Genomic DNA, 243,793 nt, shown 5'->3' on the forward strand with positions numbered 1-243,793 from the left:
AACATGTTTATTTCTGCTGAAAAACACGTTTTGACACTTTCTGCACACTGGGGTTAAGAGCTGAGTGTGTGGGCTCTTTTGAGCCTTGCAGTTACATAGGGATTCAGTTGTCTGAAAAAACGCGTTTATTTTGGGCTGAAAAACACGTTTTCAAAAGTGTGCTGTTACTGTCCCATAACTTACATGGGGTTGACCAAACTTGCAGAAACATGTTTATTTCTGCTGAAAAACACGTTTTGACACTTTCTGCACACTGGGGTTAAGAGCTGAGTGTGTTGGCTCTTCTGAGTCTTGCAGTTACATAGGGATTCAGTTGTCTGAAAAAACGCGTTTATTTCGGGCTGAAAAACACGTTTTCAAAAGTGTGCTGTTACTGCCCCATAACTTACATGGGGGTGACCAAACTTGCAGAAACATGTTTATTTCTGCTGAAAATCACGTTTTGACACTTTCTGGACACTGGGGTTAAGAGCTGAGTGTGTGGGCTCTTCTGAGCCTTGCAGTTACATAGGGATTCAGTTGTCTGAAAAAACGCGTTTATTTCGGGCTGAAAAACACGTTTTCAAAAGTGTGCTGTTACTGCCCCATAACTTACATGGGGGTGACCAAACTTGCAGAAACATGTTTATTTCTGCTGAAAAACACGTTTTGACACTTTCTGCACACTGGGGTTAAGAGCTGAGTGTGTGGGCTCTTTTGAGCCTTGCAGTTACATAGGGATTCAGTTGTCTGAAAAAACGCGTTATTTCGGGCTGAAAAACACGTTTTCAAAAGTGTGCTGTTACTGCCCCATAACTTACATGGGGGTGACCAAACTTTCAGAAACATGTTTATTTCTGCTGAAAAACACGTTTTGACACTTTCTGCACACTGGGGTTAAGAGCTGAGTGTGTGGGCTCTTTTGAGCCTTGCAGTTACATAGGGATTCAGTTGTCTGAAAAAACGCGTTTATTTCGGGCTGAAAAACACGTTTTCAAAAGTGTGCTGTTACTGCCCCATAACTTACATGGGGGTGACCAAACTTGCAGAAACATGTTTATTTCTGCTGAAAATCACGTTTTGACACTTTCTGCACACTGGGGTTAAGAGCTGAGTGTGTGGGCTCTTCTGAGCCTTGCAGTTACATAGGGATTCAGTTGTCTGAAAAAACGCGTTTATTTCGGGCTGAAAAACACGTTTTCAAAAGTGTGCTGTTACTGCCCCATAACTTACATGGGGGTGACCAAACTTGCAGAAACATGTTTATTTCTGCTGAAAAACACGTTTTGACACTTTCTGCACACTGGGGTTAAGAGCTGAGTGTGTGGGCTCTTTTGAGCCTTGCAGATACATAGGGATTCAGTTGTCTGAAAAAACGCGTTTATTTCGGGCTGAAAAACACGTTTTCAAAAGTGTGCTGTTACTGCCCCATAACTTACATGGGGGTGACCAAACTTGCAGAAACATGTTTATTTCTGCTGAAAAACACGTTTTGACACTTTCTGCACACTGGGGTTAAGAGCTGAGTGTGTGGGCTCTTCTGAGTCTTGCAGTTACATAGGGATTCAGTTGTCTGAAAAAACGCGTTTATTTTGGGCTGAAAAACACGTTTTCAAAAGTGTGCTGTTACTGTCCCATAACTTACATGGGGTTGACCAAACTTGCAGAAACATGTTTATTTCTGCTGAAAAACACGTTTTGACACTTTCTGCACACTGGGGTTAAGAGCTGAGTGTGTTGGCTCTTCTGAGTCTTGCAGTTACATAGGGATTCAGTTGTCTGAAAAAACGCGTTTATTTCGGGCTGAAAAACACGTTTTCAAAAGTGTGCTGTTACTGCCCCATAACTTACATGGGGGTGACCAAACTTGCAGAAACATGTTTATTTCTGCTGAAAAACACGTTTTGACACTTTCTGCACACTGGGGTTAAGAGCTGAGTGTGTGGGCTCTTCTGAGCCTTGCAGTTACATAGGGATTCAGTTGTCTGAAAAAACGCGTTATTTCGGGCTGAAAAACACGTTTTCAAAAGTGTGCTGTTACTGCCCCATAACTTACATGGGGGTGACCAAACTTGCAGAAACATGTTTATTTCTGCTGAAAAACACGTTTTGACACTTTCTGCACACTGGGGTTAAGAGCTGAGTGTGTGGGCTCTTCTGAGCCTTGCAGTTACATAGGGATTCAGTTGTCTGAAAAAACGCGTTTATTTCGGGCTGAAAAACACGTTTTCAAAAGTGTGCTGTTACTGCCCCATAACTTACATGGGGGTGACCAAACTTGCAGAAACATGTTTATTTCTGCTGAAAAACACGTTTTGACACATTCTGCACACTGGGGTTAAGAGCTGAGTGTGTGGGCTCTTTTGAGCCTTGCAGTTACAAAGGGATTCAGTTGTCTGAAAAAACGCGTTTATTTCGGGCTGAAAAACAGGTTTTCAAAAGTGTGCTGTTACTGCCCCATAATTTACATGGGGGTGACCAAACTTGCAGAAACATGTTTATTTCTGCTGAAAAACACGTTTTGACACTTTCTGCACACTGGGGTTAAGAGCTGAGTGTGTGGGCTCTTTTGAGCCTTGCAGTTACATAGGGATTCAGTTGTCTGAAAAAACGCGTTTATTTTGGGCTGAAAAACACGTTTTCAAAAGTGTGCTGTTACTGTCCCATAACTTACATGGGGTTGACCAAACTTGCAGAAACATGTTTATTTCTGCTGAAAAACACGTTTTGACACTTTCTGCACACTGGGGTTAAGAGCTGAGTGTGTTGGCTCTTCTGAGTCTTGCAGTTACATAGGGATTCAGTTGTCTGAAAAAACGCGTTTATTTCGGGCTGAAAAACACGTTTTCAAAAGTGTGCTGTTACTGCCCCATAACTTACATGGGGGTGACCAAACTTGCAGAAACATGTTTATTTCTGCTGAAAATCACGTTTTGACACTTTCTGGACACTGGGGTTAAGAGCTGAGTGTGTGGGCTCTTTTGAGCCTTGCAGTTACATAGGGATTCAGTTGTCTGAAAAAACGCGTTTATTTCGGGCTGAAAAACACGTTTTCAAAAGTGTGCTGTTACTGCCCCATAACTTACATGGGGGTGACCAAACTTGCAGAAACATGTTTATTTCTGCTGAAAAACACGTTTTGACACTTTCTGCACACTGGGGTTAAGAGCTGAGTGTGTGGGCTCTTCTAAGCCTTGCAGTTACATAGCGATTCAGTTGTCTGAAAAAACGCGTTTATTTCGGGCTGAAAAACACGTTTTCAAAAGTGTGCTGTTACTGCCCCATAACTTACATGGGGGTGACCAAACTTGCAGAAACATGTTTATTTCTGCTGAAAAACACGTTTTGACACTTTCTGCACACTGGAATTAAGAGCTGAGTGTGTGGGCTCTTTTGAGCCTTGCAGTTACATAGGGATTCAGTTGTCTGAAAAAACGCATTTATTTCGGGCTGAAAAACACGTTTTCAAAAGTGTGCTGTTACTGCCCCATAACTTACATGGGGGTGACCAAACTTGCAGAAACATGTTTATTTCTGCTGAAAAACACGTTTTGACACTTTCTGCACACTGGGGTTAAGAGCTGAGTGTGTGGGCTCTTCTGAGCCTTGCAGTTACATAGGGATTCAGTTGTCTGAAAAAACGCGTTTATTTCGGGCTGAAAAACACGTTTTCAAAAGAGTGCTGTTACTACCCCATAACTTACATGGGGGTGACCAAACTTGCAGAAACATGTTTATTTCTGCTGAAAAACACGTTTTGACATTTTCTGCACACTGGGGTTAAGAGCTGAGTGTGTGGGCTCTTCTGAGCCTTGCAGTTACATAGGGATTCAGTTGTCTGAAAAAACGCGTTTATTTCGGGCTGAAAAACACGTTTTCAAAAGTGTGCTGTTACTGCCCCATAACTTACATGGGGTAGACCAAACTTGCAGAAACATGTTTATTTCTGCTGAAAAACACATTTTGACACTTTCTGCACACTGGGTTAAGAGCTGAGTGTGTGGGCTCTTTTGAGCCTTGCAGTTACATAGGGATTCAGTTGTCTGAAAAAACGCGTTTATTTCGGGCTGAAAAACACGTTTTCAAAAGTGTGCTGTTACTGCCCCATAAGTTACATGGGGTTGACCAAACTTGCAGAAACATGTTTATTTCTGCTGAAAAACACGTTTTGACACTTTCTGCACACTGGGGTTAAGAGCTGAGTGTGTGGGCTCTTCTGAGCCTTGCAGTTACATAGGGATTCAGTTGTCTGAAAAAACGCGTTTATTTCGGGCTGAAAAACACGTTTTCAAAAGTGTGCTGTTACTGCCCCATAACTTACATGGGGTAGACCAAACTTGCAGAAACATGTTTATTTCTGCTGAAAAACACGTTTTGACACTTTCTGCACACTGGGGTTAAGAGCTGAGTGTGTGGGCTCTTTTGAGCCTTGCAGTTACATAGGGATTCAGTTGTCTGAAAAAACGCGTTTATTTCGGGCTGAAAAACACGTTTTCAAAAGTGTGCTGTTACTGCCCCATAACTTACATGGGGGTGACCAAACTTGCAGAAACATGTTTATTTCTGCTGAAAATCACGTTTTGACACTTTCTGCACACTGGGGTTAAGAGCTGAGTGTGTGGGCTCTTCTGAGTCTTGCAGTTACATAGGGATTCAGTTGTCTGAAAAAACGCGTTTATTTCGGGCTGAAAAACACGTTTTCAAAAGTGTGCTGTTACTGCCCCATAACTTACATGGGGGTGACCAAACTTGCAGAAACATGTTTATTTCTGCTGAAAAACACGTTTTGACACTTTCTGCACACTGGGGTTAAGAGCTGAGTGTGTGGGCTCTTTTGAGCCTTGCAGTTACATAGGGATTCAGTTGTCTGAAAAAACGCGTTTATTTCGGGCTGAAAAACACGTTTTCAAAAGTGTGCTGTTACTGCCCCATAACTTACATGGGGGTGACCAAACTTGCAGAAACATGTTTATTTCTGCTGAAAATCACGTTTTGACACTTTCTGCACACTGGGGTTAAGAGCTGAGTGTGTGGGCTCTTCTGAGCCTTGCAGTTACATAGGGATTCAGTTGTCTGAAAAAACGCGTTTATTTCGGGCTGAAAAACACGTTTTCAAAAGTGTGCTGTTACTGCCCCATAACTTACATGGGGGTGACCAAACTTGCAGAAACATGTTTATTTCTGCTGAAAAACACGTTTTGACACTTTCTGCACACTGGGGTTAAGAGCTGAGTGTGTGGGCTCTTTTGAGCCTTGCAGTTACAAAGGGATTCAGTTGTCTGAAAAAACGCGTTTATTTCGGGCTGAAAAACACGTTTTCAAAAGTGTGCTGTTACTGCCCCATAATTTACATGGGGGTGACCAAACTTGCAGAAACATGTTTATTTCTGCTGAAAAACACGTTTTGACACTTTCTGCACACTGGGGTTAAGAGCTGAGTGTGTGGGCTCTTTTGAGCCTTGCAGTTACATAGGGATTCAGTTGTCTGAAAAAACGCGTTTATTTTGGGCTGAAAAACACGTTTTCAAAAGTGTGCTGTTACTGTCCCATAACTTACATGGGGTTGACCAAACTTGCAGAAACATGTTTATTTCTGCTGAAAAACACGTTTTGACACTTTCTGCACACTGGGGTTAAGAGCTGAGTGTGTTGGCTCTTCTGAGTCTTGCAGTTACATAGGGATTCAGTTGTCTGAAAAAACGCGTTTATTTCGGGCTGAAAAACACGTTTTCAAAAGTGTGCTGTTACTGCCCCATAACTTACATGGGGGTGACCAAACTTGCAGAAACATGTTTATTTCTGCTGAAAATCACGTTTTGACACTTTCTGGACACTGGGGTTAAGAGCTGAGTGTGTGGGCTCTTCTGAGCCTTGCAGTTACATAGGGATTCAGTTGTCTGAAAAAACGCGTTTATTTCGGGCTGAAAAACACGTTTTCAAAAGTGTGCTGTTACTACCCCATAACTTACATGGGGGTGACCAAACTTGCAGAAACATGTTTATTTCTGCTGAAAAACACGTTTTGACATTTTCTGCACACTGGGGTTAAGAGCTGAGTGTGTGGGCTCTTCTGAGCCTTGCAGTTACATAGGGATTCAGTTGTCTGAAAAAACGCGTTTATTTCGGGCTGAAAAACACGTTTTCAAAAGTGTGCTGTTACTGCCCCATAACTTACATGGGGTAGACCAAACTTGCAGAAACATGTTTATTTCTGCTGAAAAACACATTTTGACACTTTCTGCACACTGGGTTAAGAGCTGAGTGTGTGGGCTCTTTTGAGCCTTGCAGTTACATAGGGATTCAGTTGTCTGAAAAAACGCGTTTATTTCGGGCTGAAAAACACGTTTTCAAAAGTGTGCTGTTACTGCCCCATAACTTACATGGGGTAGACCAAACTTGCAGAAACATGTTTATTTCTGCTGAAAAACACGTTTTGACACTTTCTGCACACTGGGTTTAAGAGCTGAGTGTGTGGGCTCTTTTGAGCCTTGCAGTTACATAGGGATTCAGTTGTCTGAAAAAACGCGTTTATTTCGGGCTGAAAAACACGTTTTCAAAAGTGTGCTGTTACTGCCCCATAACTTACATGGGGGTGACCAAACTTGCAGAAACATGTTTATTTCTGCTGAAAAACACGTTTTGACACTTTCTGCACACTGGGGTTAAGAGCTGAGTGTGTGGGCTCTTCTGAGCCTTGCAGTTACATAGGGATTCAGTTGTCTGAAAAAACGCGTTTATTTCGGGCTGAAAAACACGTTTTCAAAAGTGTGCTGTTACTGCCCCATAACTTACATGGGGGTGACCAAACTTGCAGAAACATGTTTATTTCTGCTGAAAATCACGTTTTGACACTTTCTGCACACTGGGGTTAAGAGCTGAGTGTGTGGGCTCTTCTGAGTCTTGCAGTTACATAGGGATTCAGTTGTCTGAAAAAACGCGTTTATTTCGGGCTGAAAAACACGTTTTCAAAAGTGTGCTGTTACTGCCCCATAACTTACATGGGGGTGACCAAACTTGCAGAAACATGTTTATTTCTGCTGAAAAACACGTTTTGACACTTTCTGCACACTGGGGTTAAGAGCTGAGTGTGTGGGCTCTTTTGAGCCTTGCAGTTACATAGGGATTCAGTTGTCTGAAAAAACGCATTTATTTCGGGCTGCAAAACACGTTTTCAAAAGTGTGCTGTTACTGCCCCATAACTTACATGGGGGTGACCAAACTTGCAGAAACATGTTTATTTCTGCTGAAAATCACGTTTTGACACTTTCTGCACACTGGGGTTAAGAGCTGAGTGTGTGGGCTCTTCTGAGCCTTGCAGTTACATAGGGATTCAGTTGTCTGAAAAAACGCGTTTATTTCGGGCTGAAAAACACGTTTTCAAAAGTGTGCTGTTACTGCCCCATAACTTACATGGGGGTGACCAAACTTGCAGAAACATGTTTATTTCTGCTGAAAAACACGTTTTGACACTTTCTGCACACTGGGGTTAAGAGCTGAGTGTGTGGGCTCTTTTGAGCCTTGCAGTTACATAGGGATTCAGTTGTCTGAAAAAACGCGTTTATTTCGGGCTGAAAAACACGTTTTCAAAAGTGTGCTGTTACTGCCCCATAACTTACATGGGGGTGACCAAACTTGCAGAAACATGTTTATTTCTGCTGAAAAACACGTTTTGACACTTTCTGCACACTGGGGTTAAGAGCTGAGTGTGTGGGCTCTTCTAAGCCTTGCAGTTACATAGCGATTCAGTTGTCTGAAAAAACGCGTTTATTTCGGGCTGAAAAACACGTTTTCAAAAGTGTGCTGTTACTGCCCCATAACTTACATGGGGGTGACCAAACTTGCAGAAACATGTTTATTTCTGCTGAAAAACACGTTTTGACACTTTCTGCACACTGGGGTTAAGAGCTGAGTGTGTGGGCTCTTTTGAGCCTTGCAGTTACATAGGGATTCAGTTGTCTGAAAAAACGCGTTTATTTCGGGCTGAAAAACACGTTTTCAAAAGTGTGCTGTTACTGCCCCATAACTTACATGGGGGTGACCAAACTTGCAGAAACATGTTTATTTCTGCTGAAAAACACGTTTTGACACTTTCTGCACACTGGGGTTAAGAGCTGAGTGTGTGGGCTCTTCTGAGCCTTGCAGTTACATAGGGATTCAGTTGTCTGAAAAAACGCGTTTATTTTGGGCTGAAAAACACGTTTTCAAAAGTGTGCTGTTACTGTCCCATAACTTACATGGGGTTGACCAAACTTGCAGAAACATGTTTATTTCTGCTGAAAAACACGTTTTGACACTTTCTGCACACTGGGGTTAAGAGCTGAGTGTGTTGGCTCTTCTGAGTCTTGCAGTTACATAGGGATTCAGTTGTCTGAAAAAACGCGTTTATTTCGGGCTGAAAAACACGTTTTCAAAAGTGTGCTGTTACTGCCCCATAACTTACATGGGGGTGACCAAACTTGCAGAAACATGTTTATTTCTGCTGAAAATCACGTTTTGACACTTTCTGGACACTGGGGTTAAGAGCTGAGTGTGTGGGCTCTTTTGAGCCTTGCAGTTACATAGGGATTCAGTTGTCTGAAAAAACGCGTTTATTTCGGGCTGAAAAACACGTTTTCAAAAGTGTGCTGTTACTGCCCCATAACTTACATGGGGGTGACCAAACTTGCAGAAACATGTTTATTTCTGCTGAAAAACACGTTTTGACACTTTCTGCACACTGGGGTTAAGAGCTGAGTGTGTGGGCTCTTCTAAGCCTTGCAGTTACATAGCGATTCAGTTGTCTGAAAAAACGCGTTTATTTCGGGCTGAAAAACACGTTTTCAAAAGTGTGCTGTTACTGCCCCATAACTTACATGGGGGTGACCAAACTTGCAGAAACATGTTTATTTCTGCTGAAAAACACGTTTTGACACTTTCTGCACACTGGGGTTAAGAGCTGAGTGTGTGGGCTCTTTTGAGCCTTGCAGTTACATAGGGATTCAGTTGTCTGAAAAAACGCGTTTATTTCGGGCTGAAAAACACGTTTTCAAAAGTGTGCTGTTACTGCCCCATAACTTACATGGGGTAGACCAAACTTGCAGAAACATGTTTATTTCTGCTGAAAAACACGTTTTGACACTTTCTGCACACTGGGGTTAAGAGCTGAGTGTGTGGGCTCTTTTGAGCCTTGCAGTTACATAGGGATTCAGTTGTCTGAAAAAACGCGTTTATTTCGGGCTGAAAAACACGTTTTCAAAAGTGTGCTGTTACTGCCCCATAACTTACATGGGGGTGACCAAACTTGCAGAAACATGTTTATTTCTGCTGAAAAACACGTTTTGACACTTTCTGCACACTGGGGTTAAGAGCTGAGTGTGTGGGCTCTTCTGAGCCTTGCAGTTACATAGGGATTCAGTTGTCTGAAAAAACGCGTTTATTTCGGGCTGAAAAACACGTTTTCAAAAGTGTGCTGTTACTGCCCCATAACTTACATGGGGGTGACCAAACTTGCAGAAACATGTTTATTTCTGCTGAAAATCACGTTTTGACACTTTCTGCACACTGGGGTTAAGAGCTGAGTGTGTGGGCTCTTCTGAGTCTTGCAGTTACATAGGGATTCAGTTGTCTGAAAAAACGCGTTTATTTCGGGCTGAAAAACACGTTTTCAAAAGTGTGCTGTTACTGCCCCATAACTTACATGGGGGTGACCAAACTTGCAGAAACATGTTTATTTCTGCTGAAAAACACGTTTTGACACTTTCTGCACACTGGGGTTAAGAGCTGAGTGTGTGGGCTCTTTTGAGCCTTGCAGTTACATAGGGATTCAGTTGTCTGAAAAAACGCGTTTATTTCGGGCTGAAAAACACGTTTTCAAAAGTGTGCTGTTACTGCCCCATAACTTACATGGGGGTGACCAAACTTGCAGAAACATGTTTATTTCTGCTGAAAATCACGTTTTGACACTTTCTGCACACTGGGGTTAAGAGCTGAGTGTGTGGGCTCTTCTGAGCCTTGCAGTTACATAGGGATTCAGTTGTCTGAAAAAACGCGTTCATTTCGGGCTGAAAAACACGTTTTCAAAAGTGTGCTGTTACTGCCCCATAACTTACATGGGGGTGACCAAACTTGCAGAAACATGTTTATTTCTGCTGAAAAACACGTTTTGACACTTTCTGCACACTGGGGTTAAGAGCTGAGTGTGTGGGCTCTTTTGAGCCTTGCAGTTACAAAGGGATTCAGTTGTCTGAAAAAACGCGTTTATTTCGGGCTGAAAAACACGTTTTCAAAAGTGTGCTGTTACTGCCCCATAATTTACATGGGGGTGACCAAACTTGCAGAAACATGTTTATTTCTGCTGAAAAACACGTTTTGACACTTTCTGCACACTGGGGTTAAGAGCTGAGTGTGTGGGCTCTTTTGAGCCTTGCAGTTACATAGGGATTCAGTTGTCTGAAAAAACGCGTTTATTTTGGGCTGAAAAACACGTTTTCAAAAGTGTGCTGTTACTGTCCCATAACTTACATGGGGTTGACCAAACTTGCAGAAACATGTTTATTTCTGCTGAAAAACACGTTTTGACACTTTCTGCACACTGGGGTTAAGAGCTGAGTGTGTTGGCTCTTCTGAGTCTTGCAGTTACATAGGGATTCAGTTGTCTGAAAAAACGCGTTTATTTCGGGCTGAAAAACACGTTTTCAAAAGTGTGCTGTTACTGCCCCATAACTTACATGGGGGTGACCAAACTTGCAGAAACATGTTTATTTCTGCTGAAAATCACGTTTTGACACTTTCTGGACACTGGGGTTAAGAGCTGAGTGTGTGGGCTCTTCTGAGCCTTGCAGTTACATAGGGATTCAGTTGTCTGAAAAAACGCGTTTATTTCGGGCTGAAAAACACGTTTTCAAAAGTGTGCTGTTACTACCCCATAACTTACATGGGGGTGACCAAACTTGCAGAAACATGTTTATTTCTGCTGAAAAACACGTTTTGACATTTTCTGCACACTGGGGTTAAGAGCTGAGTGTGTGGGCTCTTCTGAGCCTTGCAGTTACATAGGGATTCAGTTGTCTGAAAAAACGCGTTTATTTCGGGCTGAAAAACACGTTTTCAAAAGTGTGCTGTTACTGCCCCATAACTTACATGGGGTAGACCAAACTTGCAGAAACATGTTTATTTCTGCTGAAAAACACATTTTGACACTTTCTGCACACTGGGTTAAGAGCTGAGTGTGTGGGCTCTTTTGAGCCTTGCAGTTACATAGGGATTCAGTTGTCTGAAAAAACGCGTTTATTTCGGGCTGAAAAACACGTTTTCAAAAGTGTGCTGTTACTGCCCCATAACTTACATGGGGTAGACCAAACTTGCAGAAACATGTTTATTTCTGCTGAAAAACACGTTTTGACACTTTCTGCACACTGGGGTTAAGAGCTGAGTGTGTGGGCTCTTTTGAGCCTTGCAGTTACATAGGGATTCAGTTGTCTGAAAAAACGCGTTTATTTCGGGCTGAAAAACACGTTTTCAAAAGTGTGCTGTTACTGCCCCATAACTTACATGGGGGTGACCAAACTTGCAGAAACATGTTTATTTCTGCTGAAAAACACGTTTTGACACTTTCTGCACACTGGGGTTAAGAGCTGAGTGTGTGGGCTCTTCTGAGCCTTGCAGTTACATAGGGATTCAGTTGTCTGAAAAAACGCGTTTATTTCGGGCTGAAAAACACGTTTTCAAAAGTGTGCTGTTACTGCCCCATAACTTACATGGGGGTGACCAAACTTGCAGAAACATGTTTATTTCTGCTGAAAATCACGTTTTGACACTTTCTGCACACTGGGGTTAAGAGCTGAGTGTGTGGGCTCTTCTGAGTCTTGCAGTTACATAGGGATTCAGTTGTCTGAAAAAACGCGTTTATTTCGGGCTGAAAAACTCGTTTTCAAAAGTGTGCTGTTACTGCCCCATAACTTACATGGGGGTGACCAAACTTGCAGAAACATGTTTATTTCTGCTGAAAAACACGTTTTGACACTTTCTGCACACTGGGGTTAAGAGCTGAGTGTGTGGGCTCTTTTGAGCCTTGCAGTTACATAGGGATTCAGTTGTCTGAAAAAACGCATTTATTTCGGGCTGCAAAACACGTTTTCAAAAGTGTGCTGTTACTGCCCCATAACTTACATGGGGGTGACCAAACTTGCAGAAACATGTTTATTTCTGCTGAAAATCACGTTTTGACACTTTCTGCACACTGGGGTTAAGAGCTGAGTGTGTGGGCTCTTCTGAGCCTTGCAGTTACATAGGGATTCAGTTGTCTGAAAAAACGCGTTTATTTCGGGCTGAAAAACACGTTTTCAAAAGTGTGCTGTTACTGCCCCATAACTTACATGGGGGTGACCAAACTTGCAGAAACATGTTTATTTCTGCTGAAAAACACGTTTTGACACTTTCTGCACACTGGGGTTAAGAGCTGAGTGTGTGGGCTCTTTTGAGCCTTGCAGTTACATAGGGATTCAGTTGTCTGAAAAAACGCGTTTATTTCGGGCTGAAAAACACGTTTTCAAAAGTGTGCTGTTACTGCCCCATAACTTACATGGGGGTGACCAAACTTGCAGAAACAAGTTTATTTCTGCTGAAAAACACGTTTTGACACTTTCTGCACACTGGGGTTAAGAGCTGAGTGTGTGGGCTCTTCTAAGCCTTGCAGTTACATAGGGATTCAGTTGTCTGAAAAAACGCGTTTATTTTGGGCTGAAAAACACGTTTTCAAAAGTGTGCTGTTACTGTCCCATAACTTACATGGGGTTGACCAAACTTGCAGAAACATGTTTATTTCTGCTGAAAAACACGTTTTGACACTTTCTGCACACTGGGGTTAAGAGCTGAGTGTGTTGGCTCTTCTGAGTCTTGCAGTTACATAGGGATTCAGTTGTCTGAAAAAACGCGTTTATTTCGGGCTGAAAAACACGTTTTCAAAAGTGTGCTGTTACTGCCCCATAACTTACATGGGGGTGACCAAACTTGCAGAAACATGTTTATTTCTGCTGAAAATCACGTTTTGACACTTTCTGGACACTGGGGTTAAGAGCTGAGTGTGTGGGCTCTTTTGAGCCTTGCAGTTACATAGGGATTCAGTTGTCTGAAAAAACGCGTTTATTTCGGGCTGAAAAACACGTTTTCAAAAGTGTGCTGTTACTGCCCCATAACTTACATGGGGGTGACCAAACTTGCAGAAACATGTTTATTTCTGCTGAAAAACACGTTTTGACACTTTCTGCACACTGGGGTTAAGAGCTGAGTGTGTGGGCTCTTCTAAGCCTTGCAGTTACATAGCGATTCAGTTGTCTGAAAAAACGCGTTTATTTCGGGCTGAAAAACACGTTTTCAAAAGTGTGCTGTTACTGCCCCATAACTTACATGGGGGTGACCAAACTTGCAGAAACATGTTTATTTCTGCTGAAAAACACGTTTTGACACTTTCTGCACACTGGGGTTAAGAGCTGAGTGTGTGGGCTCTTTTGAGCCTTGCAGTTACATAGGGATTCAGTTGTCTGAAAAAACGCATTTATTTCGGGCTGAAAAACACGTTTTCAAAAGTGTGCTGTTACTGCCCCATAACTTACATGGGGGTGACCAAACTTGCAGAAACATGTTTATTTCTGCTGAAAAACACGTTTTGACACTTTCTGCACACTGGGGTTAAGAGCTGAGTGTGTGGGCTCTTCTGAGCCTTGCAGTTACATAGGGATTCAGTTGTCTGAAAAAACGCGTTTATTTCGGGCTGAAAAACACGTTTTCAAAAGTGTGCTGTTACTACCCCATAACTTACATGGGGGTGACCAAACTTGCAGAAACATGTTTATTTCTGCTGAAAAACACGTTTTGACATTTTCTGCACACTGGGGTTAAGAGCTGAGTGTGTGGGCTCTTCTGAGCCTTGCAGTTACATAGGGATTCAGTTGTCTGAAAAAACGCGTTTATTTCGGGCTGAAAAACACGTTTTCAAAAGTGTGCTGTTACTGCCCCATAACTTACATGGGGTAGACCAAACTTGCAGAAACATGTTTATTTCTGCTGAAAAACACGTTTTGACACTTTCTGCACACTGGGGTTAAGAGCTGAGTGTGTGGGCTCTTTTGAGCCTTGCAGTTACATAGGGATTCAGTTGTCTGAAAAAACGCGTTTATTTCGGGCTGAAAAACACGTTTTCAAAAGTGTGCTGTTACTGCCCCATAACTTACATGGGGGTGACCAAACTTGCAGAAACATGTTTATTTCTGCTGAAAAACACGTTTTGACACTTTCTGCACACTGGGGTTAAGAGCTGAGTGTGTGGGCTCTTCTAAGCCTTGCAGTTACATAGCGATTCAGTTGTCTGAAAAAACGCGTTTATTTCGGGCTGAAAAACACGTTTTCAAAAGTGTGCTGTTACTGCCCCATAACTTACATGGGGGTGACCAAACTTGCAGAAACATGTTTATTTCTGCTGAAAAACACGTTTTGACACTTTCTGCACACTGGGGTTAAGAGCTGAGTGTGTGGGCTCTTCTGAGCCTTGCAGTTACATAGGGATTCAGTTGTCTGAAAAAACGCGTTTATTTTGGGCTGAAAAACACGTTTTCAAAAGTGTGCTGTTACTGTCCCATAACTTACATGGGGTTGACCAAACTTGCAGAAACATGTTTATTTCTGCTGAAAAACACGTTTTGACACTTTCTGCACACTGGGGTTAAGAGCTGAGTGTGTTGGCTCTTCTGAGTCTTGCAGTTACATAGGGATTCAGTTGTCTGAAAAAACGCGTTTATTTCGGGCTGAAAAACACGTTTTCAAAAGTGTGCTGTTACTGCCCCATAACTTACATGGGGGTGACCAAACTTGCAGAAACATGTTTATTTCTGCTGAAAATCACGTTTTGACACTTTCTGGACACTGGGGTTAAGAGCTGAGTGTGTGGGCTCTTTTGAGCCTTGCAGTTACATAGGGATTCAGTTGTCTGAAAAAACGCGTTTATTTCGGGCTGAAAAACACGTTTTCAAAAGTGTGCTGTTACTGCCCCATAACTTACATGGGGGTGACCAAACTTGCAGAAACATGTTTATTTCTGCTGAAAAACACGTTTTGACACTTTCTGCACACTGGGGTTAAGAGCTGAGTGTGTGGGCTCTTCTAAGCCTTGCAGTTACATAGCGATTCAGTTGTCTGAAAAAACGCGTTTATTTCGGGCTGAAAAACACGTTTTCAAAAGTGTGCTGTTACTGCCCCATAACTTACATGGGGGTGACCAAACTTGCAGAAACATGTTTATTTCTGCTGAAAAACACGTTTTGACACTTTCTGCACACTGGGGTTAAGAGCTGAGTGTGTGGGCTCTTTTGAGCCTTGCAGTTACATAGGGATTCAGTTGTCTGAAAAAACGCGTTTATTTCGGGCTGAAAAACACGTTTTCAAAAGTGTGCTGTTACTGCCCCATAACTTACATGGGGTAGACCAAACTTGCAGAAACATGTTTATTTCTGCTGAAAAACACGTTTTGACACTTTCTGCACACTGGGGTTAAGAGCTGAGTGTGTGGGCTCTTTTGAGCCTTGCAGTTACATAGGGATTCAGTTGTCTGAAAAAACGCGTTTATTTCGGGCTGAAAAACACGTTTCAAAAGTGTGCTGTTACTGCCCCATAACTTACATGGGGGTGACCAAACTTGCAGAAACATGTTTATTTCTGCTGAAAAACACGTTTTGACACTTTCTGCACACTGGGGTTAAGAGCTGAGTGTGTGGGCTCTTCTGAGCCTTGCAGTTACATAGGGATTCAGTTGTCTGAAAAAACGCGTTTATTTCGGGCTGAAAAACACGTTTTCAAAAGTGTGCTGTTACTGCCCCATAACTTACATGGGGGTGACCAAACTTGCAGAAACATGTTTATTTCTGCTGAAAATCACGTTTTGACACTTTCTGCACACTGGGGTTAAGAGCTGAGTGTGTGGGCTCTTCTGAGTCTTGCAGTTACATAGGGATTCAGTTGTCTGAAAAAACGCGTTTATTTCGGGCTGAAAAACACGTTTTCAAAAGTGTGCTGTTACTGCCCCATAACTTACATGGGGGTGACCAAACTTGCAGAAACATGTTTATTTCTGCTGAAAAACACGTTTTGACACTTTCTGCACACTGGGGTTAAGAGCTGAGTGTGTGGGCTCTTTTGAGCCTTGCAGTTACATAGGGATTCAGTTGTCTGAAAAAACGCGTTTATTTCGGGCTGAAAAACACGTTTTCAAAAGTGTGCTGTTACTGCCCCATAACTTACATGGGGGTGACCAAACTTGCAGAAACATGTTTATTTCTGCTGAAAATCACGTTTTGACACTTTCTGCACACTGGGGTTAAGAGCTGAGTGTGTGGGCTCTTCTGAGCCTTGCAGTTACATAGGGATTCAGTTGTCTGAAAAAACGCGTTCATTTCGGGCTGAAAAACACGTTTTCAAAAGTGTGCTGTTACTGCCCCATAACTTACATGGGGGTGACCAAACTTGCAGAAACATGTTTATTTCTGCTGAAAAACACGTTTTGACACTTTCTGCACACTGGGGTTAAGAGCTGAGTGTGTGGGCTCTTTTGAGCCTTGCAGTTACAAAGGGATTCAGTTGTCTGAAAAAACGCGTTTATTTCGGGCTGAAAAACACGTTTTCAAAAGTGTGCTGTTACTGCCCCATAATTTACATGGGGGTGACCAAACTTGCAGAAACATGTTTATTTCTGCTGAAAAACACGTTTTGACACTTTCTGCACACTGGGGTTAAGAGCTGAGTGTGTGGGCTCTTTTGAGCCTTGCAGTTACATAGGGATTCAGTTGTCTGAAAAAACGCGTTTATTTTGGGCTGAAAAACACGTTTTCAAAAGTGTGCTGTTACTGTCCCATAACTTACATGGGGTTGACCAAACTTGCAGAAACATGTTTATTTCTGCTGAAAAACACGTTTTGACACTTTCTGCACACTGGGGTTAAGAGCTGAGTGTGTTGGCTCTTCTGAGTCTTGCAGTTACATAGGGATTCAGTTGTCTGAAAAAACGCGTTTATTTCGGGCTGAAAAACACGTTTTCAAAAGTGTGCTGTTACTGCCCCATAACTTACATGGGGGTGACCAAACTTGCAGAAACATGTTTATTTCTGCTGAAAATCACGTTTTGACACTTTCTGGACACTGGGGTTAAGAGCTGAGTGTGTGGGCTCTTCTGAGCCTTGCAGTTACATAGGGATTCAGTTGTCTGAAAAAACGCGTTTATTTCGGGCTGAAAAACACGTTTTCAAAAGTGTGCTGTTACTACCCCATAACTTACATGGGGGTGACCAAACTTGCAGAAACATGTTTATTTCTGCTGAAAAACACGTTTTGACATTTTCTGCACACTGGGGTTAAGAGCTGAGTGTGTGGGCTCTTCTGAGCCTTGCAGTTACATAGGGATTCAGTTGTCTGAAAAAACGCGTTTATTTCGGGCTGAAAAACACGTTTTCAAAAGTGTGCTGTTACTGCCCCATAACTTACATGGGGTAGACCAAACTTGCAGAAACATGTTTATTTCTGCTGAAAAACACATTTTGACACTTTCTGCACACTGGGTTAAGAGCTGAGTGTGTGGGCTCTTTTGAGCCTTGCAGTTACATAGGGATTCAGTTGTCTGAAAAAACGCGTTTATTTCGGGCTGAAAAACACGTTTTCAAAAGTGTGCTGTTACTGCCCCATAACTTACATGGGGTAGACCAAACTTGCAGAAACATGTTTATTTCTGCTGAAAAACACGTTTTGACACTTTCTGCACACTGGGGTTAAGAGCTGAGTGTGTGGGCTCTTTTGAGCCTTGCAGTTACATAGGGATTCAGTTGTCTGAAAAAACGCGTTTATTTCGGGCTGAAAAACACGTTTTCAAAAGTGTGCTGTTACTGCCCCATAACTTACATGGGGGTGACCAAACTTGCAGAAACATGTTTATTTCTGCTGAAAAACACGTTTTGACACTTTCTGCACACTGGGGTTAAGAGCTGAGTGTGTGGGCTCTTCTGAGCCTTGCAGTTACATAGGGATTCAGTTGTCTGAAAAAACGCGTTTATTTCGGGCTGAAAAACACGTTTTCAAAAGTGTGCTGTTACTGCCCCATAACTTACATGGGGGTGACCAAACTTGCAGAAACATGTTTATTTCTGCTGAAAATCACGTTTTGACACTTTCTGCACACTGGGGTTAAGAGCTGAGTGTGTGGGCTCTTCTGAGTCTTGCAGTTACATAGGGATTCAGTTGTCTGAAAAAACGCGTTTATTTCGGGCTGAAAAACTCGTTTTCAAAAGTGTGCTGTTACTGCCCCATAACTTACATGGGGGTGACCAAACTTGCAGAAACATGTTTATTTCTGCTGAAAAACACGTTTTGACACTTTCTGCACACTGGGGTTAAGAGCTGAGTGTGTGGGCTCTTTTGAGCCTTGCAGTTACATAGGGATTCAGTTGTCTGAAAAAACGCATTTATTTCGGGCTGCAAAACACGTTTTCAAAAGTGTGCTGTTACTGCCCCATAACTTACATGGGGGTGACCAAACTTGCAGAAACATGTTTATTTCTGCTGAAAATCACGTTTTGACACTTTCTGCACACTGGGGTTAAGAGCTGAGTGTGTGGGCTCTTCTGAGCCTTGCAGTTACATAGGGATTCAGTTGTCTGAAAAAACGCGTTTATTTCGGGCTGAAAAACACGTTTTCAAAAGTGTGCTGTTACTGCCCCATAACTTACATGGGGGTGACCAAACTTGCAGAAACATGTTTATTTCTGCTGAAAAACACGTTTTGACACTTTCTGCACACTGGGGTTAAGAGCTGAGTGTGTGGGCTCTTTTGAGCCTTGCAGTTACATAGGGATTCAGTTGTCTGAAAAAACGCGTTTATTTCGGGCTGAAAAACACGTTTTCAAAAGTGTGCTGTTACTGCCCCATAACTTACATGGGGGTGACCAAACTTGCAGAAACAAGTTTATTTCTGCTGAAAAACACGTTTTGACACTTTCTGCACACTGGGGTTAAGAGCTGAGTGTGTGGGCTCTTCTAAGCCTTGCAGTTACATAGGGATTCAGTTGTCTGAAAAAACGCGTTTATTTTGGGCTGAAAAACACGTTTTCAAAAGTGTGCTGTTACTGTCCCATAACTTACATGGGGTTGACCAAACTTGCAGAAACATGTTTATTTCTGCTGAAAAACACGTTTTGACACTTTCTGCACACTGGGGTTAAGAGCTGAGTGTGTTGGCTCTTCTGAGTCTTGCAGTTACATAGGGATTCAGTTGTCTGAAAAAACGCGTTTATTTCGGGCTGAAAAACACGTTTTCAAAAGTGTGCTGTTACTGCCCCATAACTTACATGGGGGTGACCAAACTTGCAGAAACATGTTTATTTCTGCTGAAAATCACGTTTTGACACTTTCTGGACACTGGGGTTAAGAGCTGAGTGTGTGGGCTCTTTTGAGCCTTGCAGTTACATAGGGATTCAGTTGTCTGAAAAAACGCGTTTATTTCGGGCTGAAAAACACGTTTTCAAAAGTGTGCTGTTACTGCCCCATAACTTACATGGGGGTGACCAAACTTGCAGAAACATGTTTATTTCTGCTGAAAAACACGTTTTGACACTTTCTGCACACTGGGGTTAAGAGCTGAGTGTGTGGGCTCTTCTAAGCCTTGCAGTTACATAGCGATTCAGTTGTCTGAAAAAACGCGTTTATTTCGGGCTGAAAAACACGTTTTCAAAAGTGTGCTGTTACTGCCCCATAACTTACATGGGGGTGACCAAACTTGCAGAAACATGTTTATTTCTGCTGAAAAACACGTTTTGACACTTTCTGCACACTGGGGTTAAGAGCTGAGTGTGTGGGCTCTTTTGAGCCTTGCAGTTACATAGGGATTCAGTTGTCTGAAAAAACGCATTTATTTCGGGCTGAAAAACACGTTTTCAAAAGTGTGCTGTTACTGCCCCATAACTTACATGGGGGTGACCAAACTTGCAGAAACATGTTTATTTCTGCTGAAAAACACGTTTTGACACTTTCTGCACACTGGGGTTAAGAGCTGAGTGTGTGGGCTCTTCTGAGCCTTGCAGTTACATAGGGATTCAGTTGTCTGAAAAAACGCGTTTATTTCGGGCTGAAAAACACGTTTTCAAAAGTGTGCTGTTACTACCCCATAACTTACATGGGGGTGACCAAACTTGCAGAAACATGTTTATTTCTGCTGAAAAACACGTTTTGACATTTTCTGCACACTGGGGTTAAGAGCTGAGTGTGTGGGCTCTTCTGAGCCTTGCAGTTACATAGGGATTCAGTTGTCTGAAAAAACGCGTTTATTTCGGGCTGAAAAACACGTTTTCAAAAGTGTGCTGTTACTGCCCCATAACTTACATGGGGTAGACCAAACTTGCAGAAACATGTTTATTTCTGCTGAAAAACACGTTTTGACACTTTCTGCACACTGGGGTTAAGAGCTGAGTGTGTGGGCTCTTTTGAGCCTTGCAGTTACATAGGGATTCAGTTGTCTGAAAAAACGCGTTTATTTCGGGCTGAAAAACACGTTTTCAAAAGTGTGCTGTTACTGCCCCATAACTTACATGGGGGTGACCAAACTTGCAGAAACATGTTTATTTCTGCTGAAAAACACGTTTTGACACTTTCTGCACACTGGGGTTAAGAGCTGAGTGTGTGGGCTCTTCTGAGCCTTGCAGTTACATAGGGATTCAGTTGTCTGAAAAAACGCGTTTATTTCGGGCTGAAAAACACGTTTTCAAAAGTGTGCTGTTACTGCCCCATAACTTACATGGGGGTGACCAAACTTGCAGAAACATGTTTATTTCTGCTGAAAATCACGTTTTGACACTTTCTGCACACTGGGGTTAAGAGCTGAGTGTGTGGGCTCTTCTGAGTCTTGCAGTTACATAGGGATTCAGTTGTCTGAAAAAACGCGTTTATTTCGGGCTGAAAAACTCGTTTTCAAAAGTGTGCTGTTACTGCCCCATAACTTACATGGGGGTGACCAAACTTGCAGAAACATGTTTATTTCTGCTGAAAAACACGTTTTGACACTTTCTGCACACTGGGGTTAAGAGCTGAGTGTGTGGGCTCTTTTGAGCCTTGCAGTTACATAGGGATTCAGTTGTCTGAAAAAACGCATTTATTTCGGGCTGCAAAACACGTTTTCAAAAGTGTGCTGTTACTGCCCCATAACTTACATGGGGGTGACCAAACTTGCAGAAACATGTTTATTTCTGCTGAAAATCACGTTTTGACACTTTCTGCACACTGGGGTTAAGAGCTGAGTGTGTGGGCTCTTCTGAGCCTTGCAGTTACATAGGGATTCAGTTGTCTGAAAAAACGCGTTTATTTCGGGCTGAAAAACACGTTTTCAAAAGTGTGCTGTTACTGCCCCATAACTTACATGGGGGTGACCAAACTTGCAGAAACATGTTTATTTCTGCTGAAAAACACGTTTTGACACTTTCTGCACACTGGGGTTAAGAGCTGAGTGTGTGGGCTCTTTTGAGCCTTGCAGTTACATAGGGATTCAGTTGTCTGAAAAAACGCGTTTATTTCGGGCTGAAAAACACGTTTTCAAAAGTGTGCTGTTACTGCCCCATAACTTACATGGGGGTGACCAAACTTGCAGAAACAAGTTTATTTCTGCTGAAAAACACGTTTTGACACTTTCTGCACACTGGGGTTAAGAGCTGAGTGTGTGGGCTCTTCTAAGCCTTGCAGTTACATAGGGATTCAGTTGTCTGAAAAAACGCGTTTATTTTGGGCTGAAAAACACGTTTTCAAAAGTGTGCTGTTACTGTCCCATAACTTACATGGGGTTGACCAAACTTGCAGAAACATGTTTATTTCTGCTGAAAAACACGTTTTGACACTTTCTGCACACTGGGGTTAAGAGCTGAGTGTGTTGGCTCTTCTGAGTCTTGCAGTTACATAGGGATTCAGTTGTCTGAAAAAACGCGTTTATTTCGGGCTGAAAAACACGTTTTCAAAAGTGTGCTGTTACTGCCCCATAACTTACATGGGGGTGACCAAACTTGCAGAAACATGTTTATTTCTGCTGAAAATCACGTTTTGACACTTTCTGGACACTGGGGTTAAGAGCTGAGTGTGTGGGCTCTTTTGAGCCTTGCAGTTACATAGGGATTCAGTTGTCTGAAAAAACGCGTTTATTTCGGGCTGAAAAACACGTTTTCAAAAGTGTGCTGTTACTGCCCCATAACTTACATGGGGGTGACCAAACTTGCAGAAACATGTTTATTTCTGCTGAAAAACACGTTTTGACACTTTCTGCACACTGGGGTTAAGAGCTGAGTGTGTGGGCTCTTCTAAGCCTTGCAGTTACATAGCGATTCAGTTGTCTGAAAAAACGCGTTTATTTCGGGCTGAAAAACACGTTTTCAAAAGTGTGCTGTTACTGCCCCATAACTTACATGGGGGTGACCAAACTTGCAGAAACATGTTTATTTCTGCTGAAAAACACGTTTTGACACTTTCTGCACACTGGGGTTAAGAGCTGAGTGTGTGGGCTCTTTTGAGCCTTGCAGTTACATAGGGATTCAGTTGTCTGAAAAAACGCATTTATTTCGGGCTGAAAAACACGTTTTCAAAAGTGTGCTGTTACTGCCCCATAACTTACATGGGGGTGACCAAACTTGCAGAAACATGTTTATTTCTGCTGAAAAACACGTTTTGACACTTTCTGCACACTGGGGTTAAGAGCTGAGTGTGTGGGCTCTTCTGAGCCTTGCAGTTACATAGGGATTCAGTTGTCTGAAAAAACGCGTTTATTTCGGGCTGAAAAACACGTTTTCAAAAGTGTGCTGTTACTACCCCATAACTTACATGGGGGTGACCAAACTTGCAGAAACATGTTTATTTCTGCTGAAAAACACGTTTTGACATTTTCTGCACACTGGGGTTAAGAGCTGAGTGTGTGGGCTCTTCTGAGCCTTGCAGTTACATAGGGATTCAGTTGTCTGAAAAAACGCGTTTATTTCGGGCTGAAAAACACGTTTTCAAAAGTGTGCTGTTACTGCCCCATAACTTACATGGGGTAGACCAAACTTGCAGAAACATGTTTATTTCTGCTGAAAAACACGTTTTGACACTTTCTGCACACTGGGGTTAAGAGCTGAGTGAGTGGGCTCTTTTGAGCCTTGCAGTTACATAGGGATTCAGTTGTCTGAAAAAACGCGTTTATTTCGGGCTGAAAAACACGTTTTCAAAAGTGTGCTGTTACTGCCCCATAAGTTACATGGGGTTGACCAAACTTGCAGAAACATGTTTATTTCTGCTGAAAAACACGTTTTGACACTTTCTGCACACTGGGGTTAAGAGCTGAGTGTGTGGGCTCTTCTGAGCCTTGCAGTTACATAGGGATTCAGTTGTCTGAAAAAACGCGTTTATTTCGGGCTGAGAAACACGTTTTCAAAAGTGTGCTGTTACTGCCCCATAACTTACATGGGGTAGACCAAACTTGCAGAAACATGTTTATTTCTGCTGAAAAACACGTTTTGACACTTTCTGCACACTGGGGTTAAGAGCTGAGTGTGTGGGCTCTTTTGAGCCTTGCAGTTACATAGGGATTCAGTTGTCTGAAAAAACGCGTTTATTTCGGGCTGAAAAACACGTTTTCAAAAGTGTGCTGTTACTGCCCCATAACTTACATGGGGGTGACCAAACTTGCAGAAACATGTTTATTTCTGCTGAAAAACACGTTTTGACACTTTCTGCACACTGGGGTTAAGAGCTGAGTGTGTGGGCTCTTCTGAGCCTTGCAGTTACATAGGGATTCAGTTGTCTGAAAAAACGCGTTTATTTCGGGCTGAAAAACACGTTTTCAAAAGTGTGCTGTTACTGCCCCATAACTTACATGGGGGTGACCAAACTTGCAGAAACATGTTTATTTCTGCTGAAAATCACGTTTTGACACTTTCTGCACACTGGGGTTAAGAGCTGAGTGTGTGGGCTCTTTTGAGCCTTGCAGTTACATAGGGATTCAGTTGTCTGAAAAAACGCGTTTATTTCGGGCTGAAAAACACGTTTTCAAAAGTGTGCTGTTACTGCCCCATAACTTACATGGGGGTGACCAAACTTGCAGAAACATGTTTATTTCTGCTGAAAAACACGTTTTGACACTTTCTGCACACTGGGGTTAAGAGCTGAGTGTGTGGGCTCTTGTAAGCCTTGCAGTTACATAGCGATTCAGTTGTCTGAAAAAACGCGTTTATTTCGGGCTGAAAAACACGTTTTCAAAAGTGTGCTGTTACTGCCCCATAACTTACATGGGGGTGACCAAACTTGCAGAAACATGTTTATTTCTGCTGAAAAACACGTTTTGACACTTTCTGCACACTGGGGTTAAGAGCTGAGTGTGTGGGCTCTTTTGAGCCTTGCAGTTACATAGGGATTCAGTTGTCTGAAAAAACGCATTTATTTCGGGCTGAAAAACACGTTTTCAAAAGTGTGCTGTTACTGCCCCATAACTTACATGGGGGTGACCAAACTTGCAGAAACATGTTTATTTCTGCTGAAAAACACGTTTTGACACTTTCTGCACACTGGGGTTAAGAGCTGAGTGTGTGGGCTCTTCTGAGCCTTGCAGTTACATAGGGATTCAGTTGTCTGAAAAAACGCGTTTATTTCGGGCTGAAAAACACGTTTTCAAAAGTGTGCTGTTACTACCCCATAACTTACATGGGGGTGACCAAACTTGCAGAAACATGTTTATTTCTGCTGAAAAACACGTTTTGACATTTTCTGCACACTGGGGTTAAGAGCTGAGTGTGTGGGCTCTTCTGAGCCTTGCAGTTACATAGGGATTCAGTTGTCTGAAAAAACGCGTTTATTTCGGGCTGAAAAACACGTTTTCAAAAGTGTGCTGTTACTGCCCCATAAGTTACATGTGGTTGACCAAACTTGCAGAAACATGTTTATTTCTGCTGAAAAACATGTTTTGACACTTTCTGCACACTGGGGTTAAGAGCTGAGTGTGTGGGCTCTTCTGAGCCTTGCAGTTCCATAGGGATTCAGTTGTCTGAAAAAACGCGTTTATTTCGGGCTGAAAAACACGTTTTCAAAAGTGTGCTGTTACTGCCCCATAACTTACATGGGGTAGACCAAACTTGCAGAAACATGTTTATTTCTGCTGAAAAACACGTTTTGACACTTTCTGCACACTGGGGTTAAGAGCTGAGTGTGTGGGCTCTTTTGAGCCTTGCAGTTACATAGGGATTCAGTTGTCTGAAAAAACGCGTTTATTTATTCGGGCTGAAAAACACGTTTTCAAAAGTGTGCTGTTACTACCCCATAACTTACATGGGGGTGACCAAACTTGCAGAAACATGTTTATTTCTGCTGAAAAACACGTTTTGACATTTTCTGCACACTGGGGTTAAGAGCTGAGTGTGTGGGCTCTTCTGAGCCTTGCAGTTACATAGGGATTCAGTTGTCTGAAAAAACGCGTTTATTTCGGGCTGAAAAACACGTTTTCAAAAGTGTGCTGTTACTGCCCCATAAGTTACATGTGGTTGACCAAACTTGCAGAAACATGTTTATTTCTGCTGAAAAACATGTTTTGACACTTTCTGCACACTGGGGTTAAGAGCTGAGTGTGTGGGATCTTCTGAGCCTTGCAGTTCCATAGGGATTCAGTTGTCTGAAAAAACGCGTTTATTTCGGGCTGAAAAACACGTTTTCAAAAGTGTGCTGTTACTGCCCCATAACTTACATGGGGTAGACCAAACTTGCAGAAACATGTTTATTTCTGCTGAAAAACACGTTTTGACACTTTCTGCACACTGGGGTTAAGAGCTGAGTGTGTGGGCTCTTTTGAGCCTTGCAGTTACATAGGGATTCAGTTGTCTGAAAAAACGCGTTTATTTCGGGCTGAAAAACACGTTTTCAAAAGTGTGCTGTTACTGCCCCATAAGTTACATGGGGTTGACCAAACTTGCAGAAACATGTTTATTTCTGCTGAAAAACACGTTTTGACACTTTCTGCTCACTGGGGTTAAGAGCTGAGTGTGTGGGCTCTTCTGAGCCTTGCAGTTACATAGGGATTCAGTTGTCTGAAAAAACGCGTTTATTTCGGGCTGAAAAACACGTTTTCAAAAGTGTGCTGTTACTGCCCCATAACTTACATGGGGTAGACCAAACTTGCAGAAACGTTTATTTCTGCTGAAAAACACGTTTTGACACTTTCTGCACACTGGGGTTAAGAGCTGAGTGTGTGGGCTCTTTTGAGCCTTGCAGTTACATAGGGATTCAGTTGTCTGAAAAAACGCGTTTATTTCGGGCTGAAAAACACGTTTTCAAAAGTGTGCTGTTACTGCCCCATAACTTACATGGGGGTGACCAAACTTGCAGAAACATGTTTATTTCTGCTGAAAAACACGTTTTGACACTTTCTGCACACTGGGGTTAAGAGCTGAGTGTGTGGGCTCTTCTGAGCCTTGCAGTTACATAGGGATTCAGTTGTCTGAAAAAACGCGTTTATTTCGGGCTGAAAAACACGTTTTCAAAAGTGTGCTGTTACTGCCCCATAACTTACATGGGGTAGACCAAACTTGCAGAAACATGTTTATTTCTGCTGAAAAACACATTTTGACACTTTCTGCACACTGGGTTAAGAGCTGAGTGTGTGGGCTCTTTTGAGCCTTGCAGTTACATAGGGATTCAGTTGTCTGAAAAAACGCGTTTATTTCGGGCTGAAAAACACGTTTTCAAAAGTGTGCTGTTACTGCCCCATAACTTACATGGGGTAGACCAAACTTGCAGAAACATGTTTATTTCTGCTGAAAAACACGTTTTGACACTTTCTGCACACTGGGGTTAAGAGCTGAGTGTGTGGGCTCTTCTGAGCCTTGCAGTTACATAGGGATTCAGTTGTCTGAAAAAACGCGTTTATTTCGGGCTGAAAAACACGTTTTCAAAAGTGTGCTGTTACTGCCCCATAACTTACATGGGGGTGACCAAACTTGCAGAAACATGTTTATTTCTGCTGAAAATCACGTTTTGACACTTTCTGCACACTGGGGTTAAGAGCTGAGTGTGTGGGCTCTTCTGAGTCTTGCAGTTACATAGGGATTCAGTTGTCTGAAAAAACGCGTTTATTTCGGGCTGAAAAACACGTTTTCAAAAGTGTGCTGTTACTGCCCCATAACTTACATGGGGGTGACCAAACTTGCAGAAACATGTTTATTTCTGCTGAAAAACACGTTTTGACACTTTCTGCACACTGGGGTTAAGAGCTGAGTGTGTGGGCTCTTTTGAGCCTTGCAGTTACATAGGGATTCAGTTGTCTGAAAAAACGCATTTATTTCGGGCTGCAAAACACGTTTTCAAAAGTGTGCTGTTACTGCCCCATAACTTACATGGGGGTGACCAAACTTGCAGAAACATGTTTATTTCTGCTGAAAATCACGTTTTGACACTTTCTGCACACTGGGGTTAAGAGCTGAGTGTGTGGGCTCTTCTGAGCCTTGCAGTTACATAGGGATTCAGTTGTCTGAAAAAACGCGTTTATTTCGGGCTGAAAAACACGTTTTCAAAAGTGTGCTGTTACTGCCCCATAACTTACATGGGGGTGACCAAACTTGCAGAAACATGTTTATTTCTGCTGAAAAACACGTTTTGACACTTTCTGCACACTGGGGTTAAGAGCTGAGTGTGTGGGCTCTTTTGAGCCTTGCAGTTACATAGGGATTCAGTTGTCTGAAAAAACGCGTTTATTTCGGGCTGAAAAACACGTTTTCAAAAGTGTGCTGTTACTGCCCCATAACTTACATGGGGGTGACCAAACTTGCAGAAACAAGTTTATTTCTGCTGAAAAACACGTTTTGACACTTTCTGCACACTGGGGTTAAGAGCTGAGTGTGTGGGCTCTTCTAAGCCTTGCAGTTACATAGGGATTCAGTTGTCTGAAAAAACGCGTTTATTTTGGGCTGAAAAACACGTTTTCAAAAGTGTGCTGTTACTGTCCCATAACTTACATGGGGTTGACCAAACTTGCAGAAACATGTTTATTTCTGCTGAAAAACACGTTTTGACACTTTCTGCACACTGGGGTTAAGAGCTGAGTGTGTTGGCTCTTCTGAGTCTTGCAGTTACATAGGGATTCAGTTGTCTGAAAAAACGCGTTTATTTCGGGCTGAAAAACACGTTTTCAAAAGTGTGCTGTTACTGCCCCATAACTTACATGGGGGTGACCAAACTTGCAGAAACATGTTTATTTCTGCTGAAAAACACGTTTTGACACTTTCTGCACACTGGGGTTAAGAGCTGAGTGTGTGGGCTCTTCTGAGCCTTGCAGTTACATAGGGATTCAGTTGTCTGAAAAAACGCGTTTATTTCGGGCTGAAAAACACGTTTTCAAAAGTGTGCTGTTACTACCCCATAACTTACATGGGGGTGACCAAACTTGCAGAAACATGTTTATTTCTGCTGAAAAACACGTTTTGACATTTTCTGCACACTGGGGTTAAGAGCTGAGTGTGTGGGCTCTTCTGAGCCTTGCAGTTACATAGGGATTCAGTTGTCTGAAAAAACGCGTTTATTTCGGGCTGAAAAACACGTTTTCAAAAGTGTGCTGTTACTGCCCCATAACTTACATGGGGTAGACCAAACTTGCAGAAACATGTTTATTTCTGCTGAAAAACACGTTTTGACACTTTCTGCACACTGGGGTTAAGAGCTGAGTGTGTGGGCTCTTTTGAGCCTTGCAGTTACATAGGGATTCAGTTGTCTGAAAAAACGCGTTTATTTCGGGCTGAAAAACACGTTTTCAAAAGTGTGCTGTTACTGCCCCATAAGTTACATGGGGTTGACCAAACTTGCAGAAACATGTTTATTTCTGCTGAAAAACACGTTTTGACACTTTCTGCACACTGGGGTTAAGAGCTGAGTGTGTGGGCTCTTCTGAGCCTTGCAGTTACATAGGGATTCAGTTGTCTGAAAAAACGCGTTTATTTCGGGCTGAGAAACACGTTTTCAAAAGTGTGCTGTTACTGCCCCATAACTTACATGGGGTAGACCAAACTTGCAGAAACATGTTTATTTCTGCTGAAAAACACGTTTTGACACTTTCTGCACACTGGGGTTAAGAGCTGAGTGTGTGGGCTCTTTTGAGCCTTGCAGTTACATAGGGATTCAGTTGTCTGAAAAAACGCGTTTATTTCGGGCTGAAAAACACGTTTTCAAAAGTGTGCTGTTACTGCCCCATAACTTACATGGGGGTGACCAAACTTGCAGAAACATGTTTATTTCTGCTGAAAAACACGTTTTGACACTTTCTGCACACTGGGGTTAAGAGCTGAGTGTGTGGGCTCTTCTGAGCCTTGCAGTTACATAGGGATTCAGTTGTCTGAAAAAACGCGTTTATTTCGGGCTGAAAAACACGTTTTCAAAAGTGTGCTGTTACTGCCCCATAACTTACATGGGGGTGACCAAACTTGCAGAAACATGTTTATTTCTGCTGAAAATCACGTTTTGACACTTTCTGCACACTGGGGTTAAGAGCTGAGTGTGTGGGCTCTTCTGAGTCTTGCAGTTACATAGGGATTCAGTTGTCTGAAAAAACGCGTTTATTTCGGGCTGAAAAACACGTTTTCAAAAGTGTGCTGTTACTGCCCCATAACTTACATGGGGGTGACCAAACTTGCAGAAACATGTTTATTTCTGCTGAAAAACACGTTTTGACACTTTCTGCACACTGGGGTTAAGAGCTGAGTGTGTGGGCTCTTTTGAGCCTTGCAGTTACATAGGGATTCAGTTGTCTGAAAAAACGCGTTTATTTCGGGCTGCAAAACACGTTTTCAAAAGTGTGCTGTTACTGCCCCATAACTTACATGGGGGTGACCAAACTTGCAGAAACATGTTTATTTCTGCTGAAAATCACGTTTTGACACTTTCTGCACACTGGGGTTAAGAGCTGAGTGTGTGGGCTCTTCTGAGCCTTGCAGTTACATAGGGATTCAGTTGTCTGAAAAAACGCGTTTATTTCGGGCTGAAAAACACGTTTTCAAAAGTGTGCTGTTACTGCCCCATAACTTACATGGGGGTGACCAAACTTGCAGAAACATGTTTATTTCTGCTGAAAAACACGTTTTGACACTTTCTGCACACTGGGGTTAAGAGCTGAGTGTGTGGGCTCTTTTGAGCCTTGCAGTTACATAGGGATTCAGTTGTCTGAAAAAACGCGTTTATTTCGGGCTGAAAAACACGTTTTCAAAAGTGTGCTGTTACTGCCCCATAACTTACATGGGGGTGACCAAACTTGCAGAAACATGTTTATTTCTGCTGAAAAACACGTTTTGACACTTTCTGCACACTGGGGTTAAGAGCTGAGTGTGTGGGCTCTTGTAAGCCTTGCAGTTACATAGCGATTCAGTTGTCTGAAAAAACGCGTTTATTTCGGGCTGAAAAACACGTTTTCAAAAGTGTGCTGTTACTGCCCCATAACTTACATGGGGGTGACCAAACTTGCAGAAACATGTTTATTTCTGCTGAAAAACACGTTTTGACACTTTCTGCACACTGGGGTTAAGAGCTGAGTGTGTGGGCTCTTTTGAGCCTTGCAGTTACATAGGGATTCAGTTGTCTGAAAAAACGCATTTATTTCGGGCTGAAAAACACGTTTTCAAAAGTGTGCTGTTACTGCCCCATAACTTACATGGGGGTGACCAAACTTGCAGAAACATGTTTATTTCTGCTGAAAAACACGTTTTGACACTTTCTGCACACTGGGGTTAAGAGCTGAGTGTGTGGGCTCTTCTGAGCCTTGCAGTTACATAGGGATTCAGTTGTCTGAAAAAACGCGTTTATTTCGGGCTGAAAAACACGTTTTCAAAAGTGTGCTGTTACTACCCCATAACTTACATGGGGGTGACCAAACTTGCAGAAACATGTTTATTTCTGCTGAAAAACACGTTTTGACATTTTCTGCACACTGGGGTTAAGAGCTGAGTGTGTGGGCTCTTCTGAGCCTTGCAGTTACATAGGGATTCAGTTGTCTGAAAAAACGCGTTTATTTTGGGCTGAAAAACACGTTTTCAAAAGTGTGCTGTTACTGCCCCATAAGTTACATGTGGTTGACCAAACTTGCAGAAACATGTTTATTTCTGCTGAAAAACATGTTTTGACACTTTCTGCACACTGGGGTTAAGAGCTGAGTGTGTGGGCTCTTCTGAGCCTTGCAGTTCCATAGGGATTCAGTTGTCTGAAAAAACGCGTTTATTTATTCGGGCTGAAAAACACGTTTTCAAAAGTGTGCTGTTACTACCCCATAACTTACATGGGGGTGACCAAACTTGCAGAAACATGTTTATTTCTGCTGAAAAACACGTTTTGACATTTTCTGCACACTGGGGTTAAGAGCTGAGTGTGTGGGCTCTTCTGAGCCTTGCAGTTACATAGGGATTCAGTTGTCTGAAAAAACGCGTTTATTTCGGGCTGAAAAACACGTTTTCAAAAGTGTGCTGTTACTGCCCCATAAGTTACATGTGGTTGACCAAACTTGCAGAAACATGTTTATTTCTGCTGAAAAACATGTTTTGACACTTTCTGCACACTGGGGTTAAGAGCTGAGTGTGTGGGATCTTCTGAGCCTTGCAGTTCCATAGGGATTCAGTTGTCTGAAAAAACGCGTTTATTTCGGGCTGAAAAACACGTTTTCAAAAGTGTGCTGTTACTGCCCCATAACTTACATGGGGTAGACCAAACTTGCAGAAACATGTTTATTTCTGCTGAAAAACACGTTTTGACACTTTCTGCACACTGGGGTTAAGAGCTGAGTGTGTGGGCTCTTTTGAGCCTTGCAGTTACATAGGGATTCAGTTGTCTGAAAAAACGCGTTTATTTCGGGCTGAAAAACACGTTTTCAAAAGTGTGCTGTTACTGCCCCATAAGTTACATGGGGTTGACCAAACTTGCAGAAACATGTTTATTTCTGCTGAAAAACACGTTTTGACACTTTCTGCTCACTGGGGTTAAGAGCTGAGTGTGTGGGCTCTTCTGAGCCTTGCAGTTACATAGGGATTCAGTTGTCTGAAAAAACGCGTTTATTTCGGGCTGAAAAACACGTTTTCAAAAGTGTGCTGTTACTGCCCCATAACTTACATGGGGTAGACCAAACTTGCAGAAACGTTTATTTCTGCTGAAAAACACGTTTTGACACTTTCTGCACACTGGGGTTAAGAGCTGAGTGTGTGGGCTCTTTTGAGCCTTGCAGTTACATAGGGATTCAGTTGTCTGAAAAAACGCGTTTATTTCGGGCTGAAAAACACGTTTTCAAAAGTGTGCTGTTACTGCCCCATAACTTACATGGGGGTGACCAAACTTGCAGAAACATGTTTATTTCTGCTGAAAAACACGTTTTGACACTTTCTGCACACTGGGGTTAAGAGCTGAGTGTGTGGGCTCTTCTGAGCCTTGCAGTTACATAGGGATTCAGTTGTCTGAAAAAACGCGTTTATTTCGGGCTGAAAAACACGTTTTCAAAAGTGTGCTGTTACTGCCCCATAACTTACATGGGGGTGACCAAACTTGCAGAAACATGTTTATTTCTGCTGAAAATCACGTTTTGACACTTTCTGCACACTGGGGTTAAGAGCTGAGTGTGTGGGCTCTTCTGAGTCTTGCAGTTACATAGGGATTCAGTTGTCTGAAAAAACGCGTTTATTTCGGGCTGAAAAACACGTTTTCAAAAGTGTGCTGTTACTGCCCCATAACTTACATGGGGGTGACCAAACTTGCAGAAACATGTTTATTTCTGCTGAAAAACACGTTTTGACACTTTCTGCACACTGGGGTTAAGAGCTGAGTGTGTGGGCTCTTTTGAGCCTTGCAGTTACATAGGGATTCAGTTGTCTGAAAAAACGCGTTTATTTCGGGCTGCAAAACACGTTTTCAAAAGTGTGCTGTTACTGCCCCATAACTTACATGGGGGTGACCAAACTTGCAGAAACGTTTATTTCTGCTGAAAATCACGTTTTGACACTTTCTGCACACTGGGGTTAAGAGCTGAGTGTGTGGGCTCTTCTGAGCCTTGCAGTTACATAGGGATTCAGTTGTCTGAAAAAACGCGTTTATTTCGGGCTGAAAAACACGTTTTCAAAAGTGTGCTGTTACTGCCCCATAACTTACATGGGGGTGACCAAACTTGCAGAAACATGTTTATTTCTGCTGAAAAACACGTTTTGACACTTTCTGCACACTGGGGTTAAGAGCTGAGTGTGTGGGCTCTTTTGAGCCTTGCAGTTACATAGGGATTCAGTTGTCTGAAAAAACGCGTTTATTTCGGGCTGAAAAACACGTTTTCAAAAGTGTGCTGTTACTGCCCCATAAGTTACATGTGGTTGACCAAACTTGCAGAAATATGTTTATTTCTGCTGAAAAACATGTTTTGACACTTTCTGCACACTGGGGTTAAGAGCTGAGTGTGTGGGCTCTTCTGAGCCTTGCAGTTCCATAGGGATTCAGTTGTCTGAAAAAACGCGTTTATTTCGGGCTGAAAAACACGTTTTCAAAAGTGTGCTGTTACTGCCCCATAACTTACATGGGGTAGACCAAACTTGCAGAAACATGTTTATTTCTGCTGAAAAACACGTTTTGACACTTTCTGCACACTGGGGTTAAGAGCTGAGTGTGTGGGCTCTTCTGAGTCTTGCAGTTACATAGGGATTCAGTTGTCTGAAAAAACGCGTTTATTTCGGGCTGAAAAACACGTTTTCAAAAGTGTGCTGTTACTGCCCCATAACTTACATGGGGGTGACCAAACTTGCAGAAACATGTTTATTTCTGCTGAAAAACACGTTTTGACACTTTCTGCACACTGGGGTTAAGAGCTGAGTGTGTGGGCTCTTTTGAGCCTTGCAGTTACATAGGGATTCAGTTGTCTGAAAAAACGCGTTTATTTCGGGCTGCAAAACACGTTTTCAAAAGTGTGCTGTTACTGCCCCATAACTTACATGGGGGTGACCAAACTTGCAGAAACGTTTATTTCTGCTGAAAATCACGTTTTGACACTTTCTGCACACTGGGGTTAAGAGCTGAGTGTGTGGGCTCTTCTGAGCCTTGCAGTTACATAGGGATTCAGTTGTCTGAAAAAACGCGTTTATTTCGGGCTGAAAAACACGTTTTCAAAAGTGTGCTGTTACTGCCCCATAACTTACATGGGGGTGACCAAACTTGCAGAAACATGTTTATTTCTGCTGAAAAACACGTTTTGACACTTTCTGCACACTGGGGTTAAGAGCTGAGTGTGTGGGCTCTTTTGAGCCTTGCAGTTACATAGGGATTCAGTTGTCTGAAAAAACGCGTTTATTTCGGGCTGAAAAACACGTTTTCAAAAGTGTGCTGTTACTGCCCCATAAGTTACATGTGGTTGACCAAACTTGCAGAAACATGTTTATTTCTGCTGAAAAACATGTTTTGACACTTTCTGCACACTGGGGTTAAGAGCTGAGTGTGTGGGCTCTTCTGAGCCTTGCAGTTCCATAGGGATTCAGTTGTCTGAAAAAACGCGTTTATTTCGGGCTGAAAAACACGTTTTCAAAAGTGTGCTGTTACTGCCCCATAACTTACATGGGGTAGACCAAACTTGCAGAAACATGTTTATTTCTGCTGAAAAACACGTTTTGACACTTTCTGCACACTGGGGTTAAGAGCTGAGTGTGTGGGCTCTTCTGAGTCTTGCAGTTACATAGGGATTCAGTTGTCTGAAAAAACGCGTTTATTTCGGGCTGAAAAACACGTTTTCAAAAGTGTGCTGTTACTGCTCCATAACTTACATGGGGGTGAATAAACTTGCAGAAACATGTTTATTTCTGCTGAAAAACACGTTTTGACACTTTCTGCACACTGGGGTTAAGAGCTGAGTGTGTGGGCTCTTTTGAGCCTTGCAGTTACATAGGGATTCAGTTGTCTGAAAAAACGCGTTTATTTCGGGCTGCAAAACACGTTTTCAAAAGTGTGCTGTTACTGCCCCATAACTTACATGGGGGTGACCAAACTTGCAGAAACGTTTATTTCTGCTGAAAATCACGTTTTGACACTTTCTGCACACTGGGGTTAAGAGCTGAGTGTGTGGGCTCTTCTGAGCCTTGCAGTTACATAGGGATTCAGTTGTCTGAAAAAACGCGTTTATTTCGGGCTGAAAAACACGTTTTCAAAAGTGTGCTGTTACTGCCCCATAACTTACATGGGGGTGACCAAACTTGCAGAAACATGTTTATTTCTGCTGAAAAACACGTTTTGACACTTTCTGCACACTGGGGTTAAGAGCTGAGTGTGTGGGCTCTTTTGAGCCTTGCAGTTACATAGGGATTCAGTTGTCTGAAAAAACGCGTTTATTTCGGGCTGAAAAACACGTTTTCAAAAGTGTGCTGTTACTGCCCCATAAGTTACATGTGGTTGACCAAACTTGCAGAAACATGTTTATTTCTGCTGAAAAACATGTTTTGACACTTTCTGCACACTGGGGTTAAGAGCTGAGTGTGTGGGCTCTTCTGAGCCTTGCAGTTCCATAGGGATTCAGTTGTCTGAAAAAACGCGTTTATTTCGGGCTGAAAAACACGTTTTCAAAAGTGTGCTGTTACTGCCCCATAACTTACATGGGGTAGACCAAACTTGCAGAAACATGTTTATTTCTGCTGAAAAACACGTTTTGACACTTTCTGCACACTGGGGTTAAGAGCTGAGTGTGTGGGCTCTTCTGAGCCTTGCAGTTACTTTGGGATTCAGCAGTCTGAAAAAACGCGTTTATTTCGGGCTGAAAAACACGTTCTGAAAAGTGTGGTGTTACTGCCCCATAACTTACATGGGGGTAATCAAACTTGCAGAAACATCTTTATTTCTGCTGAAAAACACGTTTTGACACTTTCTGCACACTGAGATTAAGAGCTGAATGTGTGGGTTCTTCTGAGCCTTGCAGTTACAGTGGGATTCAGCAGTCTAAAAAAACGCGTTTATTTCGGGCTGAAAGACAGGTTTTTAAAAGTGTGCTGTTACTGCCCCATAAGTTACATGGGGGTGACCAAACTTGCAGAAACATGTTTACTTCTGCTGAAAAACATGTTTTGACACTTTCTGCACACTGGGGTTAAGAGCTGAGTGTGTGGGCTCTTCTGAGCCTAGCAGTTACTTTGGGATTCAGCAGTCTGAAAAAACTTGTTTATTTCGGGCTGAAAAACACGTATTGACCAGTGTGCTGTTACTGCCCCATAAGTTACATGGGGGTGACCAAACTTGCAGAAACATGTTTATTTCTGCTGAAAAACCCGTTTTGACACTTTCTGCACACTGGGGTTAAGAGCTGAGTGTGTGGGCTCTTCTGAGCCTTGCAGTTACATTGGGATTCAGCAGTCTGAAAAAACGCGTTTATTTCGGGCTGAAAAACACGTTTTCAAAAGTGTGCTGTTATTGCCCCATAAGTTACATGGGGGTGACCAAACTTGCAGAAACATGTTTATTTCTGCTGAAAAACACGTTTTGACACTTTCTGCACACTGGGGTTAAGAGCTGAGTGTGTGGGCTCTTCTGAGCCTAGCAGTTACATTGGTTTGCAGCAGTCTGAAAAAACGCGTTTATTTCGGGCTGAAAAACACGTTTTGAAAAGTGTGCTGTTACTGCCCCATAAGTTGCATGGGGGTGACCAAACTTGCAGAAACATGTTTATTTCTGCTGAAAAACATGTTTTGACACTTTCTGCACACTGGGGTTAAGAGCTGAGTGTGTGGGCTCTTCTGAGCCTTGCAGTTGCATTGGGATTCAGCAGTCTGAAAAACGCGTTTATTTCGGGCTGAAAAACACGTTTTGACACTTTCTGCACACTGGGGTTAAGAGCTGAGTGTGTGGGCTCTTCTGAGCCTAGCAGTTACATTGTGATGCAGCAGTCTGAAAAAACGCGTTTATTTCTGGCTTAAAAACACGTTTTGAAAAGTGTGCTGATACTGCCATATAAGTTACATGGGGGGGACCAAACTTGCAGAAACATGTTTATTTCTCCTGAAAAACATGTTTTGACACTTTCTGCACACTGGGGTTAAGAGCTGAGGTGCTGTCTGGTGCTGGTGCTTTCTGGGATACAGATTCCAGTTAGGGTGTTTCTCATTTCTCTTGTCTTCTCTGCTCTCTTCAGATCCTTTGTGGCATGGGGATCGGAGGAAAGTCATCTATTTCCAGATATGCTCTGGCTCTCATGGATGTCTGTTTTCCCACTGTCTCCTCACTGGGTCTGGACGGTGTTCTGCCTGGGTTACGTATGTCTCTTCTGAGCCATTTACCTCTTCCCTGGTTAGTGTATCGAGTATTTGGAATCTGTTTGGAGACGTGGGGATAGTGGATTCCTTGTTGCTAATAGTAGCAGTAATCATAGCTTGTGTATGGTCCAACGTGTATTTCTGTATTTTCCTCCCATACTTTTTCTTTGCCCAGTTGGAGGCATACCGCGAAAGCTTGTTCCCAGCGGGGAAGGTCCAGGTCCTCCATTCATCTGGACAGATGTGTGGGAGTTTCCTCGTAGTGCTCTTCGAGGATCTGCAATGTGGTGTGGAGCCAGTTTTTGGCATTGCTTACTAGCTTTAAACATGTGAGTTCGGTTGGGTTGGCCGGTCTTATGAGGTGCTTGAGTTCCTCTGTCTTCCATTGTAGGCTGGCGAGTGCCTTGTTCTCCCCTCCGGAAACTGCTGTGTTTTTTAGGTGGTGGACTGTTTGGATCATTTTGTAAATGATCCTTGTTCCTTGTTGAAAGGTATCCTGTCTGTTTGACATGTTTGATGTTGTGTGGCTTGGTGTGTAGGCGGTGTGGGCGGCAGTGTGGAGGGTGACCGTACGGTAGCGTGCGTTGTCAACTCTGGGTTGACGCATACCATAACGATCCATACTTATCAGTAAAATGCCTAAAGTTTCGTTGGCAACGTTAGGTTTCCACTGTTAGGCAGTTTTACCTCTGTAGAATCTGTGGCTCTGTGGGAAGGCAATCTTGCTTTTCTCTGTGTCGCGACGTTTCGACCTGCCTGTGTCTTCTTCAGGCGTTGTTATGGGGCACTGTGTCCCTGTTGGCCTGTTTTTATCTTGTTTTCAAAGGGGCAGTGAGTTGTAATTTCTCCCAGGGGGTTGGTTTGTATACTTTTGTCTGTATTCCTTTTGTTTCTGTGTTAGTAGGTGCAGTTTCAGTGGGTGAATGGGTTTCTGCTTTCCCTGCTGGGGATTATGCATGGGCCGTTATCCTCTCAATAGGCCATTAGGGTCTTTTGTTTTCCTTCCTGGTAGGCGTCCGGTATTTTGGAAATGTTTTTACATTTTCCTTTTGACTATATTAAGTTTATATATATTAAGTTATAATATTTTAACCTTTTCTGTGAATATGCTCGTTATCGGAGTAAACAAAAGCATACTTTTAGAATTTCATTTATAGGGAATATAATATGGAAATAAATTAATAACAATATAATTATATTCATGTACTGTAGCTCAAATTATTACAGTAGTTCTCTTTCTTTGGATATGTCTGCTTTAGTTTCACTCATTTCCACCTGATTATGTCTGTGGCGTGATGGCTTAAATGTGTTCCTTATATGCCTGGGGTCGGAGGATCAAGCTCAGCTATTATCATGAGTTTTCTTTTAACAAATAAACATTAAAAAAAAAGCAAATATTATGGACACTATATTGACATTTTTTATATTTCTAAGTATCACAACATGTTCGAAGCTAAGTCATTTATTAATCACAACGAACAATTTGAAGCTGCTACTACCGTCATTACTGATAATAAGTATTATCAACACTATATTGAATTTTTTGGTATTTCTAAATATCACAAAATGATCAAAGTTAAGTGATTACTATTTTCCATGAAAATTTTTGCTCGATATCACAGTAAAAGAAATTCATACTTTCCAGAATTTAATTATTAGGGAATATATTATGGAATCACGTATCTAAAGAAATTGATAACTATATTAATTTAAGGATCTAAATATATGTATTTATATAGCTTTATATTTCTATAGTATTACTGTATTCCACTTTCTTTGTAAACATGTTTTATTAACATTTGCAGCGGGTGAGAAAGAGAAAGAAAAAAGTGAATCCTGTTTTTTATGGTCTGTAGCTCAAATCCTGCTTAACTAAAAACTAGACAGAAGAATAGTATTATTGGACAATGCTGTGAGCCTAAAGAAATTAATAACGATATTAATCTAAGGATCTAAATATATTGTAACAAATACAGCCGACATTAAAGGTTGTGCGAGCCTCTGTCACTAATTAAACCACTAGATAAAGACATAAATATAGAAACCCTTACATTACAAACTCCAAGTGTTTCATTTTGTTTATTGGTACAATATTGACCGCAGTGTAGTTACAAGAAACATGTCAACATGTCATGTATCCTGTTTAGACTTTTAAGCATTTTAAACTGTATTACGGCATTTAACACATTAAACATGAAAAAGTCTGTATATTTTATAAAAGCAAGATTGCTCAGTTGCACAGTATAAACAGTATAAAGCAAGTATGTTTTTTAATGTTTGTAATCTCTATTCTTGCAAGTACTAGCACAACATAAACTGGAATGCTACAGAACCCTAAACAGACAATACACACCAGCCAAATATAACTGTGTAAGTCTTCTGTGTAAAAAAGTCATGGACATCATGGTTTTAACATCATGGGTGCTGTTTTTAAAAAGCTGTTGAGTAAAGAATGGGAATTTTCCTGCTGAATGAAAACAGGAAATAAAGAAAGGGTTTCAGAAATCAAATGAAGCTTTATTCCCGTGCTTACAGTCTGGGTAATTGCAGACTGCGCTGTTCTGCTTCCTATGGTTCCTATCACACAAAGCTGTATTGAGCAGTACAGATGCAGCCATTTAAAGTGCGCGGTACAGACACCGCAGTACAGATACCGCAGGTATGATGACACGCGATACCGCGGTACGTGATTGGTTGACCGACAGGGGCACTCGTGGTCCGTTGGTCTGTCGTAGAAAGACTTACTGTAAACGTCTTTACTGTGCCCGTTGTAGATATTGAATTTTACCACTGAAGGGAAATCTTAGTAGCTGAGCATAAAAAGAATAGGAGCATACTGTAACGCGTGTGAAGGCCATAAACGATATTAATTTTGGAACGTAAACATACAGTATATGGCTGGTCTTGGTACTTTAAAGAAAAAAATACACACCAGTATTCCATTTCTCCCTAAACATTGTAAGCTTCGAAGTCTTTAACTAACGTGATACCGGAGTCAACAAGCATACTTTTAGAATTTGATTAAAAGGGAATATAATATGGAATCGCGTATCTAAAGAATTTAATAACGGTATGATTATATCCGTGTACTGCGGCAGGACTGTGTAAGGCTGTTTCGCCTACCTGATCATGCGAGCTGTCTTGTAGCCTAGGTCTAGGTGCGTGACTACCAGCTGGCAGGTTGTGTGTTCGAATCCAGCTGGTGTTGGACTTTTCATTTTTATTTATTTATTTTTTAATCGCGTAACATAAACATATTAGCGTATGCAAACTGTACTGTATACAGTATGTATATGTATATTTGATGTCTTAACTGTGCCCGTTTAATTGAATTAAAAAAAAATTATTTAACACGAACATTAAGCTGTTTACATCTTCCGCCTGAGAATAGTCACCCGTTGCTACCCAACGCAGAATGGTGATTGGCTGACACTATCTGACACCCCTCTGATTGGAGAAAAAAGACGTCCTGGTGTGCTATACACACTACCAGGAAGAGGATTTCTTTCTATTCAAAACGTGTATTTTAAAAGTTAAAGAAGTAAAAACCTTACAGCGTACACAGATTTCTAAACTGATCAGGATCGTTATCTTTGTCTTATGCATAATAATGTTCACCGCTCTGTCCAGCAAATTAATAATAAACTTTATTTTATATAGCGTTTTAAACGAATAAGTAATTAGATTGCTCATAAACCTAATCACTTGCTTTTTCTTTTTATTTAGGCTCAGATTTCAACTATAGATCGTATTATTAATAACCATAATAACAACCAACCAACAAAAACAACCATATAAACATAATGGTGGTGCTGGACCTTCCAGTTTTATTTATTTATTTTTTAATCGCGTAACATAAACATATTACCGTATGCAAACTGTACTGTATACAATATGTATATGTATATTTAATGTCTTAACTGTGCCCGTTTAAGTATTGAATATTCATATCTAATTTTACCACTGAAGGGAAATCTTAACATAAACATACAGTATATGGCTGGTCTCGGTACTTTAAAGAAAAAAATACACACCGGTATTCCATTTCTCCCTAAACATTGTAAGCTTCGAAGTCTTTAACTAACGTGATACCGGAGTCAACAAGCATACTTTTAGAATTTGATTAAAAGGGAATATAATATGGAATCGCGATTCTCAAGAAATTAATAACGATATAATTATATTCATGTTGCAAAAGAACTGCAACGGACATAAAAACTCCCTTGCATGGTTTCATTACGACCAGAATCGGTCTTGAGATATTTTTAACTTGATTTACAGTATTTGAGAGGTATGTCTTAACACCGATACTACAGTGCTTAAGTACTGCTCACGTATATGTTTCTAGGTTTATATTATGCATTTCATACGGTCAAATTACTTTTGAGCAATAAGAAGCGAGAAACGGTATGCGTTTTACTTTCGTTTTGTGCTGGGACCCGTGGATTGATTAGAGATATCAAGTACATACAAGTCATTTTTTAAATGTTGTAGTTCGTCTTGAAAAAATGTTACGAGTACATCATCTATCAACAATTACACAGGTTCTGTTTCCATATTGCGGATTTTGGTTACGTAATATTATTTTCTAGATTTCACGTTGTGAATATGATGGGATGTCTGATGGGATGTTTCTAAAAATCCATCCTCTGGAAAACGTCTTCTCTAGTTGTCCTGCAGATGTATTCGCTAATGAAGCTGTGTGTTCTGAGCCTGGATCTCTACATTTCTGTATGAACCAGCTTAGAGGGCTAAAGACAGCTTGTGTTTAAATTGAGTGTAAGGCAATTTATGCTTCTAAAGTCATGGTCAGCATTTATCTTTGTACTGTGCTGTAAACTTGTTCTGTGCCAAGTCACATTATTTTATAGCGTTTTTAAAGCGTTATCAAATACGGTGTTACTGTAGTTTACTGAGTCCCATGTCACATGGTCTGTGATTGAAACCTGTAAAACCGGTTTAATTCGTCACAGCCAGCACTCTTCAGGTGGGAGGGTCTTCTGCTCAGAATGAAACGCTAAAATGTTTGTGTATATTCTAATGGTAGTGGGGGCGGGGTGTGTGGGAACAGGTTTGGTTGAAACATTTTCTCTGAAAGCATTTTCTTCGCAGTTTAACCGATCTTGTTACAGCATGTTACAGTTTACTATTATTAACCATATTAATTTTAAGTGCTTAATGTAAAATCTTGTAAAAATATATTTTCATTGTTCAAATATACATTAAGTCTGACTATCATATTATAAGTTAAATACAAAACTAAAGAAAAAATAGGGTTAAATATAATTCAAAATATTTTGCTAACAATGTTAACTGTTTATGAATAATAAAATGTATTAACTAAGGAGTAGGATGGCACAGTTGTTAGTATGTTTTTTGTTTTTTTTTAACCCAATCTCCGGGAAACCATTAGTACGATGGTGAATCTGAGATTCTCAACCCTTGCTGCGTACGACTGGAAAAGAATTCGTGATCGGATCAACGAAATGCTTCGTAGGAGGAGGCGGTCTTTTCCTCTTGTCTAACAGTCTGTCCACAAACAAAACATTCCTGTTAGACAAGAGGAATTGAAAAAAAAACAATGTTGTCAATGAAAACCGGTGTGTGTGTCTCTCCCTGCTGGATGTCCCTCTCACAAACTGCTGAATGAATAAAATAATTTTATTGAAAACGAGTTTGCGATTGTCTGGTCTTTAAATTCTGGAGATACGCGATTCCATATTATATTCCCTTTTAATCAAATTCTAAAAGTATGCTTGTTGACTCCGGTATCGCGTTAGTTAAAGACTTCGATGCTTAAAATGTTTAGGGAGAAATGGAATACTGGTGTGTATGTTTTCTTTAAAGTACCGAGACCAGCCATATACTGTATGTTTAAGTTCCAAAATTAATATCGTTTATGGGCTTCACACGCGTTGCAGTATACTCAGGCACTAAGTAAAAGGAGATGCTTCGTATTGCTTGACTAATTTTAAAAACTAAGTTATAAATATAAAAATTGCAGGCGCTGCTCTGGTGCGTCGGCTCCTACACAGTGCCTGTCTGCCGTAAGCGTTACAATATACATACAGTACCCAACACTGCTTGTACCCATCTGTCATGCAAATAAAACACCTTGAATTGAATTGAATTGAGGGGAGAAGGGGGGGATACTAAAGCCAATACTGGCTCAATGGGCTTTGACGTGCTAATGCGTTGGTTTAACGGTCCGGGTGTGGCAGGCTTCCAATGTCAACTCAACTCGATTAGAAGACAATGAACGTATTTTAGCCCTAAATGAATTAATAGCAAACATGGTTTACATAAAATCCATTTTTCCAAGAAAGTTTATAATAATACGATCTATAGTTGAAATCTGAGCCTACTTTAAAAATAAAGGAAAAGCATTTTCAGAGAGCAATCACGCTGTGTTTATGTAGAAAAAGTGATTAGGTTTATGAGCAATCTAATTACCTATTCGCTTAAAACGCTATATAAAATAAAGTTTATTTAGAGATGAATGATCAGTGTCGCAGTTTAAATAATGTGAGTCAGGAAACTAACACAGCGCCACCGGATTTAATAACGCAATAAAAACGCTATAAAATAATGTGACACAGTACAGCACAGTACAACAATACTGACCATGACTTTAGAAGCATAAATTATCTTACACTCAATTTAAACACAAGCTGTGTTTCTGTATGAACCTCTAAGCTGGTTCATACAGAAAATGTAGAAATGCATTAGCCTGATCATGATTAAAAAACACATAATTAAACACGCGTTTGCGATTTAAATCAGAACACGATTTAAATCAATATAAATGTTTAAATTGTAACGCATACTGTCCAGCCTCCATTTCTCTATAAAAATTTACTGTTGCACACACACACACAATAGAAGCAGGAACCGCTGTCAGAAGGGAAGATATGTTCAAAATATCGCAAATATCGATCATGTTGCGATATTTTGAAATATAAAAGTCAATTGATTGTCCATAATATCGCTTACCTATTTTTTCGAAGAAATGTTTGTTAAAATAAAAGTCCAGCACCAGCTGGATTCGAACACACAACCTACCAGTTGGTAGTCACGCACCTAGACCAGTAGGCTACAAGACAGCTCACATGATCAGGTAGGCGAAACAGCCCTACACAGTCCTGCCAGTACACGGATATAATCATACCGTTATTAAATTCTTTAGATACGCGATTCCATATTATATTCCCTTTTAATCAAATTCTAAAAGTATGCTTGTTGACTCCGGTATCACGTTAGTTAAAGACTTCGAAGCTTACAATGTTTAGGGAGAAATGGAATACCGGTGTGTATTTTTCCTTGTGATATTTTAAGCTCTAGTTGAATGATAGGTGTCGCATTTTAAATCATTTTCATAGCTAGAAATTATGAAACGCCCTGTTAAAAGCAAGGAAGTTTTTATGCCCCGTTGAAGTAAAACAAAATGCCTGACAAAGTATGGCTTGGACAGATTCCAAGTGCTTGTACAAATGTGCTAAAGAAATTATACTTTGAGTATACAGCTTTTCCAAAGTCATCCATTATTAATACTATTAGTAATATCTTCAGTAAAGGCTTTGATGCATAAAAATTTCTGATAAAGGTAGGTTGTGTACTTTTGTCCAACTGAGCAATCTTGCTTTCATAAAATATACCAACATTTTAATGACTGATGATTAACATGCTGTAATACACAGTTCAAAATTAAAGGCTCAAATGCTGTACATGAGAGGTTAAGCTCCCCCTGGCGGTTTTACAAGGCGACGCCAGATAGTTAGTCACGTGACACACGTGAAACCGCGTGATACCGCGTGATACTGTGACACGCCCACCGGGGTATGCCGCGAAATACCTCACCCATTTTGAATGGCTGCATCTGTATTTCTCGTGTTGTGAACGTGTATACACAGCGGTCCCTCAACGTTCCAGTTAGTGGGTAATTACGCATCGATGATAAATGTAACGGTGAGGCTTATTAATAAGGCAGAATTAAGTGTTTCTGAGCTTTCCCAAATTAGGCCTCATTTCTCTGTTCATCTCTGTGGTGCAGCCACAGAGAAAGAATTCATGCAAGCTGATTTAAGATGTTTTCTTGTGATAAGAAACCAGCTCCCAAAGGGGGATGCACTTAGCTAAGCCTGGCTATCATGATCAATGGTCATCCATTGGCGCCTATCTGTCTAGGGAGTGCCAGTTGGACATCTGGACTGCATTACTAAGTGTCAGGAGTAAGTGACTCATATCTCACCTTGAGTAACCCACGTGGGACTCTGATGCCCATGGAACTTTCAGCCAATCAATGAGCTGAAGTTCCTCCAGGTAAAAACAGGCAACACAGAGATTCAGAGAGATTCAGTAAGATTCTGGAGAGGATTCTGTGGACTGTTCTAAAGGGAATTCAAAGGAGAATTCCAGGGCAGGACGGCCCAGGAGCAGAAGGCTCCCAAGGGCAGGACATCCTCGCAGCGCGCCTCCTGACCATCCTGAGACTCAGCCCGGACAACCACGGAACGGCCAGTGTGTCCGAGTGCCAGAACTTTCCTTTGTTCTAAGAGTCTAGAGTGGAGGTTGCCAGAGAGTAACCAGCAGCAGGCCTCGTGAACAGGTCGGAACTGTGGACAGCTGAATCACTATTCAGAACTAGCTCTTCATTCCTGACTTGCTGGGACCCACAGTCATCTTTTCTCCTGTGCACAAACTTTGCTAGTTAAAGCCAACACTAACTAGCTGGTCAGTGAGCATCAGCAGCGCACCGTCGCAAGCCGCACAGCACAGCCTGGCACTGAGCCAGAGAGCGCGGATTGGTCAGCAACAGCCTGCAACTGTTTCTTTGTGCCCGCAGGAGATCTGAATCCCCAAACATTGGATGAGTATTCAACTTCAATGCATTACAGCTCAAGAATTCAATTGTTATCCCAACCAGTTGATATCAATTTAATTCCTAAGAGTTATGTACTTGTTTCAAGTATCTAATGTAGAAGTTATAACCAAGTTCATTTATGAAACGGTCTTAATGAATGATATACTGAACGTATGTCCTCTTGATATATGTAACACTTTGTAACTGATTGAATATATATCTTTTGTATTCTGATAACCCTCTCGATAAGATCTGTTAGGTTTACATGCATATTCTATGTATTAATAAATGTATCCTCGTGTATTAGTACCTGTGCGTGTGCGTTGTTTGAGTTATGTCGCATGGTTGGATTCTAAAGCCATCAAAAGAATCAACTTTGTGATTTACTGCTACAATTAATAATTGTCTCAGTAAATGCCCAAACCCTACAGAACTGGTGCCTTCAGAGAGCCACTATGATTACATATTTGGCGTCCCTGAACCGGTTTTCTTACATATTTGGCGTCCCTGAACGGCTATGAATCACTACATATTTGGCGTCCCTGGGTGGGCGTGGCAAGACTGAAATGAGTCAACCAAGCGGAATAATTCAATATAAAACGCCGCGGGTTTCATACACGACAATACAGTGTGCTGAAAGCCGAAAGAAAAAAAGTTCCCCTTGCTCTTTAAGCAGTGCTTGATTGTTTTGTGATCTTTTGCAATCTACCGGGTTGATTGCATACTTGATCTTGTGGTTTTCTGTGGTAAAACTGTGATTTCGTACTTAAAAGTAATACTCTTTAAGTTTAACGATGGTTGCTAAAAGGTCTGAATTCGAGTCGCTATTAAGCACTCTCTCTAGCAGCGACAGGTCTGACCACGATCTCTTCCATATCTCCGTCAGCGGAGAAGCTAGAAGGATAAATCTCCATTCTCTGAGAGAGCTAGCGAAGGACATAGAGAGATTTGACCCCGCAGTGTCAGAGAATAATATCCAGAGTTATATTCAAGACCTCAGGTATAACCTGCAGTACCTGCCAAACGCCACAGAACAGGAGAAAGTGTTTCTGGTCAGGAAAACTACCAGCAGAGCTGTACAAGAGTGGATGGCTAGGCAGATGAAAGAAGTCTGTAATGACTTTGAGCAGCTTTGTCATGCACTTATCGAAGAATACAGTGCATTTATTGACCCGACTGCTGCGATAGCCGCCGCTCTTAACATTAAGCACGAGAGAGCAGAGTCCCCTCGCGAATATTACGAGAGACTTAGACGAACTTATTTTGCAGGACGAAATGATGAGGGTTGCGAAGAGAACATACATTTCAAGGGTTTATTCATTGCGAATCTCCACCCGTCAGTCAGAAAGATGATCTTAATGCATACAGATGCACAGACCATGAAAATGACTGATATTAAGAGATTCGTGCAGAAAGCCTGGGAGTATGATGTCCAAAGTCGCTCTGAGCAAAAAGCTGTTAAAGCGACTGTGTTCGCCGTCAGAGCCAGCAGGGTTAATTCCCTCCTGCTCGAAGGAGCACAGGCTCCTGAGCTGGCTAAGCCCCGTTCCAAAGCACTCACACAGGACCGCACCCAGCGTCCTAAGTGCCATGAGAACACCAGGGGAGGGAAAGGGCTAGATAAAGCTGAACAAAAGGATTCAGTAGCCGCCCGCCTGGCCAGGCTTGAACAAGCTTTATTAGGACAGGGACAACCACTCCCCACGGCTGCCGGAAGCGTGAATGAGCTGATACTCTCCACTGGAGGAGGCGGAGACCCGCCCCCTCTCCCTCCCTCAGTCTATCTGATTGAGCGGAAGGGTTCCTGCCTGGATGAATTCAGCCACTCCCAAGTGAGTGCTGACTCCACCCCTGAAGTCACAGAGCAGGCAGTAAAACAGAGAGGAAAAGCAGGAAGCTTTTACCTCAAGGCTGCCATGGGAGATGTCTTACCCAGTGAGACACTGATTGACACTGAGGTTGAAAGGTGTTTGATGTCACACAGCAAGCTCAAACGGGTTGAAAAGGAAAAGGGCATGCGACTTAGAGTGGAACCTTTGGTGGATCGCCAGAAAGGCAAAGTGTGGAAACAGGTCAAGGCTCCTAAAGCTTCTGTACAGAAGGAAAGGGGGGCCAAGAGGCAGACTGTGCTCACACAGTGCCCACCGAACACAGAAGCCTATGTGGAGATTCCTTCTGTTCCCTCTGGACAAGAAATAAAAATATTTTCTTGTTCCCCGGATATACAGGGAAGTCGTGTCCCAGCTGAAGTCCCAACAGCCTCCATGCCGCAGGAGCGGTGCTCCAAGCAGCCGCCTGATCCACCAGGTAAAGCACACACCTTTTATATCCCTAAAGAGGAGCAGATCTCCCCACCTGGCGATGAAAAGGAGCTTTCCCTGTGCACCCTGGCACCAAGAGGGGTCAGGACCACCACCCTGCAGTGGTGGAAGGGATCCAGATGGCAGGAGAGCAGATTGGTGATGTAGCCCTCACCCTTAGCCCTGACAGGTCCTCTATTAGTGAGGATCTGCTTGAGCAGCTGTCACGGGGCCACCACCAGGTGCCCCTGGTGCAACATTCACAGGTTAGACAGGAGGTCCAGCTGGACGCTGAGACTACTGCGCTGTGGACACACCTGATCCCAGATGCCGATTCCCTCTGCTTTGACCCAGGGAACCTGCAGTCAGGTAACATTATTTCTCACAACTACCAGGTAGTGAGTGAGACTAACCTGATTGTTCCTGCCTCAACGGCAGGGTTGCCAACACACCCAGTCCCCAGGAAGGGACAGGGAATGAAAGCCGAGCCGGTTTTCTTACAGACACCAGCTCAGTCTGTCAGTCTGAGTCTGACCAACAGTGGTTCAGCCAGACTGGAGCTGGATGGTCAAGTCACCCGCCTGCCAGCGCAGGACATCGCAAAGAGGGGTGTCAGAACCCCAGCCCGCACTGACATGGGCCTGGTGAGTGATAGTAAGTTCAAAGACAGTGAACTAGCTATCCCACTGCTGGGGCAGCTCCCTGAACCCCTAGCGAGGGAAGGGGGGAGCGAGCAGGTGTCCTACACCTACCCCCAGCGAACGACTGTAAACATGCCGATAGAGGGATTCCTCAATCAGGAGGTGTGCAGGGTGGACCGGAATAGTGAGAATGGGGTAACAATCCCAGATCAGTCAGGTGCTCCAGATGACCACTCAGCCGAGGGTCAGGCATGGTCCACCGCTGCACCACCCCTGCAGGGTTCCTAGAGCGCAGGCATGAACAAATCGAAAAAGCAGATGCCCTGGAAAAGGAGGAGCAGCATGAGCAGCTGTGTCAGATCTCCCCAGATTTCCAGGATGTTGGTGCCCAAGATGCCACATGGCATACTGAGAAAGACACCATGTACATGCTGCGCCAGCTTAGAAAGGCAACAGTCACTCAGAAGGAGATGACTGGGATCAGCCACCCGAAAAGACTTTTGGGAGGACTGATTGCTGCCACCACTGTTGTGCATTTGCTATTTCTGGTAGGTTTGTGTGCTACTGGCACTCTCACCCTGACTGCCCCAAGAAGGCAGGGGTCAGAGATGCCAGAGGGTAGTGACAGACTGTATCAACAGCAGCAAAAGTTGGAAAGCTTAGGGAAAACCCTAAAGGCAACTTCCTATGCAACAGGGTTAAACCTTATTCCCCAACCAGTGGACATGATTGTTGGTGTTATACAGTGGGTTTATGCTTGTGTGCAACAGGCCAGAATGTTGACACAAGACCTGTTAAGGGAGCTTAGTGCCACTGTAGCCAGTCTAGCCATGGCACAATTCCCAACCCACTTGATTCCACTCTTCTCAGTAGAGGAGTATGTGACATTAACCCCATCGCTCATAGCTCACCCAGAAGGCAATCCAAGATTGAATTCGGTTCCAAATCTTGAGATGGGTATGGCTACCAAAGCTATCCATTGGCTGTGTCTAAACGATTCACCAATGAAGGGTGTAAAGCTACTAATGAGCAGAGGGAGGTTAATGAACCCCATGAAGAGCAGGTGGGAAGTAAATGGCTGGTCAGTACACCACATTTAACAGACACTGTGACTTGTGACAGGTATGATACAGCTACCACAATGCAGCTACCTAATCAAACAGTTTTCCTGCAAGTTCCCGAGGGGGCCATAGTACAGCTTGAACTTAACACTGTACTGTCTAGAACCAGACAATATAAGACCAAACTTGAGGTCTTGGATGCCTTCAGGTGCCACACTATTGAATTGGATAGAAATCCAAGAAACAGTAAGCCCTGAAGAGGTACAGGTAGTTAGTTTGCTTTAATGGAACAAACCTCCAAACCACCCTAGCAGATACCCAACACAGGTGTTGTGGTTTATCGGGGGGCTGGGAACAGGAACTGGTGTTATTGTAACACTGCTGCCGGGTAGCTGGATCATGACTGACAGTGTACTCTGAATGCTGTACTCTCGCATCAAGATGTACTCTGGGTAGCATGAATGAGTCAAAGGTAGCATGTCAAAAGAAAGGAAGTGACTTCTCCCCAAATATCTACTACAGAGGTATCAGATATTGACAGTGAACTTCCTGATGTGTAATTCCTAGACTTAGATAATGTCTCCTACCGTGTTTATACATACTCCAGATGTTATTCATCCTGTTTGTATCCAATGCTGGTTCCGGTATGAATTCTCGAGGAGTAATGTAGACATTTAAGATTAATGTTCTAATGGCAAGGGACATCACTTAACTCTGTTTTGTTTTGAAGGCAACAATGCCTCGGGACCTCGTGGCCTTCAAAAAGGGGGGATATGTAGCGGTGAGGCTTATTAATAAGGCAGAATTAAGTGTTTCTGAGCTTTCCCAAATTAGGCCTCATTTCTCTGTTCATCTCTGTGGTGCAGCCACAGAGAAAGAATTCATGCAAGCTGATTTAAGATGTTTTCTTGTGATAAGAAACCAGCTCCCAAAGGGGGATGCACATAGCTAAGCCTGGCTATCATGATCAATGGTCATCCATTGGCGCCTATCTGTCTAGGGAGTGCCAGTTGGACATCTGGACTGCATTACTAAGTGTCAGGAGTAAGTGACTCATATCTCACCTTGAGTAACCCACGTGGGACTCTGATGCCCATGGAACTTTCAGCCAATCAATGAGCTGAAGTTCCTCCAGGTAAAAACAGGCAACACAGAGATTCAGAGAGATTCAGTAAGATTCTGGAAAGGATTCTGTGGACTGTTCTAAAGGGAATTCAAAGGAGAATTCCAGGGCAGGACGGCCCAGGAGCAGAAGGCTCCCAAGGGCAGGACATCCTCGCAGCGCGCCTCCTGACCATCCTGAGACTCAGCCCGGACAACCACGGAACGGCCAGTGTGTCTGAGTGCCAGAACTTTCCTTTGTTCTAAGAGTCTAGAGTGGAGGTTGCCAGAGAGTAACCAGCAGCAGGCCTCGTGAACAGGTCGGAACTGTGGACAGCTGAATCACTATTCAGAACTAGCTCTTCATTAGGAACGAACCGGTCCTCTTCCTGACTTGCTGGGACCCACAGTCATCTTTTCTCCTGTGCACAAACTTTGCTAGTTAAAGCCAACACTAACTAGCCGGTCAGTGAGCATCAGCAGCGCACCGTCGCAAGCCGCACAGCACAGCCTGGCACCGAGCCAGAGAGCGCGGATTGGTCAGCAACAGCCTGCAACTGTTTCTTTGTGCCCGCAGGAGATCTGAATCCCCAAAGATTGGATGAGTATTCAACTTCAATGCATTACAGCTCAAGAATTCAATTGTTATCCCAACCAGTTGATATCAATTTAATTCCTAAGAGTTATGTACTTGTTTCAAGTATCTAATGTAGAAGTTATAACCAAGTTCATTTATGAAACGGTCTTAATGAATGATATACTGAACGTATGTCCTCTTGATATATGTAACACTTTGTAACTGATTGAATATATATCTTTTGTATTCTGATAACCCTCTCGATAAGATCTGTTAGGTTTACATGCATATTCTATGTATTAATAAATGTATCCTCGTGTATTAGTACCTGTGCGTGTGCGTTGTTTGAGTTATGTCGCATGGTTGGATTCTAAAGCCATCAAAAGAATCAACTTTGTGATTTACTGCTACAATTAATAATTGTCTCAGTAAATGCCCAAACCCTACAGAACTGGTGCCTTCAGAGAGCCACTATGATTACATATTTGGCGTCCCTGAACCGGTTTTCTTACATATTTGGCGTCCCTGAACGGCTATGAATCACTACATAAACCTGAGGTTTACAAAAAGAGAATTATCTCACTGATAGTTTTATGTAGAGGCTGTGAAAATTTTCACAAGACAATGTCTTTAAAATGCTTTTGTGATATTAAGAAATACCAACAAATTCAATATATTAATAATACTGATAATATCAGTAATAATATCAGTAGCAGTTTGAAATTATCCGTTGCTATTAATAAATGACTTAGCTTCGAACATGTTGTGATATTTAGAAATATAAAAAAATGTCAATATAGTGTCCATAATATCTGCTACTTTAGTTTTTCAAAAAAATGTTTTTGTTGAAAGAAAACTCATGGCAATAGCTGGGCTTGGTCCTCCGACCCCAGGCATATAAGGCACATGTTTAAGCCATCACCCCACAGATGTAATCATGTGGAAGGGAGTGAAACTGAAGCAGACATATCCAAAGAAAATATACTACTGTGATAATTTGAGCTACAGTACATGAATATAATTATATCGTTATTAATTTATTTTGATACGCGAATTCATATTATATTCCCTATTAATCCAATTAATACGCCTACTTGGTAGGCACCTACTTGGCGTCTCGAGGAGGTCATAGGCATGATCATTTGGAGAGATGATATAGGGGATTTTAATATGACAAACTTTGGGGGTTGCCATAACACAACTTTAACCTGCGCAACATTACAATATCTACAGGAGCGAGGCTTAGAGCCCACGAGTTTCACAGGCTCTTACGCTCCTAAATATAACAGAAGCCATACACCACCATACTCTAAATCAGGAACATGAGGGAAACATATGTTTTCAGCACACTAATGGCCTGCACTTGGTGGGATGGAGTAGTTGCAACCTTACCATCACTGTAGATATATCCACCTCTACCTTTCAAATTCCAGAATGGGATCGGCACACCCCACAAATAAGCTTCTTATTTTCAGAGGCATGGGGAGTGCCAAATTAACATACTTCATTTGTGGAATACGAGCCTACCCATGGTTGTCAGCCCAGTGGTCTGGCTCATGTTATTTAGGATATCTGGTTCCTCATATCCGTGTTCAAACCCACAGCCCCTTCAGACCTAACCACAGACCACAAAGGAAACTGGCTGATTGGGAGTATTATTTAGGTATAATATTTCCACAAGCCGGCATGAACTTTCTAAGTCAAGAATTAATTCAAATGGCTTCGACTTTAGAGGAATTAGCAAATTCTACCTCATCTAGTCTGAAGGCTGTTAATGATGAGATGGTAGCCCTCAGAACAGTGGCCATGCAGAACCGACTAACCTTAGATTATGTATTGGCGGCCCAAGGAGGAACTTGTGCAGTAATTGGCACTGACTGCTGCACATATATTCCTGATAATTCTGAGCACATCTCAGATATGGCCCAACAGGGACAGAAATACCAGGACTATTACACTGAAAATTGGGGAATTGGGTCTTGGTTAAAGTCTGTGTCTGGGGCCTGAGGTGGAACTTTATTACAGTGTTTATTTGTAGGAATAGTATTGCTCATATGAATAATTGTAACCATCACGTGCACAAAAACATGTATCACATCTTGCCATAACCGTGGAACGTACAATGTCATGGCAATGCATACCTGTTCACCTAGAAAGGAAAGATCTGCCCTGACACTGTATGTGTAAAAAATACACTGCACTGATGTATGCCATATTTTATAAGGGGGGAATGAAGAAAGATGTGAAGACGGGGGTTTAAATTAAATCCTTTCTGTATGAGGTTTAGACTTCTAAATCACAAGCCGGAGTTTATGGCAGGAAAGGGATAAGGATTCCAGATGCAAGCCAGGAACCCCCCTGGGTGTAATCTTAAACTGACCATTTGGCCAGGATCTCTTAACTGGTCAAATACCATGACCCCCAGTGTTGCTGTTTTATCATTTGATTAGAATATGTCATAGTAACTCTTTGTGTTTTAAGGTATAAAGGACCATCTTCAGCTATTTATTTTTTAAGTCTGGCGGTTGGAAGCCAGACTTCCATATGCATATGAATAAAGGGACTTCTGCTTCACAGACACTTGAACTTTGTCATTTGTTTGACACTACAGCACTGATCAAGAGAGAAGGATACAAAAAGAAAAAAACACTGAGCAATGAGTTAAGAAATAAGTAAAAAGAATTTGCAATAAAACATAAATGATCAAGCATACGTGATAGAATATTTTTTTACCAGATGACACATAAATCATGTGGTTTAAATGCAAAAACCAAATACTACATCGGGGGGTTGGATGGCAAACAGCAAAGAACCCAGTTAGCACCATTCTCAGAAGCTTGCCAGAGAAAAACCTCTGTGTCCACAATTATTCTAGAACAAAGCTGAAAATCATAAAACTAAAAGCACAAGATCAAAGTCACACTGAAGTGTTTTGACAAAAATGTTAATCCATGTTAATCCGGTTAGTATTGAATATTTATATGGAATTTTACGACTAAAGGGAAATTTAAGTAGCTGAGCATAAAAAGAAGAAGAGTATAACCTGTCTGATGGTCATAAACTATATTAATCTAGGAACATAAACATATTATGTACACTGTATATGGCTGATATTGGTAGTTTAAAGAAAAAATACACACCAATATTTCACTTTCTTCCTAAACATTTTAATCAAAGTCTTACATGTGGTTATTTTGGAAATTTTTTTATGTGCTCCTGACTATATTAAGTTTATATAATTTATAAAAACACCACCACCAGCCCAACCAAGATACCGACCACACCGACATGACAAGACCACGAGAAAGCTAACGGACTGTAAGCTGGAAACCCACAAACGCTGGCTCTGCATAGGGGACTCCAATTTATCAAGAATACCCCACTATGAACATTCAGATCTACAGATAGAAAGCTACCCAGGAGCAACATTTTACAATGCAGCAAACCTCCTACAACACACCCCCTGGAACACAGGAGTGGAGAAAATCATTCTATCCTTTGAAATCAATAACAAGGCACAAAAAACAAAGGAAACAGCTATCAAACAACTACAACAGATGCTACGGGAAGCTAAGGGAACCTTCCCAGCTGCAGAAATATACATCCCACTGATTAATTACTCCAGAGACCTGTAACCAGAATTCAGGAAAAATCTGGACACAATAAACAATCACATACAGCTGTAGTGTGCTCTCACGAGGCACCAGTTCTGTAGGATTTGGGTATTTACGGGGACAATTATTAATTGTAGCCATAAATCACAAAATGATTCTTTTGATGGCTTTAGAATCCAACCATGCGATATAACTCAAACAGACGCACACACACAGATACTAATACACGAGGATACATTTATTAATACATAGAATATGTATGAACCTAACAGATCTTATCGAGAGGGTTATCAAAATACAAAAGGTATCTATTCAGTCAGTTACAAAGAGTTACATATATCAAGAGGACATAAGTTCACCGTTTCGTAAATGAACTTGGTTATAACTTCTACATTAGATACTCAAAACAAGTACATAACTCTTAGGAATTAAATTGATATCAACTGGTTGGGATAACAATTGAGCAGTAATGCATTGAAGTTGAATACTCATCCAATCTCTGGTGATTCAGATCTCCTGCGGGCTCAAAGAAGCAGTTGCAGGCTTGTTGCTGTCCAATCCGCGCTCTCTGGCTCGGTGCCAGGCTGTGCTGTGCGGCTTGCGACGGTGCGCTGCTGATGCTCACTGACCGGCTAGTTAGTGTTGGCTTTAACTAGCAAAGTTTGTGCACAGGAGAAAAGATGACTGTGGGTCCCAGCAGGTCAGGAAGAGGACCGGTTCATTCCTGATGAAGAGCTAGTTCTGAATAGTGATTCAGCTGTCCACAGTTCTGACCTGTTCACGAGGCCTGCTGCTGATGCTAACCTCGGATGGATCCTCTGGTTACTCTCTGGCAACCTCCGCTCTAGACTCTTAGAACAGAGGAAAGTTCTGGCACTCGGACACACTGGCCGTTCCGTGGTTGTCCGGGCTGAGTCTCAGGATGGTCAGGAGGCGCGCTGCGAGAATGTCCTGCCCTTGGGAGCCTTCTGCTCCTGGGCCGTCCTGCCCTGGAATTCTCCTTTGAATTCCCTTTAGAAAAGTCCACAGATTTCTACCACAGGCTCTCTGTGTTGCCTGTTTTTACCTGGAGGAACTTCAGCTCATTCATTGGCTGGAAGTTCAATGGGCATCAGAGTCCCACGTGGGTTACTCGGCCCTACCAGTCCCTGATTGGTTGATCAAGGTGAGATATGAGTCACTTACTCCTGACACCTAGGAATGCAGTCCAGATGTCCATCTGGCACTCCCTAGACAGATAGGCGCCAATGGATGACCATTGATCATGATAGCCAGGCTTAGCTAAGTGCATCCCCATTTGAGAGCTGTCCCTTATCAAAAGAAAACATCTTTAAATCAGCCTGCATGAATAGTTTCTCTGTGGCTGCACCACAGAGATGAAGAGAGAGATGGGGCCTCATTTGGGAAAGCATAGCAACACTTAATTCTGTCTCATTAACAAGCATTGCCGCTACACAGCAAAACATGCCATACCTCCCCAAACTGGAAGAAGCCCTTTCCAAGACAGAAAGAGATGGAATTCACTGGACCACCGCAACAGCTCAAAAAATGCTAGACCACTGGTCACAACATTTAAACTGGTAAGCCCCAAAGCTGCAGAACCAGATGGGGACAAGAACAACAGAAATATTGTAAATCTTAGCAACAACTTCCACCCCACAACTGAACAAATAAACCTCCTCAATAAGGGCTTATCATTTGTCCTCACAGTAGGGACAAAGAAGGTCAGAAAACCAGACTGAAAAGCAAAATCCAACAATACCACCATCGCCTTAAACTGACCACCTTCTTCGAGGATAAAGACACCGACACAGAAAGGGTTCCCTTCCTGCCTAAATCCAGCTGGGAACCAGGGGAAAACCAACTGCTACCAGAAATCCAGGAAATAATTCAAGAGGACAACAGAATTCTACAAAAACTCTGACCATACAGGGACTCACACAACATAACAAAGGAGGAAACCATAGCCTTAAAACATTTAAAAGAAAACAAACATATAGTCATAAAACCAGCAGACAAAGGGAGTGCAATACTTATTATGGATAGAGAACAATACATTGCAGAAGCACACAGACAATTAAACAATCAGGAACACTATACTACTTTAGAAGAACCGCTATACAAACAAACAGCACTAGAAATAGGGCAAATCCTACAAACTCTGTTAGAACGAAAACACCTAACCAAAAAACAGGCATTCTACCTAAGAGGAGAGGAATCGCCACGACCGAGGATTTTCTACCTCCTCCCAAAAATTCATAAAGCCCCAGAAACATGGCCACTCCCCTACGAAATTCCACCTGGGAGGCCCATAGTGTCCGACTGCAACAGTGAATCCTACAGAATAGCAGAATATCTAGACCATTTCCTCAACCCCATTTCTAAACACCACCCAAGTTACATCAAAGACACCTATGACTTTGTAGCCAAAGTAAAAAATGCTACAATACAACAGGAAGCCTTCCTGTTCACCATTGACATTGACAGTTTATACACCAACATTGAAACTACGGAGGGACTGAAAGCTGTCCGGAAGTGCTTTCTCAAATACCCTGACCGCAAAAGACCAGAAACACAAATTCTGAAGCTATTGGAAATTAGCCTCAACAAAAAACGATTTTGAATTTGAAGAGCAATACTACTTACAAATAAAAGGAACTGCTATGAGGAAACGCTTTGCTCCGGCCTATGCTGACATCTATGTTGCCCATTGGGAAGCCACAGTATTCCCAAAATGTACACACAAACCTACACACTACTTCAGGTACCTTGACGACATCTGGGGAACCTGGACACATGGCCCACAGGCCTTTCAAGAATTCATTGACACCCTCAATGCACACCACAGGCCCATTAAACTCAAATACACCCAGAATGAAAACCATATAGACTTCCTAGACACCACCACATACAAGGGTTCCTCCTTCAACAACACAGGCAAACTGGACATCAAGGTATAGTTCAAAGACACGGACACACAAAGCTTACTGCACAAAGACAACTTCCACCCAAAACATACTTTCAAAGGACTGGTAAAATCACAACTCCTACGCTTCCACAAAATCTGCACACAACAACAAGACTTTGAGGAAGCCAAACACACACTCTTCCAAGCTCTACGCCCAAGAGGATACACACGAAGTTTCCTCAGAAATGTGGCACAAACATTTCTAAACAGAAAAACACCTGATGACAGCAAAATAATACCCCTCATCACAACATACTCCCAACTAAGCGTGATAATTGAAGTCTACATTCACCACGATATTAGAAAACACAAACCAACTGAGGGAACACAAAATCATATCTGCATATAGAAAAAACAAAACCCTACAGGATTATTTAGTCCAAAGCAAACTAAAACCTGTACAAAACAGATCAAATACACCAAAAGCCAAACACTTCAAACAGAAAACAACGATCCAAAGAAAAAACCAAAGAAATCTTCCAGTTGCAAAGGGCGCTCTCAGAAAACACCAATAACTCTTTCTATGGCATCCAGTGCAAAACGTGCAGAGTGACCTATGTGGGGGAAACAGGTAACTCCATTCGAACCCGACTGGCACAACACAGGTACAACATCCGGAACCAGCAGGAAAGGAGGACTCACCTGGTGGCACACTTCCTACAGCACAGGCTGGAAGCGTTGGAGGCCACAGGACTGGAGAGCAACCCCAACTGGACAGAGATGGAAAGAAAGAAAAAGGAAACGTAGTGGATCAAAAGAATTCATACTACCTTTCCACAAGGCCTGAACATCAGAAAATAAACTGGGAGGGTTTCAGTCCTTGAAAGGAGAGTGCAACACTCCTTGTCCCAGATGGTCCCTTCTTAGAGAACATCTGGGAGAAAGAGCTTTGTTCCCCTATCCTAACCCTAACCCTAACCCTATCTATTGATATGTGTATGGCTGTTTCACCACTTCTCATATGACCATGTTAGTGGCATGATGGTTTAAGTGTTTGACTTATAAGTGAGAGGTTGGCTGTTCAAATCCAGCTAGCACCATGAATTTTCTTTTAACAAACATTTCTTTGAAAAACTAAAATAGAAATATTATGGACAATTAATTGACATTTTTATATTTCTAAGTATCACAACATGTTCGAATCTAAGTCATTTTTTAATAACAATGAATAGTCACCGTCTTTCCCTCTGATTCGCTCCAGTAGCAGGAACCTGTATCGTTGGATCCCTTTAGATCTCCCTTCAGATTTAAAAGGTTATTAATAATATCTTCGGTGTTGCATCTTCCCAGTTTAGCTGATCTTTTGCTTCCTACGCATGCTTACACAGCTCCCTGGGTATACTATCATATTTGACTGAAAAAGCTTTAGAGAACTTAACATTTTTATTATCAACAAATTGTAAATACAATGTTTACATTGGCGTTTTTAATCTTTCACTTGAGTGTATTGGGGAGTGTCAGCTGTCAATGAGAGCAGACCCCCCTCTTAGGCTGGGCAAATTATTTTTTTAATTTTTAGAAAAGAAATTAAAAAATAGATATAATGAGATAAACATTTACTACAATACAATACTGCAACGTTTTGGCTGTGTATCCTTGGAGTTTCTAATGTAGGGCGCTCTGGATGGGTTAAACTTTAATGCAGGATAAATGTATTTCCCAGAAGCTACAGTATACTTATTCTTATGGAAGCCCATTTCTGCCAGGGAGTAAAAAAAAACGTACACACTTTTACATTGACAAAAAGTAACGCCACACTCTCTTGTTTGAAGCACCACGTCTCTTCCCGTTAAAAGGAGACACTTTACACTTTAACTCTTCAGTTCACAGAGAAATTTCACCAGAGCCTCTTCTCTTCTTGTGTCTAATTATTAGTTTAGCAGGATTCAAGCAGGATTTTAGATGAAAGGCAGTGACCTCAATCAAGCCCAAATCATAGTTGAACCCATTCAGAGCCTACATTACATTTTAGTGTTTCATTTTGAGCAGAAGACCCTCACACCTAAAGAAGACTTCACAGCCGAAACGTTGCGTTTTCTCTCCTGTCTTTAAGCATGTGTACGATGCTGTAATACAGTTTAAAATAATTAAAAGTCTAAACAGTATCAACTTGAATTCTTATCTCTATTAATATAACTATCAAGTGGTATTAAATAAATACAACTTTTTAGTATAGATTACACTTTTAAAAAAAATTATTTAAAAAATAAAAACAACTTCAATCTAATCTTTCCACGTGTGATCCCAAGAGGAGTCACAATATGCTCCTGCTTTGTTTAGTGATGGTATGAAAAATTAATCTAAATGGAGAGAAAGCTATGCTGAAAGTTGATTAAGATACTTAGAAGACAAAGATTTACGTTGCATTATCAGATTGTCAAACAATAAAGGCATTTAATTAAACACGCGTTTATGTTTTAATTTAAAATGGGGCTAATGGGGACTATCTTATTATTTTTCTGTTCTCTCTCTTATTGTCAAAACTCATTCAGTTGTGGTTCTATTGGTTTCCGGTTGCTTTCTATTGCAGATGTGCTCCTGCGGAGACTTTTTTTCGTCATAGCACTTTACACTTAGTTTAAACTACTGAGTGAAATAGGTTTAATACGGGTGGGTAGCCATGTACAGCATGTATAGTCTGCAAAGGAACAAGTAAATAGGTTTATTTCATGCTGAAAATAGAAGAAAGACAACACAATGTTTCGTCCGTTTCAGGCTGCGCTATTCTGCTTCCTATAGTGATATACAGGTTTTTTGCACAAAGTCGTATTTCTTGCGTTGTGAACTTGTGTACGCAGTGGTCCCCCCAGGTTCTAGTTAGTGCATAATTACGCATCGATGAAAAACCAGAGGTTTAAAAAAGAGAATTATCTCACTGATAGTTTTATTTGGAGGCTGTGAAGATTTTCACAAGTTGTGGTCTTTAAAATGCATTTGGTTTAAGGCTTTCTGTGTTTCCCATCCAAAGATATGGACGGAAGAATATTCAGCGTGATAAAAAAATGGCTTAAAAACGACACAGTGAAGGCTGTGAAAACAGCTACATGTATTTTGTACACACACCAAGTGTTTTCGTAACTCTAGGAGTTATCGTGAAAAAGCTACAGTCGTGCCAATTGTAATTGTTTTTATTTTTAAATACATTTTAGAAAAGTGTCATCTATACAAAAAAGTTGCATTTAATACCACTCGATATTAATATATTTACAGAGATAAGCTCTCTATTAAAGCTCAGATCAAAGATCAAGCACAAATACAACAACAAGATCTCACACACTGGGTGAGATCTGTTATCTGTGATGTGGTAGATTGTGAATTCTGGTGCTCTAGCTGTGCTAAAAAAAAACGGTTGAACAACTCTTAAGCATACTGTAGTTTTTGTTAACACACGTATATCAGTGAAAAGACCACGGGCATTTTTCCTCCCCCCTTCATTCTCAGAGTAGAATAGAATTTATTATTAGCACAATTTATTACAGTGCCAAATTTAATATTATTGATTACTAATAGTTTATGCTAACACCTAACTTTCTTAACGCGAGAAATACTGCTCAATACGGCTTTGTGCGAAAAACCTGTATATCACTAGGCTGGGCAAACGATTTTTAAATTTTAATAAAAATAAATAAATAATGAGATATAATGATGTGTTCCTGCTTGACTTAGACATTGCACGACTTTAAAACATATAAAAACAGGTTTCGAGAGTTAAAAACCACTTTTTATGCGCGAAAAATGGGTGATTTTTCTTCCTCGTGATCAGCTCAGAATCTTTGTGTACGCTGTAAGGTTTTTACTTCTTAATTAAACGTTTAAAATACACGAATTTCATAAAGACAACACACGTTTCGAAGAGAAAAAATCCCATTCTTTTCTCTTCCTGGTGTGTGAAACTGATCAGCAGGTCTTTTTTTCCCAATCAGAGGCTCTGAAAATAGCGTACCGCCCACTGCGCTCCGTCAGACAGGGGCGCGGCACCGAGAGAGGGAGGAGGCGCGGAGCTCAGCAGTACAGAACGAACGTTCTACTGCCTGGAGCGCTTATGGCAGCGATCGCGTCTGCATTTATAACTTAGTTTTTAAAATTAATCAAGCAATATGAACCATCTCTTTTTACTTTTAAGTCACTTAATTATCATTAAGCACAGCTTTCTCACCACTTAGACTACTTTTTGATACCATCCTTAGACAAAGCAGAAACTTCTTGTTCTGTCTAATGACATTACAAGTGGAAAGATTACAGATTTTAATCCTCTTTAATTTTGTTACGTTATACATTTTAGAAACGTTTCATCCATACAAACACCACAAAACTATTCTCGATTGTATTTCTGAATGGTATGTTACACTTAGTTCACTGTTTTAAATACATCTAATTAAGAAAGTTAGGTGTTAACATAAACTATTAGCAATCAATATTAAATTTAGCACTAATCAATATTTGTTGCACTTTCCCCCGCATCTTGTAAAAATATATTTTCATTGTTCAAATATACATTAAATCTGACTATCATATAATAAGTTAAATACAAAACTAAAGAAAAAATAGGGTTAAATATAATTCAAAATATTTTGCTAACAATGTTAACTGTTTATAAATAATAAATTGTATTAACTAAAGAGTAGGATGGCACAGTTGTTAGTATGCTTTTTGTTTTGTTTCTTTTTCATAAATACAACAGTAGTACCTGATGTCTCAGTGGCTTTCAAAATTAAATTTTGCATGCAAACCTGTGAACTAGAAAGATAACTAAGATATCCATCCATTTATAATGGTGGCAAAGTGGTTAGCATTGCTATCTTGGAGCACTGGGGTCCTAGGTTCAATTCCTGCCATCCTGTGTGTGTGGGGTTTGCATGTTCTCTCTGGGTTACATGGTTTTTCTCCATATGTGTGATATGACTCCCTCTCGCACTCCAAAACATACTGGTAAGTTGATTGGTTTATGGGAAAACTGGCCCTGGTGTGTGTGTGTGTGTGTTTGTGTCTGTCTGTCCTGTGATGGACTGGCGCTATGTCCAGGGTGTATTCTGCCTTGTGTCCGTTGCTTACTGGGATAGGCTCCAAATCCTCTGTACTGGATAAAGAGATTAGAAATGGATGGAACTATACACAGTGTTAGAAACCCACTATGAAATGGCAGCATCTCACTGAGAATAAAATATTTTATAGTGCTGGCTTAAGTAAACAGCCTTTCCACCTCTCTTGCACATCAGTATCCATACCTAGTTATTTAAACAAATTGCCTCTAATTATAAACATCTTAATATGCTGGCTCTGTGGATCCGCATCAGCGATGTTTGCCCATTCCTTCAATTCATGTGCATCCAACACATTTCAATGCTAGCAACTACACAAAATCTAAAATACAATCCTAATTTCAGTATCTATGTAAACATACAGTCTGTTAACTTCATCATCTTCATCAAAAGTATGCCTTACCCCATTAGGAAGTGTTCTTGTTATCAGTGTATTCCTCAGCTATCCCAAAATTATCTTCTTACCAACATCTCTAGTTTTTTATCCTGCAATAACTCAGCCAACACTTAAATCTCGAAAAGCTGCTTGTGTTAATTTCTTGAAATCACAAATATCATGTGTAAATACTGTCCATGTAATACTCTGCATTGTGGAATAATAGTTTAATTTAAAGGGAACTAGAGAAACTAAGAACTAGAGAAATCAAGAAAGGCTTTTTTTTCTAGAATTAATAAATGCACATCCTGTTCACTGGGGAAATTAAATCCACACTGAGCAATCTTCAATATGTTCAGAATATGACAGCGAGAATCCTATCAGGGATGCATTACACCTGTTTTCAAGTCCTTGCATTGGTTACCTATCAGGTTTCGAGTCAACTTCAAAATCCTCATCCTCATTCAGTACCTACAGTATATGGCTTATTATCTGTCTACTCCCCACCTTTGTCTGTCTGACTCTGGTCTTCTAGCTGTCCTCAAGAACATCTACATTCTGTGGGTGACAGGGTCTTCTCTAGCTGCACCCCAGAGCTCTCAATTTGTATTCCCAGTGATATCAGTCACGTACCCTGAGTGCATTTAAATCTAACCTCAGAACCTTTCTTTTCAGAAGACTTAATGTCTGTATCTGCTTCATTTTCTAATTTTGGTAGCACCTCTAACTGCTTGTCTTTCTTATATGTATTTACTTTGTAATCTGTGGTCCTTTTATCTGTTTTTATATCTACTGTATTGCTTTGAGATGCCACTTTTAAAGGTGATATATAAAATAAAGTTTTTTATTATTGTTATAGAGAAACATGATCAGTTTTCCCTGGTCCAGATAAAAAGATCTAAAACATACTAGTTTGTCACTCTTCTCATTCCCTTTGCTAAATAACTTTTCATACTAATCTGATCAATCTAACTGCCTGTTTTCTGTGCTTTCTCTATCCTGTTAGATTTGCAATTATTCTGAACATTTTCTTCTTGAAATAACTCATTTCTAAATACCTTTTCTCTCTGTTAACATCTTGCAGCAACGCTGCGACAAAATATACACTTAGCACAGTTCATCCTGCTACCAACATTGAATAAAAAAATCTTAAGATTTCTATATTTATGTCTTTATTTAGTGGTTTCATTAGTGACAAAGGCTAAACTTTCTTGGAAAAATGTATTTTATGTGTTGCAGAAAAAACTGACTTGCTTTAACAAAGTATGTTTACAAATCCTTTCACCTGGCAATCTACCTGAATGCCCAACTATCTGAGAAGCCCTCCATGAAACCATGGTTGCTATTAATTCATTTAGGGCTTATTGACAGAATTGCTGTTTTTTATGCATGCTAATTTTCTGATTCCTCACTCTGTTTCATGTTTATAGATAAGACTTTATTGATCGTGAAGGGAAATTGATGTACATGATGAACATGTTTGCATGTTCTTTTGTAACATACACCTTTTTGTGATTTTTTTTGTATATCTAAGCAAGTGTTCCTCCATCCCTCTTCTGCACTTTAGTCATGGCTTTTTTTCTGTTTGCTTATTTCAAAGCAACACCTGCTCCATTTCTAAAACTTTTTACTCATGTGCATTTTTGTATTTTTTACACCTCTAGCACTTTAACATCCTGAATTTTCATTTGCCTTAATTTGTAGAATGAACTTGAGTTTTAGCCTAAAGAAGTTTTCATTATCTTTTGTTTCTTGTCCTACAACTGTTATTATTGATCACCGAATTATTGTTATTGACATGACTTCATTCAGCCTTTCCTGAACGTCTATGACAGGCAGAGAGAGTGCTGTTTCTGGTGCGATCTTTTGCAGCTGACATTTCACTGTTTTAAACGAACAAGAAATTAGATTGCTCATAGATCACTTATCCTATATAAACACAGCGTAATTGCCCTCCGAAAATCCTCTTTTTCTTGTTCGTTTTAGAGACCTTGATCGAAACTGATTTTAGATGTCAGAAAGGATTTCTTTTCTCTGTATTTCCTACATTGCTTTGTCGAGATTTTAACTTTATATCTAACTTTATATCTAGGCTCAGATTTCAACTATAAATCGTACAGTAATTAATAGCAGTAAATACTGATGTTTTGCGCCCTCTTACCACAAAAATATATATGTTTTGTAGCTGGGATGAACTTTATTTCGTACGCGTAGCTACTGCGATTCGGACACGGACGGTTAAACATGGCGGCAAATCAGACACCCAGAGAGGGGGGGGGGCGTCTTCTCGCCTCCATAACTAAAATGCCAAATAGGAGTGGCTTAAGCGACATACACAGTCGTGTAACTGACAGTTTGAGGTAGCCTATCGTGTAAATTTCGCTTTGTTGCTGATAGGTTAAGCTTTCGAAACTCTGCCCCAAAGTCATGTGACTGATTTTTCGCCCTGTTTCGTTGGTTAAACGCAATGATCACAAGCACCACCATGGTAACTGGGATGTGTAGTTTTTAATTCCGTTTGAATTATAACTGTACGTACTGTCTTCGTATTTGGCCAGGGCTTTAAAGAGAGGGCGCGCCAAAAATTTTCGGTGCCGTCGTCTCCGCTTTAAAGGTACCCCCGTCGCGGAAGAATTCGATCTCGGGACGTTTGCCCAGCGTAATATCACCATAGGAAGCATAACAGCATAGCCTCCAATTACCCAGATCACAAAACAAAGGAATAGTAAGCAGGATTTCAGATGAAAGGCAGTGACCCCAATCAAGCCCAAACCATAGTTAAACCCGTTCAGAGCCTACATTACATTTTAGTGTTTCATTTTGAGCAGAAGACCCTCACACCTGAAGAAGACTTCACAGCCGAAACGTTGCGTTTTCTCTCTTCTCTTTTAAGCATGTGTACGATGCTTTGATACAGTTTCAAATAATTAAGTATAAACAGTACCCCCTTGAATTCTTATCTCTATTAATGTAACTATCAAGTGGTATAAAGTGGTATTAAATAAATGCCCCCCAACCCCCCTCAACAATCCTAGGAAGAACACGAAACAGCCTGTTAATAAACTTTTTGCATAATGTATTGTTAGGAAGTGTCTTTAATCTACAATGGGTAACATCTGGCTATGTCAACTTTTCCCATTCTTGGGAGCTTCAAAACAAGGGGATGTTTGCTGAGATGTAGAGGTTTGAGATTCAGTGCTTAAAGCAATTGTAAAATGTACAATAATTTGCCTTAAATAAATTCTGGTTAAATTATTTAAGTTCAGTTCAGTTAAATGATCAAAGCTCAGTAACAGAGCATAAAACAGGCAGACAGAAGGGAGAAAGAACTGAGGAAGAGAGAGGAAAACAGGAGAAGATAGAAAGAAGGCAAGAACTCTTTGTCCTTATATTCCACAAAGAACTGATTGAAGTATCTGAACCTTGTAAAGAGAGCCTGCTATTCTGTCATAATTAGGAACTTTAATTCTGTGTAAATAATCCCTCAGTTAAAAGTAGCCTCTCCTGCTTAGTGGGTTCCCCTAAGGGAGAAAGGTTCCCATTGATTTTGTAGCATTGGGCTTTACAGAGAAAGACATTTAACTGGAGGTCATATTCTGTTTGATTTACAGTACATATAGAAAGTCTACACCCCCTTGGACTTTTTCACATTTTATTGTGTTACAGCATGGAACCATGATGTATTTACAGTGCCTTGCGAAAGTATTCGGCCCCCTTGAACTTTTCAACCTTTTGCCACATTTCAGGCTTCAAACATAAAGATATAAATTTTTTATTTTATGTGAAGAATCACCAACAAGTGGGACACAATTGTGAAGTGGAACGAAATCTATTGGATTTTTGAAACTTTTTTAACGAATAAAAAAATGAAAAGTGGGGCGTGCAAAATTATTCGGCCCCCTTGCGTTAATACCTTGTAGAGCCACCTTTTGCTGCGATTACAGCTGCAAGTCGCTTGGGGTATGTCTCTATCAGTTTTGCACATCGAGAGACTGAAATTCTTGCCCATTCTTCCTTGCAAAACAGCTCGAGCTCAGTGAGGTTGGATGGAGAGCGTTTGTGAACAGCAGTTTTCAGCTCTTTCCACAGATTCTCGATTGGATTCAGGTCTGGACTTTGACTTGGCCATTCAAACACCTGGATACGTTTATTTGTGAACCATTCCTTTGTAGATTTTGCTGTATGTTTGGGATCATTGTCTTGTTGGAAGATAAATCTCCGTCCCAGTTTCAGGTCTTTTGCAGACTCCAACAGGTTTTCATCCAGAATGGTCCTGTATTTGGCTGCATCCATCTTCCCCTCAATTTTAACCATCTTCCCTGTCCCTGCTGAAGAAAAGCAGGCCCAAACCATGATGCTGCCACCACCATGTTTGACAGTGGGGATGGTGTGTTGAGGGTGATGAGCTGTGTTGCTTTTACGCCAAACATATCGTTTTGCATTGTGGCCAAAAAGTTCGATTTTGGTTTCATCTGACCAGAGCACCTTCTTCCACATGTTTGGGGTGTCTCCCAGGTGGCTAGTGGCAAACTTTAGACGAGACTTTTTATGGATATCTTTGAGAAATGGCTTTCTTCTTGCCACTCTTCCATAAAGGCCAGATTTGTGCAGTGTAAGACTGATTGTTGTCCTATGGACAGACTCTCCCACCTCAGCTGTAGTTCTCTGCAGTTCATCCAGAGTGATCATGGGCCTCTTGGCTGCATCTCTGATCAGTCTTCTCCTTGTCTGAGCTGAAAGTTTAGAGGGACGGCCAGGTCTTGGTAGATTTGCAGTGGTCTGATACTCCTTCCATTTCAAGATGATCGCTTGCACAGTGCTCCTTGGGATGTTTGAAGCTTGGGAAATCTTTTTGTATCCAAATCCGGCTTTAAACTTCTCCACAACAGTATTACGGACCTGCCTGGTGTGTTCCTTGGTCTTCATGATGCTCTCTGCGCTTTCAACAGAACCTTGAGACTATCACAGAGCAGGTGCATTTATACAGAGACTTGATTACACACAGGTGGATTCTATTTATCACCATCAGTCATTTAGGACAACATTGGATCATTCAGAGATCCTCGCTGAACTTCTGGAGTGAGTTTGCTGCACTGAAAGTAAAGGGGCCGAATAATTTTGCACGCCCCACTTTTCATTTTTTTATTAGTTAAAAAAGTTTCAAAAATCCAATAGATTTCGTTCCACTTCACAATTGTGTCCCACTTGTTGGTGATTCTTCACATAAAATAAAAAAATTATATCTTTATGTTTGAAGCCTGAAATGTGGCAAAAGGTTGAAAAGTTCAAGGGGGCCGAATACTTTAGCAAGGCACTGTAACTGAGAATTTTTGCAACTCATCAACAAAGTATTCACCCCCTTGCTTTGACACACCTAAATTACCTCTGAAGGAACCAACTCTCTTCTCCAAGTCACATACTTACTTGACTGTAGTCTACCCTGTGTGCAGTTGAGGTGTTGACATGATTTCAGAATAAATAAACCTGTGTCTGGGAGCTTCCCTACTTAGTGCATTTCCAAGGAAACACTACACCATGAAGACCAAGGAACATTCCAAGCAGATCCGAGACAATCAGGGCAAAGATATTAGAAGCTTAATAAACAGAATAGAATAGAATAGAATAAAATGCAGGCAAACAGAATGAATGTACGTGTAATGGTTCAGCCTAAACATGGAAAAAGATATCTTACACAGTAGTAAAAACTATCCACTTTCCTTTGTTGAGGTACAAAAATTAAATTTAAAATGGCAAGATATCTATAGTGCAGTTACTGTACATATTTGGTGTTACACTGTTAACATTTGAGTTCCATTCTGTTAGTATTCCATTTGTATATTCATACTGCATGTAAAGCAGCATTTTGCTACACAGAAACGTACCACCTTGTACACAATTAAAGATGGAAATAATCTACTGGGTTATGCCCCTTTATTACTCCATGGTACTTCAGGAATCTGAAGGAAAGGAATCTGACCTATCCAAAAATATTAAATATTATCACCTTGTCAATGCAATGATGGTGGTATTGTTTCTGATTTGTACAAAACACAGCAGTATACCAGGGGCTTCGTTTTAACCAAATTAAAATAAACAGAACTTTACTTATTTGTGAATAATTCTTAGTCAAACAATACAGGGGTTCCCGCTTAATATCCTGCTTTTATGCCTTGGGCGTTTCGTGACCTTTGGACATAAAAATTATCTGACTTTATTTATAAAGGATATAAACTCCACCCTTAAAATACAGAGCGTAAACAAATGTGGCAAATTTGTAAATTAGCTTATATAAAAATATTATAGATATATTATTACTGTTTTATAACTGTTTATTTTTAAGATGTTTGTCATTTTTATCTTTTCTATGCTCCAAATGCACAGGATCCTAACAAGTTCAGAGAAATGTTGAAAAGTGTGGACTACATTGCTAGATTAGTTAAAATATAATTGTACTCTGTACATTATATTTCTCTATCATATAATAAATACATACCACATATATGTACAGTATTTAATGTATCTTTGCATATAATATAATACTAAAAATAATAAATTTACACTGTACATTGCACTTCTTGTGCATTGCACTAAACTATGCATTACAATTAAATTTTTAAGTTTAATGTTTAAGTAAGTGTAATGTTTAAAAATGTTGTTCATTACTCACACTCTAAGCTTTCATTCATTGCTGATTTTTATTTCAGTTTCTAGAATGTTACAGACAAGGTTTATGCATTACATTGGAATGATTAATAGGAAAGTAATCATTCTGTTTATATACAAATATGTGGATATTCTGCTTATAGACAGAAAACATTAATGTACAATATCGTTTACTTACGTTGTCATGTCCTGGTCCCTATTACAGTTGAAATGTGTTGATTCTTATGGAGAAATATGTTGCATTTAAAGTCCTTCAGGGAATACTTATACCCTTCTGTTTCCTTTCCACCAATTATTTATAATGGGAAATAATTATTTGCTTAACATCCATGTTTTAAGTACTGTAGTTCAGGCGGGTAGCTGTATAAGCATGTGTAAGCTTCAAAGGAACAAGCAATAGGTTTATTCCATGCTGAAAAGAGAAGAACGAAAACACAACATTTCGGCTGTGGAGCCTTCTTCAGGTGTGATGTATCCATGTTTTAAAGTCCCTATTAAGGATGTTAAACAAGAACCCCTGTATATTGTTATATTTAAGATACAAATAAACCATTCCTTTTCATCAAAAGTCAAGGAACAATTAAACTCATGAAACTCATGCCTTTTCTGAGATATGGAAAAATCTACTGGATATAGAATCACAGTGTACTCTAGTGCACCTCTATTACAATAGGATAATAACAATTGGAATTATAAATGGTATTTATCAAAAAGCAAAAAATAGGGGAATTTTAGTTTTTACAAACATATTTTAAATGGATGAAACATAACATCTGATTTCTTTTAGATAAAATGTCTACTTATTTGTAATTGCATAATCACCATTGATCACTGAACCAATTCAACCATGCACAGAAATGGAAGGAGGTTTGTGAACCTTCAGCAAATTATATTACTGTGAAAAAAATATCTACTTATCAAAAATATCTACTTTTTCAAGATATTTATATATCCATGAAGATACAAGCCTTATTTTAAGATTAAAGTAAATCCAGAATTTCCCATTTTGAAAAAAACAAAACTCATGTGATTAAAAAGGATGCATTAACTTTTAAGCATTTTTTTTAAATGAGTGGTTTCACCACTGAACCAGCAAGGCCTTTCACAACATAACAAAACCACAGGACTGAGTGTAAAAAATAAAAATAAAACTGAAACCTTTTTCTGAAATCTTCACGTAAATCAAATCCAGGAAATCAAGATCATATACTGATGATTATTAAAATGAATATGGGCAAATAAAAACAAAAACAATAATTTAAACACAGAAGTTAAATGATATAACTACTATACCTTTTACTACCTACCAGTTGAGATACTTTAAAGTATAGAATTGTAATACCCAATTCATTGAAGGTCTACAAATAATCACATCTCTTCTGTTCAGATTTTTCTTCAAAATAAGGTACATCCTGAGAAGTATCTCCAGTCTTATGTCTACATGCACTTCCTAAAAATAATTAAATCAGTTATAATGTACTTACAGTACTTACAGACAAGGGAAACTACAGATGCAGCCATTCAAAGCGAGCGAGGTATGCTGCGGTACAATGCGTGTCACATCCAAATGCGTCATATCACGTCAAACCGCATTATACCACATGCAAATTGATTATGTTAGTAGTATCCAGAATCACCTTGTAAAACCGCCAGGTGGAACTAATAAAGGTTAACCTCTCAGCATTTGAGCGGTCATCAGAAAATACCAGGTTTTGAATCCCTATCACTGCTGAGGGACAATCTTTATTAAGAATTTAAGTTGTATACACTTTAGACTTTTAATTTTAAACTGTGTATTTAAGCATGTTAATCATTAAACATTAAAAAGTTGGTATATTTTATAAAAGCAAGATTGCTCAGTTGGACAAAAGTACACAACCTACCACCTTTATCATAAATATTTGAATTATGCAGTAATATGTTACTCCAGCGTCACTCAACAGGGATGCAGCCAGTCAAGCTACAGTAAGATCTGCCCTCAACACCAACGGACCAGGTCCCTCCTATTCATATGAAAGGCAGTGACGTCACCGCGCTGGTAAGCCCTCCTTCACCTGACTAGCGGATGCACTGCATCAGAGAGAGTCAGTATAGTTTCTGGGAAATACATTTTTCCTGCATCAAAGTTGAACTCGTTCAGAGCGCCCTGCATTACAAACTCCAAGCCTTTCATTTTGAGCTGAAGACCCTCACACCTGAAGTAGTGTCACGAAACAGTTCTTTCTGGACCCTATGCAGATGACAATCTGGGGATGAGTGAGAAAACAAGGGGGGAAAAGTCATGCAGGAGACGGGAATGAAGACAGGGGGCATGTCCTTGGTGCGCTGGTGTACGGGGAAGGTGTGGCCAAGGCAAACAATCCAAAAAATAAGTCCATAGGTGAATGCAAAATACGGGCAAAAGTCCAAGGCCAGGTGATCCATCCAAGACAAAAGATTAAAACAGGAACCGGGTCGGAACTGGCAAGGGGAACAGGAACAGACATAGAAACCTAAAAACATAACGGAGCCAGGTGCAACCAGGTCCCAGGCTCGCATGATATGGAAACCAATGCAGAGCCTCGAGTGAAGTGAGCGTTTGGCTTTTAAGGGTGAACTGAAACGGGGTAGGAACAAGGAACAGGTGCGGGGAATGAGGTAAACGAGGGGTTTGCAATCGTGACAGAAGGCTTCACAGCTGAAACATTGCATTTTCTCTCTTCTCTTTTCAGCATTGAATAAACATCTTACTCGTTCTTTTGCAGACTACGCAGGCTTGATGTGGCTACCCACCTAAGTAAATGTATTGCAAGGCGCTCTGTTTTATTAACAGTCTGACTCCAGTGTTGTACAGTGATAATAGACGTGGGTAATGTCATCCCCATCAAACAATGTACTTATCGCTCAAATCCTGCAAAACAAAAAATTAAACACAAGAGGACAATGTTGTGAGTGTCTGGTGGAATTTCTCTGTAAACTGAAGAGTTATAGAGGAGACACATATCACCTCTTTTTACACTTGTAAATGAGAAGATTCCACTCAGTGGGCGATGCATTGTTATCTCAATCACCTGCTAATTTGTTTTACACCACAGAAAGACAGGAGAATGTGACTGTACTGTATCTGTACAGAATGTGTGTTGCGTTTACAAAATTAAAGTGTTTAAAGTGTATATTTAAAAAGTTTTAAAATACTAAAGCTTACACAAAGATTTTAAGATGATCACGAGGAAGGGTATTGCATGTCTAATGGTCTAACCCCATTACCTCCATTTTGATTAAAATCGTAAACACGTGTTTAATTAAATGCCTTTATTGATTCACAATCTGACAATGCAAACCAGGGTAAAGTTAGCTTGAAGTTCGAAAACGATTTTGGCATGCCTGTAGCATTTTCATGAAACCTCCCAGAATTGTGAGAACACTTGATTTGTGTATAAAGTACATTGTGAATGTTTTCACAACCTTCACTTTGTCATATTTATGCCATTTTTTTGACCATGCACGAATATTCTTATGTCCATATCTTCGCAAGGGAAACACAGAAAGCTTCAAACCAAATGCATTTTAAAGAACACGAGTTGTGAAACTTTTCACAACCCCTGCATAAACGTATCAGTGAGCTAATTATTTTTTTTGGACACTCGGGGAAATTCTGGGTTTTGATTGATGCACAATTATGCACCATCTGGAACACACTGGGGTAAAGTTAGCTTGAAAATGATTTTGGCACACCTGTAGTATTTTCACGAAGCCTCCTAGAGTTACGAAAACACTTGCTGTGTGTACAAAGTACATTGTGAATGTTTTCACAGTCTTCCTAATGGGATTTTACATTTCTACATTTATACGTTGTTACACAAATATTCTTATGTCCATATCTTCGCAAGGGAAACAGTGCAAATTTTAATACTAATTAAATGATCGCGAGCACTTTCCACCCCCTCTACATTCTCATAGTAGAATAGGCTAACCTTCTAATGAAAGACAGTCCACCCCCCCCACCCCCCCCAACAGGAAAAGTGCCCGCAGGCACTTAAACTTAATATGGTCAGTAACAGTAAACAGTAACATGGTCAGAAGGAGCATGTAAAAACGTTTCCGAAATAACCACATGTAAGACTTTGATGTTTAAAATGTTTAGGGAGAAAGTGGAATACTGGTGTATATTATTTCTTTAAAATACCAATACCAGTCATATACAGTTTACATAATATGTTTATGTTCCTAAATTCATATTGTTTATGACTATTAGATGCGTTATGCTACTCTTTTCACTAACGACCAATACACCACGAGTGCCCCTGTCGGTCATTTTGGCCAACCAACCACATACCACGGTATGCCGCGGTGGCTTGTGGGTAGTTGTGTTAGGGATTTGTACTGTGCAGTTTGAATGGTTGCATCTGTAGCTGAATGTTATGCACAGTATTGAGTAATATTGCAAGCTTTGAAACAATTAATATAAAAACTACATATCTAAAATACATTAATGACAACCAAGCATTGTGTCAGCACAACCTTTTAACAATAAACACTTTATCAGAGAATCAACAGAATGAACAAGGTTGAAATTTTAAGTTTTTCTTTTCAATTAAAAAATACAGATTTGTTTCAAAGTACAAAGGAGACAGTTAAAATTCAATGAGCGAGGTATGCTGTGTTGCAACGCGGTGGATGTGGCACAATATACCGCATCATACCGCATTTTTTTTTAAATAGAATAATAGCATCCGGAAGCACCTTGTAAAACTGCTAGGTTTCAAAGCATTCCAAAAAAGCCTAAAAAGGCATTATTATACTTGGGAGGTCTACAAACCATAACAAGGATATGGGTGGGGAACACAGACATTTAAAACAAGGTACTGAAATGAAGAAGGCAGAGGTACAGTAACAGGACTCATGCAGAAAAGCCAGAAGGGTGAGATTGCTCAAATAAACCGTAATAAGTTTTTTTTTTATTGTTGATGAAGTTGATTAGTATGACTGCCTTGTTTATTGTTTATAGACTGGGTGTTGCTGGAAGGCAGCATAGACTGGTTAAGTCAGCAGCATTGTGAGACATTCTAGCAGCCTGGCACTGAAAGACAGGCTAGAAGAGGTGACATCTGGAAAAATTAACTACTAAGCTTGGCACGTGTCACTCAACAAATACAGGACCTATAATCAAATTTAAAAACAGGTAGGTCTAAGCTTTACCGTCAACAATCAAGACAGAACATAAAATGGCATTCGAACTTAAAATATTGTATCGACCGCGGGTTTCGGTATGGAATGGAGCAGGCGTGGGACTCAGGGAATGGGGTTGAACAACACATTTATTAACTCGAATCAGGAAAGGTACACACACAGGGACAGGGGTTACAGTGCTGCACCTACACTAACAGACACACACAAAGGGAAGAGACTGTATCCCAAGGTGCTGTTCTCAGCCCGCCCTGTGTGGTGCTACATTGTAATACATGTTACATGTTTCACGTTCTTTATGGAATTTAAATACAATTTAAACCCCACCCCAAAAGGACTAAAAGAGGGAGTATAATTAAAACATTTGACTTATGAATATGAAATTTACCCAAGATGAGTAATAAATTCATTACTGTATAAATAAATGTTATTTTTTCGAATTTTCCTCTTACATAGTACAACAAAATATCAAAATCCTTAATATAAAATTTGAGTATTCTATATTTCCAGAGAATTCCCATGACGTGAATTGAATGTGCTCTTTCTGGCGATCTCTGTCATTAAGGTTGGCGAAGAGGTAGCCAGTTTAAGAAGCACTTAGTGATTAACAAGTGGGTCGGGGAGCATGTAGATTACAAAGGATTTAACATTCTACTTTAGTTACGATAGGTTTTGGGAAACACTCGTAAATTAACGATCGACCTTAAGAGCAAGTTTACAATGTTCTTAGCGCTACGATGCTTTCGGGAAACTCACCCCAGACTAGTTAAGAGAACGTTGGAAGTTTGTGGAGTGTAGCGGCCAAACTTAATTCCTGTACTTTAATAAGCCTGGCCGCTACATATCCCCCCTTTTTGAAGGTCATGAGGTCCGGAGACGTTGTTGTCTTCAAACCAAAACAGGGTTAAGTGATGTCCCTTGTTTCATTAGAACATTAACCTTAAATGTCCACATTACTCGAGAATTCATACAGGAACCAGCATTGGATACAAGCATGATGAATAACATCTGGAGTATGTATAAACAAGGTAGGAGACATCATCTCTGTCTAAGCATTACACATCAGGAAGTTCACTGTCAATATCTGATACCTCTGTAGCAGGCAGATATTTGGAAAGAAGTCACTTCCTTTCTTTGACATGCTACCTTTGACTCATTCATGCTACCCAGAGTACATCTTCATGTAAGAGTACAGCATCCAGAGTACCCCGCCAGTCATGATCCAGCTACCCAGCAGAAGTGTTAGAATAACCACAGTTCCTGTTCCCAGCCCCCTGATGAACCACAACACTGTATTTGGTACCTACCAGGGTGGTTTGGAGGTTTGTTCCATTAAAAGCAAACTACCTGTATCTCTTCAAGGCTACTGTTTCTTGGATTTCTATCCAATTCAATAGGGTGGCACCTGAAGGCATCCACAACCTCAAGTTTGGTCTTATTTCTCTGGTTCCAGACCGTAGAGTGTTAAGTTACCAAGCTGCACTGTGGCCTCCTCGGGAACTTACAGGAAAATTGTTTGATTAGGCAACTGCATTGTGGTAGCTGTATCATGCCTGTCATAAGTCATAGTGACAGTTAAATGTGGTGTGCTGACTAGCCATTTACTTCCCACCTGCTCTCCATGGGGTTCATTAACCTACCTCTGTTAGTACCTTTACACCCTTCATTGGTTGATCAGTTAGACACAGCCAATGGATAGCTTTGGTAGCCATACCCATCTCAATATTTGGAACTGATTTCAATCTTGGATCGCCTTCTGGGTGAGCTACGAGAGAGGAGGTGGTTAACGTCACATGCTCCTCTACTGAGAAGAGTGGAATCAAGTGGGTTGGGAATTGTGCCATGGCTAGACTGACTACAGTGGCACTAAGCTCCCTTAACAAGTCTTGTGTCAACATTCTGGACTGTTGCACACAAGCGTAAACCCACTGTATAACACCGACAATCATCTCCACTGGGTGGGGGATAAGATTCAACCCTGTTGCATAGAAAGTTGCCTGTAGGGTTTTCCCTAGGCTTTCCAGCTTTTGCTGCTGTTGTTACAGCCTGTCACTACCCTCTGGCATCTCTGACACCTGCCTTCTTGGGGCAGTCAGGGTCAGAGTGCCAGTAGCAAACAAACCTACCAAAAATAGCAAACGCACAACAGTGGCGGCAGCAGTCCTCTTTCTATGCAACAGGGTTGAATCTTATCCCCCACCCAATGGACATGATTGTCGGTGTTATACAGTGGGTTTACGCTTGTGTGCAACAGGCCACCAGGAGCATCAGTCCTCCCAAAAATCTTTAAGGGTGGCTGATCCCAGTCATCTCCTTCTGAGTGACTGTCACCTTTCTAAGCTGGCGCAGCGTGTACATGGTGTCTTTCTCAGTATGCCATGTGGCATCCTGGGCAACAACATCCTGGAAATCTGGGGAGATCTGACGCAGCTGCTGATGCTGCTCCTCCATTTCCAGGGCATCTGCTTTTCAGATCTGTTCATGCCTGTGCTCTAGGAACCCCGCTGGGGGTGGTGCAGCGGTGGAGCATGCCTGACCCTCGGCTGAGTGGTCATCTGGAGCACCTGAGTGATCTGGGATTGTTACCCCATTCTCACTGTTCTGGTCCACCCTGCACACCTCCTGGTTGAGGAATCCCTCTATCGGTATGTTTGTAATCGTTCGCTGGGCGTAGGTGTAGGACACCTGCTCGCTCCCCCCTTCCCTCGCTAGGGGTTCAGGGAGCTGCCCCAGCACTGGGATAGCTAGTTCACAGTCTTTGAACTCGCTATCACCCATCAGGCCCATGTCAGCGCGGGGATTCTGACACTCCCCTTTGCAATGTTCTGCACTGGTAGGCGGGTGGCTTGACCATCCAGCTCCAGTCTGGGTGAACCATTGTTGGTCACTCTCAGACTGACAAACTGAGATGGTGGCTGAAAGAAAACCTGCTTGGCTTTCATTCTCTGTCCCTTCATAGGGACTGGGTGTATTGGAAACCATGCCATCGAGGCAGGAACAATCAGGTCAATCTCATTCACTACCTGGTAGTTCTGAGAAATAATGTTACCTGACTGCAGGTTCCCTGGGTCACAGCAGAGGGAATCGAAATCTGGGATCAGGTGTGTCCACAGCGCAGTAGTCCCAGCATCCAGCTGGGCTCTCTGTCTAATCTGTGAATGTTGCACCAGGGGCACCTGGCGGTGGCCCTGTGGCAGCTGCTCAAGCAGATCCTCACTAATAGAGGACCTCAGAGCTAAGGGTGAGGGTTACATCACCAATCTGCTCTCCTGCCATCTGGATCCCTTCCACCACTGCGGGGTGGTGGTCCTGACCCCTCTTGGGTGCCAGGGTGCACAGGGAAAGCTCCTTTTCATCACCAGGTGGGGAGATCCGCTCCTCTTTAGGGATGTAAAAGGGGTGTGGTTTACCTGGTGGATCAGGCGGCTGCCTGGAGCGCTGCTCCTGTGGCAGGGAGGCTGTTGGGATCTTGGCCGGGGCCGGACGTCCCTGTATATCCGGGGAACAAGAAAATATTTTTATTTCTTGTCCAGAGGGAACAGAAGTTATCTCCGCATGGGCTTCTGTGTTCGGTGGGCACCGTGTGAGCACAGTATGTCTCTTGGCCCCGCTTTCCTTCTGTACAGAAGACTTAGGAGCCTTGACTTGATCCCACAATTTACCTTGCTGGTGATCCACCAAAGGTTCCACTCTGTGTCGCATGCCCTTTTCTTTTTCTCCCCATTTGAGCTTGCCGTATGACATCAAACACCTTTCTACCTCAGTGTCAATCAGTGTCTCACTGGGTAAGACATCTCCCATGGCAACCTTGAGGTAAAAGCTTCCTGGTTTTCATCTTTGTTTTAAGTTCTCCAGAAGTCTGGAGACTGCCTGCTCTCTTGACTTCAGGGGTGGAGTCAGCACTCACTTGGGAGTGGCTGACCTCATCCAGGCAGGTCCCTTCCGCTCAATCAGATAGACTGGGGGGGCGGGTCTCCGCCTCCTCCAGTGGAGAGGGGCGTGGCCTGCTCTCCTGAGGTGAAGAGTTCTAGCTCATTCACGTTTCCAGCAGCCTTGGGGAGTGTTTGTCCCTGTCCTAATAAAGCCTGTTCAAGCCTGGCCAGGCGGGTGGCTATTGAATCTTTTTGCTTAGCCTTTTCGCTAGCTTTCTCTAGCCCAGTGGTTCTCAAACTGTGGTACGCGTACCTGTAGTGGTACGTGGCGTGCTGCCAGGTGGTACGCCAAATGACCCTGGAAGTGTGTTGTGTGCGCTGAAAACATCGGGACGGGTTTTCATATTTTGTATTTTTATACGTGTCGAATACGCAGCCTACGCACTACGATACAGTGCGCGCTAATACTTCAGTGGACACAAGAGATACTCTGTAATTCTATACCACTCTTTAGGAATGCGTGCTACGGACGCAAGTGACCAATTTTATTTTAAAAAATCTACTGTATCTCCAGCAAATAGGGAGAAAGGAGAATGTGCATGATTTTGGAACAATGCCAACGTTGTAAACACAGGAATGCATAGAAATGCGTGCTATGAACGCTGGTAATCTTGTGAGCACAGGAAAGCATGAAAAATAACAGAAAAATATTTAAGAACTCTTCTAAGTTAATTTGAGAAAAATACATCGAGCGTCTCTGTGTTTCTCTCCCATGCGCATGAAATAAATACTTAAAATAAACACTGAAATAAAAACGGAAACGTGGAAAAATGCAAGCTTGCGGATTGCTAAAGCAGGTAAGCCCCACACTATTATGTGTGGAGAAAAAGCTGATGAACAGCTCGACCTGCTGCCCCCCCTGAAAGACACAGTCATTCATAGAATTATTGAAATTAAGGATTATATCAAAAGTACGCTGACACAGCACGTTAAGATGAGCAGATGTTTTTCACTGCAATTAGATGAGTCTGTAGTCGATTTGGCCAATTTGCTCGTTTACGTTAGATACGAGTTTGAGGGTACGTCCCGTGAGGACTTTCTGTTCTGTAAGCCGCTACCAACAGGAACTACAGGAGAGCACGTATTTCAGCTTCTGAATGAATTTATCGAAGAGAATGGCATCGACTGGATAAAATGTGTCGGAGTTTGTACAGACGGTGCTAGAGCAATGTCAAGCCGACACAGCTGTGTAGTTGCACGAATTAGAGAGGTTGCTCCAGAAATTAATGGTTTCATTGCAACATCCACCGCGAGACTGTTGTGAATTGTATCAAGGCTCGAAAAATTAATTCACATCTGCTTTGCTCGACTAAACAGGCTCACCCCTCTCACTGAAATGGTGCTTTTTTATTTTTATTTGTTGTTGTTTTTTTTCTGTAAAACACTTTGAGAAGCCACATTTTAATATATCAAACAAAGTTTATTATTATAATATTTATTATATGTATGTATGAGTGTGTGTGCACATGCGCTCATGTTGGTCATTGAGACTTTCTGGGGTTCCTATGAGAAGATGACTTGTAGGTGGTACTTGGATGCTTTGGTTGGATTAGGGGTGGTTCTTGGTCCAAAAAGTTTGAGAACCACTGCTCTAGCCCTTTCCCTCCCCCAGTGTTCTCACGGCATTTAGGACGCTGGGTGCGGTGCTCCAGGCCTTCTTTGGACCGGTGCTAAGCCAGCTCAGGAGCTTCTGCTCCTTTGAGCAGGAGGGAATTAACCCTGCTGGCTCTGATGGCAAACACAGTCGCTTTACCAGCTTTTTGCTCGGAGCAACTTTGGACATCATACTCCCAGGCTTTCTGCGCTAATCTCCTAATATCAGTCATTTTCATGGTCTGTGCATCTGTATGCATAAGATCATCTTTCTGACTGTCAAGTGGAGATTGGCAATGAATAAACCCTTGAAATTTGTGTTCTCTTCGCAACCCTCATCATTTTGCCCTGAAAAATAAGTTTGTCTAAGTCTCTCGTAATATTCGCAAGGGGACTTGGCTCTCTCGTGCTTGATGTTAAGTGTAGCGGCTACGTCAGCTGTCGGGTCAATAAACGTACTGTATTCTTGGATAAGTGCTTGACACAGCTCCTCAAATTCATTAAAGACTTCTTTCATCTGCCTAGCCATCCACTCATGTACAGCTCTGCTGGTAGTTTTTCTGACCAGAAACACTTTCTCCTGTTCTGTGGCGTCTGGCATTACCTGCAGTGTGTCTCTGAGGTCCTGAATATAACTCTCGACATTATTCTCTGACACTGCGGGGTCAAATCTCACTATGTCCTTCGCTAGCTGTCTCCGAGAATGGAGGTTTATTTTTCTAACTTCTCCGCTGACGGAGAGATGGCGGAGATCGTGGTATGGGGGAACACGCCTTAATTGACTCAGCTCTCTACCCCGCAATGACCCAGTTACAGATCCCAGCCAGGAGAGCTCTCGCTCAGGTGGAACCTTTTTCTCCCGGCTAACTGAGCGCTCCGGAGTGCTTGGCGGTGAGGAACACCTGCGTTGCAGCTGCTGTCTAAGCAAGTTTTTATCCTCACTGACACGGCAACAAGCCCTTGCGCATTTTATGGTTAAGTTCGTATAAACTCTCCAATTCCCTTTCTTTTTCATGCAGGCTAGCTTCTACCCTTCTCTGAGTTCTCTCAACGGTATGTCAGTAGTCAGACTTTTTAACTATCATCGTTAAACTTAAAGAGTATTACTTTTAAGTACAAAATCACAGTTCTACCACAGAAAACCACAAGATCAAATATGCAATCAACACGTTAGATCACAAAAATTAAGCACAGTAGCTTAAAGAGCAAGGGGAACTTTTTTTTCTTTCGGCTTTAAGCACACTCCGTTTGTCGTGCATGGAAACCCGCGGCGTTTTCTTTTTGAATTATTCCGCTTGGTCGACTCATTTCATTCTAAGCCATCTCCTCACATGGGGTACCAATAAATGAAGGCATCCTCTCACGAGGCACCAGTAAATGTAGGGGTTTCTGCATTTACTGTGACAATTATTAATTGTAGCAGTAAGTCACAAAATGATTCTTTTGATGGCTATTAGAATCAACCTTGCGGGATAACTCAAACAACGCACACACACGGATACTAATACACGAGAATACATTTATTAATACATAAAATGTGCATATAAACATAAAAGATCTTATCGTGAGGGTTAGCAGAATACAAAAGGCATATATTCAGTCACAAAGAGTTACAAATACCAAGAGGGACATACATTCAGTATATAATTCATTTAGACTGTTTCGTAAATGAACTTGGATTACAACTTCTACACTAGATACTCAAAAGTAAGTACATCACTCATAGGAATTAAATTGATATCAACTCAGGTTGAGGAAACAATTGAATTCTCCAGCTGTAATGCAGAATGTTGAATATTCATCCAACCTGTGTGGATTCAGTTCTCCTGCAGACACAAAGAAGCAGTGGCAGACTTGTTGCTTTCCAATCGGCGCTCTCTGGCTCGGTGCCAGGCAGTGCTGTTGTGGCTTGAGACGTGGTGGGAGAGATTTCTGCTGCGATGTGCCGCTGATGCTTTCTGAAGACCAGCTAGTTAGTATTGGCTAAAACTAGCAGAGTTTGTGCACAGGAGAAAAAGTGACTGCGGGTCCGAGCAGGTCACGCTTTTAAGGCAGGAAGAAAACCGGTTCGTTCCCGATGAAGCGCTAGTTCTGAATACTTATATTCAGCTGTCCACAGTTCCGACCGTAATTCACTTGTTGATCAGGTGAGCTTTCGCGGTGGGTTCACGAGGCTTTGCTGCTGGCTAACCTCGGGTGGATCCTTTGGTTATGCGCTGGCAACCTCCATTCTCGACTCTTAGAACAAAGTAACGTCCTGGCACTCGGACACACTGGCCGTTAAGTGGTTGTCCGGGCTGAGTCTGAGGATGTTCAGGAGGAGCTCTGAGGCTGAGAAAGTCCGGAGGCGCATTGAGTCTGAGAAACTCTGTCTTGCCTGTTTTACCTGGAGGGACTACGATCGTTCATTAGTTGAAAGTTTCATGGGCAGAGACCCACGTGGGTACCAGTTCCTGATTGGCTGATGATGAGTAACAATGCACTCTGACCTTAGAGTTGTGAACAACTTTGGATGAGTCTCCCAGAATCTCCCAGACTTTGAGGTGCCAGAGATGACCATTTGTTAGGGTGGTTGATGTGTCTCAGCCATGGGAGTTGTTCCTTATCAGGACACTCTATCAGCTAGAAAAACACCTTAATTGTGAACCAAATGGAATGGCCTCTCTGTATCAAGCACCACTGAGATGAAGGAGAGAGGGAATGGCAAGGGAGCAGCAAACTTAATTCCTGTACTTTAATAAGCCTGGCCGCTACAGGAGTATGCTGGAATGACTTGCTGTATCTATGCCTCAGAAACCCACTGCTCTACTTTCACTAACGTACATGTTTGTAAAGGCTCTACAAGAGGTATTAGGACAAAATTCTAAGACCATCTGTAGCCTGGTACAAAGTAGGAATTTGAAGATGTGCAGTTTGTTTTGCTTGTAAGAGTAGTTGCAGACTCGACTTATGTGTTGTTTTTACAGTACACAATCTTCTGATTAACCCTGCTGATGACAAATGTTAATCAAAACAATGATTTACTAACATCATGTCTATTCAACTAAACATTACTGCATCTGCTAGAAAAACAATAGTCATTCTCCTGATAACTTATGTTACAATTACAAGGGATGTTTTCTAGAGATACGCATTTGGGAGAGCTTTGAACATTTGACAGTTGTAGTATCTATTGGATTTGAGCAGTGAGTTACACATACAAGGTATTCCACTTGAAAGGTTATATCATCCATTATGTGGAACCTGTCCTCTTAATCTCAGATTTAAGAGGTAGACTAAATTCCTAATTTAAGACCTTAAAATGAATTATTTCACAGGTGGAAGAAAGATACCCTTGTGATATTCTAACATCTGCTTGAAATGATAACTCAGGGTCAAAAGTACATATAACATAGATATCCAGATATCCAGTCATGGATAGATATAACATAGATATCCAGAATGAGCTTTTAACATTCTTCAAAAGTCTGATTTCAGCAAAATCAGCAACACCAAATTCACCAATGTTATGAAGCTGTTGGGAGCATATGAGCAAAAACCATTACAGTTTAGCTTAAGAAGGTTCTTTTGCGTCCACATCTTAGTGTGAGACAGACATGCATGATGTACAGAAACATCAGCAATAGTATGTGATCTGCAAATAAATCTGTCAGCAGCACAGTAGAGAAACCCAGTTCTATGATGACAAATTAACTAACAGGTGGTATGTTAATATTAAAAAGTATAAGGCCACAGGACAGAATTGTTTTGACAAAATAGGATGACATCAGTTTTTTGAGAGAATTTGAAACAGAACAATATTTGTTAAATAGTGTTTTTTTAAAAAAAATGTGATTTAAAACAGTGTAGCGGCAATGCTTGTTAATAAGACAGAATTAAGTGTTGCTGTGCTTTCCCAAATGAGGCCCCATCTCTCTCTTCATCTCTGTGGTGCAGCCACAGAAAAGCTATTCATGCAGGCTGATTTAAAGACGTTTTCTTTTGATAAGGGACAGCTCCCAAATGGGGATGCACTTAGCTAAGCCTGGCTATCATGATCAATGGTCATCCATTGGCGCCTATCTGTCTAGGGAGTGCCAGATGGACATCTGGACTAAATTCCTAAGTGTCAGAAGTAAGTGACTCATATCTCACCTTGATCAACCAATCAGGGACTGGTAGGGCCGAGTAACCCACGTGGGTCTCTGATGCCCAAGAAACTTTCAGCCAATGAACGAGCTGAAGTTCCTCCAGGTAAAAACAGGCAACACAGAGCTTCAGAGGAGAATTCCAGGGGTGGGAGACTATTCTAAAGATTTCCAGGGCAGGACGGCCCAAGAGCAGAAAGGCTCCCAAGGGCAGGACATTCTCACAGCGCGCCTCCTGACCATCCTGAGACTCAGCCTGGACAATCATGTAACGGCCAGTGTGTCTGACTTCCAGAACTTTCCTTTGTTCTAAGAGTCGAGAGCGGAGGTTGCCATGAGTAACCAAAGGATCCACCCGAGGTTAGCATCAGCAGCAAGCCTCGTGAACAGGTCAGAACTGTGGACAGCTGAATCAGTATTCAGAACTAGCTTCATCAGGAACGAACTGGTCCTCTTCCTGACCCGCTGGGACCCACAGTAACCTTTCTCCTGTGCAGAAACTCCATTAGTTAAAGCCAATACTAACTAGCCGGTCTTCAGAGAGCAGCTCAGAGCATCACAGGATCTCCACCACGTTGCAAGCCGCAACAGCACGGCCACTGCTTGGCACCGAGCCAGAGAGCGCGGATTGGACAGCAACAAGCCTGCAACTGTTTCTTTGTGCCTGCAGGAGATCTGAATCCCCAAAGATTGGATGAGTATTCAACTTCACTGCATTAGTGCTCGAGAATTCAATTGTTATCCCAACCAGTTGATATCAATTTAATTCCTAAGAGTTATGGACTTGTTTTCAGTATCTAATGTAGAAGTTGTAACCAAGTTCAATTACGAAACGGTCTAAATGAATGATATACCAAACGTATGTCCTCTTGGTATGTGTAACTCTTTGTAACTGACTAAATATATATTGTATTCTGATAACCCTCACGATAAGATCTGTTAGGTTTACATGCATATTTTATGTATTAATAAATGTATTCCTGTGTATTAGTACCTGTGTGTGTGCGTTGTTTGAGTTATACCGCAAGGTTGGATTCTAAGGCCATTAAAAGAATCATTTCGTGATTTACTGCCACAATTAATAATTGTCCCAGTAAATGCCCAAACCCCTACAGAACTGGTGCCTCATGAGAGCACACTACAACAGCAAGAAGCAGACTTTAAACCAACTGGAAGAAGACAACATTTTAGGGTGTTATTTAAGGTCTTATTTTATCTATTAACTGAGTGAAACAGATGGCATAAACAGCTGTAAAATTATCAAACTCAAACTCATGAAAGTGGAAGAGGATTAGGTTGGCATGTTTCCAGGAAGTGATGTCAGTAACTGCATAATTTTATGTACTGTATTATGTTATAAAATGACTGCATGGATGTATTACACTATTTAGTCTTTACTGGAATGCAATGTTATTAGCAGGTTGCTGCATTTTACTGATGAAGAAGAATTAGTACAATCCCCCCCCACTCCACCAGGACTCAAATATAGAATCAACAGAATTCTCAAGCAAAAAATAGCTACACAAGGTGACATTTTTTAGACTGCCACTACAAAACCTTTTAAATTCACCAAATTCATTCTGCAGGGGGCATTGCCTATTTTCTATTAGTTGAAGGGACAGCGAGATCTAGGAAGTCTACTTTGTGATCATAAATGCCAAATTCAAATACTTGATATTTCCAACCTTTCACACAACAACAATTACTTAAAATCTAATGTTTAGCCATACTTTATGTGTTAGGAAATTAACATGCTTATTAAAGACAAATCACTTCAGGGAAGCTAGAAAATCACCAGCAGTGAAGAAGTTAGGAGAATCTACTTATATTCTAAAATCATCAAGAAGTAAAATACTTGTATAGGCTCGGCAAAGCACAGTTAGAAGAGTTAGTAGCTGTGCAATCTCAGGAAGACACCCATTATTATGTTTATGAAGATGGTAAACCTAAGCTACTCGTAAAGTCTGAAATCCATCCATTAATTTTCTCACCACTTTATCCATTACAGTTTCGCAGAGAAGCTGAAGCCTATCCTGGCAAGCAGGGACAATTTTCCCAGAAGCCAATTAACATTACAGTAATCTTTGTAATCTTTACAGTGTCTTTGACTGTGGGAGGAAACCATAGAACCTAGAAGAAAAGCACTCCATCTAAACCTCTCTCTGCTGAATTGTATGCCCAAATGTTGGTAAGAGCAAAAATGTGTCATACATGACCAAGGGTCAAATCACTTCCTGAAGCACATTCATATTGTTATTGGTTGTTATTATTTGATACTGCTTTAAGTTTATAGTATAAAAATGTTTTGTTGTTGTAAAATTATTATTTTAAATATGAAGAGTCCTGAAACAGCATGGCCAATTTTCAAAACTGGTGTGAAAATGTGACTTGTTTTTTAATGTAATTTACCTTTATACATATGCTGAATGGTCCATTATGTCACTGTGTATTGGAGTAGCAAGGCAACATGGGAAAAAAGGTTACATCATAAACATTTATCTCTAAGACTGCAACCCAAAGGCTGTGACCAACCACACAATGACAAAGGATTAGCTAAATTCTTATTTTAATATTTACATAGGGATGACGTTCTGAAGGTGGAAGTGTACATGGAAGCTAAAGAAAAATTAACTGCATCTGCTTGCACTGTCCTGCATAGATAATGACACATAATCAAGTTCACCTCTTGCCTAAAAGAATCTTAATATGAACACAATGGAACATCTTTAATCATATAAGAATCCTCATAATATAAGAATAATATAATACTGACTCTGAAAGAAAAAATATTTTCTGATGTTCTTTTTGGAGACATCCAAATAAATATGATGAATGCCTTGTAACTAGTAATTACATGTCTTCTGCTGGTTTAGCGACAGCTTAATGTGAGCAGAGCCTCTCTTACCATTGTTTGAATTAAAAACATACTGTCACTGTCAGCGCAAAGCAACTCACCACATGTCAGCCTGTTGGATTACTGGCCCATTCCCACTAAATCTGCATTGCATCTTTCCAGACAGCCAAGTCAACAGCTGCAAGTGCAAGTGTCTATTTTTTATTGAGAACAAAGGGAAATGAGAGATTAAGGAGTAATTTCCTGTCCAATAAATCACAGAATTAGGTTAAGACCTTTCACTTGTTAATCATCTATGAGCAGTATTTTATTTTTACATTATCAAGAGGCTTAGAACCCTTCTTAGTATACTCTTGTAGCGGCGAGGCTTAATAATAAGGCAGAATTAAGTGTTTCTGAGCTTCCCAAATGAGGCCCCATTTCTCTGTTCATATCTGTGGTGCAGCCACAGAGAAACCATTCATGCAAGATGTTTTCTTTTGATAAGGACAGCTCCCAAAGGGGGATGCACTTAGCTAAGCCTGGCTATCATGATCAATGGTCACCCATTGGCGCCTATCTGTCTAGGGAGTGCCAGTTGGACATCTGGACTGCATTACTAAGTGTCAGGACTAAGTGACTCATATCTCACCTTGATCAACCAATCAGGGACTGGTAGGGCCGAGTAACCCACGTGGGACTCTGATGCCCATGGAACTTTCAGCCAATCAATGAGCTGAAGTTCCTCCAGGTAAAAACAGGCAACACAGAGATTCAGATTCAGATTCAGATTCAACAAGATTCAGAAGGGATTCTGGAGAGGATTCTGTGGACTGTTCTAAAGGGAATTCAAAGGAGAATTCCAGGGCAGGACGGCCCAGGAGCAGAAGGCTCCCAAGGGCAGGACATCCTCGCAGCGCGCCTCCTGACCATCCTTAGACTCAGCCCGGACAACCACGGAACGGCCAGTGTGTCCGAGTGCCAGAACTTTCCTTTGTTCTAAGAGTCTAGAGTGGAGGTTGCCAGAGAGTAACCAGCAGCAGGCCTCGTGAACAGGTCGGAACTGTGGAAAGCTGAATCACTATTCAGAACTAGCTCTTCATTAGGAACGAACCGGTCCTCTTCCTGACTTGCTGGGACCCACAGTCATCTTTTCTCCTGTGCACAAACTTTGCTAGTTAAAGCCAACACTAACTAGCCGGTCAGTGAGCATCAGCAGCGCACCGTCGCAAGCCGCACAGCACAGCCTGGCACCGAGCCAGAGAGCGCGGATTGGACAGCAACAGCCTGCAACTGTTTCTTTGTGCCCGCAGGAGATCTGAATCCCCAAAGATTGGATGAGTATTCAACTTCAATGCATTACAGCTCAAGAATTCAATTGTTATCCCAACCAGTTGGTATCAATTTAATTCCTAAGAGTTATGTACTTGTTTCGAGTATCTAATGTAGAAGTTATAACCAAGTTCATTTATGAAACGGTCTTAATGAATGATATACTGAACGTATGTCCTCTTGATATATGTAACACTTCGTAACTGATTGAATATATATCTTTTGTATTCTGATAACCCTCTCGATAAGATCTGTTAGTTTAAGGCATATTCTATGTATTAATAAATGTATCCTCGTGTATTAGTACCTGTGTGTGTGCGTTGTTTGAGTTATGTCGCATGGTTGGACTCTAAAGCCATCAAAAGAATCAACTTTGTGATTTACTGCTACAATTAATAATTGTCTCAGTAAATGCCCAAACCCTACAGAACTGGTGCCTTCAGAGAGCCACTAATATTACATATTTGGCGTCCCTGAAACGGCTATGAATCACTACACTCTTTACACCTAGATAAGAGAAAATTAGGTTAGATGTCACAGCAGCTGTTTTTTGCAACAATTTTAAAGCATTGTAGCTCTAAAGAATTTAATTATCAATATTAGTAGGATAAGAGCTAACCTGTTTAGACTGAAAGCTTTTTATAAATGGTTTAACTGTACTAAGTGACAAAAGGACAATTTTAAAATTCTACACACAATGATCATAAGCATTTATATAAAGAAACCAGTTGTCTTAGTATAATTTTGATAACTGGTTTTGGAAAAATCCTCTGAGAACAGTGAGGTCTTCACAGCAGTGACAAGATTTTTAAAAGCTGCATAAGTTACTTTGTGATCAACTGCAAATATTAAGCATGGAGCATTTTCAATAAAATATCTACATTAGATCCTAGTGCACACCTTTCTGGTGGGTATTTGACTTTTTTACAACACAAATGTAAAATAAATTGTTCTGTCAGAAAAAAGAAAGAATACTCTCATGTGTTAAAATAAAACTACATTTATCTTAAACCAAAGAACATTTTAAAGCAGAAAAACATGCACCAATACAATGGTCAGCCACCATGAGCACAGCATCAAAATGTTCACATACAGTGCCTTGTGAAAGTATTCGGCCCCCTTGAACTTTTCAACCTTTTGCCACATTTCAGGCTTCAAACATAAAGATATAAATTTTTTATTTTATGTGAAGAATCACCAACAAGTGGGACACAATTGTGAAGTGGAACGAAATCTATTGGATTTTTGAAACTTTTTGAACTAATAAAAAAATGAAAAGTGGGGCGTGCAAAATTATTCGGCCCCCTTGCGTTAATACTTTGTAGAGCCACCTTTTGCTGCGATTACAGCTGCAAGTCGCTTGGGGTATGTCTCTATCAGTTTTGCACATCGAGAGACTGAAATCTTGCCCATTCTTCCTTGCAAAACAGCTCGAGCTCAGTGAGGTTGGATGGAGAGCGTTTGTGAACAGCAGTTTTCAGCTCTTTCCACAGATTCTCGATTGGATTCAGGTCTGGACTTTGACTTGGCCATTCAAACACCTGGATACGTTTATTTGTGAACCATTCCTTTGTAGATTTTGCTGTATGTTTGGGATCATTGTCTTGTTGGAAGATAAATCTCCGTCCCAGTTTCAGGTCTTTTGCAGACTCCAACAGGTTTTCATCCAGAATGGTCCTGTATTTGGCTGCATCCATCTTCCCCTCAATTTTAACCATCTTCCCTGTCCCTGCTGAAGAAAAGCAGGCCCAAACCATGATGCTGCCACCACCATGTTTGACAGTGGGGATGGTGTGTTGAGGGTGATGAGCTGTGTTGCTTTTACGCCAAACATATCGTTTTGCATTGTGGCCAAAAAGTTCGATTTTGGTTTCATCTGACCAGAGCACCTTCTTCCACATGTTTGGGGTGTCTCCCAGGTGGCTTGTGGCAAACTTTAGACGAGACTTTTTATGGATATCTTTGAGAAATGGCTTTCTTCTTGCCACTCTTCCATAAAGGCCAGATTTGTGCAGTGTAAGACTGATTGTTGTCCTATGGACAGACTCTCCCACCTCAGCTGTAGTTCTCTGCAGTTCATCCAGAGTGATCATGGGCCTCTTGGCTGCATCTCTGATCAGTCTTCTCCTTGTCTGAGCTGAAAGTTTAGAGGGACGGCCAGGTCTTGGTAGATTTGCAGTGGTCTGATACTCCTTCCATTTCAAGATGATCGCTTGCACAGTGCTCCTTGGGATGTTTGAAGCTTGGGAAATCTTTTTGTATCCAAATCCGGCTTTAAACTTCTCCACAACAGTATTACGGACCTGCCTGGTGTGTTCCTTGGTCTTCATGATGCTCTCTGCGCTTTCAACAGAACCTTGAGACTATCACAGAGCAGGTGCATTTATACAGAGACTTGATTACACACAGGTGGATTCTATTTATCACCATCAGTCATTTAGGACAACATTGGATCATTCAGAGATCCTCGCTGAACTTCTGGAGTGAGTTTGCTGCACTGAAAGTAAAGGGGCCGAATAATTTTGCACGCCCCACTTTTCATTTTTTTATTAGTTAAAAAAGTTTCAAAAATCCAATAGATTTCGTTCCACTTCACAATTGTGTCCCACTTGTTGGTGATTCTTCACATAAAATAAAAAATTTATATCTTTATGTTTGAAGCCTGAAATGTGGCAAAAGGTTGAAAAGTTCAAGGGGGCCGAATACTTTCGCAAGGCATGTGAAAAGGGGTGGGTCCTAATGCCCCAGTATAGTGAGGGGGACACTATACTGTAAAAGGCGCCGTCCTTCGGATGAGACGTAAAACTGAGGTCCTGACTCTCTGTGGTCATTAAAAATCCCAGGGCGCTTCTCGAAAAGAGTAGGGGTGTAACTCCAGTGCCCTGGCCAAATTTCCAATTGGCCCTTACTAATCATGGCCTCCTAATCATGGCCTCTATGAATTGGCTACATTACTCTGCTCTCCTCCCCCACTGATAGCTGATGTGTGGTGAGCGTTCTGGCGCACTATGGCTGCCGTCGCATCATCCAGGTGGATGCTGCACATTGGTGGTGGTGGAGGGGAGTCCCCATTACCTGTAAAGCGCTTTGAGTGGAGTGTCCAGAAAAGCGCTATATAAGTGTAAGCAATTATTATTACTTACTGCATCTCTTGTAGTAAATGCCCAGCCATCTACATTGGAGAAACAGGAAGGAGACTCAGAGACCGCTTCAGAGAACACATCAGGGCTGTGAAGATTAAAGATCTCTCCAAGCCCATTGTTTCTCATTTCACCTCTGACAGCCACGACCACTCTAATCTCTCCGTCTGTGTTCTCAAAGACGGTTTTCCGAACTCATACATCAGAAAGACCACCGAAACTAAAATCATTCTGCAGCTAGGATCACACCTTCGCCCTTCTCTTAACGACAGACTACTGTTCTTTTAAATGTTCTCCATTCATTGGAAGTTTCATTTCACACCTCTCTGCACCCATTCTGACTTCACACCTCTTGATTGGCCTCTCTTTCTGTCCCCTGCTCCCGCCTCTCACTCCTCCTCCCTCCCAACCTTTGTTCTCCCGCTACTTTACCTTTGTCTACTGCCCTGTCTCTCTCACACCTGAAGAAGGCTCCAAGGCCGAAACATTGTGTTCTCTTTCTTCTTTTTTTCAGCATGGAATAAACCTATTACTTGTTCCTTTGCAGCCTATGCATGCTGACGCAGCTACCCACCTGAATTAATAAATAAAGAAATCAGAAAAACTTGTGCTGATATTTAATCCATGTTTATGCTTCTTTAAGTGTGAGTTAACAAATTCTCTGTTCTTTGTTCTGGATACAGCCCTTAAATGTTGTTTTTGTTACTTCAGTCATCAATATTACTGTTTTGTGATATCATTTCGGTGGTGGTAGCAGCTGAGAGCTGCCAGTAAGAATCTGGACAGGCTCAGAGTTGGGGTGTTGAAGTAAAAACAGTTAATAAGAAAATATTTGGTCTGTAGTTTCCTAAAAATTGATTAAGTATACATTTTTATTCCCGTAGAATTGTTTGAATCTACCTAGTCCTACCGTACTAAAATATGTGCCTTTCACAGAGAGAGAATATATCTACAAGAAAACACTGTAATAGATTGAGCTGACATAAACATGTTTTAGGCTTGGACTAGTGCATCATGAAACATTTGTTGCTTAAGGCATGCATTTTTACCAGCGGTATGGAAGTGTATAACACTTACTTCCACTTTATTGAGAATACTCATTTTAATACACCAGGGCTCCATTTTGCTATCATTCATCTGTACACTGACACAATAAATTCACATACAGATGCAGCCATTCAAAGCGTGCGGTAGAAACCTGTACTGCGGGCAACTCACAGAGCGTCATAACGCGTCATACCGCGGTATGTGATTGGATGGCCAAAATGAACGACAGGGGCACTCGTGGTGTATTGGTCGGTCGTGGAAAGATTTAATCATTTAATGTCTTTACTGTGCACGTTTTAATACGCACGTGTGTAATTTTTCTTTAAATTACCAAGACCAACCATATACAGTACAGTTTACATACAGTGTTATGTTAATGTTCCTAAATTAATATCTTTTATGAGCATGAGAAAGGCATGGTGAATAGGAGATTCCCAAGACTTACTTTGTATGATTGGAAACAAATTCGTAATCGGATCAACGAAATGCTGTGGTGTTACTTTTTGTGAATGTCTTTTCGTTTACAAAGATGGTTACAAAGAATGTGGACCAGGGTAATACTTTGAGTTTACAGCTTGTCCAAGTTCATTCATTATTAATACTATTAGTAATATCCTCGGTAAAGACTTTGATGCATAAGATATTCTGCTGTAGTGTGCTCTCACGAGGCACCAGTTCTGTAGGTTTGGGCATTTACTGGGACAATTATTAATTGTGGCAGTAAATCACGAAATTGATTCTTTTAATGGCCTTAGAATCCAACCATGCGATATAACTCAAACAACGCACACACACTGGTACTAATACACGAGGATACATTTATTAATACATAGAATATGCATGTAAACCTAACAGATCTTATTGTGAGGGTTATCAGAATACAAAAGATATATATTCATTCAGTTACGAAGAGCTACACATATCAAGAGGACATACGTTCGGTATATCATTCATTTAGACCGTTTCGTTAATGAACTTGGTTATAACTTCTACATTAGATACTCAAAACAAGTACATAACTCTTAGGAATTAAATTGATATCAACTGGTTGGGATAACAATTGAATTCTCGAGCTGTAATGCAGTGAAGTTGAATACTCATCCAATCTTTAGGGATTCAGATCTCCTGCGGGCACAAAGAAACAGTTGCAGGCTTGTTGCTGTCCAATCCGCGCTCTCTGGCTTGATGCCAGGCTGTGCTGTGCGGCTTGCGACGGTGCGCTGCTGATGCTCTCTGAAGACCGGCTAGTTAGTTTTGGCTTTAACTAGCAAAGTTGTGCTCAGGAGAAAAGATGACTGTGGGTCCCAGCAGTCAGGAAGAGGACCGGTTCGTTCCTGATGAAGTGCTAGTTCTGAATACTGATTCAGCTGTCCACAGTTCCAACCTGTTCATGAGGTTTGCTGCTGATTTTAACCTTGGGTGGATCCTCTGGTTACTCTCTGGCAACCTCCGCTCTAGACTCTTAGAACAGAGGAAAGTTCTGGCACTCGGACACACTGGCCGTTCCGTGGTTGTCCGGGTTGAGTCCCAGGATGGTCAGGAGGCGCGCTGTGAGAATGTCCTACTCCTGGGCCGTCCTGGCCGTCCTTCCCTGGAATTCTCCATAGAATTCTCCCTACTCAGGCTCTCTGTGTTGCCTGTTTTACCTGGAGGAACTTCAGCTCGTTCATTGGCTGAAAGTTTCATGGACATCAGAGACCCACGTGGGTTACTTGGCCCTACCAGTCCCTGATTGGTTGATCAAGGTGAGATATGAGTCACTTACTCCTGACACTTAAGAATGCAGTCCAGATGTCCATCTGGCACTCCCTAGACAGATAAGCGCCAATGGATGACCATTGATCATGATAGCCAGGCTTAGCTAAGTGCATCCCCATGTGGGAGCTGTCCCTTATCAAAAGAAAACATCTTTAAATCAGCCTGCATGAATGGCTTCTCTGTGGCTGCACCACAGAGATGAAGAGAGAGATGGGGCCTCATTTGGGAAAGCACAGCAACACTTAATTCTGTCTTATTAACAAGCACTGCCGCTACACTGCATAATTAAAATATTTATGATAAATGTAGTAGGTTGTGTACTTTTGTCCAACTGAGCGATCTTACTTTCACAAAATATACCAACTTTTTAATGTATAATGATTAACATGCTGTAATACACAGTTTAAATTTAAAAGTCTAAAGAGTATACAACTTAAATTCTTAATTGAATAAAGATTGTCCCTCAGCAGTGATCGGGATTCAAAACCAAATGTTTTCTGGTGACAGCTCAAATGCTGTACAGGAGAGGTTAAGCTTTATTAGCTCCACCTGGCGGTTTTACAAGGTGATTCTGGATACTATTAACATAATCTAATTTGAATACTGTATGATGCAGGTGACATGCCCACCGTGTTATACCGCAGCATACCCGATTGTTTTGAATGGCTGCATCTGTACATATACAAACCTTAAGATTCAGAATACTGCAACAAGTTTTTGCACAGCTTAGGGAAAGGGTCAATTACATTTATATTTTTTTAACAGGCATTTATATCATAGTTGAATACAATTATATCTATAAATGTTTCATTTCTGAAATATTTATTCTGTTTATGTTTAATTTGACATTACAATTTTTAATATTATCTGAATTGTACTTCAGAAACAGTATGTCTTTGAAGTATTTAGCAGTTTACACTATAAAATGTTTCTCTTCCTTTTGACAAGCTATACCTGCATCTCTGTACATTTGCCATGTTTAATGCATCACACTTCTTTTGATATCAGTATTTACTACAGTGAAATAGGCAGCCATATGAAAAAAATTGTCTCGTACAAATAATGCAGTGGTGGTCAGATACCAGAAGATCCTCAAGTCAGTTCTCTCTCCTTTTTCAATAAAATAAAAAAACCTCACTGTTTTGGAATATTTTTATTTTTTAAAGAAACATTCAATAAGACATTGTCATACAGCTTCAATTACAAATGTTATTGCATGTTAAGCATATAAAACATACAGATGCAGCCATTCAAAACGGGTGGGGTATTTTGCGGTACACCGTGGTGGGCGTGCCGCATCAAAACGCAGTATCACGCGATGTATCGCGTCATTTGACGTCATGCTGGAAAGTATCCGGAATCTCCTTGTAAAACCGCCAGGAGGAGCCAATTAAGCTTAACCTCTCATGTACAGCATTTGAGCTTTTAAATTTAAACTGTGTATAACAGCATGTTAATCATCAGTTATTAAAAAGTTGGTATATTTTATGAAAGCAAGATTGCTCAGTTGGACAAAAGTACACAACCTACCTTTATCATAAATATTTTAATTATTCAGAAATATTTAATGCATCAAAGCCTTTACCGAATATATTACTAATAGTATTAATAATGAATGACTTTGGACAAGCTGTAAAATCAAAGTATTACGCTGGTCCACATTCTTTCTAACCGTCATTTTAAACAAAATTACTTTTATTTTTTTCTTTGACAAACACCACAGCATTTCATTGATCTAACTAATGAGGACAGGACATTAGCTAGCCAATACGATTTTTGCTCATTTCTTTAGCACATTTGTACAAGCACTTGGAATCTGTCCAAGCCCTATTTTATCAGGCATTTTCTTTTACTGTAACGGACATAAAAACTCCCTTGCTTTTAACAAAGCGTTTCATAATTTCTAAGTAAGAAAATTATTTAAACTGCGACACTTATCATTCAACCAGAGCTCAAAATATCACAAGGATCCTCAAGAGCACAGCAAAGACTGTATTAAAAGATAGTTGTATCAGATACATGAGAATCCAAGCTTTTTTATCTACGCTTTCTTTTCCGTATACCAGATATTATGGTACCACTTCAGAAGAGTGTCAGCCAGTCAGATTCCAGGAATTGGTACTTTAAAGAAAAAATACACACCAGTATTCCATTTCTCCCTAAATATTTTAAGCATTGAAGTCTTTAACTACCATGTGAAATAGCGTGTAAAAAAGTGGTAGTTTTAAGCTTTTCTGCCAATATAATATGGAATCGTGTACCTAAAAAAAATTAATAACTATATATTACTAGTACTATATTACTAATAACTATATGGACTAATAACCCACTGGTTGTGTGTTCAAATCCAGCCGGCGCCGCGACTTTTCTTTTAACAAAGATTTATTTGAAAAAATAGAATAGCAATATTATGGACAATTAATTGACTTTTTATATTTCTAAATATCACAACATGATCTAATTTAAGTCAATTTTAATAACAATGAATAGTCACCTTCTTTCCTTCTGACAACTGTCCCTGCTTCTGCTTCCTGCTTCTATCGTGTGTGTGTGTGTGGGGGGATCCCTTTAGATCTCCCTTCAGATTTTAAAGGTTATTAATCATATCTTTGGTGTCGTATCTTCCCAGTGTAGATGATCTTTTGCTGCCTGGGAAAACTATCACAAAGCTTTAGAGAACTTAACATTTCTATTATTAACAAATTGTAAATACAACGTTTACATTGGCATTATTAATTTTTCACTTGAGTGCATGGAGGATTGTCAGCTGTCACTGAGAGTAGACCCCCCCCCTCTTAGGCTGCGCAAATGATCGTTTAACTTTTATAGAGAAATGGAGGCTGTACAGTATGCGTTACAATATAAACATTTATATTGATTTAAATCGCGTTTTGATTTAAATCGCAAACGAGTGTTTAATTACCTGTAAAGCGCTATATAAGTGTAAGCAATTATTATTATTATTATTATTAATTATATGTGTTTTTTGATTCACAATCAGACAAATGCAACATAAATTGTTATCTTTGTCTTCTAAGTATCTTAATAAACTTTCAGCATAGCTTTCTCCCCATTTAGATGTACTTTTCTTGGGATTTTGGGATCAAACGTGGAAAGATTAGATTGTAATCGTTTCTATTTTTTAAATGCATTTTAGGAAAGTGTAATCTATACTAAAAAGCTGTACACTACAAGCTATATAGATACATATTGTATGTTTAGATATTTAGATATTTAGATATTTAGACCTGGCGCGGCACCGAGAGAGGGAGGAGGCGCGGAGCTCAGCTCTGCTGCCTGGGGCGCTTAATACATAAATCGCGTCTGCATTTATAACTTCGTTTTTAAAATTAGTCAAGCAATATGAAGCATCTCTTAATTATCCCCTTAATTAGTCCTTTAATTATCATTAAGCACAGCTTTCTCACCACTTAGACTACTTTTTGATACCATCCTTAGACAAAGCAGAAACTTGTTGTGCTTTCTAATGACATACAAGTGGAAAGATCTTTAATTTTGTTACGTTATACATCTTAGAAACGTTTCATCTATACAAACACCACAAAACTATTCTCGATTGTATTTCTGAATGTTGAATGTTACACTCAGTTCATTGTTTTAAATTCATCTAATTAAGAAAGTTAGGTGTTAGCATAAATTATTAGTAATCAATAATATTGAATTTAGCACTGTAATAAGTTGTTGCACTTTCCCCAGCATCTTGTAAAAATATATTTTCATTATTCAAATATACATTCAATCTGACTATCATATAAGAAGTTTAATACAAAACTAAAGAAAATAGGGTAAAATATAATTCATATTTTGCTAACAATGTTAACTGTTTATAAATAATAAAATGTATTAACCAAGGAGAAGGATGGTACAGTTGTTGGTATGCTTTTTGTTTTGTTTCTTTTTCATAAATACAACAGTAGTACCTGATGTCTCAGTGGCTTTCAAAATTAAATTATGCATGCAAACCTGTGAACTAGAAAGATAACTAAAATATCCATCCATTTGAAATGGTGGCGAGGTGGTTAGCATTGCGATCTTGCAGCACTGGGGTCCTAGGTTCAATTCTTGCCATCCTGTGTGGGTGGGGTTTGCATGTTCTCTCTGGGTTACATGGTTTTTCTCCATATATGTGATATGACTCCCTCTCGCACTCCAAAACATACTGGTTGGTTAATTGGTTTATGGGAAAACTTGCCCTGGTGTGTGTGTGTTTGTGTCTGTCTGTCCTGTGATGGACTGGTGCTATGTCCAGGGTGTATTCTGCCTTGTGTCCGTTGCTTACTGGGATAGGCTCCAAATCCTCTGTACTGGATAAAGAGATTAGAAAATGGAAGGAAGTAAAGGCACTGTGTGGATGGAACTATACACACTGTTAGAAACCCACTATGAAATGGCCCCATTCCTTCAATTCATGTGCATCCAACACACAGTTCAATGCTAGCAACTACACAAAATCTAAAATACAATCCTCATTTCAGTATCTATGTAAACATACAGTCTGTTAACTTCATCATCTTCATCAAAAGTATGCCTAACCCCATTAGGAAGAGTTCTTGTTATCAGTGTATTCCTCAACTTTCCCAAAATTATCTATTAATTATTAGTCAGGCACGTAGACCAGCAGGCTACTGGGGAAGTCACATCAGCAGAGGTGAAACAACCCTGTCACAGTACACGAATATAATTATTTGTTATTAATTTCTTTAGATACGCGATTCCATATTATAATAGCAGAAAAGCTTAAAACTACCACTTTTTTACACGCTATTTCACATGTTAGTTAACGACTTCGATGCTTAAAATGTTTAGGGAGAAAAGGAATACTGGTGTGTATTTTTTCTTTAAAGTACTGAGACCAGCCATATACTGTATGTTTATGTTCCAAAATTAATATCGTTTATGGCCTTCACACACGTTACAGTATGGTCCTATTCTTTTTATGCTCAGCTACTAAGATTTCCCTTCAGTGGTAAAATTACTGTACATATAAATATTCAATACTAAAACGGGCACAATAAAGACATTTAAATCTTTCTAAACAAACCAACGCACCACGAGTGCCCCTGTCGGTCAACCAATCACGTACCGTGGTATTTTGTCACGATGCACGAGGACGTAGCCAATTACCCGCGGTACGTGTCTGTACCGTGCATTTTGAATGGCTGCATCTCTATATTTATATAGTTTAAAGTCATAAGATGCTACTCAATGTTCTTATATACATTTGCACAACAAGACATAAGTAGAAAAGCCATTTGGTAAAGAAGGTAAAGAAAACAAGGCACTCTTGCTCAGCCCACCACCCATGGATGAAATGCAAAAAATTAGAAAATGTAAACAAGAAATAAAAGGTAATTTATTTACCTTTAAGGAACAACTCCCAAAGCTGAGATTCTCCAGCAACCCTAATAAATGGTCATCTCTGGTGCCTCACTGTCTGGGAGATTCCAAGGAAAGTCTCATCCCAAGTTGTTTACAACTCTAAGGTCAGAGTGCATTGTTACTCATCATCAGCCAATCAGGAACAGGTAGGGCAGGTTAACTCCACATGGGTCTCGGATGCCCATGAAACTTTCAACCAATGAACGACCGTGGTTCCTCCAGGTAAAACATGCAGCACCGAGCTAGAGAGCACCTCCTGGACATTCTTGACTGAGCCCTCCTGGACATCCTCAGACTCAGATCGGACAATCATGTAACGGCCAGTGTGTCCAAGTGCAGGACTTAACTTTTGTTCTAAGAGTCGAGAACTGAGGTTGCAAGCGTGTAACCAAATTATCCACCCGAGGTTAGCTCCAGCAGCAAGCCTTGTGAACCCACCGCTAACGCTCACCTGATCAACAAGTGAACTACGGTCGGAACTGTAGACAGCTAAATCTAAGTATTCAGAACTAGCGCTACATTAGGAACGAACCGGTCTTCTTCCTGCCTAAAGAGTGTGACCTGCTTGGACCCGCTGTCACTTTTCTCCTGTGCACAAACTCTGCTAGTGAAACCAGAACTGACTAGCCGGTCTTCAGAGAGCATCAGCAGCGCACCGTCGCAAGCCGCACAGCACAGCCTGGCATCAAGCCAGAGAGCGCGGATTGGACAGCAACAAGCCTGCAACTGTTTCTTTGTGCCCGCAGGAGATCTGAATCCCTAAAGATTGGATGAGTATTCAACTTCACTGCACTACAGCTCGAGAATTCAATTGTTATCCCAACCAGTTGATATCAATTTAATTCCTAAGAGTTATGTACTTGTTTTGAGTATCTAATGTAGAAGTTATAACCAAGTTCATTAACAAAACGGTCTAAATGAATGATATACCGAACGTATGTCCTCTTGATATGTGTAGCACTTCGTAACTGAATGAATATATATCTTTTGTATTCTGATAACCCTCACAATAAGATCTGTTAGGTTTACATGCATATTCTATGTATTAATAAATGTATCCTCTTGTATTAGTACCCGTGTGTGTGCGTTGTTTGAGTTATATCGCATGGTTGGATTCTAAGGCCATTAAAAGAATCAATTTCGTGATTTACTGCCACAATTAATAATTGTCCCAGTAAATGCCCAAACCTACAGAACTGGTGCCTCGTGAGAGCACACTACAGCAGAATATCTTATGCATCAAAGTCTTTACTAATAGTATTAATAATGATTAATAACACCACAGCATTTCGTTGATCCGATTACGAATTTGTTTCCAATCATACAAAGTAAGTCTTGGGAATCTCCTATTCACCATGCCTTTCTCATGCTCATAAAATATATTAATTTAGGAACATTAACATAACACTGTATGTAAACTGTACTGTATATGGTTGGTCTTGGTAATTTAAAGAAAAATGACACACGTGCGTATTAAAACGTGCACAGTAAAGACATTAAATGATTAAATCTTTCCACGACCGACCAATACACCACGAGTGCCCCTGTCGTTCATTTTGGCCATCCAATCACATACCGCGGTTTGACGCATTATGACGCTCTGTGAGTTGCCCGCAGTACAGGTTTCTACCGCACGCTTTGAATGGCTGCATCTGTATGTGAATTTATTGTGTCAGTGTACAGATGAATGATAGCAAAATGGAGCCCTGGTGTATTAAAATGAGTATTCTCAATAAAGTGGAAGTAAGTGTTATACACTTCCATACCGCTGGTAAAAATGCATGCCTTAAGCAACAAATGTTTCATGATGCACTAGTCCAAGCCTAAAACATGTTTATGTCAGCTCAATCTATTACAGTGTTTTCTTGTAGATATATTCTCTCTCTGTGAAAGGCACATATTTTAGTACGGTAGGACTAGGTAGATTCAAACAATTCTACGGGAATAAAAATGTATACTTAATCAATTTTTAGGAAACTACAGACCAAATATTTTCTTATTAACTGTTTTTACTTCAACACCCCAACTCTGAGCCTGTCCAGATTCTTACTGGCAGCTCTCAGCTGCTACCACCACCGAAATGATATCACAAAACAGTAATATTGATGACTGAAGTAACAAAAACAACATTTAAGGGCTGTATCCAGAACAAAGAACAGAGAATTTGTTAACTCACACTTAAAGAAGCATAAACATGGATTAAATATCAGCACAAGTTTTTCTGATTTCTTTATTTATTAATTCAGGTGGGTAGCTGCGTCAGCATGCATAGGCTGCAAAGGAACAAGTAATAGGTTTATTCCATGCTGAAAAAAAGAAGAAAGAGAACACAATGTTTCGGCCTTGGAGCCTTCTTCAGGTGTGAGAGAGACAGGGCAGTAGACAAAGGTAAAGTAGCGGGAGAACAAAGGTTGGGAGGGAGGAGGAGTGAGAGGCGGGAGCAGGGGACAGAAAGAGAGGCCAATCAAGAGGTGTGAAGTCAGAATGGGTGCAGAGAGGTGTGAAATGAAACTTCCAATGAATGGAGAACATTTAAAAGAACAGTAGTCTGTCGTTAAGAGAAGGGCGAAGGTGTGATCCTAGCTGCAGAATGATTTTAGTTTCGGTGGTCTTTCTGATGTATGAGTTCGGAAAACCGTCTTTGAGAACACAGACGGAGAGATTAGAGTGGTCGTGGCTGTCAGAGGTGAAATGAGAAACAATGGGCTTGGAGAGATCTTTAATCTTCACAGCCCTGATGTGTTCTCTGAAGCGGTCTCTGAGTCTCCTTCCTGTTTCTCCAATGTAGATGGCTGGGCATTTACTACAAGAGATGCAGTAAGTAATAATAATTGCTTACACTTATATAGCGCTTTTCTGGACACTCCACTCAAAGCGCTTTACAGGTAATGGGGACTCCCCTCCACCACCACCAATGTGCAGCATCCACCTGGATGATGCGACGGCAGCCATAGTGCGCCAGAACGCTCACCACACATCAGCTATCAGTGGGGGAGGAGAGCAGAGTAATGTAGCCAATTCATAGAGGCCATGATTAGGAGGCCATGATTAGTAAGGGCCAATTGGAAATTTGGCCAGGGCACTGGAGTTACACCCCTACTCTTTTCGAGAAGCGCCCTGGGATTTTTAATGACCACAGAGAGTCAGGACCTCAGTTTTATGTCTCATCCGAAGGACGGCGCCTTTTACAGTATAGTGTCCCCCTCACTATACTGGGGCATTAGGACCCACCCCTTTTCACATGCCTTGCGGAAGTATTCGGCCCCCTTGAACTTTTCAACCTTTTGCCACATTTCAGGCTTCAAACATAAAGATATAAATTTTTTATTTTATGTGAAGAATCACCAACAAGTGGGACACAATTGTGAAGTGGAACGAAATCTATTGGATTTTTGAAACTTTTTTAACTAATAAAAAAATGAAAAGTGGGGCGTGCAAAATTATTCGGCCCCTTTACTTTCAGTGCAGCAAACTCACTCCAGAAGTTCAGCGAGGATCTCTGAATGATCCAATGTTGTCCTAAATGACTGATGGTGATAAATAGAATCCACCTGTGTGTAATCAAGTCTCTGTATAAATGCACCTGCTCTGTGATAGTCTCAAGGTTCTGTTGAAAGCGCAGAGAGCATCATGAAGACCAAGGAACACACCAGGCAGGTCCGTAATACTGTTGTGGAGAAGTTTAAAGCCGGATTTGGATACAAAAAGATTTCCCAAGCTTCAAACATCCCAAGGAGCACTGTGCAAGCGATCATCTTGAAATGGAAGGAGTATCAGACCACTGCAAATCTACCAAGACCTGGCCGTCCCTCTAAACTTTCAGCTCAGACAAGGAGAAGACTGATCAGAGATGCAGCCAAGAGGCCCATGATCACTCTGGATGAACTGCAGAGAACTACAGCTGAGGTGGGAGAGTCTGTCCATAGGACAACAATCAGTCTTACACTGCACAAATCTGGCCTTTATGGAAGAGTGGCAAGAAGAAAGCCATTTCTCAAAGATATCCATAAAAAGTCTCGTCTAAAGTTTGCCACAAGCCACCTGGGAGACACCCCAAACATGTGGAAGAAGGTGCTCTAGTCAGATGAAACCAAAATCGAACTTTTTGGCCACAATGCAAAACGATATGTTTGGCGTAAAAGCAACACAGCTCATCACCCTCAACACACCATCCCCACTGTCAAACATGGTGGTGGCAGCATCATGGTTTGGGCCTGCTTTTCTTCAGCAGGGACAGGGAAGATGGTTAAAATTGAGGGGAAGATGGATGCAGCCAAATACAGGACCATTCTGGATGAAAACCTGTTGGAGTCTGCAAAAGACCTGAAACTGGGACGGAGATTTATCTTCCAACAAGACAATGATCCCAAACATACAGCAAAATCTACAAAGGAATGGTTCACAAATAAACATATCCAGGTGTTTGAATGGCCAAGTCAAAGTCCAGACCTGAATCCAATCGAGAATCTGTGGAAAGAGCTGAAAACTGCTGTTCACAAACGCTCTCCATCCAACCTCACTGAGCTCGAGCTGTTTTGCAAGGAAGAATGGGCAAGAATTTCAGTCTCTCGATGTGCAAAACTGATAGAGACATACCCCAAGCGACTTGCAGCTGTAATCGCAGCAAAAGGTGGCTCTACAAAGTATTAACGCAAGGGGGCCGAATAATTTTGCACGCCCCACTTTTCATTTTTTTATTAGTTCAAAAAGTTTCAAAAATCCAATAGATTTCGTTCCACTTCACAATTGTGTCCCACTTGTTGGTGATTCTTCACATAAAATAAAAAATTTATATCTTTATGTTTGAAGCCTGAAATGTGGCAAAAGGTTGAAAAGTTCAAGGGGGCCGAATACTTTCGCAAGGCACTGTATGTGCACACCATTGAGCAACAAGGATCTGCAAGTCTGTACTTCAATGTTTTTCACAATACAGTGCATTACTAGACTGTCATAAAATGTACCAAACAATCTATAAACTGTTGGTGATCTCTGGATGGAAATGACTATATTCTTCACTTTCCAGCATGGAATAAACCTTTAACCTGTTCCTTGGCATGACTATATAGAATGTATTATTATTAAATTATTATTATTATTATTATTACTCTTATTCTTATTATTACTATGAATTTAGAAATCCTTATAGAAATATTAAACTATATGTAAGATTTCCTTTTTTAATTGGTGGTACATGCAGAAAGTCTAAATGTTTACTGTTTCAAATGTGATCAAATAATTAAAGTCACCAATAAGGTGCAGTAGAAAAACAGACAGTCAATGTAGACAAAATGTAAATAATTATTTGGTTAAGGCAGATTTGTATTTCTCACCCAAGCACTTCTGACGTTCTTGCCTGATGGTGGGTATTAATGTGAATCTCATGCTCAATGTAATAGCACAGTAAAATTACTCCTTCAGACATCCTCACACAGGTAATCTAAAGGTGATCTAAAAAGGATCTATTTCACACAATATACTTGGTAGATATTTATACATCTCTTATCCACATGGAAAAGTATCAATGTTAAAACCAAAAGGAAATTGAAACTATTAAAATAATTGAACACTATAGTTTCATAAGGTGTCATAAGCTATACAGTGTATACTCATTTTGTTGAAGTTGATCATGCAATTACCTCTCTTAGATACTGTACAGATCCAGCCATTCAAAAAGTGCAGAGTACGCTGCGTTAAAAGATGGAGCTAATAAAGCTTAACGTCTCATATATAGCACTTGAGCTGTTGTCAGAAAATGCCCAGTTTCGAATCCCGGTCACTGTTGAGGGATGATCTTTTTCCAATTAAGAATTTAAGTTGTATACTCTTTAGACTTTTAATAATTTTAAACTGTGTATTACAGCATGTTAATCATTAAACATTAAACATTAAAAAGTCTGTATATTTCATAAAAGCAAGATTGCTCAGTTGGGCAAAAGTACGCAACTTTCCACCTTCATCATAAATATTTTATGCATCAAAGTCTTTAACTTGGTAAATTACAGTGGGTTCTGGGTTTAATGTGCTTGTTCTAACATGTGCTTATACTCTCTAATTCATAAAAAGTTATAACGTTTTTTCCTTTTCTAAGAAAAACACCACTTGCTGTTATTGTTAAAAAAATGGTGTAGTGATTTAACATCACTTGATAGTTATATTAATATGGAATCATGTAACTAAGCAGCTAAAGTATCACAAATGGACGTTTTGGAAACATTTTGACATTTGTTTCTTTTTAAAAAACTTTTATTGTCCTTGTAGTGGTAATGCACAAAGCACTGCACCCAATGATTTAAAGCACATTCAGAGTATTATTTTGGTTTGTTTCTTATATAGTGAATACATAAAATAGTCCACTATTATAGCTTGTTGTTGGCTCTGGCATGAATTTGTGTATCTGGATAAATTAAGTGATGGTTTTGTGAATAAGCATTCCTTCGCAAAATTCTTTAAGTTAAACAAAGGAGGGAAGAAGGGTTATTTTTACAATTGGCACTCCGAGATTCTGAGCGATTTAATTCCCCTCATTTAGCTGAAACAGATAAAGAAATCATGCAGTACTTATAGGTATTGGAAAGCGCTCTGTTTTATTAACAGACACTCAGACTCAAACCTGTGTCGTACAGTGATATAGACTTGGGTAGTGTCATCCCCCATTTAACAATGTGCTTATCGTGCAAATCCTGCTAAACTAGAAGGATTGCAGAAGGTGATGAACTGTACATTGTTTACTGGAGCGCAGTTGAGTTCAAAGAAGGAAATCTGTGAAGCCCCCCCTGTTTATTGGTACCAAACATTGATGAGACATCATGGTTCTATACAGATTACAGAAAAGTGAATGCTGAAACTCCACCCGACATTATAATGTACTGTTTAACCATAGTCAAGGGCTGCTGTTCCCTTTTGTAACAGAGTTACTTCCTGGAAATTAGACACAGGAAGAGTATTATTGGTCAGTTTTGTTTTCTCTGTAAACTGAAACTGAGTTATAGAGGAGACACGTTGTGTATCGCCTCTTTTTACACTTGTAAGAACATTCCAATGTTAATGCGACAGTGTTAACTCTACTTCACACCTGCATGTCAAGATCATGGTTTCAAAATAGAAAAAAACATCAAACCTTTGATTGGACAACTGTCTTGATTATTTCTCTAGGATGTGAAACATGAAAATTTGTTACATTCACCATCAGCAGAAAAAAAAAATTATTTTTTATTTATTTGTGGCTGCTACAGTTGAACCCTTTGCAACGGCTGGATTGGGAGATGTCCTTGACAGCTGACACTCCTCCATACGCTTAAGTGAAAAATTAATAAAAACACCAATGTAAACATCATATTTACAATTTATTGAAAATAAAAATGGTTGTAAAGTTCTCTAAAGCTTTCTCAGTCAAGAATGAGAATTCACGTGGGGAACTGTGTAAGCATGAACAGGCTGCAAAAGATCAGCTGAATAGGGAAGAAAACACTTTCAGAGAAAACAGTTTCAGGTGTGAAGAATACAGATCCTCAATTCAATTGTAGCCTAAATGTTTCCCCACACACCCTGCCCCCGCTGTGATTGGAATATACACAAACAAAGCACTGAAAACCTCATAATAGATGGTCAGGTGTTATGTAGGAATAGTGTGTAAATTTGGCTTTATGAATTCACATCTGGGGTTCGATTAATTCAAAATAAGTTGCATTTTTTTAATTGAACCAGGTAGTAGATCTTGTTTCCATAAAAGTTATACTTAAATAAATGACAAGAACTACCACTTTTTTCCCTTCCCTCTGGCACGAGATGATAATGCGCTGGCTGGCATGAAAAATTCCCTCCCATTTTTAAGCATTCTGCGTCTGAATCAAAGCAGGTGAGAGAGAGTAGGAAGAGACACAGAAAAAAGTGTATCCTGTCTTAATATCAAATTATATTTTTTTACTTTATAAGTTTGTATTTTACTTATTTTTTGATAGTCAGATTCAACATATATTTGAACAAATTCTTTTAAATGTTAAAAACATTAGGAAAAGTTTTATCTACAGTATACAAACGCCACAGACTATTCTAAATTGTTTTTTTCTGAATGTCACACTTACTTCAATATTTTATTTACATATAAATAAAAAAGTCAGGTGTAAGCATAAACTATTAGTAATCAATAATATTACAATTTGCAATGTAATAATTTGTTGCATTTGTTCTACATCTTTTAAAAACATTAATTTACCTGATCTCGAAGTCAGACTGAAACCATCCCCAATCAAACTAATGTTTTTAAAAGAGGCTGTAGAACAGTCTTTACGGTTAGTGGACAGTGCTCTATTATGTCAGTTACCTGCTAATCTCCTTAACACCTGTAGAAAACATGATTTTATTTATATTTTTTAAAAATTAAAGTGTTTAAAATGTATAATTAAGAAGTAAAAAGAATTTTGATACAGTATAAATAAATGTATTTCCCATAAGCTGTACTGTAGTGGCTTTAAAACTATACAACATTGCGTTGTTTGCTTGTGGCACGTCTTTATTCAAATTCTAAAACTACAGTATGGAAAAATGAGTGTTAAAAAAAACAGGACATTTGATTGCTGGTTGCCTTATGTTAAACAGCAATGACTTGGGCAGCAGCGACTGATTTCCAGAACCAAGCCCTCAAAATGTACTTTTTTTTTCATCAACAGAAGATACCCTAACAGTGTTATTGACAGGGCCCTTGCCAGAGCCAAAAACACCCCTCGGACCATCAACTCGAGCAGGAACTCCCACTGTAACAACTGCATTCCTTTGGTGCTTCCCTACCACCCCAACACACTTTCTATCCCCAGGACTATTAACGACAACTTTTCCATCCTACAGGATGATCCCTCCATTGTAGCCTTCTTTTCTGACCGCCCCATCATCTCATATCGCCGACCGCCTAATCTGCATAACCTTCTTGTTCACAGCTCCCTTGACCGCCCTTGAAAAAACATCCACACCAGGCACTTTCCCTTGCAACAGAGCTCGCTGTATCACTTGCAAGTACATATCTAAACCACACTCATTCAAGGCCCCTTGGGACAATTCTGGATCACTTAGATGACATCTTGTACCTCCAGCAACATTATTTACTGTATCTCTTGTAGTAAATGCCCAGGCATCTACATTGGGGAAACAGGAAGGAGACCCGGAGACCGTTTCAGATAACATGTTTAGGGCTGTGAAGATTAAAGATTTCTCCAAGCCTATTGTTTCTCATTTCACCTCTAATGGCCATGATCACACTAATCTTTCCGTCTGTGTTCTCAAAGATGATTTTCCTAGCTCCTACGTCTGAAAGACTACAGAAACTGAAATGATCCTGCTGCTAGGATTACACCTTTCCCTTTCTCTCAATGACAGACTTATTTTCTTCTAAATTCTCTCTATTCTTTGTTGGTTTCATTTCACACCACTCTTCACCTATCCTGAATTCACACTATCTGACTGGCCACTCTGTCTGTCCCCTGATCCCACCTCCCGCCCCTCCTCTCTCCCTGCTTTTATTCTCCTATGCTACATTACCTTTGCATACTGCCCTTTCTCACACCTGAAGAAGACTCCACGGCCAAAACGTTGTTTTCTTTCTTCTCATTTCAGCATGGAATAAACCTATTACTTGTTCCTTTGCAGTGTACACATGCTAATGTAGCTACCCACCTGAACTACTTCATACTACCAGCTATATAAAGACATATTAGATCCTTAAATTAATATTGTTATTAATTTCTAGATAAGTGATTCCATATATATTCCCTATTTAGCGGATTCTAAAAAGTATTAGGTTTATTACTGCGATAACGAGCACAAGTACTCATAGAAAAGGATAAAACATTATAACTTTTTATGAAGCATATAAACTTAATATAGTTAGAAGGAGCAAGTAAAAACCTTTTTCAAAATTACCACAGTATGTAACCAAATGAAAGACTTTGATGCTTATGAAGAAAGTGGAATACTGGTGTGTATTTTTTTATTTAAACTACCAATACCAGCCATATACAGTTTACATAATAGGTTTATATTCTTAAATTAATATTGTTAATGATGTTCAGAGACGTTATGCTCCTCTTCTTTTTTTGCTCAGCTATTAAAATTTCCCTTTAGTTGTAAAATTCCATATTATATTAAATATTAAGCAGATTTAAACATGCAGAGTAAAGTGATGAAATGAAGGAAACGTTTCACTAACAACCAGTGCACCACAGGTGCCGCCTGTTGGTCATTTTGGTCAACCAATCACGTACTGCGCTATAATGTGCTAAACTGCAGATAATTTCGCGCAGTACGGGGCTTTACCAAGAATTTTGAATGGCTGAATCTATATTTAGCAACATCTGATGTGCTTATATTTTCTGACACATTTGTGTTTGATAAAATATGGAAAATCAGCATATTATGAGCATGCATTATCAAAAAACTATGTAAAGCCAATTACGGTCATAGCTGAATGATAGAAAAATACAATTAATCTACTAAAAATAGGACTGCAACTTTCACTTGTACTTTTGCTCAGTAGATTTTAAAATAGTTTATTTAAAAAATTGCCATGTAATCTGCAACATAGTGGAACCAAAACATTGAAGACAAAACAAAATGAATAAAAATTCACATTGTTTAAAGTACAACCACAAATAAGATAGGTAGCTGGTTTCAAGGCAGATGGTGCTACTACCTTACCTTAATGTAAAAAGTTTCCAGACAATGCTTGAAAAAAAAACAACAAATAAAAATTACATAACTTTTTTCTTAAATAAAATCTAACAGCTGTTAACAAGGATTAACATATTAAAATAACACTGCCCATCGAACATTTTGGGAGTTCTGTCTTTGCAATTTCGTATATTGTGGGTCTGTGGTGCACAAACACTGATTCTCATAGCCCTTGCAGCTCTGCCCTGAGCTCCCAGTAACTGTGGTTAATTGAAAAAAACATAAGCTAAATGGAAGAAAGCAGGAATTGTTACATGATTTTAAGCAGGTGTCACCTTACAAATACCCATAAAACCTATCCTCCAGTAAAACCAGTTTTCCCATCACTATTTTAGGCAGTGCTGCTTCTAGATATTTAAAAAATAGGCACATATAAAAGTGAAAGAATATCATCCAAAATGTATGTTAATTTAACAGTACAAATGATTGGTATTTGTGCCATGACTGGTAAAGACCAATGGGAAATTTGACCAGGATGCTGGGGAAACACCCCTATTCTTTTCGAGAAAAGCCCTGGGGCTTCTTAATCACCACAGAGAGCCAGGACCACGGTTTTATCTCATCTGAAGGACGACACCGTTTTATGTTATAGTGTCCCTGTCACAACAATGGGGCATTAGTACCCACACAGACCGCAGGGTTAGCATCCCATACTGGCCCCACTAACAGCTCTTCCAGCAAAACCTTCGTTTTCCAATCCAGGTACTGGCCAGGCTCCATCAGCTTAGCTTCAGTGGATTGTCAGTATGTGAAACATATGCGATATCTAAAGCAACTGCTATACATTCTCATGTACTTGCATGATTCCAGATCAGAATGTTTGTTGTGTACAATTTATTTAAGTTTAGCCTGCAGTATCTATGTTTTTTTTATAATTTCATCTAGCCTGATTGTCCAATTTTAAATAAGGAAAAACAAATGATATGATATGATATGTCAGTTGTAAAGGCAAATAAATGTACAAATCACTGCACATATGTACATCTTTCTTTGTAATTGCAAATTATTTTATTATATATCTTCCTAATTGTTTTGCCTACTTCGCCAACTCTTTGGCAAGACACTGTCCTACATGGTGGATGCTGCACATTGGTGGTGGTGGAGGGGAGTCCCCATTACCTGTAAAGCGCTTTGAGTGGAGTGTCCAGAAAAGCGCTATGTTAGTCTAAGCAATTATTATTATTATTATTATTATTATTATTATTATTATTATTACATGGAACAGAAATGTATACATCCTCCTGCATTTGGCATTTACAGGATCTGCAGGACATTGAGCTCAAACAGGAAAAGCAGCTTTCTATGTACTTTTGTCACTGCAAGTCAGCAAGGGCATTGCACAGTGTGACAGGAACCACTGTCTGATGGAAAAGTTGACAGACCTCTGTCAATTAATTCCTATCCTTCCATTACTGCTCAGTCTTTTGTGTGGCACTGTGGGATCAATGACCCCAATGTGCTCTTCAAGTGAGTGCCTTTATTGGTTCAGCCATTTGGAATTTCCTGAACAAATTTTCATGATCCATATTATATGTTTGTTTTACAGTACAAACCCAAACAAAATCCATATCTTGTTCTGTGCATGAAATTAAAAACTTGTAATTTGTTTATTTGTTTTAATTTGTTTAGGAGGACAACTATTTCTTATGAGAAATGCACCATGTGACTTGTTATAAGACACAGAGTGCAATATGTAGTGGGGAAAATCCAAATAAACAACCTCTTACACTAACAATTATATTAAAAATGGCAAAAGAAAGTAAATCTTAAAATGAGTACAACACATTCCCCATAGATTTTCTGTAGCAATAATGAATTATAAAAAAGAAAAAAACACTGTCTCTGTGGTTCATATACAATCATTATGGGTAAAGTTCAAGTTCCACAGTCTACAAAAATACATGGAGTGAATTATAGGCAGAACATATGACCACAATGCAGGTTTAATAAGTTTTACGTGAAATCACAAGCTCTATTTGTTAGAAGTGACATTGAAGGTGAGGGAATTAACTAAAAGTTCTTACTAAAAGTTTGTATTATATTTTGTTAACTATGTATCTTTTTACTTATATTTTACTAAATCTGTCTCAGGATATCTGGTCTCAAAAGATAACATAGCCACATGATGTCTTTATGCACAGCTGACATAGTTCTCAGGGAAATGACTGAGTGACCTCTCCTGGAACAAATGGTCTATTCAGCAGAAGGGGCTGCTTGTCACACAACCCAGTAGTAAAGAATATATATGTACTGGTCAGCTTTTTAGAATGATCATATATAGCCATAAGGCAAACAGAGAGTCATGTGGGAGTGTATCTTGTATTGTTTGTTTCACTATGTAAAGGAGCACTGTAATCATTGGTTTTTAAGTCTTGTTCCAAAAGCAAGACTTCCATATGTATATGAAATAAAGATGACTTTCAACACACAAACGCCCAATGTGGACACAAATGTCCAATGAGTTTTATTTTTATTTCAATTGTCAATTATCCTACGTTATCTTCTTAAAATACAGACTCTATGATACCTTCTATAACAAAGACGTTTTATTCGTAAAATCAAAATTAGAAAGAAAAAATCTGAACAGATTAAAAACATTGGTTTGATGCCAAGATTATCACAAAGCAAAAGTAACCCCAAAAGTGTAAGAAAATATTTTTGGCTAAACTGTATTGCTGTAGAAGCTGAAATTCAAAACAAAAACAATCCCCCAACTGAAACTTTCTAGCTGTTATGGTTGGGGGGGTTAACATTTGTGTCTTCAAAGCAATGACAAGACAGGTTGGCAGAAGCAGAGAGAGAAAAACAGACAGAAAAGGAAGACAAAAGAAGAAGAGAGGTGTATCAAGCAAGGGGACCTTGTTCGCATCAATCTTGGAGACCTGATATTAGCTAAGTATCTGAACCTTGTTCAAGAGAACTTGCCATTCTGTTATTGCAGGAAATGTCAAGCTAAAGATGCTCTTTCCAGGTTAGTGATGCATTTTTAGAAGAGGAAGATATCCACTCCATTCACTTAGGAGCATCCGAATTTATCGGGAGATGTTAGCTCTACATCATATTCTTCTTTATTTAGGACACAGGCTCTCTTTCCATAAATCTAGATGCCCCAGATTGAATGGGAATCTATCTCATTAACCTGGAGTGAACATCTTTATTTACCGAGGAGTTAATTAACGAGGATAAAAACACTAAACCCTTTGATCGTCTCCACCTACCTACCACCCAGTAAATCTCCCAGCCATAACACAGTTGAGACCATTTAAAAAGAAAATTACATTGGTTGTAAAATCTGAATAACTGGCTCATTTATTCATTAGATCCTATATTTCTACAACCTCGGTAACAAATCACATACAAAAGCAAAGCATGTTCTATTGTCCACATTAATAGATTCTAATAATGTGTTCACATCCAAGCTGACAACATTTTTAATATACATATCAACTGTACTAAAATATCCATTATTTGTGAACAATGATAAAGTGTATAGTAACATTTTCTTCTTTATCATACTAATGCTGGATATTAAGTGAACCTTCAAAAAGAAAGATTGCGAACATTTCTAGTTACCTGAATAATTATCAAGTACACTTTAGATGCCATGGCAACTATTTTGATTACTGTGGTGTATAGAATTTAAACCTATTTAAATGTGTTCAAGGTGTAGTAAGCCTCTTCATTAAAAATGTACCAAAGATAAGACATAACAGTGTTTATTTCATTGTTGATAAAGTGCCCTTTAAAGCTGAATATTGATTTAACTTCACTTGGGAAAGACAAAAATTGGAGAGAAGAACTACTTTGCTGGAAACCTATTTGACAATTTTTCTTTTTCATTAAACTGCTACAATTTCACCTCACAAGACTGCAGTAGTGAAAATGGTCTGCTTTATTCTCACACTACTAGTAAGTAAAAATAACGTAAAAATTGCATAGCATATAGAAATAGACACTGAAAGCAATAAGAAAATGCATTTTTTCTTAGCAAGTAGGGTTGGGATCTTAATAGTTATTGTTTTTCCAAGCATACTGGTAAATCATTTGTTTTTTTATCTAGAGTAGTAATACAGAGGAATTCATACAAGTTCCAAGTCCTTTTTTCTCGAAATAATATTCTAAATGTGGATTTCATGGAAACGTGCCCATGTTATTGTCAATAAAAAGCACCAATAACTAGGGCAAATATATATAAATATTATTCCCTTTACTGTAAATTAAAGTATTGACATTAGTTATTCAACGCAAGCATGTTTTAGGATTTTTAAAAAAAGGATCCCATTCCTAATTTGGTAACAAGCTTGAAGAAGAAAATACAATGCAAGTTCAAATATTAAAAAGGAGTTCGACTACCAAAAATCAGTTTGAAGGCAATACTTCACTCTTGCTGTTAATTCTGCATTTTGACTTTACATCTGTACATATCTGTAGGGAGAGGCTCCAGTCTTCCCGGTTAGGCTCCACTACCTCTGGATGGGCAGATGCAGGCCATTGACAGATGGCAGGCGTGGATGGAGCTCGAGCTGGGTCAGCAGTGTGAAGTGGTCTGAGGGGATGTGGGGGTGAGGACAGCCTGTGATGATGTTGTCTATGAGCCACTGAGGGTCCAGGGGTCCCAACAGTCCAAGCACACTCATGTGTGTGCTGGAGTAGAAAATGTAGTCAATCACACCCTAAGAATACATATGGAGAGAGTGTTAAGGTAACTTCAGGAATATACATGAACTATGGTACTACAGTTGGTTAAACCATTATGATGCCTGAAATCTAATGGAAAATATGATTTTTTTTTAAATCAAAATCTTTTGGCTGATTGCTTAACCTAAGGTGATGTTATTAGTGGAGGTGTACCAGGAATATAGGAGGAACAATCACTGTAGAAGCTGTAAAAGATGTACTGTAGACAGAAGACTGGGCAAACACCTGGATGATTATGTTTAAAGAAAGAAAAATGGAAATTAACCTGAAGAGGCCAAGTATTAAAAAGACCTACAAAGATTTTTAAATGGATAATTATATATAGTTTCTAAACGGTCTCTCAGGAGAGAATACTTTGAAGGAAATGGTAATGATAAATTAAATTGTATTTTTTATCACCTTAGTTATGTGGTGGTTTTTATTGGATTTTTTATGTCAATATGCATTTCCAGCTCCATTTAAATTCTACCTAGATTAATTTTGATCATACCAATAAAAAAAACTTCTTGTAATGAAAAAAATGTCCCTTATTTACATTCACTCATATTACAGTATTGCACCAAACTGACTGTCCCTATTCAGATTACTTCAGTATTGACTTGTTTATAGTGAAATATATATTAAATGCTAAACTATAAAATGAATAGATGATTAAGACATGGAATGTTGAAATGAACAATTTCAAACAGTAATGGAAAATATTGAAATGTTATAATCTAGCCAGCAAGAAAGTAAATAAAATATTGAGCTCGCCAAGATGAGAACACAAAGGCTCTTGTGTTGGCCTCAATAAGTGAGGAATTAATGACACACATGGTTGGGCACCATGCTTGGGAATAAGGCTAGAAAAGTGAAGTGTGTTGATGATCTTAATGAGTGAAGCAAGTTATCAAAAAAAAAATTTTGTTCTACAACTAGACGAGTATATGGCACTACTGAACTCGATAATATTTAGTGTCAATAATATTTATTGTCAGTTATAATATCAGTAGCAGTAGTACACTTCTTATGGGTGGTCGACCAGGAGTGTACCAGGAGCCAGACTGGTAAGGGCACATGCCAGAGACCAGCCCAAACGTAGAGTGTAGGGCAGACTGTAGGAAGACTGGTCTAAAAAGTACAGTAAGTGGCTGCCTGCTTCTATTGGACTAGAGTAACTACAAAAGTCGCAGCAGTGTTTGGCTGTACCATTTTTTCGCCATTTTTTTTACCACGCACACATATTCTTATATGAACAAATAATAAACAAAGAGATGAACAAATAATTCAGGCACACTTGGTTAAACAAATATTTATTAAAAATGAACATACACTCTAAACAACAGACAGCAACAACATAATAATAATTGCTACACTTATATAGCGCTTTTTCTGGACATTCCACTCAAAGCGCTTTACAGGTAATGGGGACTCCCCTCCACCACCACCACAAATGTGCAGCATTCCACCTGGATGATGCGATGGCAGCCATAGTGCGCCAGAACGCTCACCACACATCAGCTATCAGTGGGGATGAGATAATGGGTATTATTAGGAGGCCATGATTGGAAGATCCAATGGGAAATTTGGCCAGGACGCCGGGGTTACATCCCAACTCTTTTTGAGAAATGCCCTGGGATGACCAGAGAGAGTCAGGACCTCTCATCCGAAGGACGGGGCCTGTTTACAGTATATGCGCATTAGGACCCACATGGACCGCAGGGTAAGCTGTGGGCACGATCAAAGTCTTTTAAATCAGGTAATCTGGACCTTTATAAGATGGCAAGGTATGACCTGCAGAGAGCCATCAAGAATGCTAAAAGGCAAAATCGAAATAAACTAGAAATACAAGCTGCCTCTTTCAAAGTGTGCCACATGTGGCGGGGTATTCAGTCTATAACAAATTGTAAAGCTAAAATAAGCAGTGTTATATCTAGTGTTAAATCAGTATTTCTCTTTAAAGGATGAGCTGAATGCCTATTATGTTCGGTTTGAGAGGGGAATCATGGAACCACCGGCGCCAGTGTTCCCAGCCACTGATGATATGGCAGTGTCTGTCACAGAGGCTGAAATCAGGCCAATTTTCAGAAGAGTGAACATATGGAAGGCGACCAGCCTGACAGCTTTTCTGAACGGGTCCTTGAGTCCTGTGCAGATCAATTGGTCATGGCTTTTACAGATATTTTTCATCTTAAACGTTTACAATTTTCCGCTCCCATGTGTTTTAACAGGACCACGATCGCACAAGTAAAAGTACTGCAACCTTTTTTAACAATTGCAGACCGATAATGCTCACATCTACCATAATGAAATGCTTTGAAAAGGCTAGTTATGAGGCACGTTAACACATACCTACGTAACAGGTCCAATGAAGATGCTATTTCCCTGGCTCTACACACTGCCATGGCTCATTTGGATGATAAATACACATATGTCAGAATGCTATTCATTGATGAAGTCAGGAACCTGATGGACTGGTGCTTTGACAATAATCTCTCCCTCAACGTCAGCAAAACCAAAGAGCTGATTATCAATTTTAGAAATCAGGGCACACATTCACATCAATGGGGTGGCTGTAGAGATGGTTAGCAGCTTCAAGCTCCTGGGTACCTTTATTACTAGTGAGATAGTGTGGTCCCAGCATGAAACTGGAGCTACAAAGAAGGCAGAACAGCTCCCTTAGTTCCTTAGACATTTGAAAAAGTTGGTCTATCTTCAACTATCCTTACTACATTTTACAGGTGCGCTATTGAGAGTGTGCTCACGGGTGGTATTACAGTGAGGTTTGTGAGGAGTTCATCAGGCCAGCACAGTCCATTATTGGAGTACAGTGGCTTCTGTTGTGGACATTTTTACTATTCACTCTCTCAGGAAGGATGGAAGTCTTGCTAAGGATAACAATCATCCTGGTTACTCACTTTTATCTTCCCTGCCCTTTGGTAAGCGTTATAGGAGCATAAGGCATGTACCTCCAGATGCAAAGACAATTTATTCCCACAAGCTGTCAAATTATTGAACTCTATCTCTACACCTGACTCACACTGAAGTTTTTTTTGTCTCAAACTGCTTGTGCTGAGTTGTTTTTCAGTTATTTTAGCTGTATTTTGCATTTAACTTTGTTGTTGTTATTGCTGCTCTGTGTTTACATTTGTGGTATTTCTTTAATGTCTTTGCATTGGAGCATACAATGCAAATAAGCATTTCAGAACACATGTTTACAAATTATTACTATTAATTTATTACTTATAAATTATTACTACAAATTATTTAGAAATGCTTATTTCTAAAGATTAGCATTTATTTAAACAAAATCATCATGTTAAAGCAAGTTTTGGAACAAATGCACAAGAGATCCATGTGAAAGATCAAGATCTTTACTTAATCTAATTTTTTATTACATTATACACAAATAAAATAACTTACTACAGAAATAAATAATTACGTAAATTTACATTTACATATGTAATTCACATTTGGCATTGTCTTGCCTTTACTAGAATTTAATATGGAACTTCAGATGTTAGAAATCTTAAGAGCAGTACCATTTATGGACATCAATATTTATCAATGTTGGCACATACTGTAACTTTGAGCTGATGTGGAAAAATACTGCAGTGCACTTACTCCAGAAGCCACATCAAGAATATTGCAATAACCTAGCTCAGAGTTCCTTGTAGATGTACAAGTAAAAAAGTAAAAAAAGTAAAACAGTGGTGGGCATAGTGTTATAAGGAGGGAAATGTTATGTGTGAAAAACATTTTTAATTACGCTATTACTGGCATTAATACGAAGCTTCTTCTTATTCTAAAATTACTTTAAGGGATCTATGTCAACACATAAATGTTAAATAGCATAAATGTCACATGGCCCATCATTACAATAAACATAAACTGGTTAACAGAAAAGGAAAAGACAGCTTTATAAAACAATTTTGATGGGTTTTCCCCCATTGAATCTGCATGTAACGAAAGATACCAAATCTTACCTTGAACACATAAGTATAATTGGTATAAGGCATCAAATTACTTTCATAAGCGCTCTTGAGCTGGAAGTTGTGTGTGAAACACCCATCTGAGTTCCCATTTTTTCCATTGCAACTGAAGTTCATTAGACATTCATTGTATCTTAGCTCCTTGAAATCCTTGTGATTTTCGGCTACTCCACCATTGCTCAAATATTCAACAACACCTTAAGGAAAAAAAGAAAAAAAGCACAAATTTGGCTGTTTCTTAATTCTACTATCAAAACATTAGTAAAACACTATAAAACTATAGTCTTTCAGCAATAATGAATGTAAAAAAAATTACAACTAGATATTTATGAAATTAGAATACAACGACAGTATTAAAAAGTTTTCTCTTAATTTAAAAGGGTTCTAAGACAGCCAAGACATTTCATTCAATGCCTGAGCTCTGTGAAATTCATTGTTGTAACCATTAAATCATTTTTTGCTCAACCATGTAGTTAAATTGAGCAGTTTATTGTGGGAGGACTGTACTGCTACTGTCAAGTTACTCAAACTTCGGAATCAATATGTTTGTCCTGACGTTTTAACTTCTTCTTTGCCTAACATACCTGAATCTGGCAGTGAATTGAGATCTGCACAGAGGACTATTGGGATGGATCCAGGGTCACAAGCAGAGTCTGACTTTGCAGAATTGGAGGCCTTCTTCACAATGTTCTTCAGTTCAGAGATGAACATCATTGTCTGAATCAACTTCACATCAGAGTACTCAGGGTCCCAGTGCATGTGCGCATTAGCCACTAGAAGGAGCTGTTTCTCAGGAAAAGGTTTCATACCTATTTCCAAAAATCAGTGCAAGAAAATCAAATAATTAAATGACTCAAAAAATGAACAAAACTTTAAAATGTATTATCTTTAACATTTACTCCATCAACTTTTATGTATCTCATTTGGGGAAATCTAAATATAACTATTAAACTAATAAATGGAAATGGAAATGTTCAAAAGTTTGACATTTTAACTGACTGCCTCACGATAAAAAACAGAAATGTTAATACAATTTCAAAAATTTAAAAAAAGCTCTAAAAATACACCTAGCCAAACCCTGTCCCATTAACTTACATTCTTCTGACTCATCAAAGCTACCATAGTAGTTTTCATACCATGTTAAATCAGTATTACCGTCTTAAATGAAAGAAAAAAAATCCTACCTCCTACAAAGATTTCCTTCACCTCCAGCAATACAGCAACACCAACATTGTCTTTCGTCATAACTCGATTCAACATTACTTCAGAGCCTTCTGAGTTTGCCATGGCTACCTGATTGAACTCTACTGTGTGTTTCTGCACAAGTATAAATCTGAAAAACAAAATTTATCAACTTGTGCTCTGACATGAAACAAAGTACAAAAATCTTTTTCTAGGATGAAAATAATCCAAAATAATTATTTGTAGAAATTTTGCTGATGACAAGATAGGATGGTAATTAAGTTCATAATAACATAATATGTGGCTTATAAAATATATTTTAAGGTCTTAAAACAAAAATAAAAATATCAATGCTGTTTTTCTTTTGTACCACGTCATGTATGCACTTCTACTGGAGGGTACAATGTCCACTGTTAAAAATCAAATCAAACTATGGTTTATAAGCTTAAATTGTCTATGCATCATTAGTGATCCTCAAATATGTCTTCCGGTAATAGTTTACACTAATAGTTCTTAAAATATTTAATTATTTATACAGTAAATCCCCTTTATTTGCGAGGGTTCGGTACCTTGAAGACTCTGTGAATTGCATTTAATACCTTATGGAGAAAATAAGGAATGCCTTACAAAACAAGCATTTTCAGACTAGTATTTTTCCTATAATTATTTCAGAAATAGTGCTGGGATTTTCTGATAGGATGTTAAATAGAAATGTAAAATGTAAACGTAAAACAAAACATTGTTTTCCCACCTGTAAAACAAGCTACTGCATGTGCAAACAAATAAATTAGATGACTGTTCTGATATTATAACTTATCTTATATACCTTGTATTAGAGTTATTTTCTTACTATAGTGCATTTTCTGTACTTTACACATTGCTAGAATTAGGGGGGTTATGAAAATAGAGAACTATTAGAAAATTACCAAGCAGATTAATAAATACATAAATAGTCATAACCCCCAACTTTTTTTTGCCATGAATATACCTGAGTTGTCTTTATAATTAGAGGCACGTGAGCTCTTTGTTCTATGAAACAGCTTGGGGGGTAAGAGTATAATAATTCAGGCACACTGGGATAAACAAATATTTGTTGACATTGACAATACTCACACTAAACAACTCAGTACATAAACATACAATACACAAAATGGAATAAATGGCAACTCCTCTCCCCACTAACAAAGGAGAGACCATTTTAAAACCAAGGGATTGTTCACACAGGAAATTAAAGTTCCTAACAACAGCAGAATAGTAAGCTCTCTTAACGAAGTTCAAATACTTAGCTCCAATCTGGTCTTTCCAGATAATAAGAAGCACTTGCCTTCCTCTTCTTGTACCTCTCCCTTTTCCTCTACCTCTGTCCATCATCTCCTGTACCTGCCTGTTTTATGCTGTCTTCCTGAACTGTTCATCGACACTATTGACACTAGCCCATTGTATCTAGATTGACTTAATAACATGACTTCATCTTGTTTATATTCCTATAATAAACTTTATTATATGACAGTACTGCTGCATGTACCACTTGGAACTGAATGTTACAAAGACAAAGGAACTGGTGGTAGATTTCAGGAGGAAAAAGGTCAAACCTACTCCTGTCTACATCCATGGGAGTGGCGTGGAGATGGTGGACTCGTACAAGTACCTGGGAGTGCACATCGACGATAGACTGGAATGGTCTAAGAACATCGAGGCCATCTATAAGAACGGACAGAGCCGACTTTACTTCTTGAGGAGGCTCAGGTCCTTCAATGTGTGTAGTAAGATGCTACACATGTTTTATCAGTTGGTGGTAGCGAGTGCCATTTTCTACGCAGTGGTGTGCTGGGGCTCTGGGATTAGAGCAGTAGATTCCAAAAGGCTGAACAAGCTCATCAGGAGAGCGAGCTCTGTCATTGGGTCTGACCTGGACCCCTTGGAGGTAGTGGCTGAGAGGAGAATGATGTTCAAACTAGAGGCCATCATGGACAACTTCTCCCATCCCCTCTATGAGAGGCTTGCAGGAATGAAGAGCACGTTCAGCAATAGACTGATTCATCCACGGTGCGACAGGGAGCGCTACAGGAGGTCATTCTTGCCGTCTGCCATAAGACTGTACAACGCATCCACCATGCGTCTGGGCAGAGGCAACAGCGACAGTGACCTGTTTCTGGACTAAACGCATATACACATCTACTGCTACATCTGTTCTCTTTCTTTTTCTTTTTCTTTTTCCCGTTTACAACCACTTTTGTGCAATATATGCCAGGGACCTGTGCAATACATTTATATTTATATTTATATCTATGGTTACATCTATATTTATATTCATACGTGTGATACGATTTTCTGTGTACTGTTCTGTTCTAGTTTCCTCTTGTGTGTCCAGACTTTGAGTAACTCTTGTATTGTATTGTATGTATTGTACTATTAGTATATAATTCGTTACACTGTGGCTGTGTTGTGTGTGTTAAGCTGCTGTTGCACTGCAATTTCCCTCACGGGATCAATAAAGTATCTATCTATCTATTTATTACAGCACAGGGATAACAGAATAGAAAGTAAATTAAACATACTCAGTTCCCACTCAACCAACATAGTTTCTGAAGTGTACAGATGCAGCCATTCAAAATACGCGGGCGATACCGCATTATTTTCCGGTACGCTGTACGCAGTCTACCGCAAGCTACCGGTAAATACCGCTAGTTACCGTAAATTCTCCTATAATACGACAAGCAAAATAATAGTATCTGGAATTTCCGCAAGGTGGAGCTAATAAAGCTCAACCTCTCATGTTTGAGCTGTGGCCATCAGTCTTTAACGAAGATATTACTAATAGTATTAATGATGAATGACCTTGGACAAGCTGTAAGTGTAAACTCAAAGTATTGCCCTGGTCAACATTCTTTTTTTCATTGACCGTCTTTGTAAAAGTAACACCACAGCATTTCGCAATCACGCATTTGTTTCCAATCATGCAAAGTACAGTGATTCACCATGCCTTTCACATGCTCATAAAAGAGATTGATTTAGGAACATAAACATATTACCGTATGCAAACTGTACTGTATACAGTACGTATATGTATATTTAATGTCTTAACTGTGCCCGTTTAAGTATTGAATATTCATATCTAATTTTACCACTGAAGGGAAATCTTAGTAGCTGAGCATAAAAAGAATAGGAGCATACTGCAACGCGTGTGAAGGCCATAAACGATATTAATTTTGGAACATAAACATACAGTATATAGCTGGTCTTGGTACTTTAAAGAAAAAAATACACACCAGTATTCTATTTCTCCCTAAACATTTTAAGCTTCGAAATCTTTAACTAACGTGATACCGGAGTCAACAAGCATACTTTTAGAATTTGATTAAAAGGGAATATAATATGGAATCGCGTATCTAAAGAATTTAATAACGGTATGATTATATTCGTGTGCTGCGACAGGGCTGTGTAGGGCTGTTTCGCCTGCCTGTTCATGCGAGCTGTCTTGTAGCCTACTGGTCTACGTGTGTGACTACCAACTGGCAGGCTGTGTGTTCGAATCCAGCTGGTGCTGGACTTTTCTTTTAACAAACATTTCTTCGAAAAAATAGAATAGCGATATTATGGACAATCAATTGACTTTTATATTTCAAAATTTCGCAACATGATCGATTCTAAGTCATTTTTGACAACGGCCCCTGCTTCTGCTTCCTGCTTCTATTGTGTGTGTGTGCAACAGAGTAAATTTTTATAGAGAAATGGAGGCTGGACAGTATGCGTTACAATATAAACATTTATATTGATTTAAATCGTGTTCTGATTTAAATCGCAAACGTGTGTTTAATTATATGTGTTTTTTAATCATAATCAGGCTAATGCAACATAAATTGATACAGTATCTTTGTCTTCTAAGTATCTTAATAAACTTTCAGCATAGCTTTCTACCCGTCAAGATTTATATTCCTTGGGATTTTGGGATCAAACGTGGAAGGATTAGATTATAATCGTTTTTATTTGTCAAATACGTGATTGTATTTCTGAATGTTATGTGACACCTACAGTAGTTCACTGCTTTAAATACATCGAATTAATAAAGTTATGTGTAGCACTTTAGATCTTTTTTCTGAACCAGGGATAATCTGATCATGTTTCTCTATAACAATAATAAAAAACTTTATTTTACATACCGCCTTTAAAAGTGGCATCTCAAAGCAATACAGTAGATCGAAAAACAGTTAAAAGGGACCAAATTAAATACCAGACAATCGCAAACGCGTTTTCAATAAAATTATTTTATTCATTCAGCAGTTTGTGAAAGGGACATCCAGCAGAGAGAGACACACACACCGGTTTTCATTGACAAAATAGTTTTTTTTCAATTCCTCTTGTCTAACAGGAATGTTTTGTTTGTGGACAGACTGTAAGACTAGAGGAAAAGACCGCCTCCTCCTACGAAGCATTAATCGCATATCTAAGGAAAATTGCAGTATACCTTTGTTCATGCACATCATTATACAGTATCTCGATAAAAAAAATCCTTTGCCCAGCCACTACTGTTGTTATTGTTTTTATCCTGTAAAGCGTTTCCTTTTTCTGCGTTTTCCATTTCCTTTTTCTGATCACTCGCTTTCTGGATACACATCTCACCTGTCCTGTTCTTTGTTTTCCTGGTTTGCTGATTATGCCTGCTGCGGTCCACTCCTACCCTCACACCTAAAGAATACTATTTTAAATTTCTTGGCGTAGTTCATTAACCCTTGTATGTGCTGTCCGCGCCCAAAATGCAATTAAAAAAAAGTCAAAAACCTATTAGAGCTTAATAAGATACACTCCACAGGCAAAATTAAAGACAAAATTAAAGACGATTAAAATCTGTAATCTTTCCACTTGTACTGTGAGTCATCGGAAAGTTTCTGCTTTGTGTAAGGATGGTGAGAAAGCTGTGCTCAATGTATTTAAGGGACTTAAAAGTAAAAGGAGATGCTTCATATTGCTTGACTAATTTTAAAAACCAAGTTATAAATGCAGACGCTCCCTCGGTGCCGCGCCGGGTGTAAATATCAAAGTATACATTCCCAACAAGAATTGTACCCATCTGTCATGCAAATAAAACACCTTGAATTGAATTGAATTGAGGGAGAGAGGGGGGTAGTGGGACAGAGATACTGTAGACAGACTCAAGGCAAATAAGATACTTATGGGTACGCAGGCATTCACGACAGCAACATACGAAACGTTTGCACGTACTGTATAGTTAAGTTATTACTTGGTTTTCAAAGTGCAACGAAATACAATATTGTTGTTGCTGCTGTTCTGGTTGTTTTTATCCCGTAAAGCGTTTTGAGAAGCCACCTTTAAAGGCGATATATACTGTAAAACCGCTGATTCTTATGGAATGTGTTCTGCAGGAGATTCAAATTTTTATTTATTTATTTTTTAATCGCGTATCTTAGGAAATCGCAGTATAACTTTGTTCATGAACAGTGGCATGTTAGATTATCATTCGTTTTTTTAACAAGGCTCGCCAGCTAATGTGAATTGAAACCTGTCTTGCTAGCTTTTAAAGTCGTGCTTGTGTAAACTGTACTAGAGGGCATGGAAGTTACTCTGCCCCTTTCAGCTGCAGGGAGTCCCTCTGCTGCAACACACAGCAGACAGAACGGGAGACTATTGCCTTTCATATCTGACACCAGTGAAGTAAAAGGGGTGTCTAAAGGGGTGATTTCAGACCACATTTTAGTTACTTTATTTTGTTTACTTTTAACATTTCTGTAATTTACAGTAGATGTCACAATAGAAGCCCGAAGCCTATTATACTCAGTCTAGCCTTGGATCCTCTGAGTCCCATGACTCAGTCTTGTCTGCTTTCCTAGAATAAAACCAGTTAAGTCTTGTGTACTATGCAATTTATATTTTCCGATTCCATGCATTCCCTTAATGTTTAGAGTTTACTATATTCTCCAGACTCAAACACATAAGTACTAATAGCTCTGTCCCTTTAGGAGACTCTTTGCAGTACTATGTCCCACTACCCCCATGAATTCTTTAGGTTGGGTCTAATATTTTCCAGTAATATACAGAATGGCATACAAAATGCTGTCAGGCAGGTAACAGAAAAGAGAAAAATATAAATATTTCCATTTTACAGACGTTCACACATTTATAACATTTCGGCTCAATAAAAAGCTAACCCAATAATTAAATGTGATAAAGTATAGTTTGGATGTTTATACATTCATGTTAATCGTATTCTTGATTTATTTCAATAAGTGTTCATGTTTCATTTGCTAACTTAGAGCATATTGTGCAATGAAGATTAAAATAGCTGCATGACAAGTGACTTCCTTCTCTCAGTGGAAATTAAAAGGTAGCCTGATAAATTATAAGACAGTAAGAAAGGTTCCAATCAGGAGGAGACAATTCTTTCCATTTTTTTTGTTTGATTGCTGGTAGCAAACTGATCTGAGGATCTACTCCAGCTCTTTCTCTTTTTATCATACAGTAAATTTTATTTTCTTGCTTTCTGAAACACAATATACCAAAAAATAACCTCACAAACTCAAAGAAAAAATCCTTGCTCCCCCCCCTCCCCTTGGCAGTACTTCCTCCCATGCTTTTAACTAAGGACATCTAAAATACTGTCAAACAGCTACAATGGTATCTCTGTACAAGGCTTTGACTGTGTCAATCACAGCACCTACCATTCCCTTACCAGCAACAACATGGATTCTAACACTCAGACATTAAAAAAGTCAGGCCAAGAGAGAAAATACTGAGCTTTACAACATGCGGTACCAGTAACATTTTACCCACAGTAGACTCACCAACCAGATGTGTTTCAGTTTCTGTGATAAGCCTAGATTAATCATATCCTCTCCTCTAGTAGGAGCACCAAGTGTAAACATGTAACGTCCCTATTAAAAATAATGGCAAAACAGAAGTTCACTCTTTCTAGAACATACCTTCCTATGGACACTCCTAAAATGTATAAAATAGTGTCCACAGCATCTCATAATAGAGGCAAATGGGGAACTACAAACTAATTTCATACAATGCCATCCATGAGGGGTTAAATACACCCTGAGAGAAATTAATTTCTGGATAATTCAACGGCTATGATTTCTGGAATATGTATTATCCCAAATATTTTCAAAAGAAATTGAATCATTTCAATGAATCTGTGCCATTCAAGTACCTACTCCAGACAGTAACCACTGCTAAGGGTTTATATGAAGCTTGCATTAAAAGACTTTAAAAAAATGTCATGTTCCCATAAAAAAGTAATGCCTTGGAGTATAGACCCCCAAAGGAATGCCATAGACTCAAACTGCAAAATAAACACATACAGAAAGAAAGTATTTGTATTGTAATTGCAAATCCTGGTATGAGTGATTGGTATGACTTTCCTCATTACAAATCTCTTATTAGAATTTAAATTTCTCTGTAACTCCAGGTCAGAACAGAGAAAATGTAACTGCCTTAAGGAGTTTACGATTATGAGAAATAGAAGGATAAGCATGATACGTATGTCTTCTGTCATTTTCTAAGTCATGTTACTGAGCACCAAATCTTATTGAGAATATGAATCCATTTAAGGTTTATACCATTAAAGTAAAGGTTTATTCCATGCTGAAAATGTTTGTACCAGACTTTTTTGAGGCCTGTTTAATTGTGTCTGAAGTCTGATGTTGTAAATTTTATTGTTAAAAAGATCCATGAAAATGTCACTACTAAAGTTAGCTGGTACTGTTGGTATTGTAAGTGGCAAGTAGAGCTCATAGTTTACCGCTCCTGTCTTTCTGAGCAAGGAAGAGCTCTTCATCTGCAACATATCTTTATGAAAGCGACCCTTTAAGAACAAAACAAATTCCATAATTTGGTAACACCATGGCTGAGTCATTCATGCCTACCTCAGACATTGTACTACACTCAAACTGTAAGTACTTCACACAAGTGCCAGACATCTTTTTCAACTTTCACTTTTGCAAGTGACAGAACTATAACAATAATTTATTATTAATTACTGGCAAAGGATTGTGTACAGCATATAAAAATTCTCACATACACATACTGTATATCATTAAAACCTACACTTGTTCTCTCAAATCTATGAACAATAGTTTTATATATTTATTTATTGGAAACTAGCAAGTGCACAAAAACCAGGCAGACAGTTGGTAATTCTGTTTGATAGGTATACTCAGTATTATATCAGGGCAGTACCAGGACCGTTCCACACTCTGTAATGACTATAGGTTATTGTGAAGTTAAAGGGAACTTCAGAGATTGTGCACTTTAAAATTATAAAGTGTTTAATAACCTTGCAAGGGTTTGTTGCTTTTAGTTATCTGTCACAACTTTTTTTTTCCTTTGAGCAGGAGAAAGCCTGGATGAATTTATGAGAGATTTAAATGGTTGAGCATGTGAGTTTGAGGTAACATGCAAATGTGTGTTTCATGCATGAAGCACGAGATATGATATGGTGGCAGATGGTTCACTGAAATTGCTGCTGCAGACAATACAAGGTACAGTATAAAGCTACTGTAACTGCTTATCATTTTTGTCAGAAGTATGAGATTTTATTTTGAAGATGGGTACAGTACAAAACAAATGTTTTCACATTAAAGGACACATCAGTCTTCTGCATTTGGAGAAATTAGCTTTCTAATGTAGAGTATTGAGATTATTTTATTTCAATGAAAGTTCCTCCAAAATTTAACTTCTGGACATATACTAGAGAAATTGAAGATTGAAGACTTTTGTTCAATGTTACATGTTGTGGCCTGAAAAAAGACACAGGCACATCCTTGCTTGTGACCTAATCTTCTTGCTGAAGTGTCAAGAAATTCTGCTAATAGGCAAAATCCCTACTCAGCAAGCTGTGTGAATTGTTATGTGTAATGTTCAACCGTATCCATAAACTTTGGATAAATTAATTGCTTTGGAAGTACAGGGGTATGACTCATATTCATTCTATTCTATTTCACCACAAAAGCCTGGCAGAACACTGAAGTGCTTTGTGAACAGCTGTTGTGAATGGCTATGAGTTACTAGTAGACCAGCCAGCAGCCATATCACCCTGCAACTCACAACTGGCAACCCACTGAAGCTAAGCAGGTGTGAGTACCTGGATGGGAGACCTCCTGGGAAATCATAATCAGGCTAATGCATTTCTACATTTTCTGTATGAACTAGCTTAGAGGTTCATACAGAAAGACAGCTTGTGTTTAAATTGAGTGTAAGGTAATTTATGCTTCTAAAGTCATGGTCAGCATTTATTATTGTACTGTGCTGTAAACTTTTTCTGTGCCTAGTCACATTATTTTATAGCGTTTTTATTGCGTTATTAAATCCGGTGGCGCTGTGTGTTAGTTTCCTGACTCCCATGTCACATGGTCTGTGATTGAATCCCATGGAACTATGACTTTATTTTTTAACAAACATTTCTTTGAAAAAATGAAACGTTTCCCTTGGTCAGAGATTAAATAAAACCTCACTCGCACCAAACAAATTTATATTTCTAAATATCACGACATGATTGAATTTAAGTCTTTTTAATAACAATGAATAGTCACCTATGCGTTACAAAATATACATTTATATTGATTTGAATCGCGTTTTGATTTAAATCGTAAACGCGTGTTTAAATATACGTGTTTAAAGGCGATATACTGTATAAAAGCGCTGATTCCTATGGAGTGTGTTCCGCCGGGGATTCAAAAAAATTATTTTAAATAGGCTGATAAAGCTTAGGCTACTGTAACTGTATTCTAGCCTGTATTACAACAGAACATTGGACAATGCAACGTAAATTGCAAAAATGCACTTGGAATCTGTCCAAGCCCTCCTACAAAAATTATTTAAACTGCGACACTGATCATTCATCTCTAAATAAACTTTATTTGATATAGCGTTTTAAGCGAATAGGTAATTAGATTGCTCATAAACCTAATCGCTTTTTCTACATAAACACAGCATGATTGCTCTCTGAAAATGCTTTTCCTTTATATTTACAGTAGGTACTGTTAAACCAACAGCGTACTGTTAAACCAATGCATTAGCATGTTAAAGCAATTCTATTGAGGGAGTAGCCCAGCTACCACTTAACACTGTACTTCCTACTTTGAATACCTGTGAGACCGGTTTAATTCGTCACAGCCAGCACTCCGAGAGAGAGGGGTTGAGTAGTAGAGGCAGGCGAGATTTCCAGCGAAAGACACCTCCCCCTCAAAAACCCAGTAAGCAGTAATGCTTTAAGATGAAAATCGAGGTAGATTTTGAGGATGATAAAGAGGGTAAACTGGGATGGGAGGAGGGCTTGGTTTTGCATAAGGGGCAGAAGATTTCCCTTGTAAGGATGGTATCAAAAGCAATCTTAAGTGGTGAGAAAGCTGTGCTCAATGTATTTAAGGGACTTAAAAGTAAAAGGAGATGCTTCATATTGCTTGACTAATTTTAAAAACTAAGTTATAAATGCAGGCGCTCCCTCGGTGCGCTGCTCTGGTATGCCGGCTCTTACACAGTGCCTGTCGGCAGTAAGCGTTACAATATACATACCCAACACTGCTTGTACCCATCTGTCATGCAAATAAAACACCTTAAATTGAATTAAATTCACACGCGTTGCAGTATGCTCCTATTCTTTTTATGCTCAGCTACTAAGATTTCCCTTCAGTGGTAAAATTAGATATGAATATTCAATACTTAAACGGGCACAGTTAAGACATTAAATATACATATACGTACTGTATACAGTACAGTTTGCATACGGTAATATGTTTATGTTCCTAAATCAATCTCTTTTATGAGCATGTGAAAGGCATGGTGAATCACTGTACTTTGCATGATTGGAAACAAATGCGTGATTGCGAAATGCTGTGGTGTTACTTTTACAAAGACGGTCAATGAAAAAAAGAATGTTGACCAGGGCAATACTTTGAGTTTACACTTACAGCTTGTCCAAGGTCATTCATTATTAAAACTATTAGTAATATGAAGACAATACGTACAGTTATAATTCAAACGGAATTAAAAACTACACATCCCAGTTACCATGGTGGTGCTTGTGATCATTGCGTTTAACCAACGAAACAGGCCGAAAAATCAGTCACATGACTTTGGGGCAGAGTTTCGAAAGCTTAACCTATCAGCAACAAAGCGAAATTTACACGATAGGCTACCTCAAACTGTCAGTTACACGACTTTTAAGTCCCTTAAATACATTGACCACAGCTTTCTCACCACTTAAGATTGCTTTTGATACCATCCTTACAAGGGAAACACACTCCATAGGAATCAGCGCTTTTATACAGTATATCGCCTTTAAACACATATATTTAAACACGCGTTTACGATTTAAATCAAAACGCGATTCAAATCAATATAAATGTATATTTTGTAACGCATAGGTGACTATTCATTGTTATTAAAAAGACTTAAATTCGATCATGTCGTGATATTTAGAAATATAAATTTGTTTGGTGCGAGTGAGGTTTTATTTAATCTCTGACCAAGGGAAACGTTTCATTTTTTCAAAGAAATGTTTGTTAAAAAATAAAGTCATAGTTCCATGGGATTCAATCACAGACCATGTGACATGGGAGTCAGGAAACTAACACACAGCGCCACCGGATTTAATAACGCAATAAAAACGCTATAAAATAATGTGACTAGGCACAGAAAAAGTTTACAGCACAGTACAATAATAAATGCTGACCATGACTTTAGAAGCATAAATTACCTTACACTCAATTTAAACACAAGCTGTCTTTCTGTATGAACCTCTAAGCTGGTTCATACAGAAAATGTAGAAATGCATTAGCCTGATTATGATTAAAAAACACATAATTAAACACGCGTTTGCGATTTAAATCAGAACACGATTTAAATCAATATAAATGTTTATATTGTAACGCATACTGTCCAGCCTCCATTTCTCTATAAAAATTTACTCTGTTGCACACACACACACAATAGAAGCAGGAACCGCTGTCAGAAAGGAAGAAGGTGACTATTCATTGTTATCAAAAATGACTTAGAATCGATCATGCGATATTTTGAAATATAAAAGTCAATTGATTGTCCATAATATCGCTATTCTATTTTTTCGAAGAAATGTTTGTTAAAAGAAAAGTCCAGCACCAGCTGGATTTGAACACACAACCTGTGCGTTGTTAGTCAGGCAGTAGGCTACAAGACAACTCGCATAAACAGGCAGGCGAAACAGCCATACACAGCCCTGTCGCAGTACACGAATATAATCATATCGTCATTAAATTCTTTAGATACGCGATTCCATATTATATTCCCTATTAATCAAATTCTAAAAGTATGCTTGTTGACTCCGGTATCTCTTTAGTTAAAGACTTCGATGCTTAAAATGTTTAGGGAGAAATGGAATACTGGTGTGTATTTTTTTCTTTAAAGTACCAAGACCAGCTATATACAGTACTGTATGTTTATGTTCCAAAATTAATATCGTTTATGGCCTTCACACACGTTACAGTATGCTCCTATTCTTTTTATGCTCAGCTACTAAGATTTCCCTTCAGTGGTAAAATTCAATATCTACATTGGGCACAGTAAAGACGTTTACTGTACAGTAAGTCTTTCTACGACAGGCCAACGGACCACGAGTGCCCCTGTCGGTCAACCAATCACGCACCGCGGTACCCCGCGTCATCTTACGTCATGATACGCGACACCGCAGCCAATTACCTGCGGTACGTGTCTGTACCGCTCACTTTGAATGGCTGCATCTGTATATTCTTCAAATGTATTTTCTTATTAACTGCCAGATACAGGAAAACTGAGACTGATAACTCAGGGGCCAGTGGAGGTTTTAATTGTAAACATTGCTTTTAAATTACATAAAGGCATAACTCTCATAATAGTTCTACACACAACAAAATCTAATGATTTCGTGATCGAACCTGAATAACTAAAAGCATAATCCATGAAGGACTTCTACATAAACATTAACTCTTTGCTAACAGAAGTCGAAGCAGACGGAACATGAGCAAGGGGGCATCCACATTTACTCTCCTTACTGCGCAGCCTACAAATAGGCTATTTTAATCTGCGAATGCAGAAAAAATTGTGAATGCAGAACTCACAAATATTAAGGTTTTACTATAAACCAAAACCTCTTTCAATTCAAAAGTTCACAACCAACACTGCGATATGAAAAAAAAACAAAAAATAGACAATGAGTTTTCATGCTGTGCAGCAATAAGTTTAAGAACTAGCACAAGGAGCACAAGAAATACGCTACTGTTATGCTAAACATAATGCAACATATTTCTAAACAATACATTGTTTTCATAATGGCATGCACTAAACTGGAACTACAAATCTGAATTTTTGATCAACTATATCCTACAGAATATTTAATCAACAGAATTATTCATAATAGGTAAATCAGAAAGAAGTGCAAAAATATGTTTAAGAACATTTTTAATCATAATATGCATATGAAATGTCTCTTCTAACTTTTGTTACTGGCATAAAAACATTTATTTACAAAGTGCAAACATTCTTACTTTAAAAACATTAAACATTGTGTTTATCATGGTTATTATTCATGATAAAATGCTACTGAGGGTGGTACACAAGACAAAAACATCTGAAACAATGCTCTATCACCATTCTAAAACTCAATACTATAAAAAGTATTGAGTATATAGGAAAAGGAAAATTAAATATTGATTTTTACTGACTTGTCTGTTTTGAAGAATATCGCACAACCATCCACGTGTTTCCTTTCCTGGTCTGACACCAATTTGGCACGAGATTTTGGACAAAAAAATCCATCATATCCACGTTCCTTTAATGCTTGCAAAAAAAGAGTGTAGTATTGCTCTGTTTCAACTTCCTAGAAAACAAAGCTGTTAGTCAGTCAGTGTTCACATTCATTTAAACAAAGTGTGAACATAGGCTAAAATAATCACCTTTAAAAGCACATTTAAGTCACTACTGAAAAAAGTATATTGTGTGGAACTAGAATCATACCTGTAACCATACTATAACTTGCTTGAGAAGACCCAAAGACGTCTGTTTCAAGAGCACAATCAATTTTAAACTCCGCTATTGTGAAAAAAAGATTAACTACTTAAGGGAGAACACTGTAAAGCATGAGAGCTATAGAGGTCAATTAGTGTTAATCTCTATAAAGATAATATATGAATCAGAAAAAAATACATCTGATTGTGCATCAAAACTGTGCCTGTTTTTAGCTTTACAATTCTATTTAAAAGCAAAGAGTAATTTTCTTTTACTCATTTAGGGACAAATTTACAAACATGGAAATTTAGTCTAATATTTCAACCAACTTTTGCCATTCCGGTTTAAGCAGTATCTTACCTGAAGACTTATGATATCTGCATCAGAGTTGACCATTTCCTCCATAATTCCCTTTTTTCTGTACTCCCAATTCAGTGCCCAGGAAGGACAGTAGCCATATAGCTGCCTTGTGGCATATTTGTCACATAGCACATTGTAACACATGACTGTGAACACAGCTGTATGGTGGGGAAAAAAAAAGTGTTCCAATTCTCTTGCACATGTAAGATGCAATGAAATTATTATACTTAATGTGAGATTTGTCATGTTGTCAGAGAAAAAAGAATATATGGTACAACTACCAATAAAAGCACCATTCATCTATGTAGCGGTAATCTTTACAAAGAAATCTAAAGCACTTCACATTCAGGAAGGGCTTCAACAAAATGTATCTCTTGTAAGAGGTGTGACGCTATTACATACCTGCAATTCCCTTCACAATAGAATAGTCTGAATAAATGAGGAATTCTGGATGTCAAACTGAGATACCCTGAACTGGGATACAAGCAGGGCACTGGGTTAACAGCCTGACTCTTCTGAAATGTGCCAAGGACAGGCTTTAGTTTAACATCCCAGCCTTAAAAGACTACCTCCTACAGCCCAATGTCATCAAAAATACACTGATATAGAGATGTGAATCTTCATTTCTAGAGTCTTGTTCTAACCTGAACAGTAAATTCAACAACTTAATTACTTTAGAGACTAGATAAATTTACTGCAGTTAAGTTGGTAATTAAATCAAACAGACCAACTATGTAACTGACAGCTTGGGTATAACAAAAACCAGAAGACACTAGGCTAGGGGTGTCAAACGTACAATCACAAGGTGGGTCCAGCCTACCTAGTGTTAGGATAATATGTCAGGTAACTTCAGAGGATTAGTCTGGATTCAATTCACACCTTTTCTTAGCCTTCATAGGCCACATACCAGGCAAGTGTCTTTGGTGTTATAATTGCATGCTTTGCCAACACAACACTCTCTGTAGTTTTCTACCATTATCCTTATGCTCCCTGTTTGATACTGTCAGAAAACTACTCTGACCGGGGTATGTCCTTACATGAAAACACTAGGAATAAATGGTACAACAAAACCTGGGCACTTCCTTTAAACTAATGCTAAAAGATTCTGGAGTATCCTCACTGACTAAGTCACTGTGGGGGAAACTGAACCTAATGGGTTTTTATGATCACAAAAGAATATTTCTTGAACACAGGGCTTTCAAATTTGCAATGCGGTTGAAGAGAAATGGAGAAATCTATATTTACCTGAATGGAAAGTGGACATTTGACATGTACAACAGGTAGATGTTGTCAAAGACCAATAGCAATAGTTGTACAAGTCAAAGTCATTCCTCTTTTATATTAAGAATGTCTAGCAAATGTTCATTTCTGGTGTTTATTTCATATTGTTAGATATTCCTTTAACCTGGCCTTTTGATTGTTTCATTTCAGTTAAAGTGCTAAAAACCTGTTAAGAAACAAGTAAAGTGAAAAAAATACTTCTCACTTGTCATCACAGCCCCTATGTTATTTGTACCAGTCCCTCAAAGCTTACAGTAGATTTCTGATTACTAATCCCAGAGCCAATATAACTCTTGAATCAAATCCTATCGTTAACAATTGATAACTAGAGTCCTTTAACTCTGTCATCTTTTTGTGTTAGTTCCTTAGTTTCTTACATTTACATTAGGATTTTTTTCCTCTTATATATAGACCATACGTATGTTAATTTATTATTGGAAAAAATAAATATTAAAAATGGTATCACATACAACAATGAACAGATGTGAACAATCAACATGGTATGGCAGACTTGGTACCTAAACAAACTGTATAAGCCCAACACTGATATTAAAACAGGAAAAGAAGAGAAGAAACAAAAAAATAAATCAGGGGTGTAGAAGAGAAAATCAAAGAAGGGAAAAAAAATGCAGTGAAAGGACACAAGAGGGAAGCCACAGTCCTTAAAGTCTGTCAAATGTCTGGGTCAAACTGCAAGCTCTTAAAGTGCTGCTAGGCAGAATCTTTTTTTTTTTTCACGAGGGCCACAGAAGGAAAACCTAATTCTTTCAATTTTTTTTTCCCAAGGTGGAGAAAGCGCATCATATCCCTTACCCAGTGAGTGAAAGTGGGTGCAAAAGGTGGTTTCCAATGGAGCAAAATCTAACATCTCTTAGATAAAATTATAAGGGACACCAAAGAGAGCAGTAAGGCTCAAGAGGCCCATATTAAATTTTTTAAGATATTTAAATCTCTTTAAAAAACTTTAGATTTCTAAAATGGTTGCAGTGCAGGACAAGTATATGTGGAGGAGAGTAGCAGGGGCCTGCTTGCCCTTATCAAACTTAGGATAGATGTTTGGGGAAATTTTAGCCAGTTTAACCTTACAAAAGTAGGTTCGGTGAACTATTTTGAACTCTATTAAATAAATTCTTGAACATATAGATGAGGAATGTATTCAAGGCTATACCTTTCCATATCTCTTACAAAGTTCAAATCATAATTCCTGTTCCCACAAAACGTTTACCAATGAAACCAACGTAGTGCAATCCGGAGACAATATAGAGAAGTACTGTACATTTGGGAAATTTGGCACTTTGTTTCGGACAGTGTCTGATCGGAAGGTAACAAAAGAAATATGATTTTGGTAGCTTAAATTTGGCTGATAGCTGCTCAAACAAAGCAAAACAGCCATCAATGATCTCTACAAGAGGTAACACCTCTACTGCTCCAAAAGAGGAATGCTTGGTCTATAACAGAAGGAGGAAACAAATGATTTACACAGAGAAGAGCACAAACACTGGAAGACTGAAATCGAAAGTGTTTCCTAAACTGTACCCAAGTGCTAATGAGACTTCCTAACCAGGTGATTACTGCTAAATTGGGAAATTGAGAGAGGAAGGGAGGGCAGGTAGTAATGAGGAAGAACAGGAGGAAACTTCCACATGTAACCAAGATGGGCAGTGCAACAGGGAAAAGGAATGCATCCAGTAAGAGGTCACCCATTAATAAACAAAAATTTGGGTAATATAAGGTCACCATCCTTTTTTGATCTTTGATGAAATCCTTTACATGATCTCAGGGACTTACTATTCCAAATAAAAAAGATGTATTTTGATCACGAGATCTTAAAAGGGATTTGGGAATAACTATTGGGATGTGCTAAAATAAACTTTTTGGTAGGATGCTCATCTCAACAGTGTTTATGCATCAAACTAAGGACAAAGGAAATGGTAGGCCAATGAGCACAGTTCTGTTAAGTGCATTCTAATAAAGGCAAAAAAAAATTGATTTAAAAAGGGGGACAGACTTACCTTTATGCCCAGATAGTTAAAACCATTTTTCATAATTCTAAAAAGAAACTAAGAGGGCACTTTTAAGAAGTTGGGTTTATAGGAAACAACTTACAACTAAACAACTACATTTATAACTAGATGGAGATTTCCCTGTGTATATATTGAAGTCATGGGCGTACCCGTTTGTGGCATCAGCCAGCACGAAACATCCGGAGCCCCATTTTTTGGGCTTGTTTTTCATGTAGTGTATGAACCCAAATCTACCTTTTGAGGACACCAAGCATTTGTCAATGGAAAGGTTCTGTCGGGGTTGGTAGAATGCGCTACAGGTCTAGAGCAGGGACTCCAGAAGGCGTTTTAGATGGAAAAGGGGATCATATTGTGGGGCTTCTTTTTTCTGATCATTCCATCTGTCCTCCGTGGGGTCGCTGATGTGCAAAGTCCAGGAGATGGCCTCAAATCTCTTTCTGGGCATTACACTGTGGCAAAAAGGAAGTGCATACGGCACACGGAGACTCCAGTAATCTGTGACATGGTGAGTTGTAAGAGTCCTCATAAAAATCTAAATGACAATTAGAGGATACATGTCCATTATTGTCACTGGATCCCACTGGTATTTTTTGCCATGTGCGTTCCTCTTTTTGCCATTGCTATTTGTGTTTGTGGATAAGCTTCAGATGACACCAAAAAACAAGCTGAGCAAGGAATATTGTTTTGTAGTGTCCAGGTGTGCTCCCGTGCCAGGAAGCATTGCTATACCAATTCTATATCCTCTTCATGCTCACTCCCCTATCTCTCTTTAGGGTATTTTGCAGCCTGGAGTGGGGTACTATGTGGAGGAGGGGTGGGAATCATTCTCCTTCTTTTCCCAGAAGGGACATCTGCATTCTCACTTGTAGAGGAAGTGATGGTTTCTTCAAGAGTCTCACGGTAAATAATAAAGAAAATTGAGAAGAAAATTATGAAAATAAGATCATAGAGCTACAAGACAATCTGGTTTCTAGACTGAAAACATCAAGCTCTTTTTTTCTCCAGTTGACAAAGAAGAAAATTAACATCTTTATAATCACTGAAAAGAGAGGAAAATGGTAGCTCTGATAACCTCTCCCATCCCCCCCCCAGAAAGAAATTTAAATTGAAAAACAAATGTTTTGTGCATTACAAATGACTGTACCTGCAAAAACCATACTTCTATGGAGACCAGGAGAATAAAACTGTCAAAAAAATAATAATGTAGAATATTTTACAATTATTATAATACTTGTAAACAACTACTTACAAATTGAGAAGTGAATCCAAGCCTTCCTCAAAGGCTGCCTCTGACTTGGAATCAGGACTGTCTGGTGCAGAAAGTACATCATCGCTCGAAGTCCCAAAAAAACTTCAGCAATACTTAGAAGTCTTCCCTTGTTCAGCTCCTTACATGCCATTTTTTTCTGAGTAGTGGCAGTGAACAAATAGAAGTTCTATTCTATTGTTCTCTCTATTGACATGTGCCGTTAGGGTAGTGCGCAATCATAGCAGTTGGAAGGTTAGTCTATAGACCACCTGTAGTTCGGTTGCTTTTGACCTCCACTGAATCTCTAATATTTTCAGATTTTACTGAATGACAGCTATTTTTTCACCATACACAGCATGAAAGCTCACAGCAATTCTAACTCTGTATTGGACAGAGCTGTAATAAACAAAGCAAATAGACCCATTTATTGGTCAGACTTGTATGGACTAGTCCATGAAAACATTTCAAAGCAATGGCGGGGTGCTTATAGAAAATGCACTCACTTTTTCAAGGTAAGAATGCTGGATTATTTATATTTAGGCACTTTGTTTACTGAAGTCATGTCAATAAAGTCACATTTATTTGTGGTATACTGAAGAAAAAAAAGAATACTCTCTGGCTAAGGGAAATAACACCAAGGATCAGACACTGTATATGCATGTAAAAAAATGCCTCCTATTCCCATGCTCATTGGAAGCCTCCTGCTCCCTCACGACAGCCACTGGTCCACTGATGACAAGCCTGTCCTTGGACATCCAGGTCTGCTTCCAACCTCTGACGTCCGCATTTGATGCTATCAGGCTAGGTCTTATATACAGTCTCCAATGCCTCACTCCTGCACTCAGAACTCTCATTTTAAAAAATCTCCCTCTCAAACTAAGACTCAATATACTTTCTCTCCTTAAAATGTACACAAAACCTCCCTAGCACCTAATTCACTTGCCCCAGGCTGTGTATTTGCCATTGCTGGCGCACCATGAAACTGCCCTGCCACGACTGCCTCATCTCACACACAGCTGGCACACTTTGAACCCATGGCCGACCACCACTGCCTTTTGACCAGAGGTGTGGTGCCAAATCCTAAGCCGTGGTTCCCAATGCAATGCATCGCTCTCTATTGAGAGCTCTGTTTCTCCACCGAACACACCCCTATATTCTCTTAGTATTTTAATACCTAGTATTTTACTTGCCTTTTTATTTGCTTCATTGTCTTAAAGATGTAAATGACATGACAAAAAACACCAAATTTTAAATACTATACAATCATCCCTTGGTTTATGAAGGTAATTGTTCCTAAAACACTGTTAGCAATGTGAAAATTTGTATAATGAAAATAAAATGAATCCAGGGTATATACTGTCTTGTACCCACTGCTTGCCGGATGAGGCCCTACTACCTTTATTGGATAAAGGACTTAGAAAATTGATGGATGGATAGAAATTCCCATTACTTTATATGTAAGAGCTTATGACTCATTTCCATGTATTAAAAATCACTCAATATTAGTCAAAATGAATGATCAAACTAAGAATTCTATTGCATGTGTATAATAGCAAAATCAGTTAACAAGACACACAAATGTGTAAAAATTCTAACTTTTTGAATATCAGCATAGTGCAACTAAGTTAATAGCTATGCAAATGACTTTCAACCCCTCTCATTTTTAATCCTTTAAGCCTGAGAAATGCTTTCCTTATTTTTTTTATAATATCTAAATCACTTGGAATATACTGAATACTAATACTGAAAATAAGGAAGACAACAACATTTTCTACAACTAAAATCGCTAAATAAACAAGATCACAACAGAAGCAGCCATGAAGGGAAGCATTCCTATACCAAGGTGTGGATATATATAGTAGCACTTGTTTTAATGGATGTTGAGTAAGATATATTGACAATATTCTTTTCAACACAAGACAGATTTAAATAGTGTACGATGACAAATATATTTTAAATAATTATAGTTAATTTAGCTAATATTGCTCAGGATGGAATGAGTAGGTTTTCGCTAAACCATTTAAATCAAATCTGCCCCACCATAGCAAAATAGTTTGACACCCCTATACTAGGCCCTTCAGGAACTGAGTAACAACACAATTTCAGAACTTTCAGCACTATCTTGAAGGAAGTGGGTCACCTAGTAGTTCAATTTACAGCACCAACTGTTTCACCATCCAACTACTGACCTACGTAATACTATATATTTATATTCAAAATAAGGTTTATGTCTAAAAATGATATACAATACACTTTAAGACATAACATATAATGCTGTAATGATGATATGTACTCCATATGATCACTTAATATAAAAATATAACAATGACATGATAATTAGACTATTTTTTACAATAATGTAGTACAAAATCCTATATTTCGAAACTCAAAAATTATAGCAACGTTATACATTACAACCCAGTTCCCCTTATTGAAGTACAACTGTCGTATTGCTTCTTCTGGTCAGAGGATATTTACCAACCAAATAGAAGATATTTGGTGAAAAGATAGATAACCACTCTTTGTCTAATGAAATACATATAGGAATGTCATAAATCTATTTACATACACAGACTTGGTAGTCGAACAAAACATCAGACTGAATAACTGTGCTACAGAACACAATTGCCATAATAACATGATATGTTAAACAGAGTGAATAAAAATACTACAACTTAAAAGCAGTAATGATATGCTCCCAAAACAAAATGAATAACATTGTACCCCCAAAACTAAATTAAAGTAAAGTCTAAAAAAGTCAGGAATTTTTGTTTAAAGGTCCTGTTTGTTTTGCTCCCATTGCTACCAAACATTTAAAATTAGCTTATCATGATTTGCTAAATCTTGTCCTGATTAAAGCAGGATTTAAAAATGAGAAGTGGAAAAGCAGCAACTGCTGCAGCTTAACTGTGTAAACTCCTAGATTTCTTTAAAAAATGGTATGGAATACCTATGTGGCAAAATATGGCAGCAATCCAACATGTATAGTGGGGAAAAATATTACAGATGTACAGATCCAGCCATTTGGAATGAGCAAAGCATATTGCTTCATAAATGCTGCATTACAATGCATTTTAATGCTCTACACCATTTTATTTTGTTAAAATAATGTGATGCAGGACTGTACTACTTTCCAAAACCATCAGGCGGTGCAGTGAATGCTTAATGTTGCATGTGGAAGAATTCTGGGCTGTCAAACGAAACACATGGGCTTGAATCCTGGCAATTGCCCACCTTTGTCCGATAATTAAAAAAATAACTTGCTTATCATATAAACGTTGAATTTGATATATCATAGTGTAAAATATTAAATTAATATTAAAAATAAAGGTAGGACTGTTTCATTAAGCAAGATTTCTCAGTTGGATAAATAAAAATCTTTTTATCATTGTTTTTTTTCTTCATTCTTTCTTTTGTTTCTGTTCTTAGTCCTCAGTTTCCCTCTCCACAATGTTCACTTATATAAATTATGATCCACAAACACTTTTAGACATCAGAACAAGATCCGCAGGACTATCACTTAGTCTGGAAGATCTGGATTGCATCAGCTCGTACAGACTTCTCCGACAAGGCCTGGAAACCATGGTATCACCTGAACAAGGTAACCAAGCCAGGAAGCGTCGCAAACGACGTTAACGAAAACGGAAACGCGGTAAGCAAGCTGGGCTACAAACAAGACTAAAGACCGAACAGAACAAACATCCTTTACCAACCATATTACTCGCCAATGTCCGATCCCTCAACAACAAACTCGATGATCTCAGACTGAGACTCTACACACAATGACACAATGAAAAATTAAAGAATGCTGCGCTTTTATTTTTACTGAAACATGGCTAACAGACAGTATTACGGACGCGGTGATACACCTAGACAGATTTTCTGCCTTCCGCATGTACAGAACTACAGAGTCCGGTAAAACCAGGGGTGGGGGAGTGTGCATTTCTATTAACAACGTGTGGTGCAACAATGTATCTACCATCATGAAACACTGCTCACCTGCTCTGGAATCACCACATTACTCTGTTTCTCCTCCCGGCATACAGACAGCTGCACAGGCGAGTGAAACCAGTGGCCAGAACGATGAAACTGTGGCCTGAAGGAGCTGAATCAGTCCTGCAGGACTGTTTAAAATGCACTGACTGGGGTGTGTTTAAAGAGGCTGCCACACAGGGATCATACACCGACGTACAGGAATATGCACTGTCAGTCACTAGTTACATCAGGAAATGTTACGACGATGTTACACTCACAAAAGAAATAAGAACTTTTCCTAACCAGAAACCATGGATGAACAGTGAGGTTTGCAGCCATGAAGGGATGCAGCATTCAAATCGGGCAATCAATCAGAACTAAGGTCAGCCAGAATCAATCTAAACAATGGTATTAAACATGCAAAAAACACACTCAAACAGGAACTAGAGGAACACTTCACCACTAATGACCCAAGGCGCATGTGGCAAGGTATACAGGCCCTCAAAGACTACAAGAGGAAGAACATTGCACCTGCCGATGATGCCTCCCTGCCTAACGAGCTCAACACCTTCTATGCTCGGTTTGAAGCCAGCAACACAGAACCAGTCAACAGAGCTGCACCCTCCGCAGCTGACCAGCTGCTCTCACTGTCTGCAGATGAGGTGAGGAGATCTCTGCTAAAAGTGAACACATGCAAGGCTGCAGGACCCGACGGCATACCCAGTCGCGTCCTCAGAGCCTGCGCCAATCAACCAGAGGGTATAATCACAAACATTTTCAACATGTCTCTGGCCCAAGCCTTAGTCCCCACTTGCTTCAAGACAACCACCATCATCCCAATACCGAAGAAAAGCACAGTGACATGTCTTAATGACTACCGACCGGTGGCACTAACACCTGTCATCATGAAGTGCTTCGAGAGGCTGGTCATGAAGCACATTAATGACACCATTCCAAACACACTGGACCCGTACCAATTTGCCTACCGGCTCAACAGATCCACAGATGACGCAATCTCCATTGCCATACACACTGCCCTATCCCATCTGGATAAAAATAACATATACGCAAGACTACTATTCATCGACTTCAGCTCAGCTTTTAACACTATCATTCCAGAGAAACTTGTCAAGAAACTCAGTCCACTGGGTCTCAGCACCACCCTCTGCAACTGGAGAGTTTCTGACAGGCAGACCAGGCTGTCAGGCTTGGAAACCACACCACACCACACTAACTCTAAACACTGGGGTCCCCCAGGGGTGTGTGCTTAGTACATTGCTCTACTCCCTCCACACCCACAACTGTAAGGCCAAACACAACACAAACCCCATCATCAAGTTTGCCAATGACACCACAGTTGTAGGTCTGATCACAGACAATGATGAGAGGGCCTACAGGGAGGAGGTCAATCTCCTTACAACGTGGTGTGAAAACAACAACCACACCCTCAACGTCAGCAAAACCACGAAGCTGATCGTTGATTTCAGGAAAATGCAAAACGGACATGCCCCTATCCACATCGACGGGACTGAAGTAGAAAGGGTCAGTAACTTCAAATTCCTTTGCATCCATATCACCGAGGACCTCACATGGTCTCTCAACACCACCTGTCTGATCAAGAAAGCTCAACAGCGCCTGTACTTCTTAAGACGGTTGAAGAAGGCCAAGATATGTCCCCAGATCCTCACTAACTTTTACAGATGCACTACAGAAAGCACACTGACAGGTTGCATCACAGTGTGGTATGGCAATTGTAGTATTGCTGACCGCAAAGCCCTACAGCGGGTTGTGAAAACTGCCCAGTCCATCACTGGGGTTGCCCTTCCATCTACAGTGGTGTGAAAAAGTGTTTGCCCCGTTCCTGATTTCTTATTTTTTTGCATGTTTGTCACACTGAAATGTTTCAGATCATCAAACAAATTGAAATATTAGACAAAGATAACACAAGTAAACACAAAATGCAGTTTTTAAATGAAGGTTTTTATTATCAAGGGGAAAAAAAATCCAAACCTACATGGCCCTGTGTGAAAAACTGATTGCCCCCCCTGTTAAAACATAAATCAACTGTGGTTTATCACATCTTTAGAAAGCTGAGTTCAATTTCTCTAGCCACACTCAGGCCTGATTACTGCCACACCTGTCCTCAATCAAGAAATCACTTAAATAGGACCTGCCTGACAAAGTGAAGTAAACCTGAAAAGCTAGACATCATGCTGCGATCCAAAGAAATTCAGGAACAAATGAGAAACATAGTAATTGAGATTGATCAGTCTGGAAAAGGTTATAAAGCCATTTCTAAAGCTTTGGGACTCCAGCGAACCACAGTGAGCCATTATCCACAAATGGCAAAAACATGGAAGTGGTGAACCTTCCCAGGAGTGGCCGGCCAACCAAAATTACCCCAAGAGCGCAGCGACGACTCATCCAAGAGGTCACGAAAAACCCCACAACAACATCCAAAGAACTGCAGGCTTCTCTTGCCTCAGTTAAGGTCAGTGTTCATGACTCCACCATAAGAAAGACTGGGCAAAAATGGCCTGCATGGCACAGTTCCAAGACAAAAACCACTGCTGAGCAAAAAGAACATAAAGGCTCGTCTCAGTTTTGCCAGAAAACATCTTGATGATCCCCAAGACTTTTGGGAAAATACTCTGTGGACTGACGAGACAAAAGTTGAACTTTTTGGAAGGGGTGTGTCCCATTACATCTGGCGTAAAAGTAACACAGCATTTCAGAAAAGGAACATCATACCAACAGTAAAATATGGTGGTGGTAGTGTGATGGTCTGGGGCTGTTTTGCTGCTTCAGGACCTGGAAGACTTGCTGTGGTAAATGAAACAATGAATTCTGCTGTCTACCAAAAAATCCTGAAGGAGAATGTCCGGCCATCTGTTCGTGACCTCAAGCTGAAGCGCACTTGGGTTCTGCAGCAGGACAATGATCCAAAACACACCAGCAAGTCCACCTCTGAATGGCTTAAGAAAAACAAAATGAAGACTTTGGAGTGGCCTAGTCAAAGTCCTGACCTGAATCCGATTGAGATGTTGTGGCATGACTTTAAAAAAGCGGTTAAGGCTCGAAAACCCTCCAATGTGGCTGAATTACAACAATTCTGCAAAGATGAGTGGGCCAAAATTCCTCCACAGCGCTGTAAAAGACTCATTGCCAGTTATCGCAAACGCTTGATTGCAGTTGTTGCTGCTAAGGGTGGCCAAACCAGTTATTAGGTTTAGGGGGCAATCACTTTTTCACACAGGGCCATGTAGGTTTGGAATTTTTTTTCCCTTAATAATAAAAACCTTCATTTAAAAACTTCATTTTGTGTTTACATGTGTTATCTTTGTCTAATATTTCAATTTGTTTGATGATCTGAAACATTTCAGTGTGACAAACATGCAAAAAAATAAGAAATCAGGAAGGGGGCAAACACTTTTTCACACCACTGTATACAGGACATTTATGACAGACGGTGCTTGAGGAAAGCTCCAAGCGCCATCAAAGACCCCACACACCCCAGCTACAGACTGTATGACCCTCTACCATCTGGAAAACGGTACCGGAGCATTCGGGCCCAGACTACCAGACTCGGAGACAGTTTTTACCCCCGCACTAGCAAACTATCAAACTCCCAGCCTCTCTCACCTCACCTCTCACCTATGATCTGAACCTCATAGTGCCTTCTTTCTTACCAAAAACTCAAATACACATTGAAATCTACCTCTACCTTACATGTCAAAAAGCTCACTCCCCGTTATTTCTATCCTTTTATTTCATTCTGTTGATGCATGTTTTTGCACATCTGATGTTGTTTTGCACATTACCTGTTACCTTTTGTTGTTTTGCACACTGCCTCTTGTCTCTTTCTTTTATTATACAATTGTATTGTTGTTTTTTTGTACTTATCATCTGAGAGCTAGCTAAATAGCATTTCGTTATACCATATACCTGTATACGAGTATAACGACAATAAACGTGAACTTTTTTTTACCCTTTATGGTGACACTCCAAATTGAGCTTCACAGTTCACAGTGCATGGGAGAGTAAAAACCAAGCCCTGAAGTCCAAGGAACTCTCTGCAGACCTCTGAGATAGGACTGTGTCAATCTGTCAATCTGGAAAACTGTATAAATAAAATTGGCAAAGCATTGAAGGTACCCAGGAGCACAGTGGCATCCATCATCGTCAAATGGAAGAAGTATGGAATGACCAAGACTCTTCCTAGAGCTGGCCGTCCAGCCAAATTGGGTATTTGGGCAAGAAAGGCATTGTTCGGGGAGAGGACTGAGAACCCAATAGCCACACTAACAGAGCCTCAGAGTTCCAGTGTAAAGATGGAAGAATCTCCCGGAAGGACAACCATCTCTGCAGCACTCCATAACTCAGGTCTCTATGGTAAAAAGGCTAGACGAAAGCCACTCCTGAGTAAAAGGCATATGACAACACACATAGAGTTTGCCAACTGGCACCTAAAGGACTCTGAGAGCATGAGGAAAAAGATTCTCTGGTCTAATGAGACAAAAACTGAACTCCATATCTGGCAAAAACAAGGTACCGCTCATCATCTGGCTAATACCATCCCTATGGCAAAGCATGGTAGTGGCAGCATCATGATGTGGGGATACTTCACAGTGGCAGGGACTGGTAAAACTGGTCAGGATTGAGGGAAAGATGAACAGAGCCAAATACAGAGAGGTTCTTGAAGAAAACCTGCTCCAGAGCCCGCACAACCTTGGACTAAGGCGAAGATTCACCTTTCAGCCTGACAACAATCTGAAACACACAGCCAAGACAATGCTGGAGTGGCTTCGGAACAAGTCTCTGAATGTTCTTGACCCAGCCAAAGACCAGACTTGAACCTCACACAAGATCTGTGGAGAAACCTGAAGATTCCAGTTCACCAACGCTCTCCATCCAATCTGACAGAGTCTGAGAGAATCTGCAGGAAAGAATGGGAGAAACTGCCCAAAACAAGGTGTGCAAAGCTGGTAGAAGCATACCCAAGAAGACTCACAGCTGTAATCGCTGCTAAAGGTAGTCCTACAAAGTACTGAATAAAGGGTCTGAATACTTATGTGAAGAAAGATGTGAAGACGGGGGTTTGAATTTAATCCTTTCTGTAGGGGGTTTAGACTTCTAAGTCACAAGCTGGGGTTTATGGCAGGAAAGGGGGTTAACTGATAAGGATTGCAGATGCAAGCTAGGAACCCCCCTGGGTGTAATGTTAAACTGACCATTTGCCCAGAACATCGTAAACTGGCCAAATACCATGAACCTCCCTCTTTACCATCAGACCGAGTGACGTCAGAAACGGAGAAGAAAACACTATATAACCCAAAAGTTTGTAACAGTACGTTGAACAATACTTCGGTTTTGTTGTTTCTTGCGGGAAACAAGACTTCGGCTTTATTGTTCCTTGCATGCAATAAGCTCATCTGTTTTACTTCATCGCGGGATCAAGAACCTTATTTCTTCTGTTACAACAAATTTGGCGTAGTCGGCGGATGCTCCAGAAGGCGCAGAACTTCCCATCGGCAGGAGAGACGGTCAGCGCGCACATAACTAAGAGGTAAGGACTCCTCTTTTATTTAAAAGTCCCGACTCTCTCTGACCGATTGGGAAATCTCTGCTCCCTGCGAGAATCGCCCGAGATGACGGAGTAAACGTGAGTTTCTGAATTCCTCTGGCCCGGGGAAGGCACCGGTGTATGTAATGGGTTGTTTGCTGTAAGCCCAGAATTTGGTCTGGCAGGGGTTCCGCGGTATTGTGTACAGGCGTTCGAAGCTGGTGTATGCCTTAATTGCGCGTGGAGTTTTGAACGGGTTTTGGACCCTTACCGTGAAGTTCAGGACTGGTGTGGGCCTTAATTGCGCCCGGAGTTCTGAAGGTCAGAACTGGTTTGGGTCTTAATTGCACCCGGAGTTCTGAGGCTCAGAATCGGTGTGGGCCTTAATTGCGCCCGGGGTTCTAGAGCAAGTGGTGCATTAAATGCACGTAGTTCAGGACTGGTGTGGGTCTTAATTGCACCCGGAGTTCTGTGGCTCGGGATCGGTGTGGGCCTTAATTGCGCCCGGGGTTCTGGAGCTGAGTGGTGCATTAAATGCACGTATAATCCAGGATTGGTGTGGGCTTTAATTACGCCCGGGGTCCTGAGATTAGCTACGCCTTGATCGTGCACAGATTGGAGTGGCGTGGTTTCTGGCGTGGCGTGGTTTTTTTTTGTTTTAAAGGAAACAGGAGTAGAAGAGATATATGTATGTATGTTTTTGGTGTTTTCCTTGTTTGTGAAATACATATACACACGCACGACACTAACATAAACACACCTCATAATAAAAGAGCAAAGCATTAAGTAGCAGGATTTAAAGGACGTTGAGACCCGAGAATCGCCCTGATTGAGCTCAGTGCGTAAGTCCACCCCGGGGCAAAAGCAGCGATGCTGGCGTTCTGGGGATGGTGAATTACTGATCAAGAAAGGGGGTTTTCGAGGTCTCGTTTCTTACCTGTGAACAGTGCGGTGTAAGTCCTCTCTAAAGTCTCGGAGAGGCATTTAGATCTGGAGGTAACAGACGCCCTTGGCTGAATGAGTGCAGTAATGCACAGGTTTTTCCAAGTGAAGACATCCCCCTACTGAATGAGCTGTTACCTCACACATGACAAAAGTAAATCTTAAAGAGACCGAACATGTGCGCTAACTGATGGTTTGAGAAAGTGGTGGAAGGGTCCGTTTAAATATCGGAAAAGTGTAAGTTGACGGAAAAGAAGGAGAAAAATATGGAAAAAGCTGAGTTTGTCAGAGGGAATTTGGGGCGAAGACGCCTGTAAAGAAAGCATATATGAGTATTGATTGGCAAAAGCACAAGCATGTAGCTCCCACCCTGGTGCACGGCCGGCACCAGTAGTGGCAGATACATGACGAAAAAGAAAGAAATTGGGATGTGACTTAAAAGTGTGTTTACGGGAAAAGTAAAAACCCGGAAGAAAATATACTTTACTCGCTACGAAAGAGTATAGAAAAAAAAAAGCTAAAAGAGGCAGTACAGGAGAATGAGAAACTAAAGAAGGAATTAACTCCTGGTCACGCTGCACTGGTTAATGTGCTGCAGCCAGCGACTAAGTTATATCCTGCTCTCCCACAGGGGAACAAACAGGCAGGAAACGAAAATAATTGGGATCAATTCCCTCAGTGGCCATATGGAGAAGGGGGGTCTGATTGGGATAACACTTGGTATGAGTGTGATAAAGACGGATCAGGGTCTCCCCTGTTAGAGGGAGGGCGCCCGCAGATCTGTACTCTCACTCGAAGTGGGAAAGGACTTGATGTAGCAGGGGCTGGCGCCGTTGATGACAGTGCCACTCTAACACTGTCTCGCACCCCGTCGAGGGGGTCTGCAATCGCACCTACCTTCCCTGATTTCCCCCATACGATCAAATCCAAAACCGTAAGATATTGACCGGTGGGCTAAAGTACCGCACCCGAAATTAGAAATGCAGCGAACCTGGAGTGCGCTTCAGGAATTAAAAGGATTCATGTAGAAGTAAAACAAGAATACAGCACATTGTATTACGAACAGAAAAATATATTCTCGATGTGTATGTGTGTTTTATGAATTTGTGTGCCGGCATGTATGTGTGTAACTGTGAGTTTTGGTCTACTAAATGACGGTGTGAGTGAGTTTAGCCAGCGGGACTGGCTAGAGACGTAACTAAAGAGACTTGACGAAAATCAACTTAAGGAGATTGGAAAATATAAGAGCGTCTGAAACTTATAAGTACAGTACAGGTGGACGTAAAAGTAGTTAAACAGTTTTTGTATTTTTATACAATTAGTTGCAATAATGGAAACAATTTGGTTTTATTCGAATGTCTCGAAACCAGACATGCTGAAACGACTGTAGGTTTAGAATCGAGACTGGGGAGAATAACGTCTTGTGAGAAAATCTGTTTACCTAACGATTAGATCCTGTAAATCCCTTGTAGCCTCCCTAAGTCTGTCCCAGTCCAGTGGATAAAAATGTACTGTTAATGGAGTGTTGGTTTCTCTGTTAGGGGATACTGGAGCACTACTGTCCTGCTTGTTTCACTCCTCTGTTCAACAGTGTACTATAGAGCAATGTATATGGGAAGATGGCAGGAGGCCACAGGAGTATTGGGACAGCAAGTTTTACTTGCCGAGTACCAGATTTTAATGGGTGGTTTTATTCCAGATCTATTGGGTTGGAATATTATGCATTACAAAGAATTACTATGCAGAACAGGGTATCACGTGGCTTCAACTGGCTGTGATCACTCAGTATGTTGATGGTATTCTGAGTGCTTCCCCTGACGAGGAAACCCACAAGTCTGAGTTGCTTCAGCTTTAGAGTTTCTAATAGAAGCAGTTATGATAAGGCCCTTTTGTGTCTAGCATTGTGAAATTTTAACAGGGCCTGGGTGCAATGTTTTTTACAGGGTGAGCACAACTCTTAACAGATCTGCTTAAGGGGGGAGTGCAGTACAAGGACAAGATTGCCTTGGTTCCCGCAGCAAAAGCCGCCTTTAATAATTTGAAACAAGTTCTCTTACAGGTGCTGAGACTGGGGTTTCCTCAGATGGATCAACCATTCCTTTGTATTATTGCAAGTTGCTGACAGAGGCCACCCAAGGAGCCCGCGAGCAGGTCCTGGAGGCGTGGGGACCACCACCTGAAGGAGGGCACAACCTCATCCCAGGAGAGTGGGTGTGGATCAGGAAATTTCCTTCACAGGTTCGCCAGCCCAGGTGGGACGGACCCTACCAGATCCTGTTGACAACCGAGTCTGCGGTTCGAGTGGAAGGAAAAGATCGCTGGATCCACGCGCCACACTGCCGACGAGCCTTATCCCCATTTACAGACTCAGAATGAAATCATTTCTGTTTATAACAATAATTGTTGCTGTAGGACTATGTTCCGCAGGAATTAATGATCATCTCTCCCACAAAGGAGAACATGGAATTAATTCCTTTTTAGGCCTCTCCTATCTGACAGCTAAGAAAACCAACCAAAGTGCCTGCTGGGTGTGTGCCGCATTACCCAAATATGTACAGGGAGGACTTCCTATGGGAGCCATTCCTTGGCGTCGGGAGGAAGTCATAGGCATGATCATTTGGAGGGATAATTTAGGAGATTTTAATATGACAAACTATGGGGGTTGCCATAACACGACTTTAACCTGCACAACATTACAATATCTACAGGAGCGAGGCTTAGAGCCCACGAGTTTCACAGGCTCTTACGCTCCTAAATATAACAGAAGCCATACACCACCATACCTGACTCTAAATAAGGAACGTGAGGGAAACATATGTTTTCAGCACACTAACGGTCTGCACTTGGATGGATGGAGTCGTTGCAACCTTACCATCGCTGCAAATATATCCACCTCTACCTTCCAAATTCCAGGATGGGATCGGCACACCCCACAATTCGGTATAAGTTTCTTATTTTCAGAGGCATGGGGAGCGCCAAACGGAACATATTTCATTTGTGGAAAACGAGCCTACCCATGGTTGCCAGCCCAGTGGTCTAGCTCATGTTATTTAGGATATGTGGTTCCTCATATCCGTGTTCAAACCCACAGCCCCTTCGGACCTAACCACAGACCACAAAGAAAATTGGCTGATTGGGAATATTATTTAGGTATAATATTTCCACAAGCCGGCATGAACTTTCTGAGTCGAGAGTTAATTCAAATGGCCTCGACTTTAGAAGAATTAGCAAATTCTACCTCATCTAGTCTGAAGGCTGTTAATGATGAGATGGTAGCCCTCAGAACAGTCGCCATGCAGAACCGACTAGCTTTAGATTATGTACTGGCGGCCCAAGGAGGAACTTGTGCAGTAATTGGCACTGAATGCTGCACATATATTCCTGATAATTCTGAGCACATCTCAGATCTGGCCCAACACATTTACAATGAGGGACAGAAATATCAGGACTATTATACTGAAAATTGGGGAACTGGGTCTTGGGTAAAGTCTGTGTTTGGGGCCTGGGGTGGAACCTTTTTATAGTGTTTATCTGTAGGAGTAGTATTGTTTATATGTATAATTGTAATCATCACATTCACAAAAACATGTATCACATCTTGCTATAACCGTGGAACGTACAATGACATGGCAATACATACCTGTTCGCCAAGAAAGGAAAGATCTGCCCTGACATTGTATGTATAAAAATAGGCTACACTGACGTATGCCATATTTTATAAGGGGGGAATGAAGAAAATGTGAAGACGGGGGTTTGAATTTAATCCTTTCTGTAGGGGGTTTAGACTTCTAAGTCACAAGCTGGGGTTTATGGCAGGAAAGGGGGTTAACTGATAAGGATTGCAGATGCAAGCTAGGAACCCCCCTGGGTGTAATGTTAAACTGACCATTTGCCCAGAACATCGTAAACTGGCCAAATACCATGAACCTCCCTCTTTACCATCAGACCGAGTGACGTCAGAAACGGAGAAGAAAACACTATATAACCCAAAAGTTTGTAACAGTACGTTGAACAATACTTCGGTTTTGTTGTTTCTTGCGGGAAACAAGACTTCGGCTTTATTGTTCCTTGCATGCAATAAGCTCATCTGTTTTACTTCATCTCGGGATCAAGAACCTTATTTCTTCTGTTACAACATTATGTAAATGGGAGATCTCAGTTTTAATTTTTTATAAATTTGCAAAAATTCCTAAAAACGTGTTTTCACATTGTCATTATGTGGTATTGTGTGTCAATTGATGGCAAAAAAGAATTCATCCATTTTAAAATAAGTCCACAACACAAAGTTTGGAAAAAGTGGAGGGGTCTGAATACTTTCTGAAGGCAATGTATATGGTATATACTGTATATTTATATACCAATTAGATCATACTGCAGCTGATTTACATGTTTGGTAATGAATGGTTATTTGTGGATAACTTCATGTGATTTGTGTGCGTGGCAGGTAGGAAACTGTAGTCTTTGTTCAAGTATTCGATTCACATGGCCGACATTTTACATTCTACAATACACGCTGTGAAGGAAATTGACTGTATCTGACTGTACCTTTAATTATACAATCTTACAGTGTTTGTGCTGCTTTCATCTCAATATATAACTGTTATAACCAATGTTGTACTGCTTAATACAGTGCCAAAATAATACATGAAATTACGGTATACATTGTTGTCATTAAGTTTAGTTTCTAAACTAACAATTATTAGTGCTCTTTTTGTGCTGATTTGTGCCGTTTCCATTTCCGATTTTTGGGGGGGGCTGGGGGAGAGGGAGATGTCACTTAGCCATGCTATAAAGGCGCAGGAGAACCAAACAATTCTCATTTGTCAGTGTTGCATCTGTCCCATTGAAAGTAGTTCAGTGGAAATGGTTCATTTCCAGGGGTACTCTCTGTGTAGAGTTTGTATGTTCTCCCTGTGTTCGTGTGGATTTTCTCCTACAATCCAATCCAGAAAATGCTTGAATGCCAATGCAAAACATCCACCCCAACCCCTAGTATTTTAATATTTAACATACTAAAGCATGATCTGTCTCTCTTTTTTCATTTTTGTCTATCACACAGCTCCGTGAACTTGCCCCACCACCCCCATCTTCTATTTCAGGCTGTGATATCACCCTTTGACCATTGAGTTAATTTGATCACCAAATCCTAGCGGTGTTTTTCATTGTTCAAAAATAACCCTCTTCATGCACTTAGTAAGGGGGTGACTGCCATCCGTTGAAAAGTCACCCAATGCTTTTGCGTTAAGTTTTTTCAGATACAGATGTAGTAGAAACTTTCCACATATTTGGTACAATACAACAATCAAATAGTGCCAGATTTAACTGAATTAGAAATTCCCAAGTTAATAAGCACACACCTTCAGCACTTTTCCCACCAAATCATCAGGTTCTTTGAATTGCCTATTTAAAAAGGATATAGTGAGAAAAGGATTACTTCTTCAGTTCTAGAAAGTAAAAAAACATATATTTTGGAAAATATTGTCAATTGGTGGCATTAAAGAACTGGAGATTGTTGGTCTGATCCGGCTGGTAGAATTGGGTTTTACTCTTGCCATTGTCTGTATTCACGTTTGTTCATTCACGCTCATGAAGTTTTTAATATTAGTTCAGGTAGGTAGCTGCGTCAGCATGCGTAGGCTGCAAAGGAATAAGTAAAGGTTTATTCCATGTAAAAAGAAGAAAAGAGACACAATGTTCTGGCTGAGGAGCCTTCTTTGGGTGTGAGAAAGAAAGGGAAGTCAGTAGTTGATATAGCATGAAAGAACAAAAGCCAGGAGTGGAGAGGGGGCGGGAGCAGGGGGGAGGCTATTAATATTATTTTCATATCTCCAAATACATAGTGATATATAATTAATAAAGATTTTGAAAATATTATATACATTTATTTAAATATTACATGAAGAGTTTTTATTTCTTAAATGTACAGGTAATGTTCTTCAACAAACACAGGACCTTCTGGCTCTCAGACAACAATGCTACCACAGAACCAAATCATCACTCAGTTTGTTTGGACAAGCTTTTCATTTTCCATTGCAACAATCACGACAGCCAAAATATTGTCAATGACATTCAGACACTTTATTTTCAGCTACCCAAATTTCTTTGGTTACATAATTCCACATTAAGTGGACTTAAAAAAAACTTTTTTTACAACAATGACGACAGCGAGTATTCACAGAAAAGGTTAAAGCTTTATAGTGTTTTATTAAAGTATAGCAAATTTACAGTCAGAACATGCACATAAAAAAAATTCTAAAATAACCACAGTAAGTAACAGAGACCTTGATGTATGAAGGAAGTAATACTGAAGGAATATTCTTGTGTATTTTTTTTAATTTTGAGCTACCACTACCAGCCATATACAGTATGTATAATATATTTATATTCCTCAATTAATATTGTTTATGACGTTCAGAAATTATTTTTTATTCTTAGCTACCAAGACTTCCCTTTAGTTACATAATTCCTAATTAATATGCCATATTAAGTGGATTTAAAGAAGTACTGTAAGAAAACGGATTAAATGAAGCAATCGTTTCACTAACATCTAATGTACTACAAGTGCTACCTATTGATCATCCTTGGCCAGGCGAAGTATACTGCACTGTGCATTTGTTTTGTAATAAAATAACAAAACTTGTTTACCTGTTGGGATCATTTGGTCTCGTTCTTTCACTGTGATCCACGGCCTTTGAGGAAGTTGTTCTGGGTAAACTAATGAAAAAATAGGATACACGGATACCTCTGACACCTCAGGACCATTTCTGGCTGTTCACAAATTGCTGGCATTTCTCTTACTTCAAATATGGACCAGATTTTTAACATTACATTTTTACAATTTTAATTTTTGAGTAATGATTTTAAACAATTTTCAGATGTACTGTTAGGTTTGTCCATAGTCTGGCCCTTTTCCTCATCAACAGTATATAAACAGCAATCACAGCAATAATAGCACGGCTTTAAAAAGATGTTAACTCACAGCAAACGGAGGGACAGATTCAACACAAAAAATTCAAGTTCTGAAGCATATAAATATAATTTAAAGATTACCCCTTGAAACTAGAAATGTAATTATTATATTATTGTTAGTTGTGCGGTTTACAATGTTTAGTGATGTACACTCCTGTAGTACTGATTTTTTAATTGAGATGTTAAGCAAACTCATTCACCTCACAACATGCGAAGTAAATCAATCAGTTTTCTTTATATTAAAAATTAGCAAGAAAAACACTGGAGGGTATTTCTCAATTCAGATATTTATAATTTAATGAAGGATGCAAAAAATCAGCTCTTGATTCTAAACATGAAATGAATACATACCTGCTAGATTATCAAGCATATAATTCAGTAGCTTTCTTGTTCCATTGGGTTCTTGGTATAGGTTAAGAATATCCTGTGACAAAGGATTACCTGGAGCAGATTAGAAAAAAACACTTAAGTTTTCAAATAATTTTTAAGAATGTTTGCTTTTTTTTAGTAATTGTTTTATACTTACAAACATCAAATACAATATTATATTGCTGTTTGTATTATTTTTGTAGTTTAAATACTGGATAAGGTCATGGTCTATGATCTCAATCAGTATTTGAAAAATAAAAACAAACTTAAAATATTTATTGGTTTTAAGTTTGGTTTTCCTGTTTTGGTGAAATAAAAGAGTAGCAAAGATGTGAATAAAATGATACAATTGTGAATTAAAATCTACCATAGCTCCAGTGATTAATAATACAATAGTATATTTTTAATATACATGCTGAATTTTACCATAGTTCCAGTGATCACTAATAATACATTAATAAACTTTTAACATACAGGTTGAATTTGTTTAATAAAATAAGCACCTTCTTATTAACACAGCTCAAGCAGTTAATATGAAGCTCTCCAATATACTACAACCATTACTGGCATCACTGAAAACAACATCATGATAAATCAAATGAAACGTGCCCACTTCATTAAAGTTATATTGTGTAGCACTGAATATCAGTCTCTTCTGTCTTCTAGGCATTAATGAAGTTGTCTCAAGTGTGTCACTAGCCAAATTTATCTTGTTTTGCTAGGAAACTTGTTAAAGTTTTACGTGATAAATTACTTTTTCACATTTAAATTACTTATTACTTTATATAAATTACTTTTTACATTACAATGTAGGATACTCATTCAGACCAGTTTTAAAACTTTTGTAGTAAAAGTATAACTTAGTGTTGCCAGTCCACTGAAGACACATATATCTTAATGGGGGCAATAAGATCCAACCAAGATGGAATGAAAAGCAGAACTAAATACAGCAACAGAGCGCAAGAACTACCTAATCCAGCTTTAGTGCAGGAAAGAATAGTAATATATTGCCTTCCTGATAAGTGATTCTATGGGAGGGGCAGTCAAATTTGTTACCTGGATTACATACCAGCAAATAATTACGGCATTCATCTTCCAAAGAGTTCAGCACTTCTGAAATGTCCTAATTAACCTACAGATGCAGCCATTTAAAGTTCACGGTACAACCCCGTACCGTGGCAACTACGCGTGCGTATCCGGGCCGTACCACAGTACGTGATCAGCTGGCCAAAATGACCGACAGGGGCACTCGTGGTGCATTGGTCGGTAGTGGAAAGATTTAATCATTTAATCTCTTTACTGTGCACGTTTTAATCTGGTTAGTATTGAATATTTATATGGAATTTTACAATTAAAGGGAAATTTTAGTAGCTGAGCATAAAAAAAGAGGAGCACAACGCATCTGAAGGTCATAAACGATATTAATTTAGAAACATAAACACAATATGTAGACTGCATATTGCTGGTCTTGGTAGTTAAAATAAAAAATACACACCAGTATTCCACTTTCTCCCTAAACATTTTAAGCATCAAAGTCTTACATGTGGTTATTTTGGAAACGTTTTTACGTGCTCCTTCTGACCATGTTACGGTTTACTGTTACTGACCATATTAAGTTTAAGTGCCTGCACTTTTCCTGTCTGTGGGGGGGAAGGGTGGACTGTCTTTCATTAGAAGGTTAGCCTATTGTACTCTACTAATGTAGAGGGGGTGGAAAGTGCCCGCGGTCATTTAATTAGTATTAAAATTCACACTGATTCCCTTGCGAACATATGGACCTAAGAATATCCGTGCGTGGTCAAAAAATGGCAAAAAAACAACAAAGTGAATGTACTTTATACACAAAGCAAGTGTTCTCACAACTCGAGGAGGTTTCGTGAAAATGCTACAGGCCTGCCAAAATTGTTTTTGAACTTCAAGCTAACTTTAACCCGGTTTTCATTGTCAGATTGTGAATCAAAAAAGGCATTTAATTAAACACGCGTTTGCGATTTTAATCAATTACTGTATTAATGGAAACACACATTCTGTACAGATACAGTACAATCACATTCTCCTGTCTTCCCATGGTGTAAAACGAATTAGCAGGTTATTGAGATAATACATTGCCCACTGAGTGGAATGTTCTCAAGTGTAAAAAGAGTGATAACTCTTAATAATTCTGTGTCGCATTAACTCTTCAGTTTATTCCGCCAGACAGTACATGAATATAATTATATCATTATTAATTTGCTTAGATACGCGATTCTATATTATATTCCTTGTTAATCTAATTCTAAAAGTATGCATTTAAGCTGATAACGAGCGAATTCACAGAAAAGGTAAGACTATCACTTTTCACGAAGTATATAATCTTAATATGGTCAGAAGGAGCATGTAAAAATGTTTCCGAAATAACCACATGTAAGACTTTGATGCTTAAAATGTTTAGGGAGAAACGGAATACTGGTGTGTATTTTTTCTTTCAACTACCAAGACCAGCAATATACAGTTCAGTTTACATAATATGTTTATGTTCCTAAAGTTTATGAGCATGTGAAAGGCATGGTGAATCAGAGATTCTCAAGACTTACTTTGTATGATTGGAAACGAATATGTGATTGGATCAACTAAACGCGGTGGTGTTACTTTTTGTCAATGAAAAAATTTAGTCTTTTCGTTTACAAAGACGATTACAAAGAATGTGGACCAGGGTAATACTTTTATTTTACAGCTTGTCCAAGGTCATTCATTATTAATACTATTAGTAATATGTTCAGTAAAGACTTTGACGCATAAAATATTTCTGCATAATTAAAATATTTATGATAAAGGTAGGTTGTGTACTTTTGCCCAACTGAGCAATCTTGCTTTCAGAAAATATATAAACTTTTTAATGAATGATGATTAACATGCTGTAATTCACAGTTTAAATTTAAAAGCTCCAATGCTGTACATGAGAGGTTAAGCTTTATTAGCTCCTCCTGGTGGTTTTACAAGGTCATTCCGAATACTATTATCATAATCTAATTTACATATGGTAATTTCCGGAATGACGTGTTATACCGCGTTTTGATGCGACACGCCCACCGCGTTATACCACAGTGTACCCCGCTTGTTTTGAATGGCTGCATCTGTATGTGCTGCAGAAAAAAATGTAAATAATTAAGGGTTAGATGAAGACTTGCAACTGCATAGAATCCAGCTGTCGATATTTAGTACCTCAGGTCTAGAGATCGTTGTGTTGAACAGAAATTACCAATGCTGGTCCTGGAGGCCCATGTGCCTGTCGTTTTTCATTCTATTTGATCTTAAATATCTTATTGAGGCCTTAATTAAACACAAATTGCTTGATTGGAATATTTGAAATATTTTTCTACCCAAAAAGTTTGGACTTTTTAAAAATAGCTAGAAGGCAACCTCCAACATGTTTAAAAGCTGAAAACGAATCAAATTTATTAGGGCAATTAAGATTTCAGATTGTGAAACACATTTTTCCTGGGGCAAAATCCAGCAGGTTTATGGGCCTCCAAGTCCAAGATTGGGAACCCCTAGTGTAGATAAATCATCAGAATTGTTCTGTTCACAGATGTCCCCCCCACCACAAGAATCCTGAAATTTTGAATTGTACTGAACATAGTTTAAAAGGTGCACTAAATTAAAAAAATATAAAAGATAAATACCTTTCAAACCCAAAGTTTGCAACTGGAACAGCCGTCCAAGTTCATAAGGCAAAAAACGTAACAGATTGTTATTTAAAAGCAATTCCCTGAAAGAAAATAAAACTTATGCGTGACATTGGTGTTTTTCTTTAGAACAAATAGCAACAGAACTTAACCACACATGGGTGTTACACTTTTAAAACCATAACAGCTATGTTTTATACAATTTCCCTACCTCTATGTAATTATATAATTTATATATAATTTAGCCAAGTAAGAAAGTTTGCAGAGTTTTAGAACACAAGAAAAGTTACGAATGGGAGGAAGGCAGTCGGGTTACCTTGCTTTTTTAGTTACTATTACTGTAATGTTTTCAGAACTTCAGCTTTAAGAACTTACTATGGAATTAAGAATTCCATAGTCAGGTTTATTTCCAGAACTTGAGAATGAATCTCTTTCTGGCTTGACTTTTCACGTGCAATCTCGGAAGGAGATAGAATTGAATACAAAGATATTAGCTACTTTTTCTACATTAAGAGTAGTTTGCAGGATGTTTTAACTATAGGCAGGAAGGTTAACAGTTTTTAAGCCATTTTTAATATTTTTGCTTCAGCTGGATGCACAGAAATAGGATGTGGTAGTATTTCAACAAAAACAACCACAGAGATTTTCTGTTTTGCTTATTATCTTACTCTTTAAATTTATTGTGCAGATACTTTAACTATGCTGGATCCAATAAAGACCTTGTATCAGTTGTAACCACATGGGACTCCCTGTCACTAGTACATATAACTGTCTATGCTTCTAGTAATTGAATCCCCTACTATTTCTGATTCTTCTGTGTGTACCTAAAATAAGTAAAAGTACATAAAAATGTAAAAAAAAGTAAAACTATAAAGGGCACAATAAAATGTTTCAATACAACTGGAAGATTCCTAAAATGCTGAACTACTGGACATAAAGAATGGGTTGAGATCCAGACGTTCTTGCTAGTTCCTCTATTTGAAAAAAGCTATTAATGTAACATGGCAAATTCAGTAAACCAGTTTATTAAGCCATTCAATTAGGAAAGAATCTAGACAATTATTTCAGATTTCACAAATTTTAATAAGATTTATAACTTCAAATTATACAAAATATAATAAAAGGAAACGCAATTTTTGCTGATGTTTGGCTGATGTGTAGACCTTTATGAGATGAGGCGAGACAATAAAAAAATGTTACGATGCAAGGAAGGATGCTGCAAAGTGAATGGCTCTGAGGTTTTTCTAAATATTCAGAGATCTCAGGTCTCTCCATTGGTCCAGCCACTAGGAATTTAACAAACTTAGAAGACACTAAGGCCCCAATGGTCACTGTACACCTCTTACCCTCAGAGCTCAAAAGGGCTCAAATGATTCAATTCCTTGAGGAATTTCTCAAACCACAAGAACCCAAAAACCTATTGCTCTGGAGACTGCAAAGGGGCATTTGAGTACCAAAAGCCTCAAGCTTTAATAACCTTCAATCCTTAAGGCTTTGGGGAACATTTTGCACCTCATCAAACTCAAAGTCCTGAAACTAGTGAGTAAACAAGGATCCTGAGACTGACACACCTAACATCTTAAAACCAGACTGAATACCTTGAAATCTAAGAGCCTAAGACTAGCATTCCAAGCCTCTAGGACTCTAGTATTCAATCCTGTGTGGTTCTAGACTCACAGAACCTCACAGATCCCCAGATGTCACAGATGGATGTATCCCAGGCATCTTGCAGAAATGTCACTCCAAGTTTGGAGGGATTCAACAAACATACAAGGTGTTCCAAGACACAAACAACTTTCCCTATTTGCACAGAAACAGTCCTAGCTCCACTCCACCTCCAGCAGGCTTCCCCCTTCCCCGTTCTATCAATGATGGACTCATCTCCTCCTAAATCTTCTTAATTCATGTGCAGATTTTGGCTTTCCACTCCTCTCCCCCCATTCTCCCTGAGTTTGGACACTCATTTTCAACTGCCCATTTACTCCCTGCACCACACCACACCCTCACTATTCTGTCTTTTGTTCTCTGATGCTTTACTTATCTGATAGTTTACTTCTCTCCCTCACACCTGAAAAAAGGTTCCATAGCTGACACATTGCATTTTTTCTTTTCCTTTCAGCATGGAATAAACCTTTACCTGTTTCTCTCCAATGGGTTTGCATACTTGATAATTCAGATAACTGACACCTCCCATAATACATCAGGCACTCTACACACAAGTGTTTCATATGCTCTTGCACCTGATGGATCATGAGCTAGCAGTGAACTGGAGGAACAGCTACAACACCCTCACAAAGCACCTTAGGTACATCCCTATTTTCCACATCAATGATGTAAAGTTGATTGCAGCTCAAACGCTAGGTGCTCCCCGCTATCCTCGTGCTTCAAAATCAGCCCATTTCTATGAACCTTCCATTTTTAACAGTTGCTTGGCTTGATAATGGCAAACTTCCCCTATCCCCCTATCTTACATGTGAGCTCACACATTGTGGCTCAACCAAAATTACAACACTACACCACTAGGTAATTATCACCTGCTCCACAAGCTGGGGACGTTTTGCACAAAACTTGTAGAAGGCTTCTTGGAGTGGTGCACACAAATTAATGTGCTGCAGTTGGGAACAACTGTTCTGGTGCTCCTTCTGGACCTTGCAGCTCCTGTCATTCCAGTAGCTTGTGTGCCAACTTGAGCGAGGCAGAAGGTACTCTCTGGCACCTGTGACCCAAGATTTTCAAGCTCAAGACCTCTAAAGATCAGTACTGAGGGCTCTCCATCCTCCAGTATTTGCATGAATAGGGAATATTTGTCTCCTGCTGCACTATCAATATCCATTGGTGTGTATTCCTAACGATTATCTCTGCATGTTACAACAAAGGGTAAAGGGAGCCTGCTTGCTCATTATCTTGATGCCTAGTTTTTCAGTCCCTGTGAGAGTAGCCTTTTGGAATACAGTTCTTTAGCTCTTTTTGAGCTCTTCCAAGAAGTACAATGCCACAAATCCACAAATACAGCAAAGTAAAATCTTATTTTTGCTTTTTAGTCAAGCAATTTGCATTTATGGTCATAATGTAAATAAACACAATATAAGTTTAATCCTATTAGATAAAAAAATACACCAGTGTTTTTAAAATACTATAAACATCAGAATACCTTCATTTGAAGTTCAGAGTATAAAAAGTGTTGTTTGCATATCCATTTAAGAAAATAACTGCACGAAGTTTGTGACCCATTGAGCTTACCAAACAATTTGAGATGCTGTTTAGCAGGTGCTTTTAATTTCTTGTCTACTCGTGAGGTGTTATGATTTAAATTATTTCTTCAGCATTTAAAATGTATGTTCAATTGCATTTAAATCTGAAGACTGAATTATCCAGTGTAAAATTTCCCAATTCTAAACTCCACGGTTACACTGCCCATATGCTTTTGGTCATTGTGATGTTTCATAGTGAAGTACAAGTAAGCATGGAAGCATTTTGGTTTACAAAATGTCTGGAAACTTCAGAGGTCATGCTGCTGCTACTACCATTAGTCATATCATGAGTTTTGGACAGCTATCATTCAGGTCATTTTAAGGTGACATCTCCAGATTCACAACATTGGCAAAAAGTTATCTCTGACAGCCAATCTTAAGTCTTTTGAGGGGAAGAAGAGCAGAACTAGGTGCTGTGGCAGAGTCCAGTTGCAAAAGTTTTGTATACCGTCTCAGCGATAAAGCAGTGACATAGCATTTCCTATTGAAGATGACTATTCCTTTTCAAGGAACCAAAGGTAATGATAACAAAATAACAGTTTTATAAACATCTCACACACTAGTGGATATTAAATAAACTAAGAAGCATTTAAAAAAATGTTAGTAATGCTGTTTTCTCCACTAACCCACTCTGGTACACAGAATTCCACATGTACATTACTACATAACAACTTCTGACAATTTAGCAATTCAAGGATAACGATGTTTCCAATCCCTGACAAACTGTAATCAAATCGTTAGGAGTTGGTATAATAACTAAAAAAACATGTGAAAATGCAAATATTTAAATAACATGTAAAACTAGGTGTTTTAATTTATGGAATTCTACCTCAGAGAGCACCATTCAACAGGTCACCATTGAAAGATCTCCCAGCAAATATGCTAATATCTCCATCATGAACAGAGAAAAATATTTTCTCACATATATTTAACCCTGTAAACTTCACTGAAAAAAAACAGAATGGCCATGTCACTTGGGATACAATTAGAAATTTGAAGACATCAAATTATACAGATGAAAATGCTTTGAAACTCATTAACACATCACCTATTAATTACACCAGATTAGTGTCATTTAAGCATCAAGCTGAAGATCACCATTTCAGATAAATTCCTAAATGAAAAGAGCATTTTAAATAACATAAGATAAACTGCATTATCCTTTTGAAAAAATAAAGGGTTACAAATAAAAGCTAGAAACTGAAGCTGTCAAATGTTTAACTTCTGAAAATTAATACACAAAATCGGCGTTTGTTCTTTAAACGATCTACTGTAAATTTATTTTTCTCCAAATAATTTAATTTTATATGTGTAAATTTCAAAAATCCCTTGTGTCTCTAAATCTTAACCCAAATACTTGCATGAAAAATTATCTTGAAAGATAACAGATAATGTATTATAGAAATACATTTTCTTCATGAATTTGACAGATATGCAGTTCAATTTCTTTGGGTTTCATTGCTTATTCTATGCTTACCTGAGAGAGACCATATTTCCAAGTTCTGCTGGAAGACTACGGAGTTTATTAGACGACAAGTTCAGGTAAACCAAGTTTTGGAGCTTAGCAATGTCTGGTGGAATGCGGGTAAGGCTGTTGTCATTCAGATGTAGTGCAGTTAAATGTGTTAACATCCATAGTGAGCTACTCAAGCTCCTCACCCGTCCTGTAATTATAAAAAATGGTTAGTTTTTACATATTTAAATGGTGCATAAAGACTAAAAGCTATATTTCTGTACTATTTATTAATAAAAAAGGCTAAACAATAATGGGGAGTAAGAGCATTAGTAGGATCCAAGGTGAAACTCAGGAATGCACTACTATTGCAAAATTGCCTACAGACTCAAGGCAGATACGGACTGTCTGATGACTATCAGTATACAATTTCTGATCTTAAGGTCAGTGTTTTTTACCGAGGACTTGTGATTACTACAGTATAAGAAACTGTACTACACAGCACATAGAACTGAAATACTATGTACTTTATTGCCAGAAAAAAAACTACTAATTTCCTACTCACAGGTAAGTCAGCTAAACGTAGTCACTTAAAAATGGGATAATCATCTTGTGAGGTAAGTAAGACCTCAAGTGGTGGTACAGTTTTATGCATACTGTATGTTTGGGCACCCCTGGCCAAATTACATGTTTTAGTGATTTTCTAAGTGAAAAGAAATTAACACAACCTCTGTAGCAAACAAACTTAAACTTGACATATTTCTGCAAATGTTAATGCACAGTTACTTTTTATTTGCTAAATTTAATAGATTGAAGAAAATAAAACATTAAATGTGGCATGTACAAAAGTTTGGGCACCCTTCCAGGTGATCCACTAGTGTTATTTGTTTGTAAGGTCTCAGAACTTAATTGACTCATTAGGCCTTAATCCAAGCCAGGTGATGACAATTACAGAACTTGATAAATTCTCTGACTCTTTGAACTTCTCAGGGTGTCGGGCTTACACTCAACAACAACAGGCTCCTCTAAGCAGCTGACTGAGGATCAGAAAATAAAGATAATTGACTTTTACAAAGCAGGGGAAGGCTATAAAATATATATATCTAAATGCTTCCTGCTTGCAATTTCCACTATCGGAAATGTCATAAGGAAATGGAAGTTAAGGGGAACAGTTGAAGTCAAGACAAGATCCGGAAAACCAAGAGAAATCTCCAATAGAACATTTCCAGCAGCCATATCACCTTGCAACTCACAACTGGCAACACACTGAAGCTAAGCAGATGTGAGACCTCCTGGGAAACACTTAGGTTGCTGTTGGAAGAGGTTAGTGGGACCAGCAGGGGACGCTCACCATGCGGTCCATGTGGGTCCTAATGCCCCAGTATAGTGATGGGAATACTATACTGCAGTGGTTCTCAAACTTTTTGGACCAAGTACCACCCCTAATCCAACCAAAGCATCCAAGTACCACCTACAAGTCATCTTCTCATAGGAACCCCAGAAATTCTCAATGACCAACATGAGCGCGCGTGCACACACTCACACATACATATAATTAATATTATAATAATAAACTTAATTTGATATAGCGCCTTTAAAGGTGACTTCTCAAAGTGTTTTACAGAAAAAAAACATTAACAACAACTAATAAAAAAGCACCATTTCAGTGAGAGGGGTGAGCCTGTTTAGTTGAGCAAAGCAGATGTGAATTAATTTTTCGAGCCTTGATACAATTCACAACGGAGTCTAACAGATATTAAATCGTCAGGCATTTTCTTGACGGCAAAGATCTCGCGGTGGATGTTGTAATGTGTACATTAATTTCTGGAGCAACCAATCTAATTCGTGCAACTACACCGTTATGTCGGCCTGTCATTGCTCTAGCACCGTCTGTACAATCTCCGACGCATTTTATCCAGTCGAGGCCATTCTCTTCGATAAATTCATTCAGAAGCTGAAATATGTGCTCTCCTGTAGTTCCTGTTGGTAGCGGTTTACAGAACAGAAAGTCTTCATGGAACATGCCCTCAAACTTGTATCTAACGTAAACGAGCAAATTGGCCAAATCGACTACAGACTCATCTAACTGCAGTGAAAAACATCTGCTCATCTTAACGCGCTCTATCAGTGTACTTTTGATATAATCCTTCATTTCAATAATTCTATAAATGACTGTGTCTTTCAGGGGGAGGGGGGCAGCAGGTCGAGCAGTTTAGCAGCCTTTTCTCTACACATAATACGTGTCAGCTCTTTTGCCAATGGTAAATAAGGTTCTTCAAAAATAGTGTAGCTTACCTGCTTTAGCAATCCGCAAGCTTGCATTTTTCCGCGTTTCCATTTTTATTTCCGTACTTATTTAAAGTTTTTATTTCATGCGCATGGGAGCGAAACACAGAGACGCTCGGTGTATTTTTCTCAAATTAGAACAGTTCTTAAATATTTTTCTGTTATCACGCTTTCGTGTGCTCACAAGATTACCTGCGTTCATAGCACGTATTTCTATGCATTCCTGTGTTTACAACGTTAGCATTGTTCCAAAACCACGCACATTCTCCTTTCTCCCTATTTGCTGGAGATACAGTAGCTTTTTTTAAATACAATTGGTCATTTGCATCCGTAGCACGCATTCCTATAGAGTGGTATAGAATTACAGAGTATCTCTTGTGTCCACTGAAGAATTAGCGCGCACTGTATCGTAGTACGTAGGCTGCGTATTCAACACGTATTAAAATACGAAATATGAAAACCTTCCCGATTTTTCAGCGCACACGACACCGTTCCAGGGTCATTTGGGGTACCACTTGGCGGCACGCCACGTACCACTGCCGGTACGCGTACCACAGTTTGAGAACCACTGCTATACTGTAAAAGGCGCCGTCCTTCGGATGAGATGTAAAACCGAGGTCCTGACTTTCTGTGGTCATTTAAAATCCCAGGGAGTAGGGGTGTAACCCCGGCGTCATGGCCCTTACCAATCATGGCCTCCTAATAATCCCCATCTATAAATTGGCTACATCACTCTGTTCTCCTCCCCACTAACAGCTGATGTCTGGTGAGCGTTTTGGCGCAATATGGCTGCCGTCGCATCATCCAGGTGGATGCTGCACATTGGTGGTGGTGGAGGGTAGTCCCCATTACCTGTAAAGCGCTGGGAGCAGAGTGTAAGTGTAAGCAATTATTAGATCATAAATTAAAGGTACATTTGGAGGAAAAAAAGGAGAAGCACCTTACCAACTGTTAAGTATGGGGGTGGATCTGTTTTGCTTTGGGGTTGTGTGGCAGCCAGTGGCACAGGAAATATTGTGTGGGTAGAGGGAAGAATGGATTCTACTAAGTATCAACACATCCTGGAAGCTAATGTCCCACAGTCAGTGAAGAAATTGAAACTGAAAAGAGGTTAGATATTACAACAAGATCAAAATCAACCATTAACTACTTCAAGAAATGAAAGATTAAGGTTTTGGAATTGTCTTCACAGTCCCAAGACTTGAATATTACTGAAAATCAGTGGGTAGATCTCAAACATGCAGTGCATGCAAGATGACCTAAGAATATTTCTTAACTAGAAGCGTTCTGCAAGGAAGAGTCGGAAAAAATTCCAAAAGCAAGAATTGAAAGACTGTTAGCTGGCTACAAGAAATGTTTTGAGGCTGTGATTTTTGCCAAAGGGGGTGTTACTAAGTACTGACAGATAGGGTGCCCAAACATTTGCACATGCCACATTTACCATTTTATTTTTTTACAATCTGTTAAATTCAGCTAATAAATAGTAACTGTGCATTTAAATTTGCAGAAATATGTCAAGTTTAAATTTGTTCGCTGCAGAGGTTGTGTTAACTTCTTTTCACAAACAAAACATGTATTTTGGCCAGGGGTGCCCAAACTTTTGTATACAACTGTATGTGAATACTGCTTAAAGGAGTTGCTGAATATAGTTAACGTATTGTTGTAAGCACACCTGCAAACACAGGTGACCCACAATACAGAAAAACAAAAATAATAAAATATATCACCTGGGCCAGATGTACTAAAATAAAAAGGGCTCAATCTGATCTGCTGTGGGTGAGAACTTAATCTAAAAATGTTTTTAAGAATGTGAGGGAAGTTTAACTGATCTGTGCGATACATCCTTGCAAAGTAAAAGTAAAAATGAAACATATCAAAATTTAAATAAAGGTCCTGTGGAAGTAGATCTTTTGGTGAGGTGAACACATGCATACTCTATAGATAAACACCTTCAACAGTTAATATAACAGAAATAAACAAGTTTGTAATATGTCATGATGGGCACAAAGGACGGCACAGCGATTTCAGTGGTCAGCATTGAATCATCAATTAAATTGGGGTGCTATCAGCATGGAATGTTTACAGATGCAGCCATTCAAAATGCACAATACAACCCCATACAGCGCAAATTTATCTACAGGTCAGCACGTTATACCACAGTACGTGATTGGGTGGCCAAAATGACCAACAGGCGGCACTCGTGGTGCATTGGTTGCTTCATTTAATCTCTTTACTGTGCATGTTTAAATCCGCTTAATATTGAATGGCGCTGCACCTCAGTCGGCACCAGGGCCCAGAGGAACGCCTGGAGCGCTATCTCCCGGTAGGCCTCCTCCGGGAGAGCAGGGTAACCCTGGCGGACTAAGTAGGCCACGTCTGCGGCGACTGGACCCAGTGGCTCTCCTGCTAGGCAGCAGCGTTGGACCAACCTTGCCCACAGCAGTCACCTCCCCTCTCCTGCCAAAAAGCCTCCAGAGGGCCGCTGCCGCCAACGCCGCATAGTTGTACCTCTGGTCCCCAGGTACAACCAGCAACACCTCGCAGGCCTTCCCCTCCATGACGGCGGCAAGGTGGCTCATCTCCACCTGAGACCAGCCGTTTGCCCAGGCCGCCATCTGGAACTGGGCCTCAAACATCTGCCATGGGATCTCAGGTGCCATTATAACGGCTCGGTCTCACCGGCGCAGGCTGGAGCAGGGGTGGCGTGCTAGACCCCGCTGGTCTGGTATCTCCTTCCTGCCACACGGCCTGAGGCGACCCGGGAAAGGGCCCCCCTTCCGCTAAGTAGGTCACCGTGGGGTAGCCCTGATAAGGGCTGTGGCCACTGGCGGTGCTGAGGGGTCATCCCAGCCCCTGGCGGCTGCTGCTCGCTCCCAAAATGTGCTTTAGGGGGTCACTCGGCTGCTGGGGGAACCGGCGCTTCTCCGACTCCAAAATCATCGGCCATTCACTGTCCATCCTACCGCTTCTGACACCAATGTAATGAATTCGGGTTCGTTGAGGATGAACAGAGACTCAAACTTGTGGAGTTAAAAACTGTGCTTTATTTCTTCTCTGTCACCACCCGCCAGCAGCACTCCCGCACCCAGACGAGAGAGAAACACAAGACAAGCCCGCCAAGAGCGCGGGTCCGAGAGAGAGAGAGGCAGAGACCAAGGGGGTGCGGAACCAGGGAACTATTTACATGGAAAATGGGTGATCTCCCCAGACTGTACGCCTGTTTCACCTGGATACCTCTTGGGGGGAATATCCTCTTGGGGGATATTCTAACAAGTGATTATAAGACGATCTGTCAAAGTGCAATGAAATACAATATGACGGACAGTATGCTTCTCAAAGCGCTTTACAGGATAACAACAATAACAACAACAATTTTACAAGTACTGGGAGGAAGAATATAATCAATATTAATAATAATAAACTTTATTTTATATAGTGCCTTTAAAAGGTGGCTTTTTAAAAAAAAAAATGTAAATGCATTTGCACACAAAGCAGTTTTTACTTGAACATGGAGATGCCATACTGAAAAATTCCTGCACACAACCATTGCAGCAGAATTTGCATGGTTTGGCAGGGCTATGATTCATACAAGTGGTGGTGGATTTGGAGACAAAATGTATTTACATTGGGTTGCTGTAAGTGGAGCACTAATAAGCCCAAAGCTCTACTTATTATTTTACAAGAGAATGCACCTAACAAGCTGGACAGTATGCTTCTCAAAGCGCTTTACAGGATAACAACAACAATAACAACAACAATTAACAAGTTCTGGGAGGAAAAATATGATCAATATTAATAATAATAATTTATTTTATATAGCGCCTTTAAAGGTGGCTCCTCAAAGCTCTTTACAGGATAACTACCGATGAAACAACAGTGGCTAGAGGTTGGAAATACCTGTGAAACCGGTTGGTTCACAAACAATGTACTGTAGACACAGAGACTCAGTAGCAATAGCAATTAGCCATATCAAAATAGCAATATTATGGACACAATTGACTTAAAAAAAAAAATTGACAGCTGGTTTTTGTTGACAGCTTGACAAGTTTACCAGTGAAAAGACCACGGGCATTCTTCCTCCCCCCTACATTCTCAGAGTAGAATAGAATTTATTATCAGCACAATTTATTACAGTGCTAAATTTAATATTATTGATTACTAATAGTTTATGCTATCACCTAGCCTTCTTAACGCGAGAAGTACTACTGTAAGTACTGTACAGTAAGTACTTACTGTACTGTACTTAAGTACTACTACTGTAAGCAAAATAAAAGGGTTTTGGGGGGTGGGGGGGTGTCTTGCCCCCTTCTACTTTGAAAATACCTGTGAAACCGGTTTAATTCGTCACAGCCAGCACTCCCTCAGAGAGTGATTAAAACCCCGCAGCGTCAAGGGAATGCACCTTAATATGTTGGGCTTTTAGGTTCGGGTGGATTTGCACCCTACAGTGCAACCTGCGGTACCACTGTGTACTGTACATACAGTACGAACATGTGTTATTTTGAAATATAAAAAATGTCAATATACTTTAGGAGAAATTGAGTATTGGTGTGTATTTTTTCTTTAAAATACCAATAACAGCAACATACAGTTTACATAATATGTTTATGTTCCTAAATTAATATCGTTTATCACCTTTATGACCTTCGTTATGTTCCTCTGCGTTTTATGCAGAGCTACTAAAATGTCCCTTTAGTGGTAAAATTCCATATAAATATTCAATACTAAGTGGATTAAAATGTGCACAGTAAAGAGATTAAATGATAAAATCTTTTCACTAACGACCAATACACCACATTATCTACCGTGTCGCATTAACAGTGGAATGTTTTTTTTTTACAAGTGTCAAAAGAAGCGATACACAACCTGTCTCCTCTATAACTCTTCAGTTTACAGAGAAGTTCCACCTGAGCCTCACAACATTGTCCAAAACTCTTCTCGTGTCTAATTTTTAGTTAAGCAGGAGCTACAGACCATAACAGACCAAAACACAGAATCCACCTGCGATTCGGGTGTTAACAAAACATGTTTACAAAGAAAGTGAAATACAGTAATACTACCAGCTATATAGATACATAGATTTAGAAATTTAGATCCTTAAATTAATATAATTATTAATTTATTTAGATACTTGCTTACATATAAAACAGATAATTCCGGTCCTGGAATCTGACTAGCTGACACCCTTCTGAAGCGATACCATAATCTCTGGTATAATGATGCCCCTGAAATTTGACTTGTTACTGTGTGATACATTTTAAAGACATAGATAAAAAAGCTTGGATTCTCATTGTTCTGGTACAAATATCTTTTAAAACAGTCTTTGTTGTGCTCTTGAGGATCCTTGTGATATTTTGAGCTCTGGTTGAATGATAAGTGTCGCAGTTTAAATAATTTTCGTTGTTAGAAATTATGAAACGCTCTGTTAAAAGCAAGGGAGTTCTTATGTCTGTTATACTAAAAGAAAATGCCCAACGAACTAGGGATTGGACAGTTTTTCAGTGCTTGTACAATCGATGGAAATGTTCAAATAAATGTGCTAAAGAAATAAACAAAAAAAGTAATTTATTCCTTTATCATATTGGCTAGCTAATGTCCCGTCCTTGTTAGTTAGTTCAATGAAATGCTGTGCTGTTACTTTTTGTCGATGAAAAAATAAAGTATTTTCATTTAAAATGACAGTTACAAAATATTCGGACCAGCGCAATACTTTGAGTTTACAGCTTGTCCAAGGTCATTCATTATTAATAATATGAGTAATATCTTCGGTAAAGGGTTTGATGCATAAAATATTTCTGCATAATTAAAATATTTATGATAAAGGTAAGTTGTGTACTTTTGCCCAACTGAGCAATCTTGCTTTCATAAAATATACCAACTTTTTAATGACTGATGATTAACATGCTGTAATACACAGTTTAAATTTAAAAGCTCAAATGCTGTACATGAGAGGTTAAGCTTTATTAGCTCCTTCTGGCGGTTTTACAAAGTGATTCCGGATACTTTCCGGTATGACGTCAAATGACGCGATACACCGCGTGAAACTTAGTTTTGATGCGACACGCCCACCGGGGTATACCGCGAAATACCCCACCCGTTTTGAATGGCTGCATATGTATAAAGTTATAAACACATACACAAGAGATTATAGTGGATGTAATGTTGCCGTTCTCTTTGGAATTCATGCAATATTAGATTACATGTGTGGTGTGAGCTACCATTCAAGAGGTCACTAACAAAATTTCCAAACTTTGATACCAGTCCAATTAAACTTTCACGAAGAGAAAATCCTGATAGCCACCCATGATTCTCCAAATTGTCAGCTCCACATCTTCGATGTATTATGAATTGAGAACAGATTCCATCATTTCTACTATATTTGTGATTGGATGACTGAAGAATTAAAATTAAAATGTACTGCAAATTGTCTGGTTCAACCCTAAATCATTTCCATCTGGTTGATATGCATTTGATTCTAATTAACATGTTTTGGTTTCAGGTTTCCAGAGATTATGTTTTGGTTTCAGGTTGCCATGTGTGTGTTTCCTACATTGTAAGTAAACTGCACTTGGTTTGTACCTTGTGTGTCTGTTTTAGGCCTGCATTTTTTAAACTCCCATTACCACACACCCAGTATGGTCTCACAGAGGTTACTTAACTGCAGTATTTGATTTATGAAATTGTAGAGGCAAGACATTACAACACTGTTATTAAAGATTTCTAATCTTTCAGTAGACCAGACAAAAACTCTAGCAGCTTGGGCCTCTGTGTAAAGCATTAGAAATGCAGCTGAAAGTGATATCTATGAGAAACAGGATGTTCTCTAACACAGAACACTGTAAATTCAGTCCATTTAAACACTTCCCCTAAATAAATACACAACTTGACCCTTGACTCCTCTTAGTCTGGAACACACCAAGAGACATCTGGACTGAGACCCTGGTTCAAAAGACCAACCAGCAAGGAAAATTCAGGGTGGAGAAGGACACTGCCTGATGACATTACCTGAAGCCATAGGTAATGTCAATTTATGCCTGAAGCTATAAATTCTGCTCACTTTCACTTTCTCAGTTCTGCACTCATAATCAAACCCCGGCAATCTGACAACATAATCAAACACAAAACCTCAACCATTGCTATCCAAGTCTCAGGACTTTTCTCCAAGATGCCAGGCTGAAAGTGAGACCATACAAAAGTAGAATCTTTCTCCAAATTCTCACTACACAAGGAATATTTTAAACTAGCTATTTGACTGTGATTTTACTTTATCACTGCATTTAATATGGATAAATTTTTGATGACACACCTGAATATTCACATTAATATGTCCATGATCTGAAGTAACAGCTATTTCTCTCCACCTATCTGATTTGGTTGGACTAAAGTTAGGGCTGGGTGATATGGTCAAAAACATTATCACGATAAAAATGTTCATATCAGTCGATATCGATAATTATCACGATAAAAGTCAAATCATTATTTCTTTCAAGTTTAAAGGCAGATTTTTTTCTCCCGAGTGAAAGTTGAAGAAACCAGACAGTTAAGTGGTCAATTAAACAACTCTTTATTCTAAGAACACAACAAACACTTGCCAAACAGCAGAAACATTAAACAAATCTGAGGTAGAGAGCATTCAAGTCCTTTTATGTCAAAATATGCATGAGTAAAATTTACAAAATAAATATCTTAATAGAAAAATTAAAAACTGCACTGTGATAAAACACAAATAGAAGATGGCTCAGACAGACTGCAAAGTTTAAAGTGCTTTAAAGGATCATATCAGAAGTAGTGGCAAAGAGTGGCACCTTTTGCAGCTGCCGCTCTACCATCTCCCTAAACTCTGCATACAGCCGAGGAAGTGCAGTCAGTGTAAAATGTTTCCGACAAGGTAGCTCGTATCTGGGGTCAAGGACTCTGATAAGCTTCTTGAATCCCTCATTTTCGACAGTGCTAATGGGAAGCATGTCTTTTGCAATGCAATATGCAACTGCATTTGTGATGTCTTCATGTCTTTTCGTTTTTTTGTCGTAAGGCACGGTGCTCGAAAGTGATGCTACTATGGTTTGCTGCTGTGTAGTCGCACTGAATACTGGCCTGGTGCTTATAGATGGTCCCCTTCCACTAACAACACTAGTTTGTGACTATAATTTTTTACTTTCTACGTGTTCTAACGGGTGATGTTGTTTAAAATAGTGAAATAGGTTCGTGGTGTTGCCTATCTTTGCTGGCACGGATCTACGGCACAGTTTGTAGTGCACGCCGCTCTGTTTTATGTCTGATCGTAAAAAGCCAAAATATCTCCAAATTACCTAAGTTGAATGACCTTTTCTGTCGACGATGTCATTGTCCTTCGAGCTGGTCGTCGGCAGCACTACATTTGCTTCAGTGTCGCTCATTTCTCCACTCTAACTACAATCCTGTCAGCCACCACCGTGTGGGTAAACACCACCACGTTAGCTGCCCGGTCTGCAACACGCACACGCATATCATGCGCAAAGCATAAACATATATTGAACATTTATTGAACTTTTGTTAAAATTATATCAAGGAAAATTATATTGCGATAATTATCGTTAGCGAATTTTGCCCAGCCCTAACTAAAGTCAGAACTTTAGTGCAGAAACTACTGAAAAGCCAAACTACTGGAACTCAGCAAAACAACTAAGCAGGAATTGCTTACAAGAACTATATTCAGCACAAAGCTAACAAACACCCTTTCCCCATACCACAGGACATCCCTAGCACAGAGCCACCTGAAGGACACTGGACAGCTGCAACAAGCCCAGCCCAGCTCCATCTATCAGCGAGTATTTTCAAACTGCTCAATAACACAAATTGTCAGATAACCTTCAGATTAAAAAGGTCAAAGGATGTGATATTTTTGATAGATTGATTCACATATGTACTATTACTCTTATTGTTTTACTCTATTACTGTGCATGTTTGCTTTGTTGTTTGGTTGTGGTAATAGCATATCAAATATTTTGAATCTATGTTCTGATATTGCTTTTTTGTGTGAGCTAAGTAGTAGCCATAAAAGCAAATCATTTCAGTGTTATAATTTCTATTTTTTCAAGTAAATCGAACCACTACAACCACCACTACAAAATGTTCAAAACTACTGAATGAGTTAGAATCTTAAGGCGACTTATTTGCTTCCCCTGCCAGTCAAACCCAGTTTTTAAAATAAAGGGTTTATATCATCAACTTCTACATTATGTTTTGTTTAGAGGAACTGAAGCATGCAATAAAAAAGAAACGGGTAAATTAGAATTAGTGCATGAGCAAATATAAATGAACCACAAGTTCATCAGTACAGAGATAAGTATATACAGGTCCTAAAATAACTGGGTAACAAGTTAACCAATCAAAGAGCTAAACACCAAGATGATGTCCGGGAGGCCCTCTACTATATAAAAGTTAGAAACATAGGTTAATTTGGTCTTACTCATATAGAAATTCATCAGTCTACTGTAAGACAAATAGTCTAAAAATGGGGAAAATGTAAGACCTCTGTAACTTTACCTAGATGTGCACGTCCTTCAAAATTATCCCACTGAGCAACAAAAAAAAAAAACTCAACAGGATGTCAAAAAGAACCCCAGGACCACATCCATGGATTTCCAGGCCTCTCCTCAGCTGTAGCTGATGTCCATGTTCATACGTCAAGAATATGATGCAATCTGTACAGCAATGGCATTCGTGGGAGGGTAGCTAAGAGAAAAACTTTATTCTCAAAAAAGAACATCGCTGCTGTTTCCAAAAGACCATCTGGATTATCATGTAGATTTTGTCATGGAGGCTCTCCAAACAGAGCCTAAAATTGATATTTTTGGCAACAATTAAAAAAAACGCCATGTTTGACAAAAACCTACCACCGGAATAGTTCACGTAGGTAGCTGCGTCAGCATGCGTGGGCTGCAAGAAGTTGACACCCGAAGAAGGCTCTACGACATGGAGTAAACCTTTGCTAGTTCCTTTACATACCACCAGAATTACCTTATTTACTGTCAAGCATAGTGGTGGATGAAGTCATGGTTTGGGGCTGCTTTTCTGTCTATGGACCAAAATGGCTCACCACCTTTGAGGTGACTATAAATTCAGAGTCATAACAAGATATACTGGAAGAGTAGTCAGGCCCTCTGTCCATCAGTAGAGTATAAGCTGAAAAATGATTCTCCAACATAACAATGACCTAAATATTTTAGCACATCAAAGAATTGGTTAAGAGGAAAGAAACTGTTTTGGAATGGCCAAGTTAAAATCCAGATCTCAACCTCAAGAAAGGTTGTGGCAAGACCCGAAACAGGCTGTTCTTGCAAGACAGACAATCTGGAGCAGTTGAAGCCATTTGGGCAAAAATTCCTCAAAGCTGATGTGAGACAGTTGCTAAAGAATGTGCCACTGCTTAATGAATTAAATAAACATGTTTTAACAAAAATTAAAATAATATAGATTTTGGATGTGTGCCCAATATTCTGGTTATCTCCATTAAATACTGGAGTTCAGTTAAAAGTTTTTTTTAAGATTTGTCTTAAAGTCATATTAAAGAATTTACATACTTTCAAGCAGCACTGTTTATTATTCATTGTATCTATACGTTTACCTGATGTCATTGGATCAGTGGTCAGCACCCATGTTTATGTAACCAGGTGATGAGGTGTGGGGCCAGGAGTCAGGAATAGCGCCTCGTGAAGGCTGGTAGTTAGACCCTCGCCTGACGTATACATATCTGTGGAAACCCTCCCATGTTTTTTTCAAATTTTTTAGGTAAGACCCATAAACCTGAATAATGAGGCTTTTTTTAAAAGTTCTGTAGTTTTATGTTTACCAGTGTGACTGTTTTGGGTTAAGGGTTACATGTTTATATTTCTTTTAAGGGAACCAAAAGTGTATTCAGGGGCTGAAGGTTGTCGGAGATTAATACAGAACTTAGTAAGCTAATTGTGCTATGTCACCATGTGAAAAGTGTCTGTGTTGTGAGTTAAGTGTTTTGTAACAGTAACATTAGAAATTATGTTTTGTTGTGTTCAAATGTGTTATGTTATAGTAAACATTTCAACAGGGGAAAACAACACGTACTAGGGTAGTAGTTTGAGCCTCGCTACCGGCCTGCTGTACACATGACTTGTACAGATGCAGCAATTCAAAATGCATGGTACGACCCACAGTTTACCACAGTACGTGATTTGGCTGGCCAAAATGACTGACGGGCACTCGTGGTACATTGGTTGTTAGTGAAATGATTTAATTATTGAACCTCTTTACTGTGCATGTTTTAATCCACTTAATATTGAATATTTATATGGAATTTTACAACTTAAGGGAAATTTTAGTAGCTGAGAATAAAAAGAATAGGCGCATAACTTGTCTGAAGATCATAAACGATACTAATTTAGGAATATAAACATATCATGTTAACTGTATATGGGTGGTATTGGTAGTTTCAATAAAAAATACACACCAGTATTCCACTTTCTTCCTAAACATTTTAATCATCAAAGTCTTTCATTTGGTTACATACTGTGGTTATTTTGGAAACGTTTTTACGTGCTTCTTAAGACTATATTAAGTTTATATACTTCGTAAAAAGTTATAACGTTTTAACCTATTCTGCTAATACTTACGCTTGTTATCGCAGTAAAAAAATGCATACATTTAAGAATTTGATTAATAGGGAATAAAATATATAATATAAAATATAGTATTCATATAATGTAGCTCAAATTATCGCAGTTGCAGTTGTTGCTGCTAAGGGTGGCCCAACCAGTTATTAGGTTTATTAATAAGAAAGAATTAAGTGTTTCTGAGCTTTCCCAAATGAGGCCTCATTTCTCTGTTCATCTCTGTGGTGCAGCCACAGAGAACCTATTCATGCAGGCTGATTTAAGGTCGGACAACCAGGGAACGGCCAGTGTGTCCGAGTGCCAGAACTTTCCTTTGTTCTAAGAGTCTAGAGCGGAGGTTGCCAGAGAGTAACCAGAGGATCCACCCGAGGTTAGCACCAGCAGCAGGCCTCGTGAACAGGTCGGAACTGTGGACAGCTGAATCACTATTCAGAACTAGCTCTTCATCAGGAACGAACCGGTCCTCTTCCTGACTTGCTGGGACCCATAGTCATCTTTTCTCCTGTGCACAAACTTTGCTAGTTAAAGCCAACACTAACTAGCCGGTCAGTGAGCATCAGCAGCGCACCGTTGCAAGCCGCACAGCACAGCTTGGCACGCAGCCAGAGAGCGCGGATTGGACAGCAACAGCCTGCAACTGTTTCTTTGTGCCCGCAGGAGATCTGAACCCCCAGAGATTGGATGAGTATTCAACTTCAATGCATTACAGCTCGAGAATTCAATTGTTATCCCAACCAGTTGATATCAATTTAATTCCTAAGAGTTATGTACTTGTTTTGAGTATCGAATGTAGAAGTTATAACCAAGTTCATTTATGAAACGGTTTAAATGAATGATATACTGAACGTATGTCCTCTTGATATGTGTAACACTTTGTAACTGACTGAATATATACCTTTTGTATTCTGATAACCCTCTCGATAAGATCTGTTAGGTTTACATGCATATTCTATGTATTAATAAATGTATCCTCGTGTATTAGTACCTGTGTGTGTGCGTTGTTTGAGTTATGTCGCATGGTTGGACTCTAAAGCCATCAAAAGAATCAACTTTGTGATTTACTGCTACAATTAATAACTGTCTCAGTAAATGCACAAACCCTACAGAACTGGTGCCTTCAGAGAGCCACTAAATTTACATTTTGGCTATGGCAACGTTACAGGGGCAATCACTTTTTCACACAGGGCCATGTAGGTTTGGATTTTTTTTTTCCCTTAATAATAAAAACCTTCATTTAAAAACTGCATTTTGTGTTTACTTGTGTTATCTTTGTCTAATATTTCAATTTCTTTGATGATCTGAAACATTTCAGTGTGACAAACATGCAAAAAAATAAGAAATCAGGAAGGGGGCAAACACTTTTTCACACCACTGTATGTACATAAAAGGAGTGTGGTGTATTATTGTTGGTAATAATATCTGCATTGTTTAATTGTATATTCACTGAAGAAATGTTTATATCAGAATTCTGATTATTATTTTCTCAAATTATTTTTTTGCTTCATAGTGGAATATTTTAGGGGAGGAGTTTAACCTAGAAAAGGAGCTCTTCAAGATAGAAGGAGGGGAGTTAGGAGAAGGTGGATTGTGTGGGGAGAATTGGAGCGGCCTACAACAATCTAGTATTTTTTTTGTATTATAATTAATGTATATATTATCGTAGTATAGCTTTGTGTTGTTGTTTTTTTTCTGGTTAGTTTGTGGTTTTCACTTTGTTTTTTTGGGGTGTGGACTTTGGGAACATAGTTCCTCATAATAAACACCACTGCACATCTTTGCAATTGTGGCTGTGCCAACATTATTGTTATCTTCTATCTACGTCTCTAAACTCTGCAAGGAGGAGACTGTGACACAGTAGTTCACTTTCTTTGGTGCTAAAAAATCACACCTGGCTTTTCAATAACAGCACACAGATCAGCTAAACAATCTGCTTAGATTATCTGCTGTCTACTGCTGAGACTGGGAGAGGAAATCACACCGGCTTTTCAAAAGAATTGCATTAATTTGCTAATGCATCTATCACATTTCCTGGCGTATTGTGTTAATTTTCAGTATTTTATATTCTGTTCAATTCCAGTAAAGAAACATTTCCTAGATATTAGCTCGTCAGTATAGTACACGTTTATCTGTACCATTTGTCGGGACAGACAATTTACTGCACTACAGCTTTGGTACGGAGAAAAACTATGGCCAAAATCAAGAACACTCTCTCACACCAAATAATGAAGAGGAAAAGTAACGGGAAGCTGAAAAGAGACAGCTTGTGAAAACTGGGTGAAAACTCCAACTGAATCCCCAGACATAAAAGCAATAGAGACGGTATGGCATTCCCTACTCAAACAAGTGTTGTACAGTGATACAGACGAGGGTAATGTCATCCCCATTAAACAATGTACCTATAGCGCAAATCCTGCTAAACTAAAAATTAAACACAAGAAGAGTATTATTGGACAATGTTGTGAGGCTCTGGTAGAATTTCTCTGTAAACTGAAGAGTTATAGAGCAGACTACTGACTTATTTAGTGTCCATCTCTGCTTTTTCTAACTTCCGTAGCACTTCTAACTGCTTGTTTTTCTTATATGTATTTACTTTGTAATCTGTGGTCCTTATAACTGTTTTTACACCTACTGTATTGCTTTGAGATGCTACTTTTAAAGGTGCTACGTAAAATAAAGTTTTTTATTTTTGTTATAGAGAAACATGATCAGATTTCCCTGGTTCAGAAAAAAATCTAAAGTATACTAGTTTGTCTTCTCACACCCTCTTTGCTAAATGGCTTTGTATACTAATCTGATCAATCTAACTACCTATTTTCTGTACTTTCCCTATCCTGCTAGATTTATAATTATTCTTAAAATATTCTTGAAATGAGTCATCTTGCAGCAACTCTGCGTCAAATATACACTTAGCTCAACCTGACAGTTCATTCCGCTACCAACATTGAATAAAAAAATCTTTAGATTTCTATATTCATGTCTTTATTTAGTGGTTTCATTAGTGACAAAGGCTAAACTTTCTTGGAAAAATGTATTTTGTGTTGCAAAAAAACTGTCTTGCTTTTACAAAACATATTTACAAATCCTTTTGCCTGGCAATCTACCTGAATGCCCAACTATCTGAGAAGCCCTCCATGAAACCATGTTTGCTATCAATTCATATAATTCACAGAATTGCTATTTTTTATGTGTTTTTTTGACGACTGCGCAGCCAGAAATTCACCTGATTATTCAAGCCCCCCACTCTGCCAAATCTATTTAATGTTTGCATGTTCTTTTGTAACACACACCTTTCTGTGATTTTTTTTTTTGTACGTCTAAGCTTCTGAAAGTGTTCTGGCATCTCTCTTCTGCACCATGTCTAATCATAACTTTTTTCTGTATGCTTATTTCAAAGTAACACCTGCTCCATTTCTAAAACTTTTTGCTCATGTGTATTTTTGTATTTTTACATTTATTTACACCTCTAGCACTTTAACATAGTACATTTTCACATTTACTTTTTAATTTTAATTTTTAGACTGAATTTTAGTTTTAGCCTTAAGAAGCTTAAGTTTTCTCTATCTTTTGTTTCTTGTCCTACAAATGTTATTATTGATCACCGAATTATTGCACTTGACCTGACTTCTTTCATTCACCCTTTCCTGAACATCTATGACAAGGAGAGATAGTGCTGTCTCTGGTGCGATCCTTTGCAGCTGAAATGTCACTGTTTAAAAGAATAAGTAATTAGACTGCTCATGAACCTAATCACTTATTCTACATAAACACAACGTAATTGCTCTCTGAAAATGCTCTTTTTCCTGTTCGTTTAAAGTTATACTGGGCAGAAGTGAATGGTGTGCTATTTTGTCAGCAACCTGCTAATCTGTTTAACACCTGTAGAAAGCATGATCTTATTTCTGTATGGAATGCATGCTGCATTTACAAAATTAAAGTGTTTCAAATGTTTAATTAAGAAGTAAAAATAACTTACAGCTCTTAAGTAATTTCCAATAGCATGCAATGCTGTCATTGTTAAGGAACAAGTAATAGGTTTATTCCATGCTGAAAAGAGAGAAAACAACGTTTAGTCTGTGAAGCCTTCTTCAGCTTTTTGCAAACATTCCCGATACATAACCATTTTATGTATGCATTGTTGTTGTTCATACTGTGACAGGAGAAAACACACTATTAATTACTGTTGTTGCTGGGCTTCGAGCTTTGAGTCGCCTACTTACTTCTTCGACTAGCTTGCAGAGAAAGTCATTGCTCTGCTTTTGTCTATCCCACTGCATTCTGGGGAATGTAATTTTGACAAGAAACCTCCATCTATCACTCTCACTATTCAACATGCGTGATTGAGTCAAATTAAAATGCAAAATGTTTTTACAAAGAAAGTGGATTACAGTAATACTACCAGCTATATAAATACATATATTTAGATCCTTAAATTAATATCATTATCAATTTCTTTAGATTCGTGATTCCATAATATATTCCCTAATAATTAAATTCTAAAAAGAATACGTTTCTTTTACTGCGATAACAAGCGCAAGTAGTCATGGAAAGGTTAATCACTTAACTCACTTAATTTTGAACATTTTGGGATATTTAGAAATGCCAACAAATTCAATATAGTATCAATATTTACTATTTTAAATAAACATTTCTTTTTCTATTAGTTAAAAGAAAACTCATGGCGACAGCTGGGTTCGAACCCCCGACCTCAGGCATGTAAGGCACATGCCTAAGCCATTATGCTACACATGTAGGAATGAGTTAAACTGATGCAGACATTTCCAAAGAAAGTGTACTACTGTGATAAGTTGAACTACAGTATATGAATATAATTATATCCTTATCAATTTCTTTAGAGACACGATTCCATATTATATGCCCTATTAATCAAGTTCTAAAAGGTATACGTTTTTATGAAGTAAACTTAATATAGTCAGAAGAAGCACGTAAAAACTATTCCAAAATAACCACAGTATGTAACTGAATGAAAGACCCTGATGCTTAAAATGTTTAGGAAGTGGAATAGTGGTGTGTGTTTTTTTTTTAACTACCAATACCAGCCATATACAGTTTACATAATATGTTTATGTTCCTAAATTAATATCGTTTATGAGAAATCTCAGAGAAGCCATTATAGGGATGGTGAATCGGAGATTCACAAAACTTACTTTGTATAATTGGAAACACACGTGATCGGATCAACGAAATGCTGTGGTGTTACTTTTTGTCAATGAAAAAAGTCTTTTCATTCACAAAGACGGTTACAAAGAAATTGGACCAGGGTAATACTTTGAGCTTACAGCCTGTCCAAGGTCATTCATTATTAATACTATCAATTATATCTTCCGTAAAGACTTTGATGTATAATACATTTATTCATAATTAAAATATTTTTTTAATTATGATGAAGGAGGAAGGTTGTGTACTTTTGTCCAACTGAGCAATCTTGCTTTTATAAAATATACAGACTTTTAAATGTTTAATGATTAACATACTGTACACAGTTTAAAATTATTAAAAGTCTAAAGAGTATACAACTTAAATTCTTAACTGGAAAAAGATTGTCACTCAGCAGTGACCAGGATTCGAAACCGGAAATTTTCTGGCAAAAGCTCAAATGCTGTACATGAGACGTTATCATAACTGCGGTATAATGCATTATGATGGGTTGTGATGCACCACTCCTATCGCGTTTTAGTGCAGCGTACTCCGCGCATTCTGAATGGCTGGATCTGTACATATCTCTGGAAACCATGTTTTTTTCTAATTTTTTAGAAAATTAACTTTAAAAAGGGGTGTCCTGTGCAAGGTATTCATGCGCTTGCCAGTGACTAACCACGCTCAATGGTAAAGCTGCCAGCACTGGGAAGGACCCACAGCCGTCACCACAGCCAGGCAGAATAGGGACTGTGATATAGACATTGTCAGAAACTCGGGCAGTGCGTTATAGGATTTGTAGTTCATAAGCCAACGCTATGTCCGTGCGCACGTGAGCAACTAAAGCCCTTAAGAGAGGGTTACATTTTCCTTACTGTATTAACTAATATTCTTACTTTGGCATTGTCAACATCCTACATTTTGTATTTGTTAGCTACAGTTAACATCACTCTTGAACTTTTGAGACATTTTACTATAGCACCCAACACAAAACTCTCTCCTTAATTACCACATGCTGTGCTTAATATTCATTAATATTAATATGCTTAATATCTATTTGAGTATGATCCTAATCCACTTGACTGAACAAACTTTTTTTTATGATCCATCTCAGTTGGCCTGGATCTCACCCCAGTTTTATATCTGTTTGGTATAACTAGACCCCCGCTGTTGAATTTCAATTTAATTTCCTTTTAAGGATGTACAATAATATTTGTAGCTTGTACTAGTTACCAATGGAAGAAATGTTCTGTAGACAGTCCTAGCTCTATCGCTTTATCTTCTCTGTGAGGCATTTATTTGTTAGTTTGAAATAAGCGATTATTTATAGATGACTCAACCTGGATATAAATAACAAATATATATAATTTTTTTGAATATTTATATATATATACACACATTTCTAGAGTTCTACTTTGAAATGAAACATGACTCTTGACAGTTAATTAACAAAGGTACTTGGGTAAGAAGGAAAGAAATTAGGATACGTAACTTTTTTCAAAAAAAATATTTTAAACATCAAAATTAGCCAATCACTTATAATTGCATAACTGTAACTTTTACCACCAATAGATGCAAAACAAGTTGTCCATCTGTGATACATCCTCTGAACCAGTTTGCAGGGGCAGCCTTGTGGGACTCATTTCTTCTAGTAAAGCCTGCACAAGCATGTACTTGTTAACTGGTCTCTGAGCACTTGATGCTACACATTGCATACCCACAAATGTTTACGCGAGCTTGAGTGCAGAGAATAAGGGCACTGTTATATTGTTATATTATTATATATAAATATAGTTGTTATATTCTTATCTCACAAGAAAACCACTGTTATATAAGTAGCATAAAGACATGCTCTTATTGGAATATCATGTCTGGATTAACACACTGGAACACGTTCCAGTAAGGCCATGATACTTGATCAAAGCAGTGCCATCCATTACAAGTAAAGTTAATGGCAGCTCCACTGCAGACAAGTCTACCTAAGGTTTTGCTACAACATGCAGACGGCATAAAGGAGTTGTTCTCTTAAGTGAAGCAAATATTTTTTTTAAAATGTTATACATGTTTTTGAATTGGCATTTAACAGTTCAAATATTCTTATAACATGTATAAATCTCTCTTCTGCAACAGATAAAATCACTTGAATGTATCAGGGTCAGACATTAATTAAACTTTAGTCAAAATCCATTTATTTTTCTAAAATATACAAGCAAAAGTGATCAGCTTATTTTGATGCTCATTATACAACACACAATAATACACAAAAGGTTATACTTAAAGTATACATGTACAGCAAAACACTGATGCAGTTGAAAGTAAAAGGTAAAAAATGACCAACCAGAAATTTCTAATTCAGCCCAGTGTGACTTCTTTCCATTGGCTACCTCCTCAGCTGACATGATGGTATATAATTTCCGGGGATCATATTTTTCCTTTGGCATACCTATTAGTCTGGAAAAAGAAAACATATGGCAGCAAGTTAAATAAAAAAATTATTTAAAAGATTTTAAAACTCATACTTCAGATGGTGATGTTAAATAAGACATACAAAAGAATATACAGATGCAGCCATTCAAAATGCACGGTACAAACCCACGGTACAGTAACCTACCCACAAGCCACCGTGGGGCACCGGAGGGCACCGCGGTAAGTGATTGGCTGGCCAAAATGACCGACAGGGGCACTCGTGGTGCATTGGTTGGTAGTGAAAAGATTTAATCATTTAATATCTTTACTGTGCACATTTTAATCCGCTTAGTATTGAATATTTTTATGGAATTTTACCACTAAAGGGAAATTTTAGTAGCTGAGCATAAAAAGAAGAGGAGCATAACGCATCTGAAGGTCATAAACGATATTAATTTAGGAACATAAACATTACTGTATGCACGTAAACTGTACTGTGTATGGCTGGTCTTGGTAGTTTAAAGAAAAAATACACACCAGTCTTCCATTTCTCCCTAAACATTTTAAGCATGAAAGTTTTATGAAACGGTACCCAAATATGCGATTGCTGTATAGAATGAATTTTCATTTAAAAAAATTATTTAACACAAAAATTAAGCTGTTTACATCTTCTGCCTGAGAACAGTCACCCGTTGCTACCCAACGCAGAAACACAGCCACTAACTAGCAAAGAGAGGACATTAGCTAGCCAATATGATAAAGAAGTAAATGATTATTTTGTTTATTTCTTTTGCACATTTATTTGAACATTTCCATCGATTGTAAAAGCACTTGGAAACTGTCCAATCCCTAGTTCATCGGGCATTTTCTTTTACGCTGCGGGCATTCTCCCGGTCTGGCGCCGGTCTGTGACTTCTAGGATATAATGCCAGTGAACTCTTGTTTTTATGTCCACTATAACAGACAATCTCCTTTGCTTTTAACCGAGCGTCTAACCCCTCTGATTGGAGAAAAAAGACGTGCTGGTTTGCTATACATACTGTACCAGGAAGATTATTTCTTTCTATTCGAAACGTGTATTTTAAAAGTTTAAGAAGTAAAAACCTTACAGCGTACACAGATTTCTAAACTGATCAGGATCGTTATCTTTGTCTTATCCATAATAATGTTCACTGCTCTGTCCAGCAAATTAATAATAAACCTTTTTTTATATAGCGTTTTAAACGAATAAGTAATTAGATTGCTCATAAACCTAATCACTTTTTCTAAATAAACACAGGGTAATTGCTCTCTGAAAATGCTTTTTCTTTTTATTTAGGCTCAGATTTCAACTATAGATCGTATTATTATAAACTTTCTTGGAAAAATGTATTTTATGTAAACCATGTTTGCTATTAATTCATTAAGGGCTAGAATATGTTCATTGTCTTCCAATCGAGTCGAGCTGACATTGGAAGCTTGCCACGCTAGGACTGTTACACCAACGCGTTAGCATGTTAAAGCGATTTCATTGAGGAGCCTAGCTTTCTTAACTAGTAAGTACTGTACTTCCTTGGTTTTGGAGGGGGAGGTGTCTTTCGCTGGAAATCTCGCCCCCTTCTACTTTGAAAATACCTGTGAAACCGGTTTAATTCGTCACAGCCAGCACTCCCGCAGAGAGGGGGATTGTACTCGTTAATGTCTTAGCCGGAACACATCATTATATCTCATTTTGTATTTCTATATAAAAAAAAATAGTTTGCCCAGCTTAACACTATTGCTGTTATTGTTTTTATCCTGTAAAGCGCTTTGAGGAGCACAGCTTTCTCACCACTTAGATTACTTTTTGATACCATCCTTACACAAAGCAGAAATTTCTTGTACTTTCCGATGACATACAAGTGGAAAGATTACAGATTTTAATCGTCTTTCTTCTGAACCAGGGAAAATCTGATAATATTTCTCTATAACAATAATAAAAAACTTTATTTTACATATCACCTTTAAAAGTGGCATCTCAAAGCAATACAGTAGATGTAAACCACAGATTACAAAGTAAATACCCAGACAAACGCAAACGCGTTTTTAATAAAATGCTTTTATTCATTCAGCAGAGAGAGAGTGTAAAAGCTGGGCGTAACAGCTGTTCCTTTTTCTGATCACTCGCTCTCTGGATAAACGTCTCACCTGTCCTGTTCTTTGTTTTCCTAATTTGCTGATTATGCCTTCTGCGATCCACTCCTGCCCTCACACCTAAAGAAGACTATTTTACATTTCTTTGCGCGGTCCATTGTGCAATTAACCCTTGTATGTGCTGTCCTTAAGGTGATATCACATAAAGGTGATATGTAAAATAATGTTTTTATTATTGTTATAGAGAAACATGATCAGATTTTCCCTGGTTCAGAAAAAAAGATCTAAAGTATACTAGTTTGTCACTAGTATACTTTTAATACAGTCTTTGCTGTGCTCTAGAGGATCCTTGTGATATTTCGAGCTCTGGTTGAATGATAAGTGTCACAGTTTAAATAAATTTCGTAGTTGGAAATTATGAAACGCTCTGTTAAAAGCAAGGGAGTTTTTATGTCCGTTGCAGTTTTTTTGAATCCCCGGCGGAACACTTTCCATAAGAATCAGCGCTTTTATATATCGCCTTTAAAGGTGGCTTCTCAAAACACCTTACAGGATAAAAACAGCAATAACAGCAACAACAACAATATTGTATTTCATTGCACTTTGAAAACCAAGTAATCACTTAACTATATGTGCAAATGTTTTATGATATGTCGCTGTTGTGAATGTCTGTGGAGTGTATCTTATTTGCCTGTCTGTCCTGGCTCTCTCGCTCGCCCTCCCCCCCTCTCTCCCTCAATTAAATTCAATTCAAGGTGCTTTATTAGCATGACAGATGGGTACAATCAGTGTTGGGTATTTACTTTGCTTTGAGATGCCACTTTTAAAGGTGACATATAAAATCAAGGCTTTAACTTGCTTTAACTCCGCAAGTCTGAGTTCTCGTGTCTGTCCTATCCGAACTCGAAAGTATCACAATATGTATCTTTATAGCAGGTGGTGTACAGCTTTTTATTATAGGGGAGAAAGTTATACTGAAAGTTTATTAAGATACTTAGAAGACAAAGATACAGTATCAATTTACGCTGCATTTGTCTGATTGTGAATCAAAAAACACATATTTAAACCCGCATTTGCGATTTAAATCAAAACGCGATTTAAATCAATATAAATGTTTATATTGTAACGCCTAGGTGACTATTCATTGTTATTAAAATGACTTAAATTAGATCATGTTGTGATATTTAGAAACATAAATTTGTTTGGTGCGAGTGAGGTTTTATTTAATCTCTGACTCAGGGAAACGTTTCATTTTTTCAAAGAAATGTTTGTTAAAGGAAATTCATGGCTCCAGCGGGATTCGATCACAGACCGTGTGACGTGGGAGTCAGGGACCTAACCCACTGCGCCACCGGCAAGGTCACATGCAGGGTGCTAAAAAAGCACTACAGAAACATTATCAACAGACAATGTACAGCGTGTACTATTCTTGTGTTGTGGTACATGAATATAATTATATTATTATTAATTTCTTTAGATACGTGATTCCATATTATATTCCCTTTTAATCAAATTCTAAAAGTATGCTTGTTGACTCCGGTATCACGTTAGTTAAAGACTTCGATGCTCAAAATGTTTAGGGAGAAATGGAATACTGGTGTGTATGTTTTCTTTAAAGTACCGAGATCAGCCATATACTGTATGTTTAAGTTCCAAAATTAATATCGTTTATGGCCTTCACACGCGTTACAGTATGCTCCTATTCTTTTTATGCTCAGGTTCTAAGATTTCCCTTCAGTGGTAAAATTCCATATAAATATTCAACACTTAAATGGGCACAGTTAAGACATTAAATATACATATACATACGGTATACAGTACAGTTTGCATACGGTAATATGTTTATGTTCCTAAATCAATCTCTTTTATAAGCATGTGAAAGGCATGGTGAATCTCAAAAATTACTGTACTTTGCATGATTGGAAACAAATGCATGATTGCGAAATGCCGTGGTGTTACTTTTACAAAGACGGTCAATGAAAAAAAGAATGTGGACCAGGGCAATACTTTGAGTTTACAGCTTGTCCAAGGTCATTCATTATTAATACTATTACTATTAGTAATATCTTCATTAAAGACTTTGATGGCGACAGCTCAAACATGAGAGGTTGAGCTTTATTAGCTCCACCTTGCGGAAATTCCGGATATTATTATTTCGCTTGCGCTATTATAGAAGAATTTACGGTAACTCGCGGTAGACTGCGTAAAGTGCACCGCAAAATAATGCGGTATCGCCCGTGCATTTTGAATGGCTGCATCTGTAGCATTGTCCATTCATCCTGTGACTTTTGAAAATTTAAACTGAATTAAAGACAACCAAAACAAAAACCGAACATGTCAAAAATATCATATCATAACTTCATAACTATCATATCAAACTCTAATTATAGCATCACCACAGCAATTAAAATGTTTTTTGCACTGTCTTAAACCAAAAATATCATAAATGCAAGGTCCAGACTTTAAGACAAACAAGGGCCTCTCCATCATCTTCCTTTTCTATATCACTTTTCTTGCTCTTTTAGACATTCTCTCAGCCTTGGTATTCCAGAATTTCTATATATATTGGGGCCAACATTTACAACAACGCTTACATAAAAAATAAACCCTTTAAACATATTTTTAAAGGATACTTTCAATACACTGTTCACAACCAATTAAAAATAACCAATCAATAACCAATTAGAACTAAGTTCAATAACAGTTTCTTTAAACAGCCCTATTAAGCCATATTATAATTTACTCCAAATGCAACGTACCACATGTAACAATTGCCTGAAGGCATATTCGCTACTTCGTCCAGTTTAAAAAGAGGAAACTACCACAATCCACACCGAGAGATTGTCTGTGATGTTACTTGTCATGAAAATATGCACGGGTCGCTGATGTCTAGTATCGAGTATAGTAACCTACCCCTGACAGACACCTAAAGACTGAAGTCTGTTGACATCAATCAACACAGACTTGTAAGAAATGCGTTTGGGGTCATATGCCCAAATGGTGTTGCATGAGGCGATGAAGGAAGACCAATCAAACACTTGGAACTCTTGATCACCATTCAGTTACTAACATAGCCAACATAGTCTGGGTTCAAAAGCATTAGATGTAACATAGATTACATTTTCAAGTATGCCTTAAAACACCATTAAAATGAAAGAGGAGCATAATTATAATTTTTTTGTAGTAACATCTTCAGAAGGATATAGGCAGAGTAAAAACATCAATGTTAAACAAGTTGATGTATAGCTGAGAATTTAACTGTTATTGAAAGAGTGAAACAGTCAACAAAATCACAGAAATTGTTTTATTTCATTTAAACTATATTTTACATACAAATAATTTTACTTCTGCCTGGAGACAATCTGTAAAAAAGATATCTAGTCATACTCTACATTTCACTCTCAGAAAGCACCACTAACGAAGTAAATTGTCCTGTAGTGTGTTACATTTCTCTGTGAGCTATCTGCTTGTCAAAGCAGTTGTCGGCAACCTTTAACACAAACCCATGCAATGAAGCCACAGACCTTTCTAAAGCCATAGGCCTTTTTTCCCTTTGAAACTAAGCTTCAAAATGCTTATGTTCTAAAATGCTGTTACCATATTTAAAGCACATTTTAGAACACGTTGTTTAAGAGGAGCGTTTATTTTCTTATCGAAGTATATTTCCATAACCAGAATACTGCATTTTAAGTGAGAAAGTTCAGAAATAAAAAAACTCCTCTAAAGAATGCATCCCATTTTATTAAGACCTCTCGTAAACTCCATTTTAAATTGATCATAAAGACAGAAATATATTACTCTATCTTTAAAAATTAAACTGTGAATAAGTATATCAAAAGTAGTTACATTATTATAAAGGTTAACGTTAATTTCAGTTCAAAATACACCGAATAATATGTATTTTACACATAAAATACAAAGATGTTTGAAGAAACATTAGAAATTAGACATTTAAAAAAACTAACAAGATATCCGAGGGTTTGAACGCATGACGTACTCATTAGAAGCGTATCATCAAAAACGTTTGACTAAACTTCCTTCTTAAGTTCTGAAAGTTCTATTGCGGTATGCGTATTGTGATGCTTTATGAAAAACGGCAAAAGACGTTGGCATTCTGTCAAAAAGCCTTGTGTGTCTTGTGTCCTTTCACAGTACGAGGTGGTGGAAAAGAAACGGAATTTTATTAATTATTATTAATAACAGTTTTATTTAAAAATATTAAATGGTACAGACCTTTTTATTTTGTAACTTTGTCTTCTCGATTAACATTGAATTTGAATTTGACATTTTCAGAGAAATAGATTTGCAAAGATAACAAAACATGGAATCAATATTTTCTTTCGTTAAATTCAGTTATGTAATAATGTCCCAAAATATAAAGTAAATACACTAAAAGATAAATTGCATTTATTAAAAAGTTTTAAAAAATATACAATTTGCTTCTCTCATATAAGAGGTTCGACAGCAAATACCTAGAAAAACACAATTCGTTTCACCTAGTTCCTAAAATACGGAGTACACATCGGGCCTGTTTATTCGAGCCAATTAAAATAACTCTTGACTGTACTTACTCTAAAGTATCACGCAGTCTTTGACATAAGAATAAAATCATTTCTCAACCTAAGTTAAATCATAACTACTGTTTTACTTTCCAAGAATTCCCATCTTCAAGTTAAAACCTGGGCCTTGAGCACTAAATGACCCCAGCAAAATAGATCCTTCCATCGAGTCGAAGGGAAGGGAGAAAATAACAAGTCAATGCACAAGCCAGAAAACCCGAATTCGCTACAATATCATGGATTCAAAACTACAGCTATGGTTATATTAATAATAATCTAAAAGTTGTCTCCCTACCTGCATTCGGTGAATAGAGATGATTTAGCGTTGAATTTACAGGCATACAGACGGATTTTTCTAACGTCCTGCTCCTGAGAGTTCGTGGAAGGCTAAAGGAACCACGACAATCATGGCTCCTGCTCGTTCCTGGCTACCCCTCCCCCTTTTGCAAGTTCCTGTGAGAAATGCAGTTTAATTTCTTTGTAAACGGTTCATGTGCACGTCAAACGTACCTAAACATTTTTGTTACTTAGTGAAGCAATAAATATTTGGACTTTGTAATGTGCAACTTGCATGTGACCTGTCATCTTCAGCCATCTAAAAATTCTGATACAAAAGCATATTGTCTCGATTCTCCTTTTTATCAGGAGAATTTTTGCAGAATGACAGGGAGAAGCAGCTTCAGGCTGGCTCAAACTCTTTGTCCCTCAAGAGCACGGGTGGATATGCTAAGCAAGGAAAGGTGTAAAGTGTTTAGATAAAGAGAGAGATACATATGCTTAACGAAACACAAGGACCAAGAGGAAAATACATAACTCCCTTCCTTATTAAGGTGGGGAAGAGGTTAAAGTAAGCCCGGCTAAAGGTGACAGAGTGAAGATCAAGGGGCAGAACGCTACACAATCTAGAGTGAGAACTGAGGTCTTGAGAAGCACCTGGATAGTTGGTAGGCAGCACGGTACACAGTAAAGAGGGAAGCCTCACCTTCATCAGTAGACATCACGGGGCCCTCAAGGTCAGACACATTCTGTAGCTGGTTTCACTCACCTGCTCGACAATAGTGCACAGTCCCACCAATCAGGTGCTGAGTCTTGGATAGCATCTTCCATTGAGGCCCATAGACTCCGCAGGTCTTAGTCATGTTGAAGTAGCCTATCCCAGCCTATCAGGCCACAGTGCAGAAGGTTACACAGCACTCCACAGGAGGCAAGATGCATCCAAGGCTGCTCAAAATCCATGCTGACAATTTACAGATCTGGCTATTCTGCCCAGTGTACTTTCATGGAAAGAGGGTGTCCCTTGATTGGTATGTTCCACCATCACCTAATAATGGACCAGCTTGAGTTCCAGATTGATCTCCTGACTGTCTTCCCAAAAGGATTCAGATAGCAGGGTTTGGCAGATTATGGATGGTGGGGGACAGGACCCCAACACTTGCTCCTTGTACTCTCAATGTGCATAGCTCTTATCTCCACACAACCGCAAGGATACCACAATCCACTTTTAAGTGACATTTATCTGGATAGTGCTATACAGTTCGATGCTGTGCCTGTACCTTCATGGTTCAGTGGGCCGACCGCTCATCAACTTATGGTAGGGGTAGGTGTCCTAACAACAAAAATAACAACATTCACTTTGGTAGTCAATGCAAAAAGGCCGTGTGCCATCCTCACTGTGAATCATCACAATGAGTAACTGCCAGGGGCTAGCTGATGGCTTTCTCATCTCCATTAGATCCCAGCACTTGCCTGTCTTCAAATGTCAGAAAGCCAGCGAGGTAATTGCCTAATGGGGCAGGAATGCAAAAGGTCTATAAGGTGCTCACTCTTCAATCAGGTCCTTAGGATTTGTCACCCATCACCACCTTCCTAGGGTAAAGTCAGTAACGTCACATTTATAGCACAACATCAATTTGTACATCCTCAAAACTGTGTGGAATTTGATAAAGAGACCCACAGCTATTTGGAAATTGCTGTTCTTCATTCACTTTTGCGTTCTTGTAATCTTTTTGGTGTTTTTATATCACTTCCTCTTTGCAAATTGACACAGTGCTGTGCACTGCTATACAGGGAAAAGTCTCATTCCTGACTAAACCAAAATTTGTGCCTCTCCAAAAGTATCCCATTCTATAGATCCACAGCTAATAGGAAATCACCATGGTTTTGTCAGATAAGTGTCTTTACCAATGTTGCTGGGGTTTATAGACCACATCCTATTCCAAGGCTGGAACTATGCAGTGCTGGACAAAGAATGGTCTCACTCCCTACCAAACAAAAATGTGTGCCTCTCCAAAAGTAGCTCAGATCTTTTCTACAGACTCAAGCCTATTAGTACTGTATATAATCATGGTTTTGTCAGTTGTTCCCAATGTTTATAGTCCACTTCCTGTTTCCAGAATGGGACTGTACAGTGATGGACAGTCAAATAGTCTTGAAATGTTTCCTGGTGTGGGGATGTTCTCATGCAGTAATACTGAAGTAGAATTTATTATTGCATCTGCTGTGTTACCCAAGGAAAATGTTCCTGATGTAATTCCCATTGATTTGAAACATACTGAAAGGATGCTTACAGTAGGGGTGAAAACATTTGTGTCAACAGTATATTTGTATCAATTGTTTATTAAAAAATACATAAAAAGCTGTTTTGAGATCACCACCACTAAGAGTGAAACTCTAGTAAAAGTTAAGAAACGTAGATGCCACTGATTACTTGTCACTAGATTGCAAGGACAGCAATAATTTTCCAAAACAAACAATAGTAAGCCAGGAAATACAGTATTTTATCATATAAAGTAATAGTATGCTTTTTCAAAAGTCCATTGGAAACAATGGCTTTATTGAACACTATTCTGTACCTTCCATGAACAGCTACTAACCTTAACTACCTCCCACCAGAAACACGTAACATAAACCCCATACATCCCCTGGGAAAAGGGAGGTACAACTAATGCTCTGTTCCATAGTAAACCACAAAACTCTATTTGAAAATACATGTATACTGTGGTCATACATTCCACATGTCCAGATGGCGCATGGGCTAGGCACCATCTGAGTTGGATGCTGCATCACTGCCATGGATCCAAGAGGGACATCGTGGATATAGCTATGGTTTAGGAGGATCTTGCTGGCCTACTGAGATCTGCATGGAGTACTGACATACGGAAGACATGATGGATGGTTTAACCTTTTTTTAAATCATATAATGTTAGTGTGCCCAAAGGGGTTGGACAAGCCAATTGACCTTGGATCACTAGAGTTTTTTTTTCCTCCTTACTAAGGAGTTTTTGGTTCCTCTCCTCCGTTGTTGTTTTCTGGTCATTTCTGTTCTGTATTCAAAACATGTATGGTCACTTGCTTTGTTAAGAGGCTTGGGGCAACCTTGTTGTGCAAGGGACTATGTAAAAATGAATTGAATTGAAATACATCTTGTCAAATGACTTTCCTTAACACTCTTGAAACACCACAAAGTCTGTCCTCTTAGGTTGTCTACAGAGGGCAGGTAGAGTATTCTAGTGACATTTTAGCAGGCGAAACAAGAAAACAAGATAGACAGACAAGTGACATGACAAATATCAGACCCTCCAATTTATATAATGATATTTTGAGAAAGGTATAAATAACATTTTTAGCTTTTTTTCAATTGAAGTGGTATTGGTTCAAGAGTATCTACTCAAAATAGAAAAATAAAATCAGAACATTTAAGCCAGTAAATTACTTTATACTGATGAACTAACTGCACTTTGAATTTTGAAACATACACTAGAAAGCTAAAATAAAATGAGCAAATATGTCAAAGGATTTGGACAGATTACTATGGAAAATTATTATAATAGTAATTGCTTACACTTCCAGTATATAGTGCTTTCCTGGACACTCCACTCAAAGTGCTTAAAAGGAAATGGGGACTCCCCTCCACCACCACCAATGTGCAGCATTCACCTGGATGATGTGATGGCAGCCATAGTGTGCCAGACACATCAGCTATTAGTGGGGAGGAGAACAGAGTAATGTTATTAGCGCCACTGAGAAATTTATACGTTTATACGAGATAGGATATTGCTTAAACAAGAAAAGTATCTATTTTATATGAAAAAAGTATAGTGTTATGTCCTGCAGTTGTTTTTCCATACTGAGGGCTGCATTCACATGTTTTCCACTGTTCTTTTACCCGCTGTTGCCCATGCCATCCTGCACTCTAGATTAATTGGAATTGCCCATTTCAAAACCAACACAAAAATTAAGGTACTTGTCTGTGCTTAACCCATCTCATTAAACTGTCATAAGGTTTACTTTTACTCTTGGTACTGTAGAAATCACTCAATTATCAAGTTCTTGAGGTGAGCAGGAAAGCAGATTTATATTGTATGCATACTTTGCCAAAATGCTTAGGCGTCCCATATATGGAAAATACACGATATGGAAAATATCTTTGTGATTTTACTATGTATTGTGAAAATCAACATGTCTCATGTGAGTCATACAATGTGTTGTAGCACTCATGTAGTATGGAGCATTACATGCAAGAAGCAGTTTTAAGCAATTCACTGTGGATTGCATTTGGACTGTCCCATCATTGGGATATGACATTATTCTACACTTTACTTAATAGGATGCATTTCATTACATTTATGTTTAATATTGTAGCTTCTTTTCCCTTCACATGACACATTTCTGGTCATTTTGTGTAAATCCAAGGTCAAATGTATTCGATATAAGCATAGGTTTAAAGCTTTTGATGTATTAATGCATAAATACTGTATACAGTAGAACAATCAGCTGTGAACCAACAGTAGGCTTACTGTTAAAATCTTCCTCATTGGATTCTGTTCCGTGTTTAAAAATCAGGCAACAACCTCTCTAAACGTTTCTGTTGTTACACACAAAAAAGGAAAGCTGTCTTTTCTGCTTTTCACAAAAAAGGTGAAAATGATATGTTAAACCCAGGAACATGTTATACTTGACCTACTCAAAAAATATTACGCATGATCTCTAAGACTAATTTTTAAGCGGAGTGTGACAACTGTTTTTGTAATGTTAATGGTACTTTGTTTGAGGCAATAGTTTTGTCTAGGTGCTGTTGCAGGTACCCCCATGCTTTGCAATTTTGATGATACACTGGCTTCTAAACCATAATTTTTAAATTAACTTGCAAAAAATTTTTTTATGGTCCATGTTTTTCAGGGGTTTCATCTAACATTAAAAATGGCATCTGATGGCATTATCAGGATATACTTTCAACTAGGGTTAGGACAGAAGGAGATTTTGTCTTGCTTGGTGCATTAACCATGGCATAATCCTGAGTCATCTCACTTTGCAAAGGTATCTGAAGAGACTGCAGCTGTATTGCCGCCAAAACAAAACAGATGTTGTTGACCAAGCCATATCTCTTCAGCAAGAAATGAATAAATCTGGCAGGCTTCATGGGTACAAATGGATGAATACCAAGGGCTTAGCTGAAGGATTTGTTGCAGACCGTGAAACCATCCAGCATCCACTAAACATACTGGACTCTGAGGGTGTTGGGCAACGTAAACGTTGCAATGCATCTACATAAATGGATGCATTGATGGAATTTCTCATCTAATAATCTGGCTAGAGGCAAGTGGCAGTGGAAAGGCCAGTGTTGCAGCATACTGTACTGTCAAAAAAGGAATGCCTGTCCACAAGTTATTAGAGCTGACCTGGGCATAGAGAACGCCTGTGTGGAACAAATGCAAACTTTCCAAAGAAGAAACCACACTGATAATAAAGTTGCGGGAAAAAAGGTTTTTGTATCGTCAAAGCAAGACAAAACAATTAATTTTGGTGGGGAATTCTAAGGAAAAAAAATCTTCAGTTCTGGATGGATTTATTTAAGCAAATTCAAGAGGCCGGCAACTTCTTTAGTGATTACCTGGACAAAAATTTGATACAGTTCTGCTTTCTCAAGCTAATACAAATATATACATATATTTAGTTTTTGCATTTACATGATTCTGATTTTAGTTATTTCAAATAAATGTATTAAGTAAATAAATTTATAATGTTTCAAAGACAACTGGATGTAAACAAATACTTAAAGTTTGTTTCTATCATGTTTTTCAGGAGGAGCTAGATGATATTGTTGCTGTGTAGAATAGATCACATCCATCTGCCAGTCTTCCTTGTGGAATACCAGATCTCCTTTACACTCTCCCACAAATACATGAATGTGAAGATTAACTTGTTCCCATTGACCTGGTTGAATTTGAAGCTTGTGAAGAAGAAAGTACTCCAAAAAGTGAATACTTCTGTGACAAGGACATATCTGAGTTGTGTTGCATTTTAATGGGGAAAACCGGAATCCACCTTCTGATCATTTGGAGGTTGTCACGTGTGCTGAGTGAAAAGGTAGGGAAATAGACCTTGTGTGGAGTCAGAGAGAGAGAAAACAACTGAATTCCTAAGGCAAACATAATCCAAAACGTCAGGCTAGAGCAAGGTCGGAGATCAGAAGCAAAGAGTCAGAAATCCAGAGGGTCACAAAAAAAAAGAAGAGGGTGGACTAAGTCGCGAATTGGATGCGTAGCTCTGGCTGAGGAAACCTCAATACTGAGTGAGGACAAGTTGCAAAGTGGGAGTTTAAATAAACAAGGTGAGTGAAGTCAATTAGTGAGTGATCGGGTGCTCTTGGGAATGCAATGGTGTCAGCAAACCTGCATGTGGTTTGTGACACATTTATGTGATAAATGACTCTTTTTTAATTCCTAAGTAAGTGATGGCTAAGACAATGTCTTGTTCTGGTTGTTATCGGTAGATTTTCATTCCTGGGTTTCGGTGATTTCAAAACTTGCACTACAGTTACAATGGAGGTGTTGCTCAGTGTATGAGATCTTAAAACCCTACTGAATTATGTTGTCCTGAAGCAGAAGGATAAACACTGACTCATGTGAGGAGCTGCTGAAACAGTGACATCCCCACTTGTGACTGTTGATTGTTAACTGAGAACTGTTCAGTCACTGAGTGGATGTACGTTTTGAACTACTCTGTCATAATATTAAATGATGGAGGATTAATTTTCATCATTTTCTAACAAACTACAAAGGTCTTTAAGTACTGGGTATGCAAAGAACTTTCTACGTGTGTCTGCAGTGTCTGTAGATCAGGAGCCACAATGTTAGCAAGGATGCCTAGGAAGAATTAACATTAAGGTAACTTTGTATGAAATGACCCAATACTGTACTGGGGACAAATCCATCTTTACACAGTTTACCTTGTGTATGTTAAACCTCTGAAAATGATGTAAAGATTAAACACACAGACTAAATATTATTTTATTATCAAAATAATGAAAGTACAACTACCCATCTGTAGACCAATAAAAACGTAAAGAAATAATTATAGTTCACTTCCGTTTTTGCACTTAATCATAGTTCTTTACAGACTTTCCTTGGTAAAAAAAAATAACACTAAAAAATGCATATATCTTTGGGATCTAAAATGAAAACATGCACACAGAGGAAAGATTCAAACAGAGCATCTTGGATTTTGTAACAATAACGCTACTAACCATGCTAGACTAACAAACGTGTTCAACATTAAAAAGGATGTGATTCGTAAGCTTGAAGTAAGCTGGCAGTCCGTAAACCTTTGTTCTTCTCTCAATGAAAATCATTCTTACACCTTCAATCCCACTCTATCTCTCTTAGCCCTTCTTGTTCTCCCTCTGCCTTCTTTCCCCTCTTCTCTTGGAACACTCCTTTTAACTGCTTTTTGACATTCCCCTATCTTCTCTTTGGCTACCCCAGCTCTTTCATTAAACCTTTTCCATTTACTACTTTATTCTCCACCTCCATCTGTCTCTACCTCTCTTCCTCCTTCTCTCTTCACCTTTACTGAAACCCTTGTACCAAAACTTCCACCACTCAAAAATAGTGATATTGAATTGTAATCATCAAGTGTAAAAGACTGTAAGCACAACAATGATGGAGAACATTCAGATGCAATGGTAAACACTCAGAAAAAACTACTCAGCTATCTGACATTGTCAAATGTCAAAGTTTTGTCAAAGAATACAGTTAATAAAAAAATATAAATATACTTTTACAACATTAATGGGAATAAAGGGGTGTTATTTAAAATTAAAATTGGCAGGCTGACTAAGTAAGTGGACTGAGTTAGTACCCTATTAAGTTTACTGTGTGTCCATTACTCTAACACCAGACTTAAGAACAGCTAAAAACTCACTTCAAAATTCTCAATATCCTTGCTAGTTCTCAGGCAATTCCAATGTGCATCCACAAGTGTGAGACAATGGACGTCAGGCTAGTCCTTCAAGTTTTGAGAATGTAACCTCAGTGTAATTAATGCATATAATATTAGCACCTGTGCAGAATCTGAGGAAATAAGTCAACATCATCTAGTTCCTTTATAAACATCAGTAAGTAGCTTGACACATCTCTTTGGAAAGAACTCATGTACCTTGGTGTAGCATCCTCATAAACGTTTTTTAACATTTCTTCTGCGAACCTCAGACTTTTCCAGATTTCAGTCCTATTATCAATCACAACCATTGCTTCTTCTACTAACTCTTTGTGTGCAATTTCCACAGCAATCTGTCTGATGTTGTCAGTCTGGGGTAACTTTTTACATGAATGATCTGCTAGTATCTCTGTGAACTCAGAGCTATCCACATTTATGAAATCCAACAAAGCAGTTTGGATAATATCTGCTTCTTGAAGGAGAAATAAACTTTAGGAAACTGTCTAACAATATTTCAGTTTCCTGAGACTGAATCTTTCCAAACAGCACTTGCTGACTTGCTGAAAGCTGGTGCAAGTCGAATTGGGAAATACCCACATTGCTTACAACCCACTAAGATAATTCTTGCTATGGCTTCTCACTTCATCTTTCCAAAATCATGACACAGATAAGGCACCTTGAAGGTTTTCCCAAGTGTGCACCTGCTAACTCCTCCCAGAACTCTGCAAATGTGTCTTGTGAGACTCCTCCCAAATGGTTCGTCTCTTCTATTTCACCTGTTGGCAGGATTCTTTGGATTCTCAGGATCCCACCACTTATGATGTCTGGATGGTTTTCAAAAGCTTCCATCAGATTATCAATTGCATTCCTACGTGTTCAGTGAGACAAGAGAGAGAGCTTGGAATGCTAAAGGAATGTTATCAGATAAATCATATGTTTCATTAAAGACTTGTCCAAACATGATCTCATTGCTGTCATTGGGCCATGTAGGTTTGAAATTTTTTTTTCCCCTTGATAATAAAAACCTTCATTTAAAAACTGCATTTTGTGTTTACTTGTGTTATCTTTGTCTAATATTTCAATTTGTTTGATGATCTGAAACATTTCAGTGTGACAAACATGCAAAAAAATAAGAAATCAGCAAACACTTTTTCACACCACTGTATCTTCTGAAGCTGATGATTTTTCACCCTCAACATGGGAAGTTTTGTTCGTTCATTACTTATGCAACAGTTTCTCCTTCATTAAGAGGATTCTGTTGAAAATAAAAAATTAATTCATCCTCACATCCTCCATGTTCCAATTCATCCTCCATGAGCTGTTTTTCCATTAGGAAAAAATATTTCCCTACCAGTTTTCAAAATCTCTGTCTTCATACTGTCTTTGGAAACAGAATATCTTCTTGCCCCCCGTTTTCGTACACACTTGTTTCAGGGTTTCAGTGTCACTGTTTTTATCAAGCCACCCTATTTCAATTTTTGCGTAAAGATTTTGTTGCAGTTCTGTTTCCAGATTGCCACATGTACTTTGCCTTTATTTTGGAGTCTTCATCCTCTTCATCTGAATGTGTTTTGTGGTGTTTGGATTTTATCCCCAATTTCATATGCAGTGTACAGTATGCAAAACGTTTTCTTTTCTGGATTTCTCCTGAGACTGAGATGCCTGTCTTTTGCAGAAGTCAACAATAGATAATCGGTCACCAAACAGGGGAAAATAATGTCTTATCATCCATTAGTCAGATTACATTCTGGTCAAATCTAAGATAAAGAACAAAGAAATAAGAAGTTAAAGACAGCTAAGATATTTTTAGGAGACTAAACCTAAACTTCATTACTAAACTTGATTAATAACTGAATTTTTATAGCTATTAAAAAGGTTCAATCACTTGTAAGATTATTGAATTCTGTCTTATACACACTCGTTGCCTGTGTACTGTGCACAGAATGAAAAAGTCCTCCTTAATGTTACCTTGTAATTTTCTAATTTGGAGATAGCTTCCTCGAGACCTCTATTCTTAAAAAAATCAAGAATCTCCTGATAACCTGTGTCACCTGTAGCCGTTGAGATGTAACACCTGTTGAGATCACAATCTGAAAAAAAATGACAGGCCCTAACTGAACCTCGAAGAAGCTTAACAAATTACAGTAAGTTCTGAGTGGTATAATAATAATGATAAGAAATACTTCCCAATTCAAAATTAGCTTTTCCCAGTATTTACTGATTATTTTATATTTCATTATATCAACATTAGGAACCTGTGCTAGCGAGACTAATGTAATTTTATCCTACAATGACGAATCTATCAGAAAACTTTTATTTTAAGGTAGCACTAGCGGAAGCTTACCAGATAACGCAAGCATTCAGCTTCTGATTTGCTAATCATACGAGGGCCCAGTCAGTGCAGCACACTTAGAGTAGCATCGCTTATACTAACAAAATAACGGCGACAGCCCAAATCCAATCAGTAGCGTGAAGCAGTAGCGTGATGCTAGCTAGATTAAGCGACGCTGGTTTGGCAGCACCTTTCCAAATAAAAGTAATCCCTAAAACCAGATAAAGTCACATTTATAGCACAGCAACAATTTGTACATCCTCAAAACTAGGTGGAATGTAACAAAGAGACCCACAGGTAATAGGAAATTGCCGTTCTTCATTAATTTTCTTTCTTGCAATCTTTTGGTGTTTTTATATATCGCTTCCTCCTTGCAAATTGGCACAGAGCTGTGCACTGCTAGACAGGAAAAAGTCTCATTCCTGACAAAAAAAAATTGTGCCACTCCTAAAGTAGTTCAAGTTTATTCTACAGACCCACCGGTAATAGAAAATCACCCTAGTTTTGTCAGATAAGCATCTTTGCAAATGTTGCTGGGGTTTATAGACAACTTCTTGTTCCCAGACTGGGACCGTGCAGTGATGGACAGGGAGTGGTCTCACATACAAACATTTGTGCCTCTCCAAAAATACCTCAAATCTACTCTACAGACCCTCAGCTAATAAAAAATAACTATGGTTTTCTCACATAATCGTCTTTGCTAATGTTACTGGGGTTTATAAGACCACTTCTTGTGCCCAGAATGGGACCATGCATACCTGAAGTTGTGTATATTTGCTTTTTGATAATGGAGGAGATGGTGGGACATTCATTTACTAGACAGAGAGGATTATAACATGATAATCAAAGTGGTAGGTAGATGTGTAATGTATGGGTGGTGTTCCAAAATAGATGTTTTGCATGTAAAGCATTGTAATATTTTTTTATTTATTTTGGGAAGACATTCTTAGTGATTCCTTGATGATATCTTCCTGTAGGTAGGTGTAGTTTTGAAATGTTCTGGTACTCATTTTGTGAAATCTGAAATCCCTGGCAATTTTTGCAGCTGGACGTATTCATGGTCTGAACTGAGAGATAGTGATGTCCCAAAATTTTGGATGGAAATTGTTTCATGACAAATTCTCCAATGGTTGTTTCTATGTCAATTTTAGCTGGTTCAGCATTCACAGGTATTTTGGAAATCTGAATAGCTTTAGATTCCAGAAGGGCCTTGAAGGTCATGTGTATTGTTGCAGGTAATGCTGTCTGTTTCTTTGTCAGGGATTGCAAGCTATTCAAAGACTCTTTCAGTGCTGCTGTACTATGCAGTAGAGTCGATATGTAACTGTTCAGTGGCTCCAGGTTTTTTGTGTTTCAAGAGTATTGGCATTCTCAACTGTGGGTACATGGTTAGACCAACATATGTCTCTGTCTGATTACTTTTCTAGGAAAAAAACACAACATTTGTTTCATCCATGCTATGTGTTAGCTGTGTTGTGACACAATTCTGTGTGACTGTGTTGTCTATCAAAGAATTGTGCATGAGGGTTGATAGACTCATTGGAAACTCACCTATTTGTCCAACCAAAAAAGAAGTGACTTCACGTGTTTCGGCATGCAAGGAACCACAGTCCCGGCAAAAGTATACATGCACAGTAATGAAGTTACTGTTTACTTGACTGCAAACAAGCCAGGACGTAAGGGGAATTATTAAGTCAGCTGGATCATTCTCTCTCCTGAAATCTAGAGAAGGAATCGCTTTGCAAATCCCATCTAACACTGGTTCTATCTGGGACATTGAAAAACAGGACTATTGATGGCAGTTTTAACCAAATTTAGTAAACTGCCAGGCATAATTTTAAGACCATCAGAATAGAATTCCAGATTAATTTTGGTCTGTATTGCATTCATATTAATGACACACTGCATGACAGAATTAAACCAGTAGTTGTGTAGGGTGTTCTCAGATCTACGTATTTTAATGACCCAATCATGATTGCCAATCTGACCCATTTCTGAGAACCTATTGATAAGTGGCTTGTAGTGATCATTTGGATTGGACATCGATTTTGCATTTACTGTATCATTTAGACTAAAAATTTTAGATTGTCTCGATGGGGGGTTTTGGAATGAACACCTGAGCTGTTGTGGAATTTTCTTTTTCCTGTTTTATTCCTCCTCTTCCACAAGGGCAGGAAACCTACTTATTCTAGACAGATTCAGTCTTATTTTATCACAGAATTCCCTTCATGTGCTTTGTAAAGAGTTCCTAACTTTTCCACACATTCATCGATTTTGACTTTTTCATCGTTAAGAAACAGATGTTTAGTATTTTTGAAGTTCACCTCAGAAAAAGATTTAGTCCTGTCAATGTACTTTTGGTCAGTGTTTTGATATTACTGTAATCTGTTACAACATTAGTATGTCGGTCCATATTGGGATAGATGACAAGAAATACTGTAAGAAAAATAATTTCTAACAATTTCTAATCAAAATAGGCATTGGGCCCTTTGTTCTTCTTCTCGTTTATATCTGCCTTTGCCTTAATATGTATTTTTTGAAAATGTTCAAGAAATGGAGAATTAACATTCTCTATGCTTTCAAAATCAACATATGAGTCCTCGGCAGCTGTAACGGCGGGGACACCACTAGTGTTTAGTTGTGACACTCGACTTTTCAGATTAGAAATAGACTGTGCAACAAGTAAGTTATTGTATCTACTACCCAAAATAATGCAGGTTTCATAAATATGAGCAGACAGGCCTTCTAATCCCATGAAAGTAACCATGACACTGAAGATATACATGCCGACATTGTATCTTTGACACTTTTCACTACGCTGCTTTTTACAGAGTTCATCAATGCACGGTCCCAGGCTGTGAACATGAAATGTTCCTATAAACCCCAGCAACATTGGCAAAGACACTTCTCTGTGTAATAAAACCATGCTGTGTAGAAAACCACAGTGATTTTCTATTAGCTGTGGGTCTGTAGAATAGATTTAAGGCATTTTTGAAGAGGCACAAATTTTGCTTGTGAGACCACTCCTTGTCCATCACTGCATGGTCCCAGTCTGAGAATAGGAGGTGCTTTAAAATTTTGGCAGAATGTTCAAGGAATTACGGTGAATCACGAAGAAATAACAAAGCAGGTATTTCAGCTGCTCGTGACTTGGCTTAATGTTGCTATAGTCCTCATACGCTACTGTGGAAGCTGAAGGACTTTTATTTTGATTGAAGTTCGGCTTTTTACATACACTTCCGGATTATTCGCGTCGCTTAATGTATCTAGCTCCACGCTTTTTAGGCGATTTAGGACTTCGTTACGTAGACGCCGTCAGGAAGTCTGACTAGTGGGTTTATGGGAGATGTATTTTCTGTAGCCGATGTAGCAACTGTGAGCTATCATTGATTGACAGACTGGGTTACGTGTACCACCTAGAAAGCCTGTTAGGAACTGAAAATCGCTTTCACAATTTCACACGACCGTTTTTGAATGTAACTCCACATACATGAACATGGCATCATACGCGAGGATCGCAGGGAAAGGTCAGTTCAAAATAAGTAAAATTATTTGTAAATCATTTGCGTTACTTGACACAAAGTTGCCTACACATTTTAATCCACTGGTAGAACGTTTTAGGGTAGTGGAAAGGCTAAATGTCTAAACGCTCAATTGCAGATAGAATGGTTATATTGTTGCAAAACGGTATACATCTGTCGAGCAGTTGTCGGACCCAGAAATTGAAGTACATCGATGGGATTAAGCAGATTAGACTCAGTAAAGAGTTATATTTGTGAAATCCTACTTAAATTTTGTTGAGGTTTTTTAATTAGATGCTTTCAACTAAATCTTTTGTATGTTTTTTCTTAGTTTTGTATGGCTGTGACCAAGCTAAAATGCAGTCTGTCTGTTTGTCTTGTGTTTTATACAGTCTTAAGTGGATGTCAGAGACACCTGCCCGCTACTTGTGGTCAGAGGTTCACCAGAGTTCTACAGTTTCCACAGAGACAATTTTCTGTGAAGACACATGCAGCTGTGAAGTGAGTTTTTAATATCTATGCTTTACAAGTTTACTTATTGAACTTTTTCATGTGCTTCAGGTTTTCTTTACATGGGAAAAGGACAGTTGAAATTTTAATACATAGCCTAAGGTCTTATACAAATATGTTAATAATTTAATGTATGTGTTTAAATATCTTTTATAAGTAAAATAATCTACATAGTAGATGGTAGGTTTATAAATTGTCATAAATTGTAACGTTTTTGACATTAATCAAATATGAAAAAGCTTAAAAATGAGCTTTTTTGTTGAATAAAGATTTTTTTTTCATTCTCATAGTCAAACTCTCTGTGAACATAAGAAATGTTAAAAATAAGAGGATGCTAGTTGGCTCATCAAGTCTGTTTGGGAGTTAGTGGTTAATTGACACAGGGCTCATCTAGGCTTTTATTTAAAAAACAGGGTATTGGCTTTTACATGGCTGGGTAGCTTTTTCCTTATTCCTAAAACCATTTGGGTAAAGAGGTGTCACAGTTTTAAATTCACTTACATGTAGTTTACAACTCTGCCCTCTGGTTTGTGGCTTACTATTCATTTTGAAGAAATCAACTGGTTTCATTTTTTAAGTGCCTTTGAGGATTTTCAATACTTGTAACTAGTCACTTTTATTTTCTGTTGAATACTAAAGGATTCAATTCATTCAGCCGATCAGTGCAGGGCAGTACCTTTAGCCCCAGAATGTGTATCTGGTTGCTCTTCTCTGGACTGAACCCAGAGCAGCTTTGTTTTTTCTATAATGTACTGAACAAAACTGTACACAGTGTTAACATGGATTACCTAATCCCTAAAATGAACCATTAGTTTTTAGTCAAGCTCGGGTAGAGAAATACAAGTCCTTATTGAGACTTTCGTTACTACTCCAACGGCAGGTGGAGCGACGCGCCGGTTGGAGTATTCTCGGTCTCATTTAATGGCAACAACAGCTCAAAGATTTGGTTCAAACCACCAAATGGAGACGGGGGTGCCAACAAGCAGACCCTGCTAATGCGGGATTAACGCTAGGATGAGAGAGAGATTGAGACTTTCGTAACGAAAGTTACTTGCTTACATTCGCAAAACAAGACATTCGACTTCCCTTTTTCCTACTTTTAAGACATGAGCTGTACTTTTCCACTGACCTATAGATGCCCCTTGGTATGTTTCCACTTACCAGGGTTAGAAGCAGTTAGGAAGCTAAAAGACAAGCAGTTTGTTAGCTTTTATAAAATTTATAACATTCCTTCATTATATCCTAGAATTTTGTTTGCCTTTTTTTGCTTCCCCACATTGTCTAGAACAGGGGTCGGCAAACTTTATAGAGCAAGGAAAACTAAAAAATGTTGAAGTAGTTCAGGTGGGTAGCTGCGTCAGCATGTGTAGGCTGCAAAGGAACAAGTAGTAGGTTTATTCCATTCTGAAAAGAGAAGAAAGAAAACACAACGTTTTGGTGTTGGAGCCTTCTTCAGGTGTGAGAAAGACAGGGCAGTAAGCAAAGGTAATGTAGCAGGAGAACAAAAGCTGGGAGAGAGAGGAGCGGTAGGTGGGATCAGGGGACAGACAAAGTGGCCAATCAGGTAGTGTGAAGTCAGGATAGGTGAAGAAAGGTGTGAAATGAAACCAACAACGAATAGGAATAGAGAGAGTTTAGAAAAAAATGATTGTTGTTGAGAGAAGGGGGAAGGTGTGATCCTAGCTGCAGGATAAGTTTAGTTTCTGTAGTCTTTCTGATGTAGTAGTTAGGAAAACCATCTTTGAGAACACAGACAGAGAGATTAGTGTGATCATGTCCATTGGAGGTGAAATTAGAAACAACAGGCTTAGAGAAATCTTTAATCTTCACAGCCATAACATGTTCTCTGAAACGGTCTGCGAGTCTCATTCTTGTTTCCTTCTTGCATTTACTGCAAGAGATACAGTAAATAAGGTTGCTGGAGGTACAAGATGTCATTTGAGTGATCCGGAATTATCCTGAGGGGCCTTGAATGAGTGTGGTGTACTTGCAGGTGATACAGTGAGCTCTGTTGCAAGGGAAAGTGCCTGGTGTTGATAGTTGCTGAGGATGGTCAAGGGAGCTGTGAACAAGAAGGTTACGCAGATTAGGTGGTCAGTGACTTAGTCAGGCAACTTAAAAATGTAAATGATGAGCTCTAAGCAATTTCAAGGTGCCAAAATCTAAAAAAATGTTTACTAAGCTTGCCAGGCGATCTGAGTGAAATCCTCTAACTAGCTGATAAACTCACCGACTGGAATATGTCGCGTTTCTCCAGGCACATCTCCTCCGTGACCTCTTGTATACACTTCCTAAGAAACACACCATCTGGAAAGGGTTTGCCAGCTGCTGCTAGAAGCTGTGATACTTGATAACTAGCTCGGGTAGCCGCAAGATTTTCTTCACATTTTCTCTTGAACAGTTTCAACTGTTCTAATTTTTGTCTCCATCCATCTCCTGTGTATTCCAAAAATTTAGCCTGATGTTTTGTCTCGTAGTGCCCTTTTTTGTTGTATTCTTTAATCAATGTGATTGTTTCCTGATAGATAAGACACATTACCTTTGGTTTCTATGGACACAAAAGTACTCTTCTGAGCATTTGTTGTTGAATTTTTGACCCTCTGCATCTATCTTTCTTTTTTTTTACATGGCAGGGACATGACTGACCTCTTGTCAGTTATAATTTTTAGAACCGTTTGAAATAATTACCTGCTTTCAAACAAGATAGCAAACAGTAGACATCATTTGTGTGACTAAGCCAATCACAGTAGGCAACAAAAATCCAAATGAATTTACAGTAAGAATCAGTTGCAGCATAGGCGTATGTGACCTAGGCTAAAGCTGATGTCTGATAGACTAAAAGTATATGCATCGTGCAATAGGTGTTGTTCTGCAGTTGACCGTTAGTGCTGAGGGAGCTGCAGAGCTAACAAGTAGAGGCCACTGGTGGAAGATTTTCAATTTCTGATGCAGAAAGTAACCCTCGAGATTCAAACAGTAGTGAGCTGCGGGCCACTCAGAAAAGTTCAGCAGGCGTTAGTTTGCCAACCCCTGGTCTAGAGAATGTAAATGCTGTGTCAGCATATTTTGCATCTTCTCATGGAAAAGTCTTAAGTCTTTTTATTAGTAGCCTCTTCAAAATCCTCATGCATGTTCCTATGTATAATCTATGCATAATCATGGTGCCAAGGGCCTTAAAAGTCACAATATGACTAGTTGTGGAATTCCGTAGAGATTTTTACATTTTTGTTAGAAAGTAAAAATTGACATTTTTGGCACCTTGAAATTGCTTAGACCTCATCATTTCAATGTTTTAAGCTGCCCCACTATGTCATTTTGCACTTGATTGGTTGATGAATTGGACCGTGAAGTAAACAATTAAACAATCCCTAGCAATTTTCAGGGCACCAAAAGCCAGCAACCTGGGTGGTTTGGGGATTGTTTTGTTCCGAAAATGAAAAAAGTCACTTATCTAGTCAATGTAGCAAGGTTTCATTGGTACAAGTAATAGGTTTATTCCATGCTGAAAAAAAGAAGAAAAGAGAACACAACGTTTCGGCCGTGGAGCCTTCTTCAGGTATGACACCTGAAGAAGGCTCCATGGCCGAAACGTTGTGTTCTCTTTCTTCTTTTTTTTCAGCATGGAATAAACCTATTACTTGTTCCTTTGCAGCCTACGCATGCTGACGCAGTTACCCACCTGAAGGTTTAAATGGTAGTCTTAAATGTATGTACAGTGTGTTGAAAACAATACACCTGAAACAGTGATAAACGACAAACTAACCCGACTCTATTACATTAATTCTTATGGGTAAAACCATTAGTTTAAAGTAGCATTTGCAAAAGTTAAGCTTTTGCAGTCCCAAACACTTTGTTTTTACACTATAGTTATGGGAACAATTCCCCATTATACCTCGTTTTGCTGTCTGTCGTGATATTCTGATCCCTATAAAAGATGTATAACAGAGAGATTGCCTGTACTTTCTTTTTGGGTTCACACCAAGAGGTCCCATAAAATGGTTATAAATAACTCCATAATATTGTACAATATAGTTTTGACTTTAAAGAATGTTGTTTACAGTGTCTTGCAGAATTTTTTAGGCCCTTGCCTTTAAGGTTGCATTAAAGGACACTTTGAAGTTGCAATTGATATTTGTCATACATACAACCTGCTGAACACATTTTAAAAAGTAAATAAACAAAAAGTAAATATCTAAACAATATGAAAGAAAAATTGAAAAAATCACATTTTCATAAGTATTCAGGTACTTTGCTGTGGCAAACCTAAAGCAAGCAAGGATTCAACCATGAAGACAAAGGAGCCTTCAAAGCAAGAAGTATACAAAAATATCAAAAGTGTTTGAATATCTCTGTGAGCATAGTCTACTTAATCAGTAAGGCATGGAAAGTACATTCATCACCCACTGCCACATCTAGACACTACATACATCAAGCTGTCCCTCCAAACTGAGCAGTTTGAGTGGAGAAAATTGGGGACAGTGAGGGGAGCACCAGCTTTGAAGGTTTAGAGTTCAATGGCCAAGATAGGTGTAAATGTCTGCACTCGCCCAGTCACCCCATAAGGCTGTTGTGTATGAAAGACCGTCAAATCCTTTTCAAATATCACATGTAGCTTTTGCAATAAAGCCTTTAGTTGATAAAGTAAACTGTATTACTTACTGTATTTTCACCCTTACTATCAAAGTTAAGTTGCCAGCATAGAGATTCAACAAGCACATTATGAAGAGATCAGAAAAAAAGCTGTTGTTATCTATTAGTCTGGAAAAGGTTGCAAATCTATTTCTAAGGCTCTGGGACTCTACTGAACCACAGTGAGACCCATAATCTCCAAATGGAAAGTTCATTGGAACAGTAGTGAATTTTCCCAGGAATGGCTGGCCTTCCAAAATTTCTCCAAGGGCGCATTATAAAATAATCCAGGAAGTCATGAAGCAAGAACTGCAGTCTTCTCTTGCCTCAGGTAAGGTCAGTGTTCATGACTTCACAATCAGAAAGAGACTGGGCAAAAATGGGTTTCATGGGAGAGTAGCAAGGCGGAAACCACTGCTAACCAAGAAGAACTATGCACAGATGGAACTTTTTGGATGACATAATAATGCCCATTATGTCTGGCATAAAGCAAGCACAGCTTTCCACAGTAAGACCATTATACCAACAGTCAAACATGGTGGTGGTAGTGTTATGGTGTGGGGATGCTTTGCTGCCTTAGGACCTGGATGGCTTGCCATAATTAAAGGAACCATGAATTCTGCTCTGAATCAGAAAATTATTGAGAAGAATGTCTGGTCATCCGTCTGTGAGCTAAAGCTGAAGCATAGTTGGGTCATGCAGCAAGACAATGATCCAAAACACAAAAGCGATTCTACATCAGAATGGCTGAAAAGAAGCAAAATTAAAGTTTTTCAGTGGTCTAGTCAAAGTCCAGACCTAAACCCAATAAAGATGCTGTACCAGAAAATGAAATGAGCAGTAAATGCTCGAAAACTTACCAATGTTTCTGAATTAAAGTAGTTCTGTGAGGGAGAGATGGCTAAAATTCCTCCACAATGATGTGAAAGAATTATAGGAAACATTTGGTTGCAGTTATTGCAGCTAAAGGTGGCCCAACCAGTTATTAAGTCTACGGAGGCAATTACTTTTTCACACAGGGGATATGGGTGTTGGATAACTCTGTTTATTAAATAAATATAATAATAAAGTGTTATTTGTTCACTCGGGTTCCCTTTATCTAATATTAGATTTTGTCTAAAGATCTGAAAACATCCAGTGTGACAAATATGCAATAATAGAGGAAATCAGGAAGGGGGCAAATACTTTTTCATGGCACTGTAAAGAGTTACAGATGCAGCCATTCAAAATGCAAACCTGTACCAGACGCAACTACCCACAAGCCACCGCAGTCCACAGCGGTAAGTGATTGGCTGGCCAAAATGACCGACAGGGGCATTTGTGGTGCATTGGTCGGTAGTGAAAAGATTTAATCATTTAATCTCTTTACTGTGCACGTTTTAATCCGCTTAGTATTGAATATTTATATGGAATTTTACCACTAAAGGGAAATTTTAGTAGCCGAGCATAAAAAGAAGAGGAGCATAATGCATCTGAAGGTCATAAACTATATTAATTTAGGAACATAAACATATTACTGTATGTAAACTGTACTGTATACGGCTGGTCTTGGTAGTTTAAAGAAAAAATACACACCAGTCTTCCATTTCTCCCTAAACATTTTAAGCATCAAAGTTTTATGAAACGGTCCCCAAATATGAGATTGCTGTATAGAATGAATTTCAATTTAAAAAAATTATTTAGCACGAAAATTAAGCTGTTTACATTCCTCCGCCTGAGAATATAGTCACTCGTTGCTACGCAACGCAGAAACACAGCCACGGGTAACTAGCAAAGAGAGGACAGTAGCTAGCCAATATGATAAAGGAATAAATTATTTTTTTATTTCTTTTGCACATTTAATTGAACATTTCCATCGATTGTACAAGCACTTGGAAACTGTCCAATCCCTAGTTCGTCTGCATTTTCTTTCTGTGTCTTCTAGGATATAATGCTGGCGATTTGCGAATTATTGGAAATTGGGTTTCCTATAACGCTGCAGCAAACTCTTGTTTTTATGTCCACTATAATGGACAATCTTCCTTGCTTTTAACCGAGCGTTTTATAATTTCCTAAAATGAAAATGCGACAGAATTCTGGGGTGTCCCTATACCAGAGATTACGGTAGGCTTCAGAATGGTGATTGGCTGACACCATCTGACACTCCTCTGATTGGGAAAAAAAAAACTTGCTGATCTGTTCTACATAGCAGGAAGAAAACAGCATATGCTGCTTCTATTCGAAAGGCGTATTCTAAAAGTTTGATTAGGAAGTGAAAACCTTACAGCGTACACAGATTTTTAAACTGATCAGGAGAAAGAAAAATCACCTGTGTTTCGTGCATAAAGTGGTTATTAACTATCAAAACCTATTTTATTTATTTTATTTTTATTTAGAATAAGAGTTCCCCATTTCCATTTAAATCGAAAACCTGTGTTTAAATAAATATTTTTATTGATTCACAATCTGGCAATGCAACATAAATCGTTATCTTTGTCTTCTGCATTATAATGTTCACCTCTCTGTCCAGCAAATTAATAATAAACTTTATTTTCGTCGTCTCTGCTTTAAAGGTACCCCCATAATATTGTATTTTATTGCACTTTAACAGGTTGTCAGAATATCCCCACCTCCAAATAAGAACAAAATTGTAATGATTTAATTAACTGGCTGTTTCAGTAACTTAAAGTATATATTTAAAAGTAATAATTTAACAATATATGTAAATGTATTAAGATATGTTTGTTGTGAATGTCTGTAGATTGATTATAAGATGATCTGTCAAAGTGCAATGAAATACAATATGCTGGACAGTGTGCTTCTCAAAGTGCTTTATGGGATAACAACAATAACAACAACAATTTTACAAGTCCTGGGAGGAAGAATATCATCAATATTAATAATAATAATAAAAAACTTTATTTTATATAGCGCCTTTAAAGGTGGCTTTTTAAAAAAAAATGCATTTGCATTTGCACACAGAGCATTGTTTACTTGGACATGGAGATGCCATACTGAATAATTCCTGCAACAACCATTGCAGCGGAATTTGCATCGTTTGGCAGGGCTATGATTCATACACTTGGTGGTGGATTTGGAGACAAAATGTATTTACATTGGGTTGCTGTAAGTGGAGCACTAATAACCCAAAAACTCTACTTATTATTTTACAAGAGAATGCACGTGACAAGCTGGACAGTATGCTTCTCAAAGCGCTTTACAGGATAACAACAATAACAACAATTTACAAGTTCTGGGAGGAAAAATATGATCAATATAAATAATAATAATAATAAACTTTATTTTATATAACGCATTTAAAGGTGGCTCCTCAAAGTGCTTTACAGGATAACAACCGATGAAACAACAGTGGCTGGGGGTTGAAAATACCTGTGAAACCGGTTTGTTCACAAACAATGTACCGAACACACAGAGACTCAGTAGCAATAGCAATTAGCAATATTATGGACACACAATTGACTTTTTTTTTAAAAAAAAACTTTTTTTTGACAGCTGGTTTTTGTTGACAGCTTGACACAAGTTTATAAGTGAAAAGACCACGGGCATTCTTCCTCCCCCCTACATTCTCAGAGTAGAATAGAATTTATTATTAGCACAATTTATTACAGTGCTAAATTTAATATTATTGATTACTAATAGTTTATGCTAACGCCTAGCTTTCTTAACACGAGAAGTACTACAGTAAGTACTGTACTTATTGTACTTAAGTACTACTACTGTAAGCAAAAAAGGGGGTTTTGGAGAGGGGGGGGTGTCTTTCACTGGAAGACTCGCTGCCTTCTACTTTGAAAATACCTGTGAAACCGGTTTAATTTGTCACGGCCAGCACTCCCACAGAGAGTGATGAAAACTGCGCAGCTCCAGGGGAATGCACATTAATATGTTGGGCTTTTGGGCTCGGGTGGGTTTGCGCCCTACAATTCAACCTGCGGTACCGCTGTGTACTGTACATACAGTACGAACATGTGTTATTTTGAAATATAAAAATGTCAATATACTGTAGGAGAAATTGAGTATTGGTGTGTATTTTTTCTTTAAAATACCCATAACAGCAACATACAGTTTACATAATATATTTATGTTCCTAAATTAATATCGTTTATGACCTTTACGACCTTCGTTATGCTCCTCTGCGTTTTATGCTTAGCTACTATAATTTCCCTTTAGTGGTAAAATTCCATATAAATATTCAATACTAAGCGGATTAAAATGTGCACAGTAAAGAGTTTAAATGATTTAATCTTTTCACTAACGACCAATACACCACATTATCTTCCGTGTCGCATTAACATTGGAATGTTTTTTTAGTATCAAAAGAAGCGATACACAACCTGTCTCCTCTATAACTCTTCAGTTTACAGAGAAATTCCGCCAGAGCCTCACAACATTGTCCAATAATACTCTTATTGTGTCTAATTTTTAGTTAAGCCGGATTTGAGCTACAGACCAAAAAACAGAATCCACCTGTGATTCAGGTGTTAACAAAACGTGTTTACAAAGAAAGTGAATTAGAGTAATACTACCAGCTATATAGATACATAGATTTAGAAATTTAGATCCTTAAATTAATATCATTATTAATTTCTTTAGATACGTGATTACATATTCTTTATTATAAAACAGATAATTCCGGTTCTGGAATCTGACTAGCTGACACCCTTCTGAAGCGGTACCATAATCTCTGGTATACGGACGCCCCTGAAATTTGACTTTTTACTATGTGATAAATTTTAAAGACTAATTCTTAGCATAGATAAGAAAGCGTAGGTTCTAAAAGCTTGGATTCTAATGTATCTGATACAAGTATCTTTTAATACAGTCTTTGTTGTGCTCTTGAGGATCCTTGTGATGTTTTGAGCTCTGGTTGAATGATAAGTGTCGCAGTTTAAATAATTTTCATTGTTAGAAATTATGAAACGCTCTGTTAAAAGCAAGGGAGTTTTTATGTCTGTTATACTAAAAGAAAATGCCCGACGAACTAGGGATTTGACAGTTTTTCATTGCTTGTACAATTGATGGAAATAAATGTGATAAAGAAATAAACAAAAAAAGTAATTTATTCCTTTATCCTATTGGCTAGCTGATGTCCCGTCCTTGTTAGTTAGATCAACTAAATGCTGTGGTGTTACTTTTTGTTGATGCAAAAATAAAGTCTTTTCATTTAAAATGACAGTTACAAATAATGTGGAAAAGCGTAAGGCTTGTCCAAGGTCATTCATTATTAATACTATTAGTGATATCTTTGGTATAGGCTTTTATGCATAAAATATTTCTGCATAATTAAAATATTTATGATACAGGTAGGTTGTGCACTTTTGTCCAACTGAGCAATCATGCTTTCATAAAATATACCAACTTTTTAATGACTGATGATTAACATGCTGTAATACACAGTTTAAATTTAAAAGCTCAAATGCTGTACATGAGAGGTTAAGCTTTATTGGCTCCTCCTGGCGGTTTTACAAGGTGATTCCGGATACCTTCCAGCATGACGTCAAATGACGCGATACACCACGTGATACTGCGTTTGATGCGACACGCCCACCGCGGTGTACCGCGAAATACCCCACCCGTTTTGAATGGCTGCATCTGTATATTAGTAAGTGCAAAATTGATTAATTTTCATTATTCTATTGTCGGGCATGAATTTTTCTTCTGGTTGCTCTGCTGGTACGAAGATATAAAATGAACAAGCAATTTATTACCTCATTCTATATTAGGTTGTTTTACACAACTATTTACATTGTGCCTAATTTGGATGTATCTGTATTAGTCTTTTTCCTAGGTTATATTGTTGAGTTAAATCTTCAAATTTGTTCAGGTGATTGTTTCAGCAAGATACATATTGCTGTGATCCCTCTCATAGTCCAGATTTTAAAACATGTAGCATATTTTCCAGAAGGGAACTCTGAATCATAAGCTATCCACCTTAATATTTTAATATCTGGCTCAAAGATGCACAAACTCTCACACACACATATAATAAATATAATAATAAAAACTTAAACAATAAAAAAACGTAATTTCAGTGAGAGGGTTGAGCCTGTTTAGTCGAGCAAAGCAGATGTGAATTCATTTTTTGAGCCTTGATACAATTTGCAACAGAGTCTCACAAATTTTAAATCATCAGGCTTTTTCTTGACAAAAAGGTCTTGCTGTGGATTTTGCAATGCGTCCATTAATTTCTGGAGCAAAATCTCTAATTCGTGCAACTACACCGCTGTGTTGGTTTGCCATCACTCTAGCACTGTCTGTACAAACTCTGACGCATTTTATCCAGATGATGCCATTTTCTTCGATAAATTCATTCAGAAACTGAAATATATGCTCTCCTGTAGTTCCTGTTGGTAGCGGCTTACAGAACAGAAAGTCCTCATGGGACATCTAACGTAAACGAGCAAATTGACCAAATCAACGACATCTACAGACTCATCTATTTGCAGTGAAAAGCATCTGCTCATCTTAACACACTCTGTCAGCATGCTTTTGATATCATCCGCCATATCAATAATTCTATGAGTGGCTGTGTCTTTCAGAGGGGGCAGCTGGTCAAGCTGCTTAGCAGCTTTTTCTCCACACATTATACATGTCAGCTCTTTTGCCAACAGTAAATAAGGTTCTTCAAAAATAAACAAAACAGGTTCAAAAAGCCTTCATGGGTTCCACCCTTATCTTGAGTGAGTGTTGGTAGAATTGTGTCAGTGATTTCAGATTAAGAACTCTCATTTTTTTCAATATGACTAGTAAGATATTTTGGGTCCTGCAGACTAGTTAATGTTGTGCTTATAATACTCAAAACACGTCTGCTTCTTCTATGCTCATACTGTTTAATAAAGAATTTTGTCCTTCTGTTGCCTGGAGCATTTTGTTGACTTCTTCCTTACTGAACACCCCTATAAAATGTTCATTTAATACATTGTCATTGTCTGGAAGTTTCCCATTTTTATCTAAGACACATTTTACTTCATCCCTAAATGGTTCTTTTACTGCTTTTGTATAGAAAGAATTTTGTTTGTTTTAGCCTCCAGTGAAATATTCCTGACTCTGCCTTCACCTCTCTTAATTTTCATTTTAATGTTCTTGAAGTTCTCTGTTTTCTTTTTTACTGTATTCTTTTGAATCAACTTATGAAGCACTCAGTTTTCCCTCATTCTTTCCTTACTGATTTGTTGAAACATATCCTACATATCTTACAAACGTGGGTATATTTCATTTAATATTAATCATTGACCTAAACTATATGGTTTCATATCTGATATGCATCTTACAAATCATGAACATGAGTGAGTAAAAATCGGCTGGGGCAATATATCAGTCATAAGAAAAAACAGTAATGTCTTTTTGTGATAAATTTAAAAATATTGTAGAAGAGCAGGGTGAAAAACATTTAAAAGTTTCTTTAATATAGTTCCTTCATTATGAAGAAAACTTTTTAAAGTTTTAAAGATATATAGAATCTTGTTTGTTACAGGTATACCAAAAACAAACAGAAAGATGACAAGCCGAAGGAAGAAAGGGAAAGAAGGACTGAGAATATAAATCGACACAAACCTTTTGGGTTAACAGCATGGAAACCTGTTGATGATGTGTATGTGACCAGATTTTACCCAAAGACAGTGTTTGAGGTCAACGCAGCAATCGATATGCTGAAAAGGTTTCAGCAGTTAGACTTTACCTATCCTAAACAACCTCTATACCTTGACCTAAAGCTTGATGTGAAGCTGGAGAAAAAGGTAAATTATCCTGTTTAAAGAAAACATTTTAGAAAAATTGATCTCTAATATACAGTTACATTGACTTCTTTGTGAGTTTTACGGTAAAAAGTTCAAAAACAGGCTGCAGGGGCTGTAGAGTGGCCCAACTGGTGAGAGCTCTTTGATTCAGAGCCTGTGTTAAATCATATGTATCATAGAGTTGGGGCCCTGGGTTCAGTTCTGGACCTAGTGTGCTATCTACATGGAGTTTGTATTTTCTCTTTGTGTTCATCTGCCTTTTCACCAGGTACTTTTGTTTTCTTCCACAGTTCAAAAATATAGTAGTTTAATTGGCTTCTAGGAAAAATGGCCTTGGTGTGTGTGTGCGTGTTTGTGTCTATTTGTGCCATGCACTGAGCTCCACTGCAACCCTGAATTGGATAAGAATTGAATAAAGTGAATGAATAAATATGAAAGGAAGACTGTTTTAGTTGTGGTTTGGTGAAGTGGTGGAAAATGTGCCCATAAGCACATTTCATCAACACAATTATTTTAGGTCCTTTTACAATTAATTTAGAATGCCATATATTTTTTCTTAGGACTATCATTACCTACAAACTGTACCTATAATTAATTGGTTATTCAGGTTTTTAGCCAACAGTTGTATTTGTCTTTATGATGTGCTTATTGTGTTGAACTAGTAGTATCATAAATTAAGAAGTGGTATATGTTATGAAGCACATGTCAAAACACAAATTAACCTAGCTTGTTTTGGTATATTTTGTATATACATGTATTTATTATATGTAATATATATGTTGACTATACACAGACTGTGGCATTATTGTAAGCAAATGATAAATGAAACTGCTAAAATATTTTATTTTCTGCAGAAAAAAGTTGATCCATTTGTCAGTACTGTTCATCTACCACATCCGTTTAAGACAGAAGTAAACAGAGTTTTAGTGTTTACAGAGGTAAGTTGAAAGTAAATTTTGTTTTATTTTGCTGCAAGTGTGAAATAAGTGAGGTGGTACTATAGTATTTTTGTAATTTAAAAGAAATTACTTTTGGGTGTCATTTTTTGTGCTGTCTGATTTCTGAAATAATTTCAGCCATTATATGAAAGGGTAGCCATAGTTTCTATACTTGTCATATCTGGATGGTTAATAAGAGATTACAGGCTAATCTGTGTGACTGGCGGCATTGCTGCCTGGAGGAGTGGGTCTCTGAAAGAATGATTGTAGATGGCACAAGTGGAGCCCCAAGTATTCTCAGAGATATTGAAGAGGGAGAAAATAACAAACTGACTGCTGCTTTGTTAGGGGCATGAGTGTTGGTTACCAAGTGGCATCACTGGTCAAACAGATTCAGTTGGGAAGGTTAGTGTTTGGAAAAGTAACTGGTTGTTAGTGAAGATCAGGTGTTTGATGAAGAGTAACAGTGAGAAGTTAATTTGATTTAAGTGAAGATTGAAATTTGGTGACATGGAATTAATCAAGTTAAATAGTCGAGTACCTGGTTTTTGATAAAGATTAAGGATTGTGTAACATGATGTTAATTGGATTAAATACTCTAGTGCCTGGTGATTAATGAAGATTGAGAGTGATGAGCTGGAGAAGGTCTAAGGAAGTGTGATAAGCATGGGCAGTGTTTAGTGATTGAGGAAGACAATGAAGAGTTAGTGATAAGATTTAGTGAAGGGTGTGAGTAGATCCAAGTGAAGAGCAACCTGGAAGGACAAGCATGATGCATTCTTCCCTGAGAGAAGAACAATGTGAAATGCATTGCGTTGGATCCAGGATGGGGTCTGACTAAGGTTAAATGCTGTATTGGAATTAGGGTGGTGTGTGTCAGTTTGTCAAAGTCTGTTGTATTTATGTATTTTACTAATTCCTATTGTTTTACATTGTAATCAATGCTTGCCTAAGCCTGCATTATCTACTATGAAATGCCACATAAAACTTCAAGGAAATGAAAGCAAAATACAGTTGCATAGCTGTTAAAAGTCATGGCATATACAGATGATTTAAACTAACCAACTTTTTTCTCAATTACTTTTTGCTGTATTAATTAACCAACCAAATGGCTGAGCTCTCATAATAGACACACAATATTAAAACAGTTTAGAAACATAATATGTGGTAGTAAAATGTTTTCAGTAGAAACAGTAATAAAAATTAAATAATCTCTCTGAGTCAAGTTTGCCATTTTAAGAATGATCTCAATTCTTAAAAATTGAATGCACAATTAATGTTTTCTTATTTTCTTGGTACAGAATACAGAAGAGGTTAAAATAGCTCAGAAGAGTGGTGCAGCTTTTGTAGGTGGTGCAGAGCTTGTTCAAAAGGTAAGTCTACGGCAAAAAACATAATTCCTAATTTTGCTGTGTATGCATCAATATAGAATACTACTATAAATTCATACAGTTTTCAGAGTTTTTAAAGTTATTTCACAAGAAATTTCTACTTAATCTAGGGATACTTTTGGGTGCATCTTCCAAAATTCTGTATTTTGAGGAATGTGGCAGTGTGGATCCTGTTTCTAGTTTTCACTGCACACAGATAATAATAATAATAATTGCTTACACTTATATAGCGCTTTTCTGGACACTCCACTCAAAGCGCTTTACAGGTAATGGGGTCTCCCCTCCACCACCACTAATGTGCAGCATCCACCTGGATGATGCGACGGCAGCCATAGTGCGCCAGAACGCTCACCACACATCAGCTATTAGTGGGGAGGAGAGCAGAGAGTAATGAAGCCAATTCATAGAGGGGGATTATTAGGAGGCCATGATTGGTTAGGGCAAATGGGAAATTTGGCCAGGACGCCGGGGTTACACCCCTACTCTTTTCGAGAAACACCCTGGGATTTTTAATGACCACAGAGAGTCAGGACCTCGGTTTTACGTCTCATCCGAAGGACGGCACCTGTTTACAGTATAGTGTCCCCATCACTATACTGGGGCATTAGGACCCACGTGGACCACAGGGTGAGCGCCCCCTGCTGGCCCCACTAACACCTCTTCCAGCAGCAACCCTAGTTTTTCCCAGGTACTGACCAGGCTCACACCTGCTTAGCTTCAGTGGGTTGCCAGTTGTGAGTTGCAGGGTGATATGGCTGCTGGCTAGATAACATATACCTTTTTTAGATAACGTATACCTTTTTTTTTTCAGATCATGGATGATGAAGTACAGGCAGATTTCTACATAGCAGTGCCAGCAATCCTACCTAAACTTTTACCCTTGAAGAACAAGCTTAGGAAGAAGTTTCCCAAAAGCAAAAGAGGTAAGTTTCAGTAAATATGTCAATATATTGTAACAGAAATAACATGCATCTGTTAAGCAAATCTGAGATTTGCTTATTTCTCCTTCAGGACTTTTTATTGCTTCTGTCAAGACAGATAAAATGCTCGATACCTGTGGAACTCATAATCAGGGTTTGAAATTGATTTTTGAAAATGAGGGGGAGTTCCCCCTTTACACGAAGCTCATGGGGGGGCGGGCTATTTCAGCATCCTGGGGGGGTATGGATAATTTGTTTCTTTAACTCATGTAAGAAGCAACAAGCTACTTCTTACTTGCTAGAACCTTTTCACTTGTTCCACAGATCTGGCTGCATTGCTTACAACAAGGGCAAGCCTGTGAGCAGTACAATCCGGTTTATTCTGAATTGAATTCTTCCCTATATATTTTAACAACTCCTTGGTGGGCATTTAATGTTTTTTTGCTCATTAGTTGCTTAATGTCAAATTGTTTCTGCCCTTCCATCTGCAATTTTTTAAGAAACTCTGAACTTTTTCACCTTGTTTTCATGTATGTACAGATGTAGCCATTCAAAAGGCGCGGTAACCCCAAACCCTGGCAAATAATCTGCGGCGTACTGCAGTACATGATTGGCTGGCCAAAATGACTGACGGGTTCCACTTGTGGCGCATTAGTTGTTAGTGAAACGCGTTCTTCTCTTTGCTGTGCATGTTTAAATCCACTTGATATGGAATATTAATTTTGGTAGCTGAGCATAAAAATGGGAGGATAACAACTCTGAAGGTCATAAACTATATTAATTAAGGGAATATTAATATATTATACAAACTATATATGGCTGGTAGTGGTAGTTTAAATAAAAAAATACACACCAGCATTCCACTTTCTTCATAAACATTTTATGCATAAAGTCTTTCACTCTGTTACTTTCTGTGGTTCTTTTGGAAAACATTTTATGTGCTCCTTCTGACTATATTAAGTTTATATACTTATAATTTTTTAACCTTTTCTAAGAATACTCAAGCTCGTTATCGCAGTTAAAAAAACGCATACTTTTTAAATTTGCTTAAAAGGGAATATAATATGGAATCGTGAATCCAAAAAAAATAATATTTAACAATAAATATATATATAGCTCAAAGTATTATCGTATTCAACTTTCTTTGTAAACATCTGCATCAACTTCTTTGACTCACTGCTCATGATTATCTTGGAAAGATTTCAACCTGTTTCAGCACTCTCTCTAAATGACGGTTTGTTATAGGTGCTTGCCAATCAATTGGGAGGTCAGTGTTTGAATCCCAGTCAAGGCTTGTGTTTTTCTTGCAAGGAACACAAAAAAAAGTTAATATTATGTTCATTTTATTGGTATATATCACAACGTGTTCAATAAATAAGTTGAAAATATGCATGAGCAAATGTGAATATTGTCGACAGTGGGACTAAAAATAGTTCAACCTATTAAATTAATTAAAAAATACTACTGCATCCCAATGGGGCAGTTCAAGACAAGCCTTAACAAGAAGTCTTAAAATGAAGGACTTCTTGTAAATATTACAATTATAATCGAGAATAACAAAGCAATATTAAAACACCACTGAAACCGAACTATAATAACGTATCTCATCACTGTTAACAATATTGAATTATTAATAATAACAATTTCAGACTGTATTTTGTTCAGGGTCATTTTCCGCTGTTTTCACACCCTTCACTTTATGAATACTCCTATGTTTGAGACGGGATGCTTCAGATGTCAATAACTCTGCCATCAAATGATACAGAGCATTCAAACCCTAGGCATGTTAAAGATCGCGATTTGTTAAAATTTCCACAGCTTTAATTTAACAATATCTAGTACCTAGTTGCATTTGAACAAAGCAGGCAAGCTATAAAATTATTTAGCATAATGCTACATTTTTATGCATCAGTCAAAGTGTTCTGAAGTCTCTCAAAAACATAAAAATGTAACACAATATTGTATGGCACGATGGGCAACTGATTCTTTTAATTTGAAAGAAAATCAAGAATAAGAAACAATAGCGTGTCAATAGACATATTAGACATTGTATGACTTGAAAAAAACGGTTTTAGATATTTATGGGTTTAGATAGTTACCACTTCTTATGCACAAAAACCGGGTGATTTTTCTTCCTCGTGATCAGCTTAAAATAAATCTTAAACACTTTGATTTTGTAAACGCAATACACATATCGTACAGATAAAATCGCATTAATTCTCCACTCTTCTTGTGGTGTGAAGCAATCAGCAGGTCACTGAGGAAACAGCACAGCACCCGCTGAGCCCCGTCAGAGAAGTGGCGGCACTGAGAGGAGGCTTAATACATAAAGACCGTTCTGCAGCTTGGGGTGCTTATGGCATCAGGAATTTCAGCTTTTAAATTTAATAATCGAACGTGAATCATTTCTTTTAACTTGAACTTTTACTTTAGCTTTCTCTCCAGTTAGTTTTATATTTGAAAACATCATTAAACAAAACAGGTGCTTATTGTACTTCCTAATGACATTACATGTGGAAAGATTATACATTTTAATTGTTTTTAATTTTTTATAAATTTTTAAAAAGTTTCATCTATACAAATACCACAGACTATTCTTGATTGAATTTCTTAATGTTTTGTCAGACTTAGTTCAATATTTTATGTACATCTAAATACGAAAGTCAGGTGTCAGCATAAACTATTAGTAATCAATCATACTAAAAGTTGCATTGTAATGTAACTTATAAAGTAAAAAATGAAGGTAAAATATAATTTTTTATAATTAAAGCCAGGATTCAATTTTTTCCTTCTGTTTTTCTTCCTACTCTGTTTCACCCCTCTGATTCATACACAGAATGATTAAAAATGGGAACAAGTCAGGTAGGCAAAGGGAAGCGGGAGTGGGGAGGTGTCTTCTCTCCTCTATGACTAAAATGCCAAAGACTAAAATGGCATAAGCGACATACAGACCCGAAACATTTTGATGCGGGCTTCTCCGCTTTAAAGGTACCCTCCTGGTAGAAGAATTTTTATCTCGAACATTTGCCCACCAACTAACACGCAGACACAAACTGAATAACAATCCAAAATGTATTTGCAAGAATAACAATTACAAACATCTTAAAAAAAGATACTTGCAAGATCATAGTAATACACTGTTATACAGTGTATTAAAACTAACACTCTATGGGCACTACACTGTGAATAATGCTGCCCACTAAACCCCTTTCCCAAAAACTTCATGGGGGCAACATGACGTAGCTGATTCACATTCACATATAATTTTATCTTGCCTCGTGAAAGCAAGAATCCAGATTTTTGTCAACATATTTACTAAAATTAATTATCTCGGTAATTTCACTGAGTTAATCCCACTGGGCGCCCCGGTACTCACTGAATTTTCACACTCCCAGTAAAATAAAAAGCCCTGTGTTTTCAGGTGTGAAATATCTGCTGTAATTGTTAATACAATGACAAACATAATTGGGATTCTCTCACAATAAAATACTATGCAAACTATATTCACATTTTTGATAATTGTAGATATCAAATATTAATATTAATGTGAGTAATAATGTAATAACAAATCAACTTTCAGACCATCTCCAAGATGTTCTGAAGGAGGATTGGGGGGGGGTTGCTCGGTGCCAGCCAGTGCATTATCTCGAACCAGGGGAAAGCAAAAATGCTGGTAGTGCTGCTGTTGATTTATTTCACTCTCCATCACGCTGCCCAACACCCCTCCCCGGACAGACCAAGGTGATAAAAACTCATTCAAAATGGTGTGTGGTGTTAACACAAACTATGTTTAACAGAGCCGCTTGTAAAAGCAAGGTGACACTGCTCAATTAAATAAAGCTACAGTACAGACAGATTTTAAGTTCTTCAACCAAAATTAGCTGTTTGTCAAAATCATCTACTTTACATGACTAATTCTGAAACTTGTAAGATATGCCTCAGGGACCTCAATATGCCTCAATAGTATTGTAGTGAATATGGACTTGTCTGTTTTTAAGCTGTATTAAACCTTAAAACAAATTGACAACTGTTTGTGAAAATAATCTAATATTCTCATTCTGAACATGTTGTTTCTTTTTTCCATCAGTATTGTAGAAACCAAGAGGATCGAGCCTGAAGTGTTCTGTTTGTCAAGCCAAGCTTTATCATATGCATACAAGGAACCACAATAAGAACCATAGTAGTTAAAGTAGTTCAAAGGGGATATGGCTCTACACAACTTATATATACTTTTCCCTATGCCCTCCCCCTCCTGTCTTTGGGATAACTTTCTCAAGAAACTCCAGGACTCAGAAAGCACATAAAACATTCCTTTCTTATCAAGAGTTTATTATAAACATTCCCAAATAGGGAGTTTAATAATAATAATTATAATAATAATAATTAATAATTGCTTACACTTATATAGCGCTTTTCTGTACACTCCACTCAAAGCGCTTTACAGGTGGTGGTCCCCTCCACCACCACCAATGTGCAGCATCCACCTGGATGATGCGACGGCAGCCATAGTGCGCAGAACGCTCACCACACATCAGCTATTAGTGGGGAGGAGAGTAGAGTAATGAAGCCAATTCATAAAGGGGATTATTAGGAGGCCATGATTAGTGAGGGCCAATGGGAAATTTGGCCAGGACGCCGGGGTTACACCCCTACTCTTTTCGAGAAACGCCCTGGGATTTTTAATGACCACAGAGAGTCAGGACCTCGTAGGGGGGGCGGGGGGCCACTGTGAGGTTCAGATCGTAGGTGAGGTATGCTCCGGTACCGTTTTCCAGATGGTAGAAGGTCATACAGCAGAACTAATGCCCAGTTATTCAGAGATGAATAATGACTTACTTGTGAGCATGAGATGAGCACACATACCCCAATTTCTTACATATTGAACTGGGGTCTGTTGCTTTTGAAAATATTTAGTTTTTTAAGACTAATTGCAATTGCAGTATGATGTGAACTTTATTTGAATTTTTATAAACTTGTGATATAAAGTATTGCTGTGCCAGATAATTAATGTAGCCTAATTTATAGATGTTTTATAAATACATAGTTTAGTTAGACCTTTGCCATTAATTTTTCAATTACATAATTATCTGTCATCTACCACTTATATTTAAATATGGATCTAACAAATGAGTTCAAATGGGAATTATTAGCATTGGTTGCATTGCCATGGCTTTGTATTGTTATGGAACAATGTTGCAGGCAGGCTTTTAGAGATCTGGGATGTAAAACATCCCATAATTTTGCTTTAAGTGGACAAGTGCAGAAAAATTGCAGATTAATATTATTTTGTCTGGTTACCACCCATTATCAAAAAACTAATTCATTATGAGAAAGCCACTTATTCCAGGTTAGAGATGCAGCAACCGAAGTCTATCCCATCAGCAAGGTTAAAAACTACATAATACAATGTGTTAATACATTAAAAAATGTAATAAGAAAAATGAATGGCTACAAAGTTAGACGTTTTGCTTATCCAGCTTTGTTTGATTGCTGGTAGTTAATTGATCAGATTATCTCATCTAGACATTTGTTTTAAATAAGTCAGCCATGTTGCTTGTGAACATTTTTCATGAGTTTAGTTTTTCTATTGTAGAAATATGTATAGGATGTGGTGTGGTCTACTTTAGTACCATACATTATACCCTGTCCTTTTTCAAAGCTTTCTTTCAAATAATTCTTCTGTTTTAAATTTTATGTCTGCCTGTGTCTAATATTAAATGGATGCACAATACCTAAAAGGGGAAGAAAGGAGACTGATTTAACTTTTTTGAATTAAAGTTAAAGATACTTGACATAGAGGTATACTCTTGCTATTTCTACAGTATATTGTTCTTCTCTGTGCTGTAATGCTTTAAGATGCTCTGTATGGGATACCAGGCATGAGTGTTTTACGTCAGATATTTTTTCCTTACCCAGCGACGGTATAAAGGCAGTTTCCATGCTTCTAAAAAATGTCAGAAACAGTTTAAAATTTTATATACTTCAATGAACTTGAGATATTTTACTTATCTAATTATCATGATTGTTTAGATTTATTTACAATTTATTGCCCACATCATTTAATAATGGAAGAAACTCTGTTATCAGTCCTAATGATTCTTATCTTACATAAGCAGTATTCAGTGTTATGGAAATATATACAGATGCAGCCATTCAAAATGGGTGAGGTATTTCGCGGCATACCCCGGTGGGCGTGTCGCGGTATCACGCGGTATCACGCAGTTCACGTGTGTCACGTGACTAACTATCCGGCGTCGCCTTGTAAAACCGCCAGGGGGAGCTTAACCTCTCATGTACAGCATTTGAGCCTTTAATTTTGAACTGTGTATTACAGCATGTTAATCATCAGTCATTAAAATGTTGGTATATTTTATGAAAGCAAGATTGGACAAAAGTACACAACCTACCTTTATCAGAAATATTTATGCATCAAAGCCTTTACTGAAGATATTACTAATAGTATTAATAATGGATGACTTTGGACAAGCTGTATACTCAAAGTATAATTTCTTTAGCACATTTGTACAAGCACTTGGAATCTGTCCAAGCCATACTTTGTCAGGCATTTTGTTTTACTTCAACGGGGCATAAAAAGTTCCTTGCTTTTAGCAGGGCGTTTCATAATTTCTAACTACGAAAATGATTTAAAATGCGACACCTATCATTCAACTAGAGCTTAAAATATCACAAGGAAAAATACACACCGGTATTCCATTTCTCCCTAAACATTGTAAGCTTCGAAGTCTTTAACGTGATACCGGAGTCAACAAGCATACTTTTAGAATTTGATTAAAAGGGAATATAATATGGAATCGCGTATCTCAAGAATTTAATAACGGTATGAGAACAGGGGGGGGATGTTGGTTTTGCATAAGGGGCGGGGCTATGGAAATTTGGTCTGTTTGGGAATGTGTAGTTACATGTTCTGGCTGTTTGTGAATTATCGTTGTTGAGTATGGAGTGTTGAGGTATTGATTTTGTGTAATGCTTTATGTTGAAAATTGAGGTGGATTTTGTTTATGATAAACAGGATAAACTGGGATGGGAGGAAGGTTTGGTTTTGCATAAGGGGCGGGATTATGATAATTGGAGGACTTTGTGAGAGTAAAATGGTTTGATTATTTGATTTTGTATTGTGGTTGTTATCTATGTTTTTGGTTGGTATTATGTTTATATGGTTGTTTTTGTTGGTTGGTTGTTATTATGGTTATTAATAATACGATCTATAGTTGAAATCTGAGCCTAAATAAAAAGAAAAAGCAAGTGATTAGGTTTATGAGCAATCTAATTACTTATTCGTTTAAAACGCTATATAAAATAAAGTTTATTATTAATTTGCTGGACAGAGCGGTGAACATTATTATGCATAAGACAAAGATAACGATCCTGATCACTTTAGAAATCTGTGTACGCTGTAAGGTTTTTACTTCTTAAACTTTTAAAATACACGTTTTGAATAGAAAGAAATCCTCTTCCTGGTACAGTATGTATAGCAAACCAGCACGTCTTTTTTCTCCAATCAGAGGGGTGTCAGATGGTGTCAGCCAATCACCATTCTGCGTTGGGTAGCAACAGGTGACTGTTCTCAGGCGGAAGATGTAAACAGCTTAATGTTCGTGTTTTAAATAATTTTTTTAAATTCAATTAAACGGGCACAGTTAAGACATTAAATATACATATACATACTGTATACAGTACAGTTTGCATACGGTAATATGTTTATGTTACGCGATTAAAAAATAAATAAATAAAAATGAAAAGTCCAGCACTAGCTGGATTTGAACACACAACCTGCCAGTTGGTAGTCACGCACCTAGACCAGTAGGCTACAAGACAGCTCGCATGATCAGGTAGGCGAAACAGCGTTACACAGTCCTGCCGCAGTACACGGATATAATCATACCGTTATTAAATTCTTGAGATACGCGATTCCATATTATATTCCCTTTTAATCAAATTCTAAAAGTATGCTTGTTGACTCCGGTATCACGTTAGTTAAAGACTTCGAAGCTTACAATGTTTAGGGAGAAATGGAATACTGGTGTGTATTTTTTTCTTTAAAGTACCGAGAGCAGCTATATACTGTATGTTTACGTTCCAAAATTAATATCGTTTATGGCCTTCACACGCGTTACAGTATGCTCCTATTCTTTTTATGCTCAGCTACTAAGATTTCCCTTCAGTGGTAAAATTCAATATCTACAACGGGCACAGTAAAGACGTTTACAGTAAGTCTTTCTACGACAGACCAACGGACCACGAGTGCCCCTGTCGGTCAACCAATCACGCACCGCGGTACCCCGTGTCATCTTACCTGCGGTACGTGTCTGTACCGCACACTTTGAATGGCTGCATCTGTATATATATTTATTTTTGTATCGACATATAGCCACAAGTTCTCTTGAATGTGTCTATAAATAATTTAACTTTGTTTCCACTATTTATGATAGAAAAAGTTATTTTGAGATGTGATAAAAGTTGCTTAGTTGTGAAAGCAGGAAAGTATGAGAACATTGTTCATACAATGGAAGATTTATGAGGTAGAAGCCTAAAATTCTTTTTAATAAAGGCAACATCATACAATAGCTCCTTTAATTAATTATTACAAATAATCTTTAGAATTTTTTATTTTTTCGTCTTTAGTATTCTAATTCAATTTCTCCTGCTGTTATTTCAGGTTCTGTTGGGACAAACATTCCTAAAATGCTTGAGTTGTTTAAGACTGGCCACGAATATTTTGTAGAGAGAGATTGCTATGTCCTGACAAAATTTGCTACGGTATGTTTATATTTTGGTTCCATCTTCTCTTTTTAAAAACATCCCTTTTAGCAACTTGTCTTTCTATGAATTCATTTTTAATTTTTAAAACATATATAGGTCTTAATACATTTCATTATATTTATATAATGCATTAATTCTGCCTGTAAGAAAGTACTACAATAACTAAGGCTTTACAAGTATGTTTTGTTTATTTTTATAAAATTTGAAATACTAATGTGACAGATGTTGCATTCAATGATTGCTTGTCCCGTTATTTTTGTGTGTTGGAGCTAAGTACTTTAAAGTTACTGCGGATGTTAAGTCAGCATTGTAGAAATAGTGGGTTTTATTGGGAGAATCCAGGTTTCACACATTGTATTTTAGGTTTATATATAGTTTTTTTTTTATTAGTTATAGGCAACCATCATTTTTATGCATGACATTAAGCATAAGTGGTTAAAATGCTTAATTAAAGCATGAGCCACACCTGTGTGAAATCCTCTTGTACCAGATGTTTTACAATTGTTTCAATTTTTTGTCCACTACCAACATATATTATCTCAGGTTACAAATCTTTCTTTCATTAATGGGAAATTTCCCTATAACAAATTTTTGCTTGATGTTCTTTTTTCACTTTTTTTCCCTATGTATTGCTGAGATGGGTTACAATTTGAATAATTTACGATTTATGCCTTTATTCTTTCTTTTTTTAACTTCACAATTGCACTTTTTTAGAACAATTTGCATTTACGAAGGTTAAATACACAACTAAAATTAGTTAATACACCCACCCCCAAGGTTACATAAGAGATCTGTTCCCATAAATCTTTTTACCTGAATTTTGTCCAATTTTAAGGCAGAAACAACCTTTTCTTAGCCCTGGCATTTAAAAGGAATGAGTATTCATGATTTTAAAGCATTCTTCCCTTATTTTCCCAGCTGTGTCAGCGAGTGAGGAAAGAGGGAAAGTAGAGCAGAATTGCATGCTCACCAGGGTTTATTGTACTTGAATAGTTAACAGATGAGTGTGATGTTAACAGATGAGACGGGCAGAGAGTGGGAGAGAAAATGTATTAGCAGCTAGTTAATGAAGTAAATAAAACATCCCCAATTTATATATGGATAGAGAAATGAAAATTATGTTTAAAAAACAATAATTAGAATACCTCAACACCAGATATACCATACACTTAAAAATGTATAAATGTTAAATATGCTAATTATAAAAATTTACAGCTTATTATATTTAATAGTTAAGCATTAGGCTGAAAGTTACCTTTTAATAAATGTATAAATCCTGTATATTTCATTACCCTATACAACACTGTTCAATAGTTAAAATAAAATATAGATGGTCCCGTTTATAAGTTTCCCCGTTTTTCGTTGTTTCGTCCTTACATTATTGTTAAATTGAGGAATTTGGCTAGACAATTTGTTACACTTACGTCATTTTTCCTGGCTCCAAACTCCAGCAGCACTGGTAGTTTGTGGATTATTTTGTGGATTAATGTTATGAAGAGCAAAATCTGATTTAAAAAAAATATTTTTGTAGACAGTGCTGTTGCATATTATAGTTTGACTTTTTATGCCCCAGAATTAAAGTTGGGTTCACATGATTTCAGAACAAATACACCTGCCTCGGTTGGGTAACATGTAGTTTCATCCTTATCCTGCAGTGCCTCTCCAGGCACTCAAATGTCAGTCACCATTAGGTAATTAGCATTGAAACTGTGATTAATTACAAAATTAGAAGCTAAATATTATTATAAATACAAAATATATTAATATTTTTATTTGTATAAATAATTTGTATAAATATAAATATAAATACTAACGTTTATTGGCTATTGTAAAATGTGTGAAGCGTAAAACTATAAAGAAAATCATTAATAAATTTCAACTATGTCAGAAAACATTTCATTATGTAAAGAAGTGTAACAATATACAGCAGATTTACTATACACGGACAGATGTAAGTTTTTAAGTCCTGCAGACAAAAAGACTGACATTGACACTGGTGCTAAGGAATGTTCTGTTATAAAGCAAGGTAAAATAAAGTTTGATACTGGTATGTTGTAGTGCCATAGGCATTGGTTTGTTCTTATACATTATATATATATATGTTCGTGTTGAACATTTGAAGTATTATGCCATTGTCTAAATAAAATCATGAATAAAATAATAAAACAATAGATTGGGTGAATAACTTAATCTGCGTTTCATGGTATAATGTTCAAACAATCAAAGTACTTAAAAAGGATTACTGTTGAATTCTGTTGGTGAATTATACAGGTTTTAAAAGTAATTGTACTAAATATTATTTAGCCAGGTAAAAAAAGAATATTGCTATATTGAAGCCATTATTGTTGGTCATTGCATTTTTAAAGGTCTGCCTAAATTTAACTGATTTCACTGGTCTAATCTACCATTTTACATTTTGGAGTAGAATCTTCATGGCAAAAGTGTTGACACAACAAAACGGGGCACTGTGTAACATTTTCATTTACCCTGAAATAATCATGTTAATTTGGTTTATGGTACTTTAAATACTTTCATTAATGTATTTTTATCATCTGAAAAAGCAATAATTGTAGATAGCAACATTAAGGTATTCGTCTTTCAAGTAATGAAACCATGATTAGCAGGATAATCAATGGCACTGGCAGTAAATGGGAATTTTTTAAACATATTTGGCTTTAACTAGTAGTTGTTTACTCAGTTCCTTTATTACTGTGACTGACCTGTTCAATTTATTTTATTGTATTTCTCACTGTTCACATTTCATTGTTTTCATTGTTCTATGCTTCATCAACCTCATGCAGCTTGATATGCACAAAGAGCAGATCCTGTCCAACCTGGTCACAATCATTCAGGATGTGTGTTTCCATAGACCTACAAGCTATGGTATGTATAACAGTGGTATCATAAGCTTTATACTGTAGGTAAAATAAGATCTGCCTCATTTATGTGCATTGTTGTTGATAAACAATTACACTGCAATTTCAGAAAAATGAAAAAAATGCCAGACAGTTTCTAGTAATTGGTAGACTTAATTCAGTCTACAATTAGGGCTTCTTGTGTATAATTAATTTCCTAGGTAGACTGTTACACACTTTTATAAGGTAGTTGAAATGTTTTATTTTTAAAGAACAAGGTAATGAAAAAAATATTTCAGTATTATAATTCAGTGCAACTAAGACAAAATAGTATTGAATGGACACATTTGCCTTTGAGAGTCAGTATTCTATAATAGGTCAACCCATGAGACTTTGAAGAGGTTATTAACAGGAATCTGTTTACTGTTTTTTTCAAATGTTTGTCAGGAATTTAACTATTTGTTTTCCTCAAGTCATGTAATGTCATGTGTGACGTGAAAAGGTGAAAGTATGCACTTCACTGACGTACTCCTTAAACTGTTTAGAATAATTTAAAATGTTCCCATTTGGGTGTTATTATTTATTTCTCCATAGATAGATAGATAATACTTTATTAATCCCGTAGGGAAATTGATGTGTTGCAGCAGTCCAGCCCAAGACAAGCAAAACAGACATCAGAATAGTTATAAAACAAAAGACAAACTAGATAAATAAAAATAAATACATAGGTGTGTGCAAAATGTGCTGATCATAGTCACTGTAAAAACAATAAAATATGTGCAAAATGTGCATAGGTTTATACAGACTGATTGTCCAAAAAGTACAATGGAGTAAACACGCTGTCCATAGAGGAGCAAATGAAGGGCTAAAAGTCCTAGCCAAGGGCATCGTTATACACCCTGACAGCCGCCGGGAGGAAAGACCTGCGGAAACATTCCCTTGAACACCGTAGCTGGAGCAGTCTATTGCTAAATGTGCTCCGCTGCCCAGTAACAGTCCCATGAAGCGGATGAGAGGTGTTGTTCATGATGGCTGTGAGCTTGGTCAGCATTTTCCTCTCAGCCACCACCTCCATGGGGTCAAGGCTCATCCCCAGCACAGTGCCAGCCTTCTTGATGTGTTTATTGAGCCTATTTGCATCTTTTGTCATGATGCAGCTGCCCCAGCACACCACAGCGTTGAAGATGGCCGCTGCCACCACTGATTCATAAAAAATGTGTAGCAGTGTTCCACACACACCAAAGGACCTGAGTCTCCTAAGAAAATAGAATTGGCTCTGACCCTTCTTGTACAGGGGATCAGTGTTACCAGACCACTCCAACTTATCATCCAGGTGTACCCCTAAGTACTTGTAGGAATGTATGCCCTCTATGTCCTCACCCTGGATGGAAACAGGGTTCAGCGGAGGCTTATTCCTTCGAAAGTCAAAGATAATTTCTTTGGTCTTGCTGGTGTTAAGCTGGAGATGGTTAAGATGACACCACTCCACAAAATTGGTAATCAAGCTCCTATATTCCTCTTCCCTCCCCTCTCTAATACACCCCATAAAACAATTTCATAGTTTTATGATCAATTTCTTGCTAAATACACAGCAAAAAGATTTTAAAGGAACAAGTTAAAGGTTTATTCCATGCTGAAAAGAGAGGGAAGTCGACAACATTTTGGCTGTGGAGCCTTCTTCATGTGTGAGAAAGACAGGGAAGTCAGCAGAGATTATACAGCATGGGAGAAAAAAAGCAAGGAGTGTGGAGGAGGCGGGAGTAGGGGGGAGGCAGAGTGGGCATTTAGGAGGTGTGAAGTCGAGAGGTAAAGAGAGTTGTGATGTTGAAACCTGCAAATGAATAAAGAGGGTTAGAAGAAAACGAGTCTGTCATTGAGAGAAGGGGGAAGGTGTGAACCAAGTTTCAGGATAATTTTGGTCTCGGGTGTCTTTCTGCTATATGAGTTAAGAAACCCTTCTTTGAGAATGCAGATGGAGAGCTCAGAGTGATCATGACCATTGTAAGTAATATGAGAAACTATGGGCTTGGAGAAGTCTTTGATCTTCACAACCCTAACATGTTCTCTGAAGTGGTTTCAGAGTCTCCTTCCTGATTCCTCAACATAAATAGCTGGGCATTTTCTGCAAGAGAGGCAGTAAATAAGGTTGCTGGAGGTACAAGATATCATCTGAGTGATCCAGAATAGTCCTGAGGGGCCTTGAATGAGCCCCTCAGAGTTAGATATGTATTTGCAGGTGATGCAGCGAGTTTTGTTGCAAGGGAAAGTGCCTGGTGTGGATGATTGCTGAGAGTGGTCAAGGGAGCTGTGAACAAGGTTACGCAGATTGGGTGGTTTGCAATAAGAGATGATTGGGTGGTCAGAAAAGAGGGTACTGATGGAGGGATCATCCTGTAAGATGGAAAGTTGTCATTAAGGGTCCTGGGGATAGAAAGACTGTAAGGGTGGTAGGGAAGCACCAAAGGAATGTGGTTGTGAAACCGGGAGTTCCTGATCGAGTTGATGATTCGAGGGCTGTTTTTCATTCGGGTGAGGTCGCTGTCGATAACATGGGTGGGGTATCCTCTGTTGATGGAAAAAGTGGATTTTGAGGGCCTGATTCTGGAAATCCAAGTCATCACTGCCGTGTCATTCATTTGCAGGTTTCGACTTCAGACCGACCTCTCTTTACTTCGCCCCTCCTGAGTGCCCATTCTGCCTCCCTCCTACTCCCACCTCCTCCACACTCTCGGTTTTTGTTCTCCCGTGCTACATAATCTCTGCTGAATTCCCTGTCTTTCCCACACCCGAAGAAGGCTCCACAGCCGAAACTTTCTTTTCTTCTCTTTTCAGCATGGAATAAACCTTTAACTTGTTCCTTTGTAGCCTACGCATGCTGAAGCAGCTACCTGCTTGAACTAAAAAAGAATTTATATAAACTTTTCATGTAAGAATTTATGCCATGGTGATTATGCATTTAGAATTTATTTTATTTTCTTTATAAGTCTGCAACAAGCCTTTCCACGATAAGTAACCGTTTTGGAGATGAAATGCATGGAATATTTTTCTTCATTTAATAATAATGTAAATACTACATCTAAAGAATATTTTCATGAAGCAAAAATGTGAATTTATTGTGCACAAAAACAAATGGATTACATCTGTCAATTAAAAAGATTTTTTAAAATAAAATGAACAGAATAATTTTCAGAGCGATATTCTTGTTAAAAAGTTTTTTTTTTCTTTACACAGGCTTTGTTCTGTACATTTGTCTCACAAAAGAATAAACAATAAGTAGAAACCGTTTACATCATTCACTCATGACAATTCTATTTACAGACTTAATGAAGTTCAAAAATAAGAATATAATTTATAAATACATTTACGTCTCTTTTTTATTTAGTGAAACTAGATACTCTATTGCCTGAAGATCCAAGTATTCATTTTTTTTCCATTAATCTGTCTTGTTAACCCTTTATTTTAATCACAATAATTTTTAATCTTAGCAGTGTTATTCTTGACAGAAGGGATTATCTGATTGCTGTGAATTAGGATTGAAGAGATCTTGTAAATATCTTCAAAAATACTATTATTGTTTTTACAGGGCCCTTTATTGAAAGAGCTATCATTTGCAGTGCAACTAGTGAAGCTTTACAGATCAAGATTGAACAATTTCTTCCCAAAACCGACAATGAAAAAATGCTTTAAAAGAACTTGTTGTATGTGTTCCACTACTGTCGTTTGTAAATTTCCTATGATAAAACAATAAAGTACATTCATTATAAATTCTTCAGATATCATGACAATGTTTTAAAATAAGGTGTGCAAATGAACGAATTAATTTTGGCTAAGGAATGACAAAGAACAATAGTTGTTGTAATTCCACTAAATTAACCAAAAAAATAATTAAAATTCAGCAAGCACTTTTGTGCAAAACGGCAAACAAAGGTCCAGTCAAGTCCTTAAAAGTATAAACTGGTCAGAGAGATAGTCATAGATATTGGTTATTTGGAAAACATACAGTGCCTTGCGAAAGTATTCGGCCCCCTTGAACTTTTCAACCTTTTGCCACATTTCAGGCTTCAAACATAAAGATATAAATTTTTTATTTTATGTGAAGAATCACCAACAAGTGGGACAGAATTGTGAAGTGGAACGAAATCTATTGGATTTTTGAAACTTTTTTAACTAATAAAAAAATGAAAAGTGGGGCGTGCAAAATTATTCGGCCCCCTTGCGTTAATACTTTGTAGAGCCACCTTTTGCTGCGATTACAGCTGCAAGTCGCTTGGGGTATGTCTCTATCAGTTTTGCACATCGAGAGACTGAAATTCTTGCCCATTCTTCCTTGCAAAACAGCTCGAGCTCAGTGAGGTTGGATGGAGAGCGTTTGTGAACAGCAGTTTTCAGCTCTTTCCACAGATTCTCGATTGGATTCAGGTCTGGACTTTGACTTGGCCATTCAAACACCTGGATACGTTTATTTGTGAACCATTCCTTTGTAGATTTTGCTGTATGTTTGGGATCATTGTCTTGTTGGAAGATTAATCTCCGTCCCAGTTTCAGGTCTTTTGCAGACTCCAACAGGTTTTCATCCAGAATGGTCCTGTATTTGGCTGCATCCATCTTCCCCTCAATTTTAACCATCTTCCCTGTCCCTGCTGAAGAAAAGCAGGCCCAAACCATGATGCTGCCACCACCATGTTTGACAGTGGGGATGGTGTGTTGAGGGTGATGAGCTGTGTTGCTTTTACGCCAAACATATCGTTTTGCATTGTGGCCAAAAAGTTCGATTTTGGTTTCATCTGACCAGAGCACCTTCTTCCACATGTTTGGGGTGTCTCCCAGGTGGCTTGTGGCAAACTTTAGACGAGACTTTTTATGGATATCTTTGAGAAATGGCTTTCTTCTTGCCACTCTTCCATAAAGGCCAGATTTGTGCAGTGTAAGACTGATTGTTGTCCTATGGACAGACTCTCCCACCTCAGCTGTAGTTCTCTGCAGTTCATCCAGAGTGATCATGGGCCTCTTGGCTGCATCTCTGATCAGTCTTCTCCTTGTCTGAGCTGAAAGTTTAGAGGGACGGCCAGGTCTTGGTAGATTTGCAGTGGTCTGATACTCCTTCCATTTCAAGATGATCGCTTGCACAGTGCTCCTTGGGATGTTTGAAGCTTGGGAAATCTTTTTGTATCCAAATCCGGCTTTAAACTTCTCCACAACAGTATTACGGACCTGCCTGGTGTGTTCCTTGGTCTTCATGATGCTCTCTGCGCTTTCAACAGAACCTTGAGACTATCACAGAGCAGGTGCATTTATACAGAGACTTGATTACACACAGGTGGATTCTATTTATCACCATCAGTCATTTAGGACAACATTGGATCATTCAGAGATCCTCGCTGAACTTCTGGAGTGAGTTTGCTGCACTGAAAGTAAAGGGGCCGAATAATTTTGCACGCCCCACTTTTCATTTTTTTATTAGTTAAAAAAGTTTCAAAAATCCAATAGATTTCGTTCCACTTCACAATTGTGTCCCACTTGTTGGTGATTCTTCACATAAAATAAAAAATTTATATCTTTATGTTTGAAACCTGAAATGTGGCAAAAGGTTGAAAAGTTCAAGGGGGCCGAATACTTTCGCAAGGCACTGTAGATGCCAAACAATACCACTACAATTATCTACTAGTATGTTTTAAAACACTCCATTCAATTATAGATTTTTAGCTTTTCAGACTTCTCCCAGAGTCTCACACATTTTCATTGGTTCCATGATTGAGGTGGATGCTGCGCATTGGTGGTGGTGGAGGAGAGTCCCCATTACCTGTAAAGTGCTTTGAGTAGGGTGTCCAGAAAAGTGCTATAAAAGTCTAAGGAATTCTTATTATTATTTTTGGGCTGGACACTTTCTTTACTTACCATTCCTACACGATCTTGCCTCTGCTCTCCTTACCCCCATACCTTTGATTCATATACCTGCTGACCTGCAGTTCTCACTCACACCTGAAAAAGTCTCCAAAGCTAAATCTTTGTGTTGTGCATACTTTCATGCACATCTGTAAATTTATTTATAATTAATGATGAATAGATTAATATAAACATGAACAATGGAAAGATTTACAAATTAGCTTATGTTTCGATTTTGTTTACAAAGAAACAATTTATATAGTAATCTCAATATCATTGCATAGTACCAATCATACTTGTTAAATGAATTATAAAAATTGAAATACTTAAAATACAGAAAACCTGAGTCTCACTTACCACAAGAAATACATTGATTAGATGTCTCCTGCAGGGTACAATGAAGTTCTAGAACTTCAGAGGCAACATTCCTAGAATTGCTCTAAGTTCTTCAGACCCTTTGGTTTCCATTAATGAACTTCCATCTTAATTTCTAATCACTTATGTTCATATGGAGGTCTGAAGATTGAGCTAGTCAGTCAAGAACATTTATGTGCAATTAACCATTTATCAATTTGGATATATGCTTTGGATCTTGCTTATTTTCCTTTCTTCTGCCAAACTTGAGCTTCTTCACTGAAAGATTCATGTGTCTGGCCAAAATGACCTTTAAAATATTGGAGTTCATGATTTCCTTTATCTTATCTCCAGGACCCATAGATAAAAAATAACCCTAACTTAACAGATAAAATATTTAACATGAGTATTATTCAACATCAGTTTAATCTATATGGCAAATGTAATTGTCTAAAAATCTTATTATTAATTTAATCTGATAGTAAGTCAACATCGTTTGAGTACTGAAGATATTTACAAAAACACGCACTGAGACTCCTTTACTGACAACTGCCCAATATATTAACAAGTGTGCAAGAGGTGTACTTGCCAAACATTACAAGGTCTGCCAATGACACCACTGTATCTTGGTCCAGATTGTTATTCCAGTCTTCTTGAATGATTGTCACGCCACCATAATTGCTCTGGACACGGCAGCTCAAGTCAGTTCTGCTCTCTGTCAGACATGACAAATGACAAAAACATAACACAAAGGAGTTTCACACTTGTTGGTAGAATGTAATGAACAGGTACTATAGGCACCGTAAATACACCATCTTTTGATAGTGTAAAAACATCACCAAATTGGCGATCCTTGTACAACCTTCTAAAAAATCAATGATTGACTCAGAATTGATTGCAATATTCCTGGCATTATTTATCATGTAAGGGGCATTCAATCTAATAAGCTTACTCAGTGCAGTAATCAAAGTGGTCACTTCCCCCAGCAGAAGTGTCGAACATTCATGGTCTGTGAATATGTTTAAATTATTGAATTTTATAATGAATATTATTAAGAGATACCTAAGGGGTAGTTATACCAGTAAATGCTTTGCAAATTCTGTTCTATCCTCCTTATCTTGTTTCTCTTCCTCTGACCCTCTAGAGCAGTGGTTCTCAAAGTGTG

General features: G+C 38.8%; 2 protein-coding genes across 5 annotated transcripts; one reads left to right on the forward strand and one right to left on the reverse strand.

Moving 5' to 3' along the window:
- Positions 1 to 113,928: 113,928 nt before the first annotated feature.
- On the reverse strand, positions 113,929 to 195,015 carry cnot6l (CCR4-NOT transcription complex, subunit 6-like). Of its 4 annotated transcripts, XM_088629465.1 has the most exons (13): positions 194,997 to 195,015; positions 194,860 to 194,951; positions 187,826 to 187,938; positions 166,445 to 166,631; positions 161,714 to 161,799; positions 158,034 to 158,123; positions 157,359 to 157,427; positions 135,680 to 135,837; positions 135,037 to 135,191; positions 121,348 to 121,496; positions 120,748 to 120,972; positions 120,158 to 120,360; positions 113,929 to 116,167 (listed from the first exon to the last, which is right to left on the reverse strand). In XM_088629465.1, the coding sequence occupies exons 3-13, from the start codon at positions 187,926 to 187,928 to the stop codon at positions 115,958 to 115,960; spliced, it is 1,635 nt and encodes a 544-aa protein (XP_088485591.1). In that variant the 5' UTR covers positions 187,929 to 187,938; positions 194,860 to 194,951; positions 194,997 to 195,015; the 3' UTR covers positions 113,929 to 115,957. The 4 variants fall into 4 exon arrangements, with proteins under 4 accessions (XP_088485591.1, XP_088485592.1, XP_088485595.1 ...); XM_088629466.1 differs by lacking the exons at positions 194,860 to 194,951; positions 194,997 to 195,015 and adding an exon at positions 184,307 to 184,377; XM_088629468.1 differs by lacking the exon at positions 113,929 to 116,167 and adding an exon at positions 117,469 to 118,825 and having other exon boundaries at positions 194,860 to 194,999.
- A 13,413-nt stretch (positions 195,016 to 208,428) lies between these two features.
- On the forward strand, positions 208,429 to 240,156 carry mrpl1 (mitochondrial ribosomal protein L1). Its single transcript, XM_088629470.1, has 9 exons — positions 208,429 to 208,640; positions 209,027 to 209,135; positions 221,245 to 221,506; positions 222,361 to 222,444; positions 223,746 to 223,817; positions 224,647 to 224,758; positions 233,433 to 233,533; positions 236,338 to 236,419; positions 239,975 to 240,156. The coding sequence occupies exons 1-9, from the start codon at positions 208,604 to 208,606 to the stop codon at positions 240,076 to 240,078; spliced, it is 963 nt and encodes a 320-aa protein (XP_088485596.1). The 5' UTR covers positions 208,429 to 208,603; the 3' UTR covers positions 240,079 to 240,156.
- The last annotated feature ends 3,637 nt before the right edge of the window (positions 240,157 to 243,793 follow it).

This window comes from Lepisosteus platostomus, chromosome 4 (genome assembly GCF_059453375.1).
Source record: "Lepisosteus platostomus isolate fLepPlt1 chromosome 4, fLepPlt1.hap1, whole genome shotgun sequence".
NCBI classification, from domain to species: domain Eukaryota; kingdom Metazoa; phylum Chordata; class Actinopteri; order Semionotiformes; family Lepisosteidae; genus Lepisosteus; species Lepisosteus platostomus.

Bases quoted from the DNA above. Each gene is read 5' to 3' on its own strand.
- cnot6l (XM_088629465.1), bottom strand. From the start codon at position 187,928: ATGCCAAAGGAAAAATATGATCCCCGGAAATTATATACCATCATGTCA. The intron at 166,632-187,825 runs GTTGGTCATTTT...TTATAATTACAG, and splicing joins GGCTGAATTAGAAATTTCTG to GACGGGTGAGGAGCTTGAGT. The intron at 135,838-157,358 runs GTAAACAAGTTT...CCCACCATACAG, and splicing joins AGACCAAATGATCCCAACAG to CTGTGTTCACAGTCATGTGT.
- mrpl1 (XM_088629470.1), top strand. From the start codon at position 208,604: ATGAACATGGCATCATACGCGAGGATCGCAGGGAAAG. The intron at 222,445-223,745 runs GTAAGTTGAAAG...TTCTTGGTACAG, and splicing joins GAGTTTTAGTGTTTACAGAG to AATACAGAAGAGGTTAAAAT. The intron at 236,420-239,974 runs GTATGTATAACA...TTGTTTTTACAG, and splicing joins CCATAGACCTACAAGCTATG to GGCCCTTTATTGAAAGAGCT.